Raw genomic sequence first — 220,322 nt, forward strand, 5'->3', positions numbered from 1 at the left:
CCGCAGGGCACGCATGTGTGCACAGAGCTGCACGGAGTCGCACAGCATGCTTGTGCGCAAGGAGCCGCTCGGCGCACATTTTCGTCCACTTTGTGGCACCGCATTTTCTTTTTGTTTAGGTCCTTGAGATCGGGAGAGGAGGTCTGGCCCGACACTGAACGGGACCCCAATAATAATGAGAGAGATCGCCCAGTGATAAGAGATGCCTTGAAATGGATTCCAAGGTAAGAGGCTTGGGAGTACTCACACCCAGGAGGGGTGTTGGAGTCAGCCTGAAGTTTTCTGTGCGAGCTGAGGATGCCTGTGCCAGCTCTGTATGAGCCCCGGTGAGTCTGCTTGAGGGAGGGTAGTGAAAGACTCCAGCGTGTCCCATGTATGAGAAACAGTCATTGTTCATGCACCTGCTACGTGGGAGCAACTACCTATGTCCATCTGGAGAAGTATTTGGGCAGGTAGCGCTATCTGGAGAAAGTTTAAGAGTTCTTGGGCGATAACCCTTAGGTGTATTCCCAGATCCCACTACGTGGAGACACTGCCATGGAGAAAAATTCCCAGATACCTTTCATTTAGCTAAAGGGATTCAGGACCTGTGGATGGTAAGATATTAATGTTGTATATCCTATGGGTGGCCAAGATGGGGTTTCATATATAAATACAAATATACATACATTCATTTCATGGCACCAGCAGATTCCTTTCAAAGTACCTGCACATGTGCCAAACTCATTGCACAGTATAATTATAATGTCTAATAGCTATTAGCATTTGCTTCATGTTTTATGTCTATTGCAGTGATCTCTGTGGTCATTACAACAGACAGAAGTTCCTCTGATTTGTATTTGTGGTATAATTTATCTCAGTCCATACAAAAAAAACACTTTTATTTGAAGGAATATTTCACTACTGCAAAAAGTTTTATTCAGAATACATTTAGCTCATTGCCTTAGTGATAAAGTTAATGAAAAGGGTATACAAAGCTTCCATAGAAGTATTGGTTCTATGCTGGGAGCTTTAATTTAAAGCTGTTGTGCACATTTGAGTTAACTTTTAGTATGATATACAGAATGATATTCTTATAGAATTCACAATTGGTTTTCATTTGTGGTTTTAGAGTTATTTGGCAGCTCTGCAGTTTGCAGTTTTAGCCATCAGGTTGCTAGGGTCCAAATTACCCTAGCAACCGTGCATTCATTTTAGACAGGAATATGAAGGAGAAAGTCTTAGTAGAAAGATGAGAATAAAATGTATCAATAGCAATACATTTGTAACCTTACAGAGTATTTGTTTTTTTAGATGTGGTCAGTGACCCGCATTTGGAAGCTTAAAAGTGTCCGAAGAAGGCAGATAATTCAAAAATTGTAAAAAAAAAAAAAAAGAAAAAAAAGAAATAATAAAGACCAATTGAAAAGTTGCTTAGAATTACCCATGCTATAACATACTAAAAGTTAACTTAAAAATGAACTACCCCTTTAACAATATGACAGCACTATACGTTCCTTCTGATATTCAATCGCTGTAAAATGTGAACAAGATAAACAACACGGACATTTGACAAGGTTATACAACAGAATCACTTTAGGGATTTTGGAGGAGGTTTCAGAAAAAGTTTGTGTCTCCTTTAAAACAGATTTTCAGGATTATTGTGAAATTAAGGAACACTAGTAAAAAAAAATAATAAATGGGACAGTCAGATTCAGTTGTGCTAAGGGCAAGTCAGGTCACATCAGATTTCTGTCATTTCTTGGACAGAGCTGGACTCGCTGACACCATAGGAGAGATAGGAAACTGCATCATGGACTGAAGCAAATACTAACGTCTGGTTGATGGATCCTTTAAAGAAGTGACTGTGTTCCAGCTGCTTGAAAACTGAAGCTGCGGATTAAAGAAATTAGAATTGACAAAATTGAGTTTGGTATTTGAGACATTACAATCACTGGGCTGGAGTTATCTATAACACACAATAAAGAAAAATAACCTGTGTCCCAAAGACACGTTACATGACCGCAGGTGTGAGGAGACCCAGGTGTGCTGCTGCCCTGACCCACTGAGAACCTGGGCTCTGATCCAGGGCTGGACTGGGGGGCCCACCGGTGCTGCTGTCCCAGGGCCCCCCTCCAGACCCCTGCCCTCCACAAAAAGTTTTTTTTGACGCGGACGCGTGCTATATTTATACATGCACAGGTTTTATTTACGTGCATGTCTTTTTTGCCGTTGATCCAGGGAGCGGGTCTGTGCTGGCAGGGCCCACAAGGGCTGGGGCGCACCGGGTTTTTTCTGGTGTCCCTCCAGTAGGGTTGCCACCTTTTAAAATGATCTTTACCGGCAGATGGAGGGGCGGGGTTAAAAGGGCGGGCCGTGATGATAAAGGGGGCGGGACCGTGACACGCTATTGGCTGACGTCAAAGGGGGCAGAGCCAAGCTCGCACATTTGGCAAGAAGCCCAGCAAAAAAAAAAGGTTTGAGCAGGCTGGGGGCAGGCCACGGGCTTTTTTTTAGGTGTATTACAAATTTACTGGCAGCTACATTGCCGGTAAATTTGTAATACCGGCCCCGGCCTTGGCTGGTGTTTTACCGGCTAGGCCGGTAAAATACCGGCCGGGTGGCAACACTACCCTCCAGCCCAGTCTGACCCTGCTCCCTGACATCCCCTACTGGCCCCAATCCCATCAGCAAAAGTAAAAATCAAGGAACACACTGGGTGGGGCTGGGGGAAGGGGTTGTGGCTAGGGCAGGTTGTGGCAAAGTGGGGAGCTGGGGGAGGGGGTTGTGGCTAGGACAGGGGGGTTTAGGAGGGAGGCTGTGGCTAGGGCGGGGAGTTGTGGCTAGTGTGGCGGGCTGGGGAGGGAGGCTGTGGCTAGGGCAGGGGGATGGGGAAGGGGTTGTGGCTAGGATGGGGGCTGGAGGTTGTGGCTAGGGCGGGGGTTTGGGAGGTTGTGGCTACTGCGGGCTGTGGGTGAGGGAGGTTGTGGCAAGGGCGGGGGGCTGGAGGCTGTGGTAAGGGTGGGGGGCTGGGGGAGGGGGTTGTGGCTAGGGCGGAGGATGGGGGAAGGGGTTGTGGCTGAGGTGTGTGGGCCCCTGAGGCAGCAACGCCTGTAGGCCGTGGACCCCAAGTTTGACTCTGAACTTAATCTAGAATCTAGAATCCAGAATCTAAGCAAAATATACTTACCGCATACTTGTATCATTTCAGTGGAGTCCAGGTGTCTGTATCTCCAAAGACAACAGAACTCCACTGGAATGACACAATATGCAGATCTTGCTAAAGTTTATTGCAAACTGTAAAAATCTTCCATAAAATCGATCAATCCACAAGGTCAGATAATATTTTCAAACCAGGGTTTTACTGGCAGTTGGAACACATGTAAAATGGCTGCTAAGTAATAAAAACTAATGGAGAAGGGAGGGGTTAAGTAGCTTCCTGGAGCTACAGGGAGAGATGAAGGACAAACATAACAAGATGGCATCACACAACACACTAAAAGATATAAACTGCAGTTGTGTGTAACAGCCCTCCAAGGCAATTGCATCGGATGCATCAAAACTAATGCCATTATGCGTGTGCCTGTTGGTAAATCGAAAGCGGTGCTACTACGTCATTAGCGACTCTTTTAGTGCAACTATTGTAGGAACCCCAGAATTACTGCCAGATTCAGGATGGTGTTGACTAGTGATGGGCTAATTTGGTGCGTTTCAATTCGCTGAAAAATTTGTGAAACTGCAAAAAATTCAGTAAATGCCGCCGGCGTCTAGTTTTTGACACCGGCGTCTGTTTTTGACGCCAGTGCAAATTCGATGGCGGAAAAAAAACACGGACGCCTGTGCCCAAAAAAACAGACAAATTTTTGCATTGGTTTCGCAAATTGATTTGCCGGCGGCGAATCGCGGGAATTCGCCGCGAATTTGCACCTGGTGAATAAATTCGCCCATCACTAGTGTTGGCTCCAGGTTTCCCCAGCATCAATAGACACGATTCCGAAGGACACAGCAAACAACTATTTGTTTATTATGGCTTCCTGCATCTGGACGGCTTTGTGCCTTTTATCATATATGAGGGGGCCTCAATGCATAATTTGTTCCAACAATTCCAGCATCATTGCGACAGATGCAACTGTGAGTGTGTGTTTTTATTTATTTAATTTTTTTTTTTTTGCAAAAACGAGTTGCCAGTTGTGGTCAATTGTAGGGACTGTGGAGATGTGGGGAATGCGTCATTTCTGGTGCACAACATTAACACAGCATTAAAGGGATGGTTCCCCTTTAAGTTAACTTTTAGTCTGTTATAGAATAGCCAATTCTAAATTGGTCTTCATTATCAATTTTTATTTATTTATTATAGTTTTTTAATTATTTGCGTTCTTCTTCTGAAGCTTTCCTCCTTTCAAATGGGAGTCACTGACCCCACCTAAAAACAAATGCTCTACAATTTTGTTGTTATTGCTACTATTTATTACTCATCTTTCTATTCAGTCCCTTATATTCCAGTCTTCAAATCAATGCAGTGTTGCTAGAGTAATAAGGACCCTAGCGACCAGATTGCTAAAATTGCAGACTGGAGAGCTGCTGAATAAAAATTTCAGAATACTAAAAGAAACCTTAAAGGTGAACAGCCCCTTAAATGTGAGATTCACAAGTCTGGTGCTATTATTGACACAACCCACTAGGGAAACCCTGAAATTATTGTCACATTTAGGGGGTTATTTATCAAGGTCCGAATTTATCTCAATATCAGCTGCTACAAACTCCGATCTAAGCCGGGTTTTTAATGCTTATTTATTATTACATTTTCCCGAAAATCACCATTGCAGGAAAAGCTCAGATTTTCAGGACTTTTTCGTGAATTTTCCCCGAAAACTTACTGACTTTTATGCAACCTCGACAGGTTTGAGATGCCGTGTCTTTATATTCTGGCTTTTTAGCCCTCGGGGTTTAAATAAATTCCGAAAAATTTGTGATTTATTAAAAGCCTATTATAAAAAAAAAACACAAATTTTTCAGATTTCGGGGGAATTTTGGGTACTTGGAGCTTAGTAAATAACCCCCTTAAGGTTCACCGGTATCAGTAGATTCAGTTGCGCACAATTCATCAGAGCAGACTGGACAGATGCAATGGGACTTGTGTTCCTAAATAAGGCTTCATAATTCTAAGCAACATCTTCTGTTAATAAAAGAAACTTACTGGGGCAGCTGGCAAGATAAACATCCACTTCAATCTCACGGAACTCTTCAAAAATCTGTAAATATAGGAGTTAGGCAGAAGACAGTAAGTTATTTATTAAAATCAGAATTCATCACTATAATTTCTGAAAAAAACTCTGACCAAATCCGCATGGTTTTTTTCGGCTTATTTATTAAGACATTTTCCCGAAAATTTTGTTTGTGGGAAAAAATCTGAATAAATCGTGAAATTTTCATCTGAAAACTTTTGGATCTATGCCCGAAAACCCCTAAAATTTTGGATTATTGCATGAAACCCAACGCAGATCAAAATATCTTTGGTACTTCTCCATTGACTTATCTGCAACCTCGGCAGGTCTGAGATGCCAAATTTTCGGATTCTGACTTTTTCCATCATCAGGGTATAATAAATTCCAATAATTCGTGTTTTTTTTTTTTTCAAAATTAAAGTTTATACTAAAAAACACGGATTTTTGGCATTCAGAGTTTAGTTAATAACCCCCTTAGGGGGTTATTTATCAAAGTCTGAATTTGTCTCAATATTTATTGAAAAAAACTCAGACTAAATCCGCACGGGGTTTTTCCTGCTTATTTATTAATTCACTTTCCCGAAAATTGTGTTTGCAGAAAAAAATCTGAAAACATCATGAAATCATTTCCACCGGAAAACTCAGAACTCTGAAAACTTCGGATTATTGCACGAAACCCAGCGCAGATCAAAAAATCTTTCGGACTTCTCCAATTGACTTATATGCGCCTCGGCAGGTCTGAGATGCCGGATTTTCAGATTCGGACTTTCTGACTTTTTCCATTTTATGATAAATTCTGAAAAATTTGTGATTTTTTTTTCCACTACAAATTCGGATTGTATACTAAAGTCGGGTTTTGGGCATTCGGAGTTTAGTAAAAAAACCCCCTAAGACTCTTTGAAGTGTACAAAATTCTACACATAATACAACTAATTCATAAACACTTATTTTTGGAGTTTGGGGGTGACTTCAAAAATCCAAGAAGGCTGTGGAAAAATGCTACTATCAGGACTGTACGTATAATTTCTGTTACATCTGACTCTATAAACGAACAGGTTTTCGGAACCTACATTTTTTAGCATTTTTACTCCAACGGTGTCAATAAAACTGACAGCAGAGAAGTCCAAGATCAGGGAGTGGAATTCTAGTTTCTCCAGGCCCAGGGAACACAGGGTAGGAATGTTCGGTATCGTCTCGGACAGAGTTCTAAGACTTCCCAGCATGCCATCTTTGTTTGTCAGAAACTCCAGGCCGGTACCCTGTGGTGAAAACCAAGCGACATTCATGGCACAGTCTCGCTACATAAAAGAAATATAATGACTGCAGTTGATCTTTATATTGTTTTAATACAGCACAGCACACTGGGTGCCGCACTTTAGAAAGGCTGGAGAAATGAATAAAATGGGGTTCATTGCTGATCTCTGCAGGAAGGAAACAGTTTTCTGCCCTGTGGAGCCTGGAAAACTCTATACATTATATTGGGGAAAGCAGGTATTTAGAGGTCACTTACTAGAAATAAAATGCGAGAGTCTAGAAACAAATGGGAGCTATGTAAGTGATGCAGCACTAAATGGTTTCTTTGTGCTTAGTGCTACCCCTACTGGTGTATGTGAGTGGGTAACAGAAATAGCAATACAAATAAATGTAAAAAAATGAAATATAAGGCATGGTAAATTGCAGGAGAAATGCCTACTGTAAATACAGGTATTCTGGACCTGGGGTTTTCTGGATAATGGATTTTTCTGTAATTTGGATCTCCATACCTAAAGTCTACTAGAAAATTATATAAACATTAAATAAACCCAATAGGCTGGTTTTGCTTCCAATAAGGATTAATTATATCTTAGTTGGGACAAAGAAATAAGTACTGTTTTATAATAACAGAGAAAAAGGAAATCATTTTTAAAAATTTGGATTATTTGGATAAAATGGAGTCTATGGGAGACGGCCTTTCCATAAAGAGCTTTCTGGATAACAGGTTTCTGGATCCCATACCTGTATATATATATATATATATATATATATATATATATATATATATATATATATATATAGCAACAAAGATTATATATGGCAACAAAGATAAATTATATTGTAGGGAATCCGTGCAAAATCATTGGACTTATCCCTGTAAGGGCAGAGAGCCTGTGTGTGTGCTGTAAGCTGTTACCTAGCAACCAGTTATTCAGTGCAGTAGGAAGTGACACAGCAGCTAAGGAGTGGCAGGCAGGAAAAGGAAGTCACAGAGACTGGCAAAAGAAGAAAGCCTGGCATAGAGAGCCGCATGGTGGACAGAGAAGGAAGCAAGAGAGCTGCTGGTGGGACCAGAGAGCTGAGAGGCTGCACAAAAGGCATTCATTTGGATCAGGCTGGCACAGGGAAGCCACATACAGTGCCTGGAGAGACAGAGTATGAGAGGAATACAGATTGGAGGAACAACCAGCAGGAGATTCCTATCTGAGCATCCAAAGGGGCTGGTAATCGCACTGTATGACTGACTGCTGGATTCACCTAAAGAGAGCTCTGAAGTATCCAAAGAGGATTTGTGAGTATCCTGTTTAAAGGGACAGTACCCTAAAGACCGCTGAAGATAAACAGGCTGTGTAATAAAGGACATTAAAGGACTTTACCGTTTTTCTTAGTTAGCTAGACAGATTGCGCTAGCAAGTTAGTTAGTGAGGCCCTATTGCCACTGGTTAGGAGTGCTGCATGTATTAGGTGCCCATTTATTTTATATAAACTGTTATTTAGTTTAACCAATAGTGTGTGTGTGTTATTACTGTATTCCTAGTGGGGCCAACTGTAGGTCATTTCCGGATCCCACTAGGTGGAGGCACTGCGCTAGTAAGTACCAGGTACCCAGTCTCTCCCAATACCACTGCGGAGTAGCTCAGTTTGTCCCGTGTCATCAGGTAAGCGCCACACGTGGAGTGTTACACAGACAAAGGGGTGTCGAAAGGGTTACAATATCTTAGTTGGGACCAAGAACAAGGTACTGTTTTATTATTACAGAGAAAAAGGAAAATTTGTATTATTTGGAGAAAATGGAGTCTTTTGGAGACAGCTTTTCCATAAAGCAGAGCTTTCTGGATAACAGGTTTCCGGATCCCATACCTGTATGACAAATATATATATATATATATATATATATATATAGAATAGAATAGAGTGTTAGCTCAAAAAAACTAGAATTATGGCAAACATTCGAATCACCCCCATAATGTAAATGGATTTATGTTAAATGAGGTGTATGTTAAATAATACGTAGACTGGTACAATTTAGTATTGAAAGGAAAATCCCTTACCATCTGAGTTTTGGACAGAATGTTTTTAGCCAAACCGATAACTTTTTGTAACCCTTTTTTCCTCTTCATTATGGCCTTCTTTTTTTTCTCAATTAGCCTGTCAACATTGACACCCATCTGAAAAATACATGTATAAAATAAGACCCTGTGACAGTCCCCTTGTCATTCGTTATGCTATTTTGCCTGGAATGATTTCACATACTTTTGCTTTGAGAGTTTTGCCATAGAGCTCCGCATTAGCAAAATAAATTGCAGTGTTCCAATGGAATATCTTTATGCCTGAGATTTCTTTGGCCTGAAAACAATAAGAAAAATATACAGATTACAAATAGCAAACGGTTAAAAACAGGTGAGAAGTTACTTCTGTGTGTTCTCTTAGGCTGGATGTGGGTGCCCTTACCTTGCGGATCCTTTAAGGTGCCCAAGGCATAAACACAATATTTTGTATCCATCTGACCTGAGCACACCATTTTTAAAAATGCAAACACGTGTGCTCACAAAATATTTTTTTTTGCACACATAGGCAAGAAGGAATTAGAGGGAACATTGGGTGGGACTCAACCTTCATGGGCCCTGCCAACACAGGCCTGCAGCCAATTACCCCACTGGTTTGTTCCATATCTCCCGAATACAGCTGCAACTTTAATAAGGATGGAGGTAAAAGGTACATGGTAAGCTGCCTGCGTGGAGGAGGAGCAGATGCTGGGAAGAGGGCTCTTGAGTTCACAAGGAGGACCCTTGAAGTCGCAGCCCCGATGGGCCACCATATGCCCCGGTCCTGTAAAGCCCTCTACAAAGGGTACAATCTTTTAGCCTGATTTGTTGTTGGTGTGAAGTTGGGAACCTGCTGTTAAGTGTATTTCAGCAATAAATGGGGGGGGTTGTTATTGCAGAACTAAAAGACAGGGTCAGACTGGGCCAGTCCTAGGGAGCCCCGCAAACCCAGACCTGCTATTGCCATTGCCACCAACCTCCCTCCTGGCCCCTGCTTGTGGCCGTGAGCAAGAAAAAAAAGTACAAGGTGCCTGAGGGGCCTTTGCTGCTGGGTTGGGGGGCCCGGGGGGACCCCTGAAGCAGCAGCCCCAGTGGGCCCCCAGTCCAACCCTGCTTAAAGAGAAGATGGAGGGAAATCTGTTCTTGAATACCATGGAATTTTCTTCAGAATCCCTGTAGAGGTCTGTTTCAAAAACTTGTCCCAAAATGGAATATTGGGGTCTGTAATAGGAAATATACAAGTTAGATAGTCCATGAATGATTTCCACCATTTCTTTAAAAATCTATATACAGTACTGGTTTGATATATAAATACATAAACATACTGTATGTCTGTCACTGCCCTCTAATGCAGGGATCCCCAACCTTTTTTTCAAATGTAAAAAAAGTTGGAGGCAGCATTAGAATGCAAAAGGCTCCTGGGGTGCCAAATAAGGGTTGTGATTGGCTATTTGATGAGCTGGCAGCCTACAGGAGACTTTGTTTGGCAGTACACCTGAAACCAAAACTTGCCTCCAAGCCGGGAATTCAAAAATAAGCACCTGCTTTGAGGCCACGGAGAGCAACATCCAAGGGGTTGGTGAGAAACATGTTGCTCATGAGCCTCTGGTTGGGGATCACTGATCTAGTGTTTGCAGATTACAGGTTTCACCAAAAAAAGTATACATACATATCTACACCATGGTATATGCAGAGAAAAAATAGTGGGAAGGCCAACACAACAGAATTGTCTATGCTTGTAGCTTCCGTTGTGTATTGCGTTGCAAGGCAGCCCTATGCTTCTTGGGTTTTTTCTTGAAACCTGAGTATTAGTAAGAAGCAAAGCGGATCTATTTACAAATTTAGCGCTAGTTCTAATTCTAGCAGGTCCTCTCTTCATTCTGCACACTTTATAAATGGCCTCCAATGTGTTCAGTATAAGGACTTTGCAGTGTTATTGTTGCTATAGGAAGTGGGCACAGTGTAGAAAGTGTTTTCCCTGTAAAGAACTTACAGTTGGCTCCTGAAAGTGACCGTGAACAGGCCAAACACAACCGACACAGCCAGCCCGATGTCCATGTTGAGGCAGATTGTTGACAGGAAGGTCACTAGCCATATCAGCTGAAATATGGGAAATATATGATAAGGGATATTTACATCATCTAAACTGAACAAGAAGAATTTCAGGTTCATAATAATGTTATTCCATTGGTTGCTAAATTGCAAAAAGTAGCAAAGGAAGTGAGTAGCAAGGGGCTGTGTTTTCATGCATTTATTACAGTGCCTGGTTGGCTCTCCTAGAAGAGGCACTTTGCCCACAGCACCTCTTCCTCTACCATCTTCTTAAACTTTGTATCAAGTCAGGAAGAAGTTTACTTTGCTATGTGTTGCTATATAGCTTAAGTGGATGCTCTTCTCCCATGGGCACTGGTGGGCAGGGAAATCACAGATATTACTTTCAGGGATTCATTTCTTGATCTTCTACTACTGTACTGGTTAATTAAATCATAGACATGTATGGGACCTGTTATCCAGAAGAGTGTTGGACTGGCCCACAGGGATACCAGGAAAACTCCCGGTGGGCCCAGATGTCAGAGGGCCCTCCTGCTTCAAAACATTTGGCCTATTTCATGGCCATTACTTATTTCTATGAGAACAAAGAAACTAAATAGATGGAATAATAGATTATAGTATGTAAAGAAAAGAGACTAGCAGAATAGAGGTTGAGTCAGGAGAGGAATTATAATAGTATTGAGAGTGGACTCCTGATCTAAGGTCTTTTGTTGGACCCCTGGTCTAAGGTTTTTGGGTGGGCCCCTGATGTCCCAGTCCGACACTTGTCCAGAATGCTCGGGACCTGGGGCTTTCTGGTTAATGGATTTTTCTTACATTTAGGAGGTTATTTACTAAAATCCGAATTGATCTTTTTTTTAAAAAAAAACACGAGCAAACTCCCACGCACAATTTATTTATTAACAAAAACCTTGATTTAATAGGAAAAATTCAAGCGAAAAACCGAAATTGCACTAATGTATGTTTTGGAGGTTCTTCTCGTTTTCCTCTAATTTTTTGGGCTTTTTATCCCGAATTGCTAGAATTTTTTGCCCGAAAACCCTGAAAGAGTCTGATTTTTGGGCTAAAACTGGCGCAGACCACAGGTGCCTCATCCGGTGTCGGACTGGCCCACCGGGATACCAGGCAAACTCCTGTGGGGCCCAGGTGTCAGTGGGCCCTCATGCTGCTAAACATTTGGCCTATTTCATGGCAATTTCCCATTTCTATGAGAACAAAGAGGCTAAATAGATGGAATAATAGATTATAGTATATAAAGAAAATAGACTAGGAGAATAGAGGTGAGTGAAGAGAGGAAGAAAAATAGTACTGAGAGTGGGCCCCTGGTCTAAGGTTTTTTGGTGGGCCCCTGGTCTAAGGTTTTTTGGTGGGCCCCTGGTGTCCAAGTCCGACACTGGCCTCATCCATTGACTTATACAGAACCCTCGACAGGGCTGAGATGGCGGAATTTCAGATTCAGGCTTTTTGCAAACCTAGTGAGAGACCCTCCCAAGAGGCTGGTTGTGTAGTACTAAGCTAGTGTAATACTCAAACTGGTGACAAAAGCCACCCATGTAAAATTAAAGCTTAATAAAAGCAATTTTGGTGCCAGTTGATATTCAAGTAAATGCTGATCTACATGTAGTATGGAGCCTGATGACATTTATGTTCCCCTTCTACTCACAAGATCAAATTTGTTGGTTCGCCATAGGATGGGTATATCCATAAACTGCTTGTACATTCCTTTCAGATTGGCAATAACAATAGCTGATAATATGGCCTGTGGAGGAGAAAGAAAGTATTCATGTTGGCCATCTGTGTTAAAGAAAATATATTTTTCTACAGGTATGGGACCTGTTATCCAGAGAGCTCGAAAACCTGGGGTTTTCCACATAACCGATATTTACATAATTTGGTTCTCCATAACTTAAGTCTATTACAAAATCATTTAAACATTAAATAAACCCAATAGGCTGGGTTTGCCTCCAATAAGGATTAATTATATTTTAGTTGGGATCACGTACAAGCTACTGTTTGATTATTACAGAGAAAATAAAAATTATTTTGAAAAAAATTTAATTATTTGGATAAAATGGAGTGATGGAGAGGTGATATTCGTAGAGATACACAGTATATAAATATAAAATGGGAAATTTGCATTGTCAGTGCATAGCATATTCTCTCATACAGTATTTGCATTGATGGACATGAGTGGGGGCTACCATGCTGCTAACTCACTTTGCTGGGACATTCTTCACTGATAGCATGTACACAATCACCCCTAGTGGGTCTTTCTTTGATTTAAAGGGCATGTAAAGTCTAAAATAGAATAAGGCTAGAAATGCTGTATGTCCCTGACATTTGTGTGTAGCCAATTTCAAAGGCTGTAGATAGTTCAGCTATGTGCCAAATTCAAATTTTCTGTAGCATAATAATGAGGTTGAGTCTGGTGCATTGACCATAATATGACATAATTTTAGACGCTACGCAGAAACAGAGGGATAAGGGCGCCAAACGCTGGCGAAGTTGCGCTAGCGTTGCCTAATTTGCATACGGCGGGAAGTTAAAGTTGAATGGACGTATATGTTGCAGCAAATACATTACAATACACAAGCCCAGGGAAGCTTAATAAAATAAAATAGAGTTATTATATTGCCCCACACATGAGCCCAGTGTATAGTTTATGTGCCATATGTTAGGAAATGTAGGGGGAAGCCGGTTACCCCAAAAGAAATGTTACGCTCTTTTGCAGCCTATCACCCTGAGAAAAGGAAAAGACGCCAGCGTTTTTTGGGACTTAGAAAAATTTTCAACTATTTTTTGAGAAACTCCTATCTACTCTATTGCACTTCGCCTGGTCTGAGGTGGTGAAGGCAAGTCTGGCGCAAGAGGTAACGTTCAGTAAAATCCTCATCTTAGTGAATTTACGTAGTTACGTCCCTTCACCAGAGCGCAAATTCACCAGGCGTAATGGAGCGAAGTACCACTACAGTCTATCTCCTTCGATAGTGAAGTTACGCTGGCGACTGTTAGCAAATTGGTGAAGTTCTGAAATGACGTCACACTGGCGAATTTTCGAAAGCGTTAGTCACTTTGCCCTTTAGTAAATTTGCCCCTATGTCTCTTACTTAACTGCCCAAAAGAGGACAAACAAATGAGATGTTAACTAGTATTACAACAAGTAGGGAATAAGAAGGCAAATACTTACTCTGGGTAGGCATGTAAACAGTTCTCCCGCTTTCAGGATAATTACAAGTATAATTAGAGCAGAAACTGTGCCGGCAACCTGGAATATAATGATAAGCAACTTTAGTCCTAATTATTTAAAGGGGTTGTTCACCTTTGAGTTATCTTTTAGTATGATGTAGAGACTGATATTCTGAGACAATTTGTACAGGTATTTAGTTTCACTTTTTATTATTTGTGGTTTTTGAGTTATTTAGCTTTATATTCAGCAGCTCTCCAGTTTGCAATTTTAACAATATGGTTGATATGGTCCATATTACCATAGCAACCATTCACTGATTTGAATAAGAGACTGGATGAGGAATAGGAGAGGCCTGAATAGAAAGACGAGTAATAAAAAGTAGCAATAACAATACATTTGTAGCCTTACAGAGCGTTTTTTTGAGATGGAGTCAGTGACCCCATTTTAAAGTTATAGTAATTCAAACTCTATAGAAAAAATAAAAAATAAAGGTCAGATTGAAAAGTTGCTTAGAATTAGCCATTTTATAACATACTAAAAGTTAACTTAAAGATGAACCACCCCTTTAAAGAAATGATTACATGTAAAATATTTATAGAGTTTGAAATAGTTAACTTAGAGTTGGTCATGGAACTCTTTGGTATACTTGTATTTTACATCAGGAGGTAGCCTAATGTAAGATTCCCTGCCTATTTTAAAGTACATGTTTTATTATCTCTTATAATACACAGCAGTGCCGGCCACGCAGGAGCCCTAGGCAAGCCAGCCAGTCGTGGCGCTGGTTTAGCGTGCGCATGCGTGAATTTGCGCTCGCATGCGCACAATGTCCTGCTGCTCTCCCATGGAGTTATCCAACAGGCCCATAGGGTATCCTGTAATCCGGGACAGATACTATTCTGATAAGTGATATGTCCTTTCATTACCTGGGTGTTTCCTCCCGTGCTCTCCTGGACAAGAGTCCTAGACATGGATGTTGTGACGGCAAAACAATGGAAAAAGCTCCCGACAAGATTACTAAATCCAAGTGCGATCAACTCCTAAATAAACATAAAAACAACACCAACATGTAATTCAGTATATTCTCACTTTTATCATAGGAAAAATGTTGGCGAGTAGTGATGAGCAAATGGATTTTTGACGAAATTCCACATTTCACCTTCTGCAAATAATTTTGGTAAAACTGTGGCAATTTGCAGAGGAAAAATTTGCCACGACAAAAAAGTTGCCATAAGAAAAAAATGCCCATTGACATTAATGCATTTGGAGTGAGACAAATTGTCACGTGGAAAAAATGTTGACACCTATTGACTTCAATGTATTTCACAACTTTTTTGCAGTTTTGTGAATTTTTTTTTTGTTGCAGTTTTGTGAGTTTTTCACCTAATCGAAACAGGACAGATTGGCCCATCATTATTGGCGATATTCAAGCAATTCCTTTACATATTTTACAATTTCATGGCCCACGGGCCATTAAGATGGCCATAGACGCAAAGATCTCATCGTACGAATCAAGGATTCGTACGATTTTCGGACTGTGTGTGGAGAGTCCCGACATTTTTCATCCAGTGGAGATCGGTCGTTTGGTCGATCGGGTAATATCTCTGCGTGTATTGCCGATCGTACGATTTTCAGTGGGAGACTGTCACCAGCTTTGTCTATCGTACGATTGCTGTCAGGGGCAGAACATCGGCTCATCTGTTCTTTAACTACTTTATTTGGTCAGAATGGTGAGACTTTGATCTGAATGGTTAGTGGCAGGTCGGGAGATGGGAAAGTCCGATCATACATTGATTCGTACGATCGGATCTTTGCGTCTGTGACCAGCTTTAGTGATTCATAATAAGTGTCCCTGACATGCTGGGTTGTGTGTAGCCAATTTCAAAGGCTGTAGATAGTTCAGCTATGTGCCAAATTTGGATTTTCTGTAGCATAATAATGAGTTTGAGTCTGGTGCATTGACCATAATATGACATGCAGAAACAGAGGGATAAGGGGGTCATTTGACTTGCAAAAATTGCACCCAGTACTCCTCATGTACTCTGCTCCTTGCCCAAATGAAGCTGCAAGCGAGAGGGTGTTCTAGGGGACTGTCCATAACATGCAGCTCGTAACCCTGCACTGAAGGAGTGTTGCACCTGTAGTGTAGTGTGTATTTGTTGCAACTAAAACAAATGTATAGAAGAAATGGAAAAAAAAGAGAGATTTACCTGGTTACTATCCACTTTATAGCCGTGCTTCATAGCAAACATTTTGGCCAAGGAAATAGTGATGGTATAGCCAACCACAGCTATAGCAAATGCATTGCCTACAACTTCCATAAAGAATTCCGCCTTAGGCACCATGGGTGTAACCAACCTACAGAACAGCAGATCCAACATGTCCCATAATGATTCAATATGCTCACACAGTTAACCAGGTAATAGACGAGAAACACTTTACTCCCTTAACGGGGGTTTTCACCTTTAAATTTACTTTTAGTAAGATGTAGAAAGTGATATTCAATATGCAAATGATTTTCATTTTTTATTATTTGTGTTTTTTGAGTTATTTTGTTTTTTTTTTTTATTCAGCAGCTCTCCAGTTTGCAATTTCAGCCATCTGGTTGCTAGATTCCAAATTACCACAGCGCATTTGTTTAGATGAGGTCAGTGACCCCCATTTAAAAGCTGGAAAGAATCAGAAGAAATAATTAAAAAACAATATAGAAAAATAAAAAATGAAGACCAATTGTAAAGTTGCTTAGAATTAGCCATTCTATAAAATACTAAAAGTTAAGGTGATCCTGCCCTTTTATAAAAGAATATTGATAATATAAACTGATAAATACATGGAATTACAAACCTTGTAATGGATACAAACCCTGTAGGAATGTCACCCACGATGCCAACCCCATACTTTTCATTCAGGTTTATACCATATGATATCCCGGTAGAGATTACTAGCTAAGGAAAGGAAAGACAGAGGTATATATCAGTTAGCAGTGATACAGCAGATAAATAAGGGTGAGCATAGGGATATCTATACAGGTCTTTTTGATTATTAATTTACAAATACAGTATCTCACCATTGTTAGTCTGGGTCAGGTGTCTGATATATATATATATATATATATATATATATATATATATATATATATATATATATATATATATATATACCACTTATCTATGTAATTTGGTACCGTAAATAAAATTTTGTATGACACATTTAGGGGGTTATTTATTAAAGTCCGAATGCCAAAAACTCGAGTTTTTTTTAACTATAAAATCCGAATTTTTAGCGGGGAAAAAACCTCAAATTTTCTACATTTATTATACCCCGAGGATAGCAAAAGTCCAAATCCGAAAATCTGGCATCTCAGACCTACTAAGATTGTATATAAGTCAATGGGAGAGGTTCATATCATATTTGGAAGTTTCTGTCGTCTGTGCTGGAATTAGCCCGAAAATCCGACTATTTTGGAGTTTTCAGACAAAAAGCCAAAAAAATTCTGGATTTTCAGGAAAAAGCCAGAAAAAAATGAGTGATTTCAGAAAAATTGTATGATTCGGATTTTCGCTCGATTTTTTCAGGTTTGTCCCCAATCTGATTCAATTGTGCGGATATCAGGCTGATCCGATCCCTAGGGCCCAACGATCGGATCATAATGGATCTGATACGGGAGGTCGGATCGCGGAACTGCATAGACACATAGATGCGCCCACAATCTGACGGGATTTTTTAACCTGCCCGAACGGGATCTGCCCAACTTTAAGGCAGATATCAATCGGGGAAACCCATCAGGTGTCCCCACACAAGTGCCAATAAGCTTCCGACTCAGCCTGTTGGCACCTTTTATCAGCCCGTGTATGGGGTCTTTAGATCCCACAATAAGAAAGCATGGGATACCCTTGCAGAGCTGTTTTTCTCAAAAAGTTTTCTTGGTCCAAGACTCTGATTGGATTTTCTGTATTTCTGATCTAAATCAAGGGAAAGACCAACACTTTGGGTATAAAGTGTCCAGTACATTGTTTGAGAATAGCCAATGCCTGCTGGTGTATGAGCACCATAAATGTAGTTAAATGGAGACTTGGAATCACTTGTAACCACCATCATGAGCAATATCAACCACTTTCTATCCAAAATTCTGAAACAACACAAATGTGCCCAGTTCTTACCACAATCAGCTCAATAGGGATGGGCATCGGAAGCTTCCCTCGTAGTCTTTGGTTGACTTCCTTAACTGCAAAGAGGCACGTTAGAGAAACAAGGCCGATAACCAGCGTGCCAATATTTGTCCTGTGGATCCTGCGGAACAGACTGACTAAGGACTAGAAAGGAGAGAATGGGATTTTTACTCAATTCACAAAAATGTACATCGTTCCTGGTAAATATTTTTATATATTACAGGATAGCAACAATAATATGTATGAAGTTATCCCAAACAGGAACAGATTAAGAAGCTGGGCAGCAGCAGGGGAACCAAGAAGATCATTGGGGACAGAAGCAGGGACTACAATCAACAGTCTCACTAATGTAGACTCATTTTATTAAGCAGGGGGGGGGTCAATTAATATATTTGTAAAGATAAAAGAAACAAGTTTAGATAACTCACATAAATCAAAGACAATGGCTGAGACTTTTCACTGAGGGGGAGTCCAAAAATGTGCTTTAGTTGGGACACAGTGACGTGGATGGTGGCTGCAGTGGTATATCCGCGGATCAATGGCTCCGATAGGTAAGTAACCACAAACCCAAACTGTACTAACCCTAGAATTATCTGTAGGGAGAGAAAGTAAGATGTGTGGGTGTGTTTCATATGAACTAGTCAACATTTGTTAATGAGTCATTACTGCCATATAGATATCCAGTAATCCTAAATGATTCACTAGTAATAACTCACTTATTATTTTAGCAAGACCTCCATTCTATTTGGAACAGTAGTCCTGTTTTGTATTATACTGATGTCTATCCTTTGCAAAAGACAAAGTGGGTAGCTGTGGGTTACAACCAAACTAGAAAATGTCATTAATGGGATTGGTCACCATTAAATTAACTGTTAGTATGATGTAGAGAGTAATAGTCCGAGACAATTTGCAATTGGTTTTCATTTTTTTATTATTTGTGTTTTTTGGGTTATTTAGCTTTTTATTTAGCAGCTCTCTAATTTGTAATTTTAGCGATCCGGTTGCTATGGTCCAGTTTACCCTAGCAATCATGCATTGATTTAAATAATAGACTGGAATATGAATAGGAGAGGCCTGGATAGAAAAAGAAGTCATAAAACGTTCTATTAACTACAGTATAAATGTGTAGCCTTACAGGCCATTTGTTTTTTACATGGGGTCAGTCATTTGAAAGCTGGAAAGAGTCAGAAGAAGAACAAATAATTTAAAAACTTAAAAAAAATAATAATGAAGACAAAATGAAAAGTTGCTCAGAAATGGCCATTCTATAACATACGAAAAGCTAACTCAAAGGTGAACTGCCCCTTTAAGAGCTGATGAATGTACAGTAGCAGGCAGTTTCCAAATGGAAATAAAGGTATAGGATCTGTTATCCAGAATGCTCGGGACCTGGGGTTTTTTGGATAAGGGGTCTTTGCTTATTTTAGAACACTAGACCTTCAGTTTGCTAAAAATCAACGCAATAGGTTGGTTTTGCCTCCAATAAGGATTTATTATATCTTAAGGTGGCCATACACGGGCCGATAAAAGCTGCCGACAGACCGAGTCGGCAGCTTATTGGCCCGTGTATGGGGGCCCCCGACGGGCTTCCCCGATCGAGATCTGGCCGAAAGTCGGCCAGATCTCGATCGGATGGATTAAAAATCCCGTCGGATCGCGGCCGCATCTGTTCGTTGATGCGGTCCCGCGATCCGACCGCCCGTTTGGCGAACGCTAGGATCCGATCGTTGGGCCCTAGGGCCCACGATCGGATCAGCCCGATATTGCTCACCTCAAGGTGGGCATATCGGAGGGAGATCCGCTCGTTTGGCGACATCGCCAAACGAGCGGATCTATCCGTGTATGGCCACCTTTAGTTGAGATCAAGTACAACAAGCTACTGTTTTATTATTACAGGGAAAAGCAAATCTTACATTTTAAAAATTAGGACAAAATGAAATATATGGGAGATGACCTTCCTTTAATTCAGAGCTTTTTGAATAACAAGTTTCGGGACACTGGATCCCATAACTGTACATTGAATTTTGTATGTGAATTTTTGGCTATATACATTGTCACCTGATTGTTGTCAGTGCAATAATACTCTATAGTAGAACTAGTCTCTCAGCGTCTCCTATGTAATGTAGGCAACTGAATTATTGGCTCCCTTAACCATTATCCTGTGCTACAAGAACACTGGGGTATTGATCAGTAAAGTATTTTCCAATGTTAAAAATAGGGATGCACCAAATCCAGGATTCGGTTCCAATTCGGCCAGGATTCGACCTTTTTCAGCAGGATTCGGATTCAGACAGATTCTTCTGCCCATCCGAACCTAATCCTCATTTGCAGATGCAATTTAGGGATGCGGAGCGAAATCGCATGAATTTTTGTTTTTTGGAAAATGTTTTCCCCTTCCCACCCCTAATTTGTATTTACAAATTAGGATTCGGATCGGTTCATTCTTTCGCGAAGGAATCAGGGGTTCGGCCGAATCCAAAATAGTGGATTGGGTTAAAAAACATTTTAATGAAATATAGAAATGTATACAATATAGATGTTTACCTGGAACAGACCCACCAGTAAAGTCATGGATGCCGCAACTTCAACCCTGGCTTTATCTCTTGCAGCAATATCAATAAGTAAACTGTCATTCCCAGGCAAGATAAAGTTATCATTGGGCACCAAGGACTCAGTCACACTGCCAACCATGATAGAGACGACTGCAAAGCTGCCTGAAAGCAAATCACATGTGCAGTGAGAGTTCAAAAGATCCTAGTGTAGAACAGAGGAGCAGCTTGCTTGGTGGGACAGGTTTAGTATATGAACTGTTGAGGATGCATGTGTTTAAGCATTGACTAGATGGATATTTAGAAGTTCATTGTCCTCTCATGGAGCACTGTGGTGATGAAAATGCCCTGTGTCTGCAGACAAGGCCGATCCCTAGAGATATTCATGGCTGATCCCTGTTGAGCAAGTTTCTGTCATAGTGTTTGACATATAACCAAATTGGAGGTGGCTTAAAGGAGATGTAGTTGTTTGAGTGACATGGTTCTCCCTGAGAGGACAAACTTGATCTAGAATTCCTGGATGCCTACAGATTTAAGCTCCATAATGCGACCAACATTAGTATCAATTGACTTCTCCAGTTTATATTCTTTTGTCTTACAAAGCCATAGCCTAGACCAGGGGTCCCCCACCAAAATTTGCCTCCAAGCCTGGAATAAAATAAGCACCTACTCTGAAGCAACTGGGAGCAACATCCAAGGGGTTGGGGAGCAACATGTTGCCCATGAGCCACTGGTCTAGACACTGGTAGCAGGTTGCAGCAATGTCATGTCAGTATGGCCCAGAACTGTATACATGGCCACAGAGTAGAAGCAAACCAAGGAAGAGGAACACATTTACTACAATAGCACCTACAACCAGTAGATGGAATCTCATAGCCAAAGCATCTCCTTCAAAGATTAGGACGGTGTTTTACAATGGCAAATAAGACCTTTACCATAAAGGAGAAACTTGTCACAGGGGGTCACCATCTTGGAAAGTGTCTGTGACACTCACATGCTCAGTGGGCTCTGAGCAGCTGTTGAGAAGCTAAGCTTAGGGGTCGTCACTAATTATCCAGCAGAAAATGAGGTTGGTCTGTAATATAAGATGATGCTACAGGGCTGATTATTAAATTCTGATGCTAATTGCACTGGTTTCTGTGCTGCCATGTAGTAATTATCTGTATTAATTACTAATCAGCCTTATATTGTGACATTTCTATTCTATGTGTACTGTATATTGTGAGTGGGTCCCTAAGCTCAGTAAGTGACAGCAGCACGGAGCATGAGCAGTGAATCAGCAGAAAAAAAAATGGGGAGCTACTGGGGCATCTTTCGAGACACAGATCTTTACTGCTAAATGGCTGTGGTTGCCTTGGGCTGGTACAGAAGCCCAAAACATCATGTACAACATTTCTAGCTACTTCTTTAGTTAAGCTTTTGTTCTTTAAATGAGAACTAAACTCTAAAAATTAATGTGATTAAAAATGCCATATTTTATATACTGAATTTATTGCACCAGCCTAAAGTTTCAGCTTGTCAATAGCAGCAATGATCCAGGACTTCAAACTTGTCACATTCTCAGTGGGCTCTGCTAAATTTAGGGATTGTTGCAAATTATCCAGCAGAAAATGACGTTAGTCTGTAATATAAGATGATGCTATGGGGCAGAATATTTAATGCTGATTGCTGCCATGTAGTAATGATCTGTATTAATTACTAATCAGCCTTATATTGTGACATTTCTATTCTATGTGTACAGTATATTGTGAGTGGGTCCCTAAGCTCAGTAAGTGACAGCAGCACAGAGCATGTGCAGTGAATCAGCAGAAAAGAAGATGGGGAGCTACTGGGGCATCTTTGGAGACACAGATCTTTACTGCTAAAGGGTTGTGTTTGCCTGGGACTGGCCCAAAATATAATGTACAACATTTCTAGCCTACTTCTTTAGTTTAACTTTCCTTTTCCTTTAAACATATACATATATATTTTAGAAATGTTCACTATTAACATCATGCATATTCAGCCTAGGGCCTTCCAGCTGTAGCTGCACTTCGACTCTTACTTTGGTTTGTGACTTGATTGTGATTGTGAGTTGTAGCTGGCCGGCCATAGATTGCACTGTACCCATTGATTCTGATATTCATTATATACAGTTCTGCATCTTACCTATAGATACATGTCTGGATGTCCCAAAGATGGTATAGACCATGACTGGGAAAAAAGATGAATACAATCCAAACACCGGGGGCACCCCAGCCAGTAACGCATATGCCAAACCTGTGAGCAGATCAAAGAAGAGTGGTGCAATGTTATTATATGGCAAATGGAATAAACTCTCATCATATATTGATTGTGTATCAATTTTTTTTCCACAATCAATTTTGTATACACTTAAATGCATTTTAATAATGCTGTTAGCATTTTTTTGTTCATGTGCTTTGCACACAGGTGCATAAAACCTGGAGCAGAAGCCAGACAAGCTGTATGAATTAGTACCAGCCCATTTTAGCTATAAACACCAATACAGTAAAATATTTACAGGTATGGGACCTGTTATGCAGAATGCTCAGGGCCTGGAGTTTTCAGGATATCAGATCTCTCCATAAATTCGATCTCCATACCTTAAGTCTACTAGAAAATCATGTAAACATTGAATAAACCCAAATAGGCTGGTTTTGCCTCCAATAAGGATTAATTATATCTTAGTTGGGATCAAGTACAAGATACTGTTTTATTATTACATATTTTATTTTTAAATTCAGATTATTTGTATAGAATGAAGTGTATGGGAGAGGGCCTTTCCGTAATTCAGAGCTTTCTGGATAACTGATCCCAAACCTGTACCAACACCTTCACAATGATAGTTCCCCTATATAGAAAACAGATAGCAACCACACTTTTTGTATGTAACTCATTTGTGCGGGTATTAATTATTGCATTTATGCAGGTATTAATTATTGCATTTATTATTGCATTTATGAATTTGGCGGTGCAATGAGATTTGAACCCCTTCAGATACAGTAGTTTACTCTCCTTGCAACATACCTTGTGGGAGCTGGAGAATCCCCACGCTGACGCCAGACACAATATCACCCAGAAGCCATTCCTTTACAGGGTAACGAGGCAACCAAAGGAGAATAGGAATGAACTGGAAGAGGGTGTGCTTAGCCGCTGATACTGAACATCTGGAAAAGAGAAAGAATTACATTAGTAAGAACTGAAAGCTATAACTGAGGCTCCATTTCTAATGTGGCACAGTTACATGGGCGCTGCTATTTATCATCTTCAGCAAGCCTACAACTGTCTGGCAAACACAGGACAGCTGGGATGGATTTTCCATTTTGCCCTTGATTATACTCCTAAACTGTTGGCAGTTTGGTTGCTATCATCAATAATGGCAGGTCTACCTGTCTAACCCAATAGCTTCCTTGGGTTTGGCCCCACACTTAACTTATAGATATAGTGGTAATTACAGCCAAAGGCAGGGCAAACAATGATGTCTCTCTTTACTCCATCTTGTAGTTTAAGGCAGAGACAGTCGTTGTTGAACTGCAAATTCCAGAATCTCCTGCCAGCAGAGCCAGTATTGGGGGGGGGGTTAGGGACATTTCTAGGGCTGCTGCCTGAGGCAATAGCTCTGAAGATGCCCCCTCACCCACTCCACACTTAATCTTTGGCGTCGGGGCTAATCAATGGGGGCCATATTGCTTTTTTTTTTTCATAAGGCGAATTTTAATTTGTGTTTTTTTGCCACCCTGGTAACAGGCCACTAAGTGCCTCATTGCCTCAGTGCTCACCCTGCATAATAGCAGGAGCAGCCCTGGAGGGTTGCATGAAGTTGTACATTCACAGCAGATTGTGTAAGACATTGTCAAGTTGGCAGGCCTAGACCCGTTCCTCCACCTGGATCCCAAGCCCACTCCCCACCCTGACCCCAAGTCTGCTCCCCCACCCTGATCCCAAGTCTGCTCCCCCACCCTGACCCCAAACCTGCTTCCCCACCCTGATCCCAAGTCTGCTCCCCCACCCTGACCCCAAACCTGCTCCCCCACCCTGACCCCAAACCTGCTCCCCCCCCGCCCTGATCCCCAGCCCGCTCCCCTGGCCTGATCCCAAGCCCACTCCCCACCCTGACCCCAAGTCTGCTCCCCCACCCTGATCCCAAGTCTGCTCCCCAACCCTGACCCCAAAACTGCTCCCCCGCCCTGATCCCCAGCCCGATCCCCTGGCCTGGACCCCAAGCTTGCTCCCCTGCCGGGACCATCAGAAGTAAATTTAAGGAGGGGGGCACACATGGGGGGGGGTAGAGGTAGAATGCCAGGAGAAGGGCTTTTGAGTTCTTTGAGTTCAGCCCCAGTGGGCCCCAGATGCCTCAGTCTGACCCTGCTGTAAGATATGTCATAATAGTAATGAAGTCATTTTGTTTTTATAAGCTTGGAAGCGGTATTCCCTTCCAAACAGAGAGATGGATGAGTTGGCCCCAGTAGCTTATTTGCTCCCAAGTACTTTGGGGTAATCTGAAAAAAGACATTTTTTTCTAATGGTAAAGCAATGGAACCAATCAGCTAGAAACATTTACTAGTCAGGTCGTAGCTTCCACAATTACATTTCCAGCTATTTAGCCTGAAGGCCATTGTTGTGGACAACTGGTCAGTTGGCCGTTTTATCAAATGCCGTGTAAGTGGCCATTCTGATTTCCTTTGGGTGCAGTCAGGGGTAGGTGGCAGCATGATTAGATTTGTATGAGTAGTGTGAGAACAATATTGTCACAAAATGTTTGTTGTGGAATTGCCAAAACAGATGCAGCCCTGCTAAGAACTTCCAGATTGTTATAGCTACAGGGGATTCATGGGAAGGAGAGGGTCTGGGTGCCATTCTCCTTTGTATCCTATGGGGTTTGGGGTTCATTACCCAAAAATAGATAATTACAAATTCTTATAGGGTATTTAGATATTCAGATATTGTCCTGTTTACCTAAGCTTCCTTTTTGCTGCACCAAAAAAAGAACGTACTGAACTGGGAGGGTTGGGTGCTGGTCGTCCTAACTCTTGCTCGTAAAGCACGGATCGATTAATGGTGTATGCCACATCTCGACAACGCACTTCCTTGTTCTCCATAGTGGGGACTAGTAGAACTGATGATAGGCAGAAACTCTATTCTTCGCATGGGAATGCGTCGTCCTATTCTGTGGGAGTAGAGTTTCCTGCAAAACAAGAAATGATAAATACGTGTATATGACCCAGATGCACATGCCAATTATGTTTTATAGTTGCTGAAGCTCCAAGCATCTCACCAACAGTTGAAGGCTTAGAAGAACATATGGAGTTACAGAGATGGGCCAACCCTGGCCCTAAATTGTTAAATATCCATATTTATCTCATACATTCATAGGGATTCCTCAGCATAAAAAGGAACTGGGAAAAATAGATTTGAGACAACACAAAGGGACCCACTGAAGATGAGAAGAAAGGAGGAAAGGTTTCACCTACTAGAGCAGAAAGATTAAAAGGTTGAAATTGTCTTCCTAAGGGCAATGACACTTGGGCAAAGGCACGTGGCCAATAAGGATACTTGGGCCACAGCAAATTGTAGTTGCTTTGTAGGTACGACCCAACTGGTATACTGTAATTACTTCTCAATTTGGCTAGATCAAGTGTATGTCTGTTCTTAGAAGGGAATTTGCATTTTACTCCATATAAGTTAGACTAGAGGTATGGGACCTGTTATCCAGAATTCTCTAGACCTGGGGTTGTCCGGATAAGTGATCTTTCCATAATTTGGAGAAAATCATGTAAACATTAAATAAACCCAATAGGCTGGGTTTTCTTCCCATAAAGATTAATTATATCTTAGTTGGGATCAAGTAAAGGTACTGTTATTATAGAGAAAAGGGAAATCATTTTTAAAAATTATTATTTTGATAATATGGAGTTCGAGCGGGTTTCCAGATTACAGATGCTGAACTTGTAGAACATAATCGTTGTCTAGCATACAACAGCTAACTATGTCAGTCATTCATTTTTAAAAAATTGGATTATTTGGCTAAAATGGAGTCTATGGGAGATGGCCTTTACTTTGGAAATTTCTGGATAACTGGATTCCAGATAACGTATCCCATGCCTGTATCTTGATTCTCTGGCCAGCAGCATAAAACTTTGGGGAAGTGACTCTCTCTAGCCTTGTGGCACAGGAGAGTCTGAGACCCATGCTCCTTTGTGCTTTTTGGCCCGGGGTCAGGGATAAAGGGGCACTCACTAGCTTCGGAGAATGAGAGCTTGAAGATTTGTTTTTTCAAAGTGCCTTTTGGCCTGTGGGATTCGAGTATTGAGCCTTTTCATTTTAAGGATAAGCACCTTTTGTGGATGTGCGATTTGCACTTTTGCAATTTTTTGCACATTGGGACTGAAAACGCTGACCGTGGGCTTTAAAAAAACAAATAAAAATAAAATAAAAAAAAAATCTCCCACCATTGCTTGCTATAGCAGTCACTTGAAAGTGCTGTTGCATGCCTTGGTCAGTTGATTGTTGCTTGGAAAAATGGCAGTTTGCATTTCCAAGAGACATTCATTTTTCAAGTGCTTGCGCAAGTACTTTTACAATAGATAATTAACAAAGCATGCAATGGGTCCACTGCCAGACCAATATCTTGCTCTGTAGACATAAGATGTCTCATCTCTTTGCTTCTCTGCTGCTCCTCCCCATAATCACAAGTCTCCCTACTTCATCCTTCATCCACAGCCCATGGAAACATCTACCTCTTCTACTGGACTCAGGTTCCCAGGCAGTATAGGAAGAGATCACTCCTGCACTGTGTGTCTGAGCCCAGTAGCAGGTAGAGGGTTCACTTGGTTGAATGTCCAGGGACAGAGAAAAATGGTGTAGACATTTTAATAAAACTTCATCTAATACTGAGCCTCTTGTCTTGCCTCTTCTGCCCATCCCTTGTTCTTGCCCACCTCCCCAGATACTAAGGGGTATATTTAGCAAAGAGTGAAGTTAGAGATCGCCACAGTCCTCTAGAGTGAAATCCCGCCACTTTCCATTAATTTCTTTGGGATTTTGGAAAGTGAACTTTCACTTTCACCCATTGATAAATACTCTTTTAAAAATCCCATAGAAATGAATGGAGAGTGGCGGGATTTCTAGAGGACTGTGGCGACCTCCACTCCTTGGGGCAGATTCACTAAAGGGCGAATTGTCACCAGCAACCGCTTCGCACACATCGCACCACTTCGCCAGGCACAAATTCGCTACCACTACGTTTATTCAATAACATGTGAAATTGCACCCTGGGCGCCGAACGCTGGCGGCTTTTCGCTAGCGGCTTTTCGCTAGCGTTACTTCGACAGTGCGAGCCTTTCATATCGAAGATGCGCTAGGGTTCCTTTGTGACTAGCGAAAATTCACTAGTGATCTTGTGCTTAGGTCGATTTGCATATGGCGGGAAATTTAAAGTTGTATGGACGTCTTTATTATAAATGTTGGTGCAAATGCTTGAAGTTACCACTTTTTATTACACATGTCCAGGGAACCTTAATAAAGACAAGAGAGTTAATATAATGCCCTACACGTGAGCCCACTGTAAAATGAATGTTCCATATGTTATGAAATGTCTGGAGAAAACCGGTTACACAAATAAAGTTTAAGTTAGGTTTTTTGCAGCCAATCCCGCTTAAAAAAAGGAAAAGTCGCCAGCATTTTTAGAACTTTAATGCATTTTCAGCACACAGGATATGATGTAAGTGACAGAAGATTGAGGAAGATCGAGCTGCTTTATAGCACTTTGCCTGGTCTGAGGTGGCGAAGTCAACTCTGGTGAAAGAGGTAACGTTCATTAAAATCCGCACTTTAGCAAAGTTGGGAAGTAGCGTGTATTCCCCCGGAGCGAAAATACGCCTGGTGATAGGATCTGAAACTGCGCTAGCGATGGTCTGGCTCGCTAGCGAATTGGCACTTGCGCCTGTGAATTGGCGATGTCCCTGTGGGTGCCAACAGCGTTAGCTTCCTCTGGATCCACTAGAAGCTAATCTGGAATTATTCTTACCATCTACACATTTTCCCTTCCCTAGACAAACTAGGTTCAGCATCACTGAATTTCAGAAATATTTTCAGAAACGTAAACATTTTAAAATATTGTAACCAGTTTACTATTTTATCGCCTTTATTTTCACCATACAAAATGCACAAAAGTATATTCTGTCCCAGAAATGGCTATAGAAATAATGTACCCCTGTGCAATCACATTTTGGTGACTTATCAAAGCTAAACATGCAATAGAATTATGGAAAAATCTGCTAAAGTAAAAATTTAATTTTAGTATAAACAGAACATGCAAAAAATAAAAAAACACCAGAAAATATGATGTGACAAATCAAACTTTTTGCCAATAAAATAGGAATTTGAGCACAAAATATTGGATTGTTAGAAATGAGGTCATTCCTCGTTTTAAGAATGAACAATAGATTTTTTTAGGACTATTTGCCCTATAAATGAATAAATTAAGACTTACCTGTGTGTGTTGCTTGTGCCTCGGCTGGTCTGATCCTGCTTGTCTTTCTTGCCTTCATTTATAGCAAGGAAAAGAATTCTATTCTAGTGAGGGGCACGTATGTCTTTGTATAATATGTTACTGTGATCTTTAAACCTTCATTAAACTGCTGATTCAGTTGGTCATGAAATGGGAAAATCCGAAGCTAAGGAACACTGGTCTCAGTAGGCTAAAGTGTGTCAGTGGGGGCTGGGACATTCCTGCTTATTCCCCATATGGCCCAAAAGTGATGGTACATAGGCCGAAACTTGAAATTCCTCCCCATTCTCCTTGAATAAATATTCCCTATCAATCAATATCCCCTGTTGCCTTTTTGCTAGAACGTCTTTTTACAGAAAAAGATTTGTTTAGGCTCCATTAAAGGGGTTATTCACTTTTGTGTTAACTTTTAGTATAATGTAGAGAGTGATATTCTGAGACAATTTGCAATTAGTTGTAATTTTTTATTATTTGTGGCTTTTGAGTTATTTAGCTTTTTATTCAGCAGCTCTGCAGTTTGCAATTTCAGCGATCGGATTACTAGGGTCCAAATTACCCTAGCAACCATGCATTGATTTAAATAAGAGACTGGAATATGAATAGGATAGGCCTGAATAGAAAAATGATTAATAAAAAGTAGTAATAACAATACATTTGTAGCCTTAGGGTGGTGACACGCTGCTATTCGGGGAGATTAGTCACCCAGCGACAAATATCCTCTTCTTCGGGCGACTTATCTCTCCGAAATGCCTTCCCGCCGACTAGAATGTGAATTACCAGAGGGATGGCACACGGATCGCTTTGTTTTCTGAAGTCGCCCAAAGTTGCCTCACGAGGAAACTTCAGGCAACTTTGGAAAGCCGAAGCGATCAGGGTGCAATCTCGCTGGCTAGAATGTGAATGGCCAACGAAATGGCACTTGGATCGCTACTAGTGATTGGCGAATTTATTCGGCAGGTGCGAATTCAAGGCGAATTCCCGTGATTCGCCGCTGTCGACTAAATTCGTGAAACCGCCGCGAAAATTCACCGGCGTCAAAATAAAAACGGACATCGAGTACAAAAAACAGATGCAGGTGTTGGAAAGGAGACGCCAGCCGTTTTGCGAATTTCGCTGGAAACGCTGGAATTTTTCGGCAAAACGAAACGCCCATTACTAATCGTTACAGCTTTCCAAAGTCGACTGAAGTTTCATTGTGAAGCAGCTTCTGAAAACAAATCGATTTTGGGGAGATTAGTCGCCCGAAGAAGAGGAGATTTGTCGCTGGGCGACTAATCTCCGCGAATAGCAGCGTGTGCCACCACCCTTACATCCCCCATATGAAAGCTGGAAAGAGTCAGAAGAAAAAAGCAAATAATGAAACAAGTATCAAAAAATAAATACTGAAGATCACTTGAAAAGTTGCTTAAAGGTAAACAATCCTAAAAATTTTGTAGGGCACCCTTATGTCATAACAAGTTGACAGGCATAGGAAAACATTGTTACATTCCCTCTAGTTTACATCTAGAGATATTGTAGTCAGTGTATATTTATTGACCCTCACATTTCTTCCTAAGGGGCCCTCAGTCTGGGGTCACCAGCTAAGTCAATAGTTTTGGAAGTATAAGGACAACACAAAGCCATTGAGAATATACAGTACAACACAATTCAGTGTATCAAGATAGAAGTATCTAATAGTGATACTCGCAATACATTGCTTGGTATTATGGTTGCATTCTTAAAGGAATTGTTCAGTGTAAATATAAAAACGGTGTAAATAGTGTTATAGTTAGTTAGTCAAAAATGTAATGTATAAAGGCTGGAGTGACTGGATGTCTGACATAATAGCCAGAACACTACTTCCTGCTTTCCTGCGCTCTTGGTTTCCACTGACTGGTTACCAGTCAGTAACATGGGTCATATGTGTTGCTTTTGAATCTGAGCTGAATGCTGAGGATCTCCAATAAACTTTAATTAAAAAATGTGTACTGTTTTTATAAGAAACCTGACTGTATGCAGTGAAATTCTCCCTTCATTTACTGCTGTGGATAGGAATTGTCAGACGGTCCCTAACTGCTGAGCAGGGAAACAATCATACTTATGAACAGCAGGGGGAGCCCCCGCCTTACTTCCCAGCCATGCAGAACTCAAGCAGCTTTGTTTATGACGATCCCTGCAGCCCAGACCACACTGAGCATGTGCACAGTCTTAGTCTTGCAAAGATGTTTAACAAAGTTACAAGATGGTGACCCCCTGTAGCCAACTTTGAAAGCATAAATTATTTGTTTGATTAGACTTGTGGTGCAGTAAATTCATGTTTATGTTTAGTATACAAAATACAGCATTTCTAGCATTATTTTATTTTAGACTTTCCTTTCCTTAAATAAAAGGACAACAACAGCCTCTGCATCAAGGACAAAGCAGCTAAGACACCCAGCACACTAGCCACATATGATGAAGGCCACCCCTCCAACTCAACTTTTGTTTCATGTCGTTTTGAGACCTCGACTGCTGCTGCCATCTTCTTTTATTTCTCATTTGTCCATGTCCTTTTCTTTAAGGCGCTGCCCTCGTCTCGTTGTATCACACAGAGGCAAAAGAGGTGCCCCCTACTGTGCCCTTACAGTTATATATATACTGTATATCCTCATGTATTTCAAAGTAGGGCTCTCTAATTGTGTGCCGCACAGGAATGTTGTTGGAGTTAATGCTCCATGTAGTACTCTGGGCCACTGCCTATGTATCAGCTGCTTTGAATGGTAAAGTCCATACAGCAGAAACAAGGATTCAGGGATCACTGCACATAATTTACCTGCTTCCAAACCTGATCTATAAACACACTGGAGGCTGGAGATAGAGAGGTTAGGGTCCTTGTGACTTCTCAATGAGAAACAACAGAAATCAGGTTTGTCCAAGCTACAATGTCAGTGCATTTCACCAACAGCTAGAGAGCTGCAGTTTGGATATCCCTTGCCTGTTACATGATGTATTATTCCTCTGTAATATTGATATTACACAAAAAATGTGTTTTAAATTCATTAAAAGTACTGTTGCCCTGCACTGGTAAACAAAAGGCACAGGTTACAAAGCAGATAAGCTCTGTAGAATACAATTGGGGAAATTTACTAACATCCGAAAATCCACCACCGTTGCCTTCGCCGCACTTCGCCAGTTGTAGATTCGCCAGGGCTGCACAAATTCATGAAGATCCAAAGTTGTGCACAGGTTACCGAATGCTTGCTCAAGTGATAGTACAATCAGCCGGTCGAAGTTACGCTAGCGAAGGCTAATTTGTATACGGCGCCAAATTTAAAAATGAATGGACGTGTATGCTGCAGCGCACATTACACTACACAAGCCCAGGGAAAGTTAATAAAAGTATATAGGGGTGTTCTAATGCCCTACACATGTGCCCACATTATAGTTAAGGTGCCATATGTTATCAAATGTAGGGGGGAAGGTAGGCACCCTAAAAAAAAAATTGGATCTTTTTTTAGCCTATCACCCTATAAAAAGTAAAACGCGCCAGCGTTTTTTTGGGACTTAGAAAAATTGTCAACGTTTTTTTTAAAACTTCTATCTACTCTACTGCACTTCGCCTGGTCTAACCTGGCGAAGGCAACTCTGGCGAAAGATGTAACATTCATAAAAAAATAAAAAAAACTTAGTAAATTTGCGTAATTTCGCCCCTTCGCCAGAGTGCAACTTCGCCAGGCGTTAGGCTGCGAAGTTGCGCTACTCTATCTAATTCGCTGGCGAATTTTCGCCAGGGCCACTGTTAGTAAATCGCCGTAAATTTGCCCCAATGGGTTTATCTTCCTGTGTAAGAACTAAAACTATCGTATTCTACCAGTTTCACCAGTGCAGTGCAACAAGTATATTTTATTTTAATTCCATTTTTTTGATGTTACTGTGCCTTTAGCTGGACATACTTTGCAGGTCCTATTAAGATATTGAGCGTCTCTGCTGAAAGAAGGCTTTATGCCCTACAAGAGAGACTAACTTGCACTTCTGGTTCCCAAGTAACTCCAGTTCAGTAACACTGCAGTTAAGTGCTCAGAGCTGATTTGCAAAGGTTAAACTTAAAGGTCAACTAAGCATAAAGTACACTCTGTTACATAACATTCCTTCTCTTTGAGCTGGATACTTTGTGACACTATTGAAGGGCCACTAACACCAAAAGCAAATCCTGGCATTGTTGTAGTGTGTTTGATATGAGACTCATTGTATTCAATAAGGAATATTCATGACTTGCCCCTTTAAGTGCAGCTAAAATTTCTTAAAGGGGTGGTTCACCTTAGGTAAACTTTTATTATGTAATAGAATGGCTAATTCTAAACAACTTTTCCATTGGTCTTCATTATTTATTTTTTATAGTATTATAATTATTTTCCTTTTTCTTCTGACTCTTTGCAGCATTCAGAATGGACGTCGCTGACCCCATCTAAAAGCAAATGCTTTGTTAAGATCCCAAATGTATTGTAATTGCTAATTTATATTTCTCATCTTTCTAGTAAGGGCCTCTCCTATTCATATTCCAGTGTCTTAGTCAAATCAATACATGGTTGCTAGGGTAATTTGGACCCTAGCTACCAGATTGTTTATAATGCAAATCGAAGAGCTGCTGAATAAAAAGCTAAATAACTCAAAAACCTTAAATAATAAATAATGAAAACCAATTGCAAATTGTCTCAGAATATCACTCTCTACACAATACTAAAAGTTACTTTAAAGGTAAATAACCCCTTTAAGTTCACATTAAAGGCGACCTGCCACCCTAAGAAATAATTCCAAATAATTTTCTATCGTTAGTTGAGCAAAATAAAAGTTACTTACACTACGTTTATTATTTATATTTTGTTTCCTCCAGTCTTGGAATTACACAATCACAGCACACAGGCAGCAGCCATTTTGTGGACACTGTTATTAAGACAAGTTCTGTGTCACCCCATAATCTTGTGTCTGCACCGGAATGGGGGACCTACTGCCCATACACATTGTGCTACACAATTATAGAGCGTTAGGAGGAGGAGAATGTGGGGAGAGCAGTGACGCAGGAAGTGCTGAATGGAAAGTGAAAGTAATTGACTGCCCCGCCTCTATGGGGTAGATTCACTAACGGACGAGTCAACAATCGATCCACAAACTCATAACGTGCACTCCACACACTCCCATGCAGTGAATTGATAAAAGCTTTATTCTACAGACACACTCCCTGACTCGTTCTGTGTGAACACTCACGTAGTGACACACGTAACTATAACTACATGTGTTCACATGAAACGCGTCAGGAAATGTGTTTTCAATAACACCGCTGCCTGGGAGTCTGTGGAGTGCGCTTCATATTTTTGTGGATCGATTGCAAAGTCTTTAAGACTCAGTTCTTCTTGATTTCAGCCAGGCTGTATCAGGGTCGGACTGGGCCAGCAGGACACCGGGAAAAAACCCAGTCAGCCCAGACCCACTCCCTGCACTGCTGCTGCTTACCTACCTCCCTGACCCTGGCTGCGGCATGCAGAAAAAGTTACGCGCAGAAGGTGCAGGTTGCTGCTGGGATGGGGGGAGAAGGGGCTGTGCGGCTTGGGGGCCCAGGGGATGGTATGCGGGGCCCCTGAGGCTGCATGGGCCTTGGGCCTCCCAGTCCGATGATGGGCTGACTTTATGGGGGCAGCCATTTCAGTCACAGATTACATAGCAGATACCAGATGCACTCTGTAGAATCCCATTGTATTCTATTACAGGGCTTATCTGTTATCTGCTAAGTAGCCTGTGCCTTTTCTCCTTTTTAGCTTGAATGGCTGCCCCCATGGCTACACAGCAGCTTGTTTATATAAACTATAGTAGTACTTATCTATCTACTGTGTATCCTGTGCTTGAATGGCTGTCCCCATGGCTACACAGCAGCTTGTTTATATAAACTATAGTAGTACTTATCTGTTATCTACTGTGTATCCTGTGCTTGAATGGCTGCCCCCATGACTACACAGCAGCTTGTTTATATAAACTATAATAGTACTTATCTGTTATCTACTGTGTATCCTGTGCTTGAATGGCTGCCCCCATGGCTACACAGCAGCTTGTTTATATAAACTATAGTAGTACTTATCTGCTATCTACTGTGTATCCTGTGCTTGAATGGCTGCCCCCATGGCTACACAGCAGCTTGTTTATATAAACTATAGTAGTACTTATCTGCTATCTACTGTGTATCCTGTGCTTGAATGGCTGCCCCCATGGCTACACAGCAGCTTGTTTATATAAACTATAATAGTACTTATCTGTTATCTACTGTGTATCCTGTGCTTGAATGGCTGCCCCCATGGCTACACAGCAGCTTGTTTATATAAACTATAGTAGTCGTTCTAAAGCAAAGGCATAACTTTTACCAATGCATAGCAACGGTACATTATATTTTAATGGCTTGTAGATAAAATGCTTTTATTTTTTTGGTGTTCAACAGGATGTGTCAGACTCCCCTTTAATTTCCAAATCTTTCCTATAGAAATGTAACCCAAACAGAATGTGGAAAAATGACGAGACAACCGAGTTGTTTTTACAGCATTTTATTATCACAACGGGCGCTTTTCATTTTTTTTACAACTTTACAAGAAACAAAATTAACTTCTTTCAGGTTTCATTTGAAATGAAAAGAAGGATGAAAACAAGTTTGTTACAAAAAATAAATAAATAAGGAGTCTCACAGAGCTACAATCATCTCTCGGCTGGGAGGTAACGCTCCCTCTTCTAATCTTACCTTATAAATACATTCTGAGCCCCAGGGCAAAGCAACAGTACAGAATATTTGTTCTTTTCTAGGTACGACAACTTCAAGATGCAGAACTGCGGATCATTACTGATACAATTCCACGTTGTGATTACACAGTGGCCCATTCCTCTCTCTTACCAAGTTGCAAGTAACAAACGAGTTACACAACAATGACATTCATCACATTTGGCACATTTATTTGTAGATTTTGGCTTTAAGAAGACTTTTGCATAACCCTGTAAATATTTCTAATTGTGGATTTTGGAGCATAAATTCGCACTTCGGGTCTGGTTTGAAGTTGTTGTGGTTATAGGGATAGAGATTTGTTTAACAAACCAATATGGCACATTATTCTGTTGATGAAAGGAATGTACGTTGGTGGAGAAACCTAAATAAATACACTGGTAAAAGGGGATAAAAACATCACTATTATTTATTTTCAGCACAGGTATAGGTTATCTGGAAACCCGTTATCCAGAAAGCTCTGAATTACAGGAAGGCCGTCTTTTTTTGATCAGATAATTTCATTTTTTAAAAAGTATTTCCTATTTCTCCTTTATGATAAAACAGTACAGTTGTGGGATCCATTATCTGGAAACCCGCTATACAGAAAACTCCAAGTTACAGGAAGGCTGTTTCCCATAGACTCCTTTTTATCCAGATAACCAAATAGTTAAAAATGATTTCCCTTTTCTCTGTAATAATAAAACAGGAGCTTGTACTTGATCCCAACTAAGATATAATTGATCATTATTGGAAGCAAAACCAGCCTATTGGGTTTATTTAATGTTTACATGAATTTCTAGTAGAATTAAGGTATGAAGATCCAAATTACAGAAAGATATGCTATCCAGGTCCCGAGCATTTTGGATAATCGGTCCCATACCTGTGATATGTACTAAATCCAAACTAAGATATAATTAATCTTTATTGGAAGCAAAACCAGCCTATTGGGTTTAATTAATGTTTACATGATTTTTTAGGAGACTTAAGGTATGAAGATCCAATTTATGGAGAGATCCATTACAGGTATGGGACCTGTTATCCAGAATGCTGGGACCTGGGGTTTTCCGGATAACGAATCTTTCAGTAATTTAGATCTTCATATCTTAAGTCTACTTGAAAACCATGTAAACTCTAAATAAACCCAATAGGCTGGCTTTGCCTCCAATAAGGATAAATTATATCTTAGTTGGGATCAAGTACAAGGTATTGTTTTATTATTACAGAGAAAAAGGAAATCATTTTTAAAAATTTGGATTATTGATTGATTGAATGAATGAAGTGTATTTGGAGCTTTTTGTATAATGGGTTTCCGGATAATGGATCCTATATCTTTATCCGCAAAACCCCAGGTCCAGAACATTCTGGATAACAGGTCACATACCTGTATCCTAAAAAAATTCTGATGAGCGTTCCAGCTTTGAACAGTACTTAAAACACAAAATGCACATAAGAATGTATATGATTTAGATCATAATTATACAATAATCGTTAAGTTTCAAGTAACAGCAACCTGTCTTGAAAATACAATTAACAATTTAAAAATGTGGGGTTTTTTTCCCCAAACGGGTAGAAGTGCAAATAAACAATAAAGATTTTCTGTCAAACAAATAAGCATAAATAAAAAAAATGTAACAAAATAACTGTAACTGAAATCATTAGATAATTCATATTTAACCAAATAAAGAATGACTTAGACGTATGTGTGTGTATGATATATTGATGACAGCTTTTAAATATAGATTCAAGTGCATATAGACTGGGAGATAAAAACTAGAAAATAAGTTGCTCTGTATCCAGGGAAACTTAAAGATAGTAAAATGAATTAAGTCCTACTTCAGAATGAATCCATATGGATAATCAAGTATAGCTATAATATGTGACCAAATACTAGCTAAGGCAGGAGAATCCAAGAAATGCCAAAACTTTACTCCCCTCTTCCTCTGCCCTAATGGAAGAGCTCAAAGCAACCATAAACCCAAAGCAACTGATAACAAAAGGCTGCTATCCAGTAATATATTGCTTGGATGATAACTAAACACAATCCCATAGTATTATCCCTGGATAAGAAGAAGTAGGAGGATACATTATAGCATTGGGCAAAGACAGGGAACACAGGGTGGCCAGTGTTCTAGATCCAAGCCAAGATACTGATTGTTTCCTTATATTTTATAATACACAAAAGCCATGAAAATCCTGTACATATATCCTTATACAGTGCATTGTGATGTCATCAGTTATCTTATGACTTCATTCATTAAAAAATATAAGGATACAGTATTACAAGTCACCTCGACACTCCATGACCTGTGTAAAAGCAATTGGCCTATGACCCTGCTCTTGTATTTGGTCATGGAATATCCTTATATTATACAAAGGGGGGCTACGTTGTTATATAAAAACATTCCACTAAAGGGGTTAACTTTTAGTATGATGTAGAGAGTCATATTCAATATAAATTTGCAATTGGATTTCATTTTTTATTTGTGGTTTTTGAGTTATTTAGCTTTTTATTCAGCAGTAGTGATGGGCGAATAAATTCTCCAGGTGTGAATTTGCGGCAAATTTCCACCTTTCGCCGCCGCGAAAATCACCACCAGTGAAAATTTGTCGGCGTCAAAAAAAAATGGACGCGTGTCGGAATAGTCGCTAGCGTCAAAACTGTTGCGCGTCAACATTATTTGGCTGCGTTTGACTTTACGGGCACCACAATTGACGTGGGCATCATAATTCAGGTTTCGCTAATTTTTTCGCCGAAGCCCATCACTGTTCCGCAGTTCTCCAGTTTGCAATTTCAGCAATCTGGTTGCTGGGGTCATACTTAACCTAGCAACCATGCATTGATTGCAAGACTTGAATATAAATAGGAGAGGCTCTGAATGGATAGATGAGTAATAAAAAGTAGCCTTACAGAGCATTTGTTTTTTTGGGGGGGGTCAATGACCCCCATTTGAAAGCTTGAAGGGTCAGAAGAAGAAGGCAAAACATTAAAAACTATAAAAAAAAAAAAAAAATGGAGACCAACTGAAAAGTTGCTCAGATCTGTCCATTCTATAACATACTAAAAGTATAACTTTAACCTTTAATTTAAGTAAGCAAGATTATTAGTGTAAGAAAGAACCAACGCTGTCGAAGAAGGTTTTAGTGGAAACGAAACCATCATTTCTTTAACATAGTAATATTCTAATCTAATTCCACCTGAGTGCTGTTGCCTTATCATACTGTAAAATATATGAAAAGTCATGGACAATTATGAATGAAGAATTCTCTATTTTGGTTAAAATTGAATAAAATTAAAAAATCATAGCTTATTTTTATTTTATTAAAAAAAAAACTGAAATAAAAAGTGCATAAAAGATGCTTATACATTATACTTTGTAGCTGTCATCCCCACATTCGGGCTGCTATGGTTTTTAATTTTGTTATAATATCCGACGTCATATCAAAATATAAAAAAATTAAAAAGTGCGTTCACTATAACTGAAAAAAAGTGTAAAAAAATTTTCCCTTTAATAATTTACAAAAATAAAAAAAAAGAAAAGAGCTTTTTTTTGGTGAGAAACAGTTTGAATATTTATCAAAACACACGAAAAAAAGGAAGTCGCTTACAAATGAACCACGTCATGAAAATAAATAGGCAGTCATATAAATATGCATAACAAATAGAATTTCCAGTTTATTTATATACATCCTGAAAAAATAATGTAAACATGTCTCGTTCTTTCCCCCAAGAAGAGTCAAGAACTGAACACACGCACACACATGTGCATCGCCATATGTCCATGTGTGCACATTCATATACACACAAACACACACACCAACATTTTCCTAACTGCATTAGTAAATGTCATTCAGATTGTTATTGTTTTTTTTTAACACAATCTGGATTTTCAGTTCAAAATGTTTCATGTTTCAAAAGAGATCAGAAACGTACATTGTTTGCCCTGAAACAAAATTGAATTCTAGAGGCAGATTTATCAAAATTAAAATTTTCAGCATTTTCTTCTAATTGGAATAAAACGTGAACACTCGAAGACCTTGAATATGCGCCTATGAAAAAACTCGAATTAACGTAAAAACTTGAAAAGTCTACCTTTCGTTATCTTGAATAGAGATGTCGCGAACTGTTCGCCGGCGAACTTGTTCGCGCGAACATCGGGTGTTCGCGCTCGCCGGAAGTTCGCGAACGTCGCGCGACGTTCGCCATTTTGGGTTCGCCATTGTTGGCGCTTTTTTTTGCCCTCTCACCCCAGACCAGCAGGTACATGGCAGCCAATCAGGAAGCTCTCCCCTGGACCACTCCCCTTCCCTATAAAAACCGAAGCCCTGCAGCGTTTTTCACTCTGCCTGTGTGTGCTGAAGAGATAGTGTAGGGAGAGAGCTGCTGCCTGTTAGTGATTTCAGGGACAGTTGAAAGTTTGCTGGCTAGTAATCGTTTTGATACTGCTCTGTTATTGGAGGGACAGAAGTCTGCAGGGATTTGAGGGACATTTTAGCTTAGGTAGCTTTGCTGGCTAGTAATCTACCTTCTACTGCAGTGCTCTGTATGTAGCTGCAGTGGGCAGCTGTCCTGCTTCTGATCTCATCTGCTGACTGCTGCAATAACAGTAGTCCTTGTAAGGACTGCTTTTATTTATTTTTTTGTTGTTTTACTACTACTACTACTACTACTACTATAAGAGCCCAGTGCTATTAGTCTAGCAGTGTTGGGAGTGGGACTGGTGTGCTAATCTGCTGCTCCTAGTAGTTCAGCAGCACCAACTTTAATTTTTTTTTTTAATATTCATTTTTTTTTTATTTTACTTTTTTTATTTTACTACCGCTGTAGTAGTGTATAAGTTGACCTTTTAGGCATTATTTGCCCTGTAGGCATTATTTGCACACTGTTTTCTTCAACCCGCCATCGAGCTGTGTGACCTTGTTCCCATTCTGTCTAAATATCCATAATATTACCGTCTCCAGAAAAAACACCGGAGTCACTTTTTCAAGCAGCATTCATATATTTTACGTAATCCGTATCCACCGCTGTAGTAGTGTATACGTTGGCCTTGTAGGCATTATTTGCACACTGTTTTCTTCAACCCGCCATCGAGCTGTGTGACCTTGTTCCCATTCTGTCTAAATATCCATAATATTACCGTCTCCAGAAAAAACACCGGAGTCACTTTTTTCAAGCAGCATTCATATATTTTACGTAATCCGTATCCACCGCTGTAGTAGTGTATACGTTGACCTTGTAGGCATTGTTTGCCCAGTTTTTTTGGCCGCAGCCACTGAAGCACAGAGGCCAGAAAAAATATGCCATATAAATGCTGAAAATAGTCATTTTTTGCCATACGTTGACTCAACGTATATGGCAAAAAATGACTATTTTCAGCATTTATATGGCATATTTTTTCTGGCAACTGTGCTTCAGTGGCTGCGACCAAAAAAACTGGGCAAACAATGCCTACAAGGTCAACGTATGGCAAAAAATGACTATTTTCAGCATTTATATGGCATATTTTTTCTGGCAACTGTGCTTCAGTGGCTGCAACCAAAAAAACTGGGCAAACAATGTCTACAAGGTCAACGTATGGCGAAAAATTACTATTTTCAGCATTTATATGGCAATTTTTTATGGCAACTGTGCTTCAGTGGCTGCGTCCAAAAAAACTGGGCAAACAATGCCTACAAGGTCAACGTATGGCAGTTGTTTAAAGAGAACAGTAGATTACTAGCCAGCAAAGCTACCTAAGCTAAAATGTCCCTCAAATCCCTGCAGACTTCTGTCCCTCCAATACAGAGCAGTATCAAGCAGATTACTAGCCAGCAAACTTACTATCATCTGTCCCTGAAATCACTAACAGCTCTCCCCCTACACTATCTCTTCCAAGCACACACAGGCAGATTTTTCAGATACATTTTTGCCCTTGATCCCCCTCTGGCATGCCACTGTCCAGGTCGTTGCACCCTTTAAACAACTTTAAAATCATTTTTCTGGCCAGAAATGTCTTTTCTAGATGTTAAAGTTCGCCTTCCCATTGAAGTCTATGGGGTTCGCGAACCGTTCGCGAACCGCTCGCATTTTTGCGCAAGTTCGCGAATATGTTCGCGAACTTTTTTTCCGACGTTCGCTACATCCCTAATCTTGAAGACTCGAATTTAAAAAATTGCTGGAATTTTGAAAAATTTTGAAAATACAGCTCCCATTGGCTTCTACATGAACTCACCAGCTTTAGATGCCCATTTTTTTTGCATTCAACACATCCTAAAATATCAAGTTTTGGAAACTGGAATTTGTATTTTTTTCAACAAAAATCTTAAAGGGATACTGTCATGGGATTAATTTTTCAAAATTAATCAGTTAATAGTGCTGCTCCAGCAGAATTCTGCACTGAAATCCATTTCTCAAAAGAGCAAACAGATTTTTTTTTTATATTCAATTTTGAAATCTGACATGGGGCTAGACATTTTGTCAATTTCCCAGCTGCCCCTGGTCATGTGACTTGTGCCTGCACTTCAGGAGAGAAATGCTTTCTGGCAGGCTGCTGTTTTTCCTTCTCAATGTAACTGAATGTGTCTCAGTGGGACATGGATTTTTACTATTGAGTGCTGTTCTTAGATCTACCAGGCAGCTGTTATCTTGTGTTAGGGAGCTGTTATCTGGTTACCTTCCCATTGTTCTTTTGTTTGGCTGCTGGGGGGGGGGCTAATATCACTCCAACTTGCAGTACAGCAGTAAAGAGTGATTGAAGTTTATCAGAGCACAAGTCACATGACTTGGGGCAGCTGGGAAATTGACAATATATCTAGCCCCATGTCAGATTTCAAAATTGAATATAAAATATTGAATATAAAAAAATCTGTTTGCTCTTTTGAGAAATGGATTTCAGTGCAGAATTCTGCTGGAGCAGCACTATTAACTGATTCATTTTGAAAAAAACATTTTTTCCCATGACAGTATCCCTTTAAATCACAGCAAAAACTTGAATTTAGATAAATCTGCCCGTTTGTTTCAGGTTTTGTTGGCAGATGTTCAGGATATAGTTAGAGGAGAGGGCATTTGTGATCACCAGCGTTCATCTAGAGAGGCATACAGTCATCATAATACCATGGGTGCTATCAACCGTAAAGATTTTAGAATGTTTTTGAAATTTATATTTTTTTTAGCAAAAACCTTAAAGCACAGCAAAAACTTAAATTTAGGTAAATCTGCCCCTTTGTTTCAGGTTACTTACAGATGTTCGGGATATATTTCGGTCAATGCAGTGGAACACTTGGATCAAGATGGCCTGTTTAGGAATAAAACTCCACTTTATTGTCCGCTAGTTCAGCATGCATGGAGATGGTAGAAGGTTGTGATTGGACAGCCAAGGTTTAAATCTCTGATTTAGGCCCAGAGATTGATATTGGTACATGGGAATTTTTTTAAAATTTTGAAAAGTTGGTCAACGTTAATGTACGGCAGAGAGGGCATTTGTGATCACAAGGGTTCACCAAGAGAGGTCTACAGTCATCATAATGCCATGGGTGCTATCAACCGTAGAGATTTTAGAATGTTTTTGAAATTTTCTGCTGAAAAACATACTGCAGAACAAAAACATAATATTGATGGTTACATGGAAGGAGCAGCATGTGACATCTTCACTTTGGCAGTATCAAACCTTCAGGAACAGCAGGTCCAATATTTCAAACAAATATGGTGGTGGCTATGTTGGAACGAAGGGGGCATTTTTTGGGGAGCACTCATTTCTGTATCTATGGGCTAACAGTACAAATGGCAGACACTGGAGTAGGAGGAGTCACCGTTTCCAGAGAATGGAGAAAAGAAGAGAAAAGGGGATAAAATATTGAGTCTGTGAATGTTGGATTTATGGTTTGTAGTACGTGTAATAGTGAATAAATGAAACCTCCCATAGTCTCTAGAAGAAGTTCACTATCTTCACCATGTAAGATTTTACCGTAGAAACGGAGGACAGGAGAGTTTGAGAAACAGATGTGGGTTAATTAATTTGGCCACTATATGAGGTAAGATGTCCATCACAGAGGGCAATATAGGAAATTCTGCAGTTGCCACAGACTCGCGTTGGAAGCAGGTCAAGTATAAAAGCTTCACCAAAAACAATGTTGTTGACTTATCATTAACAAACCTACTTCCCATGATGCTCAGCCCAACCTTTATATGCACTGAGCATCTGAGCGAATATTTTTTCTCAAGTCAGAAGAATTCGTGTAGACATGATGGGAAAGAAGAAGCCTTTCAGATGTTAGTCTACAATTCACAGGGGCAGATTTACTAACCGGCGAATTTTCACCAGCGTCAACTTTGCACCCATCACAACACGCCAATTCACTAATATGCAGAGTTTCATCCTGGGCACCGAACGATGGCGACTTTTCACTAGCGTTACTTAGGCTGTGCGAGTATTTCATAGCGAATATGCGCTAGCATTCATTTGTGCCGAGCGAAACTTTGTTAGTGATCTTGCGCTCAGTTCAATTTGCATAGGGCGAGAAATTTAAAGTTGTATTGACATCTTTATTGTAAATGTTGCTGCAAATGGTTTAAAGGGATCCTGTCATGGGAAAACATGTTTTTTTTTTTCAAAACGCATCACTTAATAGTGCTGCTCCAGCAGAATTCTGCACTGAAATCCATTTCTCAAAAGAGCAAACAGATTTTTTTATATTAAATTTTGAAATCTGACATGGGGCTAGACATATTGTCAGTTTCCCAGCTGCCCCTGGTCATGTGACTTGTGCCTGCACTTTAGGAGAGAAATGCTTTCTGGCAGGCTGTTATTTCTCTTACTTAATGTAACTGAATCAGACTCAGTGGGACTTGGCTTTTACTGTTGAGTGTTGTTCTTAGATCTACCAGGCAGCTGTTATCTTGTGTTAGAGAGCTGTTATCTGGTTACCTTCCCATTGTTCTTTTGTTTGGCTGCTGGGGGGAAGGGAGGATGGTGATATCACTCCAACTTGCAGTACAGCACTAAAGAGTGACTAAAGTATATCAGAGCACAAGTCACATGACTGGGGGCAGCTGGAAAACTGACAAAATGTCTAGCCCCATGTCAGATTTCAAAATTGAATTTAAAAAAATCTGTTTGCTCTTTTGAGAATTGGATTTCAGTGCAGAATTCTGCTGGAGCAGCACTATTAACTGATGTGTTTTGAAAAAAACATGTTTCCCATGACAGTATCCCTTTAAGTTACTGATTTATATTACACATGTCCAGGGAACCTTAATAAAGACAAGAGAGTTAATATAATGCCCTACACATGAGCCCACTGTAAAATTAATGTCCCGTATGTTATAAGATGTCTGGAGAAAACTGGTTCCCCAAAAAAAGTTTGTTAGGATTATTTGCAGGCAATCACGCTGAAATTAAGAAAAGTCGCCAGTGTTTTTTTGCATTTTCAGATCACAGATCTGAAAAGATCACATATAAGATTGAGGAAGATCTAGCTGCTTTATAGCACTTCGCTGGTCTGAGGTGGCAAAGGCAACTCTGGCATAGGAGCTAACGTTCAGTAAAATCCGCATTTTAGTGAATTTGCTGAGTAACGTCCGTTCGCCAGAGCAGAAAGTCGCCTGGCAATAGAGTGCGAATGACTGCTAGCGACAGTCTATTTCACTAGTAAATTAGTGATGTCGCTGCAGGTGATGACACTGGCGAAAAGTTGTTAGCGTTAGCCACTTGGCTCTTTAGTAAATCTGCCCCACAATGTCCCCCCTCCCTCATTAGGAGTCTCTGTGCTAAAACTATTTTGCAGTTGATCTTTTTTTGAGGATTTTTATGTTCTGCGGCTCTTCTGCAGAACTTGAAGACCAATTAAAATTGTCACAATATCTACGTCTACGTCGCGATTTTAAATAAACCTCCCCTTCAAATCCAGGTAAGAGAACAGACGTCCCCCATAATCTTGCAATCGAAACATCACCAAAGGCCTAATAAAGATTTCACTTGAAATAACCCCAGTAAGAACGGCATCTGCATTGGAATGACGACGACAATTAAATCCGTAAAAATAAGGATAGAAATTTTTCTTTTTAGCTCTGGTTACAAACGTACAAAATGTATAAAAAAAAGTTTATTCTGCCCTCACTTTCCCACCCGACAAAGTTCTATTTAAAAAGGAATGTTTCACAGCAACGGCGTCCTTTGATTGGCAGAAACAGTGCTGTTAGTTCCGCCCTGGCGGGTTCCTTCTGCTCTTCTCGCACCTCTGCATGACGACTTTGTGTTCTACTGCCTTAGGTATCACGCTTTCATGCGCTGTTGCTTTAAGGAAATACCTGAGGTTCTTGATCTTCTTCTCCTGCATGGTCACCTTTTGTGGCAACTGGCCAGTGGACTGCAGACATCTGTTTGCCAATACTTTGTGGGGTTCTCACATGCGCAGTTGACCACAGCGTCTTCCTTTCTTTTTGACCCCACTGAGTTTTTCAGGAATGAGCATCATTCCTCACTAACCTTTAAAAAGAAACCCAAGTTTATTAATATATAATACACAAAAGCCATGAATATACTGTAAATGATATCCTTATAAACGGTGAGTTCTGATGTCATCAGTTATAAACGGTGAGTTCTGATGTCATCAGTTATAAACGGTGAGTTCTGATGTAATTTCTGTCACATGATTCACTGAAACTTGTGTATTATAATAAATAAAATACCCCCAGTTGCAAAATATAAGGATATTAGAAGTTACCTCTGAGTTTCATGACCTGCATAAAACCACTCGGCCTTCAGCCTCGTGTTTTTATATGGTCATGAAACTCCTCGGTAACTTATAATATCCTTATATTTAACAAGAGGGGGTACTTTATTCACTATATACCTTCTCGTACCCTACATAATGCCTTCTGCAGACTGTAATAGCTGCTATGTAAACACAAATTGCACTTATTGGCCAAGTAGGCTTGATATGATGAGTACCAATTCTATTTATTTAAAAGTAAATATCTATTAAACTAAACAAGCACCAAAGCTGATAAATAGATAGCACGTGTGGACCATGGTGGTGCATTGGAATTAATTAGCAGCCATGAAGCATAGGGATTGTATAGGTTTGTGCCTATGGAGAGAGAGATGAATGGGAAGCCAACATGCAAACGTTTTTACTGTTTGATGTCATTTGCATTGCAGGTTAAAGGATAAGTAAAGCTACAGAGGCATTTTTATTGCCAATAGATTAGCTGTAATAGTGCAAGCTAGAAAGCTATATTTATTCTGTAGAATGTTTTACCATACCTGAGTATATAGCTCTAAAAGCTCTATGTTTGTTTAGGATAGCAGCTGCCATATTAGCTTGGTGTGACATCACTACCTGCCTGAGTCTCTCCCTGCTCACTTTTAGATTTTAGATTACAGCAGAGAAGGGAGGGGAAGAGGAGCAAACTGAGCATGCTCACGCCCGGGGCAAGGAGGTTTAAGCTGGAGGCAGGAAGTCTGATACAGAAGCCCATGAGTACACAATAGAAGGAAAGAAATGCTGTGTTTCTTTTGACAGAGGACTCAGAGCAGCACTACTTAGAGTGTTTACTGGTGTATTTATATAGACCTTTCTGATAAGGCTTACTTAGTTTTAACCTTTCCTTCTCCTTTAATAAAGGTTGTAACAATGAACCATTTACTCATTTCAGTTACACATTAGATATGACAGATGTAACCTGTTTCAGGTTCAGGGTGTGGAAATAAGGGGAAGGTCTACCAGTAAAAGGCAGATTCCGAGATGTTGAGAGGGTTGAAATACACTTACTCAGCATCTGCAGACATCTCCGAGATACTTTGCGATGTTGCAGAATGAGGTGTGGATGGGCATAGCACAGAGGGAGTTGAGGAATTCTGTACTGGAGGAGTCACTGTTTGCTGGGTTGAATTAGTAGTTGATGAAAGAACAGATGTATTAAATGAAGCAAGAATTGATGAAAGAATATCTAGCTGTTCGGTGGAAGGGTGACGACTGGGAATCGTTTCTAGGTTTTCTCTTGAAGGTTGCCTCCTACAAAGAGGTTCAAGATTATCCTTCGAAGGGAGCCTTCTGGAGAGGGGCTCTAAATTTTCTCTTGATGGTTGCCTTCTAGAAAGAGGGTCTATATTATCCCTTAATGGATGTGTACTAGGCACTGTATCCAGTTGTTCTCTGGAATTAGACCGTCTGGATAAAAAGTCCAGTTGTTCCCTTGAAGGTTGCCGAGTCGATGCCAATTGGTCCCTTGACGGTTGTCTTCTAGACAGAACATCTAACTGTTCTCTAGATGCCTGTCTATTGATTACAGAGTCCATTTGCTCTCTAGATACTTGCTGATTTGGCAAAGTATTAACCCATTCCCTTACAGGTCCTGGATCAAGTTGTTCTTTTGATCCGTATCTGCTGTGTAACGTCTCTAGATGCTCTCTAGAACAATGTCTTTTGGGCAAGGAATTTACATGATCCCTCCCATCATTTCTGATATCTGACTGATCTAGATGTTCTCTAGATCCATGTCTGCTCGGTATACTTTCTAAATGTTCTCTAGATCCATGCCGGCTAGAAATGATATCTAAATGCTGCCTGGAACCATGCCTGCTTGGTATAGTATCCAGCTGTTCCCTGGATCCATGCCTGCTCGGCACAGCTTCAAGTAGTTCTCTTGAATTATTCCGACTCAGCTGTTCTCTGGACATCTGCTTTCGCATTAACATATCAAGCTGTTCTCGGGAAGAGTATCTACTGGCCGGTTGTGACAAACTTCCAGTTCCAGAATACATTCTGCCATACGAAGCTGCGGGAACCGCCCTGTGGCCCAAGGTGGACGTTTTATACCACGACAATTCATTGGTCATTCTTCCAACAGATGCCAAGCCTGGCGGGTACTGAAGTCGATTTTTCAAAATACCTAAATGGAAATAAGTTATTGTCACTTTTTTTTATTCATATGAAATAATGAAATAATATATTTAAATAAAAGTCTTAATTTTGTTCCTGTAATTATCTAGTCAATTCGATTTTATCTGCCAATTAAGCTGACCCTTTCATTCCCCTTTTCCTTAAAATGCATTTCTATCTGAATCCATTTGCTTTGGCATATGAAATTCTATTATCCTTGCCTGCTGGCACCCAGCTTAGATTGTAAGCCCTCTGGGAAAGGAGTTCACCTTCTGGCACCCAGCTTAGATTGTAAGCCCTCTGGGAAAAGAGTTCACCTTCTGGCACCCAGCTTAGATTGTAAACTCTCTGGGAAAAGAGTTCACCTTCTGGCACCCAGCTTAGATTGTAAGCTCTCTGGGAAAAGAGTTCACCTTCTGGCACCCATCTTAGATTGTAAACCCACTGGGAAAAGAGTTCAATATCCTGCTTATAATTAGAAAGTCTCAAAGAATAAAGATCATTATATTTTCTGTTTGAGGATACTAGATGAGTAAGAATAGTTTGGAATTATCTGCCTTATTTCAAAGGCTAAGCCAAGTGTTTTTTTTTTGTTTTTAAATTAAAATTGGAAAAAATATTATTCAAGTATAATTTCTTCTCTTATGATCCTGCACGTGGATAGAGGAGCCAGAATGCCTACCTTTCCTTTGCCTGCGGGAATGTGTCAGTGAGTTCTCATCCCCGCTGGTCAGATCCGGCTGGTTGTTATTGGCAGCATCTTTGTTCAGGTCAAGCCCAAGTTTCCTCTCTGACCCCCATTTCTGCAGTGAATTGGGGTGAACCTCCGAATCCCCCAGGGCTGGCCAGTAAGACATGAGGTCATTACCATCCACATCTTGGAGGAGGACAAAAGAATAAACAATAATATCCATTTGTTATTTTAAAACGACTAACTCCACCATCATGTCCACAGCCTTTTTAGTGTTACATTTATGTTTAATTTACAAGATTATAACAGGTTAGGTCATTTATAAAGCAACGATATGGGTGTTGTCACAGTGACATCACCTGGTTATATATTATGAGCAATCTGGCCTTAGAATGTTACATTTGTCTACTCAGTTTAAAAAAAAAGATATATATATTCTGATGTTTGGCATATACTCAAGTTTACAATTGATTCCATTACCAAATAACTGTGCCAAGTATCTTATGCCTCTTGGATTCAATGTTGATAAATGCAGGTTATGCACTTTGGCAAAAATAATATAAATGCAAGTTATACACTAAATGGCAGTGTGTTGGGAGTTTCCTTAAATGAGAAGGATCTTGGGGTTTTTGTAGATAATAAGTTGTCTAATTCTGGCCAGTGTCATTCTGTGGCTACTAAAGCAAATAAAGTTCTGTCTTGTATAAAAAAGGGCATTAACTCAAGGGATGAAAACATAATTCTGCCTCTTTATAGGTCCCTGGTGAGGCCTCATCTGGAGTATGCAGTGCAGTTTTGGACTCCAGTCCTTAAGAGGGATATAAATGAGCTGGAGAGAGTGCAGAGACTAAGTGCAACTAAACTGGTTAGAGGGATGGAAGACTTAAATTATGAGGGTAGACTGTCAAGGTTGGGGTTGTTTTCTCTGGAAAAAAAAGGCTCTTGCGAGGGGACATGATTACACTTTACAAGTACATTAGAGGACATTATAGACAAATAGCAGGGGACCTTTTTACCCATAAAGTGGATCACCGTACCAGAGGCCTCCCCTTTAGACTAGAAGAAAAGAACTTTCATTTGAAGCAACGTAGGGGGTTCATCACAGTCAGGACAGTGAGGTTGTGGAATGCACTGCCGGGTGATTGTTGGTGGATGCTGATTCAGTTAATGACTATAAGAGGGACTTGGATGATTTTTTGGACAGACATAATATCAAAGGCTATTGTGATACTAAACTCTATAGTTAGTATAGGTATGGGTATATAGAATTTAATTAAAAGTAGGGATGGGTGTGTGTATGAATGCTGGGTTTTCATTTGGAGGGGTTGAACTTGATGGACTTTGTCTTTTTTTCAACCTGATTTAACTATGTAACTATGTAACAAACTATGTACGGATGGAGCTTTGGCGAAGCAAACAGCACTTGATTCAAGGGACTAGCCGCAGGACTTGGATGAAGAGCAATTTGGCAACAGCTGAAAGCAATAAGCCTATTTTTTTTTGCACTTTGCCCAGGATGTCATAAATGTCCCCTTTTAATTCTGAATAAGACCAATTAGTTGGTACCACATGGTGTACCCACTTACTCTATTACCCCTTGTATCTCTTTGTGAACTCTATGAAGTGGCTGAAACAATGTCTTTACTTTCACAGACCTCCAATATGCTTTGAACTCTAACAAGCTCGATTAGTATTAGTAGTTGTACGCTAAAAGGCACAATTTTTAATCAAATATTGCGTTTGTGATGATTGACTGCAGAAAATGCTAGGGACTTCTTCAATGCCACCTTAAAGCTGACAAACTTTTTATTTTTTCGAAAGATATTTTAACGTTACCTTTAGGATTGTGGTTGGCTGGGTGGGTAAGAAGCCTTTCACTGTGCGCTGCCTTTTTCAACTGGCGCTGGAATCGGCCACGAGGGCGGAAGTTTTCTTCACTCTCTGATGAAGGGATGGACAGACTGCGCTCCTCATCCAGAGATAAATCACTGTCTGAGTCAGAATCCTGACCTGAGTGACGAATATAAGAAAGAGATTGTGTTATTTCACTGGTAGAAGACTTTTGAGACTCACTAAAGGGCTAGACACAATTCATTCTGATGTTGTTATTGTGTGTCTCCAATAGTAGCACCAGTTGACCTACTAACTAACCAATAATCGTCCTGAACATTTCCAGTAAGTCAGTGTCCCAAGGGCATAGGAACAGCTCACTATGCACAAACCAGGCCTTTAAGGATCTTTTCACTGCATCTGCAATGTCCCAAGTTATTTAAATATTATAGAGTTTATATTATACATCATTTTATCATGACAAAATTAGAAGAACTAAATGCTACAAATGTGGCTAGTCTGGTAGTCAGTAGCTCTGATAAAATATGTCTATAGACCTCTATGATGAGGATGTTCATTAGGGGACATAGTATAGAGAGCCAGGGCAACGTGAACACCCTGTAATGTAGCTTTCTATGAACCTAAACCCTATTGCCGTGGTATGGTTTCATTATCTCACCTCCCCCAGCATCTCGGTGGAACATTGCCATATCTAGGTCTGTAGGGCCCGAATGTTGGCTCCGTACACTCTGAGCTGCAGCAGAACCCTGACGAGGTCCTTTATTATCCCTGAGATAAGGCAAAAAAAGCAAAATAAATGGTTAGAAGCACTGCCACAGAGAGAGATTTCCTTCCGTACGGATATGACTTGATTATAAACACTAATCCCAGTGTAGAAAGTGATTATAGTATCATTCATGTCCCGGTGTGAGTTTGACGTGAATGATATTATAATTTAGCCTGTTGTACCTCAGGTAGGGTCTGTGACTGGAGTGAGTCCGGGCTGATCGTACGCTGCTTACAGAGGACACAGTCGAAGCTCCTAATGTGATCCGGATGAGGCCGCTCTCTTCAAACAGGGCAGTGTTGTTATATGCATTTGGACCCTAAGAACACAGAGCAACATGGTAAGTCAGTAATTTGGGCATACTGTATATACAAACATTTTCCTATACAAATGTGTCGTAGTAAAGGGAGGCACAAAGGACTTTAAGTTTTGAGACTTTGAACTTTTTGAATGGAATTCAAAGCCAATACAAAGTTCTTCTTACAATTCTATAGCTCCTCAGCTTCCTATCCACCTACCTCAACTTAGGGGCAGGTTTATCAAAGGTTGAAGTGAAAATTCTTATTTAAAAAATTAAAATTTCGAGCTAATGTTTGTGTACTTCAACTAGGGAGAAGTCCAAATTCGATTCGAATTTGAAAATAATCATGTACTGTCTCTTTAAAAATTAGACTTTCGACCATACGCCATCTAAAACCTGCCGAATTGCTGTTTTGAGCCTATGGGAGACCTCCTAGAACCTATTTGGAGTCAATTGGTGGACTTTGAAAAATCAAAGGTTTTTTTTTTGGAAAAACTTTGAATCAAATTCAATCGAATGCGCTATTACTTCGATCCATCTGACTCTAATTTGATCGAAAGGGACCTATTTGGCCAAAAAAAAACCTTATATTTAATTTTGGTTGGTCTTTTTGAATTTGAATTTCAAGTTTTTTAAATTCGACCCTTGATAAATCTGCCCCTTAGTATCAAGTAACATATGTAGTGGCGTAACTAGAGTGCGCCAGGCTCCGCTGCAAAAAAATCTTCAAAGGGGCCCAGCACACTCCGACCCCCATCCTCCCACCTACTTTTCGCTCCTCCCCTGCCCCACCTATGCCCCACCCATGCCCCTCCCACATCCCCTGACTCCACCCACTCCCACCGACTTGCTTCTGCCAGTAAGAGAGCTGCTGGGGTTTTTTTATTAACTGTAGAGGAAGCAGACCAGAAGCAGTCCACAGTCCAGGCTCCCCTGTTCCCTGGGCCCCCCTGTGACTGCGGGGTCTGCTCCCTCTATAGTTACGCCATTGAACAAACGTAACGCTGTGGGTGCTGTCACCCCCATACTGAATATAAATCATAACATAAATCATACTTTTATACCATCTTGATCTGAAAATGTAGGCAGTATGTTTTGGATTCATAGATCTAATGAACCTGAGCATGAGTTAAACACAGATATGCCAGTGCTATCATTGCATAAAATGCATAATGACTGTTGAATTAACTCCAGATATGCCAGTAAGATCACTGTGCAATAATGGTTAATGAACTGTGAATTAGCCCAAGACATGCCAATAAGATCACTGCACAAAATCCATAATGAGCCTTGAATTAACCACAGCCATGCTAGACCACTGCACAAAATGGATATTAAGATGTGAATTAACCCCAGATATGCCAGAAATATCAATGAGCAAAATGTATAATGAGCAGTAAATTAACCCCACTTCGTCAGTAAGAGTAAAAACATTTCTCAGCCAATTGTTATTCTACCTGAGTCTGTCGGGATATTTCTTCTCCTTGACCCTTTTTGCCCAGACAGACCACTTTCCACGCTTCTTGGACCTCTTCATTCAGCATACAGAACAGAACCAGCACAGCCAGACCCTGCAGATGAATAACACCCAGCAAGAGACGTTATAATACCAAATAGGGTTTAAAGATAATCATCTAAATTTATATTGGCTGGTTAATGAGAAAAAATTGGCTTAGGAGAAGCAGTGAGCCACTAATATAATTACTGTATCTGCTGCTTGTTTGAAGTTAGACATCCTAGTGATCCTGGTAAATAATTCACAGCAGGTAAGAATACAAATAGTACTGAAACTAAAAAATACAAGATGAACCATAAAATCAGCAGTCTGCAACTGCCAGACCCTTGTTCTTATTCCCTTAAGACCCAATTAGTAAGCACAATTTTGCACCAATCACACACACCGTACCCTTTGCAGGGGAGCATGCCCCTAAAATAGTGCAAAAGCACTCTGCACCTTTGCACTGGTAGTACGTGATCAAAGCACTCCAATAACAGCTTGATGAATACAGGTATAGGATCCGTTTCCAGAAACCTGTTATTCAGAAAACTCCGAATTACAGAAAGTCCATCTCCCATAGACTCCATTTTATCCAAATCACCCAAATGTTTAAAAACGATTTCCTTTTTATCTGTAATAATAAAACCGTAGCTAGTACTTTATCCCAACTAAGATATAATTAATCCTTATTGGAAGCAAAACCAGCCAATCTTGTTGACTTTCAGCCAGATATCGATTGGGGGAAGCCCATCGGAGGGCCCCATACACTTCCCAATAAGCTTAAGGCCCCCATACACAGGCCGATAAAAGCTGCCGACAGACCTGAGTCGGCAATTTATTGGCCCGTGTGTGGGGCCATCCGACAGGCGTCCCCGATCGATATCTGGCTGAAAGTTGGCCAGATGCCGATCGGGCAGGTTGAAAAATCCCGTTGGATTGCGGCTGCATCTTTTCGTTGATGCAGTCCCGTTTGGCCTCCATTCTGATCCGATCGTTTCACCCTAGGGCCCACGATCAGATCAGCCCGAGAGCTTAAAGGAACAGTAACACCAAAAAAGTAAAGTGTTAAAGTAATGTAAATATCATGTACTGTTATCGTAACGCAATACTTTAGTGTGACATTTAGTAGGGCTGCAAATGGGAATTTACCGTAAGAGTCAGGGCCCTGACAGCTCAGGGATTAATAAACAACAGAAGTCTCGGCTAGCTGGAGGCACAGGGAAAGCAGAATGATAGAACAAAGGCACCCCAGTGGTATGTTAGGGCAAAAAGTCAGAGCCACAGGCCAGGACAGTTGTACTATTACATAGTAAGGTACAAAAGCAGCAACACAGTCTGAAAGGCAATGTTCCAGCAAATAGCATTATATTCTGGGAAAAGCTGTAAATGATCAATGGTAATGACATGTACTATAACCCATGAGGACTGAGAACATCTCTTCTGGAATTGATGGGCCCCTGGTGCATTCTTATTTCCACCAAAGGGATAATATCATCCTAAGATGTCAATTTCTATTAAATTTGTATGCGTTTTATTTTAACGCCAGACGATTTTCTGTTGCTGAACTGAAGCCAGGGGTATTCTTGGAATTCATGCAACTTCGGAACTGTGTGTCATGAGATTCTTGACAATAATATAATCCCCTTGGAATATGGGAACAGTGCAACATGATCTGGTTGTGTAAAATACTCTCAAGCACCGCTGCAGTTTGAAAAAAAATCAAGCTTAATAGCTTCCACAACACTTGTTTGCCCATTCTGTTATGGATCCAGAACCATGGCAATAGATGGCAACAGCGGGTAGAAGGCATCATTTTCTCTTCTCCGAATGTAAAAACCCTCAGGAAGCAGGGAAAAGATGGAAGATCATCAGATCATATTACTTTTCCCATTGACCAGCTTTTTTAACCTTACACCTTGTTAAAAGTGGATTTAACTCGTCTTCAATAAAGCAAATAAACAATTGCTCAGAATGCCCATTATTCTGTTGTGGAAGGTTAGATCAGCTTAAAGGAGTTGTTCACCTTGAAATGATCTTTAGGTATGATGTCGAGAGTGATATTCTGAGACAATTTGCAATTGTTTTTCATTTTTTATTATTTGTGGTTTTAGAGTTATTTCTCTTTTTATTCAGCAGCTCTCCAGTTTGCAGTTTCAGCAATCTGGTAGCTAAGGTCCAAATTACCCTAGTAACCATGAATTGATTTGAATAAGATACTGGAATATGAAAGGAGAGGCCTGAATAGAAAGATAAACAATACAAATTAGCAATAACAATACATTTGCAGCCTTAGGGTCAGGGCACACACTCAGATTCAGGGAGATCAGTCGCCTGGCGACTTCTTCGGGGCGATTAATTTCCCCAAACTGCCTCCCTCTGGCTAGAATGTAAATCGACGGCCGGATGGTACTTGGAGCTCTTTGTTTTCCGAAGTTGCCCGAAGTTTACTCGTGAGGCAACTTCGGGCGACTTCAGAAAACGTAGCGATCTGAGTGCCATCCCACCGGCATTTTTACATTCTAGCCGATGGGAGGCAGTTCGGGGAGATTTGTCACCCCCGAAGAAGAGGAAATTTGTCGCAGGGCGACTTATCTCCCCAAATCTGAGCGTGTGCCCTGACCCTTACAGAGCATTTGTTTTTAGATGGGGTCAGTGACCCCCATTTGAAAGTTGTAAAGAGTCAGAATAAATACAAAAATATAAGTAAATAATGAAGATCAATGGTAAAGTTGCCTAGAATTGGCCATTCTATAAGATAATAAAATATAACTTAAAGGTGAACCACCCCTTTAATATGTTGTGTGTGTGTTGGCCTTGGATACAAACATTTTCTCAATGCCAGCCCTGCCAAAAATTCCATCTTCATGAAGCTCACAGTGTACAGTTTCAGACTGGTTCGAAGAGTTGTAAAGATATAAACTATGGGTTTGACATAGGAAGCTTCATTTAGATATCCTACATGTTGCTCTCCGACTCCTTGGATGTTGCTCACAGTGGCCTCAAAGCAGGTGATTATTTTTGAATTCCAGGCTTGGAGGCAAGTTTTGGTTGTATAAAAAACAGATGTACTGTCAGAGTCTCTTGTAGGTTGTCAGTCCACATAGGGGCTACCAAATAGCCAATCGCAGGTCTTTTTGTCACCTACAGGAACTTTTTTCATGCTTGTGTTGCTCCTCAACTCTTTTTGCATTTGAATGTGGCTCATGGGTAAAAAGGGTTGGGGACCCAAGGGCTAGACCAAGGTGCAGAGTTCTGTGTTAGACTTGTAGTCTTCTAAATTAGATCTCCAGTCTCTGACCACTGTCATGTGAATGCTCTGTTATCATAATATCTGAAATAACAACTAAATGTGATTAAATCATGTTTCCCCCCCAACATTCTTTACTTAAACACTACCCAGTGCTTATGTCAGCCTGTGGGAAAGAATGTGCTAGAAGAAGTCAGTATGAAAGAGTATTACCTGCAAGCAGCAGAGGATAACATAGAGGTAGTGAAAGGCCAGGACACTGTTATTCACAGCCAAGAGCCCGAATAACCAAGTAATGCTGATAAACAGGAGGAGAATGAAGGAGCTGCGGATAGTCATACTAAAGCAAGAGAGGAAGAAGCACACAAAAGGGAAAAGGAATTAACATTACCAGAGGTTTAAGAGAGAGAGAGGGAGAATGAGAACATACATATCTTTATATACATGTTCATACATGGGAGCTGCCATACTGTTTCTTGGAATAGCAATATGGAAGCTCTCATACTTAGATATGCAATATACATACTATTATAATATTACTGTATCTTTTTCTGGACCTGCAGAAAGGTGGGGCTCCAAACTATGGTAAATAAATGTATGTACTGCAAGGACAGTGACTACAGCCCCCAGCATTGACTTCAACTGTCAGTGGGATTCTGGGAGTTATAGTTCAGGGACAGCTGGGGGGGCTGCTGGCTGTCTACTTAGTAAAGAGTGACCAGCTTAAAGGGGAACTATCGCAAAAATGAAAATGTAATATAAGCTTCAGCATACTGAAATAAGAAACTTTCTAAATACAATCAATTAAAAAATCATTTACTGTTTCTGAAATAATCAGGTTTATCTTCACTATTCCTCTCTCAGCATCTGTTTCTCTTCATTCTGTCTTCATGCAGCAGTTGGGTGTCAGATATTCATTGACAGTTAGATCCAATATATCTTATAGGGGGGCTCTTTTTGCCTAGAAGATGTATTAGAGCTCACTCTATTCAAATCACCAGACATCATGTCTATCTACATGCTGGATTTGTGCAAAAGGCAGTGATTTTGTTTGTACTGGAATCAGTTATTTGAGTGAGGTCGAATACATCTGCTAGGAAAGGAGCCCCCCCCCCATAAGATATATTGGATCATTCATCTGACACCCAACTGGTACATGAAGACAGAATGAAGAGAAACAGATGCTGAGAGAGGAATAGTGAATGTAAACTTGATTATTTCAGAAACAATACAGAATATTTAATTGGTTGTATTCACAAAGTTTCTTATTTCAGTATGAGGAAGCTTATATTAAATTTTAATTTTCGCGATAGTTCCCCTTTAAGAGTGCCCTGTTGGAGGACCTATTGGCAGAAGACACTCCAGAATGAGAAACCATCACTGATTGTGAGTGGATGTTATTGTAGGTACAATAATGGGAGGTACAAGGAGGTATAAAAGACCAGGTTTAGAGATGGAAAGATGGAAATTAGGGACAGTTGGCAGGAATCAATTTTAATGGAAGACAGAGGGAGTAAAAGGGCTTATTTGAAGTTAATTGTCAGAGTGACTATCACGTTCTGTATATAGTAGAGTCCTGCAGTAGACAGGTGAGCCCAATTTATGGAAGCACACCAATCCCAAAAAATTGAGTTTTGGAAGGTATCTTTCATTTAATACCCTCAAAATTGAAAAAAAAATTTTAAACTCGAATTTTTCATGATTTATTATACCCCAAAGATGGAAATAGTGTGAATCCAAAAATACTCCAGCTAGAACCTGTCAAGGTCATGTAGAAATCAATGGCAGCGATCCCTTGAACCATTCGAAGATGTTTGTAGCCTTCATGATGTTTGACTTTAATACGCTCCAGTTCAGAGCTGCCCACTACTTTTCAGTACATTTTTATGGGTTCTTATGGTCCAATATATTTCTTTGGGCAGCATCATTAATTTAAAGTATAAAACATGAAAAAGTTGACACCACTTCTCTGGTTTATGACCAGTTAAAAAGTATGAAGTGCAACATTAGGGCTATACTTGTCTAAATGGAAGCATCTAAGGCTAAATGTACAAGACAGAGTCAGATCCGTTTGTGATTGGTTCCTCAGATCACCAATGAAATTCTTGTTCTGTAAATACAATGAAGGATAATAATACTGGAAAGATACTTACAGAACTGAATTCTTCTTGGTTTCCTTTTGTCCCGGGGAGCACAATATCTTGGCCACCATGAGGAACATAACTCCATTTAGCTGAAAATCAACATGCACAGCACACAAGCACGTTAGAAAATGAAAGAAGTCGCAGTTGAAAGAATAAAACAATCCCCGGGATGCAACTGACACAAACAACATCCAACAGCCGTAATGACAGAATATTCTCTAGAGAAAAAGTATCTTCAGAAAGATAATTTTAGGAGGGCCTTGCAGGAGAGTTAAAAGGATATTCTACGCTTTGGAGAATGAGGCATTTTTGCATAGGGAACTCAAAATATAATTAAGACTTTCTCTTGTTTTTGATTTAAAATGGTGAAATGCAACAAAACTTGAATGTAACATACTTTACTACACACAGCACATAATAAGTCCCATCCCTGTACCTGGTAAATAGGGATACATTAGTAACTAATAGCAAATAGCTGCTCTTGAAAAACAAACATCTGATTGGTTGCTATTAGTTACTAGGCCTGATACAAACTTTGCTCCTTTCAGCACTAAATGACCGACCACAAACCGGTTTGTTTTGAAAAAATATATTTACCACAATAACAATCGCAATGGGTCCAGCAAAACTCCACACTAGTTTATCATGGCTCGATATCCAACAGAAATCTGGATTTCCAAAGCCTTCTGGATCCAGCCCCACTGCCAGACCTGGGAAAAAAAGAAAATTACAACAAATTTACCAACTTAATCTAACCAATAGTGATGGGCAGACTTATTAGCCAGGTGCGAATTCGCTGCGAATTTCCACGGTTTGCCGGTGGCGAATAAACTCACCGTAATTGCTGTGACAATTTGCGTTGCACGCCCATTGACTTTAATGCATTTGGATAAAATAGGCGCACATCAAATTGTCGCAGACGTAGATTTTGACGCCAACGAATTTTTCGCATTTCGCGAATTTCCCACAAATTTGCCCATCACTACGAACCAAGTTTATAGTGGCCCAATATATATGACCAAATATATTCTGTTAAAAAGTTAGGAATATTCCAGTTCCATTATCAACAGTAGGCCATACAATGAAAGTAGCCATCACTCTGAAGCCATACGTACCAGTAATAATGGCTGGAACACCCCAGCCAATGGCAAAGTAGAACCTCATGGGACCAAAGTTGACGTTCCTGACCTCTGTCTGCATGCGGTAAATATGAAGGCCTTCCACAAACTGCCAGGCAAATGTTGAGAGGAAGAAATAGTGCAGCAGGATGGCTATCACGGTGCAAAGAAACTGGGAGAAGCAGGAGACGGAACAAGATGAAGGTTGCACTGAATGTTCTAAAGCTTATTAATGAAACAATTTGGGTTGTTACACTCACCTTGTCCATGCCCAGTTATTCCCAGCACCAAAATCTAATCTGCCCCCAAACCCTGTCTACAGTGAATCTGCAGTTCTGGAATGGTTTTCCATAGGGTTCTACTTTACAGAAATCATATATAAGGCATGCATGAGTTTTTTTACTCTTACCTCACTCTCTGTGCGGTTGATGCCCAGTAAAAAGACAAGCTCAGAAAGAAAGAGGGCCACGGCAATGTTGCAGTGGATTCCACGGGTGTTGGATTTCAGGCCCTTCAGAAAGGTGAGGATGGAGAAGGTGGCAAGAAGAGCCGCCAGAGAGATGGACAGTGATGTGTAGGAGACAATGGCCAGGGTCTCCAGGTCTCCCTCCAGTTGCTGAAAGTCCAAAGTTAAAGACACAGAACCATGGTGAGACCTCTTTAAACTTAAATTGACCAGGAAACGTATCTCTTGGCATTAATGTCAGAAACTGTAATTTTTACCTCTCGGTGGGACCCATCCATCAGGACACCATAAGTACCAAACTGAGGACAATGACATCTTACGTGCGTAGTATTTCTGTACACAAGGTCGCAGTCTTTAGCTGTCCAACTTCCAAGAGGATCTACTCTGGAGACACACAAAGACAATACAAGATATATATGTAAGTAGAAGCCAGGTAATAATCTGCCTTTGGTTGTCATTATCCCCAGTATATTGCTGGTAAGTTAAGGAGTCACAGAGACCATTTAGAAAGTGATGGGAACAAGTGACACAATCTTTGCAACTTTACAGTTAAACAAGTATCCACAGCTGTCAAATACAATTGTATAACCAAGGAGTTTCATTAACTTAAAGGCACAAGGCCGAAGGCTGAGTTATACAGGGATCTATTGATCTCACTCCTGTATTATAAGGGATAATGTACCCCCTACTGTAAATGATAAGGATATTAGAAGTCACTGAGGGGTTCTGTGACCATATAAAGGCACAAGGCTGCAGGCTGAGTTATACAAGGAACTCTGAGTATCACTCATGTATTATAAGGGATAATGTACCCCCTACTGTAAATGATAAGGATATTAGAAGTCACTGAGAGGTTCTTTGACCATATAAAGGAACAAGGCTACAGGCTGAGTTATACAGGGAACTCTGAGTATAACTCATGTATTATAAGGGATAATGTACCCCCTACTGTAAATGATAAGGATATTAGAAGTCACTGAGGGGTTCTGTGACCATATAAAGGCACAAGGCTGCAGGCTGAGTTATACAGGGAACTCTGAGCATCACTCATGTATTATAAGGGATAATGTACCCCCTACTGTAAATGATAAGGATATTAGAAGTCACTGAGGGGTTCTGTGACCATATAAAGGCACAAGGCTGCAGGCTGAGTTATACAGGGAACTTTGAGTATCACTCATGTATTATAAGGGATAATGTACCCCTACTGTAAATGATAAGGATATTAGAAGTCACTGAGGAGTTCAGTGACCATATAAAGGCACAAGGCTCCAGGCTGAGCTATACAGGGATTGCGTGAGTATCACTCCTGTATTATAAGGGATAATGTACCCCCTACTGTAAATTATAAGGATTTTAGAAGTCACTGAGGGGTGTGTTATTTGACCATATAAAGGTACAAGGCCACAGGCTGAGTTATACAGGGAACCTTTAGAATCACTCATGTATTATACGGGATAATGTACCCCCTACTGTAAATTATAAGGATATTAGAAGTCACTGAGAAGTTATGTGACTATATAAGGGCACTAGGCTGCAAGCTGAGTTATACAGGCAGGTGATGTCAGGGGCAGGTGATGTTGGGGGCAGGTCTATTATGTTACGGGTCAGGATTATGGTGTGATTACCAGCGACTGGATGGAAGTATATTATTTTTAGAAAGTTCAGAAGTTATATACTAATAAAAAATGTTTAAGATTCTTTCTGTAATGAGCATTCCTACAGAAAGTAATAAATACATAGCAGAGACTTCAGAGGTGGTGCTTGTGATTTAAAGCAAATCTAACAAGCTGGTGAGACAGAACCTCATCCTCTATTTACAGCAGCCCCTGTCCAGTAGTATCTGTTACACTTTCTGACTGATATCGGACTAAACCGAGATGATGGTGGATCACATATATGGGTCATCAGACTGATGACTTATGGCTAGATTGCCTGGTTCACAATGAACAAGTTCATGGAAATACATATTAAGCAGAGGGTCCCTTTGGGGGAAAAGAAGTGTAAATCACTAGTGTCCCAAAGCCCAAGGCTGGAGAGTCAGAGGTCAAATATATCTGAATTACATATATTTTCCACTTAGATTGGGGCCATAGCCTTCATGCAACTTCATCCCCACCCCCATCTTAATCTCATGCCCCATTCAATCTATAAATACTGTAAATCAACCTACTGGTCAGACTGGTTCCACTGCACACAGACTGGTTTGCTCCGATTCACTGTCTCCAGCAGGCGGAACTCCAATATGACCGGGGTCTCCAGGGCTCCCAGAATTAAAGACTGATTGCGCAGAACAGACACGCTGACAATGGGCGAATTCATCACCGGATTCTTGGGCAGCCTGCAGAGAGATGTTGCCGTCATTCCTGTGTCTGAAAGCACTTGCAGCTAGAATTCACTTACTAACTAATAGAAAGCATTGATTATCCGTTGCCTAGGAATGATGGCAAACTGAAGTCTCTAGGCCTACAGCATAATTCTATGTACACAGCACAATTAAGTTACAGACCAGAATCCATAAATGAATTAATATCTCATTAACAATAGAGTGCATACACATAATACCCATATTAAAGGAATACTGCTATCCCTTAAAGGGGGCTGTTCACCTTTTAATTCACTTTTAGTATGATGTAGAGCAGTGATCCCCAACCAGTAGCTTGTGAGCAACATGTTGCTCTCCAACCCCTTGGATGTTGCTCTCAGGGTCCTCAAAGCAGGTGCTTATTTTTAAAATCCAGGCTTGAAAGCAGGTTTTAATTGAATAAAATTAAGTATAGTGCCAAGTAGATCCTCCTGTAGGCTGCCAGTCCACATAGGGGCTACCAAATAGCCAATCACAGGCCTTATTTGGTACCCCAATGAACTTTTCATGCTTGTGTTGCTCCCCAACTCTTTTTACATTTGAATGTGACTCATGGGTAAAAAAGGTTGGGGACCCCTGATGTAGAGACTGATATTCTGAGACAATTTGCAATTGGTTTTCATTTTTATTATTTGTGGTTTTCCAAGTTATTTAACTTTTTATTCAGCAGCTCTCCAATTTATAATTTCAGCAATCTGGTTGCTGGAGATCACACTACCCTAGCAACCATGCATTGATTTGAATAAGAGACTAGAATATGAATAGGAGAGGGACTGAATAGAAAGACAAGTAATAAAAAGCAGCAATAACAATACATTTGTAGACTTACAGAGCATTTGTTTTAGATGGGGTCTAGTTGGAAAGAGTCAAAAGAAGAAGGCAAATAACTAAAAAACTATAAACAAATGAATAAATAATGACAGCCAATAGGAAATTGCTTAGAATTGGCCATTCAATAAATACTAAAAGTGAACTCTAAGGTGAACCACCCCTTTCAAGGGTGAATATAGAGCATCCTAATATAATAACTCCACCCTGGCTGCAACCTGGTTATTTAATTGTAGGGTTTGGGTATCACTCTATGCATAAGTATCTAACATACTTTTCTTTAAAGGCTGTTCTTTTCTAAAAAGTAAAATTTCATAAAGGCAAAAAAAAAAACCCTGAAAACGTTTTTGTTGCATATGTAAAGCATATCTCAAGCTTACCTTTTGATCAGGCTTTTTTTGGAGACTGGTAGTGGGTAGTAATGACACGTTTCTTACCTAAGACTCCGTCTCTCGGTGTTGTAACGGGCAGGAAGAAGCTCTCCCAATGTCCGGTAGATAATCAGGATAATAATGGTGGGAGCTGGTTCTTGGGCGATTTTTTTCGGCACAGGTACCTTAGCTGTGACATTCATCTCAGCGGTGGTTGGCGTTGGCATTGTGGTAGGTTGTGCTTAAAAGACAAAGAATTATTTGATAAAATGATATGATACATTTTCTTGCATAAAATAAATATTTGTAGAAATGACTACTGCTAGACTGTGTGTGGCACAGAATCTGTGTGTATAATATTTCCCACTGCTTCCCCTACACAAGTTCGCATCCACCTCTGATACAGGCTCCATTAATGGCACAATTCTGCATTCCATAGCACTCCAGCACTTGCACCCATACCATTGGTAAATAAGCCCTACAGTGGGGGTCCCCAACCTTTTTTACCCATGAGCCACATTTAAATGTAAAAAGAGTTGGGGAGCAGCACAGGCATAAGAAAAGTTCCTGCGGTGCCAAATAAGGGCTGTGGTTGGATATTAGGTAGCCCCTATATGGACTGACAGCCTATAGGAGACTCTGTTTGGCAGTACATCTGGTTTTTATGAAACTAAACTTGCCTCCAAGCCTGGAATTTAAAAATAAGCACCTGCTTTGAGGCCATTGGGAGCAACATCCAAGGGGTTGGGGAGAAACATGTTGCTCGTGAGCAACTAGTTGGGGATCACTTATCTACTTACATGGGCTAAATGTAGCCTTTTTCAAATGATAACCAGAAAATTAGCCGAACCATGCAAGTAGGAATCAAATAAAATTAAAAAAAAAGTTAAAATAAGTTCATTATTGTGTTATAAAATGTTACCTTTCAGCTTAGGCGGCACAAGGACTGACTCTGGCAGCAGTACATGAGTATGGGGATCCCAGAAAGTTTGGCCCCGAAAAAGGTGACTGTGGTATCTGGGGAACTGTCTCCTGGCAGAGTTTTGGTTTTCCACTCTTTCAATATTAAGCACTGTTAGGGGGAAAAAAGAAGAATTTTAGGTTCTTAGTTCATCTCTATTGCGTTTACTGTTGCCATTGCATCAAAAAACATATGAATAGGACAGTCATTAAAGGGGTTGTTCATCTTTGAATTGGTTTTTACTTTTATTATTTGTGGTTTTTGAACTATTTAGCTTTTTATTCAGAAGCTCTCCCGTTTGCAATTTCAGCAGTCTGGTTGCTAGAGTCCAAATTAACCTAGCAACCATGCATTGATTTGAAAAAGAGACTGGAATATGTATAGGAGAGGGGCTGACTAGAAAGATTAGCAAATAAAAGTATCAATAACCTTAAATGTGTAGCCTTATATTATCATAATCAGGGTCAGTCTGGGCCAGTGGGCCACCGGGGAAAAACCTGGTGGGCTCCGCCGACCCAGACCTGCTCCCCACCCTGGGAGCTGCACCCTTACCTCCAACCCTGGCCCTGATTGCGGCTGCAACAAGATAAAGTACATTTGGGGGGGGGAACAGAAAGGGTTGAGTGTGAGGCAGGGGTCCAGAGGCAAAGAGGGGGAAGGGAGATGGCAGGGGCAGGGGTCCAGAGGCAGGTGAGGAGATACAGTTGGGGCATGGGCCTGGGGGTGTATGTGGGCCCCTAAAGAGCCAGCCCTGGACCCCCAGTCCAACTCTGGTCATAGTAGGTTTTACAGATTTTAGTGTTTTGTGGGTTGTGCAGAAATAGGATGGCTCACAACATCACTCAGTGAGAATGAAACAATTCATTCCATCACTTTCCTTTGTCACATCTGAGCAGCTCAGGCAAGTTTTGGAAAAATGTTACCATTCAGCGAATTCAGAAATACAGAATTTTACACAACAGCTCATGTCATGATGAGAATATCTATGAATGCATTGAAAGAATAAATGTATTTCTAGCAAAAAAGAAATGTAAATGGCGTCTACTTACTGATGTTTGGGGTCACCAGGCCAACAGGATTCAGGTAGGTGAGCTTCATGTTCTTGGCCAGAGTGCTGCTGTAGTCCCTGAGCAGGTTCATAAGCCCAGCGCTACCATGTTCATCATGTAGCAGAGCCTCCCAGTGCTCCCTGTTGCCCAGATTCAGAATTGAACTTCCAGTCTTCAGCAGGTTCTGAGGTCACGGCAGCCATGTTATTATTAGCAGTATTAGTATTAGCAGTATTAGTATTAGCAGTATTAGTATAAGCAGTACACATACCAAGGACTCACCTACTGCACTTACTGAATGCACATATAGTTCTCCGAGGACTCACACAGTGTAGCTACTATTTATTAAAACTTTAGTGGAATGTAATCAAGAATTATGACTAATTTAAGGCAATACATTATAATACACCTGACATTCACTTGGAACTGATTTATTTCATTTTGCAACTTGATTACGCCGTTTGCAGCGTTGGCATTTTTTTCTGCATGTGTCGGGCTTTCAATTGCCAGTTCTCTGCCTGAATGATGTCAACATGATGGAATAGATTGCCTCCTGGGGAAGCTTCTGGAACAGAACTTGGTTTTTAGTTAGTCCAGTTAAAGGGAAAGTGTCCCACAAAAGCGCATTGCACCTACAAAGACATCTTTAAGCAGTGAGGCAGTATAAATGCAAACTGCATTGAAGGAACAATTACCAAAAAAGTAATTAATATATTACATACTGTTGCCCTGCATTAGTAAAAGTTTTGTGTTTGCTTTATAAAAACTACTATAGTTAACATAAATAAGCATGGGGCAGCCATTCAAGTGGAAAAAGGAGAAAGGCACAGGTTATTAGCAGATAAGCTCTGTGATACAGTACAATGGCATTCTACAGAGAGCATCTGTTTTCTACTATATAACATGTGCTTTGAATGGCTGTCCCCATGGCTACTACAGCATGCGTATATAAATTATAGTAGTGTTTATTAAGCAAACACGGCAATTGTATTAGTGCAGGGAAACAATACATTACATTTTAATTACTTTAAAATACTTTCATGTTTTAGTGTTACTGTACTGCCCCTAATGGAGTCTGCATGATAACAGTGTGGACATTAATGGAATTAATCAAGGTGATGTAAACCATTCTGCCACATAAGGCAGATCCCTTCCTCCAATGTACATCAAGGAGCAATTAAGTCTAAGTTACCCCCATATGTAATAAAAGGCGCTAAGATGGCCCAGGAGCAGTAACTCATAGCAACCAATAAGATGTTTGCTTTTAAACAGGTGACCAGTAAAGTGTACTTACTGATTGGTTGCTATGGGTTATTGCTCCTTGGCAAACTTAGTGCCTTTTATTTAGGGATGCACAGAATCCATTATTTTGGATTCGGCCGAACCCCCGAATCCTTCGTGAAAGATTCGGCTGAATTACGGAACCGAATCAAACTCTAATTTGGATATGCAAATTAGGGATGGGAAGGGGAACATTTTTTTACTTCCTTGTTTTCTGACAAAAAGTCACGTGATTTCCCTCCCATCCCCTAATTTGCATATGCAAATTAGGATTCGGTTCGGCCTGGCAGAAGGATCGGCCGAATCCGAATGCTGCTGAAAAAGGCCGAATCCTGGCCGAATCCCAAACCGAATCCTGGATCCCTACTTTTATTACATATGGAGGTTAAAGGAGAAGGAAAGGTTGAAACTAAGTAAGCCTTAGCAGAAAGGTCCACCTAAATATACCAGTAAACCCTCAAAGTAATGCTGCTCTGAGTCCTCTCTCAAAAGAAACACCACATTTCTTTCCTTCTATTGTGTACACATGGGCTTCTGTATCAGACTTCCTGCCTTCAGCTTAAACCTCCAGGGTTAGGGCTTGAGCATGCTCAGTTTGCTCCTCTTCCCCCACCCTCCCTTCTTTGCTGTAATCTGAGCCCAGAGCTATAAGTGAGCAGGGAGAGACTCAGGCAGGAAGTGATCTCACACCAAGCTAATATGGCAGCTGATATCATAAACAAATAGAGCTTCTAGAGCTTTTTACTCAGGTATGGTAAAACATTCTACAGAATAAATATAGCATTATAGCTTGCACTATTGCAGCTTATCTATAGGCAATAAAATGCCTCCGTAGCTTTCCTTCTCCTTTAAAGAATCCTGCGTAACCTGTGATCTACTGGAGTTTTCCATTGGGAAGCCATGCCAGTGTTACACTCTCATGCAACTCCCATACAATATAATATGACATAACCTGCTTCTGGTATATCTTTTGGTCTCTGAGACTTTTCTTATGATTTTATCCTTACTCCAGCAGGGGTACCAAACTGTTCCTAAGGAGGTAATGTACTCTGAACACCCAACCCACCTACCAGGCTATGGAATAGGAGGAGAGTCACATTGTTTAGCAGCTGACCTCTACATTTAGGGGCCTATTTATCATGCTGTGTAAAAAGTGGAGTGAAGCATTACCAGTGATGTTGCCCAGAGCATTTCGATTTCAACAGTTAGAAAACAAAAGAAAATATCTGATTGGTTATGAGCAACATCATCGGTATTTCACTCCACTTTTTACACAGCATGATAAATAGGCCCCTATGTGTCTATTATCATCCATGAATGTACATGATTGCAGTGAAAATAATTGGGGCACATTGTGCCCCAAATAAAACCGCTGAAAATGTAATACAAGTATGGGACCCGTTATCCCGAATTCAAGGGACCTGGGGTTTTTCAGATAAGGGTTCTTTTTCCCTAATTTGGATAGTCATACCTTAAGGCTACTAAAAAAACATTTGAACATTAAATAAACCCAACGGGGTTGTTTTGCCTCTGATAAAGATTAATTATATTTTAGTTTGGATCAACTACAGGGTACTGTTTTATTATTACAGAAAAAAAGGAAAACATTTTAAAAATGTTTTTATTCTATAGGAGATAGCCTTCTCTTAATTCTTAATTTCTGGATAACAGATTCCATACCTGTAGTTGATAAGTGAATTGTGACATTGTGATTTTACTATATGTTTCACTTTAAAAAATCTTGGCCCAAATCAAGTCCCGTTATCCAGAAACCTGTTTTCCAGAAGCTCCGAATTACAGAAAGGCCGTCTACCATAGACTCCACTTTATCCAAATAATCCAAATTTTTAAAAATGATTTCCTTTTTCTCTGTAATAATAAAACAGTAGCTTGTACTTGATCCCAACTAAAATATAATTAATCCCTATTGGAGGCAAAACAGTCCTTTTGGATTTATTTAAACGGATACTGTCATGGGAAAAAATTTTTTTTCAAAATGAATCAGTTAATAGTGCTACTCCAGCAGAATTCTGCACTGAAATCGATTTCTCAAAAGAGCAAACAGATTTTTTTATATTCAATTTTGAAATCTGACATGGGGCTAGACATTTTGTTAATTTCCCAGCTGCCCCTGGTCATGTGACTTGTGCCTGCACTTTTAGGAGAGAAATGCTTTCTGACAGGCTGCTGTTTTTCCTTCACAATGTAACTGCGAATGTGTCTCAGTGGGACAGGGGTTTTTACTATTGAGTGCTGTTCTTAGATCTACCAGGCAGCTGTTATCTTGTGTTAGGGGGCTGCTATCTGGTTACCTTCCCATTGTTCTTTTGTTAGGCTGCTGGGGGAAAAAAGGGAGGGGGGTGATATCACTCCAACTTGCAGTACAGCAGTAAAGAGTGATTGAAGTTTATCAGAGCACAAGTCACGTGACTTGGGGCAGCTGGGAAATTGACAATATGTCTAGCCCCATGTCAGATTTCAAAATTGAATATAAAAAAATTTGTTTGCTCTTTTGAGAAATGGATTTCAGTGCAGAATTCTGCTGGAGCAGCACTATTAACTCATTCATTTTGAAAAAATTTTTTTTTCCCATGACAGTATCCCTTTAATGTTTAAAGGGATGTTCACATTCAAGTTAACTTTAAGTATATTATAAAAATGGGCAATTATAAGCAACTTTTCAGTTGGTATTCATTTTTTTTCCATTGTTTTTTAAAAATGATTTCCTTTTTCTCTGTAATAATAAAACAATACCTTGTACTTGTTTCCAACTAAAATATAATTAATCCTTATTGGAAGCAAAACCAGCCTATTGGGTTTATTTAATGTTTACATGATTTTCTAGCAGACTTAAGGTATGGAGATCCAAATTACAGAGAGATCCGTTATCTGGAAAACTCCAGGTCCCGAACATTCTGGATAACAGGTCCCAAACTCTCTTCGCTGTTATATCACTGCCATGTGTCTAAGATATGTGTTGTTACATAACTTTTCACAAAAGAGAATGTCGTTTCTATGTATACAAACATAAATGTTCTGTACATGAGAGCCATAAGTTATGAACTGGATAACAACACTGCCGTCATTTGTACCTCAGTAAATTGTGCATCTTGGGTGGCTGTCAACCCAAACCCCTCTTGCTTATTCTCGTACTGCATGAGATAGGACAGCAGGCGGTACGTGATGTGGACGTCATTGCCGAAGTACTGATCCATCTTGTCTGTCACTGAACGCAGACGCAAGGCGAGTTTTTTGGCTTCTATCGTGTTCAGTTCAGTTTCATTCCTCTCCAAGCCGTCCAGCTGGGAAATGAACCAAGTTATTGTTTTACATATAAAACTGGGTGCGGCCCCCCATTAGCCGAGTATTCTATTAAGGTACAACTAAATTTCCTTGATTGATTATAGATGTCTTGCTGCTATAGCAGAACTAATCAGTCTTTCTTTGGTTTAAATGCAACCAATGCTGCTTTCTAAGGGTCACCACCCCAAAGCAAAAAACAACCCTAGTTTTGTGACTTTCACTTTTCCCCACCCAATCAGGTTGTTCACCTTTAAATTATTTTTTGTATGGTGTAAAGAGTGATACTCAGAGTCAATTCTCCATTGGTTTTCATTTTTTTTTTATTATTTGTGGTTTTTGAGTTATTTAGCTTTTTATTCAGCAGCTCTCCAGTTTGTAATTTCAGCTCCAAATTCCCCTAGCAATCATGCATTGATTTGAATAAGAGACTGGAATATGAATAGGAGAGGGGCTGAATAATAAAAAGTCTCAATTTCATAAATTTGTAGCCTTGCAGGTAATTTGTTTTTTTAGATGGTGACAGCGACCCCCATTTTAAAGGGTCAGAAGAAGGCAATTAATTCAAAAACTATAAAAAAAAATTAAACTGCCCCCCCCAATAAGAAAAGCCCCTACTTTTTCCTACGTTACTCTGCACCGATATGTGAGCAATATACTCGGGACACTTTCAGGGGTAATGAACTATGCGGGGGAAGCAGGGAGGGGGAGTATCAAGGGTAGTAGGTAGGGCTTTTTTTCTTTCTCCTTTAAAGAAGAACTAAACCCTTAAGTTAAAACCCCCTAATGTATTACTTAACCCCTCGGTGCAGATTCAGGCATCGGAGTTCACGGGCGCCATCTTCTTTTCTTCGGACATCTTCGGAATGAGATTGGCGTGGCAGCACATGCGCAGTTGGAGCAATTTTCTGTTTCGCGACAACTGCGCAAACTCACGAAAATTGCTGAAGCGTCTGCCTCATTATGAAGCTTACCAAAGCGGCTGACGATGGCGCCCGTTAGCTCCGATCCCTGAATCTGCACCGAGGGGTAAGTAAAACGTTAGGGGAATTTGCACGGGGTAACACTTAGGCAGGAGGAGGAGGTGGGGGGGGGTCTATGTAGGGTAGAGGGGTAGGGGTTTTTTAACGTTAGGGTTGAATTCTCCTTTAAAGGTGAACTGCCCCTTTAAAATAATATAGTATTATGCCTTACCATATGTGAGAGCTCCACGAATGCAGGAGAGGTGCAGTTAAAGAGATCTGGCTCCAGCCAACCCTTGACATCATCGCAGTGTCGGATGGCGGCTCCTAAAATTACAAAACATTATTAGAGGAAACCATATTCCTATCAAGTAATCATCATGGCTGCCAAACAGTGATAGGGAGTACGGTTACAGTAAGCAAACAGCTAAGCACACAGTTGAATTACATCCGGCACAGCCCAAGCAGCTGCTCAGTCAACACAGGCACATCAAACCAGTGCAATACAACTCCCAGCATCTACTGATAGCTGAACACTGTCCAGTGATGCTGGGAGTTATAGTTTAAACTGGATATCCTTGTTATAGTGCATTTGTCAGTAAGGTGTCATCATAAGCCTTGGATGCAGGAGGGGGTCAGAGAGGTTTAAACAAGCAGGGCAACAGTTCAATTGAGGAAGGAATTCAAGCCATAAAGCGCAGAGAATTTTCGGGCAAGGAGGTTGGACACAGAATCCTCACCTTTACCTCTCAGACCTGGTCAATGTTGGTGGGAAAAAAGTCAGAGGAAAAAAAGAGCAGAAGGATTAGGACATACAAAGTACAATAATGCACAGAAAGCACTGTATGTCTAACTGCTAATTGGAACCCTGTTCATGAGTAGTGCTGTGTATGAATGGGGCGGCCATTGTACAGACACAGCAATGGTGAGTGTGCTGAGCTGGAGGGCAGCCATGTATGAATCATTACTGAGCAAGTGATCTGCTGCTGCGGGAAATATCCAAAAGCCTCAATACTGTGCTGCATTAATGAGGTCTCCATATGTTGCTGATGTTTGTGCTCTGTTCTACCCCAAGGCATTTTCCATGCAAAAAAAATGTAATAAGCGCGGCATGAATTAATTGCATTGTTTATTAAAGAAGGAAAAAAAACTCCTGGAGGCCATATATATGTATTCGGCTCACCACTGTGAATTCAGTTACTCTTCCACCCTAGCAGGGCCTGTCCCAGAGGGCAGAGTGAGATTCTACATGTCCAGTACCCCATAAACCTTTTTATCCAGAAAGATCCAAATTACGGCACAGCCATCTCCTATAGACTTCATTTTAATCAAATAATTCAAAATTATAGATAGATAGAATTAATCCATATTGGAGGCAAAACAATCCTAGTGGCCTTAGATAATGTTTAAATTAGTTTTAAATAGGGCATCCTTTTAAATTTTTTATAAGAAGCTCTGCTTGAGGAAACTAGGGATGCATCGAATCCAGGATTCGGTACGGGATTCGGCCGAATCCTTCTGCCAGGCCCAACCGAATCCTAATTTGCATATAGCGGGAGGGAAATAGTGTGACTTTCTGTCACAAAACAAGGAAGTAATTTCTTGTTAATTTGCATATGCAAATTCGGTATTCAGCCAAATCCAAAATAGTGGATTCGGTGCATCCCTGGAGGAAACAGATGTGTACAAGTAGGGGGCACTATAAATCAGTCCTTAATCATCCCCTTACAGAGACATATACAATAAATATTTTTTTTAAAAAACTACATTTTTTAAAATAAATATCCAAGAGTTTATGGCTAGTCCTTAGAATAAATTTGAGGTTGAAAACCCCAACCCATAAATGTTCAGTTCAATTCAGATTAGCAATTCAATAGTCAGAATGGTACAGTGCAATCTATAATTCAAAGGATACAAATGGGGTATGTAATAGCATTTAAAATCCCTATTCACATAAATATACAGGCACAAGAGCTTATGTGGATGTAGAAAATGGATTTCATTTTTCATTTGCATTCCCGTTGTCAGATCTAATGGCGTAGTTGATATGTATGGCTCGTTTTATTCTAATATTGCACCTGTAAAGGAGTCACACTGCACTGTATTCTACCCCCTCGTGATAAATAGGTGGGTTTATGAGAAGAGGCAGACATTCAGCCATGGGAAAACATTATGCTTCCGCTGACATTATCAAGAGGAGGCCCATTCCATCCTGCAAAATATACATATAATGTGGCAGCTCCCACGTCTCCTTTATTGGCGGAGTTATTTCATCCTTTCGATGGACAGGTAGAGGCTAGACCATAGCAGCTGACAATTGTATTCCGAAGGGTAATGGACAGTGTATGGGCATTTTAAAAGGGGTAGTTCCCCTTTAAGTTAACTGGCTCATTCTAAGCAACTTTTCAATTGGTCTTCATTATTCATTTTTTTTAATCGTTTTTTTAATTATAACTTATGACTCTTTCCAGCTTTCAACTGGGGATCACTGACCCTGTACAGCTACAAATGTATTGTTATTGCTACTTTTGATTACTTGTCTTTCTATTCAGGCCATCGCCTATCCCTATTGCAGTCTCTTATTCAAATCTAGGCATGGTTGCTAGGGTCATTTGGACCCTAGTAACCAGACTACTGAAAATGCAGACTGGAGAGCTGCTGAACAAATAAAAGAAATGAAAACCAATTGCAAAGTGCCTTAAAATATTGTTCAAATGTGAACAACCCCTTTAAAGGAAAATGAGTATTATTTACCCCGTGCAAGACAAGGTGCAATCTGTCTATTGTACTTTGCAATGACAAATACGAGATATGGGGAGCACTACTTACACTCGTCAGGTGTTGTTGCATACGGTGGTGCTTTTCCTTAGACGTACGGCCACGTCCACATTCAGCCTTTCACAGGAAAGGCAAGCACTTCACCACTTCTTGTTGTGCAAATAATCCTTAAATTTAGCCAGTTTTACCACTCCAAGTACAGAACAATACTTCGGGGGGTTTGCACCTCCCTTCGTCCCCGACGAAGAGAGGTGCAAACCCCCTGAAACGTTGTTCTGTACTTGGAGTGGTAAAACTGGCTAAAATAAAGGATGTTTTGTACTTTCAACCCTGCCTTGAATGTAACAGAATAGACACAGATCTCTGTGCTCCAAAGCAGAGAGAAGAAACCTTACTCCAATAATGCAGCACTGATTGTGTTCAGAATGACTTTCCACATAAGGGACAGGTGAGAGAAGGCACATAGGTGCCCCACTTGTTCCATATCCACTAACCCATCCCCCCAAGTAAGGGGGCACTACCAGTCACCCACCAGTGGTGCACTCTGCACCTATATCTGAATTTCCAGTCTAGAGCTAGATGCGGCAAGATGCAAGTTCTTTTTAAAGAAACACTAAGGGGTGCAATTTTGCGTGCTTATATATGGGGTCAAAGTAAATGACTAATAAGGGCCAGCTAATTACCCCCAGGGGCACAACTACACATTTGTTCTAATTTACAGACAAGGTCAGACTGGGCCAGTGGGACAACGGGAAAAAACCTGGTGGGCCCCAACCCTCGTGGGCCCCGCCGGCCCAGACCTGATCCCCATAGCCAGCAGCTCCTGACTGGTGATTGCTTAAAGAAATGATGAGTGGGTTCACATTGGCGGTATGGAGAAAGAGGGAAATTTGCCTCTGGGGCAGGGGGATTTGCAACGGTGGTGGGGTCTGAGGTGATTTTCGGGGGGTGGGCCCACTGGGATTTTTGGCTGGGCTGGGGGGGGCAGGGGGCCCTGATGTGGCAGCCCCGGTGGGCCCAGACCCCCCCAGTCTGACCTTGTTTACAGATCACTTGCTCTCCCGGATTGCTGTTCTCTGCAGTGAGCACTGGGATTGAAAATCTGGTGCTACGGGCAGAAAGCAGTGTGAAGAGGCAGAGCAGTTCTGTCCTTACAACCTGCCTAACAACAGGGTCCCAATGTGGGCTGAGCCTCCTGACACTCCCTAACTTGCTCACTTAACGCACTTAAATCAAGAGGCATCTCACGAGTCTCTGCTCTCCAAAATGGCCATTGCTTAAATGCCTGTGCAAAAAAAGTGCCAAAAAAATGCAGATTGCAGCCTTTTCACGCTGTGCGGGGCACTTTAAATAATGCCCTCAGCCTCCTGGGCAGATCCAGATGCAGACACGCAAAAATTACTTTTCCCAGATATCAAAAGGATTGCTGGAGAATCCAGTTTGTTCAGAATTACTAAACAAATTTGGGAACATCTTGTTTGAAATCTTGCCATTCCATTCATGGCTCCTCATGTTGCATTATAATAAAAAGCTACACAGATTCTCTCCTGTCTGACAGGGAACTGACAGGCAAAGGGAAAACAAAGTAGGCAGAAATTAGCAATGTTTAGCGATTGTGAGCCAAAAGCCTGGCAGACATGGTGCAAATATTTGTAGTGCAATGATAGTAGGAGGCAATCTGTTCAAGTCGTAGGTGGAGAGGTTTCCAACAAAAACCCGAACTCAGAGAGCAAAAATCAAAGAGAATTACTCACCCAACGATCCTTTCGGGCACGGTACGGCAACAGGAAGGCCAAACTTGGTCCTGGGCCACCAGACACCTGCTGTTAATGTTTTGGGGCAACCATCATAAATCACTGTGAGAGAGGAGAATGAGGGAGGACATCAGTACATCACTGAAACCATATGGCTTTTTCCTATCGATATACAGTACGGCTAAACCACTCTGATCTCATATTCAGCACTACAGGTGCTTCTGCCACCACCACTTTTGGCTATCTATTCAGTTCAAAAGAGTAAAATCAAAATGCTTTTGCAAAAATACTCCTAGCTGTCCAGGGCACAGACCCACACCTTTATAGATAGTAAACAGTCCAGATATGAACTCTGTCCTGATATGAACTCTGTGTATATTTATTGTGTGATTTGTCTTCCCCATGTATACTTTTATATATATTGTACTTTTATGCATTAGACAGCACTGCGGCTCCTTAACATCGCTTTACAAGTAAAGTTATACATACATACCAGGCCCGGACTGACAATCTGTGGGTTCTGGCAAATGCCAGAGGGGCTGCTATAAGGTGCCATAGAAAGTCAGTATTTAGTGGACTGGGTGGTGGGGGCTATTTGGGCCTCTGTGTGGGCTGATTGGGCCTCTGTGTACCTGAAATGCCAGGGCCTATTTTAATTCTCAGTCCGGACCTGATACATACACAAGACTCCCACCTTACTACCCATCTTCCTTCTTCTCCTGCTTTCCTCATACTTTCTCTATATCTTTCTTCTCTATACATCATTCATTCATATCCTTCATACACACTCTTTCCCTACTTTTCCCCACTCTTTCTCGTTATTTTTTCTTCTCTACCTTTTTTCTACTGTTACCCATCTTACTGTTAGCCCCCTTAAGCTGTCTCCATAACCCTTCCTGTTTATACCTATTTCTTTTTTGCCTTTTACTCCCTTCACTTCACACATTTTTTTCCAGTTCTTACATACAGGGACATTGATAGATGCCAGATTCCAATTTTATATAACTTTGTTATGTCCTTCTCTGACCTCTATCTGTTTTCCTATTCTGCTCTTCCATTTTTTTCCCTCCTGTTCACTACCCACAATACTTCTTATGCTTGTTGCTCTTTCCTTATTATTCATTTTGCTTATTAAATACTTTAGTTGTCTCTTTAATAATGACTTTTACTCTCCCCATCCTTACAGCGGTGTACTACTGTATCCCTATTGATCAATGCTACTGGAGGTGCCTCCCATTGGTCTTAGACAGCTGCTGATCTACGTAGCCAGTGTTCCTTGTACAGCACAATATGGAACCCAAATCTTACCTTCACAGCCGCTTGGTGAGACCTGAGCAAAGGGACTATCACAGTTGTTACACTCACGACCAATCACGCCAGACCTGCAGTAGCACTGCCCACTTTCCTGATCACATGTCCTTGACGAAGAGCCAATAGGATAACAATCACAAGGCAAACATGTATCGCTGCCTTTGGGACGGTAATGAAATTCCTGCACATGGAACAGAATGAAACAACTCAGAAGACCAGAATAAAAGAGGATATAAAAGCTGTTGTTGTGCAAGGGATAAGAGAAACCAGTTCCTAGGAGATAGCTACCCCACTTTCTGCTCCTTCTTACCTTACAGTTACACTGCCCATTTGTCTTGTTGCAGTCTGGGTCAAACCCTTTAGTCACATCACAGTGGCATGGGCCGCAGGTTGAATTCCCCCACCATCCCTTTGGGCACTGCTGGTCCAATCTAGGAAAGATATTTATAAAAAAAAATATATATATATAATAAAGCTACATACCTATAAGTGAAGCTTATTCAGTTGATTGGCCTAACTGAAATGAAGTGCGTTGATCCACAAGTCATTGCACATTGCAGATCACTTGGATCCAATATACAGGTATGCTACAAAGGAATGCACCTATGGATTCTGTTCAATAAAATTAGTGCACTTTGCCATGATTTTCCCCAAATGCAGTGTTTCCCAGGAAAACTCTGCCCACTAAAACCTGCTGCAAAATGTGGCAGGAGAACTGCATGCAAACCCCATACCTGTACCTCAGTTCATCGCACCTGTGCTCACAGTACTGGCCGATGTGATTCTTGCTGCACTCGCAAGTGTAGCCCATCGGGGCACTGGCCTGGTGACGACATAGTCCTTTGTTCTCACAAGGGTTTAGCTGGCAGACATCGACGCAGTTCTCTCCATAGTATCCTGCAGGCAAGCAAAGACACTTTATCACTCAGTACAAAGAGCTGTCAATGTTGATCGAGTTACTGCACTCAGCTCGGCGTTTCATGAAGAACATCAAACTACTAAGTACAAGTGATGAAACAGATCAATCATCCCTAACTATCCTATAAGCAGCCCAGCAATCGTGTGTGTGTGTGTGTACACTTTTATTTGTATAATTAGCGATCATGCCATGGCATTTTACTGGAGAACGAATCAAAGGGAAATCTTAAAATGAAAGGAAATTTAGAATGAAGCCAAATGTATGAAAACCATTGTCTGACTTCTGCAGATTATACATTTTATGCAGATTTTATTTGATATATGACACAGCACTATACAGTTGGAAATATCCATGGCGCACCAGCAACTGTAGGGGCCCCACTGGGCCTAAATACTATAGAAAGAAAAAAAAACCATATTTTCTCGAGCATGGACTTTTTCCCACACTAATAAAACATTTTTACTATGTAACCATCTCATTCTCAGAGCTTGGGGGGCTTTTACAATGTAGGATATAAAAAGGACAAGAAGGATAATATAAACCCTACTTTTAAATATAAGTTCCACGACCAAGTTACATAAGGTGGCCACAGACCTAACAACTACGATCTTTCCTGGAAAAGATCTTTCCAAGAAAGATCGTTCATTTCAACACACATGTGTAGAGCTGAATCGGCAGATATACAGATAGAAACAATAGATTTCTACCAGTATCTGATTCAGCACTAACAGCGGCCGATGTTCTGGTGCCTACAAAGGCGCCAATCAAAATTTTCCATCTGGTCAGCGAGCCGACCAATATCCAAACCTTCTGTTCATATTGGTCTTCTTGTCTCCTGCCATACACACACCAAATATCGTTCCAAAATGTGTTCCTTACAATAATATCGGTGCGTGTATGGCCACTTTAAGCCGCAGGCTAAGTGTTTTTATACTGGTCACAGGAACACCTCAAGGAGACATACAATGGCCACCCTCTATGGTATTTGATTGATAAGCCCAAGGGCTGAATCGATGGATACAAGTTGGGGAACAAGGCTGATTGATTTATTATAAGAAATAGAATCTAGCTGCAGTCAAGAGGTGGGTTAAAAATCAGCAAACACAAAATACCCACCTGGGTGACAGACACAGGAGTAGCTCATCCACTTATTCACACAGGAGCTGTTTCCAGGACACAGGTTGGATTCACACAAGTTGGGAGTACTACAGCCAGGCTTAACATTTAAGGCACTGCTTGGCTTAGGCAAGGTTATTCCACTCTGGGTCTCTCCTAGGCGCACTCCCTGGGAAATTAAAAATTATAGAATTTAATTTCTCCCAAAAGTCATGTGACTTCACAACAGGAACACAATGCAAAAAAAACCAAAAAACTATTTATTACCTGTATACAGCCTTCAAAGCCATTTTTCACCTCTCGAGTTCCAGGAACTCCTCCAACGTACAGGTGCTTGACCCTAAGGCCATGCAACTCGCTGCCAACTGTTACAGTGTCCTGTGGAGGTACATTCAGATTCTTTGAGAAAGTGACATTTCAAATAAAATGACTACTGTGTATACACTTCACCCATGCAAAAACAAAAACATTTTTCAGACAAGGATGTCAAAAGCTGCACGACATCTATATTCATTATTGAAGCTGAGTTAGCAGATGCAGTGTGGGTACCTGATAGAGCCCATAGTCCAGGTTGATGCTGATAACATAACGAGTTTCTCGCCCACTGCGCACATCTCGTAGCTCCATCTGTAGGTCGTGCCACTTGCCATCATTCACTAACATCTGATCCAAGAGAAGGGTGGAGGTTCGGCTGGAGCCACGGCTGACAGAGAATGAAATCAGGCCAGAAACGAGCTGGGAGAGTTGAGATACAGCAATCCATCAATTATGGGCTGTGTGAGCTCCAAGTGACTAATGGGTACTAAATAGGTAGGTAAGAGGCCCTTTGCTCGTTGGGGCTAACAGGATTAATACCCAAACAGGTGCTCCCATGACATCCGTTGAATGACTAATACAGTTTCTACAGTGTCATTGTATCCCATTATAATACACAAAAGCCATGAATATCTTGTAAATTATATCCTTATAAACGGTGAGTTCTGATGTCATCAGTTATAAACAGTGAGTTCTGATGTCATTTCTGTCACATGACTCTGAAATTTGTGTATTATAATAAATAAAGTACCCCCAGTTGCAAAATATGAGGATATTAGAAGTTACCTCAGTGTTCCATGACCTGTATAAAAACACTCAGCCTTCGGCCTCGTGTTTTTATATGGTCATGAAACTCCTCGGTAACTTATAATATCCTTATATTTTACAAGAGGGGGTACGTTATTCACTATATTACATAATTTAATAACTATTTTTGTCCCCTTTAATTGTAACTTGCCTTGAACACTTAAACCTATATTTAATATACGACACTGGGGGGGTCATTTATCAACACTGGGTAAATTTGCCCATGGGCAGTAAGCCATGGCAACCAATCAGATTGCTGCATTCATTGTTCTTATTGCAGCTGGCTTTAAAAAGCTAATCACTGATTGGGTGCTATAGGTAACTGCCCATGGGCAAATTTGCCCAGTGTTGATAAATGTGCATCACTAAGTTTGCCCAGAAGCAGTAACCCATGGCAACCAACAAGATGCTTGCATATAAACAGGTGACTAGTGAATTCTATCTGCTGATTGGCTGCTACAGGTTACTGCCCCAGGGCAAACTTAGTGCCTTTTAATACATAGCCCCATTAGTGGCAAATGATCTGTCCCCTCAGTGTTCAACTATTTGAGTAAATAGTAATTTTCAGAAATCTACAGGTATGGCAGTTCTAGTTGTGCATTCCCAAGGGTCAACCACATAGCAGACCACCAAGAAATCAGATGCATCTCATGCAACCATATGACTCTGTATCCACGCAGGTGAAGACTAACCCTACACAGAAAAATAAAGTTTGTGATCTAATTACTCCTGCATGCAGTGGCAATTCTTTATGTTGTGCTGCACAGCTGAGTCTCTAGAAATTGTAATGCCAACCTAATGCTGCCTTTTAATAATTAAATTATAACAATAATTATAATATATACAGTGAAAATCAAGATTTCTCTACTATGGGGTGGTTGACATAAAAAAGTTGACAGACCAGCGAGTGGACACACATGTATCAAACCAGGAGAGGCAACAGCCAGATAAGGAAGTAATTGGGCCAAGGAAGCAATATATTTACCTGGCACAGGATAGTGGTGTATTGACCAGCATGCGTCTGCAGCAACACCCCATCTGCCCTGCGGGTTCTAAATACCAATCCAAGAAACCAAGGAACGGAGATTTTCACATCATTCTTGAAATCCCAGGACAGGAGACTGCTTCCATTGAACTGGTTTGCATGTTGCAATGCTGGGTGTAAAAAAAAAAGATATGAGATATGTATGAATTCTTCTTTTTCCAGAGTACTGCAAAGAGCCCACCAAGTAACTGCACGCCATCTGCTAGCCTGAGAATAAAGGATTAATACATGATGTGAACTGATATTGGATTGATAACACAGACTGCACTTGATTCTCTGATTGCACTCATGTATGCACATATCTCCATTCCAGGCCCATCTGTATGCTATGGAATGAAGTACCCCCTACTGTACTTAATCAGAGCATTGCAATTCACTGCACAATTCAGACTGAAAACTACATGCGGACTTGCAATATCCTGATTACCTTCCAAAGATGGTCCTTTATTTCCTATAATACAGCGGCATCTTTAGAAGGAAGACGAGGAGGGAAATTCAGATAACATATTTATATTTAAATGGAGATTGGCTTAGATGACAATAATAGATTAGGCAACACTTGAAAAACGTAGCTACGATCCAATGACGTCGATATCAGGACTGGGTTTCAGGAAGGCAGCATGTTACTTGAAATGAGTTTTGAAAGCATGAATATTTTACATGTATAATTAATCATTAAAGTTTCCCTAAGTGTTTTTGCTGATGTTGTTTGGTCATATCGGCAATTATAACTGGGGGTGAGAGTACCACTGTACAGTGGGTGCCGTGCTTGGTGTAGTATAGCATTCTCTAAATCAGGGGTCCTTAACCTTTCTTACCCATGAGCCGCATTTAAATGTAAAAAGAATTGGAGAGCAACACAAGCATGAAAAATTCCCTGTGCATGCCAAATAACAGCTGTGCCTCCAAACCTGGAATTGAAAAATAAGCACCTGCTTTGAGGCCACTGGGAGCAACAACCAATGGGTTGGTGAGCAACATATTGCTCGCAAGCTACTGGTTGGGGATCACTGTAAATGTAGAGACTCTCCATTACTCACTTCCTTGTCCCCACCATTCTCACAACATAATGTCTGTGTTTTGGGACCAGTAATGTACTGGGTTTTGGGTACAGGTATGGCAGTTGGGTATGAGCTGTCAGAGGGGTTGCTTGTATGGGTTTAGTAGGATAGATCCAAACCTTTAGAACAGTGGTCCCCAAAGAGGCTCATGAGCAACATGTTACTCACCAATCCCTTGTTGTCTCCCACTGTCCTCAAAGCAGGTATTTATTTTTGAATCCCTGGCTTGGAGGCAACTTTTATAGTGCTAAAAAAAAAGCCTCCTGTAGACTGCCAGTCCACATAATGGTGACCAAATAGCCAATCACAGCCCATGCAACCCCAGGAACTTTTTGTCTTGCTTGTGTTGCTCCCCAAATCTTTTTACATTTGAATGTGGCTCTTAGGCAGTGGCGTAACTACCGGGGGAGCAGGGGGTGCGATTGGGCCAGGGCCCGCACCCCCTCAGGGCCCCCCAGCAGCTCGCGCACCACTGTGTTTTCACCTAAATGCGACTGTAAATGCAGCCGTTTCCGGGTGTACGGCGGGGGCCGGGGCCCGGCTGCAAGTCCCGCGCCAGGGCCCGCCCCCCTCTAGTTACGCTGCTGCTCTTAGGTAAAAAAAAGTTGGGGACTCCCACTGTAGAACATGTTATGCAGTGGTGTGCTCTTCTGCATACTTATCAAAGTCCAAATTTATCTCAATATTTTCTGCTCAGGTTTTTTCCGCTTATTTATTATTACATTTTCCAGAAAATTCCCGAAAAAAATCAGATTTTCACATTTTTTTTGGATTTTTTTATCCGATTTTCACAATTAGTGCACGCAACCCAGCGCACATCAAACAATCGTGGAGACTTCTTCCATTGACTTAAATGCAACTCAACAGGTCTGAGATTTCAGATTCTGACTTTTCCATCCTCGGGGGTTTAATAAATTCCGAATTTTTCGTGATTTTCGCATTCAGAGTTTAGTAAATAACCGCCTTAGTGTACACGGCACTAATTCACCCAAATTACTTCAGGCTTTTCTTTGTATGGAAGGGCTGGGGGGTAAACTGGTAGGATCACTCGGAGCAGCCAAAAGCCTTTGTATAAATTGAAAAGGTGTGTTTTCTGTACAAATCTCTTTGATTATAATATGTTGAATATACACTTTTGATTATTTATACTGACAGTGGGTGAGAAATTGTCATGCGTGTCACCACTTGGGGTAGTTTATGGTTTGCCTGGCCATGGGCACCTCTAGGCTTGACCAAAGCAGGTAGAACAGGCGCACACCCTTATGCAGATCAGCCTGGTGCACAGTCTTAGAGGCTCCGGCAGCCTCACATAAGCTATAGAACAGGAAAAGATGGGCACACAGGCATTCAAGTTGCAGGATATACCCACTCGTATATTGTGCGGAATGCAACGTTTCAGGGTCACGCCCCGAAAACATTCTCCTCTAAAGGGGCGTGACCCCGAAACGTTTCATTCCGCACAATAAACAAGCGGGTATATCCTCTAACTTGAATGCCGGTGTGCCGATCTTTTCCTGTTCTACACCTCTAAGCTTGAGCCAGATGGCAGTCTTTCTCCTAGCATTTACACAGACAGATGCACTGGCTCTGGACTAAAAGTACATAACTCCATTGCAATGCCAAGAACCTTATTTGGTTATTTTGAGAAGCAAATGGAAACAGTTAAATGAATAGGAGTATAAATGATAATACCATTTGGGGGTATGTGTTTACTCACCTATCCTGCAGTCTTTGCCCCCAAATCCCAAAGGGCAGTCACAGTTGAAGGAACCCCATGTCACAGAGCAGGTGCCTCCATTTTTACACGGGTTGGAGTCACAAAAGGTATGTTTTCCATGGCAACCTACAGAGGGTGCATAATTACAGCATATGGGTTCCATCTGGCATGTACAGTATATGCGAAATTGTATATCATTTACTGTGTCACACTGTTACAGAACAAGGCTTTCTATTTGCTTTTTATTGGATACAATATAAATATATACCACTGCCTGTGCTTTCTATTTATACCAGTTACAGTATATACATTAAAGAGCATGCTATCTGCTCCATACAAGATACAGTATATATAAGCATTCGCTGAATCCATAACTGAATCCAAACCCTAATTAAATATCGATAAAGGGCCGAAATGTTGCCCTTTTCCTATGCATTCGAATAAGAGACTGGTATATGACTAGGAGAGGCCTGAACAGAAAGACGAGTAATAAAAAGTATCAATAACAATAAATGTGAAGTCTTACAGAGCATTTGTTTTTAGATGGGGTCAGTGACCCCCACTTTAAAGCTGAAAAGAGTCAGAAGAAGAAAGGAAATAATTACAAAAAATATTAAAACGTAAATAACGAAGGCCAATGGAAAAGTTGCCTAGAATTGGCCATTCTATAACATAATGAAAGGTAACCTAAAGGTGAACCACCCCTTTAATATGCTGTGCGTGTGTTGGTATTGGATACAAACAGTTTCTGATTGCCCGACCTGCCAAAAATTCCATCTTCATGAAGCTCACAGTGTACAGTTTCAGACTGGTTTGAAGAGTTCTAGTGATATAAACCATGAGTTTGAGCAAGAGAAGAAGGCAAATAATTCAAAAACTATAAAAAACAATTAACGAAGGCCAATTGAAAAGCTGCTAAGAACTAGCCATTCTATAGCATAAATAAAGTTATCTTAAAGGTGGACCACCGCTTTAAAGTTTTGGTTAGGTGAGGCTTTTGGACTGGGCCATATCCAAATCCTGTTTAAAAAAAAGCAGAAATCTGTTTGGATTTGGTGCATCCCTATAGGCAAATAGGGTTCAGATTTGATTTGGGATATTGTGAACTTTTTACGAAGGATTCAGCCAAATCCAGAACCGACTCTGAACCCTAGTTTGCATATGCTATAAATTTGTTATGATTCTGTACATCGCTACTAGATACAGAAAATGTTAAATAATTAACTTTTTTTTTCTCTTCCAGTGGAGCTTACAGTCAAGAGTCTCTCTGTACTGCCACATACACTCACTAGAGCCATTTTCATCGGGAGCCAATGACCCTTCCAACATGTGTTTGGCCTAAGGGAAATCTGGCACACAGAGGGAATAATGCCTGGTCAGATGTAAGCTCAGCAGCCCAGGAAGGCAGCAATGTCAACTACTGTGCCGCTAATGAACTACTGAACACCAGCAAACAACTAACACCCAACAGAACAGGCTGCAAAACTGAGTTACCTGAAAAGCAAGAGTGAGCATTACAAAAATAATGTCCCCCCCTGCTGGGAAATAGTGGCTGCCTGTGCCACGCAGTTGCTGTACTCACTCTTCCATCTGTTTAACATTAGATACAGTTTATATCTCCGTGCCTGTATCACACTGTTACAGTTCATTGCCGCCCATCTGCTTTGTACAGGACTCAGTATATATTTCACTCCCAGCATCATTTTTACTGTATATTCCTGTGCCCGAGAGCCACGCTTCCATTTGTTTTACACTATATATACGATACTCATTTATTTCACACTAGCCCCAATTTTAAATAAACACCAGCTTTATATATATATATATATATATATATATATATATCTATATATATATATATATATATCTATATATATATATATATATATATAAAATAATACATTTTGACGCAAATCTGTATCACGCAAAATAATTTGCTCATAACTACAATAAATACTGTACAGGTATGGGACCTATTATTCTGAATATGCTGCGTATTTACGCAAAGTGTGAGCCACCAGGGCAGAGAATAGAAAGGGACAAACACTGCTTTTTAATAACAATATATATATTAATAACTTAAAACCATGGAAAAATTGTAACGAATGTATATTGCAAAGTTGCTTAGAATTATGTTTTCTTTTATAAGGCAAAACATTATTTTTTGGGTTGACATTACCTTTAAGTCTACTAGAGAAGAAAGCATTAAATAGACCCAATATGTTGGTTTTGCTTCCAATAAGGATTAATTATATCTTAGTTTGGATCAAGTATAATCTACTGTTTTATTATTACAGAGAAAAAGGAAATCGTTTTTAAAAAAGTGGATTATTTAGATAAAATGGGAGATAGTCATTCCCGAAATTCGGAGCTTTCTGGATAACGGGTTTCCAGAAAACGTCCATACCTGTATGTAGTTTTTAGTATTTCTGAAGCCCCAAAAACCAAAGGTGCTGTTTAAAAAAGGTTGAGTTAAGCAGGAATGAGGCTCACAATCAAGTGGGAGGGTGAAACCTTGCAACGTTATCCTGTGTTTGAAAGCCTCATAAGGGCTGGGACACACTGGGCGATTTGGGGAGATTTAGTCCCCTGGCGACTAATCGCAGCGACTTTCCGCTACCAATCTTCCTCGAATGCCTGCCCTCGCTCTGCGCCTGGCTAAGATTAAAAATCGCCTGCGCTAATCACACGCGGCGATTCGTTTTCCGAAGTCGCCCGAAGTTTCCTCGTGGGGCAACTTCGGGCGACTTCGGAAAACAAATTGCCATGTGTGATTAGCGCCGGCGACTTTTCATTTTAGCCAGGCGCAGAGCAAGGGGAGGCATTCAGGGAGAAAAGTCACGGCGATTAGTCGCCAGGTGACTAAATCTTCCCAAATCGCCCAGTGTGTCCCAGCCCTAAAAGTACATGCACAGTAAATAAAAAGTAACAATATATAGTGAATAAAGTACCCCCTTTTGTAAAATATAAGGATATTATAAGTTACCGAAGAGTTTCATGACCATATAAAAAGACGAGGCCGAAGCTCATGGAACTTCTAATATCCTCATATTTTACAACTGGGGGTACTTTATTTATTATAATACACAAATTTCAGTGAGTCATGTGACAGAAATGACATCAGAACTCACCATTTATAACTGATGACATCAGAACTTACTGTTTATAAGGATATCATTTACAGGATATTCATGGCTTTTGTGTATTATATATTTATAAGGACATCAAAAACAAGCCTAACCCATTGTATGCACTTAATTAGTAGGCACGAAACCCACTAGGCTTGTTTGACAGTTGATTAAAAACTTGATCACTGAATCTGCAATACAGACACTACTCAAATGACTTCATAGTGAACACGATATTGTCCTACCTGCAGACGTGCCGTTGTTTGCAATGTAAGACGCTAAGTCAATCTTTTTGTGGTCAACGTAGAGATCCCTCATGCACCCTATAAATTCCCTGTGCGCCACAGGGAAATTCTCGGGCAGATTGGGCACGCCCCCTAAGAGCAAGGGTCCTGTGAGGTCCAGAGATCTATAGGAAAGCAAAGCATAAACTCAATGATCTATTCAGAGCAACATGATAGGTTTATGGCATTGTCTTCAGGGAATTAACAATGAACCTTGAGATCCATAGTAAATATGAGATTAAACCATCAACAAGAAGATTAAATCACTATCATAAGGAGAAGAAGAAAAGAAAACAGACTGAATTAGAACACGAGTTATACTTGTTGTGTTGATTCTTTATAATAGGAATTTTACAGACACTACTCTGCTTAAATGATCCCACTCTCACAAAGATGGCGAGCCACAGAATATGTGCTTTTTTGGGGCACTAGATCTAACACACTAAGAAAAGAAAGGGGCTTTTTATCTCAACACAAAGACACGATTGACTATTCACCAAAAGCCTAATGGGTTGGCAATTGAGTAATGGGTTTTCTGCCTGAAACTTTCATATTGTACCTTCACAACTCAATATACACAGTAAGTTAAAAGATGACACGTGAGTACAGACATTGAAACTGAGTACAAGTAGCAGAAATCTGACCCATGATGGACTTCGCTGGCATGTGCTTCCATCTTTATATTGAGGATGTGCAATCCAATCTAACAAAACTCATAACTTAAATTATGAGGGGAGACTGTCACGGTTGGGGTTGTTTTCTCTGGAAAAAAGGCGCTTGCGAGGGGACATGATTACACTTTACAAGTACATTAGAGGACATTATAGACAAATAGCAGGGGACCTTTTTACCCATAAAGAGGATCACCCTACCAGAGGCCTCCCCTTTAGACTAGAAGAAAAGAACTTTCATTTGAAGCAACGTAGGGGGTTCTTCACAGTCAGGACAGTGAGGTTGTGGAATGCACTGCCGGGTGATGTTGTGATGCTGATTCAGTTAATGACTATAAGAATCGCTTGGATGATTTCTTGGACAGACATAATATCAAAGGCTATTGTGATACTAAACTCTATAGTTAGTATAGATATGGGTATATAGAATTTAATTAAAAGTAGAGAGGGGTGTGTGTATGGATGCTGGGTTTTCATTTGGAGGGGTTGGACTTGATGGACTTTGTCTTTTTTCAAACCAAACTATGTAACTATGTAACTATGTAACACTGGTATTCAGAGAATAATCTGCACAAACACCTAAATGGAGTGGGTCGCCATTAAGTTAACTTTTAGTATGTTACAGAATGGGCAATTCTAAGCAACTTTTCGTTTGTTTTTCATTATTTCTTTTTTTACAGTTTTTCAATTATTTGCCTTCTTTTTCTGACTCTTCCCAGCTTTGAAATGGGGGTCGCTGACCCCATCTAAAAAACAAATGCTCTGTAAGGCTACAAATGTATTGTTATTGCTACTTGTTCTTACTCATCTTTCTATTCAGGCCTCTCCTATTCATATTCCAGTCTCTTATTCGAATCAATACATGGTTGCTTGGACCCTAGCTACTGAATTGCTGAAAGTGGAAACTGGAGAGCTACTGAATAAAAAGCTAAATAACTCAAAAACCACAAATAATAAAACAAATGAATGCCAGTTGCAAATTGTTTCATAATATCATACCAAAAGTTAACTCATAGGTAAACAAGTCCTTTAATAATAGTTTTTTTCTGATTTAGCCGATTAGTCTATAATATAACTCATGAGTTTCAACCTGATTTATCTTCTCATGAATAACAGGCATGTCACTATGACAAAGCAACTGAAGTATCACAATAAGATAATCACATTGACACTTGGCTTTTATGATTATCTATTATCTAGAATAAAGTGTTCTTACTTTTTGGAGCTGGACTGTACCCCTTCTGCTGCACATGAATGGTTCCCAATCTCACTGCCAAACTTTAAAGCTACAGAAATGTCACAATCGTCAACTGCCAGGACAGCAATCTTCTCTCTGGAAGGTCCCTGGGCCACCCCCATGGATCCAGTCTTGGGCTAAAAATGAAGAAATATTAAGGAAATATGTCAGAACATTGTATAAGAAGAACATCAGGTATAACAAGCTGCACTTGAAATGAGGATAATGAAAGTGGGATTGCCGTAGAACCAGGAAGAATTAAGCTGCTACTAGAACATCTATTTACTTAGAAAAAGGTGCAGATGCTGAAGACCCAGCACAATGCTCATCTGTAAATGGTGATTGTGGGATGCTCCTATTTTACCCTGAACCCTAAACTTTGGACTCTGATGACCTAACGCTGGCCCCACTCACCTTTCCATCAAATATGCTCTCATCTCCCCCTAAACCCTAAACTTTGGACTCTGATGACCTAACGCTGGCCCCACTCTCCTTTCCTGAATTAAACTTACAAGCCGAGGATAGTTAAGGAATAAAAATATTTTCTATAGTATAAGTACAAGTTAGGCTTGTAGACAACATAGGCAGGTTACAAAGGGTCACAAAAGCAATCACACAATGAAGGATTTGATCTGCTATTAGATGTTATTAAAAGAGGAGGTGGGTGTGAGACAAAGCAGGGCAGTAGGGTGAGAATAACAATGAGTTTCTGGGACAAGGATAGCTATTAGCAGAGGTTGACATCATAAACCTTGCTGAGCAACCCCTGGTGAGATCATATGGCCTTTCAGCTACTGGGAAGCATATTATTTACTGAAATGCATTTTTCTAACCCTTCTTGAACATTCAATCACCCCTCCCTTTTAGGCAGTAAACACAATCACAAGCACTCCTCCATGTAACAAACAATAAAGAACCTGCTAATAAACAGCATATTGGAAACTACCCTCTACAACTCAACCACTGGGACATAGAAGTCTAGAACTGGTCATTAGCATCTAATTATAATTCTCACGGTAGGTGTCGATGGCTCTCTTACGGCCTAACACAGATTAGGGCTATCACTTTTATAGAGCGACTCTTGGTCCATCATTGCTTGCCCCACAGGAGATTCCTCCCCATCCCCCTCACACTCCAGATAATGGAGTAATTTCTCAGAAATGTACGGAGCAGAAGATTTGATAAAAGAGACGAATCAAAGAGAAATGTTGATGATGATGATGATGATGATGATTCCGTGTACCTTGTTGTAGTACCGAAGTAACACAGTGTGCCATCTTCCATCGCTGACACCTCCAGCTACATATGGAGTCACCAGGGTGCTGGATTCACCTTAGAATTACACAATGGAAATGCACATCAGAAGTCAACAACATTACATAGTAATTGGTTGGAAATTCCAGATAAGACATCTTTATATGCTATTATAAGAGATCAACAATAACCTTCTTATCTCTGGCCATACACAGCAGGGGAAATACTGCCCTTTTCAGCTGAGGCAATGCACTAATGAAATCCATACAATGCCAGTTCTGTCAGCTGCCCTTTGACCTCCCCATCAATATCCAACAGATGTCCTCATGGCCGGGCTTCCTCTTGCTGTTCTGGAGCATTAATTAAGAAATGCTGGTGTACTGAATAGGGACAGAGTCCTTTTAACTGCTGGGGTTTTAAGAGCCAGCATTATTAATGAACATATTTCAAGTAACCGTGGCCACTTTCACTTTAGCTCTTCTCTCTACCCTTGCTAGATATGTCATTGTCCTGGTTTTCATTATGGTCACCAGCAGTAGATGTTTTCCTACAATATGGTGGTTCCCAAGCTGTAGTACAGGTATGGGACCTGTTATCCAGAATGCTCGGGACCTGTTGTTTTCCGGATAACATCTTTCCATAATTTGGATCTACTAGAAAATCATATAAATATTAAATAAACCCAATAGGCTGGTTTTGCTTCCATTGGTGATTAATTATATCTTAGTTGGGATCAAGTACAAGCTACTGTTTTATTATTACAGAGAAAAAGGAAATCATTTTCAAAAATTTGGATTATTTGGATAAAATGGAGTCTATGGGAGACGGCCTTTCTGGATAACGGGTTCTGGATTACGGATCCCATACCAGATTTCACATTACTACTAGAGAGAGAACACAATCTCACTGGTTTATTTAAGTCTCCTATGGTCTTACTTCTCCAAAGTTTCTGTGAATAGCCCAAAAGTTTTGCACAGCTTATACCAAATTTAGTATATTTATATAACATGAATGCATTGGGTATTTGAGGGGGATGTCCCCCATTTATCAAGTTTATTTCTATTTTTAATTGGCATTTTACTTTGCTAATGAGTGGGGTTGAGCTGATTACTAGTTATAAGACATTGGAAACTCTTAATACAGGTTGACCTTGCATATCTGGAAACCCGGTATCCAGAAAGTGCTGAATTATGGAAAGGCCGTCTCCTGTAGACTCCATTTTATCCAAATATTGAAAAATTATTTCCTTTTTCTCTGTAATAATAACACAAAACCTTGTACTTGATCCAAACTTAGATATAATTAGTAGACTTAAAGATGAAGATCCAGAAAGATCCTTTATCTGGAAAACCCCAGGTCCCAGGCATTCTGGATAACAGATCCCATACCTGTAGTTCCAATTTCCCTCTCTTTATTGCCCCCATTGACCCATGCCCCTAATTCTAACCAGTTTCTTAAACCTCCCTACTTCTAGTCTCTTATCCCTCAACCTTTGTAGGTGAGATTGTGCATCAGTCCTATTACACGTTGGCCAAGGGGTACCACTACAGCTATGCCCCTAATTCTGCAGAGGCTTCTGCACATATAAGAGCCATCTTTGATGAATAAAGTGCACATGGCCACAATACAGAACAAGCCAGCATATAGAGAGATCTCCCTGGTTAACATGTGGCGTCAAATAAGGTTTTCCCTAGTTGTGTTCACTTAATGCTTTCGCTGAATTGTTTACCGCACCTCGTGCCACAAACTAATGGAGTTATGGGAGACTGTAAAGGGATACACAGGGATTTGCAACTATTTGGCATTATACCGTTTGCATAAATAACCCCAACTGTCTCAAGAGATGGCCATCTTGTTTATTCTTGTTTAGTGTAGCTCTGAAACGGCAGTACATGAAATATGCATGTTCCAGGGCATCTCCAGGGACGGCTAGTTTCCTTCTTAGATATGCAGACTTTTATTGACTGATCTGACCAAGACACACAGCTGTGGGCTTCAAGAGCTGCCTATTGCCAGCAAACAAACACATTCACTGAGGCTCCCTAACCAGCCTAGAGCCTTTCAGATAACGCATCCCACTGACAGCTCAAAGTGAGTGGGGGTTCTGGGGTTTGGTCCACTGTGCCATAAACTAATACAATTGTTGGCATTTGCTGTCTACATCACAAATGTCGCTTTCAGCCTTGGGATTACCAACTCCCACATCAGAAGACAATGCAAAAAGGATTACTTTTAGTAAAAATGACTTATAATTAAAGTTAAAGGGCAGCTAAAGGCCTAATAAAACATTAGAGATCCTCATTGTCCTAGACATGAGCCCACCCTAAAACAAATGTGACATGAGCTTCAAAAAATATTTAAAAACAATTATTTACAACTTTTAAACATAATCCCATATTGAAATATGAAAAACACCAGTGTTTTGTCTTTTTTATGACTTTTTTTGGCATCCAGGATATGATGTCACTGCCATAATATTGTTGAGAAGGTAGCTTCACCGCATCAATTATCAAACAGATTTTGGCGAAAAAGGGTAACGTATTGGAAAGTTTGCACTTTGATAAGTTTGCGGAGCAACGATTGTTCGCCTGAACGAAAATGCACCTCGTGAAACAGCTCAAAACTTCTCTAGTGATGAACTTTTTTGCTAGTCTTCTTCGCCTAGTACAGCGGTCCCCAACCTTTTTTTACCCATGAGCCCCATTCAAATGTAAAAATAAGTTGGTGAGCAACACTAGCATGCAAAAAGCTCCTGGGGTGCCAAATATGGGCTGTGATTGGCTATTGGTAGTCCCTATGAAGACTTGACGCCTACAGGAGGCTCTGTTTGGCAATACACAAGGTTTTAATGTAACTAAAACTTGCCTTCAAGCCAGTAATCAAAAAAAAATAAGCTCCTGCTTTGAGGCCACTGGGAGCAACATCCAAGGGGTTGGAGAGCAATGCTTCCTACATCACCCCTAGTAGTCATAAAATAATTTTACTGTTGCTACTTCTGTCTCTAGTGAATTTTCAGGTTTGCCACAGCTATTCACAAAAAATATATAGACATTTCTGCAAGTTTAGAAGTATTACAGTATAATACAAATATAGTATATTCATATATTTTTTGCTTCTGCGTAAATATCGGATCTTATGAGGTCTTCGTCTTCTGGTTCTGTTCCCGCTAACATACAAAGCAGAGACATAACAAGATCTGACATAGAGTTTGTAAGGAACCGCTGCTTTATCAAAAGGAGAGCTCCATGCCAACAGACCAGGGGCATAGAGTTAAATGTGCTATTTACTGGGTGCTCTAATGCCAATCTATGTTCATGTATCCGATGATCTGTGAGAGTTGGAAGTGACAGACAGGGCTCCCAGAGGTCCCCATCACAAGGTTAATACTTCTCACACTAGACTCTCGCTATGAAATATTAATGGGATCATGTTCAGCCGAGTGATATATCCAAATATCCTTCCACTTCAAGTGGCATTGAACATGATTGTCGATTATTTGTGTGTGCTGCTAAATCATCCATGTTCAAAGGATGTCACCTTAAAAGAAGGACATATAAGAACTCCAGCTGTTCCTGTACTGCAACTCCCATCACCCTCAGGCAGTTGCTATTGAGTGGAGAGTTATGGAAGCTTTAGTCGAAGAATTTCTAACTATTCTAAATATTGCACTTCCATTGTATTACCCATCATACAATGCCGTATTTCTGAAGATGCCTGAATTCGGCACATCCAACCTGTCTCCCTCCAGCTGCTGCAGAACTTCAGTGACCTGCACTTGCATGGAATTCTGGGACTGTTGTGGTTCAGAAAGATTACAGAAGTCCAGGTTTGATGTTTTTGAGCTACTAGGGATGCACCGGATCCAGGATTCCAGGATTCCAGAATCCTTTTTCAGCAGAATTCGGATTCGGCCAAAACCTTCTGCCAGGCAGGGCCAAATCCAAATCCTAATTTGCATATGAAAATTAGGGCGGGGAGGGAAATCGTGTGACTATTTATCACCAAACAAGGAAGTAAAAAATGTTTTCCCCTTCCCATCCCTAATTTGCATATGCAAATTAGAATTTGGATTCAGTTCGGTATTTCCAAAAAACAATTATTATTCAGCTGCTGCAGTCTATAAAGGCCTGTCAAAAAAGGGCCAGTACATGCTGGAATATAGCCCCCAACTCAAAAGGGCACCCAAGTCAAAAATCCAAAGATATATTCCAAATCAATTCTCTCAAAGTTAAAAAGTCACTCTTTATTCAGCATGAATATTAAAAAGTAGGCATACAGACCAATTGATACTCCGCCTTATGCGTTTCGCACCCACAGGCACTTATTCATAGGCATTACTGTTGTTACATTTGGTCACAAAATTTATACCCCAGTTCGGTATTTGGCCAAATCCAAAATAGTGGATTCAGTGCATCCCTATGAGCTACACATTTGGTCCTACTGAGCCCAGTGGATTCCACTATTTGGATATGTTCACAGAATGTAACAGCAATGGGGTTGTATTGGAATCAGTAATGTTTTAATATTATTATCGACGTCACCCTTTTCCGATAGACCCTCATGATGTTTTGAAGCAAGGCCTGAAAACCAAGATTTGGTTTAGAATTACTGATGTAATGTAATATTTTAATGACTGTTCAAAAATTAAATCCATTATTGAAAGGAGAATTTTGCTATATAAAAGAGGAATAAATGAACCACCCGAACAATAGAACAATGCAATTTAACCCTGACCAATAATTACCCCTTGTTTTTAAAGATAGGCTTGCAAAACCTGATATGACTCCTGCAACATATTTTACTGCACCCCAAAATAGCCTGCCAGTAAAAGGGTTACAGCGGCTGATAATCATAATGCTCAATATAATGCATGCAGTTGGCACAGAAAGTTCTATTAGGACTGAGAGGCAGAAAGTTGGAGCTGCTACAGAACACAAACCTGTGGAATATTTCAGCTGCACCTGTCCGTCATTAATCTCCACCGCGATGAAGTCGTGTTTCTCGTTCAGTCGGCCATTGTAGAACAGGAGGCCGTTCCTCTCCTTGGTGGCGAAGCTGAAGGAAAAATCAAAAGAAGAAAGTCATTATGTCACATCTTGGTATTCTGAGACTGAATAGGTAAAACAAAGAGAGAGGGAGACAGATAGAAGGATAATCAGTTAGACAAACAGAATTGTGATATTTTATAACAAGGGGTACATTATTTCTTATAATATAAAAGTATTAAACTCAACTAGGCACCACTAAGCATTGATTATTACTGAAGACATCGCCCGCCGAGCACCATTTATAAGGATATATTTTACATGTTACTTATTGCTCTATTGTGCCTCTTATTTCATGCCACTTCATCTTTCAAAGACTGAGGGATGAGGGCAGTGACATCATCAAAGGTATGGGTAGTGATGTCACCTGAGGGCAGGGCCAGAACTAGCGGTCGGCAGAAGAGGCAAGTTCCTCTTAGCAGACCCCATTGGGGGACACCGGGAGAAAGGGGGCAGAAACTGGTTCCGTGTCTGCTGTATGACACCACATTTTGTCTCCCACATACGCCACTTTTTGTCTCCCACGATGAAAGCACATCTGGGCTCAGGGATGAGGGCAGTGACATCATCAATGGTATGGGTAGTGATGTCACCTGAGAGCAGGTAAGAACTAGGGGTAGGCAGAAGAGGCAAATCTTAGCAGACCCCATGGGGGGACCCTGGAACAAAGGGTGTTTTTTGCATGGGCGGTTGTAAGGGCAAGCAGGAAAGGGGGTTTTAAAATGGAGGCTGTCATCTGCTCACACTTGGAGCACTTTGTTGGCCAGATCCTGTATGGCCCAACCATATATCACAAAACTAAAACTAGAGATCAGAGTTGCCAGGTTGGAGGGTTTCCAGCCAAATTGGGCTACTAATTTAAAGCCTAGGCGGGTTTTGAAAGTACAAACTAGCCAAGGTACGGATTTGGGCTACTTTTTGGGCGTTTGGCCTTTTGGAAACCAGCCAAAGTTTTTTCTTGCCCTTATGTACCAAGCATACCTCTCCCAATGCATTTTGGGTAATTTAGTTTTTGTTTAACAATTTGCCAACTGCCAAGTTTAATGTAACACTACAATATCCAGCATGCAATGGGACTGGCTTGTGGAGAAGTCGGGAGTTACCAGATTTTGGCCTCTGTACCCCAGTCTCCCATCCCATTCTCACGTTTTCTGGTGAATTTCCTAATTTTCAGACAATTTTGGGGCAAAAATCTGCTGGCCACCAAAATGTCTACAGGTTGAGCTGTTTTAACAATATTTATTGAAATTGTATATGAATTAGGGCCTTATGGGGCCACTATACCTCCTGGGCCCCCCTCTGTAGTTGCACCCTTGGTGACGGGAGAATCTGTCCCATTTTACTTCATAGAAAATTTGCAAACCAATGAAAACTTGAAAAAAGCTTATTTTAACATAAATTCATTTTTTTTTTTTAGACTTTTGTTTGCTGCACATATTGTGCTATTTTTGGGCTACTTTTGAAGTTCCTCTTGGCTAGTTTTGGGCTGGGTTTGTAGCTGACTTTGGCTGATTTTGACCTGGCAACCCTGCTAGAGATACAGTATGCAGCATACCCAAATACAAAGTATGACATGGTTAGAACCAAACTTAAGGTCTGTAACCCACTGGACTACAGTATCCACCCCAAAAGTACACACATAGACAGACAGACAGAATCTTCCTGCTAGGTCAGTAGTCAATATATACTGAATTTATTATCCATCCCTGTATCTGTCCCAATATTATCCATACCTCCCAACATAAAAAAAAGGGACAACATTTTTTTTTCCGTACGTAGCACAGCAATTGTTTTGACCACACCCCTTTATGTGGCCACACCCCCTAATTACCATGTTTGTTTTACAAAATTCGGCAGGTTATGAAAGTTTGAAAATATTTCTCCTTATCTTAACTGTGTTTTTTGTCTCAAAATTGTTACAAAGTATCTTATTTGCACCTGTTACCTGTTCCAAATAAGTGAGAAACTTTGTTTCTTTTTCTGGCTGTTCAGTGCAGAGAAAAGAGGGACTTTCCAGTACAAATGAGGGACTGCGGGTTGAGCTGTCAAAAGAGGGACTGTCCCTCCGAAAAAGGGACAGTTGGGAGGTATGTATTATCTATCCACCCTATGAATACATTCTAATATAACCTTCTGTTTCCATAGCCCCCTACCCTACCCCAAAGCAGATAAGTAGTTGAATAAGAATGATTGTATTGATAGAATACTTATTGAGACTACTTCCTGTAATAAGATAAGCCTGTTATTTTAAAGCAAGACCATTGCATGGCAATATATTGATTTGAATCCAGTCTTCCTCTTTGATGGAGTGTGGTCATTAGGGAAAGCTTAGCTTCTTATTGCTCGGATGTAAGTAAACTGAGATTTTTTTTTACGTTTGAAAAAAAAAAAAAATCCAATTAAAAATTACATTTTTTCAATAAAATAAAATAGGAGACTTAAAAAAGCACCCCCCCCCATTCCTAAGAAGTACTCTCCCGTTCAATTAAAAGAGAAATAAAGCCTAACTAAAGAAGTAGCTAGAAATCTTGTACTTTATGTTTTGGGTTTCTGTACCAGCCCACGGCAACCACAGCCCTTTAGCAGTAAAGATCTGTGTCTCCAAAGATGCCCCAGTAGCTCCCCATCTTCTTTTCTGCTGATTCACTGCACATGCTCTGTGCTGCTGTCACTTACTGAGCTTAGGGACCCACTCACAATATACAGTACACATAGAATAGAAATGTCACAATATAGGGCTGATTAGTAATTAATACACATAATTACTACATGGCAGCACAGAAACCAGTGCAATTAGCATCAGAATTTAATAATCAGCCCTGTAGTATCAGCTTATATTATAGACCAACCTCATTTTCTGCTGGATAATTAGTGACGAGCCCTAAGCTTAGCTTCTCAACAGCTGCTCAGAGCCCACTGAGCATGTGAGTGTCACAGACACTTTCCAAGATGGTGACCCCCTGTGACAAGTTTGAAGTCCTGGATCATTGCTGCTATTGACAAGCTGAAACTTTAGGCTGGTGTAATAAGTTCACTATATAAAATATGGGATTTATAGCCATATTCATTTTTAGGGTTTAGGTCTCCTTTAAGCCATGTTCCCAAGTAGTTTAATAAAAGGATACTGACTAGTTTTTAGTCTGATACAGTAAATGAGGGATAATTTACCAAAAAAATAGCTGCCCCCCCTCCCCTATATAAATAGGCAGTCTAATCATGACATTGAACAAAAACAAACAGTTCTTTAATTGTTTTTAATAACATTACCAAGCCATTTACTTTCTTATTCTGTTTAATAACTCAGTGCATTAATTACTGTGCCGGGGATGTGCTAAAAGTTCTGCGGAAAGCCTCTCCTATTTAGTATGATTTGCATAAACAGTAATTAAGCCACCCCCGGGCACAGCGTAGTCTGGCCCAAGCATGCGTGAACATGACATAACAACAGCACTAAACTGATGATTACTAGATCTGCACTCGGGAGATCAGCACAACTACGATCCCAGGGGTTATTTATTCACGGGGAGTGCGGAGGGCAACACGGGGGTCTGGTTGTGACTTAGTGACTCGGGGCAGGTGAGGGTCAGGTGAGCAGACACAATGGCCTTTCTCCTAATGAAAATGGAGCTGTTTGTTCCTGACATGGAGTTCATGTTTATTCTGTTGGATGCAAATCTTTCATGCTGAGGAACTGCCAAATTCCCTGTTATTACAGAGCGCACTGCATGTTTATATCACGCCTCCAAAGAAAACACAAAACCTGAACCTCAAATACTATTTTTTTTAATATAAAAGAGCTTCTGGGAACATTCACACAGATATCAGTGTATTGAGGAGGATATCAAAACTACGGTTTTTACTACTCTTTTCAGATATGTTACCCACTGTGCCTATTACAGGAGCAGTTCTCCTTTAAGTTAACATTTGGTATGTTCTAGAACAGGGGTCCCCAACCACCGGACAGTCCTGAACTGGGCTACCGAACAATGAACTTGGTGCGCCGATTGGACGCCGACCCCCTCCAACAACCTCCCAGACCCCTCCAACCACTCCCAACCAAAATTGCCTCATTTCCGGTCCCCTGTTCTAGAATGGCTATTTCTAAGAAACTATTCAATTGGTTTTCATTATTTATTTATTTTTTTATAGTTTTTTTTAATTCTTTGCCTTCTTCTTCTGATTCTTTTCAACTTTCAAAGGGGGGGTCACTGACTCCATCTAAAAACAAATGCTCTGTAAGTCTACACATTTAGGAGGGTATTTACTAAAACTTAAATTTTTTATTAAAACATAGTCGACCTTGCTCCCATCCACAACTTTAAAAATTTATCAAGAAATCAACTCAAAAAATTCAGTACAGGAAAAGTAGCCCGACAAACCCAGACTTTTTCGGATCATCATACCAAAACCAGCGCAGATCACCAGTGGCATAACTTTGCCCCCCTGAAAAAACCTTCAGAAGGGCCCGGCGCACTCCTATCCCCATTCTCCCGCCTACTTCCCATCCCGTCCAATTCTGCCCACGGCCTACTCTAACTCCGCCCAAGACCCATCTTGACCCCACCCACGGCCCACCCCGACTTGTGCGAGGAGGGTTTTTTTTAATTAGCTATAGAGGAAGCAGACCCCCACAATCCGGACTTCCACATGACCTCAAAAGGTTTTAACTGGAATATTCTTGGATTCTGATTTTTAGCAGCTTTGGGGCATTATAAATCTCTAAAAATATTACCTTTTTTTCCTCTAAAAACTCGACTAGAAAAAATCGAGGTTTAATAAATAGGCCCCTTATTGTTATTTCTATTTTTTATTACTCATCTTTCTATTCAGGTCTCTCCAATTCATATTCCAGTCTCTTATTCAAATCAACATCTGGTTGCTAGGGAAAGTTGAACCCTAGCAACTGGATTGCTGAAATTACAAACTGAAGAGCTGCTGAATAGAAAGCTAAATAACTAACAAAATAACAAATGAAAACCCATTGCAAATTGCCTCTACATCATACTAAAAGTTATCTCAAAGGTGAACATAAGGGCACTTCAGCATTCCTCTCTCAGCCTAAAAGCAAAAAGGACAATAGCTTGCAATCGAGTATATTAGGGACATAATAATACATTTAGTGATAGGCGAATTTGCGTAGTTTTTGATGCCGGCGTCCGTTTTTCACGCCGGCGCCTATTTTTTCGGCGCTGGCGTCTGTTTTTTTCCGAATTTTTTTTGACGCCAGCGTTTCGAAAAATTATTCGCCAGTAGAGAATCGCGCAAAGTCGCCACAAATTCGTGCCTGCCGAATAAATTCGCCCATCACTAAATACATTCTCTTTTGCATATCTAAAAGCATTTACTGTAAATCTATCCTACCGCCTCCAATCTGATCAGCCCACACTCAGGATCTGTACCTCCAGCCATTCAAGAACTGATACAAAAACAACCTGAAAACCTCTAAAAGTCTGAATTCATTTAGAGAGGTCCAATAGGATCAGCACAGCTCCCATTGACTTCTATAGGACCTCAACAACTTTTACCTGGCAACATTTTTTTTAGTGGTTTTTGTGGTTTTTACACTTGATAAATCTCAAAATTTTAGAGCTTTGTAAAATAGAATTTTTAGATTTCTGTGGAAAAAATCAAAATCTGATTGTTAGTAAATGACCCCCTAAGCGTTTACCCAAAATCTCACCCTAAATTACCTTGTGCCTTTCAGTTACCGGTATGGGACCTGTTATCCAAAATACTCAGGACCTGGGGTTTTCCGGATAATGGATCTGTAATTTGGATCTTCATACCTTAAGTCTACTAGAAAATCACGTAAATATTAAATATACCCAATGGGCTGGTTTTGCTTCCAATAAGGATTAATTATATCTTAGGTGGGATCAAGTACAAGCTACTGTTTTATTATTACAGAGAAATAAATATTTAAATAAAATTTTAAATAATTTAGATAAAATGGAGTCTATGGGGCAAATTCACTAAGCGATGAACATACGCTAGTGACGCTTTCGCCGCACTTCACCAGGGCGCTGGTAATTCACTAAAATCCGAAGTTGCGCTCAGGGAATTGAAAGGTAGGAAAATTGCGCTAGCGTTAATTCGTCAAGCAAAGCGAAGTTACGCTAGCGATGCCTAATTTGCATACGGCACCAAATTAAAGTACAATGGACGTATATGTAGCAGCAAATACATTACACTACACAAGCCTGGGAAAGCTTCATAAAATAAAATAGAGTTGTTATTTTGCCCTATACATGAGCCCAGTGTATAGTTTAGGTGCCATATGTTAGGAAATGTAGGGGGGAAGGAGGATACCCCCAAAAAAATTTATGATCTTTTTCAGCCTATCACCCTTAAAAAAGTAAAAGGCGCCAGCGTTTTTGGGACTTAGAAAAAAAATTCAACTTTTTTTTGTAGCAAGTCCTATCTACTCTATTGCACTTCGCCTGGTCTGAGGTGGCGAAGGCAAGTCTGGCGCAAGAGGTAAAGAAGTAGCGCTAGAGTAGGTCCACTTCGCTAGCGAATTTACACCAGCGCCCGTTAGTAAATCGGGGAAGTAACGAAATGACGTCACACTGGCGAATTTTCGCTAGCGTTAGCCGCTTCGCCCTTTACTAAATTTGCCCCTATGGGAGATGGTCATTTCGTAATTTGGAGCTTTCTGGATAATGGGTTTCCAGATAACGGATACCCTACCTGTGTATCAAAAGGAGAAAAATGGCATTCTTACCAAGTATCTCCTAGCCTGGACACCTCAGCAAAAGATGTGAGCCGCAAAGGGGGCCAGCCCAACAGTTTGGGAACCATTTACATATGGTGTGTGATGGATTGGCCCGCAAAACAAATGGAAAGAAAAAGGATATAGTAGAAGGGGGCTATATATATGGTGCATTGCCAAATGAAATTTCTAAACAATCCCAATTGACAAACCAACTAATGTTTATGCACATACAATATATGTTTCTCTTGATTGTTTGGACAATATACATATACCAAATATTGGCCAGCTTTAGCCTTGGACCCACATCTTCTAGTCTGGATAGGCATCTCCCAGATATTGTGCTATTGTTGAAGTCCAAACATCACTAAGAGAATATTTGGATGAACTTCTCTTTATAGCCATGCCCTCGCTGGGGAGTTAGGGGTTTGCAGATGAAGCCTGCAGCTGGGTAGAATCTCCACACTGTGCTTAAAGCCAGAAAACAGAAAGAATATATTAAGCACATGAATGATGTTAAATTCATATATTCCTGCTTTCATCTGATTTCTGCTTCCAAGCAACTGAAGTTGTAGAACCGGGCTTTCTGCAGCAAGAATCTTACCCAGGAACTTACAGTACATATGTAGAAGGTTTTCCAAATGAAATGGAAGATTTAGTTATCAGAGGAGGAGACGTACCCTAGAAAGGATATTTTCCACATCTGCTGTAGAACAGAGTTTGAGGAAATGTAGCATCACTGGTAGATATGAGGGTACTGGGTGCTGTAAATACATATTGGATGTGGCAGAAGTGTATTTTAGGGACATGGGTGCTTTGCAATGTGCTGCGGGTGCAAATATGGGGCTTCACATCATGAGTCAAGGGCCAGGGAGCCATGCTTGGGATTAGCATTAGATAAATTACAAGAGTCTACAGTTTTATTAGCTCTTTTTTGCAAATGTCACAAATTGCAATGACTAGAAATCTGCAACGGATCAGTTGACTTTTCTCATTCCCCATATATAACCTCATGTCAGTTCTTAAAAGCAAAGGTGACAGACCTTATCCACCTCCACCTTTTAGGATCAGGGCACACAGGCAGATTCGGGAAAATTAGTCGCCCGGCGACAAATCTCCTCTTCTTCGGGGCGACTAATCTCCCCGAACTGCCTCCACCGCCTTCCCGCCGGCTAAAATGTAAATCGACGGTGGGGTGGCACTCGGAGAGATTTGTTTCCCGAAGTCAGGCAACTTCGGAAAAGGAATCGCTCCGAGTGCCATGCCGTCTTCTCCCAACCCGACTTTTTCGAGTTATTTTATTGATGGATGGATGGGCGTTTGTTCAAGCTTGGTAATAAAAATATGAGATAAATGCAAGTTTTAGTAAATACCCCCTTGGTGTCTAGCAAAAATCGAAAATGCAAGTTGATCCTAAGCTTGTATCAACAATTTCGTCTCAATGTCCCTGTTCCACCCATACACTTAAAGGGCATGTGTCTTTAAATGCTCCAGTGTGAGTTTATAGACCAAATTGCTCCAGTGTTGGAGCTTTCAGAACTTTCTATGGGAAACAGCAGGGGGTGATTTTGGGATGCTTTGACACTACAGTGAAATCTGTCCTGTAAATAGGACTAGTAGTATTGTTTAGGTCTTCTACTTTTTTACACACACAGGTATGGGGTCCATTATGCGGATAAATATGATCCAGAAAGCTCAGAATTACGGAAAGGACGTCTCCCATAGCCTCCATTTTAATCAAATTATACAATTTTTTTTTATAACATAACTATATCAGCACCTACTTGATCCCAACTAAAATATAATTAATCCTTATTGTAGGCAAAATAATCCTATTGGGTTTAATGCATTTTAGATCATTTTTTAATAGACTTAAGCTGGACATAGATGAAAAGATTTTTAAAAGATGCAATCATTATCGTGAGACCACGAATATTTCGAAACAATCGTTTAAATGTAAGATGTGTCCATCAACTAAAAAGACCATTTCAGGGGATATTGCCAGGAAAACAAAGGGGAGCTGCCTGCTTGGCCCTGCAAACATAGATACATTGCACTGGGACTGATAAAGATTTTTTAACCCGGCCGATCAATTTCCTGACAGATGTCGGCCAAAAATCGCAAGATGTACGATCGTTCGAATCCCACTAACCGCACGATAATTTCCAAGGATTGGTCGGACTACACTAAAATCGGTCGTTCGGCAAGAAAAATCTTTGCGTCTATGGGGAGCTTCAGGGTCAGGGCACACAGGCAGATTCACGGAGATTAGTCGCCCGGCAACAAAATGTAAATAAATGTATTAAAATGTAAATCGCCGGCGCAATGGCACTCGATGCGATTCGTTTTCCAAAGTCGTCTGAAGTTTCCTTGTGAGGCAACTACGGGCGACTTTAGAAAATTAATCGCGCCGAGTGCCATCCCACGGCGATTTACACTTTAGGGTCAGGGCAGACAGGCAGATTCAGGGAAATTAGTCGCCCAGCGACAAATTCGACTCTTGGGTCGAAAATGTAAATTGACGGCGGAATGGCACTCTTCGCGATTCATTTTCCAAAGTCGCCAGAATTTGCCTCACAAGGATGTTCGAGGAGGCAGGGGAGGCAGAAGAAGAAGAGGAGATTTGTCGACAGGCGACTATTCTCCCAGAATCTGCCTGTGTGCCCTGACCCTTAAGGTAGAGTCCTGCGCAGGTCCATTTTTTGGGACCCGAACCCGACCTGTACCCGCAATCCGCAACCCGGACCCACAACCCGCATTCTTACCCGCTTGGACCCGCTACCCGACCCTACCCGCAAGTACCTTATCCGCAACCCGGACCCACGACCCGCTGACCATCAAGAATCAGGAAGTGCTGTCATTGTAAACCGGAAGTGACGTCATCGGAAGTAGCCGTGACCAGAAGAAAGGAGTGAATATCGATATTGAGAAGACCCGCGGCCCGACCCGCAGAACCGCCGACCCGCGGGTACACCCGCACCTGGAACTTCTAAACGCAACCCGCAGGGTATCGCAAGTTTTTGCGGGTACCTGACCCGCTGCAGGACTCTACCTTAAGGTATGGAAATGCAAATTACAGAAAGATCCCAGAAAATCCCAGATCCTGAACATTCCCTGATAATAGCATCATACCTGTATATTATAGCCATAATTTGGTGGCATGACAGCAGGTCTCCTTAAAGACCTCATCTGTTAGCTGAATATGTTTCCTTAGAACGTTGTAGCTGTGTTGATAACTGAAAAGAAGGAGCCCTTACCCTTGAGCCAAGTACAGTTTTCCCTAACTGTCCCTAATTCTCAGCTATTTAAAAAAATGATTAATGCTATTATTCACTCACTTTAGGAAAATATAGTTTCCCACATTTTGAGACAACCACGTTCAGCAGCAGCATTTTGACCATCAATATTCTGTATAAGTGCAAGTGCCGTTGCCCTATGTGCCATTAGCCTAAAACAGATCGTAATCTCATAGCTAATTCCTTCATACTCTCTCCAAACAGAAGCACCAATGATCACTGTTTGTGTCTTAGTGGGGTGGACCATCATAATAGGACCAGAACCATAGCACAAATACAGAATCTGGTCATTAAAAACACATAAAGGCTGTACCAGGTCAGCTCCATATAGGCAGGCCATATGGTTATAGGAACTACTGTATTATGCAAAAACTCAATAATCCCATTTATTGCAAGCTGAATCCCCATCTCTCCTGGAAGAATGAGTTAACGGCTTTTAATGAATTCTTCCCCAGCTATAATTTTTATGTGCAATAATATTTTTAACAAAAAAAAAAGCCTTTTTATTGAAAGCCATAAACACAATGAAATGAAGGCCCCCCGGGCAGATCTACTTAGCAAAATGACTAGCGCAGGACCATTAGTCATGGCTTTAGATGAGGTAATGCTCTGACAGAATGAGGAGCTCTGGAAGGACTCTGATTGGATGGAACAGCTGCCCGCGGTGACATCACTACAAGGAGATCAGTTCTAATTGAATCACTTTGGGCTTGGTTTGATGTAGCAGAAATATCTAGATTGGGTGTGCCTGACAACAAAGAGACAAAAAAAGGTTTGGGTCTGGGTATCTATCAAGAAACTGGTTATTCTAATAAAATCAAGGTTGAGGGTGAGAAACAGACGGCCCTATAGATGTTTCTGAACTACAGCTGTCAGCACCCTCTAGCCAGGGCTGGAACTAGGGGTAGGAAGAAGCAGGGTCGGACTGGAGGGAACATTTTATTAGAACAATCATGGCTGCTCCCCTTTATGGGCAGAAACAAACAGTTAGATGAGATATCCTGCAGAGAATAACATAGGGCTATATATTTTACTGACTATTATAAAAAAGAATGCAAGCATACAGCCGCAAAACGTGGCTTTACTGACCCCCAACAGCAATTCCCTTTAAAGGAGAAGTAAACCCTAAAAATGAACATGGCTAGAAATGCCATATTTTGTTTATTGAACCAGCCTAAAGGTTCATCATCTTCATAGCAGTAATGATCTGGACCTTCAAATAAGACACAGAAGTTTCCCATCTTGGATTTTGTTAGAAATGTCAGCGACATGCACATGCTCAGTGGGCTCTGAGCGGCTGTTGAGAAGCTATGGGATTGTCGCAAGCAGAAAAAGAGGTTCGTATTTCAGATAAGCTGATGCTTCAGGGCTGATTATTACATGCTGATGCTAGTTGCACTGGTTTCTGTACTGCCATATAGTAATTATCTGTATTAATTACTAATCAGCCTTATATTGTGACATTTCTATTCTATGTGTACTGTATATTGTGAGTGGGTCCCTAAGCTCAGTAAGTGACAGCAGCACAGAGCATGTGCAGTGAATCAGCAGAAAAGAAGATGGGGAGCTACTGGGGCATCTTTGGAGACACAGATCTTCCTTGCTTAAGGGCTGTGGTTGCCTTGCGCAGAAAATTAGGTTTGTCTGTCATATAAGGGCAGAGACACATGCAAAGATTCGGGGAGATTTAGTCGCCCAGCGACAAATCGCCTCTTCTTCGGGCAACTAATCTCTGCGAAAAGCCTTCCGACGGCTAGAACTTAAATCGGCGGTGGGATGGCACTGGGATCGATTAATTTTCCTAAGTCGTCCGAAGTTTCCTCGTGAGGAAACTTCTGCACTTTTGAAAAACAAAACGCTCCGAGTGCCATCCCACCAGCAATTTAGATATTAAATGACGGGAAGGCAGTTCGGAGAGATTAGTCTGAAGAACAAGAGGGGATTTGTCGCAGGGCGACTAAATCTCCCCGAATCTTCGCAATGTGTCTGTAATATAAGCTGATGCTGCAGGGCTGATTATTACATTCTGATGCTAATTGCACTGGTTTCTGAGCTGCAATGTACCAATAATCTGAATTATTTAATAATCAGCCTTATACTGTGATATTTATATTCTATCTACACAGTATAGTGTGTGTCAGTCCCTAAGCTCAGTAACTCACAGCAGAGAATGTGCAGCAAATAAGCAGAAAGGAAGATGGGGAGCTACTGGGGCATCTTTGGAGACACAGATCTTTACTGCTAAAGGGCTGTGGTTGCCTTGGACTGGTACAGAAACCCAAAACATAATGTACAACATTTCTGCCCTACTTCTTTAGTTAAGTTTTAGTTCTCTAAAACTTCAGAAAGATAAGACGTTTCTCAAACATATATTGGCATTGCTTGTTGTTTAACTAAAAAGTTGGACCCTTTTACTTCCCTTATGATAATACCCCTGAAACTAAACTTACAAGCAGGGTATATTGTCCATTTAATATAACAGCTGCATCCATGCGTGCCACCCTACCCATATCGTGCATTATTTATGGTTGCCCTAGGATGTAATGCCTGCCAGTAGCCAAGCAGAGCGATTCTCAGACATCTCTAAAGAGACCAGCCTAAATATCTCCCCACATGAAAACTGCAATATCACTGTGCAAGGGCTATTTATCTTCTCAAGTCTCAGAAACTCTCTGCGGTTTCCTTATCAGCGGCGGGCACTGAGCGAACACATTAATTACACACAAATAGCTGGCCTTTCAACAGCAAAACTGCCAATGTGATTCCCTCATCCATTACAGTCACAGAATGAATATATTCCCCCTCACAAAAGAACTGGGAGATCACGGGCAAAGAACTGGGCCAAGTTTACTTAGGTGTGACAAGTCATACAAACAGATAATAACGCATATTTGTAATACGGCTCTGTGAAATTGGACATGGACGCTACTAATGGTTTCCTTGGGAGACTGCATTTTTATTCAGGATGAAATCATTAAAACCTGCCCCCTGTGAAAATCAGCGCATCTGAGCCAAGCTACATGTTTGGTTCATGAATACATGAATTAAAGTAAATAACTGGCCAAAGCATTAACTGAATAGTAGACATCTGAACCTAAATTCATTGCCCCCAAAACCCCCCTATTCTAGGGTCCGCTACTTCTGGAGGTCATGTGGGAGTGTGTGTAACTCCCCTAGAGACATGAACAATATCTAGAGCAGTGATCCCCAGCATGTTGCTCACCAGCACCTTGGATGTTGCTTTCAGTGACCTTGCTGATTTTTTAATTCCTAACAGAATCTCCTATAGGCTGCTAGTCCACATAGCGGCTATCAAATGGCCAATCACAGGACTTATTTGTCACCCTAAGAACATATTTCATGCTTGCTTTGCTCCCCTACTCGTTTTACATCTGAATGTTGCTCATGGATAGTTGGGGACCCCTGATTTTGAGATACACACGGCTAGTTTCCACACACAATAAATCTCCATGGTCAATGGATTACGCTTGGACTAGAACATGGGTCCCCAACCTTTTTTACCCCTGAGCCACATTAAAATGTAAAAAGAGTTGGGGAGCAACACAAGCATGAAAAAAGTCCCTTGGGTGCCAAATAAGGGTTGTGATTGGCTATTTGACAGCCCCTATGTGGACTGGAAGCCTAGAGGAGGCTCTACTTGGCACTATACTTAGTCTTTCTGCAATTAAAACTTGCTTCTAAGCCTGGAGTTCAAGAATAAGCACCTGCTTTGAGGCCACTGTGAGCAACATCCAAGGGATGTTGCTCACAAGCTACTGGTTGGGGATCACTGGACTAGAAGATCCATACAGTAACTGTTAGATTCAGCCATACATGGCCTGTTTTAGTCATTGATATCAATGGCTTCTCCACATCAATATGAGGCCTACAAATAAGAAAACATTTGGCCTAAATTAGTAATAAAACAACAATTGCCAGCAGATTGGAAAAGCTTTTAATGCCCAATCGAATGCCCTCTGGAGAACCAAGTCTAATCATGAAGTTATTCTGCTTATTCTGTAATGCACAACATGTTTTAGATATAACAATCCTTCATCAGGTGCTTAATAACCACCTGTTATATCTGAAACATGGCTTGCATTACAGAATAAACAGAATAACTTAAAGATTAGACGTGGTAGGAACAATCTGGAGAAAATACATATAGAACCCCCTCTGCTACAGTTCAATGAAGAAGTCAACACCCCATTGTCCTAAAAGCTATTTATTTACTCCAGACAGGCATAACATGGTTTGAATTTATGCTACAATCCATAACAAATCAGAGTGTACTTACGAGAGGGAAAGGCTCATGTGAAACCTCTGGCGCAGTCCTCGGAACATGACAAAGGATTTTGGTGGAAAGGAACGTGTCGACAGCTCACAAAATGGCTTCTCAAAGCCTCCAGATGGACACTGACATGTGAAGCCCCCTTCTGCTAAGTTGACGCAGGTTCCTCCGTTCCTGCACACACCGGGGACACAACGTCCTGAGCCACTGTCCACGTCACAGTTGTCACCTGCAGGAAAAGAACATGGAGGGAATGAGTCAAAGTGTAAGTTGATATACTGTAGGGATTCTGCATCTCCAGCTGGGCTGTGAAGTGAAAGCTGAACTGGTTACAGTGTTGTGTATTTTACATAATTGTAGACACCTCATAATGGAAGGAAGATGGCCTACATTCCTATTAGAGATGCACCGAATCCGGGATTCGGTTTGGGATTCAGCCACTGACTTTTTCAGCAGGATTCAGTCGAATCAAAGTGCCAAAGTCACACAAAAACGCAAGGCAATTTTTTTTTAAATGCATATGGTGCACGCGGTTCTCTTTTCCCCTCTATTGCCTAATTTATGTAAGCAAATTAGGATTTGGATTAGGTTCGGTATGCGGGCAAATCTTTCACAAAGGATTCGGAATTCGGGGGAAAACCCAAAAATAGTGTATTTGGTACATCCCTAATTCCTATCTCCTTCCACTGTTACTCCCCAGCTGGCCTGGACAGTTTGGCAGTATCCAACATTCTGGGCATATATGTCAGCTCAAGGTTTGGACAGTTTGATCCAGTTGGAGAGCAGATGATCTGTCCAAAGTGAAAATTCCATCTGCCAATGCATCTTGTAGGCAAGCGAATCTGCAGATAAGGAAGTGAAATGAAGCCACCCCTCCATTTTCTGAAGCTAGAATAGTTTGGGCTCTTGACCAGGGAATGTAGAACATGGCCAACCACATATATCACCAGTCATACGTTATCCATCTATTCGGCCCATGGAATTATTGGTTGGAGACCATTGAGGGTCAGCTAGTGCATGGCCATCTACAGCCTGATACAGATGATTTTGATACAATGGGAGACATAGATAAACTACAACCACTGTATAGGTATAACATATGCAAAGTGAAAGTCATTTGGCAGAAAGTTGTAGCACTCCAGTTGTTGCAAAAGCACAAGTCTCAGAATTCTCACCTTGCAGTTTAGCAATGACTCGCCAGCTAAAAAGTCCCTAGCTAGAAATGGACAAACTTATTGCAGTAGGAATGATTCCACCACTGTTTGTGACCATTATGACATGTTCATTCTTTGCCACTCACTTTACCTAACAAACATTTTACAACCATGGAGTCTACGAAGCAAGAGAAGCCAATGCAAGAGATCCATCATGGCTAGCTATGGTAGCCGGATTACAGCTTTAGCCATTCCACCCCCTCCCTTCCCAGTTAACTTTTGGATGGCCTATGGGAGTTCTATATTCTGGCTGCTACATAAGAGACAGTCCACCAGACAGTCCTGTACATTTGCATCTAAATACAATTGTCCCTTTATTACTGTCACTGTGACAAATGTCTTGCTGGACCGGTCCCATATACATGGTACATAATGCAATTTGGCGCATATGTAGCTTCCCATGGAACTGGTTACATTTGTCATACATCATTCATGCACAGCAAAAATAAGCAACCCCTGCATCCAACTGTTACAAGGCATCATACAAAATTCATTCATACCCTGTGACCTGGAACAGAAGCTTTTAAATTGAGTTCCCCAAGTAGACTGCAATATTGTGCAATCCAGTCCAAGTTAATGAGATCCATCTGATCCCATAGCCATTCATTGCTCTTATTTTATAGGAGGGCTCATTTACCAATGACAGGGGGTGTATTTGCTGGATGCTAAGGGCTTACTGACCCTACTGGAAGCACTTTTGCCCCTAACATTGGTAAGTGCTGGCTTTGCAGGGAGCAGGGTACAGCTTGAACAGGCCCTATACTTATCCCCTGTTTTTGAGTGTCTCTTGAACCCTATTTTTTTGGTGAGCCTTCCCTTGCTACTAGCATCCTCTAACACTCCTAATCCATGTCCTGGAGAACCTCCTGCCCATATATATATATATTATCCCTACAAAATACATCATAAATGAACCCTAAGGGGCACATTTACTTAGCTCGAGTGAAGGATTTGAATGCAAAAAACTTCGAATTTCGAAGTGTTTTTTGGCTACTTCGACCATCGAATTGGCTACTTCGACCTTCGGCTTTGTAATTGAACTAAAAATCGTTCGACTATTTGACCATTCGATAGTCGAAGTACTGTCTCTTTAAAAAAAACTTCGACCCCCTATTTCGCCACCTAAAACCTACCGAGGTGCAATGTTAGCCTATGGGGAAGGTCCCCACAGGCTTTCTAACAAATTTCTGATCGTAGAAAAATCCTTAGAATTGTTCAATTCGAAGGATTTAATCGATCGATCGATCGAACTAATTGTGGTAAATCCTTCGACTTCGATATTCGAAGTAGAAGGATTTAACTTCGACAGTCGAATATCGAGGGTTAATTAACCCTCGATATTCAACCCTATGTAAATGTGCCCCTAAGTGTGCCCTTTACTATAAACTCTATTTGGAAAAGCTGTTATTTCCACATTTGTGCTTAACTAATTTATATATTATATAAATATTTTTATATCTAATGGATTGTTCCCATAAGCATATTGTATTGTGCTGAGCCTGCTATGGGGCCCGTGTTCCAGTATATTCCATGGCACGGCACCGCATGTGCTAAGCTGCCCAGTTCACCCTTATGGCTCTGTAACCATGGCAATGCAGATGAATGCTGAATGCAAAGAAATCAAGACCTGCGCTTTCTGCCTTCTGTGTTGGTTTCTGTCCAAATTATTACAGAACAGGTGGGATAAATTGGACCAACTACTACATACGGTGCAGCATGGCTGGATGCAATAGAAAAAGTCCTCTTATTAAACTTGCCACTTCTTTAAAGGAGAAGGAAAGGTTAAAACTAAGTAAGCTTTATCAGAAAGGTCTATATAAATACACCAGTAAACCCTCAAAGTAATGCTGCTCTTAGTCCTCTGTCAAAAGAAACACAGTATCATACCTCCCAACTGTCCCTTTTTCGGAGGGACAGTCCCTCTTTTGACAGCTCAACCCGCAGTCCCTCATTTGTACTGGAAAGTCCCTCTTTTCTCTGCATTGAACAGCCAGAAAAAGAAACAAAGTTTCTCACTTTATTGGCTTTTAGAGCCCAGAACAGCTAACAGGTGCAAATAAGATACTTTGTAACAATTTTGAGACACAAAAACACAGTTTAGATAAGAAGAAATATTTTCAAACTTTCATAACCTGCTAAATTTTGTAAAACGAACATGGTAATTAGGGGGTGTGGCCACAGAAAGGGGTGTGGTCAATAAAATTGGTGCGCTACGTGCGGAAAAAAAAATTTTGCCCCTCTTTTTACTTCCAAAATGTTGGGAGGTATGCAGTATTTCTTTCCTTCTATTGTGTACACATGGGCTTCTGTATCAGACTTCCTGTTTTCAGCTTAAACCTCCAGGGCTAGGGCTTGAGCATGCTCAGTTTGCTCCTCTTCCCCCACCCTCCCTTCTCTGCTGTAATCTGAGTTTTCAGCATAAACCTCCAGGGCTAGGGCTTGAGCATGCTCAGTTTGCTCCTCTCTCCCTCCTTTTTTCCTCCTCCTTCCTCCCCTCCCTGCTGTAATCTGAGCCCAGAGCTATGAGTGAGCAGGGAGAGAATATATAAACAACAGTGGGTGGAGGGCACTCTAATTAGAAAAAATGTATTGTTTTTTAGAAGAGGTGCAGCATAGCCCCAGGGGTTCCCCTTGATTCGCCAAAACGTCGGGGTGATTCTCATTTCTGGCAAGGGAGTCTGCGCAAATTGGTGGTATATAAATGTTCAAAAAATGCTTTTTCTCTTTTTTTTCTTTAATATGTAAATACTCTGTACTCAAATTGATTGTATAAGTTTGCAAATGCAATTATATTACATATAAAAAGCTTTTTAAGAATACCACAGTGTGAATTTGGTAATGATTATTTTGTGAGTGCGCACGCCCTATATATTTCTAAGGGAGCAGGGAGAGACCCAGGCAGGAAGTGATATCACAACAAGCTAATATGGCAGCTGCTATCCTAAACAAACAGAGAGCTTCTAGAGCTGTTTACTCAGGTATGCTAACGCATTCTACAGAATAAATAGTCTTATAGCTTGTATTTCTGGGGCTAACCTATTGGCAATAAAATGGTTTGGTAGCTCCAGGGCTGCAGATAGTGATGGGGGTCCAGACATGCACTGAAATAAAGGAAAAACAACTTGTGGAATTAAAGGACGTGCAACCTGAAACCCTCGAGCTGTTGTTGAACTTCGAGCTTCGAACAGAAGCTGTAGGGCTACGTGCTGGACATCTTATGAAAGACATCTAGGGGGTATTTATCAAAGGTCGTGTTTTTATACCTCGAATGAGCTCGAATGAACTCGCAACTCAATGTTATCTTATTTAAAAAAAAATTGAAGTCCGAAAACTAATTTTCTCGAATTGCTCGAATGCATCGTGTTTTAAGGCAAAACCCTCCGAAAAACCTCAAAAATCAGACAGACTACAAACATCTTCAAATGGTTCAAGGGACCTCTGCCATTGACTTCTACATGACCTCGACTTTTTTCTCGGTTTTAGATGGTGTATTTTCAGATTCAAGCTACTTCCAGGGTCGGGGTATAATAAATTTCAAAAACTTTTGTTTGTTTTTTAACCTGAAAATTTGCGTTTTGACCAAAAAATACAACTTGAAAACTCAAATTTTCATGGAAAACGCAACTTGAACTTTAATAAATCTGCCCCTAATGTATAATGGGGCTCCAGTGGTAGGGGACTCTCTGTTTCACCCTAAAATCCTACTTGACAAAAACATTTTCTGTTCCTGTAAGTGAAATACACTCAGTTCCCTGTATGTGACACAATAGTCTTTCTGTCTCTTTAAGGAGAAACCGGATTATTACTGTTCTGTAGAGCTGTGTGCCTTACTGTGCAGGCAATAATATTCTGTCTCCAGCTCAGACACAGACTCCAACAAGTTAATTTAATATATTAATAAGAAATCTACCTTCAGGGCACCAACAGACCAATGTACTTATTTTCCTGTATCACAGCCGCTGCCCTCATATCTTGTCTCGTCTCCCACTGCACATTAGGCTCCTTCAGTAAAAATCTATCTGCTGCTTCCCTGCAAGTTTCACCCACTTTAGGGTAAGGCCACACGAGAGATTCGGGGAGATTTTGTAGCATGGCGACTAATCGCCTCGTCTTTTGAGCGACTATCTCCCCGAACTGCCTTGGCGTTTTTCGCGGTGAGGCAACTTTGGGCGACTATTGAAAACGCATCGCCGCGTGTGCATTAGCGCAGGTGAATTTGCATTGTAAACTATGGGGAAAAACGCTGAGGCAGTTCGGGGAGATAGTCGCTCAAAAGACGAGGCGATTAGTCGCCAGGCGACAAAATCTCCCCGAATCTCCTCGTGTGTCCTTACCCTTAAAAGGTAAGTATTGCTCTTACACTTTTTTCCCCCAAAATAAATATACTGTAAAGCTTATTCAGCTGATCATGATATATGTCGTTACTAGAAATTGCTTTAGCCAAATACAGCTATGGGACCTGTTATCCAGAAGTCTCGGGACCTCAGGTTTTCCGGATAACGGATCTTTCCATAATTTGGATCTTCATACCTTTAGTCTACTATAAAATCGATAATGGCCTGGTAGAAAGGTAAATATTTGGGAAGGCTACTAGCACCTCCCAACATTTTGGAAACAGAAAGAGGGACAAAAAGTTTGGCTTGCGGAGCCACGCCCCCTAAATACCATGTTAATTTTACAAAATTTGGCAGGTTATGAATGTTTGAACACATTTCTGTGGTTTTTATGTTTTATTACAGTTTTGCTAATGAAGGTGAATTGCCCTTTAAGCTGCAAGTCACAGTTTGCCCAAAGAGACCTGCTTATCTTAAATTGTTATAATTGTTTCTTTGCTTATCTTAAATTGTTACAAAAGTGCAACAGCTTTGTATTCTGGGCTCTCTGCCAAAAGCCAATTAAGTTACAAACTTTTTATCTTTTTTTGGCTGTTCAGTGCAGGAGATCAAAGAGAAAGTCGGGACTTTTCAGTAACAAACCCGGGACTGCGAGTTGAGCTGTCAAAATCAGGACTGTCCAGTGAAACATGGGACAGTTGGGAGGTATGTACTACCAGAAGTCTTTCCATTAGAGACAGGGACATGAGGCCCTAATTCATATACAATTTCAATAAATATTGGTAAAACAGGTCAACCGCTAAACACTTTGGGGGCCTGAAAAATAATTTGCTGTGGGACTCAGTAATATCTAGTTACGCCACTGATGAGAGAAATTATAATTATATACAAGTAGACAGCAGGGAGTATGTTTTTCAGAAGGCTAAGGTTCCGTCCATAAATAGTAGGGGCTGCAGCCCTTAAATTGGGGAGAGACACTACTCAAATAAGAGCTGTTCTACTTGCAACCATTTTGTTTTAGCTCCTAGAATTCCTGATGACTTTTAAGTGCCTGCTGGATAATGCAGTACAGTTATGGCATCCATTATGTGGAAACTCATTATCCAGAAAGCTCTGAATTACAGGAAGGCCATCTCCCATAGACTCCAGTATGAGCAAATAATTCTAACTTGTAATGATGATGATCTCCTTTTTCTCTGTAATAACAAAACATTCCCCTGTACTGGATGCAAACTAAGATAAAAACAGAGACACACGTTCAGATTTGGGGAGATTTAGTCACCCGGCGATAAATAGCCTCTTCTTCGGGGCAACTAATCTCCCCCACATGTCTCTGCCCTAAATCTCCCCGAATCTGAGCGTGTGTCTCTGCCCTTATGGCCATTTTAAGAAGACCTTGTTTCCAACAATTTGGAAAATGATACAGTTAGAAGACTACTTATATAGAGTTTTTTACTCTTATTTCCCCAAAAGAGAAACAGTTTCCTCCTGTACTGGCATCAACTAGAACAGATGCTTCCATGAAAGTGGCTGCCTGCTCTTTGTGTCTGGAACCTTTCATAGCCCACTCGAAGTGGGCTACTACCCAACAATGCACAGAACAAACACTTGTTTATGCCTGAGGTGGAAATGATTCCGATGAACTCTTCAGGGAGAGTTATTAGATTTCCTCCCTGCTTCCGGCTGAGCTGGCATCACTAACAGTTTATGGATACCCAGAGGAGGTAATTTCTTGGGCATACTGTGGAACGTAGAGCTTCTGGCAAACATTGTTTTGTGAGACATGAGAGATTAACCAGCACCTCCCCAGGCAGCAAAGCCAGGACATGTGGGAGAACAGAGTATCGGCCCTGCACAGCAACGAGGAACTTAAATGGTCTTTTGGCACGGTCAGAAATAAGGAGAGGAAAGCTTTGATGCCAGCACAGCAGATGGCATGGCTAGAAAGCACTTCTTCTTCTTCTGGAATCCCAATGGTTTCACATAAGAAAAAGACAACTTTGTATTACTTATTCAAAAGTTACAAACAAACTTAACCAGTAAAAAAACAAAGGAAAAACAAAAGATCAAAGGAGTAGTAAATAATTATTTCCTTCCGGTATAAAAATACATATGGCCAAAAAGTATTTCCGCCTAAGGAGCCCATGTTTTATTTTACCACCGCAGAGTAATATTAATAAATGCCAATATACAGATAAATATACAGATAAATAAGGCTATGTATAGAATAACCGAGGCTTGTATATTTTACTGACCATTTACAGGAAAAGCAAGTGGAACTTAATTATATAGTAGAGCATACTATAGACTTCAAGCTGTTGTTATATTACAACACAAGCCGAGAGGGAAACCTGTGACCCAGCAGCAGTCATAAAGGCTCATTTACAAACGCATGAAAAATGTGCAAAGTGCAATTTTCATATGCAAGTCACCATGTTTTTAACCACAATGCAGTGTTTCCCCCACCAGATTCCAGTGTGATTGCCCACACCGATTTTGCCAGCTCCACGTGTTAGCAAGTTGGGTGCAAGTTATGGCAAATCGATTCTTTTCAAATTGGGATTGCATAACTTCGGGGGAATGTTGTTAAAAATGGCATTAGGGTATGATTTTTTTGGTGCGCCTATTGACACAACCCACCAGAGCCGGGCCAACCCAGCCAGGCGCCCTAGGCAACCTGGCTGGGCACGGCGACAGCTGAGTGCGTGCTTGGGCATGCGCCAAAGTGCACTCGAGCGTGCACACGCCAAAGTGCACATGAGCGCATATGCGCAGAAGTGCTTTATTACCAAAAAATATTCGTGGCAGTCGGGGAGAGATGGGACCGGACAATGGGGTAGGCATCAGAGCAGGTATGTGCCTGGCGCCCCCCCCCCAGCTTTGCACCCTAGGCACGTGCCTACTCTGCCTAGCCCTAGTTCCGGCCCTGCAACCCACTTGGGGAAATCTGGATAGGGAGTCCTATCTCCAGGGTTCCCCAGAGCAAATAGCCAACATAATAGCACAACTAAATGGTGCAAAGAGAGTGCTGAACACAAGTACTGTACCTGTAATGCAGGGGTCCCCCACCCTTGTTACCCATGAGCCACATTCAAATGTAAAAATAGTTGGGGAGCAACACAAGCATGAAAAAAGTTCTTGAGGTGCCAAACAAGGGCTGTGATTGGCTATTTGGTAGCCCCTATGTGGACTGACAGCCTACAGGAGACTCTGTTTGGCAGTACATCTGGTTTTTATCCAAACAAAACTTGTCTCCAAGCCTGAAATTCAAAAATAAGCACCTGATTTTAAGGCCACTGGGAGCAACATCCAAGGGGTTGGAAAGCAACATGTTACTCACAAGTCACTGGTTGGGAATCACTGCTGTAATGAATGGTGTCAGTAATGGTGTCAGTCATTTTGGCAGAACTGTACTTGTGGCTAAGATTGAAATTAGCTAGATATTGTAACTACAGTTATAGTGTAAAGTTGGGCATCCTTGATATTAATGCTAGTCCTGTTTTAATCTCCATACTATGGTCTGTCCAACCAACCAGATTGACCAGATATCTGTAAATGCTGTTGGTGGAGGTCCCTTTTGGGCCATTGATCATAGCCTCTCTGGAAAGGTCTGCATTGGCCCCTACTGTGATCCAATCATTGGCCATGGGTCGGATTGGTCAGATTAGGCAAATAACTAATTAAAGTGACCGGTAAATGACCACTCTTGTATGAAGAACTCACCAAATGAGTGATTCTTTCTGTGCATGACCAGCTTTACCCCAGTTTAGCTCCAGTTAGAGCTCTCCCACATGCACAACATAAAGAATGATGTAAATGAGAAAGAAATGAGCACTATTTATGTTTATTTGTTTGTTTTGAGGCAAAAATACAAAAATTTAGCTCAGTATTTGCCATTGTAACACTATTAAAAGAATAATTCCTGAAGGTAGCACGGAGTGTATTTTTAGAGAGGAAGAGCAGTTATATCAGGTTTCAATTATAACTATATTATTACTGCCAATCGTGAAATGAGCTACTAAGCAAATAATTGCTACACAGAGAAAGGGGGAAAAACTTGCAATGCTCTTCAGAATCTCATTACAGGGGCCACTTACATTCCTCACTCACGAAAATATTCTAAACGGATGTTTTCTTGCCAAAATCTCTGTATTGCTGCAATATGATAGCATTTCCTGGGGTAATGAATAGCAGAGCTGGACAGAGTCATAGGCCAAGGAAGGCAGCCAGCTCCGCATTAGAGCAATTACTGATTTCAGCAGGAAAGAGGCAATTGGCCTTCCACTAACCCCACCGAGCTAATGTCCTTCCCTAAGTGGGTACAATCAATTGGACGCTATTTCTCAGGGATTTTATACTCGGTTACAGTAACGCTGGAGTGAAGAGACACCGCATCCCCTCCGGGATCGATGTGAAATTTGTGGCTATATATCTTTAGTGGTGATCGTGGTGACAGCTTGTTCTAACAAGTTACTGCTGGGTATAATGGGGAATTTATGAGCACCCAGTAATAATCGATAATGACTAATATACATGGGTCAATCATTCTCTAGATTAATAATATGGTGTGACACCTGTTTATGGAGCATTTGAGAAAGGTTGGGGCCGTAAATATGACTATGGTCGGCCACATACAACCTGGCTGGCTCCAGTTGGGCAGCTCTGAGCTATAGGATTAATATGAGCATCTCAATAAACTCTACAGAGCAGTAGTCTTTATCCATTTCTATGGGGGAAGGAGGAAACTGCAGTAATGGATTAGGACATTTATTATGTTGAACTGCTGAATTTAGGCAGCAAAGGAATGGGATGTACGTTAAAGCTTTGGGTTTTGAACAATCAAGGGTCATGAAGCTAGTGCTACAATCACTTTTTTGAATGTAATGACACTCAAGGTGTGTACCTCTATCAGCAATTTGATTGGTCTGCAATAAGCTAGACTGCAGCCTGATTGGCCTATAGTAAACTGAATAATCGCTAGATTGTTGCCACTTCGTTCATGCTAGAACCAACCGTTTACTCTAGGTCTCTTTACCTTCACAATAAGTTTGGTAGGCAGCAAACTCTCTTCTAACACTGTAGAACAAATGTCCAGGGTCTACACATGGCACTGCCAGCAGCATGTACCAGGGGGACTCGGGCATCCTCTGCAAGTTATTTGAGAAGGACTGATAACGTTTGACTATCCAGTCCCAGTGACTCAAGACTGCAGCAGCCCAGCCTAAGAGCGTCTGCCTGCTCTAAAATGGAGTAACAAAAGAAAAGGCAGGGGAGGGAGTAGAGACAGGCCAAGGAAGGAGCAAGTATAGAGACAGAATAAGGCAGGAGTGGGATGGAGTGTGCGCAGAGACAGGACAGACTCAGAAACCACTAGGCAGACTGAGGAAGGCAGGAACAAGAGAAGAGGGGTGAGAGCAAAAGCAGAAAGAGTTTGGGACTCGCCACAGTGCTCAACGTACCGGATGCTAACGCTCAGACTAGAAAGTGATGTGGGGAAGTGGGTTTATATAGGGCACAAGCAGCTCTGATTGGCTGACCAATAAGGCTGCTGGGTTGTAATGGAAAATCCAAGTCTGAATATGAAAATGGGAGATAAGAATGTTCCTGCTGCTCTCCTGGCCCAATGGTTAAGAAGAGCAGCCAGCAATTAGGAGGTTCCCGGTATTCCCAGCAGAGCCTTACATATAGCAGCAAAGGGAGGAGCCACTTCATATTAATCCCCTTGGTTACAAATATGATGGTGGACATGCAGTCTACAACACATACAAAACAGCTGGAGCAAACAGCTGCAAGCTTAATTATATGTATCCCAATTTGTAACTGTCTGTAGCTGTTTACTTCCAGCTTGACCTTAAATGCACTCCTCTAGAAAAACAAAAACAGGTTTCCAGAAGAAAAAAGTGTCCTAATTCAAAATTAATCTTCCACCCTCAGTCGTGTGCAGCTGCTAACAAAAGGGAAAGTCTGCCTCCCCACTGTGCAGTCGGCTGCACTTGGCAAAGTATGAAGGCAAAGAGCGGCTGTCAGTCCTAGATATTGCCAACACCCTGCACACCCTGTACATCTATCTGCTACGCTCTTATCTAATGCCATTGTCACAAGAAACCAATATAGAATTCTGAAGCCTGGTGGCTGCTATGTCTTTCTGAAAATTATTATAATGTTTATTTGGTCACCTCTTTAATTAACAGGGATCAGTTCAGTGGTTTCTATTGAACCACTGATGGTTATTGGGCAGACTGTATGTTAATCATCCAATTGAATTGCAATAAAGACTAACTGGTGTTGTGAATTCTCTTAAATAGATATGTAAACTAATATCCGGAAACTTGTTATCCAGTAAGCTCCAAAACGTAGGTCTTATAATAAAGAAAACACTGGATTGGTTGCAGAACCCTGTATCATTTTATCTTAGACCAAGCTTCTCTGCATCATATAATTGGCTTATCATCATGCTAAAACCACCAAGGTATACCAAAATAAATCGCTGTATACCTCAAAGATATTTGAGGGACAAAAAACAGAAAAATAATAGAGTGTATGCAACAGGGGATGCTGGGAATCGTACTTAAGCAAAGAGCTGGAGGACCTCAGATATAAGCTCCTTGCTGTAAAGTTGGCGAGAATTCAGTGTATCTCTTCTAAAAACATCAGAAGGGCTCACTGGATGGATTAATCCATATAAGCCCCTTCCCAGGGAACAATAATTAAAAGATTAGTGTATTAAATACCAATTAAGTCCAACAAAATGTCAAACCTCAAGTGGGGCATGCCCTAATGGCTAGCGGAGAAACACTGCAAAGAAAAAGAATTTAAGTATCCAATTAGCCACTGTAAGCAAGATTGACTGCAGTAGAGGCAGCAGTGCAGGGTCCCGCAGAAAGGAAAGGGTCTGGGTGGGATGTAGGATTCAACAGAACAACCTTCTACTGACATTACTTTGATCAACATTATCCAATAATCCTGGCACGAGATGTCTATTGATCTGCTGTCCTGCTCTACGTTTTGCATGATCATTGTTGCACCCAGCTGTATCTTATTCTCAGCAAGGACAGGTGCACTGTGTCTTTTATCAGCCAAACTATCCAGCACTCAGTCCTCCAGCTGCATCTCCTGCAACCCCCAGTAGCTTGGTACCATCAGGGGATTTTATGGGTGATGGTGAATGGTTATTGTTCAAGGGCAGCTGGGGGTGAGGAATGAATGAATCACAAGGCAGGAGGAATACAATAAATGACTTGGACTTAGCAGGGGGGGACAGCTCTCCTGATGTTGCTGTTGGTCTTCCTCACGTCGTGCTGGGCAGAATAAGATCATTAAGGGGGTGAAGTGATGCACATTTACTGTACATCCACAGCTTCTGAGCAGAGAAATCTATTTCACTTTAGGGTAAGGCCACATTGGGCGTTTTGGGGAGATTTGGTCGACTGGCAGGGCCGGAACTAGGGGTAGGCAGAGTAGCCTAGGGCGCAAAGCTTGGGGGGCGCCCGGTACCTTTAAGTGCTGCCTACCCCTGTCCAGTCTGCCGTTCTGTTCGTGTACGCATGCATGCACCTATCTGGCATCAGGTTGCGTGCGTCCTGTTCTATGTGCGCATGCGCCTATCTTACAGCAGGGTGGCGTGCGCTGTGAGACTGCTTCCAGCGCGCATGTGTGCACTTAAGTATGTGTGCAGTCACGTATGTGTGCGCACAGTGAAGAGGGCGATGCAGCTGACCACTTGCCTGGGGCGCCCGGCCCATCTGGCCCGGCTCTGTCGCCTGGCGACTAATCACCTCGTCTTTGCAGGGACCAATCTCCCCAAACGCCTTCCCTCACTCTGCACCGGCTAAAATGAAAAAACGCCGGTGAAGAGTGAGGGAAGGCGCTTGGAGAGATTGGTCGCCGCAAAGATGAGGCGATTAGTCGCCAGGCGGCCAAATCTCCCCAAAACGCCCAGTGTGGCCTTACCCTTAAAGCTGCAAAGATAAGAATACATGGAGGTGTCCCACTAGTCAATAATAAACAATGCATTGGTAAGTCTTCTAACCAAGGGCCCAAACCAAAGTCTTGAATGTACATAAGGGGTCAATTATGACTGCAAGTGAATTTGCTGTAACGCAAAATTGTCCACAGACTGTGCACAAAATGGGGGTCCCTGTCCTTGTCGACCCAGACCCACTCCCCCAGCCTTCCCCTGGACCCAATCACCACCGTTAAAAAAATACGGTATGTGTAGGCGTGAGTGGAGGGATGTTGTGGCTGGGATGAGGGGCCCAGGTATGAGAAAAGGGGATTGTAGTTGGGGCGGGGGTAGTTTGCTGGCCCCTGAGATGGAAGTCTCCCTGGTGGCCCCCAGTCTGGTGCTGGGAGGCAGCAGTATCTTAAGGGTTCCCATAGCCCCTTTCTCACTTTCTGCAGAACACTTGTACCTAAAGAACTGAGTACACAAGTCATTTGACAGCGAATGTCAGAAATAACATAATTTAAACGTAGTGTAAATTTATTGCAATGGTATCCAGGGCATCACCCCCGCCTCACCACCACCACATGTTGTGAAATGAATAGGTATTTTGTTTCAAAACAATATTTCATGAAAATTTAGATTTTTGCAGAGGGAGCAAATTAATTTGCCATTACTACTTCCTTTTGTATATTTCTATAGTAGATCACTATCCTCTCATCAGGAAGTGGTACATGATGTGCACGAGGCCCAGTTGTGTGTGCTTGTGTGTCTACTATTTGTATATGTGTATATACTGTATGTATAAATATATAAGGGGATCATATAATAATCTCTCTAATGCTTTATTTACCAGTAGGTCCTTACAACAAACACAGGGTCACCCATTCCAATTAGAAGAAAAGAGGTTCCGCCTAAATATTGGTAAGGGGTTTGTTACAGTGAGAGCTGTGAACATGTGGAATTCTCTCCCTGAATCAGTTGTACAGACTGATACATTAGATAGATTTAAAGGAGAAGGAAAGGCTAAAATTAAGTAAGCTTTATCAGAAAGGTCTATATAAATAGACCAGTAAACTCTCAAAGTAATGCTGCTCTGAGTCCCCTGTCAAAAGAAACACCTCCCCTCGCCTGCTGTAATCTGAGCCCAGAGCTATGAGTGAGAAGGGAGAGACTCAGGCAGGAAGTGATGTCACACCGAGCTAATATGGCAGCTGCTATCCTAAACAAACAGAGAGTTACAAGACATGTTTACTCAGGTATGGTAAAGCCTTCTGTAGAATAAAAGTAGTGTTATAGCTTGCACTATTGTGGCTAATCTATTGGCAATAAACTGCTTCGGTAGCTTTCCTTCTCCTTTAAGAAGAGGTTGGATGGTGTTTAGCAAGTGAGGGAATACAGGGTTATGGGAAATAGCTCATAGTACAAGTTGATCCAGGGATTAGTCCGATTGCCATTTTGGAGTCAGGAAGGAATTTTTTCCCCTCTAAGGCAAATTGGAGAGGCTTTAAATGGGGTTTTTTGCCTTCCTCTGGATCAACTGGCAATTAGGAAGGTTATATATAGACTTTAAAGGTTGAACTTGTGGTCTATACAGTAGTCTAAACAGTTCCCCTCCTACTAAAGAGGACCCACCTTCCATGGCTCCAGTGTAGTTGCTATGCACGCTGGCCAGGGAAACAGAGCCAGATAAGAATAAGGAACGTTCCATAAGAACAGAACTGCATGGTTAAGCAGGCGCACACAGTTTTCAGGGTCCAGATTTACACAGCAGTTTTGTCGCCGGCCCAACAGCAAATAATTGGTTTCATGAAAAAGCCTCATTTTCTACAGTCTCTCTATGTATGAGATGAGACTGCACCTGCTGAGCATCCTCCCTTTTCAATGCAAATTGTTCCACAGACTTTATAGCTCAGCTACTGATACCAATGCTTCCTCCGGGAGGCCTCGTAATGCTATAACGTTGTCTGTCTAACCTAATGCACTAGTAAAAATAAACACAGCAATAATCATCATCATCATCATAAAAACAAGTTTATTTTATGAATATAGCATCTAAAACCTAATACAAATTGGGGCACTTTTCAACTACAATAAAAAAAAAAAAACATCTGAAGACACCAAGGGGGATAAGTGCTTTATAAAACCCTGACTGTAAAAAAGCAGCAAGGGGAAAACGTCGGTCCTCCGGGGTGTCAATATTTTCTTTATGAAATAACGATTATTATGATTGCTTTAAAGGCAAAATTCACCTCCCAAATAACTCTTATTCCAAGGTAGATAGTCATTCCCCCCATGTTTTCCTGTTTTATACAGAATTTACATAACCTGGGGTTTTCCGAATAACGGATCTTTCCGTAATTTGGATCTCTATACATGCAGGCACATTTTACCAAGGGTCGAATTTTGAATTCATGTGGATTTTTTTAACTCGAAATTCGATTATTTATTTTATAAAATCAAATATGTAAAACTCGGACGAATTTTACCAACCGGAAAACTCTAAATCATATTCAATTCGAGTTTGACCAAACTCGAATCGAGTTTTTTCTCTGAAAAAAACTCGAATGTCAGGAAGGCTCATTCTTAAAGGGCCAGTCTTTGATAAATCTCAAAAAAACGAATTCGATTTTTTTTTCTTAAATTCCCTAGTAGAATTTGACAGTTTTGACCATAAAACAAATTTGACCCTTAATAAATCTGCCCTTTAAAGTCTACTAAGGAATCTTTTCAATATTAATTAAACCCAATAGGCTGGTTTTGCCTCCAATAAGGATTAATTATATCTTAGTTGGGATTAAGTACAAGCTACAGTTTTATTATTACAGGGAAAAGGAAATCATTTTTAAAAATGAGAATTATTTGCTTATAATGGAGTCTATGGACTTCGTATAATTCAGAGCTTTCTGCACAATGGATTTCTGGATAATGGATCCCATACCTGTATAACTTTCTTCATCAGCAGCTCTTTAAATACAGGCACATAGCTACCCGCTTTCTATCCACTAGTAGCGCTGTCTAAAAAATTCTTTCCAATATTACCCCTACACATTCCTCTTCCATTCCTTATTCATTCCTAACAGTTGGGTTAGCACCCCAAAAATGCCTCCACTCCCTTGGTATGTAGAGTGAGTGAGCCTTTAATACTGTATAGTTTCTTCCAAAAATAGAAATACATTTTTAAAAGGAGATTTTGATGAGACCGTGTAAAAAATCAATATGATTTTAAAACAATAATGCAGGTGGCCTCAGTTTTACAATGATCATAGTTTTATTTCATGTTACAATGTAATTTGTTTAATTGCCTATATGCACAACTGGGTCTCGATGTTAATTATTTAAAGTCACCTGGAAGACTAAGCAGCTGCCAGTGAGGAGACAGATCTACAGCAAAAGATTAAATTGTATCAATCTCCCGCTTGTCTAACCCCACAGCATTGCCTATGAATACTAATGATAAAATGCTAGTCATTTTTATTAAAACCTGCTATCCCACACTCCCTTCCCAGAGACTATTATCCACTGTTACTATAGACATCATCTCTCCCTACTATACCTGCTATCCCACAGCCAAAATCCCTTCCCAGAGACTATTATCCACTGTTACTATAGACACCATCTCTCCCTACTATACCTGCTATCCCACAGTCACACTCCCTTCCCAGAGACTATTATCCACTGTTACTATAGGCACCATCTCTCCCTACTATACCTGCTATCCCACAGTCACACTCCCTTCCCAGAGACTATTATCCCACTGTTACTATAGGCACCATCTCTCCCTACTATACCTGCTATCCCACAGTCACACTCCCTTCCCAGAGACTATTATCCCACTGTTACTATAGACACCATCTCTCCCTACTATACTTGCTATCCCACAGCCACAGAATATTATTCTCACTTCTACTATGGGCACATTCTCTCTCTACTATACCTACTATCCCAAAGCCACAGTCCCTTCCCAGAGACTATTATCCCACTGTTACTATAGGCACCATCTCTCCCTACTATACCTGCTATCCCACAGCCACAGTCCCTTTCCAGAGACTATTATCCCACTATTACTATAGGCAGTTTCCCAGAGACTATTATCCTACTGTTACTATAGGCACCATCTCTCCTACTATACTTGCTATCCCACAGCCACACTCCCTTCCCAGAGACTATTATCCACTGTTACTAAAGACACCATCTCTCCCTACTATACCTGCTATCCCACAGCCACAGAATATTATTCTCACTTCTACTATGGGCACATTCTCTCTCTACTATACCTACTATCCCAAAGCCACAGTCCCTTCCCAGAGACTATTATCCCACTGTTACTATAGGCACCATCTCTCCCTACTATACCTGCTATCCCACAGCCACAGTCCGTTTCCAGAGACTATTATCCCACTATTACTATAGGCAGTTTCCCAGAGACTATTATCCTACTGTTATTATAGGCACCATCTCTCCTACTATACTTGCTATCCCACAGCCACACTCCCTTCCCAGAGACTATTATCCACTGTTACTATAGACACCATCTCTCCCTACTATACCTGCTATCCCACAGTCACACTCCCTTCCCAGAGACTATTATCCCACTGTAACTATAGGCACCATCTCTCCCTACTATACCTGCTATCCCACAGTCACACTCCCTTCCCAGAGACTATTATCCACTGTTACTATAGACACCATCTCTCCCTACTATACCTGCTATCCCACAGTCACACTCCCTTCCCAGAGACTATTATCTACTGTTACTATAGACACCATCTCTCCCTACTATACCTGCTATCCCACAGTCACACTCCCTTCCCAGAGACTATTATGCCACTGTTACTATAGGCACCATCTCTCCCTACTATACCTGCTTTCCCACAGCCCCAGTTCCTCCCCAGGGACTATTATTCCCACTTCTACTATGGGCACCATCCCAACCTAATATACCTTCCAAGACTTAGTTATCCTTACAATCAACTACATGAACAATTCTGCAATCATTCTACATAAAACTGCTGCTCTTTGGGACCTCAATGAATCGAGAAAAAAATTGGTGCTGTAAGCCTCCTAATAAACAAGTATAAACAGTAATCATTTAATAAATTAGGCAGTCATATCACCAAGGAACAGTGTAATTAAAAATAGGAAGAATGTTAAACTGAGTGTCAAGTCTTACAGTGAAAATGTGTAAATTGGCAAAGCTGGAGACGCAACACACATGACAGTTTATTAACTATTTGTCCTACAGTTTGACATGTTTCATATCAAAAGATAATTTGTGTAATGACAGCTACTGTACAGACACACAGTTGGCAGGGATGATGTGTATATGAAATGAAGAGATCTAATGAATCGATTACCTCTATGCCCAAGGATACAGATGCGAACACCAAGCAACAATTACATTTTAAATGGTTTTAAATGTCTGGGGTTTTCACAAGGTTTTTACACATTCGGTCTAAAATATCCTGTATTGGTGTCTGTAATTCTTGACGCAAAAAGGGCAGAAAACACCGGTGCATTGCCTAATCGTACAGAGCAAAGAGGATCCGGTTGAGAGTATTTTTAGTAGACCCTGAGTAGAGTTGCAAAGGCTGTCGTCCGCAATATCCCCTAAATCCTTCTCAATTCACTGGGCTCCAAAATGTATTTGTCACTAACCAGAAAACTCATTATTGTGCATTTCTCCCGTGCACTGATATTGGAAATACTTAATCAAGTGTACATTGTTACTCCTACGTGTGCCATGGGACAACTTTAAATGGAAGATTAAATGGGATTTCCATATTCCCGCTCCGCTGCAACATCTTGTAAGCCCCTCGATTCTTTCTTCTCTTTAATTAATGCAACGCGTGTCCCTGGCAATCCTGAGCCAGTGTGCAATATAAGGCTGAGATAATATAGAACGTAAGTGCAGATGTTAGTTAAGGTTTTATAAAGCCCAGGTTAATTACCGCCGGCTTTTCTTATCTAGCAAATAATTAAACCCTTCTCCTGAATTGAATAGGGCTGCGCCAAGGCGCTTGTGCATTCTCTAGCAGGTCAATTTTCCCATTTCCTAGTTTAGTATATTTGTGTACAATGTATCTGCAGATACTAGAGTTGGTCTGTCAGCAGAGAGAGTGCCAATACAGCCAGAGGGAGGAATACAGGATAGGGACCAGAGTGCTGCCAGGAATAAAAGTGATTTATTACAGTCTGCAGATGGCTGACTCCCCCTCCGTATCCCACCCAACTGCCTTTAGCTGACATGCTAGCTCTTGTACATAAGACGAATACATGCAACACATCATAACGTATGTGAGATATACTGATCTGCTGGCCCTGGCGTGACTAATGGCCCACACGGGGCAATCGTTCATTTGCAGCAGTTCACAGCGGGAGAGGAGAGGCTGCCATCAATGCTGTAGGTCTATAGATCCATCGTGCGACTTTGAGAAAATGCTGATGTGCCGGTGGATCAACATAATGTATGACAAGGCCAGATGTAAGCAGAAGCTGATACATTTGATGAATCTCTCTACATTACAAAGAGAGATACAAGGCAAGGCACACAGATCTTTCCATCGCTTTGTTGGCATGAAAAATAGAACATATCGGGGATTCCTGAAAGATGCGAGGAACACACTCTCCTCAGAGCCAACCCATTACCTCCCAGACTCATATATCAGTAGCGTGCTGCTCTAATGCAATGATATGGGCACTTGTAGGACTCCAAATCTCTGCCCTGGTTTTATGATTGGTAACTATGACCTCTATCACGCAGATAGAGACGCACCCTCCTTGTAAAAGTAGAATGTCCGACAGGTATTTTGCTCTCTATGTATAAAAAACATTACAGGTATGGGACCTATTATCCAAAATGCTCAGGACTTGGGGTTTTCCAGACAATGGATCTTTCTGTAATTTGGATCTTCATACTTTAGGGATCCTGTCATCGGAAAACATGTTTTTTTCAAAACGCATCAGTTAATAGTGCTACTCCAGCAGAATTCAGCACTGAAATCCATTTCTCAAAAGAGCAAACAGATTTTTTTTATATTCAATTTTGAAATCTGACATGGGGCTAGACATTTTGTCAATATCCCAGATGCCCCCAGTCATGTGACTTGTGCCTGCACTTTAGGAGAGAAATGCTTTCTGGCAGGCTGCTGTTTTTCCTTCTCAATGTAACTGAATGTGTCTCAGAGAGACATGGGTTTTTACTATTGAGTGCTGTTCTTAGATCTACCAGGCAGCTGTTATCTTGTGTTAGGGAGCTGTTATCTGTTTACCTTCCCATAGTTCTTTTGTTTGGCTGCTGGGGGGAAAAGGGAGGGGGGTGATATCACTCCAACTTGCAGTACAGCAGTAAAGAGTGACTGAAGTTTATCAGAGCACAAGTCACATGACTGGGGGCAGCTGGGAAATTGACAATATGTCTAGCCCCATGTCAGATTTCAAAATTGAATATAAAAAAAATCTGTTTGCTCTTTTGAGAAATGGATTTCAGTGCAGAATTCTGCTGGAGCAGCACTATTAACTGATTCATTTTGAAAAAAAATTTTTTCCCCATGACAGTATCCCTTTAAATCTACTAGAAAATCATGTCAACATTAAACAAGCCGAATAGAATGGTTTTACATCCAATAAGGATGAATTATTTCTTAGTTTGGATCAAGTACAATGTACTGTTGAAATTATTATAGAGAAAAGGGTAATCCAAATTTTTAAAAATTTGGATTATTTGGATAAAATGGAGTCTATGCGAGAGAGCCATTATGTAATTCAGAACTTTCTGGATAATAGGTTTCTGGATAACGCATCCCATATCTGTATCTTATTCACACATTACCAGTAGTGCATGAGGCTCAATTAGTGTCTACCGGAAAATGTTTATTGGTACACAAAAAAATAATAAACAGGTTTAGCTCACACAGGCTTTAATTCTCACAAGGCAAGCGGTAAAGTCTTTAAAAACCACCAAATACCTCCCAGAAATCCCAAGGGGACACAGTAAGGCTGTAATGGATTGCTGAAATCTGCAGAAAATTCAGTGTTAAACTGAAATAATTACACTGTTATTAAACAGAGAAGGTCCCTCTGCTGATGCACCAATTTCTATCGCAAGATGATAAAATACAGATTTATTTTCACTACCAGGGGAGGACTGGTCCAGCAGACTATTCCACCTCCAACACAGACAATATGGCAGCCATTAATGCTAAGATTCCCTATGTACAAACATGAGGTGCAGATCAGGCCAAGAGAACTGCAGTCTACAGATACAAGGTGTCCCCAAATGAAGCTTCTCGAACCCCCTGGAGAGTTCCAGCTGAATTGCAAACTTGAACTGAGCATACGTATCGACATGTTCAATGTGCATTGTTCCATATCTTAAAGGAATAGTTCAGTGTGAAAATAAAAACTGTGTAAATAGATAGGCTGTGCAAAATAAAAAATGTATCTAATATAGTTAGTTAGCCAAAAATGTAATGTATAAAGGCTGGAGTGAACAGATGTCTAATAAAACAGCCAGAATCCAACTTCCTGCTTTTCAGCTCTATAACTCTGAGTTAGTCAGCGACTTGAGGGGGGGCCACATGGTACATTTCTGTTCAGTGAGTTTGTAATTGATCCTCAGCATTCAGCTCAGATTCAAAAGCAACAGAAATGACCCATGTGGCCCCCCCTCAAGTCTCTGGTTGGTTACTGCCTGGTAACCAGGGTAACCAGTCAGAATAAACCAAGAGAGCTGAAAAGCAGGAAGTAGTGATCTGACTGACTTGTTATACATCGAATCACTCCAGCCTTTATACATTACATTTTTGCCTAACTAACTATATTAGAAACATTTTTTATTTTGCACAGCCTATCTATTTACCCAATTTTTATTTTTACACAATTCCTTTAAGTCTTAAAGGGGTGCTACAACTTTTAGTATGTTATACAATGGCCAATTCTAAACATTATTTATTTTTTTATATATAGTTTTTAATTACTCGCCTTCATGTTCCAACTGTTTCCAGGTTTCAAATGGGGATCACTGGCCCCAAACTAAAAAAAAATGCTCTGTAAGGCTACAGATGTAATGTTATTGCAACTTTTAATTACCCTTATTTCTATTCAGTCCCTCTCCTGTTCATATTGCAGTGTCTTATTGAAACCAATGAATGGTTACTAGGGTAATTTGGACCCTAATTTTGGACCAGACTGCTGACATTGTGAACTGGAGAGCTGCTGAATAAAAAGCTAAATAACTCAAAAAACAAATTTTAAAAATGAAAACCAGTTGGGAATTGTCTCAGAATATCACTTTCTACATCATACTAAAAGTCAGCAACTTCTTAAAAGGAGAAACAAACCCTTAATAAAAAAAAAAACCCTACCCCCCCTACCCTACATAGACCCCCCTCCCTCCTCCCCCCCCCCCGCCGCCTAGCTGTCCCCCCCGGGCAAATGCCCCTAACTCTTTACTTACCCCTCCGTGCAGATTCTGTCCAGCGGAGTTCACGGGCGCCATCTTCCGCTGCTTCAGTAATCTTCGGAATGAGACCAGCAAAGCGGCGCATGAGCAGTTTGAGCAATTTTATGTTTCGCCACAACTGAACAGCAGCTGAAGATGGCGCCCGTGAACTCCGCTGGACAAAATCTGTAAGTAAAGTGTTTGGGGCATTTGCCCGAGGGGGGGGCAGCTAGGCTGGTGGGGTCTATGTAAGGTATGGAGTAGGGTTTTTTTTATTAAGGATTTGTTTCTCCTTTAAGCAGAGCATGTAGAAGGTAAGTCACCAAACAAGCAGGATTGGCTGGTAAAATACCATTGAAGGGCGGAGCAATGAAGTTAGGGGCATGCCTAGTGACGTTGAGTGGGTGCCTAGTGACACTGTGGGGTGCCTAGTGACATTGGGAGTGTGCCTAAACTAAAACGGGACCACATTACTATGTCGATATGGTCCTATCATGATTGGATTTTCTAACTTGCCTGATTTTTCGCCAGATATTGGTCAGGCAGGCAGGATCCCGTATATGGGACAATCCAGAATAAATGTGCTACACAACTTAAAAGGGTGCTTTTGGTATGTTATAGAATGGCTAATGCTAAGCAACTTGGCTAATTTCTTCATTTTTTATAGTTTTTGAGTTATTTGCCTTCTACTTCTAGTCACTGGCCCCATCTCAAATTCACATGTTCTGTAAGGCTACAAATGTATTGTAACTGCTACGTTTTACTACTCATTTTTCTAATCAGACCCTCTCCTATTCATATTCCAATCTCTTATTCAAATCCATCAATGGTTGCTAGGGTCATTTGGACCCTATCAACCAGATATTGATATTTCAAACTGGAGAGCTGCTGAATAAAAAGCTAAATAACTCAGAAGCCACAATTAATAAAATTAAAAATAAAAATATCTTTACATCATACTAAACATTAACTTAAAGGTGCATAAACCTTTGAAGCGCGGCACATATGTCCACCGAGCTGATTTATGAATCCATACATACAACAACCCTCAAGGCAAAAATATATGGTATTCAGTCCTTTTATAACCAAATGCTGGAGACAGTATAGTGTTGGTTCAATCCTGTGGACCATGCCTCATTTGCTATGTGGTCAATACTTGTTCTTTCTTCCACATCGTTATACTCTCCTTCCCAATAATTTCTCCAGGGTTCTCTTACATTGATGTTTTAATTGCTCTTATTATGATATCCCACAGAATGTCACTATCTATAGGCTGGTGGTAAAGAAACCATTCACTACATAGAAAGCACCTGATTAAGTGGTGAAAATTAACACTATAGTGTAAGGAGGACTATTAACCTTATATGTGATCTGGAGTTTGACCACAGAGCGTAGTTCTAAGTATATATTTTTTTCTTGTCTGTCTGCAGAGTGTATACTCTATAAACACTTGTGATCCATTAACAAACATGGCACAAATTGTGTTACTATTGCCCTATACACAAGTCATGCGTCTAGCCTTCCCTCTGCCAGTATAAAGGTTCCATCAGGCTGCACCGGACTGACAGTAAGAGAGAAAGGAGAATGTTTCTGATGTGCTATCATACATTCTCTGGATAAGTATCTGGTTCCTCTTGGACTTTAATAGTCTGCACGCTGCCTGCACTGCATGTCAACACAGAGCAAGGTAGATAATGCCAGATATAGCAAACATGCTTTGTTTTAAAAATGGAGCTGACAGTTGGGTTTATTTACCGCTCCCTCACCTCGGCTGCACAGGATGAAAAAGAACTGATTTAGCCTTTTACATAAAATAAGGCTGATGTCTCTTCATCTCCGATGTAGTTGGGGTTTCCATGTAATTGGTATTTTTTTTTTTTTAGTTAGGGTTATGTCACATGTTGCAAATACAGTGGCAGAAAACATCAGCCTTCTCTGGCTGTTATCTTTTTTTATTTCTTTATTGGAGTTTTTCAGCCGGCAGAGAGAAAAGGCCACATATGAAATAGCCCTTAGGGGGACACATTTGCATTTAGGCCACTAGATGGTCCTTACATGGCAGGTGTACTTTGGACTTGACAGCACAGAAGTAAATGTCAGATGCAGCTATTTGCCCTCCATACTAACTGGTGAAGTGTGTTTTGGTTAAAAAGCAGGCCACTTTCGTTCTCAATAAATAACCCGTTAGGTACAATTGCTTTTAGTGCACTTTGATAACCTAATATGGTTCTATAGCTTTAGTTAGTGGCTACAGAGCTGAATTTACAAATGGTTCTCTTTGCAAAATAGCCCTACAAGTCCCTTCCCAATCCCGCATTCCGCTGTAGAACATAGGAGGGCAAAGCAGGGGCGTAACTACAGAGATAGCAGACCCTGCGGCTGCAGGGGGCCCAGGAGGAATATTGGTAAAACAGGACAACTTCTGATTATTTGGGGGGCCCTAAAATCAATTTGCTGTGGGACCCAATAACATCTAGTGACTCCACTTGGGCAAAGTAATGGTTCAAAATGACCAACAATCAGTATCTTCTATGAGCCCATTAAATTTGATTTAATTTGACATTTGGATAAGTTAGGGAAGGAAAAAGGCCACAGCCAATAGGGTTTTGCCTTGCATCACACATACAGTTTAAACTGAGTATATTGCTTTGTGACCCAGAAGATCATCTCACCCTCAACCAGGCTCAGATTTGTGGTTGGCCACAAAGTCCTGGGCCTAAGGCAGTAAAAATCTGGGGGGTGGCATGCTGTCCATTGGCCACATCACCCCTGTGGCCACCATAAGGCCACCAGAGAAGCAGCGGTACAGAGGGGGAAAATGCTAGAAGAAATTAGTGGGAGGTTGTGCAAGTGGCAGGGGCTCAATAAATGATGGTTTCTTCCATGCACAATAACACAAATGATGGAGAGAATATATATAACAGGAAAAAAATGAATTTTATATCAAGTAGCAGTGCAGTTTCCCAAACCCTAGAAGGGCCTTGGAGTAGTGGCTGGGAGGGCTATACCTGAGGCTAGTTGGGTAAAATTTGGGCAGAATTCATTATCTGCTATCTTAGATGGCCCTGCCTGGAGCTCAAGTACGATGAGATTTAAGATGAACATTTAATTGATGTTCTAGATACTCTTGGAACCATGTCTGATATCTGTAACCTTGTTATTATCTAAGAAGAGCCACTGACCAAATAGTGGACCTCACAGGAGGTTGTGGAAAAAAAAAGTCAGAAAACCACTGAATTAGAGCAATAACACAATGGAATGAGCAAACTAACCTGTAAAACGTTCACGGCAAATGCATGTGTAGCCACCTTCTCTCCTGGCGCAGACACCACCATTTTGGCAAGGGTTGGAATAGCAAAGGTTGATCTCGATTTCACAGTAATCCCCAGTGAAACCCTGTGGGCAGCGGCAACGTAAACCAGTAATGGGGTGAATTGGACGAAAAAGAATAGACTCTGAAGCGATGAAAGGGGCAGAACTATCAAATTTGAGCACAGAGATACATTTCATGTAATTCTCACAGGGCTCCCTCAGGCAAACATTGTCATCAAAAGGAAGAACTTCCAACATGGCGGCAGAGGTCAACGTCATCCTCTTCATGTACAGCTGTTCCTGAAGGTCCTCCGAGCTGAGGAACTGAGAACGGTCACCATGAGGCGCCAGGGCCGAAAAGCTGACATTCAGTACAGAGCCTGCTACATCCGTGTCATTCTGAATGTTGAAGATGAAGATGTCTTCCTTTGGTGTGGCCAACACCGTAGACACTCCTTCCAAGAAACTGGTCAACAAGGGGGACAGGAAACGTTCTTGGGACATGTTCTCCAGGCGTACGGTGATGCTGTTGGACAACATGTCCTCGGTTATGATCAGAACACGTAGGACACACTGGGCTGTTACACTGTGTATTCCATCTATAAAGGAAACACAATAACAATTATACATCATCATACATTATTGTGCTTAAAGAAATATGGTAATGACACAGTAAATTTGTTAAACGTTAGTGTCACTTTTAATCAACGTGGAAGAGAAAACAAATGTGATTTCCTCTGCTTAATTCTGCTTAGTAAATTACAATTCCTTCTTCAATGTAGTCTTACAGTAACTCTTTGTACAAGCTATAAACAAATTTAGGGCACTGTTTATAACTACCTCCAGAGTAGGAATGGAGAGGGAAAGGGAAAGGGACCGCCATATGGGGTTTACCTTGACGTGGTATGGTGGCTTTTCAACTTTATGTTCATAACTTTGTAACTAAAAACCCCTGTTTTGTAAACATATGCATTTGCATTTATATTGAATTACCTATTTGACAGGGGACCAGGGAAGTGCATTGTAAGTAGCACTTCCATTATACTTCAATATATTTTGATTTTAGCCTTAAGAGTGCTTCCACTAACCCCCCCTTGATTTTTAGAAGCCCACCCAGGGCTTCCACCACAGGGGTCCCCATCCTTTGCTGCAACCCCCCTACAGGCCCCTGCCTCAACTTCAATCCAGCCCCCGATCATATCTGTTCTGTAGTTGCGACCGCAATTGGAGTCAGGGAGGATGTCCAGATCAGGGGGCATTATAAGGTCCGGGCCCACCGGGTTTTTACCCAGTGTCCCGCCAGCCCAGTCCGACCTTGACCACCCACCAGCATCATCCCCCCAGATTAGTGGTTTAATTACAGAGGAAGAAGACCCTGCAGCTGCAGAGGGGCCCAGAAGGTATAGGGCCCCATAAGGCCATAATTAAAAAGTAATTTCAACATGTATTGGTAAAACAGGAAATCCTCTTGATATTTTGGGGATCCTAAAATGTATTTACTCTGGGGCCCAGTAACATGTAGTTATGCCACTGCCCTATATAATAGGGGTCATTCTTAACCCTGGGGGGCGCAAATGCAAAAGAACTAAGGGGTGCAAGAGCATATGTCCCTCCCCATCCTGCCCTATAAAGTGCAAAAATTACTATGACTTCTCAACACAAAAAATGAAAGTGGGTCAAAAAATACCCATGCAGAAAAATGATGAATCCATGGACAGGAATTTATCATGGCGTATTGCAGGAAGCACTCCTGCTCTTCTGTTAAATAGCAGGGGCTGTCACCCTCCCTACAGGTTGAGAGCCATTGATTTCTCCTACCTGTGTTAAGATGATTAATGAGGAGCAATGAGCAATCAAGACAGGGCTATGTTCGCTGTACTCTCATCTTAACATGGAACACAGACGTAGCCATGGACTTAATTAATGTAATAACCTATACATTCTCCTGGAGTCCCTGGGAGAGACGCGCTTAGAATGTTATAGAGTGATTTTTCCCTAGCAGGTGAAATCTGGGCTGGCACATGCAATTTGCTTTTATACAATCACTGCCCATTTAATAACACTATAGCTTTTTTTTCTCTCTGACTTTTCACTGCAAAATGGAGAACTCTGTCCAAAAAAAGTCATTTTGCATGATGAAATAAAATATAGCTGGAAGAGAACTGTCTTCTGCTATACTGTTTTAAGAATCCAGAAGGCACAAAACAAACACTGCACGCACTTGCAGACATACACATGACATTATATAACTTGCTGGGATTAAGCTTCTCCTACTGAAATACAGGGAAAGGCATCCAACCAATTAGATACTAAGGGCTGACATGGTGGGTTAAATAAAGTAGGGGTGTTTGGGTGGAGGCACTAAATGAAAGGTACTCCAGGCCAGTGTGTGTGTTTTTCAGAGATCATTAGAGAAAGCCCAGTATCCATGACCAGCAGCTATATTTACCGGTGGGTACCTAACTAACTGGCACCCTCCCGTTATATTTTAAACAATGCTCATAATCTCTGTTGTACTTTAAACCTATAGCAGCCAGGGGGATACTGGGAGTTGTCATTTAGGGATGCACTGAATACAGGATTTGGTTCGAGATTCGGCATTTTTCGGCCAAATACTTCTGCCCTTGCCGCACCAAATCCGAATCCTAATTTGCATATGCAGAGGCAGGAGGGAAATCGAGTGACTTTTTGTCACAAAACAAGGAAGTAAAAAAATCTTTGCCTTCCCATCCCTAATTTACATATGCAAATTAGGATTTGGGTTTGGTATTCGGCCGAATCTTTCGCAAAGGATTCGGGGGTTCAGCCGAATCCAAAATAGTGGATTCGGTGCATCCTAATACCAAACGAACTGGCACCCTCCCTAGGATATTCTAAACAATGCTCATTATCTATGTTGCGCTTTAAACCTATAGCAGCCAGGGGGATACTGGTAGTTGTCATTTAAAAACAGCTGCAGGGTTACAGGTTGGACATTCCAAATGTACATACTAAAAATAGCCAACAATTGTTTAACAGTCATATGTCCCATTGTGATATCATCTTTCATTATTTTCTGCCCCAGGTGATGGTGAAGACAAGCGCAAATGTCCTCTCAGTCCGTCCCTACATTTTTCCCTATATTCACTGTATACAAACCCAGGGCTTTCAGTGCTACCGATCTGCCCAGCATCACAATGGGCAATGAGCAATTGTTTCTATAGCAGAGTCAGTCTCAGCAGCTGACAGATCCCCCCAAACTCTCCTGTGCCCTAGTGGGAAATCTGTTTCCGTTAGAAGAACAATGTAATCCATCATGTACTCCCGTCCCCCTGGGCTTCCCTCGTGCTCTGTGCTGAAATGTTCCATTTCTCCTACCTGGAACACCAGCCAAGGGTGGCAGGGCGAATCCTAAATATAACATCGAATTAACAGAGATTTCAAAATAGAATGGAGATTTAAAAAAAAAAAAAAAAATCTAGCAAAAAGAATTCTGTAAATGTAAAGGAAAAATCACAAGGCTAAATGCTAAATGTAAAGGTGACTTTGCTGTAAGTGGTTGAACAAGACAGAGGGCCACAGATACTAGTATAGGCCCTAGTGCTAGGAACAAAAACATGTCCATAAAGCACAATGTCAATGCACCTGTAACATCTGTTTATGTCAATGTGGTGCGAATCCTAATAGGGAGCCTGTACTTTATAGGAGAAACACGGGTTGTGAATGTAATGAACGGAGCTCACCCTTCCTTGTGGCGTCTCGGCCGCAGCTCTCGCGATACTCCGGCAACTCCAAGCCGGTATTTACAAGGCAAAATCTGTGTATCGCTGTTCAGCGCTGGCCCGTCCCCATCAAGACTCGCCACACTTAATTCTTTGAAAAGCGGCTTTTATTCAGCTTGCATAAGTGATAACAGGCAGTGGGTAAGTGGTGCGAACTAACGCGTTTCGTGCCCTCTCTTATTGGCACTTCATCAGAGTTCAAAATATGTCACATGATATCCCATTAAATAGAGTGTCCAATGTTAAACACCTGTGTATATAATTAGTATAAGTGTATTCCCTTCAATTATACCAAAGCATCCTATTGGATACTTTCGAATCCCGAATTATAATACTAAATGAATTCATTCTAATAAGTTACCATATAAGTTATAGGGAATAAAACAGTGATTAAAAGTGGATAAATAGTGAAGGTATAAAAAACAACAATATTAAAATATAAAAATAGTGAATTAAATGTATTCTAGTTACTCCATGTATTCAATTAGTGATATTCGTGAATAAACACATTTTATACATTAAACCTATACACTATATTACCAACGGTTTTTTGTTTACTCATATTACATTTAAGTCAAAAGATCTATTTAATATCTGGAAATCGTTTATTCACGAATATCACTAATTGAATACATGGAGTAACTAGAATACATTTAATTCACTATTTTTATATTTTAATATTGTTGTTTTTTATACCTTCACTATTTATCCACTTTTAATCACTGTTTTATTCCCTATAACTTATATGGTAACTTATTAGAATGAATTCATTTAGTATTATAATTCGGGATTCGAAAGTATCCAATAGGATGCTTTGGTATAATTGAAGGGAATACACTTATACTAATTATATACACAGGTGTTTAACATTGGACACTCTATTTAATGGGATATCATGTGACATATTTTGAACTCTGATGAAGTGCCAATAAGAGAGGGCACGAAACGCGTTAGTTCGCACCACTTACCCACTGCCTGTTATCACTTATGCAAGCTGAATAAAAGCCGCTTTTCAAAGAATTAAGTGTGGCGAGTCTTGATGGGGACGGGCCAGCGCTGAACAGCGATACACAGATTTAGCCTGTACTTTATAGTTACCATTGGCCACATTTAAAGAAGTGGATCACTTTCAAGTTGACCACATGTCATAGAATGGCCAGTTATAAGCAGATTTTCAACTGCTCTTCATTATTTATTTTGTTACAGTTTTAGAATTATTTGCTTTCTTCCTTTGACTCTTTCCAACTTGTAAATGAAGATCACTGATCTCATCTAAAAAATGCTCTTTAAGGCTACAAATGAGTGGTGTGCAGGTGCACAGTTACCAAGTGTAAAGTACAGGGCATACTTTGTGCATAGTGAGCAGGGATAAAGCACTGGATTTATGGTGACCAGGTGTAAAGTACAGCGATCACCAATTGCAAGAGTGACCAATTGCAAAGTTCAGGGATCACTTTGTGCATAGTGAGCAGGTGTGAAATACAAGGCAATTTGCTGGGCCCCAATTTATGGAGTTGTCACTGCTATGGAGAGTGCCATTTACATCCCAGTACAGTAAGGCACCTAGTGGCCTAACCACTGATAATGTTATGTAATGCTCCCTGGACCATTAAATCCCACCCACCTTCTAGAACCTTTTTAATAAAGTTTAATGAAGTTACAACACAACAGGTCACACGTGTGGGAGGCAACCAAAATATAGAGAATGGCTGCTTAAAGGAAAACTATACCCCCGAAACAATGAAGGTTTCTATAAAAAGATATTGCATGAAACAGTTTATATGTAAAACCCTGCTTCATGTAAATAAACCATTTTCATAATAATATACTTTTTCAGTTATATGTGCCATTGGGTAATCATAAATAGAAAATTGCCATTTTAAAAAATAAGGGCCGCCCCCTGGGATCATATGGTTCACAGTGCACACAAACAAACCAAACATGTTAGGTCACATGAGCCAATTAACAGACAGAGTTCTGTCTCTTGCTTCCCACACTTCTTCCTGTTACAGTTAGAGTTGTAGTATTTCTGGTCAGGTGATCTCTGAGGCAGCACACAGACCATCACAAAATGGTGGTTCAAGGCAAGAGATGTAAAAGGGCAAGATTTACTTAAATATATATAACAGTTTGGTAAGATTCTTTAAAGGAACACCAAAACATTTAAGTGTTTTAAAGTAATGAAAATATCATGTACTGTTGCCCTGCACTGGTAAAACTGATCTGTTTGCTTCAGAAACACTACTATAGTTCATATAAACAAGCTGCTGTGGAGCAATGGCGGAAATTGAAAAACAGCTACATGGCACAGGTTAACTAATGGATAACAGATAACACCATTAGACAGACAGAGCTTATTTGCTATCTGCAGTGTAACCTGAGCCTTTTCTCCTTTGAATGGCTGCCCCCATTGCTACACAGCAGCTTATTTATATAAACAATTGTAGAGTTTCTTAAGCAAACACACCAGTTTTACCAGTGCAGGGCAACACTGCATTATATTTTCATTACTTTAAAACACTTTTATTTTTTGACGTTTCTGTTCCTTTAATATATCACTTAATATTATATAAACTATCTGTTGCTTAAGTGTTCATTTTGGGGATATAGGTTTCCTTTAAATAAATTTAACACTCACGCTAAGTCAGGAATCATTTCACAGAAAGTTGGTGAAGTACAGGTAAATAAAAATAATAAACATACATCCAACTCTTAATAGACAGATCCATAGAGGAATAGTTAAAAATCAAGGCCAGGATAAGACCTGAAACATACCTCCCAACTGTCTCTTTTTTGGAGGGACAGTCCCTCTTTTGACAGCTCAACCTGCAGTCCCTCATTTGTACTGGAAAGTCCCTATTTTCTCTGCACTGAACAGCCAGAAAAAGAAACAAAGTTTCTTCTTAAAGGCTTTTAGGAGAGAGCACAGAACAGCTAACAGGTGCAAATAAGATACTTTGTAACAATTTTGAGACAAAAAAAAAAACAGTTTAGATAAGGAGAATTATTTTCAAGCTTCCATAACCGGCCAAATTTTGAAAAATGAACATGGTAATTAGGGGGTGTGGCCACAGAACAGGGCGTGGTCAAAAAATGTGGCTGCGTTGGGAGGTATGCCTGAAGGAGTCTTTATGACAAAAGACTGAAGTTACAGCAGACCTTGCTCCTGTAGATAAACACAACCAAGAACCTTTTTAGGCAAAATAAAAGAAATATACAGCTTTTCCATCAGACAACGACTTGCATCTCTCTTACTCTGACTCACATCACTTGTGATAGTGTTAGTTTCTCTTTAAGAAGCTTGCAACAATTCATTATCGAGATCAATGCTCGATAAGAATGGCAGCAGAACCCCATTTAATCTTCTGCCCTTCACTCCAGAAACTCTGCCCTTTAGAAACTGTCAGGAAGCCATGTCAATATTTACTGCCACCTCTTTGTGGTAAAGCATCTATCGATCAGGCGGTGTCCGTCTTTCAAGGAAATAAGTACATCCATCATTAGCATGATGCAGCTGAAATGCAACAATCAGCATTTAAAGAGACAACTAGATGCTAAATTATAACATCTTCTCTCTACATCTCAAAAGGGAATGATTCTCTTTTCTCCTAATGACAGTTAAAGTTAACTTTTAGTATGTTATAAAATGGCCAATTCTAAGCAACTTGTCAATTGGTCTTCATTATTTATTTTCGACAGTTTTATAATTATTTGCCTTTTTCTTCTGACTCTTTCCAGCCTTCAAATGGGAGTCGCTGACCCCATCTATAAAGCAAATTCTATGTAAGGCTAGAAATGTATTGTTATTGCGACTTTTTATTACTCATCTTTTTAGTAAGGTCCTCTCATATTCATATCCCAGTCTCTTATTCAAATCAGTGAATGGTCGCTAGGGTAATTTGGACTCTAGTTAACAGATGGCTCAAAATGCAAATGGAAGAGCTGCTGAATAAAAAGCTAAACAATGCAAAAACCTTAAATAATAAAAAATGACAACAAATTGCAAATTGTTTCAGAATATCACTCTCTACATCATACTAAAAGTTAACTTTAAGGTGAACAACCCCTTTAAAAGGAAGCAATTCCTATTACTAACGCAAGTGTCAGCATAAGAAAGTGCCAGCGCTACAAAATTGAAGTATTGAGCCAAAAGCCTATAAAATCGCCATGGAACCCCCATTTCCCTTGAACGTTCAGAGCATTCAGACTACAGGCCAATGTCAAATCAGTGCAATTAGTTCCAATATAAATTCCATTGATATCTGCCTGACTTTCCTACAGGGTGATCAGTCACATATCCAGTAAAGGAGGATTCCAAATTGGTTGCTCTTGTCCAAGGCAGCGGCATTCTGGTTTTTGAAACAAAAATAATGGCTGACACTTCTCAGCCCATGTCGGATCACCTTTTGTCTGTAAACCCCAGGGACAGTGACCTCAACTTATAATGATGGTTTTTATATAAGTGTTCAATAAGAAGATAGACTTCAGCATACAACAGTATGGACCCACAAAGTAGTAAAGCCGGAGTCAGGTTGTAAAAGAGATTAAAAAAAAAGCTCACATTGTATTTTCCTTAATTAAGAACCAGGCCTGACGCGTTTCGTGTCTACCAGGGACACTTACTCATAGGCATTGAACAATACATACACCGTATTTAAAAGAGAAATGGCCAATGGGAAATGAGTAGGCGGTGCTACCCTATGTGTCACTCAAAGAAAACAAACAAATCCTAGGATCCAATGGAATGGACACACCTCCCAAGCCAGAACACTACATTGGTTATCTTGATTACAGAAAAAAGAGTATTAATTATAATATGTAATGTACAAGCAAATGAATAATAGGGAAAAGGAAAAAAGGGAAAAAAAAGGAATGACTATGAGCATAATGAAAAGCTGCCCTGAATTGCTCATTATGCGCATACGAGTGACCGGACATGGCTGCTCACGCCACGAGCTCCCTCCTGTTGCGAGTGGCCTAGTGCTGGCGGTGGGCAATTTTTTTAAAAAAAAATGACTGTTATCCCCAACCGGAATGCAGGCTCTATTATCCAGCACCTTTGGTTGGGGATTACATTTTTACCCAACAGGTGCCCTTTAAGAACACGATTAACCACTGTAAACCTGCCAAAACTGCTGTTATAGCCTTTGGGGGACGTCCTGGGTTCAATTTGGAGTTGTTTGCTGCCTTCATGACATTCGAGTTTTTTTCGGAGAAAAAACTTGAATCGAATTAGATTTGATTCGAGTTTGCGGGTCAATCCCATTCACCCGAGTTTTCAAAAATTAGATTTGATTCGAGTTTGCGGGTCAATCCCATTCAAATGTTAATTTTTTTTTTAAAAAATTGCAGTTAGTCGAATTTTGAGTTCATGGGAGATTTCAGTAACTCAGGAATGATACCAACACTCGATGGCTAGTGTAGCAGAGTTAACCCCTGCGTGTTTATTGCGTCAGTGATGTAACGTTTCGGGGGCGTGCCCCTTCGTCAGACTCCCAAGAACTCAAAAATGTGACCCTTGATAAATCTGCCCCACAATGAAAACCAACTGCAAATTATCTCAGAATATCACTCTCTTATCTAAATTTCAAGGTGAACAACCTCTTTAATGTGTGCTATTTTCCTAAATGAATTATTTATTTATGTATCTATATAAATACATGTTAACGTACCAATAAATGCTTAGTACAGAGGAAATGTTTAGGCCTACTGGATGGTGGTTACTGTCTCCTACTGGATACGAAGGAGATCTTTGGGCATATGGGGGGAAATTCACATTCACTGACTAACGTTAGTGTAAATTCGCCAGCGTGACGTCATTTCAGGACTTCGCTGATTTACTAACGGGCGCAGGCGTAAAGAAGATAGACTCTAGCGCTACTTTGCACTCTAATGGCAGGCGAATTTTTGCTCTGGCGAATGGACGTAACTACGCAAATTCACTACGAGTTGGATTTTACTGAACGTTACCTCTTGCGCCAGACTTGCCTTCGCCACCTCAGACCAGGCGAAGTGCAATAGAGTAGATAGCAGTTCCTCAAAAAAACGCTGGCGACTTTTCAGTTTTTCAGGGTGATAGGCTGCAAAAGATCGTAAATTTTTTTGGGGTACCCGGCTGCCCCCCTACATTTCCTAACATATAGCACTTAAACTATACACTGGGCTCATGTGTAGGGCAATATAACAACTTTATTTTCTTTATTAAGGTTCCCTGGGCTTGTGTAGTGTAATGTATTTGCCATTGAAATTTAACTTCCCGCTGTATGCAAATTAGCCAACGTTATCGCAACTTCGCTTCGCGTGCCAAATTAACGCTAACAAAACTACCCCATCGTTCAGTGCCCTGGACGCAACTTCGCATTTAGTGAATTAGCATTGTCCTGGCGAATTTTCACCTGGCGAAGTGTGGCGATGTGAGCGAAGCCGTCGCTGGCGAATTTCTGGAGGCTAGTGAATTTGCCCCATGGAGTACAGCAGTGTGAGCGCTCATGGTGCTTTATAGAATTATACTGTTCATTGTGGTGATAGAATGGTGCATCCCACTGGAGCTGAAAGGGTTACCGACGATGTCTACAGAGCCCATTAATGATGGCAAGAGTAATCTCTTATCGCTACACTGTTCTCATTAGTGCCGCCGGTGATGGTTTCATCTGTACCGCAGCACCGAGCTCCCAGGGGAATAAAATTAAGGTATGTTCAGGACTTAACTGTAATGTAATTTGTCTCTCAGACAAGACTCCATTGACCTACGTACGGCAGTATTAACAATTAATGGCTTTTAGGAAGAAAAACAAGGAACTGTGTTTTACCTGAAACCTTATTGTAGAAGTAATGTCTTGAAGGATCAGAAGCCTATTCCCATATAAATCCTACAAAACAATATTGCTCATTTGTAATTAGTGAAGATTGGTGGTCCCAGTAATTTCAGTGATGGCATTGGAAAAACTTGGTATGAGTATTTTCTTTCTATAGTGGCATCCTTTCTACTCTCCTGTCCTGGAATTGTCTCCCTGAATCAGTGGTACAGGCTGATACATTAGATAGCTTTAAGAAGGGGTTGGATGGTGTTTAGCAAGTGAGGGAATACAGGGTTATGGGAGATAGCTCATAGTACAAGTTGATCCAGGGACTGGTCCCATTGTCATTTTGGAAGGAATTTTCCCCCCTCTGAGACAAATTGGAGAGACTTCAGATGGGTTTTTTTGCCTTCTTCTGGATCAACTGGCAGTTATGCAGGTTAAAAAAAGTTAAAAGGTTGAACATGATGGATGTGTGTCTTTTTTTCAACAAAACTTACTATGTTACTATGTTATTTACCCATCCCACACTGTCTTGCCACTGCCATACCCCATTCTGTAGTTCATGCCAGGGGAGGTACCATTAGGGTGCTCAAACTAAAATCAGCACCCCAAAAAAGCAAAAAAGAGTAATATATCTGCCATGCATGACTCCAGGCAGTGAGGTATTTACAGACAGACGGACAGATTGTTAGATAGTTGATAGACTGATAGATAGATTCAACCCAATCCTTATTGGAGGCAAAACCAGACTGTTGGGTTTGTTTAATGTTTAAATGATTTTCTAGTAGACTTAAGGTATAAAGATCCAAATTACGGAAAGATCCATTATCCTGAAAACCTCACGTCCTGAACATTCTGGATAACAGATTCCATACCTGTACTCATTATTACCCTCCTAAGGCATATACACCTGAAACTGAACCTTTCAAAAACAGAACTTTCCGGGGGGGCGTGGCTTGGACGTTGATGCGTGCGGACGTGTTCTAAGGAGCTCCGTGTTTGGAATTGGACTTAAACCTGCTACAAACAGCCCAAACTCTCTCTCTCCCCTATTGGAGTTGGATACAGCTCAATGGCAGCTAAGAACAGTAAGAAGAACCCGCAGATGGATTTAACTTCGTTCCTTGCTAAACCGAAGACTCCGATCCCCAAGCCGACGGATGACGCAGTTCGGCCTGACTCCGCAGAACGCCCTAATAGAGACACTACTTCGCCTTCAGTTGCGGCTACGGACTCGGACTCTCTACCGGTCACGGTGAGCATTCTTAAAACTTTACTAGGGGATCTGCAAATCTCAATACACTCGGACTTTAAAGAAAGTATTGACGCCTTACGCTCTGATATACAGCAAATTGGTGGTAGGGTTGATGGGCTCGAACATAAAGTGGACGAGCTCCGTCATACTCAAAACCAATACACAGAGTGTTTGGAATTGTTTAATACTCAAATTATCTCTATGAAGGACAAAATGGCTGATCTAGAAGATCGATCACGTCGTAACAATGTCCGAATTCGAGGAATTCCTGAAGTGATTTCTCTAGGGGAATTGGATGAATACTTTCACAAAATGCTGGAGATTCTCTTGCCACAAATGGATTTTATTGAGCTGGAAGTAGATAGGATTCATAGGATCCCTAAACCTAAAAATCTTCCAATGGATGTACCACGTGACGCCATTGCTCGGTTCCACTTTTTCAAGACTAAAGGCTTATTCCTGCAGGCCTTCAAGGACGCTACGCAGATCCCAGAGCAATACAAAAATGTGCATGTATATGCAGATCTCTCAGCTCATACTTTAGCTCGTAGGAGAGAGTTCGCCTCGGTTACAGAGACTCTGCGGAAACAGGGTACTCTCTATAAGTGGGGTTTCCCGGTGCGTTTAATTGTTTTTAGAGATGGAACGCAATCTACATTTTCTACTCCTAAGGCAGCGATGTCTGCTATGACAAAATGGGGGCTGCCAGATACGTTGATGGATACTACAACTCCAAAGATCCCAAAGAAGCGCCCTCTAGATTGGTCTACGGTTTCTCCACGCAAAGAAAAGCAACCCCAGCGTTCTGATACAGCTTGAAGACGGGAAAAGAGTTTGCTTATCACTGCATTTATTTTTCTCTTTGCACCTGCAAATTCCAGTTCCACTTTTGGCCAATGTCCGTTTTTGCTCTCCAGCTGGTTATTGTTTTTTTTTTCTATATAGGGGTCGCTAGTCGAGCGATCTTGTTTTTTCCCCCCCAATGGCTGGATAGTGTGGCTATCAGTTGCAGTACGGTTTTTAATGCTCATATCACCCTGGCAAGCTCTCAGTGCTGCCTATGGGTATTTTTGATTTTTCTTTTTATCTATTTTTGTGTGTTTTTTTATTGTCTTTTTTCTGATGTTATTTTTTCCTTACTTATCTTATGTTTTTTCCTGTATTACTGTTTTTTTCTCTTTTTTTTGATGCTGACCACCATTCTACAGATACCTCAGCAGTGTGATTGCACGTGTTCTGATCTCATTGTTTTCTTTTATATCTCCTGTATACCTGTTGCAATGTACAAATCAAACTAAATTTCTTAACAAGTTGCTGTCTCGTGCGCAGGTGGGTGAAGGCAACAAACAAAATTACATTTTAGTGGGTGACTTCAATATGGTCATAGATCCTTACTTAGATAAATTGCCGGTTCTACATGGACCTTCTATGCGAACTTCTATTAATTTAGCCAGGACCTTTCAACATTCTTTGAAACGATATGATCTGTATGATGCATGGAGAGCATGGCACCCAACGGAACGTGATTATACTTATTTTTCAACAGCTCATTTGTCACATTCACGTATTGACTATATTTTGACAGACAAAACTCTGTTGCAATTGATTAAGAAAACGTATATTGGGGTAGTTCCCTGGTCGGACCATGCCTCGGTTGGTATGATGATTAAATGAACTCTTGCTCGGTTCCGATTCCTGCTTGGAAGCTAAATAACTCGGTTCTCGCGCATAGTGAACATCTTGATCATCTTATTAATCTTACGTCTGAATTTAGAGAATTTAATGTTACCCCAGATGTCAAACCAGACACGGTATGGTGTACGTACAAAGCATTTTTGAGAGGGCATATTATAGCTTTGACCTCTAGATTAAACAAAAAGAGAACTAAAACCTTGTTAGATTTGAACCTGCAATTAATTCAGGAAATGGATAATTTGAAGAAAGCTTCAACCAAGGCAGGCTCCCAAAAGGTATCAGCTCTAAAACAGCAAATTCACTTGATTCAACTAGAAAGGGTTACTTTCCAGAGTCTCATGCTCAAACAAAGATATTATGCACGGGGTAATAAAGCTGGGAAGTTATTATCGCACAAATTGAAAGAAGCTTAAGCTAAAGCTAGGATATACCAAATTAAAACGTCTGATGGGAAAATTCTTACTAATCCTCACCAAATAGCAGCTGAATTTGGGATTTTTTACTCAAAATTATATAATCTTGATAAAAATAAAGACGTGCACCAACCCACCCCACTTGAGAGAGATACATTTTTAGCCTCTTTAAACCTGCCTACACTATCAGAGGACCAACTTGCTTCTTTAAACCGACCAATAACAAGTGAGGAGATTTTGGCAACTATTAAAACACTTAAACTGAATAAAGCACCTGGACCAGATGGGTTTTCCAACAACTTCTATAAATCAATGGCCCAGAGTATTAGCCCACTGCTATTGTCCCTTTTTAATAACTTGGCATCCCAAACTACTCAGAGGGAGGAACTTTTTCAGGCCACCATAACTACTATAGAAATCTGGTAAGGACCCTAATTTGGTAGCAAATTATCGACCAATTTCATTACTTAATTCAGATATAAAAATTAATGCAAAGATTCTGGCACTTAGGCTTAATCCTATTATTAAAACTCTGATTCACAATGATCAAGTAGGCTTTGTGGCAAGTAGGGAAGCCCCAGACAATACTAGAAAACTAATTAATGTAGCACTTCATGCCAATTTATACAAATCTCCATGTCTCTTGCTTTCACTGGATGCGGAGAAAGCTTTTGATCGGATAGCCTGGCCCTTTTTAAAAGCAGTCTTAGTGAAAAGTGAAAGTTTCTCTGGTCTCTCATTAGATAGTATATTAGCACTTTACAATAACCCGTCTGCTAGAATATGTGCTAATGGATATTACTCCTCGTATTTTCGATTGACAAACGGAACTAGACAAGGATGCCCTTTGTCTCCGCTGATTTTTGCTTTGTTAATGGAGCCTTTGGCGGAAATGATTCGATCTACGCCCTTAATAACAGGTTATAAAATAGGGCAGCAAGAATACAAGATCTCGCTATTCGCAGATGATGTTATAGTTTCCCTATCGAATCCTGACAAATCAATCCCAATCCTTTTTGAGGTGCTTTCTCAGTTCTCTCGGGTTTCATACTATAAAATTAATACTTCTAAAACAGAGGCTCTTCCCATCTGGATTGACACTGTGAATCTTTTACAACTAAAATCGCAGTATATGTTTGAATGGCAACGAACGTCGATAAAATATCTCGGTATTAAGTTAGCTATGTCTGTTAAAGAATTGTATAAACAGAACTTCGCCCCCCTAATTAGTAATTTCCGCAAACTTTTAGAGGATTGGATGTATAAAGACATCTCTTGGCTAGGTAGAATTGCAGCTATTAAAGCTCATGTATTCCCAAAGCTTCTTTATCTATTTCGGACCATTCCCATTAGGCTCCCCAGTAAATTTTTTCAGGCTTTACAGGCCTTATTTGTAAAATTTGTTTGGAAAAACTCTAGGCCTAGGACATCTGTTAAGGTTTTAACGAAACATAAAACAAGAGGGGGCCTAGGTTTCCCACAAATCAAAGCATATTATCAGGCAACGCATTTAAACTATCTCCAGAGGTTTTTGGACTTTGATAACCAACCCCAATGGGTCCAACAGGAGATAGCTATTTCCAGATATCCATTTGGACAAACTTCATACTTGATATGGACGCATCCTAGACTCCGTCCGAAGACTGTGGAACTCTTCCCAACGACAAGTACCGCTTTTAAAGTATGGGACGTAATCCAATATTCAGACAACTTAACAGTAGGTTTACATCCATTCTATCCTACTGATGCATTTCGACATGTTATTCCACAAATTGATTTATTGCCTTGGATCAGTTCGGGGTTAACAAAGTTTGAGGATCTTTTTCATCAAACGGTTTTTCAATCCTTTGGCCAATTGCAATTGCGGTTTGGTTTTCCCATAACGACATTTTTTGTCTATTTACAAATTAATAGCTATTTGAAATCCCATTCGATTGATAAGATTAAACAATTGTCTTCGACGCAATTTAAATTAACTCAAATGCTTGTCAAACAAGCTCGGATTTCACAATACTATTTAACTTTGATGGAGGCAAATTCTCAGACTCCAGACCTATATCAATCAAAATGGGAAATAGAACTGAAATCCCCAATTGACTATAGTGATTGGAATACCGCTTTTCTATTGTTAACCTCGACCACACAGTCAGTTCGTTTGTTGGAAACTAGTATTAAACTAATGTACAGATGGCATTTGGTTCCGACCAGGTTATTCGCTATATATCCTAATACTGCAACAAATGTATGCTGGAGAAAATGTGGATGTGTGGGTTCATTCCTACATATATGGTGGAATTGCCCAAAGATTTTACAGTTTTGGCAATATGTATTTGAAATTCTTACACTGATTGTGAATGTACCAATAACCCTTTCACCGCAGTTGGGACTTTTGAACCTCGAATTGGACAATGTCCCTTGGAAAGCTAAACGTTTGACGACTCACATACTGGCAACGGCCCGCCTAATTATTGCAAGAAATTGGAAATCACCATGCCCGCCGGATACCAAAGAGTTTATTGCGTCAATGAATGAATCCTGTAAATTGGAATATTATGTTGCAAAAAATAAGCAGTCTTTACATTTGTATTATGATAAATGGTCTCCTTGGAACAATAGTTCCCTTTCAGAGGATTTTTTGACTTCTGTTTAGCATATCGGGCTGACGAATCAGCTCTATCTTGATACCTGTTTTGTTACTTGCTGTTTCATGCTCTACTGGTGAGAGAATTTGATGGACGTTTGAGGCATATAGTCAATGGGGTCAGTAAAAATTTTTTTTTTTTTTTTTTTTTTATCTGGTGTATGTTTTTTTGTTTTTGTTTTTGGTTATTGTGAATGACTTTGGATAACGGTGTAACTTTTATTATATCTGCATAAATTTACATCTGCTGCAGACTCATGTGCTACTTATTGTGATTTGCACTGTGTACCTACTGAGCTGCTTTCGCTCATTGTACAGGATTGTAATGTTTATCCTTTTGTCAATAAAAATTGTTGGAAATTAAAACTGGGTTGAACAATGCAAAATAAAAAAAAATAAAAAAAAACAAAACAGAACTTTCCTCCAAGATCTTCCCCTGTCCCTCAGATATCACTCACAGTAAACAACACCACCTTTCATTCCACCACACAAGCACGCTGCCTAGGAGTTATACTAGACTCACTCACATCTTTTTCACCACACATTCACCACACATTCAAACACTTGCAAAATCTTGTCACATTAATAATGAAGCCCCTCCCTATATTTCATCTCTGATCTCCAAATACTCTCCTTCACACAACCTTCACTCTGCTTCTGGCCTTCTCCTCGCTTCTCCTCTCACCACTTCTGCCCATTCTCATCTACAAGATTTCTCTCGGCTTCTGCTTTTCTCTGGAACTCTCTACCTGGACTCAGACATTCTCCTTCTTTACAAACTTTCAAGCGCTCCTTAAAGACCCACCTGTTTAAAGAATGTACCTTAATTAATCAATCACTGCTGTATCATAAATCACAAATTGTTTCTAAAATCCTAATGTCTCAATTGTACCCTTAACTTTACATTGTAAAATGTGTAGGGCCCTCTAACCCTTGTTTGTTATCCTCCATTTATTCCTTGTTTGTTAAAACATAAGGTAAAGCACTGTGTGTATCTTGTCGGCGCTATATAAAGAAATGATGATGATAGCTGGATTCTCAGACCAACAATCTTTTCACTATGATACTATACATGATACATGATTGTATTGAGGACTGAGCACTAATAACACTAATAACCTGTCTCCTTACTCAGTGACTCAAAGCTCTTCATTTGTTATCAGAGTCTCACGCTGTGGGGATCTCAGTTAGATTTATGCGTCTCATCACAGTCTGGCAACAATATATTGCACCCAAAGCAGACAACATAAATGTGACATTACTACTACTACAGTGCCCCTTAAACACACAGTTGCCCCAGTAAGGGCAATGTTTTTAATCCTAGCTAAAACAATATTTTTTTGTCCCGTGACAATGCATTTTTTCTTTTTAATCTGTCCCTAGTTCTAGTGTGCAACACTATACAGTGTCTGGGAAGGGAGTGTGACTGTGGGATATCAGGTATAGTAGGGAGAGATGTTGCCTATAGTAACAGTGGGATAATAGTCTCTGGGAAGGGAGTGTGACTGTGGGATAGCAGGTATAGTAGGGAGAGATGGTGCCTATAGTAACAGTGGATAATAGTCTCTGGGAAGGGAGTGTGACTGTGGGATAGCAGGTATAGTAGGGAGAAATGTTGCCTATAGTAACAGTGGGATAATAGTCTCTGGGAAGGGAGTGTGACTGTGGGATAGCAGGTATAGTAGGGAGAGATGGTGCCTATAGTAACAGTGGATAATAGTCTCTGGGAAGGGAGTGTGACTGTGGGATAGCAGGTATAGTAGGGAGAGATGGTGCCTATAGTAACAGTGGGATAATAGTCTCTGGGAAGGGAGTGTGACTGTGGGATAGCAGGTATAGTAGGGAGAGATGGTGTCTATAGTAACAGTGGATAATAGTCTCTGGGAAGGGACTGTGGCTGTGGGATAGCAGGTATAGTAGGGAGAGATGGTGTCTATAGTAACAGTGGATAATAGTCTCTGGGAAGGGAGTTTGACTGTGGGATAGCAGGTATAGTAGGGAGAGATGGTGTCTATAGTAACAGTGGAATAATAGTCTCTGGGAAGGGAGTGTGACTGTGGGATAGCAGGTATAGTAGGGAGAAATGTTGCCTATAGTAACAGTGGGATAATAGTCTCTGGGAAGGGAGTGTGACTGTGGGATAGCAGGTATAGTAGGGAGAGATGGTGCCTATAGTAACAGTGGGATAATAGTCTCTGGGAAGGGAGTGTGACTGTGGGATAGCAGGTATAGTAGGGAGAGATGGTGTCTATAGTAACAGTGGATAATAGTCTCTGGGAAGGGACTGTGGCTGTGGGATAGCAGGTATAGTAGGGAGAGATGGTGTCTATAGTAACAGTGGATAATAGTCTCTGGGAAGGGAGTTTGACTGTGGGATAGCAGGTATAGTAGGGAGAGATGGTGTCTATAGTAACAGCGGATAATAGTCTCTGGGAAGGGAGTGTGACTGTGGGATAGCAGGTATAGTAGGGAGAAATGTTGCCTATAGTAACAGTGGGATAATAGTCTCTGGGAAGGGAGTGTGACTGTGGGATAGCAGGTATAGTAGGGAGAGATGGTGCCTATAGTAACAGTGGGATAATAGTCTCTGGGAAGGGAGTGTGACTGTGGGATAGCAGGTATAGTAGGGAGAGATGGTGTCTATAGTAACAGCGGATAATAGTCTCTGGGAAGGGAGTGTGACTGTGGGATAGCAGGTATAGTAGGGAGAGATGGTGCCTATAGTAACAGTGGATAATAGTCTCTGGGAAGGGAGTGTGACTGTGGGATAGCAGGTATAGTAGGGAGAGATGGTGTCTATAGTAACAGTGGGATAATAGTCTCTGGGAAGGGAGTGTGACTGTGGGATAGCAGGTATAGTAGGGAGAAATGTTGCCTATAGTAACAGTCAGTGGCGTAACTTCGGATGCCAGGGCCCCCCTGCAAAGAAATTTCAGGGCCCCCCTCTGTACAAAATAGTGGGAGAATTTCATGTATAATAACCACAGAACTCATAGAAGGCTGGTACTGTAGCAATTCCATGTATAAATACCCCAAAACTATAGAAGGATGGCAAAGTGTCAATTTCCCATTTAAATACCCCATAACTATAGAAGGATGGCACAGTCGAAATTTCACATATAAATACCCCAGGAAAGTAAAGTTCCAACAACATGCCACCAAAAACAAGCACACTGCTATGAACACAAGTTACCCAGGGCAAATACAAAATGTGTAAATGCAATATACCGTAAAACGAAACTTATGTTTTTGTCCCATGCTCTGCTTTTCTTTCACTTTTATTTTCTTATACATACATGCACTTCTTTACATAATACATATTGCTTTACCTCCTCGGCTGCAAAACTCTGAGTACCTGCACTGTATTTGCCCTTGCTGCACTTTATGCCCCACTTTCCTTCTCTCTCAATTTTATTTATTCAGTCTCTGGCATTTGTCGCTGCAAAAATCTTTACTCTTTTCTACAAGCATTTTTCGTGTGTCTTGTCTCCTTTTCATTGCACCGCATGTTCCTTGTCTTAAGCTGGCCATAGATGTTGAGATTTTTAAAAGATCAGATCCTGATCGTGAGACCAATATCTTCTCAGAACGATCGTACGAATTGACCATCAACTAAAAAGACCAATTTACCAGGAAAACAAAGGGGAGCTGCCTGCTTGGCCCTGCAAACATAGAGAGATTGCACTGGGACCAACAAAGATTTTTTGACCTGGCCGATCAATTTCCCGACAGATGTCGGCCGAAAAATCGTAAGATGTACGATCGTTCGAATACCACTAACCGCACGATAATTTCGAAGGATTGGTCGGACTTCCCTAAAATCGGTCGTTTGGCAAGAAGAATCGTCGCGTCTATGGGGACCTTTACTCCTTATCTTGAACCCGACATGCTGCTTTGCTTTCGCCCCACCCCCTTTTCACTCCAATCCCTCGGTCCTGTACTTAACCCTTAACCTTCTTGCCAACCTGCATAAATAAAACAGAGGCAAGGTTAAGGCAACAGTTCCCTGCCATCCATCTTCTCAGAAGTTAAAAAGAAAAAGCTCCGGTATTCTGAATTATTGCTGAATACAGCGCATGCGTCAGACAAGAGCTACAGGAGCTCATGCAGGCCAATCCTCCCACACGCCTTGCATTCGTACCGGATGCTTTTTAATTAAATGTTAGGTGGAACCGAGGCAGGAGACTAAAACATTGTCGCTCTCTGCAAAGATTTAGGTTTTCAGTGGCAAAAGCCCCGCAGAGGTCCGGATCACCAGCTCCATTCCCCTAAATGATCCTGGCTGGTTGCACTGAGGAAGCAGGCCCCTGCCGGGCCCCCTGTACCCCCGGGCCCCCCCGCAACTGCGGGGTCTGCTTCCTCGGTAGTTACGCCACTGGTAACAGTGGGATAATAGTCTCTGGGAAGGGAGTGTGACTGTGGGATAGCAGGTATAGTAGGGAGAGATGGTGCCTATAGTAACAGTGGGATAATAGTCTCTGGGAAGGGAGTGTGACTGTGGGATAGCAGGTATAGTAGGGAGAGATGGTGCCTATAGTAACAGTGGGATAATAGTCTCTGGGAAGGGAGTGTGACTGTGGGATAGCAGGTATAGTAGGGAGAGATGGTGCCTATAGTAACAGTGGATAATAGTCTCTGGGAAGGGAGTGTGACTGTGGGATAGCAGGTATAGTAGGAAGAGATGGTGCCTATAGTAACAGTGGATAATAATAGTCTTTGGGAATGGGTGGATACATATTCACAAGACAAACAGCAGGATCAATTACTCTTTAACAAAGGCAATAATTTATAGGCAGTGGTGTAACTACCGGGGGAGCAGGGGGTGCGATTGGGCTAGGGCCCGCACCCCCTCAGGGCCCCCCGACAGCTCGCGCGCCACTGACTCCAGTGTCAGAAAATGGCGTACAGAGGGGGCAGGGCCCGGCTGCACGTCCCGCGCCAGGGCCCGCCCCCCTCTAGTTACATTACTGTTTATAGGGTCAAAAACTGTATACGCTTTCTATGAGTGTCAGTTATTATTCCCCACACCAAAGATGACTCTGTCGTACTGGTTGTACAATAGCAATGGGCCCCCCTCCCAATATAACTAGCCATCATGATTCAGTCTTTTGTCTCTCTAGGTCAGACCTATGATTACGTGTGGAGCCACACGAAACGTGTAAGGTTTTCTGTTTCCTAATGTGAAATAAAGCTTATATTTTACTCTACACCGCGTCCGAGGAGTTCCTGGAGTGTGCGTCTAACATGGAACATTGAAGTATTTTTCCCCAAGCTACGGGTTCGGGGCGCAGCACCCGGACCACCAACGGAGAGCGGTGAGTGACCCTGGTTTTTAACCGTTCATAGATAGAGTAAGCGGAGGCTTCTGGGCAGTTGCACACCTTTCCACATCTTTAAGTTGGTGAACGTCTGAATGATAAATGTATAAGTGCCAAATATAAGATAGACGCTGAAAGAAACTCGTTATTAAGTTGGTAGCACCTGCATTCATTTGGCATTAGTTTTCACAGACAGGAAGAAAGGCACCGCGGTTTTATCTCATCAAAGCAAATTCAAGGCTGTGGGTCCATGCTGAAAAACCAGATATGGAAAATGTTTTGTTTGGCACTGATGCCTGTTTAATTAACCCCTTTTTTTGCAGCAAGCGGTACCTAATATATGCAGGTGTCAACGAGAGAGCAATAAATGTCAGCAGGCGAACCATCCTGGTCACTCACTCAAGCAACAAGGCTCATAGGTTGTTGAGCGTCGAGCTTGGGGTAGTGGGAATGAAAGAAGATGACTAATGGATTCATGTTATTATCATGTCTCGCATATGTGCTTCGAATACACAGCCTGGAAGGCAGGGTCCCTACACACACACATTGTAATGGGCTTTCTCTTTCAGCAAAGGCGGTGGCTTGTGAGTCGCCTATCCCTGTCCAAAGACAGATAAACCATTTCTAATTTGTTACAGCGAGGCCACAGAAGCCGCCTCCCGGGCTTGAAAGAGCAGCTTGAAAACGAGCGGCCGGTCTGCATATCTGTCTGCCCGAGAGCACCCGCGCCTGTCTGTTTGATAGGACCCATGAAAGAAACCTGGGGAACTTTTAAAATGGTGCAACAAAGGCCTCTGGAATAATTACATTGTTTGAAGAACCATTCCGGCTCTTTACTTCTCCCAGAAATGGCATCTGTCAAAGTCAAAAAGCAAACGTTATAATCAGGCTGTGAAATTAGGAGGCAAATCTGAAAGACAGATACTAATCAGTTCCATAAATAAGGCTCCGAATCTTTCAATCTCTTACAGCAAAGGCAGGAGGAGAAAGGGAAATGGACGGGAATAATACATTTAACCCTCAGCTGCCAAGAGCTGCACTCGGAAATACCAACAAAGGCACAAAAGAGCCCATTTCACTCAAACAATAGCCACACTGAGAAAGAGCATGCACAAGGCACAGCGTGGGCTGAAATTTACAGTTAATTAATAGTTCTGATTGCATTTGCCTGCTTTGGCCATTCACATGTTTGGATAGATCTGGCTGAATCAAGCTCCTGGCCCCCAGCCTGAGAGCCCCAAGCCAACAAATGTGCAGACCTGTCAGGAGAGAACAGCAACAATGGCCCAATGTGATCCTCACCCCACCCACCCAAGTCGGATAATAGTCTCTGGGGAAGGAAGTGTGACTGTGTGATAGCAGGTATAGTAGGGAGAGATGGTGCCTATAGTAACAGTGGATAATAGTCTCTGGGAAGGGAGTGTGACTGTGGGATGCAGGTATAGTAGGGAGAGATGGTGTCTATAGTAACAGTGGGATAATAGTCTCTGGGAAGGGAGTGTGACTGTGGGATAGCAGGTATAGTAGGGAGAGATGGTGTCTATAGTAACAGTGGATAATAGTCTCTGGGAAGGGAGTGTGACTGTGGGATAGCAGGTATAGTAGGGAGAGATGGTGCCTATAGTAACAGTGGATAATAGTCTCTGGGAAGGGAGTGTGGCTGTGGGATAGCAGGTATAGTAGGGAGAGATGGTGCCTATAGTAACAGTGGATAATAGTCTCTGGGAAGGGAGTGTGACTGTGGGATAGCAGGTATAGTAGGGAGAGATGGTGTCTATAGTAACAGTGGGATAATAGTCTCTGGGAAGGGAGTGTGACTGTGGGATAGCAGGTATAGTAGGGAGAGATGGTGTCTATAGTAACAGTGGATAATAGTCTCTGGGAAGGGAGTGTGACTGTGGGATAGCAGGTATAGTAGGGAGAGATGGTGCCTATAGTAACAGTGGGATAATAGTCTCTGGGAAGGGAGTGTGACTGTGGGATAGCAGGTATAGTAGGGAGAGATGGTGCCTATAGTAACAGTGGGATAATAGTCTCTGGGAAGGGAGTGTGACTGTGGGATAGCAGGTATAGTAGGGAGAGATGGTGCCTAAAGTAACAGTGGATAATAGTCTCTGGGAAGGGAGTGTGACTGTGGGATAGCAGGTATAGTAGGGAGAGATGGTGCCTATAGTAACAGTGGGATAATAGTTTCTGGGAAGGGAATGTGACTGTGGAATAGCAGGTATAGTAGGGAGAGGTGGTGCCTATAGTAAAAGTGGGGATAATAGTCTCTGGGAAGGGAGTGTGACTGTGGGATAGCAGGTATAGTAGGGAGAGATGGTGTCTATAGTAACAGTGGAAATAATAGCCTCCTCAGTATGTGGAATTCAGCAAGATAACTGAGGTTATATAGTTTTTAACTGAGAATTATATTGGAGGTTGAAATGGAAATATCATTGAAGTTTCCATGGGTACAATGCATAGCACAACATCTAGGCAACATTGAAAAGGCTGTAACAACGGTGCAAAATATCAGGATCACCTTAAAATTTACGTTTAATATATAAAATGGCTAATTCTAAGCAATATTTCAATTAATCTTCATTGTTTTTTTTATGATTTTTTTTTTAATTATTTGCCATCTCCTTCTTCCAGTCTTTTTTTGAAATCGATGCATGGTAGCTAGGGTCATTTAGACCCTAGCAACCAGATTGCTGAAACTGCAAACTTGAATAAATAACTCAAAAACCACAAATAATAAACAAAGAAAACCAATTGCAACTTGTCTCAGGATATCACTCTCTACTACGTCATACTAAAAATGAACACAATGAATAACACTTTTAAGCATACATAGCTTTTTATCAAATATACAACACACATACACATCTGATTTATAAGACGTAGTTAGTGTGATTGATATGTAAAGTGTCAGACAAAATAACCAGGTCCATTTTAAATGTTTGTTAAATCAGTCATTGCTGAATCTTGGACCTATTCTGGCTAACTCTAGATACCAGTAGGCCCTGTGGTCAGATCCATATGTATTCATAAGGAACAAGAGAAATAAAAAACTGCAGGGGCCAGTGCTTGTGTATTCAACCCTCTTATGTTCACAACAACTGCCATCATCTCCCATTTCAAGACTTCAAAGGGACTTCATGAATATCCTTTCAACGAGGCATTTCTTTGCCTATCCAACAGCCTAGCAGAGGAAGCTCCAGACAGATGGACGTGGTATTCTAACAGCAAAATTGATCTCCTAGGGATTCTAGTTAAACTTTCCCTCGCAGTGAGGCTCCTGTTGTCTTTGTGCTAAGGACGACACTTTGTAAGGTGAGTGGTTCATACAGAGAGCAATTTGCAAAGGGGACTGGGGGGTCGATGCTAGAAAAACGAAAGAGGACCAAGCGGAAGAGCTATTTATAACATATTAAACGGGATATCGCCAAAGTAATGCATTATAAATGATTATTCTCTAAACTGTATTTCAGGATTAATTAAAACCCTAAGCTGCTGGAGGGGCCAAAGACGCAAAAAAACTTAAATTTTCATACGGTGAGCTAAGTGGGTCATTTAAACATTGTTGCTAAGTTACCCACACCCCCTTCTCCTATAAGAGCTGAGGTTGTTCCACGATGAAAACGTTGGGAGTCTAGTCATGTCACTTGCTGCCTAGAGATGTCCTGATTTTCTAATCAGAGCTTTGACTAATATTTAAAAGAAAAAGGGCTGTTCTTTCTCGGTGCAATAGAGATCTGCTGCCCAATTAAAAAGCAGCCGTGAAGTTTATAATAAAAACATTTGGGTGCCCTAGGGAAGAGGTGTTCATCTGGCCATGCCTAGATAGATGTTCTTGTCTATGAACATCTCCTAAGGAGCAGATCTTTGCCTGATCTGGCCAACAAAAAGATAACATTGTGGTGGCCCACGAAGATTCATCAGCTACAGCCCATGCCAACATTTTCTATAGAGCCCAATCACCATATAACAGAAGCCTAGCCAGAAAATCAGGGAGCGCATTATTTGGGTCCATAGGACAATAGGCTAACTACATTAATGGGCAGATTTATTAAGGTTTGAGTTGGTTTTTCTACGAAAATTCTATATATATATTTTTTTTTTTGGGTTAAAAAAACAAATTGAGTATTCGAAATTTATTATACCCAGACCCTGGATATAGCTTGAATCTGAAAATACACCATCTAAAACCTGTCAAAGTCATGTAGAAGTCAATGGCAGAGGTTCCTTGAACCATTTGAGCCTGTTTGACGTTTGCGTTTTGCCCGAAAACACGAATGATTCGAGCAATTAGAGGTTTTTAATTTCACTGATCAACATGAGATTTTTTTGGGTTGAGGGACTGGAACTCGCAGAATCAGGTTTTTCACATTCATTTTTTTTCTTAAATAAGATACCATTCAAATTTTGAGTTCATTCGAGGTAAAAAAAACTCGCTAAGGGGCAGACTTGTTTTTTTTTGAAAATTTTAGTTTTCGAGTTGTATTCGACTTTTGATAAATAACCCCCCAAGAGAGGCAGAGTCTATACAATATCTTCTCACACATGGGCACCTTTAGACCATGGACAGCAATCTGGTCCTGCTGAAGACTTCCACTGCCAGTTCTGTCATTGTGAGAAAGCTATCAAATGTGTACAAAAATTTTTTCCAAAAACCACAACATTTCACTTGTGTGGCAATACAATTATGTGTCTCCAAGTATGTAAAGACGGATAGCCAATAAAAGCATTTAAGAAGAACAAAGATCTTTCGTGTGAATTTTTCAGCATGCAGAAAATGAAGCAATTCCTCTCTTGCCAAACTTTACAATGAAATATACTGATTTGAAGAGTTGTCCATCAGCCATATATATCTAGAGATCCTTAATATCCTCATATGTCGATTTCTTTCAGATCAAATGACCTCCATAATAAAAGTGGAACAGTGATTTTATAATGTTTGTTATCTACATGGAAACACTCATGGCTCATGGAGACTTTACCCTGGCAAATTTCTCCAAAATTCCAGAAATTTCTAGTAGGGTGGTTTGCTAACTTCTGAAAGGTCACGATTGTTTTACTGTATGAATTAATGTGCATTAGTATGGAAAGTGGTATTGGTGTGCACCACCATGCATGGGCTATGTGCAATATAATCTTCCAACATTCACTCTTCAACTGTGACCATGCCATAAGTAGATCTTAATTGTGCCTTAAAAGTGGCCTAACTACCAGGGGAGCAAAGGGTGCAATTGGACCAAGGCCCGTACCCCACAGGGCCCCCCGGCATTTCGCACCCCACTGTAGCCGCAAACAAAATCTACGTGAAGGGGGGTAGGGGGGGTCCCGGCTGCATGGCCCGCACCAGGGCCCTCCCCCACCTAGTTACGTTACTGAGGATGACCCAAAAAGGGACAGGTTTATGTAGTTAAGGGTAGATTAGGGGAACACCTGAGAGTTAGTGGGTGTAGACATCCCATTTTCCAAGTCACAAATGTTGGAAGGTATGAAACACAATTCAATGTCTGTCTGTGGGCAACTCTGTCCAAGTGCCCCTATTTAAGAGATATGTCTGAAATGAGGAGATAAAACTTGAGTGAATTAAAGAGAATTCAGAACTGAACTTTCACGAGTGAAAACAAGGAAATAAATTAGGCTTACCCCATGGACTTCAGACTCATATTTTCTAGTTTAAAAAAGTAAGTAGTATTTTATTGATATCCTCTAATATACTGAGTCAATACATGTCCTAGGAATGCGGAGAAAGCAATATATACCCAATGGCCTGCATGGTTAACTACAGTCCAATACCTTTCCACTTTATATACAGAGAATGATCCTGTGTTATTTGGAGACATTAAGAGAAAAAAGGGATTGAGAGTTCAGTTTACAGGCAGATAGCAAAACTGTTCCACTAAACCCTATTCCCCTGGTGCCTAGTACATAATGGCTTAGTGGGAAAAAAAATAATAGAAATGAATTTATTTTTTCTCTAAAATGCGAGGCAATGGAAAAGCAGGTATGTGACTATCACCCCAGGCGTCTTGCTGCAGGATCAATCAACGCTCTGAACCACTTGCTTGTGATAGGCTGCCCGACATGATCTGGAGAAGGAAAGCAATCGAAGGTCTCAGCGGTGAAGCAGGAGCTCCGGCTATTGCATGTGATTGTGATGAAGGGGAAATCAGAGGCAATTGTGCTCGGGTCCATTTGTCCTTTCCTCATGCTGGGTAATTTATAGGGCATTCTGTACACATTCGCCTCAAGACCAAAATTGCAGGGTTTGTGTATGAGCGTGGATTCTGTGTGTGTGTAACAACTCCCTAACTGGTTTGGGGTCTCGCTTTTACCACAAGTGAGAAATCTCTGGTTAATTCAATCATATGAAATACAAGTTAGATCTAAGGTACCTGCTTAACGACACTGTGGTTCAGCTGGGAAAAATAGCTAGGAGAAATGGAACCCACTGGAGAAACGTTAAAAACAGGAAAGTGTCCTAACAGTGACGTATTTTAGTTCAAAATCAACTGAAGGGCCACAGGTTGGGCCATCCCACCTTATATAAAAATAGGACCCTTGTATTGGCTTGTTCCCTGCAAATGGAATTGGCCTGAAATAGCAGAGTTCTCTAGCTGGAGGGTTGCTTGCCCCAGACAGACTAATGATTGTTTCCAACATGTCTTAAAACACATGCTGAATCACTAAGAGACATATCTAAAGAACTACACATGAACAAACTCTCACTCTCTGTTCATATTATATCCCCATGTGCCGCTCTCTACTGTACATTAAAGTGTAAACCAGATCTCATTTGTGTCATTTTTTTCTGAACCCCCCCCCTGGAGTGCTGTCTCTGCAGCCAAAAATAGGGAAAAAGAATTGCTGCTAAGATGAGTACGAGCAGTCAATTTTTCTGCAAGTGCCATTTTACTTAATGAGCCACTTTTATACTTCAAATTGCATGAGTTGCGCACGGCCGGGGTGGATCTACGTAAAAAGCTCTGCCAGTTATTCACAGGCTCGGTTGTACAGCAGCATGGACTCCTAAACTGAATGTGTATGAAGCCAATGAGCCCATATCTATATGGAGAGTAGCAACTCCATCCACATTATAAGGTTCAGGCCGTTCAACCATTAGTTCACTTCTTTTGTATGTCACACCTGTAATGCACCTGCAGCACCAATCCATATAAGTGGCCCCAATACTGGGAGTTCCTGGGAACCATTATTAATGGTAGCCTAATAAAACCATTGACATCTACAGAACCTTAAGTATAATTAAGTTAAGTACGCGGCTATACAGACAACTGTGTGCCCAAAACTTATTGGTACTGTACTGTGCCCCAATGCTAGCCCACTCCACCCTCCATCCAAATCTTTCTGGACAGCTGGTCCAGCTGATCGATGGCAACCCAGAGGAACTGGGAGATGGGCAAGTAAAAAGGCCAAGTAAAAAGACTAACCAGAGCGTTGGCAATGACGTAGCAGTCCACCAGCCTGTCTTGGATGATTGAGGGATGGTCTAAAACATCCATTTATTTACTAATGAGCCACATTCAAATGTAAAAGAAGTTGGAGAGCAACATAAGCATGCACATATGAGCTGTGATTGGCTATTTCATATCCCCTATGTGAGCTGGCAAGCTATAAGAGGCCCTGTTTGACAGTAAACATTTTTTATGTAACCAAAACTTGCCTCCAAGCCTGGAATTCCAAAATAAGCACCTGCTTTGAGGCCACTGGGAGCAACATCCAAGGGGTTGGTGAGTAACATGATGCTCCTTAACCACTGGTTGGGGATCACTGGTCTAAAATGTCATCATTTTTAAAGCAAGATTCTAGGGAAGTAGGTACCTGAGAAAACTGGGGAAAGGGTTAAGCGGACCTGACAGAATGATCACCCAGTGGGCCCCGGACAAGGACTATAACAAACAAGGGAAAGTTGTGCTCACTACTATTTTTTAAAAACCCCCGGGCAAGGACAGCTCTTACTTCTATGGTTACATAGTTACATAGTTAAATCAGGATGAAAAACGACAAAGTCCATCAAGTCCAACCCCTCCAAATGAAAACGCAGCATCCATACACACACCCCTCCCTACTTTTGGTCAATATAATAATATTGGTAACATATCTATAGCTAACTGTTTGCTCTAGGAGGACCAGTCCAAAACTGGCTAGGAGACCCTTAACCCTTACAGCACAAAACCCCAGGAATACAGTACCTGTGGTATGTGGAAGGCCAATAATCTTTGTAATAAATAGGACCCTTGTTTTTCTGGGCTTCCTAATTGGTATTGTACGCTTGATTATACCTGTGTGTTACCTGCCATCCTACTGACGGCACAAGAGGACCCACATCTCTGTTACATAGCAACACAGCACAGAATTCAGATGGCCTTGAGGAATCAACAGGAGAATGGAATATACCGCACATATTCTCTACACAAACACAAACTATATACTGCCAACATCCTACAAGGACTGCAATTATTTTCACAACCCTACTCCTCGTATTTAACAGCAATTTATTTGCAGAGAAAGAAGATGCCTACTGTGTAATTTAATTAGTGCACCTTGTATAAATAAGCAGAGAGCCAATGCAATGACCTCTCCACTGATCTCGATCAACAAAGCTTAGAGAAATGGCACGGGGTTACTGGAAGAAAGGGGCTTTCATCTTCAGTTCTATAAAAGGTTGATCAGAAGAAGAAGAATCCCAAGCTTACTGTGGGTTTCTGATTATGGGTGCAGGGGGTAAAGTACATGGACTTGGAAAAGAAATTTCGCCCAGCGGGGCGAGCTGCTGATTTGGATACCCTTGAAGCTGTAGAAAGCTATTATGGCAGGGTTTTAATTAGGGATGCACCAAATCCAGGATTTGGTTTGGGATTCGGCCAGGATTAGGCCTTTTTCAGCAGGATTCGGATTTGACCAAATCGGTATCCTAATTTGAATATGCAAATTGGGGATGGGGCGGGAAATCGCGTGACTTTTTTTCACAAAACAAGCAAGTAATAAATGATATCCCCTTCCCACTCCTAATTTGCATATATAATTAGGATTTAGATTCGGTTCGGTATTCGGCTGAATCTTTCTCAAAGGATTTGGGGGTTCGTCTGAATTCAAAATAGTGGATTCAGTGTATTCCTAGTTTTAATGAGCAAGTGGGGCTTGGACTGCTGAAACCCAAAAATCAGAAAACCCCACCAAGTGTCCATTATGTTATATTATGTTGTTTTTTTGTGTGTGGGGGGCAATTTGGTATCTGTGACTGTTGGCTGCCTTCTTTAGGGGATGAGAGGGATGTATAATCAGAGGGTCAAGATGGCAGCATTCAGCATCCCCAATGAAAGATACAGCTTCTATACCTGCCATCCTCCAAAAACCCCACAGTATTATTGGTTCAATATAAGGCCCTGTTGTGGCTGGCATTATTTTAATTGTAACTAGCAAAATGGAGCCCCATGTATGCAGACTATGATGTAAAGTGTTATATTTTGAGACAATTTGCAATTGGTTTTCATTATTTATTCTTTATGGTTTTTGAGTTATTTAGCTTTTTATTCAGCAGCTCCCCAGTTTGCAATCTCAGAAATCTAGTTTCTAGGGTCCACATTCCCCTAGCAACCATGCACTGATTTGAATAAGAGACTGGAATATGAATAGGAGAGGCCTGAATAAATAGAAAGAGGAGTAATAAAAAGTAGCAATGACAATAAATTAGTAGCCTTACAGAGCCTTTGTTTTTTTAGATGGGGTCAGTGATCCCCATTTGAAAGCTGGAAGAAGGCAAATAATTTAAAAAAAACTAAAAAAAAGATAAAATGAAGACCTATTGAAAAGTTTTTTAGAATTAACCATAGGTGCTTCCAATAAGGATTAATTATGTCTTAGTTTGGATCAAGTACAGGTATGGGACCTGTTTTCCAAAATGCTCGGGGACCTGGGGTTTTCCGGATAACGAATCTTTCCGTAATTTGGGTCTTCATGCCTTAAGTCTACTAGAAATTAATTTGAACATTAAATAAACCCAATAGGCTGGTTTTGCTTCCAATAAGGATTAATTCTATCTTAGTTGGAATCAAGTACAAGCTACCGTTTTATTATTACTGAGAAAAAGGAAATCATTTTTAAAAATGTGTATTATTTGGATAAAATGAAGTCTATGGGAGACAGCAATTCTGTAATTTGGAGCTTTCTGGATATCGGGTTTCTGAATAAGGGAATGAACAATGTATTGTTTTATTCTTACAGAGGAAAAAGGAAATCATTTTTATAAATGTGGATTATTTGATTATAATGGAGTCTATGGTAGACTTTTCCGTAATTCGGAGCTTTCCGGATAACGGGTTTCCGGATAACGCATCCCATACCTGTATATATATATTGTGGGTTTAGTTCCCCTTGAAAATGGTTCTTCATAAAGTTACTTCTTCCTTGTATAATACGGGCAAACACGCTATTTAATATTCGCCTTGGTACCCAGAATGTTCTTCTTTCCCTGGAACGCCTGTGAGCATTGCTTCTATCAGTCTGTAAGCGAGTGTGAGAATAATAACTGCATAACCTGCGGTCTGCGTGCGCTGGGCCATTTGGAATGCGCGTTATTAAGCAAAATACTCATTTTCCCTTTCTCACTCAGCTTTTAATGTAAGAGATGAAGGGCATCACACAGTCAGAGGTGACATTACAGAAGGTAATACATTATATTTCCAGCTCCTGCACTCCTCGCTGTATTGAGAGGTTCCACTTAAAACCAATTGCGAATAAGAAATATTCCTGATGGCCACACGGCGAAATGCAGATTTTTATTGGCCTACTGGGGATTGCCGCTCTTCCCCGGCCGGTGCTTATTCCCGGCATTAACTAGATCTACTTTGCAAATGTTCTGACTCGCTCCTTAAAGTTAATGAAAATGAAAATATTTGCTTGACTGAGCAAACATAAATCCAACAATGGTCTTTAAGAACATTCTAATTCAGATACAGTTCCCCTTTATAACAACTGACAGCGCTGGTGTACAAATTGCCTGGGTGGCCAGAATATAATTAGTGGAGAAATTCAAATAACTCAGCCCCTCCCCCATCGAAAATGTTCTTAAAGGCCCAATATACAAATAAATCTCAATGGTTTTAAAGTTATTTGTAAATGTAATTGCAGTATTTGTATATCCATTTTGGTTCTCTGGTTCTGACTCTTGAAACAACAAAGCATTCATCGTTTCTCCTCCAGGTCTGTTACTCAACTGCTACATTGTTTCATGAGTCAGAATCATGAGTGCAGAGAATATACCACTGGTTTAAAGGTTTAAGCAATGTATTTTTTAAAGTGGCTTGCAACTGCATTTTCTTTCATTTGCAAAACACACTTATATGATGGAGGCAGGGCTTTATATAGGTCTGGTGCTGTCTTTGCCACTGGATCTCAGCATGACTTACTAGTAATATAGTAACATAGTATAACATAGTTACATAGTAAGTTAGGTTGAAAAAAGAAAATGCCTATAAATAAGTACCCGTGGGTACGAAACGCGTAAGGCGAAACATCAATTGGTCTGTATGCCTACTTTTTAATATTTATGCTAAATAAAGAATAATTTTTTTTAACTTTGAAAGAATGTTTTGGAATATATTTTTGGACTTGATGTATGTGCCCTTTGAGCTGGGGGCTATATTCCAATTATTTTGGCCCTTTTTGACTGCAGCAGTTGGTTTAGGTTGAAAAAAGACACATGTCCATCAAGTTCAAACATTTTATTTTTTTAACCTGCCTAACTGCCAGTTGATCCAGAGGAAGGCAAAAAACCCATCTGAAGCCTCGCCAATTTGCCTCAGAGGGGGGAAAAATTCTTCCTGACTCCAAAATGGCAATGGGACCAGTCCCTGGATCAACTTGTACTATGAGCTATCTCCCATACCCCTGTATTCCCTCTCTTGCTAAACACCATCCAACCCCTTCTTAAATCTATCTAATGTATCAGCCTGTACCACTGATTCAGGGAGACAATTCCACATCTTCACAGCTCTCACTGTAACAAACCCCTTCCGAATATTTAGCCGGAACTTCTTTTCTTCTAATCTGAATGGGTGACCTTGTGTCAGCTGGAAAGACTTACTGGTAAATAAAGCATTAGAGAGATTATTATATAATCCCCTTATATATTTATACATAGTTATCATATCTCCCCTTAAGCGCCTCTTCTCCAGCGTGAACAACCCCAATTTGGCCAGTCTTTCCTCATAGCTAAGATTTTCCATACCTTTTACCAGCTTAAGCTGGCCACAGACGCAAAGATCCGATTGCACGAATCATCGTACGATCGGACTTCCCCATCTCCCGACCTGCCACTAACCATTCAGATCAAATAAAGTACATAAGAACAGATCAGCCGATGTTCTGTCACTGACAGCAATCGTACGAAAGTTATGTCCGACCAAAGCTGGTGACAGTCTCCATCTGAAAATCGCACGATCGGCAATACACGCAGAGATATTACCCACAGCCGAAATCTTTTTAACCTGTCCGATCAACCAAACGACCGATCTCCGCTGGATGAAAAATGTTGGGACTCTCCACACACCGTCCAAAAATCATACGAATCCTTGGTTCGTACGATCTGATCTTTGTGTCTATGGCCAGCTTAGTTGCCCTTCTCTGTACCCTCTCTAATACAATAATGTCCTGTTTGAGTGATGGAGACCAAAACTGTACGGCATATTCTAGATGGGGCCTTACAAGTGCTCTATACAGTGGAAGAATGACCCCCTCCTCCCGTGACTCTATGCCCCTTTTAATACAGCTCAAGACCTTATTTGCCCTTGATGCTGCTGACTGGCATTACTTGCTACAGCCAAGTTTATTATCTACAAGGACTCCAAGGTCCTTTTCCATAATGGATTTGCCTAGTGCAGTCCCATTAAGGGTATAAGTGCAGAACCAGATACACGTGTCCCCTTCACCTAGGGTTTCCACCTTTCCTGTATGTGGCATCTGGTCAGGGGGTGGGTCGTGACATCACAGGGTTGGGTGAGTGATGTAGAGGGGCAGGGAGCATGACGTCATGGGTGGGGCTATAATGCATCAATCAAGGAGAATCTTGCTTGGTTTTCCAGGAAAACCAGTCCGGCAATTTTGAACCAGGCGGCCCTTCCAAATACTGAGCTGCTTGGGTCAAAACCAGGTGACAACGCTGCCTACACCTGCCCCCCCCCCGCTCCACCACCTATTTTTACCGGACATATTTAATGGCAGGCTTGTTTTATTAATTATTAAACTTTTTTTTACCAGATTGGTACCCAAGTGGTAAATGCCAGAGGGGCTGCTGTAAGATTTGAAAGCTTACTTTCAATCTCAGTCGGGATCTGCCAACCCCATAAAGCTGCCACCCTAGGTACAGGTCCTCAAATGCTTATATGATAAATAAATAAGACCCTGGATGAGGACCCATAAAAACAAAAAAAAAGCAAGCCTGGAACCATTTATTCTCTATGGAGAAGCTGCTTTTACCTTGCTGTGACCCTATAATGACCAAATATTCCCTGTAAGGCTTTAAACCCCATTCAGGTGTTTAATTCCCAACACAGGAGGCCTCTCTATTAAAGGGGTGGCTTAACTTTAACTTAACTTCTAGTATAATGTAGATATTCATATCCTAAGACAATTTACAAAAGGTTTTAATTTTTTACTTTTCATAGTTTTGAATTTACTTTTTGTTCAGCAGTTACCCAGGGTGGACTTTCAGCAGCTATCTGGTTGCTAGGGTCCATTGTACCCTAGCAGCCAGGCAAGGGCTTAAATGAATAGGACAGATTGTGAATATAAAGATAAGCCTCACAGAACAATAGTTTTTTTTGGCTACTGAGGTCAGTGATCTAACAGCCTGTAAGAGGTAGCAGAAACCTAATAAGTTAAAAAAAAAAAAAAAATGAAGACTAACTGAAAAGCTGACATTCTATAACATACTAAAGGTTAACTTAAAGATGAACAATCCCATTGACAGGGACACCCAACCATTGTGGGGAAGTGCTTGGTGATGCCACTCCATCCCCCCAGAAAAGATAGCAGTCATTGTAGGAGGCTTCTGATTGGAGAATGCTCCTGCATAGGTAATTAACCCTGTGCTGCTGGTAATTAACCCTGTGCTGCTGGTCCTGAAGCAATCCTCGGCTTAATGCTTCTTCTCTCAAAAATGGCTCATTTACAAAATGATTTGAAATAGAAGTATTTTGAAATCTTCTTTGTAGACTTTACTCTGCAGTGGAGCACATTGTTCACTTTTTTGTGTTTTTACTCTAAGATAAATGGGCGCATTTCACGCCAGCTTTGGCTCATTATCATGCCTAACACCTACAAAAAAAAAGACTATTGCCGTAATTTTCTAGCATTTGTATATCGTTCAAAATATAACACAGAACATTGTCTGAACACTGCAAACTCATGATGGTGCTGTTTTATACAGGTGGACAAAGTGCAATTCATTGGTTGAGTTAAGCACTATGGCAGCTTTGATTAGGTTTCTTTGTAATGTAAATCTGAAGAGATAGAATAGCTTCCTGGTATTTTACTATATAAGTGAAATAACTAGCCAATAGAGTTGACTTATAAACGTGACTTTCCCTTAATCGCTTAAACATTTTTCCTTCTATCACAGAGGCAATTACAGAAGAGCCAGGAAAACTAAGGCTTCGGCATAAACTCAACTAAGGGTGTTACTGTCCCCCTTAAATGCAGTGGGGCCCAGAGGACATTTCTGTAGTCACCCCATTCCCGGTACCAGTGCACAGTCAATCCCCGTACATAATGGACTCCAGCTAAGAAAACATTCACAACAAAGGGTGAAGGTAAGTGGTTGCATACTCATAATCTACTTATCTGCCTCGCAAGGACCAAACATGGAGTACCTTCCATTTCCCTGTTTGTCCCATTGTTAGCTGAAGAAATTACACAAAACTGTTTTTTTTTATGAATAAAACAATAGGCAAAAGGTATGTTTAGCACAAGCCCTATTAAACAAAGGAATTTACTTCACCTTCAACCATGAATCCAGTAAACTAGTATGATGTCAACCCAAGGGCTAAATCATACAGTCCTGCAGCGTGTCGGGTACCCCCGGATTACCTGCAAAAAAAGCAGGTATCTTGCGGGTTCCAAATAGAAAATTCATGTGCGGGTATAGAAGCAGGTTGGCGGTTCTGCGGGTTTTGCGGGTCACAGGTCGGGTTCAGGGTCTTACCAATAGCAAGTTTTACTCCTTTACATATGTTTTAAAAACTTTAACCTGACTACACCTATTTCTAATGATGTCGCTTCCGGTTTACAATGTCAGAACTCCCTGTTTTCTTGATGGTCAGCGGGTCGCGGATCGGGTTGCGGATAAGGCACTTGCGGGTCGGGCATCGGGTCCAAGCGGGTAAAAATTTGGGTTGCGGGTACAGGTTGGGTTCGGGTTTCAAAAATTGGGTTTCACGCTATCATACGGGGCATATGTCTCTTATAGTAGCACCACACGCCCTACACTCCTGCCTTGGACCAGCAGAATAGGTGGCAGCGGCCCATATGCAAACTCCTGATCTAATTTATGGAACTGCATATTTATGAACTCATTATATGAATGAATAGAATTCTTGTAAATCTTATCAATCTGTCTTTTAATTTAGATTGATCTGTAAGCCCCTTTCTTTTTGCATGAATGTGAAGCATCCACCTCTGCTATTTCCAATTGTGTTTTTTAAGGTGTTTCTCTACTATAAATGCACTGGTACTTTCACTTGAATCCCACTGAACACATTGGGAGGTGGGAGTGTGTGTGATTTCAAGAATTTGGACACTATAATACCCAAGAATCGTCCTCTGTGCCAATGATTAAGTGGACTTCATTAAAGGGGACCCATCACCCAAAAAAATTATTCCATATCCTATTTTATCACATTAGTCAAGCAAAATGTACTTTAATTACACAATATAAATTATTTGAATCTTGTTTCCTTCAGTCTGGAAATTCATAATTATAACAAGCAGGCAGGAGCCATTTTGTGGACACTGTTATTAAGACAAGTCTTGTATCATCTCAGAATCTTGTTTGTGCACCAGAATGGGGGACCTGATGTCCATCCCCATGTCCTGGTTACACAATTAAATGGTGAAGAGAACTGGGGGAATGTGGGGAGAGCAGTGACATCTAGGAAGTGCTGAATGCAAAGTGAAAGTAATTGTCTGCCCCGCCTCTATGCCCAGGGTATAGAGGAGGGGCAGACAATATATTTTTTTTAAAGAATGCTTTTTATTGATTTTCAACAACAAAAAAAATTAGAGGATAGGAAAGAAGGAAAGAAAACAATAGACAGCAATAAGGTGGCTGGAGGAATAAGTGACAATTATAGCGAAGTCGCAAGAGATTCAGTCCATGGAGACCAGACGTCTTCGAATTTCCCTGGACACCCTCTTGCCACATAAGTAAGTTTGTAAAGTTCCAGTTGAGAATTAACAAGAGCAATCCAGTGCCGCAAAGTCGGGGGTGAAGGTCCCATCCAGTGTAGAGCAATAGTCTTTTTCCAGTAGAACAAGAGCAGTCTCATTAAGGTTCTGGTTCGGGCTCTGGGTACCATGGAATCTACCAATCCCAACAAACAAGTGGCAGGGTTAAGTACCTGGGGCAAGGCTAGTTCAGTTCCCATAAATTGAGTAACCTGGTGCCAGAACCTTTGCACAACTGGGCAGTGCCACATCATATGAATAAAGTCGGCTAGCTGTTCACTACATCTCAGACAATGAGGTCGATCACGTTTACCCATAACATGCAGTTTTTGTGGGGTAAGGTAAGTCTGATGCATAATTTTAAACTGAACAAGTTTATCCCTAGTGCTGACAAGAGGTTTGTACAAAGATTCAATAATTTCGTCCCAGTCATCCTGAACTAGCTGAATCCCACTGGCTTCCCACTTATATTTAACCCTAGGTTGTGCGTCATATTTCCGAGTCAGAAGCAATTTGTATGTCTTCGAAAGGAGCTTCGTCATAAGCGGGCGAGATATCAGGTCCTCTATGTCAGTATGCTGCACAAGTGGGGGCGTGGGGAATTGGGTAGTACATAAATGTGCTATCTGCAGGTACCTAAACTCAGAGAGGTTGGGACGGGAGGTGACCTGTTGCAGGAGGGGAAGAGTATGCAAAGCATTGTTGGTGTACAGGTGCCTAATACGTTTTACTCCAAGTCTAGCCCATGTCCCTGCCTCCGTAAAAGTAGAAAAATGCACTAGATTGCTATTGCCCCACAATGGCATTTCCGGAGAAATGCACCCCGTTTTATCCGTTAGGTGTAACATGGCATCCCAAGCTCTCTTAGTGGCGTCAAGTACCGGTGGTAGAGGGCTTATATCCTTCCTGCTCCTATATAAGGCATTCTTAAGACTTTCTATGGAGGTAAGGTAAAGAGCTTCCAGAGTCGAAGCACCACCAATTAGCTACGTGAGTACTCTGCGAAGCTAAGTAGTATAACTCATAGTTAGGGGATGCTAGGCCTAGATGTTCAGGCAAGGCATTCAAAGTAGCACGGGAGAGTGTCGGGGTTTTGTTCCCCCAAATGAATGTGGATTGGATACGATCGATATCTAGTAAGGTTTTCTTTGGAATATGACATGGTGTGTTGCCCAGAATATACAAAAATTTCGGCAGGAAAACCATCTTGCAGATATTAATTCTGCCGATGAGAGTGAGAGGTAGGTTTGTCCATTGATCCAAGGTCATTTTGAATTTGTTTAAAAGTGGCTGGAGATTGTGCAAGAGAAATGTAGACGGATGTCTATGAATGTGTAAGCCTAAGTTTTGAAAGAGTTGACAATTTGCAGTTCACAGTGAGGGTCTAACATATCTGGGGTTAGATCGTCCAAAAGAAAAATCACTGACTTATCCCAATTTATTTGGAGGCCTGAAAAGTTCCCAAATCGCTTGACAATACCCAATGAGGACTGCAAAGAGGTGCGGTGGTCAGCGAGATAGAGTAGTGTATCGTCTGCATACATTGAAATTTTTTCCTCAACTGTTTTATAGAGAAGTCCTCTCACTAGGGGAGAATGCCGAATCTCAATGGCCAAAGGCTCAATGGCCAGAGCAAAAAGGAGCGGGGAAAGCGGACAGCCCTGCCGGGTGCCCCGAGATAGGTGGGGCAGACAATATTTGATTGACAGCTGAGATTTTTAAATGAGCTTACAGCAGCTATGAATGCTTTAATAAAAAATAGAAATTGGATTTCATGTTTAATTTAAAAAGGACTTTTACTATAAAGATGTTTGTGTCTGGGTGACAGGTCCACTTTAAGGAGAATAACCAAATATTTTTTACTTTAACAAACTTGGTATCGAAGCTACAAAGAAACTTATTAAAGTAGGTCAGGCTCGGGTTCCCTCGCTGTAGGGCTTCACACCCTCTCCTGCACCTCCCTCGCCCTCCACAATATCTCATTATCTGTCTCAGAGAAGCGCTCACGTCTGTTTGATGTAGACGGGCTTATACAAGACTTCCTGGGAGAGGATATCCTAAATAAAGCATCTCCCTTTGAAGATGTCATCTGTTCCATGTTCCATGTGTGCCTTCTCTATTTCTTGTCTTCCCCGCAGAGTTAAATGAATCCAACTTCTGACAATGAACTGCTAGACTAGGCTAAGATATTAAAAGAACTGTACTGCTTCCTGCAGCCACTGTTTGCCCCTTGTAATTCCAAATGTACTATCTGCAACTGTCTGGAGCAAAGGTCTCTACACATTAAAGTGGTTGTTCGCCTTTAAGTTAACTTTTAGTATGATTATATTCTAAGACTATTCTAAGACAATTTGCAATTGGTTTTACTTTTTTTTTTATTATTTTTGGTTTTTGAGTTATTTATCTTTTTACTCAGCAGGTCTCCAGTTTGCAATTTCAGCAATCTCGTTGCTAGGCTCCAAACTATCGTAACAACTAGGGATGCACCGAATCCAGGATTCGGTTCGGGATTTGGCCAGGATTCGGCTTTTTTCAGTAGGATTCGGATTCGGCAGAATCCTTCTGCCTGGCCGAACCGAATCCTAATTTGCATATGCAAATTAGGGGTAGGAGGGAAATTGAGTGACTTTTTGTCACAAAACAAGGGAGTAAAAAAAAATTCCCCTTCCCACCCCTAATTTGCATACGCAAATTAGGGTTTGGATTCGGTTCGGTATTCGGCCGAATCTTTCACGAAGGATTCGGGGGTTCGGCCGAATCCAAAAAAGTGGATTCGGTGCATCCCTAGTAGCAACCATGCACTGATTTGAATAAGAGACTGGAATATGAATAGCAGAGGCCTGAATAGAAAGAGGAGTATTAAAAAGTAATAAAAAGTAGCAACAACAATACATTTGTAGCCTTACAGAAAATTTGTTTATAGATGGGGTCACTGACCCCCAACTAGTGACCTCCATTTGAAGGCTGGAAATAGTCAGAAGAAGAAGGCAAATACTGTACTGTAGTTAAAAATCTATACAAAATAAATATTGAAAACCAATTTAAATTGCTTAGAATTATCCATTCTATAACATACTAAAAATGTAATTAAAGGTGAACCCCTCCTTTAAGGTTCCATTTTTGGGCCCCTAACTTCAAAGGCATGCAAGTCGTAAGAAAAGGCACAGCAGCCATATGGACACCAAGCTGTGTTGCTGTCGTGAGGGGTCAAAATCCTATGGCCAGTGCTATGAATAGTGGGCACCAGAGCTATTGAAAGTGCAGATATCTGTTGGCTGATTGGCAAATCAGCATTCACCTTTACAGGGGTTGTTCACCTTTAAATTTAGTTTTAGTATGAAGTAGAGAGTGCTATTCTGAGACAATTTGCAATAGTTTTTGTTATTATATTTGTTGTTTTTGAGCAATTTTTTCAGCAGTTCTCCAGGTTGCAATTTCAGCAATCTGGTTGCTAGGTTCCTAATCACCCTAGCAACCATGCACAGGTTTGAATAAGAGACTGGAACATGAATAGGAGAGCTGCTAAATAGAAACACGAGTATTAAAAAATATCAATATATTTCCTATAATTGCCTTAAAGACCATTTGTTTTTAGATGGGGTCAGTGACCCCATTGGAAAGCTGGAAAGAGCAAATAATTAAAAAAAATATATACAAAGAATAAATTAAAGCCAATGGAAAAGCTGCTTAGAATGAGCCAAAACATACTTAAATTTAACTTAACCCTTTGATAGGGAGTTCTATGAACCAGGACCAGTGTGGGTTGTATGTTTTGAGTATAACCTTGTCCAATGAATTAGTAACAGGTCTCCCTGTTTAATGGAGAGTGTTGGCAAGTACTGCGTGTATTTCACACTGTCTCTGGTATTTGCAGGATCCATAACTCAGAGACACTTGCCAAGTCACACACAATCTGTCAGGAGATTTCCCAGTGTCCGCATGCCTCCGAGCTGTCACACACACATTGCGCTCGCTCCTCTTATTGACTCCCATTTGTACAATATTAATGATGGCTGCCTGTGTGCACTGATTACCCTGCACAAGAGACTATCAGTATTTCCTCCTCCAGATGATGCTGTACTACAACTCCCAGCATCTCTTGAAAGTCAATACAGCTTTTAAAGGAGAAGGAAAGCTATGGAGGCATTTTATTGCCAATAGATTAGCTGCAATAGTGCCAGCTAGAATGCTATATTTATTCTGTAGAATGTTTTACCATACTTGAGTAAAAAGCTGTAGAAATTATCAGTTTGTTTATGATATCAGCTTTCAAGTATAAGGAGATCGGCAAGCACTCCGGACGCCACTTCAGATAGGTAAAATTCAACTTTTATTTCAAATGCATTAAAACCATAATGTCCTGACGCGTTTCGTATCTATGCGATACGTAATCATAGGCGACGGGTGAGTGTTTTTCCCATTTTCCACCAGTGACTTCAATTTGAATTCTACGTTTAAGTGTCGGACCTGGGGTTTTTACACCCAGGTCAAGTCCGTTACAGGGTGAGAGAGGTTTTGCCACTCATCCGATGAGAATATATATTTATTAAAACATTATAGGACTGTGCAGCTTTAAATTCTGTTATGATATCAGCTGCCATATTAGCTTGGTGTGACATCACTTCCTGCCTAAATCTCCCCACTCATTCATAGCTCTGGGCTCAGATTACAGCAGCGAAGGGAGGGGAGAAGAGGAGCAAACTGAGCATGCTCAAGCCCTGCCCTGGAGGTTTATGCTGAAAACAGGAAGTCTGATACAGAAGCCCATGAGTACACAATAGAAGGAAAGAAATTCAGTGTTTCTTTTGACAGAGGACTCAGAGCAGCATTACTTTGAGGGTTTACTGGTATATTTATATAGACCTTTCTGATAAGGCTTACTTAATTTTAACCTTTCCTTCTCCTTTAAATTTCTGACACTGGTTGTTGATCCATCTCTGGACAGGGGCACACCAAAATGAACTGGTTAACCAAAAAAGGGCCAACCAATGACCTAGTTCAGGTCATTAGCCAACCTGAATACTTTACTGGCCTGCACTTTCCACAAAATATTATTGGCCACCAGCCACACATCAGATCAGTGTCCTTTGTGCAGGTTTGTGACTTAAGAGCATTAATATGTGGCTGACTGTCCAGGAGACAGTAGGTGATTTATTGGGACATTTTGCTGGAGTGTGACCAGTTAATGGATAGTGCTACAGTACATTATTACAATCTTTTTAGCATTTAAATAAAAATTGCTTTAGGGTTATGTAAAACAAAATGGCTTTCAGACAATTGTAAATTTGTAATTTTATGATTTACTCTGGTTTAATGCATGTACAATATCTGAATTAAAGAGCATTGATAATCAAACAAATATTTCTCCAACCAGAGGCGCAGGAGCCTACATTCCAGATTGAGAAACAATGGTATTTTTCTATGAAAATCCCCCAATTAAGCACTCTGGCCCTCATCTTGGTCAGTCACACAAGGGCACGTGTATGCATGTGACATGGGATCAGGAACACGCTAATCGAGCAACATCATACAAATACATTTAGTGAGTGTGCTGGGCTGTGGTTCATTTGCATATGCTGTAACCCAACATGGCTGCCAACAGCAGAACTCCCTCCCAGCACAGGGCAACAAGAAGTTAAAGGGAAGTAAAGTTCAGCCAATAATCCACAACCCAAGGAAAGGGCAATAACTGAAGATAAGGGCAAGAAGAGAAAGTGGAGAATTTCCACAGAGATGGAACTGGGAGAGCTGAAAGGAGAAGAAATTATTTTCCCAGAAGAAGATGGAGGCTTTCAGGAAAATTAAGGGAAAAAACATGAAGAGATACAGCGAGGAAGGGGAAGATGTTCAGGGCAAATCCCTTAACCCCTTCAGAAAGTCAGATGTGCAGGTGCTACTAATTTTGGGTAATTAATCAGCATTTAAGGTTCACAGGGAAAGCACAAGGGACAGTAAGGGGCAGATTTATTAAGGGTCGAATAGTAAATTTGAATTCATATTAGAATTTGTTGTGGTGTCAAAATTCACATATTCAAATTTGAATCCCCCTATTGGAATGTAAATTAAAATGTGAGATTTATCGACCACGGAAACAGACCTAATTTGAATATTCGCCACCTAAAACCTGTCATGTTCGGCCAAATCTGAATCCTACTGAAAAAGGCGTTCGGTGCATCCTTAGTTAATAGCCTTCCTGACATTTGACATACGAATCGAATTTCAGATCGATCCCATTAGAACGAATATTCCACGTTTGGATTTTTTCTGAAATAACCCATTCGAGTTGTGATATTCAAATATATTAGAGTAAAAAAAAATGTGCATGGATTCAAAATTCGACCGTTGATAAATCTGCCCATAACTGTTACCTTTATAGAGAAAGTTTATTTTTGTTTTCTACGATATGAGATAAAGTAGCAAATGTCTTTGGGTTTATTTAATATTTGTTATGTAATTGCTCTTCATAAGACATTTGTTCTGTATTTAGTAAATTAAATCTGTTATTTTTTTTTTTATGCTTGTTTTAATCTGTAATTATGGCCGGAATTGTCAATAGTGGAAATTTTTGTTTCCGCTCTCTGAAGTGATGGCTCTGTTGGCATAATCATTTTTATGTGATCGATGCCCTTCAACTTTACACTTGTTTCAGAAATGTTTGGGGACCAATTGGTTATTACATGGTTTCCCTGATAGAAACAAAAACAATCAGCAACTAAAAAACAAGTGATGGTTGGCGACTGGAGGGCAGAATACAGTAAAGAGAAGTACATGGGACATGGAGAGACAAACATATATGGGGATAAGAGAGAAGGATGAGACTTAACGGGGTTGTTCACCTTCCAAACACTTTTTTCAGTTTAGTTGTTTTTCGATTGTTCCCCAGAAATAAAGACTTTTTTAAATTACCTTCCATTATTTGTTTTTTTACTGATTTTCCAAAATCTAAGTTTTAAGTTGAATGTTCGTGTTTCTGGTGTTTGAGTCTGGCAGCTCAGTAATTCAGGTGCAGACTCTAAACGGTTACAATTTTGCAACATTGAGTTGATCCATTTCTCAGCAGCATCTCTGGAGTATTAGCAACTATTGTATCAAGTCTAACACCTGCCTGTAATGAAACTCAGAGATTCTGCTCAAACATAAGAAATGTATCAATTAAATGTATCAATTTAAAACAGCTTACAGGGTCGGCGACCCCCCCTTCCCAGAGCTGATTTAGAAGGTGAAAAATGACACTTTACACTTCAATATTAAAAAAACGGTGACAGTAAAGTGATTGGAAAAAGTCATTATTTCCGGTGATCTACCTGAAAACAACTAGTTGTTTGAAGGTGAACTACCCCTTTAAGGAAAGTGCTAAAGGCAATGAAACAAAGGGAAAAGAAGTGAGGAAATAATAATGCAGAAGGAGAAAAGATATTGCTTCATATGGAGCAGAGAAAGAGAAGAAGACAGAAAGGACAAGAGAAGGAATGAAAATCTGAGGAAGAGGTGAAGCAGAAGCTTTGGAGGAGGAACTCTGTCTGCTGCCCAGGGGTTAAACCCCTCCTCTCTTTCTTCTTACTCTTGACCCTCCCTCCCCTTTCTCTTTCTAAGCTTTCCTTCCTCTTACCGATCTTAACATTTAACCTCTCTCTCTCTCTCTCTCGCGCTCTCTCCACGCTAAACAACACACATTCCTTCCCGTCTCAACAGGGAGAGTATATTCCTCCTAACAGGCAGAGTCTATTTCTATTTTTGCAAGGTGATCACATCATCTGAGCAATCAGGGATACGTTGCCAAAAAAAAAACACAATTTACTCGGCTGCAGTGATTGCATTTTCCTTAAATCCAATCAGATCAGTCGTGCTAATTGCTTTTTTAAGAATTGCCTCTGAGTTCGCAAATGATCTGGTCACCTGAGCAAAACCCACCCCATGTACATGATTTATAGATAGACAGATAAACTCCGAATTACACAAAGTCCGTCTCCCATAGACTCCATTTTATCCAAATAATCCAAATTATGAGAAATGATTTCCATTTTCTCTGTAATAATAAAACAGTACCTTGTACTTCCAAACTAAGATACTATATAATTAATCCTTATTGGAAGCAATACCAGCCTATTGGGTTTATTTAATGTTTAAATGTATTTCTAGTAGACTTAAGTAATGAAGATCCAAATTACGGAAAGATTCATTATCCGGAAAACCCCAGGTCCCAGGTACCTGTACAGGTATTGGGCGCTGTTATCCAGAAAGCTGCAATTAAAGGGGATGCCGTCTCCCATAGCCTCAATTTTAATCAAATAATTCACATTTTAAAAAAAATATTTTTCTCTGTAATAATAAAACTGTACCCTGTACTTGATCCCAGCTAAGATCTTATTGGGTTTATTTAATGTTTAAATGTTTTTTTTAGCAGACTAAAGATATGGATAAAGCATTCTGGATAACAGGTCCCATACCTGTACATCTCCCTGATATTAATCCTTGTGTTGCTGCCACCAATCACAACAACCAATAAAAGCACTGAAATAAATGAAGGCGTTCACATCAGATGTTTTTATATGATAAGCAGTAAAAAGTAGCAGCCAATCAGTAAGTGGCTCTTAACTGTCAGCTGCAACAAGTCTACTGTAAGCAAAGTTCTAATTGGTTGATATGGATCACCAGTTTGTCCCCTGGGTTTGTTCCATGCGAATGTTTCTGAGCCTTAGGGTAAGGGACAACCTTACAAAGCTGACCTAAAAGTGTATCTAATACAGCTGCATGCCAAATTGTGACATATTGTGTAATTTGTCCAATCGACTGATGCAGAATTGATACAATGAACAAAGGGAGTCTTGTACTTGCATATTCAAGGCCAGGGCAAAAGTCTTTACACTACATTCTGGAGCACAAGAACTTGAATACACAGCTACTCGTGGTGGGAAAGAGTGCACCCTTCCTCTACTTTGGTAAGTGAGCCTGATGTCTTGCACCTCAAGCACAAAAGTAGGTGCAAACGACTAACTACCGCTAGTACACAGTGCAACCTTAAAGGGATACTGTCATGGGAAAAAACATTTTTTTTTTTTCAAAATAAATCGGTCCATAGTGCTGCTCCAGCAGAATTCTGCGCTGAAATCCATTTCTCAAAAGAGCAAACAAATTTTTTTATATTCAATTTTGAAATCTGACATGGGGCTAGACATATTATCAATTTCCCAGCTGCCCCAAGTCATGTGACTTGTGCTCTGATAAACTTCAATCACTCTTTACTGCTGTACTGCAAGTTGGGGTGATATCACCCCCCTCCCTTTCCCCCCCAGCAGCCAAACAAAAGAACAATGGGAAGGTAACCAGATAACAGCTCCCTAACACAAGATAACAGCTGCCTGGTAGATCTAAGAACAGCACTCAATAGTAAAATCCCATGTCCCACTGAGACACATTCAGTTACATTGAGAAGGAAAAACAGCAGCCTGCCAGAAAGCATTTCTCTCCTAAAGTGCAGGCACAAGTCACATGACCAGGGGCAGCTGGGAAATTGACAACTTGTCTAGCCCCATGTCAGATTTCAAAATTGAATATAAAAAAATCTGTTTGCTCTTTTGAGAAATCGATTTCAGTGCAGAATTCTGCTGGAGTAGCACTATTAACTGGTGCGTTTTGAAAAAAAACATGTTTTCCGATGACAGGATCCCTTTAATTTACATCCTCGGATTCTAAGTATTTCCTCATTTTACATTGTTGTTTTTTGGTCCCACCTATATATTATGCATAATACATTTCCCTGATTTGACATTTTCCTGGATTTTACACCAATTTTTTTTTGGTCCCCTGAAAAAACGAAAAATGGGGGTTCTACTGTAGCTTGTTTCTGTATGGCAATTGCATGGGTGCAGTTCTGAGCCTCTTTTTGTCCCTAACGTTAGGAAATAAGCCCTGTGGGTAACTCAGCTAGCACTCCATCTCTAATGCACTTCACTAGATGAGGCCAGTTCGGGATCAGGTGTTGAGGTTAATGAATGGGCCGAGCTGATTATAATTTACAAGTTTCTCCTGGAAATGGATTTTGCATCCGAGAAAGGCAGTGTCATTTTCTAACATAGGCGCACATATCCTTAGGGCACGGAGGCAGCAAATCCTATCTCAGCTGCAAGAGGGAAAGCTACTACCAATCTGCCGGCACTGCCGGGCCTCATGTACACAAGGAATTGCTGGAAGACGTTGCTGAAAATGACAAAATTGCAATTACAGGGGACGTTCACATGAATGAATTTCGTATGTTATAATAACGTAATCGCTTAGGGACCGCTCCTCATTAGAAATTAGCTTCCTGCTTATTCTCTTTTCAATATTGCAACTCCTTCTGGTTGCTAGGGGTCACTGACCCCAACAATAAGAAAGTAGGCTGGTTGTAAAACATTAATTCGTTCATTTTTTTTTAAATCACTAATTCAGGCACTCTCCCTTAGTCTGGCATTCATGGCGAGTTATTAGGGACGCTGAGAACAACAACCTGATAGTAGTGTAAATGGCACAATGTAGAGCTACTGAATAAAAAATGTTAATTATAAATGGATGGAAAATAAATAAAAATCCTTTTTTGCATCAAGGCCGTGCAGCCGAGGTCCCATGAGATCTCACTCGGATCAGTCAACTGCCATAAGAAAAAAAAATCCTTTTGGTTGCTATGGGTTACTGCTCCTACTACTTGTATTTAGTTAATCCACCCCCATGTGTGGTGCTGAAGGGTTCTCTGTTTTTCCTTTACTGCCTATTCGTTTTGGTGTAATACAGTAAGACTTGTTTCTATATTTTGTTGCTTTCCTTGTTAAGGATCGGGGCAAATGCTCAGATTCGGGGAGATTAGTCGCCTGGTGACAAATCTCCTCTTCTTAGGGGCAACTAATCTCCCTGAACTGCCTCCAGCCGACTAGAATGTAAATCGCCGGCGGGATGGATCGATTAGTTTTCCGATTAGTTTTACAAAGTCGCCCGAAGTTGCCTCGCGAGGAAAAGGTGTGTTTGATTCTATCTGAGATGGGCTTTAAAGGGGTTGTTCACCTTCGACATTTAAAGGTGAGATAAGGCAAGTGAAGATCAATTAAACTCATTGTCACATTTAAATTAGCTTTTAGTATGATATTGTAGAGAGTGATATTCTGAGACAATTTGCAATTGGTTTTCATTTATTATTCGTGTTTTTTTTTTTACTTATTTAGCTTTTTATTCAGCAGCTCTCCAGTTTGCAATTTCAGCCATCTAGTTGCTAAGGTCCAAATTACCCTAGCAACCATGCATTGATTTCAATAACAGATTGGAATAAGAATAGGAGAGAGTCTGAGCAGAAAGAAGAGTAATAAAAGGTACCACTTACAATACATTTGTGGCCTTACAGAGCTTTTGTTTTTAGATTCGAAAGCTGGAAAAAAATCTGAAAAAAAAACAACCAATAAACCATTAAAAATAAATAATGATGGCCAATTGAAATGTTGCTTAGTGTTGGCCATTCTATAACATACTAAAAATTAACTTAAAGGTGAACCACCACTGTAAGTAGTTTCATTTAGTGCCCTGCAGGTGCCAATGGGTTATTAGTAGGGATGCACCAAATCCACTATTTTGGTGGAAAGATTCGGCCGAATACCCAACCGAATCCTAATTTGCATATGCATTTTTTACTTCCGTCACGCGAATTCCCTCCCCGCCAGTGTCGGACTGGGATGCCAGGGGTCCACCAGAAAACCTTAAACTGTGGCTACTTTCTAAACTATTATTACTCCTCTCCTCACTCAACCTCTTTTATATCTACTTACTATATTCTTTTATTATGACACATTTTAACCCAAGAAATAGGGAATGACCATGAAATAGGCCAAATGTTTAGAAGCAAAAGGGCCCACTGACAGCTGGGTTCCCCGGGAATTTTCCTGCTATCCTGGTGGGCTAATTCGACACTGCTCCCCGCCCCTAATTTCCATATGCAAATTAGGATTCAGTTCGGCCGGGCTGAAGGATTCGACCAAATCCGAATCCTGCTGAATCCTGGTTTGGGTGCAACCCTAGTTATTGGGGCATCATTATTGGAACAAAAAGCACCATATTTTCTCCCATCATGCCTGCTGCCCTTGTGATTTGTTCTGAGCACTATTAGGCAGAACTGGGCTCATACTTAGAGGTTAAGCTGAAATTATGCCCTCTGGCTACATATATGGAGCCTGTAAGACCCTGTAATTGCGGGTCGCGGGTCAGGTTGTGGGTCTCATCTAATTGTCTTATCTTGTGTAATATTGTCTATATTTTACTCCTTTCAAATTTTTCCGAAACTTGTTTCTGTCCTCCCGTCATTTCCGGTTTGTGACGCCATCACTTCCTGTTTGATGGGGTTCGGCAGTTGCGGGTCGGGTTGTGGATAAGGCAGTTGCAGGTCCGGTTCGGGTAGCGGATCAAAGTGGCTAAATATGCGGGTTTGGGTCTTAGAAATTGGTTCCGCGCAGGAATCTAGCAGGGGCTACATTCTTCATATATGAGCTGTTCCTATTCTGCAGTCACACACTATATTACAGCTACGAGACTGTGTGAATATCATGGGCACGGCAGTGAATGGGGCTGTACTGACTGCAAAATAATTGTGCCTAAATGAAATGCAAACAGTCTGCAATCAGTGCAGCTCCAGCAACTTTAATTAAAGTAAAAACTACATGTCATTTATAACTCGGGTTTACCTTCAGGTTATTTTCCCTTAAAGCACCACAACAGGCCAATAACTTTTAAAGGGGAAGTAAACATCCCTTCGTTAGTTGGGTGCATATTTCAAATTATTAATAGATAGAGGGGAGTGAGCCCGGTGCAGAAATGGTTTTTTTATTGCTGGGGGCAGCAGGAGTGTAAAAAAAGAAGTTCAGTGGCTTCTGGGAAATATAGTAGAATATTTATACATCACGGTGTGTAAAGGTAACATTAACCAAAATATTCAATTTTTCACAATGAAAACACATGTAATTCTAGGTAACAGTTACTTATACATTGATTGAAAACTGTAAAAAAAAATAATTATGTTTTTTGTAAATGTAATTGCTATTGAATGTCATTTGTTCTTCCCTGCACAGCTGGTTCTCAGTACAATGAAACAATGTTGCAAGGATCAGTTACTTCAACAAATACGTTGCACAATTCTCTTTTTCATACGTCCTTGAATACCAGAACATGCAGATTAGTGATGTGCGGGTCGAGAATTTGTCGACCCGCACCCGACCCTAACCCGCCCGCTCCCTACCAGCACCCGACCCTGGCCCGCTGCTCCCCTTTATTTATAGACCCGCGCCCGCCCACAGTGATGTCACAAAAGGGGCGGGGCAGGCGGAAGTCTATAAATTCCGGCGTCGGAAGCCGGCAGTACTAGGTCGCAGTACTAGGTCGCGGGGAGAGAGAGCAGGAGAAGAGCTCGACCTGCACCCGCCTGCGCATTTTATCCAGGGGTTGGCCCGAACCCGCCCGACCCACAAGTAAACCCGCGCGGGCCTCGGGTCGGCCCGCACATCACTAATACAGATCATTATGGAAACTGGAGTCTTGGATTAAGGGGAGCTGACTATTGCTACATTTTATTGATGGTACAGGTATAGGACCTGTTATCCAGAATGCTCAGGACCTGGGGTTTCCCGGATAATGGACCTTTCCATAATTTGGATCTTCATAACTTAAGTCTACTTTAAAATAAACATAATAAAAATAGGCTGGTTTTGCTTCCAATAAGGATTAATTATATCTTAGTTGGGATCAAGTACAAGCTACTGTTTTATTATTACAGAAAGAAAGGAAATAGATTTTAAAAATTTGGATTATTTAGATAAAATGGAGTTTACGGGAGATGTAATTTCTGTAATTCGGAGCTTTCTGGATAGCAGGTTTCCGGAAAACGGATTCAATACCTATACATGTAGTCAGAACCACTAATAAATAGCAAAAGATGAATAAATACTGCTTACAATAGCAATTACATTTACAAATAACTTTAAAAACAATGGATATGTGTAAACGTATTTTAGAAAGCCACTTTGAATTAGGGATGCACCGAATCCACAATTTTAGGATTAGGCAGTATCTGTTCACTAGTGGCCGAAACCCTAACCGAATCTGAAACCTAATTTGCATATATAAATTAGGGGGGACAGTGGGAAAGAGAACCACACCCACAGCATGTGGTTAAAGGGATAATGTCATGGGAAAAAACATTTTTTTCAAAATGAATCAGTTAGTAGTGCTGCTCCAGCTGAATTCTGCACTGAAATCCATTTCTCAAAAGAGCAAACAGATTTTTTTATATTCAATTTTGAAATCTGACATGGGGCTAGACATATTGTCAATTCCCCAGCTGCCCCAAGTCATGTGACTTGTGCTCTGATAAACTTCAATCACTCTTTACTGCTGTACTGCAAGTTAGAGTGATATCACCCCCCCCCCAGCAGCCTAACAAAAGAACAATGGGAAGGTAATCAGATAACAGCTCCCTAACAAAAGATAACAGCTGCCTGGTAGATCTAAGAACAACACTCAATAGTAAAAACCCATGTCCCACTGAGACACATTCAGTTACATTGAGAAGGAAAAACAGCAGCCTGCCAGAAAGCATTTCTCTCCTAAAGTGCAGGCACAAGTCACATGACCAGGGGCAGCTGGGAAATTGACAAAATGTCTAGCCCCAAATGGATTTCAGTGCAGAATTCTGCTGGAGTAGCACTATTAACTGATGCGTTTTGAAAAAAAAACATGTTTTCCGATGACAGGATCCCCTTAAGAAATTTTTCAATTCCATGTTTGTGTGATGAAAAGGTCAGGTGATTTTTTGGATTCGGACTCAGTTCGGCCAAACACGAAAAATGCCAAATCTTGGCTGAATCCCGAACCAAATCTTGGATCCGGTACATCCCTACTTTGAATTAAAGTTGGCTTATTCCAAATTTTCTGTTAGGGTTTACAGCATCTGTACAATAAAGATATATGGGGATACAGTTTTTCCAGAAGCCATTGAACTTCTTTACTACCCTCATTCTTACATCTGCTTCTCTGTGCAGCCCCCAAAAGTAGGGAACCATTCCTGTACCCCTCCATGCCCTCTCTCTGCCTATTAATAAGGTGAAACATATACAGCAGATCATAAACCCATCTAACTAAACTATATTTCTTAATTCCCCTTTCAAAGCTAGAGGCTTATTCTCCAAGAGATGACAGGCTAACCAAGGACACATTTTGGACAGATTTCAAGAAGGCCTTTGCCTCTAACATTTACAGATGTGATTCTGAAGTGCAGAATGTCAAGACGGATCTTCTGTGATTTTATGACTTTGTTACCAGTATCCCCTAGTTTAAGGATATGAAAAACAAATCCGGAATAATAATCTTCCAGCCAGAGTACCTACACCTATTATATGGAAAGGGACATTTTGTGCCCTGGGGCTGTAATTAACCCTTAGAAAACCCTACTATGAAATAAGTTCTGCGGTCGGATGAAAACATTAAAGGCACAAAAGCACATATTACATCTTTTAAAAGGTAACATGGGACTTCTTTTTCCCATCAGAGTTTATGAGTCTTAGGTGAGAGCATTAGCAAAGCATTGCCAGGCCTTTTTATGTTTATGAATAATGGAAAAGCTAGAACAGAGTTGAGCATGGAAATGACAGCTGACAGTTTGCCGCTGGTTCACTACACCCAGATAAGAATAAAGGCTCCCCAGAATAATACTCTTCTTTCCTACTACATGATAGCTACCAGATACATATAGATTCATATATCTTGCTAACTGCAAACACGTTGTTAAAGCCATTAATCATCTCTGATTTTTGCACTTTTCAGTATAATTAGCAAATTCCTTTTCTCCCTGGGATTCCTTAAAGCAGAGCCAAGCAGCCTTCAAAACACCAGCTGTTAAGTCTAAACTGCTACTCCTGGAAAAGCTTAGCTGCTGGGAGTTGTAGTTCTGCAAAAGCTGGAGCACCAAATGTTGTTTACCTCTTGCTTGAAGGGTACTGATCAAACTGAAAATGACATTAATAGTTGGTTCACAACCAAATGTATATCTATCTAATCATATCTATCCATCTATTTATCTATCTATCGATCAGTCTGTCTGTCTATCTATTTATCTATAAAACATCCATCTATGTAATATCCATCTGTCTGTCTGACAGACTATCATCTATCTATTTATTCATCTACAGTATGTACAATCAATCTATCTATTTATCATCTATCTGTATATCTATTAGTGATGTGCGGGCTGACCCGATACCCGCGGGCGGGTTCGGGTCGACCTCGCACTGCTCACCTTCTAATGCCGGCTTCCGACTTCCGGTTCAGCTTTTATGGTCTTGCCTCTGCTCACCCCGCCCCTTTTGTGATGTCATTGTGATGTAATCGGCGGGCCGGGTCTATAAAAGGACCCCGGAAGCGTGGGTGCAGGTGGGCGCGGGCTGGAGCAGGGCGGGTTAGGGTCGAGTGCGGGTCAGGAAATCCCTGACCCACACATCATTACTATCTATCAATCTGTCTATCATCTATCTATCTATTAATCTATTCCTCTATGAACTATCTATCTATCTATCTATCTATCTATACATCTGACACCTTAATCCTTGGGCCACTTTCAAGCCACCATAATACTGTAAGTATGTCCCTGAATTAACTAGTTGCTCTCAGAACACACCAGATGGAAACACAGACACAGAGTAGTTCTTTGCAATATTCCCTTGTAGGTTAAGATTTTCTAGTGCATACAGGAAGTTAGGAGCAGTGTCGGACTGGGATGCCAGGGGCCCACCAGAAAACCTTAGGCTGAGGGCCCACTTTCCAAACTACTATACCTCCTCTCCTCACTCGACCTCTTTATTCTCCTAGTCTCTTTTCTCTACATACTATACTCTATTCTTCCATTTTTAAGACTCTTTGTTCTCATAAAGAAATAGGGAATGACCATGAAATAGTCCAAATGATTAGAAGCAAGAGGCCCACTGACCCCTGGGCCAACCGGGAGTTTTCCTGGTATCCCGATGGGCCAGTCCAACACTGGTACCACCCATGCTAAAAAAGTTATTTCTGAAATCAAAGGCTTCTGTAAATTGCTCAAAGCTTTTGCCTTTGCTCAGATATGTATAATATACAGTGATCTCAAATGAATAATGTGCATTTCAAAGGCAGCTGAACATATTAGTCAAATATAGGGGTACCCACATCCACCTTTAATATGGGGTACATATAAAATATACATATGAGAGGGCTGCCTACATTTAAAAACAGCTATACACACACATTTATTTAAAGCTTTCCCTTATTAAAGATGGCTGTCGGTACTTCTAACCTAACGTTTATGAAAGTGTGCAAATTAAACAACGGCAACCATATCTGGGGAAGTGCAGAAGGTATGATTAGCGATGGGTGAAAAATTTGCGAAACAAATTCAATGGACGTCAAAATAGTTTTGACACGTAACAAGTGTCAATTTTTATATGTGCGACTATTTGGTCCAAATGCATTAAAGTCAATGGGCATCCGAATAATTTTGACATGGCGGAATTTTTTGCCTGCATTTTGTCGCAGCAGTTTTGCAAATTAATTCGTTTGCAACGAAAATTTACAGTGAATTTGTGTCTGGCAAATTTATTCACCCATCACTAGGTATGATCTGCAAGTTTACCATTAAAGCACAAGTTGAATTCAGCCAATATATATATATATATATATATACCACCAGATGAAAGCACTCACGGGTCAGTCATATGAGTACAAATAGCAAAATTTTATTCCAACAACCACATATATATATATATATATACAGTATCTTTTCAGCATGGATATGTTGATCCTTACCTGTCACCGTAACCAGCATGGATGCCACCAATGGGCGGTTGTTGTCCAGCTTCCTACTCAGCCGTAGTTCTCCACTGGAATGGTTTACGATTAATAAACTGAGTTCATTCCCACGCTCAAAGGTGTACAGTAATCTGTCTGATACATCGGGGTCATAGGCTGGTATCTTTCCAATGACTCCGGATGGGAAAGTGTTGGAACTGTTGGATATGTAATTATTGAACAGTATCTGGAAATTTTTTAAGACTGGGCTGTTGTCATTCTGATCGATCAGTTTAATACGGACCGTTGCCCGGCTAACGAGGGGAGCTGACGTTGCCTGCACTACAATGACATACTCAGATTTTGCTTCATAATCCAAATCTATGAGGGCGGTGAGCTCTCCAGAGAAAAAATCCATTTGGAATATCTCAGGAATGTTGCCTTCAACAATCTGATACATAATTTGTGCATTGGGACCTTCGTCTGGATCCGTAGCTTTGATTTTACCGACCACTGAACCCACAATGCTGTTCTCCTTAACATAGACTTCAAATTCATCTGCTGGGAACACAGGGGCATTGTCGTTAACATCTTGGACAGCGACCTGGATTCGGACTGGTGTTCTCAGAGGAGGTATCCCGCGGTCAACAGCGTAAGCCGTCAACTCATAGAAAGGAACGCTTTCCCTGTCCAACTTGCGGACAGTGCGGATAATCCCAGATGTTGGCTCAATAGTAAAATCCCCATCTCCATCATCTCCGTTCTGAAAAGTGTATTGAACCCTTCCATTGGAATTGGAATCGCGATCGGTGGCAGAGATCTGGACAACACTGGTAAAGGGGGGTGCATCCTCTGAGACTATGCCATGATATTGTGTGTTGACAAACAGGGGGGCATTATCATTCACATCATTTACCATAATTTCCACATAGGTTGTATCTGATTTCTGAGGGATTCCATTGTCCTTTGCAATGACGGCAAGTGTGTAGGTTACCTGATCCTCGTAATCGAGCATCGCTTGCAATGTGATTGCCCCCGTGTCTGGATCTATACGGAACTGAGGGATATTGTCTTCTAAGGAATAGGTAATTCTGGCGTTCTCCCCTACATCCTCATCGGTTGCACTGATAATAACCACTGTGCTTCCAACAGGACGATCCTCGTTGATGTCTACTGGGTAATGGCCACTTAGGAAAACTGGCCTGTGGGTATTTGCATCAGTGATGTTGATATGAACGTAGCAGTTGTCGTGAAGAATTCGGTCAGAGGCAGTGACCGTGAGCACGTAGCGCCTTTCCTGCTTGTAGTCCAGAGGCAAAGAGAGAGTGATAAGTCCCGAAGCCCCTTGTGTACTGATGGCAAAACGGTTGCGGGTATTGCCCCCTGTAATTTGGTATGTAATAGCACTATTTACATCTCTGTCAATAGCAGTCATACTAAGCACACTGGTCCCTACAGAGGCATCTTCATTCAGACGAATAAAATACTCCCTTTGCGTGAACTCAGGACGATTATCATTCACATCCATAATGGTGATGGTGACACCAGCTGAGGCTGATAAAGAAGGATTCCCATGATCCCTAGCTTCTACTCCTAAAACATACTGTTCTACTTGTTCCCTGTCCAAAGGCCCACTCACGGTGATCCAGCCAGTAGCACTGTTTATTACGAAGGGGGTTTCAGGCTTGACACCTGTTAACTTGTATTCCACACGTGCGTTTTCTCCATAGTCTGCATCTATGGCTTGGATATGTAGGATAGAGTGGCCCAACGGTGCATTTTCCAACACAGACACTTGAAAGGGCGTACTGACAAACATAGGGGCATGGTCGTTGATGTCCACAACTTGAATACTTATAGTGCCTGTGTTGTTAGACAGTGGGGGGCGGCCTGCGTCCTGTGCGCGAACTCTAAGTGTGTACTCCCTCTCTGTCTCAAAATCCAGGGGTGCCACAACCTGTAACTCCCCAGTAAAACTGTCAATGGAGAACTGCCCTCTGCTGTTACCACTTATAATGTTATAGTGGACTAAAGCATTGCTGTCCTTATCAATGTCGGTAGCTGTAACCCTTAAGATCTCAGTGTGAGTTTTAACATCTTCCCTCACTTGAACTATGTACCGCTTCTCGCTAAATTGCGGCACATTGTCATTTTCATCCAAAATAGTAATATCAACTTTTACTGTAGAGGATCTTGGGCCGGGGTCTTTACCTTGGTCACTGGCCTCAACAATTAAGGAATACTTTTCCCTTTTCTCCCTGTCCACTTGCCCGCTGGTGGTAATCAAACCAGACCTTGCGTCTATTTCAAATACAGAGTGGGCTGCTTGCTCGTTTACAAAACGATATTTGATGTTGGCATTGGCTTGGGAATCCAGATCTGTGGCTCTCAACTGCAATATAGGGTATCCCTCTTCCACATTCTCTCTAATGCTCTCCCTGTATTCTGCCTGCTCAAATAGTGGGCTATGGTCATTCCTGTCTGAGACCGTAATGGCAACCATGGTAGTTGCTGAGAGGCGTGGAGTGCCCTTATCTATGGCACTGACTCTGAAATAATGCAAATCCATGCTTTCCCTGTCTAAGATTTCTATGGTGGAGATTAAGCCTGTCACTGAATCAATATTGAACAGCTCCAAAGACTTACTGTTCATCAGAGCATCCATGGTATAGAGAAGTCTTCCAGCCTCTCCTGTGTCTGGGTCTTGTGCCGACATGGTTATGACAGGAGTCCCAGGAGGCTGATTTTCAGCCACCTGAACCTGATAATTATACTGGGGGAAGTGAGGGTGGCGGTTGGCTGCCCTACGACTCCTTATTAATGGCAGGGATGCCCACCCACTGCTCCTGTGCTTGACACCCTGTGAATGGGTTCTAAGTGGGGGGTGAAATGGATCTGGCTGCATAGCTGTGCTGGACTGTAATTGAAGAAGAGAAGTCAGATCAGTATTTGGATGCTTCCCAAGATCCCTTCTGGGAAAAGTAGTTTTTAAGCAAGCTTTGGTGGAGTTAAATGGGAAGAAAAGAGAGCAGGGTTCCTTTTCAGATGGCTTAGGCTGAAGCCCCGGAGGGAAGGCAGGTGGAACAGGCTCAGCAGCCGGCTGTGCACTTGGAGCTGTTCGCTCGGCTGGTGCTGAAATCTCTTCTGCCCACGTGCTGCCCTCCATCTCTAGCTCGAACCCCCGATCAGCACAGGTCTGCAGATATAGGTTCCAGGTAAGGTTAGGGACCTGGGTACAATTAGAGCCACATAGGCACCAGTTAGCAATATAACTGAGCAAGAAACAGCACGGATTCTCCAAACATTTGGCTATGGATGGAGAGTCAGTAAAACTCGACCGAGCTTTGCCTACAATCCAGGATACATATATGGATTTATTCTGGGCATTCTGATAGGTAACTGGCTTTATACAGTCATTTATACGAATCCTACAGAGATCAAGGCTAATATGATTTAATTTATCCAGGGATGGGTTGCAGTATGCCTTCTGACATTGTTTCAGAGACTGGAGCACACGCTGCCTTACCCCTTGCAGAGAATCCCTGGTGTCCTTCTGAGGATCTGAATAGACAGAGAGGAGCAGGCAGTCCCATATGAAATTCCTACCCCAGGCAGAGCGGAGCCCCCCCTTGCCAGCTGCACAATGACACAGGCTTCTTGCACTTTCACACAAAGCTGTCCCACCACCAGAGTCATGAGGGCTGCAATTCCCAGCCTGATGTTGACAAGTCCTGCCAAAAATAGGGATTAAATAAACTAGATCCAAAGGTCCTGTCTCATTAGAGGTTCCATCCTGATTTGCCTCCTTTCCAGATTCTACACCCCGAGTTAAACTAGTAGAAAAGCAGTGTAAGAGGAAGACAAGGTTGGCGTTTGAAAGGCATCTGCTTTGTATTTTATGAGCATGGACATACCTGTCACCGTTGGGATGGAGATCTACCGGGCACCCGCTTGGGTTCAATTTGCATCGTATTAAATTCCATTGGTTTGTTCTCCTATTGCTTGAGCTGGCACGACTGAATTGTAACCTTGGCTGGCAGTGATGTACAATACTGTCTTTGCTGGAATTCTTAAGGCAACGGGTTTCGGAGGAAAGCAGAAATAGCCAGTACTCCCTGGAATGGCTAGGTAGGTCTTTACATTTTGTAATCCGACAACAGGGGCATACGGTCCCACCCGCCCCTTGTGTATCGGGGTTCTGTCCATTTATATGGTCTGCCTTTGCCTTGGTCCTTAATCTACAGGGTGGAGGCACACATATGGAATTATTCAAGCAAAAGCAGGAGTTCTGCTCTTCCCCTGGCTTCACAGGGCAGTCTAGGCAAATCCAGCAGCTCCCACCGGCTTGTTTTCGAGCAGCTGCCCTGAGTAGACACTTGGCAAAACTGCAACCACTTAATCCATCAAGGGTCCCTGTGGCTTTGGGTCCTGTGGAGTTTCCTTGCAAACAATGGGTTAAATTCCATGGGCCCCCCAAGAGCCCCTCCTGGCTGCCATTCCTCCTGGCCTCACACTGAGCCATAGTAAGCCGGCGGATCTCCCACACGAGCCCTTGAATGGAAGCCCTGTTGTGGGCAAGGTCTGTGCCTAGAGGTCGGGCAGGGGGTCGGTGGTGCTCAGCTGTCTCCCAGGTCCCTGCATGCTTCCCCCGGCTGGAAGTGAACAAAGGGATGAGGAGGATGAGAAGCAGCGGGAGGAGATGACAAGGCAGGCTGGTTCCCTTCAGCAGAGGAGCCATAGTATTCCTTCCTTGTCTCCTGCTACAGAGCAGCCCTCACTGGCCGGCGGGGGCACCCCTCCACCGCACCTCCTTTCTGCCTCCTGGCCCCGGCAGCTACCATCTACTCTGCGCTCCTTTCCCTCACAGGCGGACTCTCCGGGCGCAGCATCTCATCACCCTCCCTTCATTCAACACCAACATGGCTCCCGGCAACCCTTAATGGTCCGCTCCACCCCATCTTCCTCCCCCCCTTCAGAAGGGCCAGTAGTTGGTAGATTCTGACACGCGTGCGCAGTGAAAGCCGATGAGTCAGACGCTGTGGCTTTCGCTGCCATGTTTGTTCCTGGCGAAAGAGAGCGCTGGCCCTGGTGCTGAATGAGTGGAAGAGACTGAGTGATCAGCAGCAACTCTATCTGTTTTGTGCGGTACGATCTCATAATACGATTATATTTACTACTTCATCAGCTTCTGATTTAAGATCTACAATGCCCTGCAAAAGTATTCACCCCCCTGGCTTTTTACCTGTTTTGTTACATTCCAACCTGTAATTTGAATGTTTCTTAATCTTATTTTATGTGACGGATCTGCACAAAATAGTCTAAGTTAGTGAAGTGAAATGAGAATATATATATATATATATATATATATAAGAATTTAAAAAAAATCAAAAAACTGAAAATTGGCATGTGCATATGTATTCACCCCCTTTTGCCATGAAGCCCCTTAAAAATCCTGGTTACCTTCAAAAGTCACATAATTAGTGAAATGAATTCCTCCTGTGTGCAATCTAAGTGTCACATGGTCTATCAGTATATACACACCTTTTCTGAAAGGCTCCAGAGTAGTGATGTGTGGGTAAGGATTTTCCCGACCTGCACCCTCCTGCAACCCACACCGCCAGGTCCGGACTGAGAATTAAACTAGGCCCTGGCATTTCAGGTACATAGAGGCCCAATCAGCCCACACAGAGGCCCAAACAGCCCCCACCCACCCACTAAATACTGACTTTCTATAGGACCTTACAGCAGCCCCTCTGGCATTTGCCAGAACTCACAAATTGCCACAAAGTGTGTTGGTGATTAAAGGCACCTTTGCAGCAGATTTTGCGCCTAATTGGTATTCTTTACCCACACTCTACTTTTGATAGAACTCACAAATTGCCAGTCCAGGCCTGCACATCGCCCAAGCCCGACTTCTGGGTTCCTTTTATAGACCCGTGCCACCCTGCTCATTGTCGGACTGGGATGCCAGGGCCCTACCAGAAAATCTTAGACTGTGGGCCACTTTCCAAACTATTATTCCTCCTCACTCAACTTTTTTATTCTCCTAGTCTTTTATATCGACTTACTATATTCATCTATTATTATGCATTTTCCCCATAAAGAAATAGGGAATAACCAAGAAATTGTCCCAATGCTTAAAGCAAAAGGGCCCACTGACACCTAGTATCCCAGTGGGCCAGTCCGACACTGGCCTTGCTGATGATGTCACAAAAGGGGCGGGGCGCAAGTGCGCGTCTATAAAAGTTCAACCCGGAAGTCGGAAGCCGGCATTTGTAAGCACGCGGGCAGGGAGAGCAGTCAGAAGAGCTCAACTCGCACCCGCCTTCGACCTGGAAAGTAATTCCAGGTTGTAAGGCAACAAAACATGAAAAATGCCAAGGGATGTGAATACTTTTGCAAGGCACTGTATAAACTTAGGACACCCAAAAATGTAAAACCACTTTTATTGCAGAGCCATTGGCAGGTGAGGTTCCCACTGAAGCTTTCAGCAAATTCGTTCTGTCACCTTCACCTGTGTATTGTGCTCACTCTCCAGTCATGCCACACCAGGAGACCCGCAGACAATTTCAGCAAACGTAGGTATGGATGGAGCACATAACTCACAGACTCTGCTGCAAATAAATATTTATTGAATCACAACATGTTTCGGATCACAACGATCCTTTTTCAACTTGAAAGAGGATCGTTGTGATCCGAAACATGTTGTGATTCAATAAATATTTATTTGCGGCCGAGTGTGCGAGTTATGTGCTCCATCTATACCTACGTTTGCTGAAGGTTCCCACTGAAGACCTGCTAATGTAAGGTATGTGCAAATGCAGAACTGGGCAGCGCAAATTGCAGTGATTCTTATGCAGCATTGTGTGAATTGTATTTTGTAATGATGATGTAACCCCAGACTTCTGAGTTGGGCTGGACTATATAAAACAACATTATTCAACACGTATTCACGTTCACATTTAGGTTACATTTTAGTATGTTATTGAATGGCTAATTCTAAGCAACTTTTCAATTGGTCTTCATTATGTCTTTTAAATTGTTTTTTAAATTTTTTGCCTTCTTCTTCTGACTCGTTTCAGCTTTCCAATGGGGGTCTAAAAAAACAAATGTTTTTATTCAAGCCTCTCCTATTCTTATTCCAGTCTCTCATTCAAATCAGGGGGAATGAACAGAGACGTAACTAGAGGGGGACGGGCCCTGGCGCAGGAAGTGCAGCCGGGCCCCGCCCCCCTCCGTATGGCCGGAAACGGACGCATTTCCCTTAGAACAGAGTGGCACGCGAGCTGCCGGGGGGCCCTGAGGGGGTGCGGGCCCTGGCCCAATCGCACCCCCTGCTCCCCCGGTAGTTACGCCACTGGGAATGAACAAACAAAGTACCGGCACACGGTAGCAATTGCAACAGGGGGTATCCTCTAAGTGTTTATTGTGTCAAGCAATAAACAACGTTTTGGGGGGCTGGCCCCTTCGTCAGGGCATGGTGGCTAGGGTAATTTCCAGATATATAATAATCTGCATATCAGTGGACTGAGTGGGGGTCATGTTCAAGATTCTGCCATTTAAATGTAGATAAAAATGAACAAGAGTTCCTGATATAGGATCTATTTTCTGGAATCCTATTATACATAAAATACAACAGAATACAGCACCGCCATTTCCTATTTAAGCAAAAAAAAAAAAAAACGTGTTTTTTTTCTCTCTACAATGTCAAACAAATCTAATATATTGGGTTACATTTTAGTAGTCTTGCTGCATGGTGCTCCATGGAAAAAACGCTTATCTGGACAAGCATTCTAGATAATAGATCCATACTAGCACGGATAACAAAAGGAAACAGATCCTTTAACAGGGTTTTTACTTTTAATTGCTTCCTCCTGACTACTACAACATCAGATAATGAGTACACAAGGGTGGAATCCTCTTGCCAGTTGTAATGATGGCTGCACTTGGTATGTCCCAAGTCACCCCTGGAACACAAGTGGTGCAGGCTACACCTCATCTGGCTAATGAAAGGCTGCTGAATACATTAAACAGAGGCAGAGTCAGAGTTGAAAGCAAAGTCTTATTGTCCTTAATATCACAATGGAGAGGAACTGCCCCCTTTTTCCACATGAACGCTCACTTGTGTTCATCGGAGCAAGAATCTCATTGTGCAGCCGATCCTTTCTGAGCCGAGGAGGCCAATTCTACTGGCCGAAAGTGCCGTCTCTTGGCTCAGTTGACAGTTGCCATACATTATACAACAGACAGATGCACCAGAGTGTTTCATTTCAGGGAGAGTATCTTTGAGGCTGTAAACATACTTACACTTGTATGGATGTAAATAGTAGCGGTGGTTGTAAAACGTAATGTGTTGTAGGCGTTTGATGGTAAAAAGCATATTTTTGAGCATATAATTGTGTGGCTGCAACCTTCATATTACAACTCTGCTCCAAAGTATACTGTTGTTAAATTCAAAATTATTGAACAGATTAAAGCGTATGGACAACATTTACTTTTGTGCATAACTATCCCTTCTTTGTATGTGACAGATGCATTTATACTCTACTTAAAGGAGAACTAAACCCTAAAAATGAATATGGCTAAAAATGCCATATTTTATATATTGAACTTATTACACCTGCCTAAAGTTTCGGCTTCTCAATAGCTGTTGAGAAGCTAAGCTTAGGGGTCGTCACTAATTATCCAGCAGAAAATGAGCTTCCCCTGTAATATAAGCTGATGCTACAGGGCTGATTATTCAATTCTGATGCTAATTGCACTGGTTTCTGTGCTGCCATGTAGTAATTATCTGTATTAATTACTAATCAGCCTTATATTGTGACATTTCTATTCTATGTGTACTGTATATTGTGAGTGGGTCCCTAAGCTCAGTAAGTGACAGCAGCACAGAGCATGTGCAATGAATCAGCAGAAAAGAAGATGGGGAGCTACTGGGGCATCTTTGGAGACACAGATCTTTACTGCTAAAGGGCTGTGGTTGCCTTGGGCTGCTACAGAAGCTCAAAACATAATGTACAACATTTCTAGCTACTTCTTTAGTTAAGCTTAAGTTCTCCTTTAATGGAGTTATTTTCCATAGAGAGCAAGGCAACGGCACTCCTAGTGGATTGCATTTGCAAATAGCGTGACTCCTGCATGCCCCAGTTCTGTCCTGCCATCGCTGCTGTTGCCTTCCAGCTTTTTATCTTTTATTAGTCCAAACTATTTTGAATTCTGAGATCAAAATAATCTCCCTCCCTCTGTCGTGCCTGTGCCCAATTCATTTCCATGGCTCCCTGTGTATGACAGTTTGAGAGAGTGAGAGAGAGCGCGGGGTATAGTATAAAATCCCCTCACGCTGCATGTCATGCTGAGCGCAGGCCATTATAATGCTAAAGTCTGGCTGATTGGAGTTTGTCATGTTGATGTGAGTGTTTCTGGCTGCTGGATTAGATTTATCAGTGAGCTGCAAGATGCCGGGGGTTTGTGTGCAATATGCGCCTGGATATTTAAACAATGGATTTTGGTGACATCATGACCTATGACATCACGGCAAGCTGTTGCCCCGAGGCATTTTATTTACTGACACCATAGTCACAGTTTTTTTATACCTCTCCTATAAAGTAACTTCACATCCTTAGGATTTATTTGTGTATTTTTCTGTTTCCTGAACTTTGGAAACAATGTACAGTGTATGAACCATCATTTATTTTCTAGGTGAAATCATTTCCTATATATTGTTGTGAATGATCTACCTTTAGATACAACATGTTATGACTGTCTCTCTTCCTCTCAAAGTGGGATTAAAGCCCAGTTAAAAAGAAGGGTTTATTATCAGAATGCAAGATTATAAAAAGAAACTGATAAAAGAAGGGGTAAAAGGAAATTAAACCCAAGAAAATAGAGATAAAGGGGTTGTTCGCCTTTGAGTTAACTTGTAGTAGTATGATGTAGAGAGTGATATTCTGAGACAATTTGCAGTTGGAATTAGGGATGCACCGAATCCACTATTTTGGATTCGGCCCAACCCCCGAATCCTTCTTGAAAGATTTGGCCGAATCCTGAACCGAATCCTAATTTGCATATTTAAATTAGGGGTGGGAAAGGGAAAACACTTTTTACTTCCTTGTTTTGGGACAAAAAGTCACGCGATTTCCCTCCCGCCCCTAATTTGCATATGCAAAATAGGTTTAAAATTCGGTTTGGCCGGGCACAAGGATTTGGCTGAATCCGAATCCTGCTGAAAAATGCCGAATCCTGGCCGAATCCGGAACCGAATCCTGGATTCGGTGCATCCCTAGTTGGAATTCACTTTTTTATTATTTGTGGCTTTTGAGTTATTTAGCCTTTTATTCAGCAGCTCTCCAGTTTGTAATAACAGCAATCTGGTCGCTAGGGTCCAAATTACCCTAGCAACCATGCATTCATTTGAATAAGAGACTGGAATATGAATAAGAGAGAGCCTAAATCGCAATAACAATAAGCCTTACAGAGCATTTCTTTTTAGATGGGGTCAGTGACCCCATTTTAAAGCTGGAAAAGAGTCAGAAGAAGGCAAATAATTAAAAATATATAAAAATATTTAAAAAATAGATAATGAAGACCAGTTGCAAAGTTTCTGAGAACTGGCCATTCTATAACACACTAAGGGGCAGATTTACATATGGTCGAATATCAAGGGTTAATTAACCCTCGATATTCGACTGCCGAATGTATATCCTTCGAATATCGAAGTCGAAGGATTTACAGCAAATAGTTTGATCGAATGAAAAATAGTTCGATCGAACGATTAAATCCTTCGAATCGTTCGATTCGAAGGATTTTAATCCATCGATCTAATGATTTTTCTTCGACCAAATAATTGTCAGGAAGCCTATGGGGACCTTCCCCATAGGCTAACATTGCACCTCTGTAGGTTTTAGGTGGCGAAGTAGGGGATCGAAGTTTTTTTAAAGAGACAGTACTTCGATTATCGAATGGTCGAATATTCGAACAATTTTAATTTGAATCGATCGATTCGAAGTTGAAGTCGTAGTCGAAGGTCAAAGTAGCCAATGCAATGGTCGAAGTAGCCATAAAAAAACATTCAAAGTTTTTTTTATTCTATTCCTTCAATCGAGCTAAGTAAATGGGCCCTTAAAGGTTAATTTAAATGAGAACTAAAGATGTTAAAATGGGTAGGAGGAAAAAGTAAAAACTAAAACCACTTAAAAACAAATAATACTAGGTATATAAGGGGGTAACAGTTCTCAGAATCATTAATATGTTACCATGTTCACCATAATAACAGTACAGGTGTGGGACCCGGTATCCAGAAAACTCAGAATTACGTAAAGGCTGTCTCCCATAGACTCCATTTTATCCAAATAATTAAAAAAATTTAAAATAATTTCCTTTTTCTCTGTAATAATAAAACAGTCCCATTTACCTGATACAAACTAAGATATAGTTAATCCTTATTGGAAGCAAAACCAGCCGATTGGGTTTATTTAATTTTTGCATGATTTTCTAGTAGACTTTAGGTATGAAGATCCAAATTATGCAAAGATCCGTTATCCAGAAAAACGTATAGTTTCTTATAACACTGAGAAGAACGGTTGGATGTCTTTCCCCTAGCCTTACATTGTGATAATGTCCCACAGCACGAGAAACTCTCTCTTTGGGGGTGTATTAATTAAAAATCAAATTTTTTGTGCATATTTATGAAGAATCTCAAATGGATTGATTGAGATTGAGTTTTGTTGTTTTGGAAAAACGTGATGACAACTGAAAAAATAGCTTCACAATTTGCTTGTTGATTGCTCTTATTTTCTCAAATCTCAGCAAAAATCTAAAAGTGTAATAAATGCCCCCCTTTGTGAGCGGAAACAATTTCAACGGGCAGATTTATTAAATACCAAACTGTCCCCACTTTGAGATTCTTGAAGAAATCTTGAAGGAATCTGATCAGTAAGATATTTCCCCCATTTATAATCACTTTCCTGAACAAGGATATAATGAACGGACTCATTACCATGTACTGTAAGTTTGTCAGAATGTGTGGATGCGTGGATGCTTTATGGGATGTTAGAGCTCAGCAGCTGCACTGGGCTCTAACACCCTCCTTTACAGGGGACATATACCTCCAAGAATAACTTAAATTAAAATTGCTCATCTGAGCACTTTTCCAAATGTGTATTAGGAGCACCCTCTGCCGTTCTGTCCAGGTGATGGGCCAGAGACAGTGTCAAAGGTTTAACAAAGCACTAGAGCTTGGGTCCTAGGACCCACGATCGGATCAACCTGATATCGCCTACCTTGATGTGTGCATATCGGGGAGAGATCCGCTCGTTTCGCCAAATGAGTGGATCTCTCTGTGTATGGCCACCTTAAGACGTAGAAGTATATTACAGTATGTGTTGAGATTATGTACCAGCAGGACCGCCATCAGAAATTGCAGGGCCCCATACGACAAAATTTCCTAGGCCCCCTGGGCATGCGCCCACTGCAAGCCCCACCTACAGGTCCGCCCTCCCCACCACACAGTAAAAAATAAAAAGATATTGGTGGTCAGGACCCCCCAGAAAAAAACATTTGTGGCCAGGGTCCCCCCATTAAAAAATATTGGTGGCTAGGACCCCACATGAGAAAAAAAAATTGGTGGCCAAAATTGGTGGCCAGCCCCCCCCCACACATTATAAGAAAATTGGTGGCCAGGGCCCCTTAAAACGTCCATGCCTTCCCGAAGTCAGCAGCTCTCAGAAAGATGGGGGGCCCAGATAATCAAGTGTGGCATGGCCGGGCCCCCCTTACCCTCAGGGCCCCCTACAACTCTCCCCCCTGTCCCCCCCTGATGGCTGCCCTGTGTACCAGCCTAAGGAACCACAACCCTTTAGCAATGAAGATCACAGCACATACTCAGGGTTACCTGATCTGAGGGATTGACTCACAATACATATTGTCACTATTCAAGGCTGATTAGTAATTAATTCAGATTCACGTTACATGGCAGCTCAGAAACCAGTTCTATTTGCATCATAATTGCATAATCAATGTATGACATGTGAATATCATTTTATGCTAGATGATTTGCCACGGCCCCTAAGCTTAACTTTTCAGCAGCTGCCAGAGCACACTGAGCATGTGCAGTGCCACTGACACTTCTTACAAAATTCAAAATGGTGTCCCCATGTGCAAAACTTTGAAGGCCTGAATCTTTATTGTTATAGAGATTCTGAAACTGTAGGCTGGTGCGTTAAGTTTAGTAAAAGGACCTGTTATCCAGAATGCTCGGGATGTGTGGTTTTCCAGATAAGGGGTCTTTCATTTGTTTGTCCTTAATACTGCTAAAAATGAATCTAACCGTTGAACTCAAAAGGATTGTTTTGCCTCCAATATTAATTCATTATATCTTAGTTGGGATGAAGTACAAGGCACTTTTTTATTATTACAGACAAAAAGGAAATCATTTAAATTTTTTTTAATTATTTGATTAAAAAAATGAAGTCTATGGGACATGGCCTTTTTTGCAGCTTTCTGGATAACAGATTCCATACCTGTATATAAAATGTCATTTTTACCCATATTTATTTTAGGGGTTAGTTCTCCTTTAAGTTACTGATGCAGGAAACACCTTCTGATGCTTTTCTGATCATCTATATCCCTCTGGTCATATTAAGTGATAGAACTGTGAAGAGAAGGGTTGCTTCTTATATCAGTAACGTGTACCCTGTTGTTGGTAGTAGGTGCTCCTGCTAGACATTTAGTATAGGTAGTGAAATAACAGCTAATATCTTGAAATTTTACAAAAAAATTATATAAATTGCAAGTTTTAAGAAGAGCAATGTTACATTAAAATAAGTGTGGAATACTGTTAGTACCATCCACATTGTATATTTCGCACATCATTCTGTACAGTATGACACTATTTCACCTTCTACTCTAACTGCCAGTTTCTCATTGCCCTCTGATCCCCCCACCTATTTCGCACCACTGCTTTGTTGCAAAGTTCCCCACCTGTTTTTTCCATTAACAACAGGTAGCTGATCTCATCGGTTTGGTGGAAGAGTGTGTGACCCCAGTTTCCATGGTAACAGCCTGCTTTGCAAATATACGTTTTTTTTTCTTCTTTCTATTGGCCGCTTTGTTGTTTTTTTTTTAAACTTCTGTCTTATTCTGGCTGTTTCTCACTCCATTCTTTATATACAGCAGTGGTTGCTATTGTTAATAACATACAGCTGTTAATGGGAAAGGTAGAGTTATACAACAGTCAGTTGCTGGGGAATGCTGGGAATTGTAGTTCACACGCAGAGTGTGGAGAGTTTTACTTTACCCATCGCAAGAATACAGTACCTCAAGTATCTTTGTCTCTATATTTACTTATATGTGACTGTAAGCAGCTCCCAGTGGGCAAATATGAACACTGACAAGAAATCAATCTCTGAGTTTACATCAAATATTGCTCAAAGGGAAACGAGTCCTGGGATCATTTATTCACCAAATAATTAAATGCGATATCATCTAGTCAGGGTGTATCCAGTAACAGACTCTGTTCTCAGCATCTCAATATGTTTTTACAGTTGTTTAGGGAGCCATTTTTGGGCACCCATGTTGCATAGGTGAGGCCCTTAAAGGAGAACCAAACCTTAAAAATGTAAATGGATAGAAATGCCATATTATATAAATTGAACTTATTAAACAAGTCTAGAAGTTCAGCAGATCAGTTGAGAAGCTAAGTTTAGGGGTCATCGCAAATCATCAAGCAGAAAATAAAGTTTGCCTGTCATAAGTTGGTGCTGGTTATTAAATTCTACTGCTAATTGTTCCGGTTTCTGAGCTGCCATTTACCACTAATTAGGGATGCACCGAATCCACTATTTGGGATTCGGCTGAATCCCCGAATCCTTCGTGAAAGATTCGGCCGAAACGAATCCGAACCCTAATAAAAATTCTTCTTTTGTGACGAAAAGTCAGAATTAGGATTCTGATTCAATTCGGCCAGGCACAAGCAGGGCCTCCATCAGGGGGTCACTGGGGGGACAGTCCTCCCGGGCCCGGTGGATTTCCCCGCTTCCAGGGGGCCCGGCCGCGACCTGACTCTGCCCTGCATTTTTCCCATCAGTCAGTACGCACGGGCGCAACTCTATTTAAGCCGCCGCCGCCTGCCGCCTGCCGCCTGCCGTCAGAAGATCGAGGACGTCGCTGGAGGAGGACGTGCTTCCTGGAGACAGCGAACGGACGGTGAAGACGATGAAGAAGACCCTCCTGGTGGAAGAAGAAGACGCCAGCACAAGCAGGTAAGTCCCCTGAGCCACCAATGTAGCCCCTGAGCCACCAAAGTAGCCCCTGAGCCACCAATGTAGCCCCTGAGCCAGCAATGTAGCCCCTGAGCCACCAATGTAGCCCCTGAGCCCCGTACTGCAGGGCCCCTGAGCCCCGTACTGCAGGGCCCCTGGGCCCCGTACTGCAGCGCCCCTGGGCCCCGTACTGCAGGGCCCCGGGCCCCGTACTGCAGGGCCCCCGGGCCCCGTACTGCAGGGCCCCCGGGCCCCGTACTGCAGGGCCCCCGGGCCCCGTACTGCAGGGCCCCGTACTGCAGGGCCCCCGGGCCCCGTACTGCAGATCCCCCGGGCCCCGTACTGCAGATCCCCCGGGCCCCGTACTGCAGATCCCCCGGGCCCCGTACTGCAGGGCCCCCGGGCCCCGTACTGCAGGGCCCCTGGGCCCCGTACTGCAGGGCCCCTGAGCCCCGTACTACAGGGCCCCTGAGCCCCATACTGCAGGGCCACCATACGGTTTGTGAATGTGACCTTTGTGGTGAGAGGGCGTGGTTAAGGTGAGGGCGTGGTTAGGGGAGGTGTCGTGATGGGGGGCCCCGAAAATTTTGTTGTGTGGGGCCCCGTGATTTCTGATGGCGGCCCTGGGCACAAGGATTCGGCCGAATCCGAATCCCGCTGAAAAAGGCAGAATCCTGAACTGAATCCTGGATTCGGTGCATCCCTACCACTAATCTGAATTATATACTGGTCAGCCTTATATTGTGACATTTATATAATATTCAGTATATCGTGAGTCGGTCCCTAATAGGGTTGCCACCTTTCTCAATTATGTCATGGGGGCGGTGATGTCGTGGGTGGGCCAATGGGCGGAGCCATGACTTGGCGATTGGCCGATCTTAAGAGAATCCTGCCCGGTTTTCCAAAATTGGGAAAACTGGGCAAGCAATTTTGACCCAGACAGCCCTCTCGAAAACCGGACTGTCCAAGTCAAAACCAGACAAGCGGCAACTCTAGTCCCTAAGCTCAGTAAGTGGCAACTAGTGATGGGCAAATTTGTCCCATTTTGCTTTGCTGAGAAATTCACGAATTTCTTGCGAAACAGGCGAAAAAATATCCAAACGCATATTTGGAAATTTGAGAATAAATTTGCCCATCACTAGTGACAACAGCACAGAGCATGTGCAGTGAATCAGCAGAAAAGAAGATGGGGAGCTACTGGGGCATCTTTAGAGACACAGATCTTTACTGCTAAAGGGCTGTGGTTGCCCCTGCTAGAGTCCTGGAGCGGGTCAGGTACCCGCAAAAACCTGCGTTACCCTGTGGGTTGCGGGTAGAAGTTCCGGGTGTGGTATAGACGTAGGTATAGATGCGGGTCAGTGGTTCTGCGGGTCGGGCCGCGAGTCTTCTCAATAGCGATTTTTACTCCTTTTTTCTGATGATGTCACTTCTGGTATACAATGACAGTACTTCCTGATTCTTGATGGTCAGCGAGTCGCGGATAAGGTACTTGCAGGTCGGGTAGCGGGTCCAAGCGGGTAAGAATGCGGGTTGCGGGTATGGGTTGGGTACTGTTTCCAAAAAATGTACCCTTGCAGGACTCTAGCCCCTGCAACATTTCTGCCATACTTCTTTAGTTAAGCTTTAGTTTGCGTTTAAAAATGATACATTACATCCCTCAGCTGCCTAGCAACCTTTCCCTGTACAAACAGCACATTTATATCAAATGCCTGAGGAGCTGTAATGTCAGAAGCAGTTTATCATCAAGGCACCCACATGATATGGGCCTTGAGAGGTTTCAGCACCAGATGCGCAGAGTAGGGGTGAAACTACAGATAAAGCAGACCCTGTGGCTGCAGGAGGTAGAGGGGCCCCATGAGGCCCAAATTAATGAACAATTTCAACATATATTAGTAAAAGCGCTCAACCTCTAGATATGTTGGTGGCCCTAAAATGATTTGCCCAGTAACATCTTTAGATGCACCACTGGCACAGATCCTATTTAGAGGAATGGTAGAAGGTAGGTTGGCAGATGTTGCTCGGTTGGAAGGTCAGACCTCTAAACAAAGTACTGGGTTTATATACATGCCAAGTTGTGGATTAAGAGTCATATAATCGTTTGCCAAAGCAGGAGTTGGTTGATCCAAGTCTCTCAAGAGATCTCATAGTATAACATTCAACATGTCCAGATTTATCTACAGTACACACTGAGTCTCACAGCATGGAAATACAGGTTTTAGGGCCCTTGGAGTCTCCTTTCCTTATTTAAAACTGAAATGATACATTTACATTTAAAGGCAAACTTAGGCAGGAGTTTCATGATTTTACTTTGCATCATCTTTCTCATGTATGTCCACTTTAGGCTGCCCGTGCCCCCATTTCAGTCAGGCCATACCCCCTGGTCTCCTATTTCCTATTTCAAATGTGATTATCACCTTTAAATTAACTTTTAGTATGATGTAGAGAGTGATATATATATATGTATCTATGTCTTTATAGAGAGACAATTTACAATTATTTTTTATTTTTTATCATTTCGGGTTTTTGAGTTATTTAGCATTTTATTCAACAGCTCTCCAGTTTGCAATTTCAGCAGTCTGGTTGCTAGAGTCCAAATTACCCTAGCAACCATGCATTGATTTGAATAAGAGACTGGACTATGAATAGGAGAGGCCTGAATAAAAAGATGAGTAATGAAAAGTAGCAATAACAATACATGTGTAGCCTTACAGAGCATTTGTTTTTTAGATGGGGTCAGTGACCCCCATTTGAAAGCTGAAAAGATTTAGAAGAAGAAGGCAAATAATTTAAATACAGGTATGAGACCTGTTATGCAGAATGGCCGGGACCAGGGATTTTCCGGATAATGGATCTTTCTGTAATTTGGATCTTCATATCTTAAAGGGGGTGGTTCACCTTTACGTTAAATTTTATTATGTTATAGAATGGCCAGTTCTAAGCAAAATGTCAATTGGTCTTCATTATTTATTTTCCATAGTTATAATTTTTTGCCTTTCTCGTCCAGCTTTCAAATGGGCATCGCTGACCCCATCTAAAAAACAAATGCTCTGTAAGGCTACAAGTGTATTGTTATTGCGACAATTTTATTACTCATCTTTCTAGCAAGGTCCTCTCATATTCATATCCCAGTCTCTTACTTCAAATCAGTGAATGGTTGCTAGGGTAATTTGGTCCCTCGTTACCAGATTGCTCAAAATGCAAATGGAAGAGCTGCTGAATAAAAAGCTAAATGATGCAAAAACCACAAATAATAAAAAATGACAACAAATTGCAAATTGTCTCAAAATATCACTTTCTACATCATACTAACAATTAACTTAAAGGTGAACAACCCCTTTAAGTCTACTAGAAAATCAGGTTAACATTAATTAAACCCAATAGGTTGGTTTTGCTTCCAATAAGGATTAATTATCTCTTAGTTGGGATCAAGTACAAGCGACTGTTTTATTATTACAGAGAAAAAAAGAAATCAACTGGAAACTATGGGAGAAGACCTTTCCGTAATTCGGAGCTTTCTGGATAAACGGGTTTGCAGATAACAGATCCCTTACCTGTATTATAAAAAAGAAAAAAATGAAGGTCAGCAAGGGCTCTTACTCACTGGCGTTTTGACCTGCGCTCCCCTGTGTTCCGTTTTTTGGCGTTCAGCTGCAGGGGAGCGCAGGAATAGACGCAAGTCATTATTTCAAATGGGGCTGTACTCACTCAGGCGCGTGTAGGCGCCGAACGCAGGTTCAGACGCAACATGCTGCATTTTTCCTGCGTTCGACGCCTACACGCGCCTGAGTGAATACAGCCCCATTTGAAATAATGACTTGCGTCTATTCCTGCGCTCCCCTGCGGCTGAACGCCAAAAAACGGAACGCAGGGGAGCGCAGGTCAAAACGCCAGTGAGTAAGAGCCCTTAAAAAGTTGATGAGAATTGGCCATTCTATAAGATACTAACAGTTAATTTAAAGTCGAACCACCGATTTAATTACAGGGGGGTGGGCAATATTGGCCCTGTCCTGATTGTAAACAATCAAAATGTATCAGCAAAACTCTGCAACAGGGACACATCTGAAAAAGGAGATATTTTAGTATAAATAAAAAAGCCTCACACACAACTTCATTAAATCTCCGTGTCCCTCATGTCTGCACTGGAGTGCACTATATCATTCCTAATGGAAGGTCTTTGTGTGACTCAGAGATTCTTTAAAACAATAATGACGCATATTAATACTGAGTGTTCCCATTTCCAACATTTTATAACATCTCTGCTAAATGCTTCCCCTTTCCCAGCACCATTAGTAATTGAATGTTTGTATCTGATCCAGAATCTCTTTTCTATCTTTCTGGAAAATATGAGCTCTTACCATAAATTCATTTTATTGCTTTGGGACAGACTTGGCTTTAGGGATCCTGACTGCCTCTTCATTGGGAGGCCAAAATCCCCCAAAAACCTTTTTCTACAGCCCCGACAGTTGGCCTCAGTTCATTTAAAGGAGAATTAAAGTTAAACTAAAGAAGTAGGTTTGAAATGTTGTACATTATGTTTTGTGCTTCTGTACCAGCCAAAGGCAATCACAGCCCTTTAGCAGTAAAGATCTGTGTCTCCAAAGATGCCCCAGTAGCTCCCCATCTTCTTTCTGCTGATTCACTGCACATGCTCTGTGCTGCTGTCACTTACTGAGCTTAGGGACCCACTCACAATATACAGTACACATAGAATAGAAATGTCACAATATAAGGCTGATTAGTAATTAATACAGATAATTACTACATGGCAGCACAGAAACCAGTACAATTAGCATCAGAATTTAATAATCAGCCCTGTAGCATCAGCTTATATTACAGTCCAACCTCATTTTCTGCTGGATAATTAGTGACGAGCCCTAAGCTTAGCTTCTCAACAGCTGCTCAGAGCCCACTGAGCATGTGAGTGTCACAGACACTTTCCAAGATGGTGACCCCCTGTGACAAGTTTGAAGTCCTGGATCATTGCTGCTATGGACAAGCTGAAACTTTAGGCTGGTGCAATAAGTTCAGTATGTAAAATATGACATTTTTAGCCATGGTAATTTTTAGGTTTTAGTTTTCCTTTAAAGCTATAGCGAGGTGCGGAGGAAAGGGAAGGTTCCCAGCGAGCGGCACATGCTGGGAGTTTTAGTTCAGCAACACTTATGGCCATTTATGGTTGCGTTGGATAGGGTTTGCTAACTCTTTTTTTGAAGAAGATAATGATTCTGCTCTAGAATGCACAAAGAGTTTGTTTTCCATTGTCTACCGATTTGTTATTAACTAATGTGTCTTGTCTGCCAAGTTTTTAGGCTTGTTTTGCCTTATGCACGAACGCCTGGTGTGTTGTGAAAAATGAATCGGCACAGAATCAGATTCTAGTCCTCGTATTTCCATCAACAAGCAGCACGAAACTCAAGCTCAGAACCTGCCCCCCCACCCAAAAAAGATTTATATTCACCGAATAAATAAACCGGAAGTGACGTTTGACAAGCTGCCATTAGTTCCTATTCTATTCCATGCAGAGCACTCAAGGTCAATGTTTAAAGTGAGATAGGGATGGGCGAATTTTTTCACCTTGTTTTGCCGCAAAAATGACGCCCATAGACTTGTATGGCGTCGTGCATCAAAAAAAAAAAAAAAAAGCATCAAAAAAATTTCCCTGCAAAAAAATTTTTTTTGACGCCCATAGACTTTAATGGCCGTCTGCGACATTTCGCCGTCTGCGAATTTTTGGCGAAACGAAACAGGTCAAATTCGCCCATCCCTAGAGATAAGGCAACTGAAGATCATTTAAAAGGGTTGTTCACCTTTAAATTAAAGGAAAGGGGCTTTTCAAAACCATAGAATGGGGAAGAGGAGAAACACAACAATTAAATGTAACATGGGATTGGGAGGAAAAAGCTTGTTCTTCACACAAAGTATTCCTTTTATTCATATTCCCTCAAACAGGAATGGGACCGGATACCTAGAATGCTCAGGTTTTCTGGATAAGGGATCTTTCCGTAATTTGGATCTCCATAATTAGGTGGTTCACCTTTGAGTTAAAGTTTAGAATGATATAAAGAGTGATATTCTGAGACAATTTGCAATTGGTTTTCAATTTTTTTATTAATTGTGTTTTTTTGAGTGATTTGACATTTTATTTCAGCAGTCTGGTTGCTAGGGTGCAAATTACCCTAGTAACCATGCATTGATTTAAATAATAGACTGGAACATGAATAGGAGAGGGACTGGATAGAAAGTAAATAATAAAAAGTCACAATAACAATATATTTGTACAGAACATTTGTTTTTTAGAGTCAGTGACCCCCATTTGAAAGCTGGAAAGATTCAGAAGAATAAGGCAAACAATTAAAAAAACTATAAAAAATAAATAATGAAGGCCAATTGCTTAGAATTAGCATTAGTGATGGGCGGATTTGTCCCGTTTCGCCCTGAAATTCGCAAATTTTCAACAAAATTCACAAAACGGGTGAAAAGTTGACGCAAGCAACAAATTCGACACTGGTGACAATTGGCGCACATTATTCAACGGGCATCCATTTAGTTGTTGCCAGCGTCGGGAACTCTCGCCGGCGCCAACATTTTCATGGCAAATTTGCAAATTTAATCGCCGCGAATTCGGGCCTGCTGAATAAATTCGCCCATCACTATTAGTCATTCAATAACATACTAAAAGTTAACTTAAAAGTGAACCAGTCCTGTGAGACCAATCCCTGGGTCGGGAGACGCTTATCCCAAGAAATGATACCAGGCAGGGAGGTGCCATCCTACAAAAATGAGGTAAATACTTATGTCCGCCATATGGGGTTTAACTTGATGTGGTTTGGTGGCTTGTCAATGTTCTGATCATAACTTTGTAACTAAACACCCCTCTTTTTGAAAGTATAAGCACTTGCACTAAATTACTAGTGAAACAGGAGCAGGGAATGTGCATTGATCAAACCCCTCTCTTTTGTTTGCTTGTAGCTAATTTGGATGGATCAGTTGCACTTCCATTGTACTTTATGTATATACAATAAAATGCTACTGGCATGGGGGGGGGGATCAAGCCCATTTAAGCCGATACCTTGGTCTGGAGACTATTGGGCAGATTTACTAAAGGGCGAAGTGACTAACACTAGGGAAAATTCGCCAGCGTGACGTCATTTTGCTACTTCACCGATTTACTAACGGTCGCTGGTGTAACTTTGCTAGTGAAGGAGAGAGACTCTAGTGCTCCCTTACGCCTGGCGAAGTTGCGCTCTGGCGAATGGACGTAACTACGCAAATTCACTAAGATGCGGATTTTACTGAACGTTAACTCTTGAGCCAGACTTGCCTTCACCAGCTCAGACCAGGCGAAGTGCAATAGAGTAGATAGGCGTTCCTCAAAAAATAGTTGAACATTTTTCCCAAAAAATGCTGGCGACTTTTCATTTTTCAGGGTGATGGGCTGCAAAAGATCGTAAATTTTTTCTGGGATACCCTCCATCCCCTCTACATTTCCCAACATATGACACATAAACTATACACTGGGCTCATGTGTAGGGCAATTTAACAACTTTTATTAAGGTTCCCAGGCTTGTGTAATGTAATGTATTGGCTGCAACATATACGTCCATTCAACTTTAACTTCCCGCCGTATGCAAATTAGCCAACGCTAGCGCAACTTCGATTCACGCAGGAACGCTATCCATAATTCGCCAGTGCTTGGCCAATTTTCGGAGGTTAGTGAATTTGCCCCATTGAGCCGGAGGCAAGCAGTTATGCAGGGAGATGCCAACCCAGAAAAAAACTTGACCGGAGGTAAACAGTTAAGACGAGGTATGGTGGCTTATCGATTTTATGCTCATAATTTTGTAACTAAAAAACCCTGTTTTGCAAAATACATGTATTAGCTTAGATACTAAATTAATTTGTGAAACAGGACCGGGGAATGTGTGTTGATCAATTTTTTCCTTTTGTGTTTGTAGTGATCCCACAACCCCCCTGTTTGTATTTATGTAGCAGAGCAGCTTCAATATACTTTACAATCTGGCCAGAATAATGTTTGAACAGAGTTTAGCACAGGATACATATAGGGGCAAATTCATCAAGGGTCGAATATCGAGGGTTAACTAACCCTCAATATTCGACTGGGAATGAAAATCCTTCGACTTCGATATTCGAAGGATTTTGCGCAAAAAGTGCGATCGAACGAATAATCGTTGGATCGAACGATTAAATCCTTTGAATCGAACGATTCGAAGGATTTTAATCCAACGATCGAGGGATTATCCTTCGACCAAAAAAAATTTAGTCAAGCCTATGGGGACCTTCCCCATAGGCTAACACTGGATTAGGTAGCTTTTAGGTGGCGAACTAGGGGGTCGAAGTTTTTTCTTAAAGAGACAGTACTTCGACTATCGAATGGTCGAATAGTCGAACGATTTTTAGTTCGAATCCTTAGATTCGAAGTTGAAGTAGCCCATTCGATGGTCGAAGTAGCCAAAACGACACTTAGAAATTCCGAGTTTTTTTACTTCGAATCCTTCACTCGAGCTTGGTGAATGGGCCCCATAGTCTGTCATTTCTTATTGACTTTCAGCAAGACATGAGTTTACACAATACTTCATTGTGTCTGGTACAGATTCCTTGCACAGAAGCACCCACGTGTATTATAATGAAAGCTTGTTCTGTAGATCAATTTTTCATTCGAAACAGTAATTTGCTGTTATTGCTGCTGAGCTGCCCAGTTACTAGCATTGTATAATTTATTTCCTAAATGCTTCCCCTCCTTAGTAATATTAGTAATGGAACATTTGTTACTGATCCAGCATCTCTTCCCTCTTCCGGAAGAATCAAACTATTACCCAGAATGAACTTTGTGCCTTTGTGCCTACAGACAACTGTAGTGTTTGGAGTCATAGGGGCAGATTTACTAAAGGGTGAAGTGGCCTTCGCTAATGAAAATTCGCCAGAAATCCCATCCGCAGGGGCATCGCCAGGTGTAGAAGAAAATTCGCTAGTGAAAGAGACGGTCACTAGAGCAGTGTCACACCCTATGCCAGGCGAATTTTCACTAAAGCGAACAGTCGTTACTCCACAAATTCACTAGAGTGCGAATTTTAAAGAACGTTAAATCTTTCGCCAGAATTTCCTTCGCCACCTTAGATCTGGTGAACTGATAAAATGAAGCTTCATCCTCCTCAATCTTATGTCAATAATCCTGTATGCTGCAAAGTCATAACAATTTTAAAAAAACGCTGGCGTTGTTTCTTATATTTTTTTGAAGCGGAATTGTCTTTTAAAGTTGCAACTATTAAAAAAATGTTATTTACATTTTTTTTAACCATTTGAGGGGCATGCCACATTTGTTTTAGGGTGGGCTCATGTCTTTATTTTGCTTCCTCGGACATGTGTAATAATAAGCAGCCACTAATGAACTAATGAAGTTTCACGAGGCAGAAATGAATGAGAGCGAAAGTTCGCTATGAAATGCTTGACGAATTAACGCTACGGAAACTTCGCCAGCGTTCGGCTGCAGAGACGCAACTTCGCATTTTAGTGAATTAGCATAGTAATAACGAATTCGCGCCTGACGAAGTGGAGTGATGTGTGGCGAAGCCTTTGTAGGCGAAAATTCGCCCTTTAGTGAATTTGCCTCATAGTCACAACAAAGTACACGTTGTTACCTCCTTAGGATGGGATTCACTTAGAAAAGGATCATTGTGGTTTGTGCAATATGTTTGGATAATCTGGACATTATTTCCAGGGAGAGGCCTTTTGAAGGGAGAAAATAAAATGTTCCAAGTCTTTACGCCAGTGTGAAAAACGCCACAAGACGCTCTATAGAGGAGTGTGTTGAGCCCAACTGGATTGTCCAATATATTGCAACTCCTTCTCATTATCCAGAATGGTTCAGATCAGACTGCATGATTCTAAGTGACGCCCAACAAATAACGAAAGGGGTGGATCACCTTTACGTTAACTTTTAGTTTGTTAAAGAATAAACAATTCTAAGCAACTTAGCAATTGGTCTTCATTTTATAGTTTCTGAATTATTTGCCTTTTTCTTCTGACTATTTCCAGTTTTCAAATGGAGGTGACTGATCCCATCTAAAAAAACAAATGCTCTGTAACGCTACAAATTTATAGTTATTGCTACTTTTTATTACTCATCTTTCTATTCAGGCCTCTCCTATTTATATTGCAGTCTCTTGTTTAAATCAATGCATGGTTGCTAGGGTAATTTGGACCCTAGCAACCAGATTGCTGACACTGCAAACTGGAGAGCTGCTGAATAAAAAGCTAAATAACTCAAAAACCACAAATAATAAAAAATTAAAACCAACTGCAAATAGTCTCAGAATAGAATTCTCTATATCATACTATGTTATCTCAAAGGTGGACAAGACAACCCAGGTAAAGCTTATTTCTTAGCCACAAGAGGGGTGTCTGGTGTCACTTTATGTCACAGTAAGGGCACACGGGGAAGTTAATATACTGTATTGGAGGTAGTGAAAATCTCCATGTCTAAAACGATTGTATTATGTAACTACATAAAAGTGAAGGTTTTTTTTCCCCAGCCATCTGCCCTTTGTAGGGAGTACAATTTCCCTGAATGCTCCCTCTGACACAAATGATTCTACCTGGTTAATACTACAGGAGCTGATAATATTGACCATAGTGTGTGAATATTATAGGGGCTTTAGAATATAAACTCCACTGGGGCAATAGGGATGCACCAAATCCAGGATTTGGTTCAGGATTCAGCTGAATCTGAGTCTTTTAAGCAGGATTCGGCTGAATCCAATAGCCTGGCCAAACCCGGACCCTACAAAATGTGGACAAAAATCCCTACTGATAAACAAAACCACTCAAGAACATGTTGGCGCTACATAAGGGATAATACAGGTATGGGATCTGTTATCCAGTCTGCTCGGGACCTGGGGTTTTCTGGATGAAGAGTGTTTCCATAATTTGGATCTCCAGACCTTAAGCCTGCTAAAAATTAATTAAAACATTAAACCTAACAGGATTGTTTTCCTCCAATAAAGATTCATTATACTGTAGTTTTATTGGAATCAAGTACAAGGTACTGTTCTGTTATTACAGAGAAAATAATATTTAAAAATTCAATTTAAGGGAGATGGCCTTCCTGTACAGGCTGATACATTAGATAGCTTTAAGAAGGGGTTGGATGGTGTTTAGCAAGTGAGGGAATACAGGGTTATGGGAGATAGCTCATAGTACAAGTTGATCCAGGGATTAGTCCCATTGCCATTTTGAAGTCAGGAAGAAATTTTCCACCTCTGAGGCAAATTGGAGAGGATTCAAATAAGTTTGTTGCCTTCCTCTGGATCAACTGGCAGATAGACAGGTTATTTATAGACTTAAATGGTTGAACTTGATGGACATGTCTTTTTTAAAACTAACTTACTATGTTACTAATTCAGAGCTTTCTGGATAACGGATTTCTGGATAATGGACATGTAGCAAGACTGAGCCTAAAGCTCACACAACGCCGACAGATTAATTTTTCAACTCCCATAGTGAATGTTTGCATTTTCTGGTTAAGTCCTGCCTTATGGGAGGTGATAATCTTTTGGCGACTGTGTCCCTTTTCATTATATTTGGCTTTAGTTCAGAAGAAATGGAGGATTTACTGAATATTGTGCTTGTGTATAAATGACCAGAAATTGCAGAGATTATGGAAAGTCCCAGGAATTCTGGATCACAGCCGATTCCAAGTCTGATAGCAGTAATTAACCTGTGCAATGCAATGCTTCTGCAGCAAACTGAGCTAAAGGCTCACCGATCCTTACACCATAAAGTCTATTTAAAGAGTGTTAAAGCTTTTGTTAAAGCTGGATATAGTCAGGTCCATGCACTTGTAGCAAAACAAAATATCTTTTTACAATGTGTTTATATTTGTGCAGATTCCTATTGGGCAGAATTGTAAATGTCAGAAGAGGCATCTCTATGCACTGATCCTATTACAGTCCAAGCAAATGAGTGGCTGTTTATGTGGCTTAGAGGTGGGCCACGTTGAGGTGGGCGATATTGGGCTGATCTGATTGTGGGCCCAACAATCAGATCATAATGCATCCGATACGGGATTGCGTGACCGCATAAACACTTAGATGCGGCCGCAACCCAACGGGATTTTTTAACCTGCCCGATT

At 41.1% G+C, this 220,322-nt stretch overlaps 2 protein-coding genes across 4 annotated transcripts; both read right to left on the reverse strand.

Moving 5' to 3' along the window:
* Positions 1 to 1,284: 1,284 nt before the first annotated feature.
* On the reverse strand, positions 1,285 to 28,957 carry slc26a6.2.L (solute carrier family 26 member 6, gene 2 homeolog L). Its single transcript, NM_001092880.1, is given in 19 exon segments — positions 1,285 to 1,872; positions 5,177 to 5,231; positions 6,275 to 6,463; positions 8,510 to 8,626; positions 8,712 to 8,804; positions 9,655 to 9,724; positions 10,497 to 10,603; positions 12,219 to 12,314; positions 13,743 to 13,820; positions 14,666 to 14,779; positions 15,950 to 16,097; positions 16,602 to 16,684; positions 17,900 to 18,052; positions 18,337 to 18,501; positions 20,453 to 20,622; positions 22,606 to 22,716; positions 23,485 to 23,624; positions 25,414 to 25,642; positions 28,949 to 28,957. Coding segments are annotated over 18 exon segments (2,181 nt in total). The 5' UTR covers positions 25,557 to 25,642; positions 28,949 to 28,957; the 3' UTR covers positions 1,285 to 1,723.
* A 16,765-nt stretch (positions 28,958 to 45,722) lies between these two features.
* LOC108714671 (cadherin EGF LAG seven-pass G-type receptor 3-like) lies at positions 45,723 to 197,889 on the reverse strand. Of its 3 annotated transcripts, XM_041590843.1 has the most exons (36): positions 192,936 to 197,888; positions 136,720 to 137,358; positions 110,522 to 110,744; positions 96,111 to 96,226; positions 91,161 to 91,249; positions 89,897 to 90,054; positions 87,971 to 88,134; positions 84,598 to 84,723; positions 81,760 to 81,929; positions 80,202 to 80,387; positions 79,920 to 80,030; positions 79,653 to 79,821; positions 78,373 to 78,514; positions 77,928 to 78,048; positions 77,615 to 77,798; positions 76,307 to 76,408; positions 72,515 to 72,529; positions 72,007 to 72,101; positions 70,605 to 70,814; positions 66,232 to 66,415; positions 65,144 to 65,293; positions 64,288 to 64,462; positions 62,831 to 62,998; positions 60,915 to 61,041; positions 60,601 to 60,807; positions 60,189 to 60,363; positions 59,671 to 59,783; positions 59,083 to 59,162; positions 57,143 to 57,269; positions 53,642 to 53,755; positions 52,066 to 52,202; positions 51,776 to 51,885; positions 51,103 to 51,276; positions 49,258 to 49,452; positions 47,466 to 48,585; positions 45,723 to 46,177 (listed from the first exon to the last, which is right to left on the reverse strand). In XM_041590843.1, exons 1-36 carry the CDS (start codon positions 197,653 to 197,655, stop codon positions 46,150 to 46,152), a joined length of 11,124 nt encoding a protein of 3,707 aa, XP_041446777.1. In that variant the 5' UTR covers positions 197,656 to 197,888; the 3' UTR covers positions 45,723 to 46,149. The 3 variants fall into 3 exon arrangements, 2 of the variants coding, with proteins under 2 accessions (XP_041446777.1, XP_041446778.1); XM_041590844.1 differs by lacking the exon at positions 72,515 to 72,529; XR_005967069.1 differs by lacking the exons at positions 45,723 to 46,177; positions 47,466 to 48,585; positions 49,258 to 49,452; ... (1 more) ...; positions 51,776 to 51,885; positions 57,143 to 57,269 and having other exon boundaries at positions 192,936 to 197,889.
* Between the last annotated feature and the right edge of the window lie 22,433 nt (positions 197,890 to 220,322).

Source organism: Xenopus laevis, chromosome 4L (genome assembly GCF_017654675.1).
Source record: "Xenopus laevis strain J_2021 chromosome 4L, Xenopus_laevis_v10.1, whole genome shotgun sequence".
Taxonomy (NCBI): Eukaryota; Metazoa; Chordata; class Amphibia; order Anura; family Pipidae; genus Xenopus; species Xenopus laevis.

What these genes read in the sequence shown, in the direction of transcription:
- LOC108714671 (XM_041590843.1), bottom strand. Translation starts at nt 197,655, where the DNA reads ATGGCTCCTCTGCTGAAGGGAACCAGCCTGCCTTGTCATCTCCTCCCG. An exon ending in ATGGGCAGTGTAACTGTAAG is followed by an intron (nt 77,799 to 77,927) that starts GTAAGAAGGAGC and finishes TTCCATGTGCAG; the next exon opens with GAATTTCATTACCGTCCCAA. An exon ending in CAGTGGAACCAGTCTGACCA is followed by an intron (nt 61,042 to 62,830) that starts GTAGGTTGATTT and finishes GTGTGTCTCCAG; the next exon opens with AGTAGATCCTCTTGGAAGTT.